This window comes from Physella acuta, unplaced genomic scaffold, assembly GCF_028476545.2.
Source record: "Physella acuta isolate Inbredline_101_S28 unplaced genomic scaffold, ASM2847654v3 ptg000217l, whole genome shotgun sequence".
NCBI classification, from domain to species: Eukaryota; Metazoa; Mollusca; class Gastropoda; family Physidae; genus Physella; species Physella acuta.
The window spans coordinates 37,003-285,298 of NW_026731736.1; the positions used below are offsets into that span (position 1 = coordinate 37,003).

General features: G+C 38.1%; 1 protein-coding gene across 1 annotated transcript; it reads left to right on the forward strand.

The window, feature by feature from the left end:
- Positions 1-8,614: 8,614 nt before the first annotated feature.
- On the forward strand, positions 8,615-230,748 carry LOC131937657 (thrombospondin type-1 domain-containing protein 7A). The gene is made up of 29 exons (XM_059295249.1): positions 8,615-8,853; positions 9,254-9,832; positions 110,290-110,403; positions 111,229-111,543; positions 112,633-113,089; positions 114,064-114,229; positions 114,712-114,815; positions 115,114-115,220; positions 119,760-119,945; positions 120,481-120,680; positions 122,600-122,813; positions 123,798-124,011; positions 124,730-124,854; positions 126,044-126,253; positions 127,706-127,909; positions 133,538-133,668; positions 135,975-136,152; positions 137,448-137,626; positions 140,228-140,352; positions 142,447-142,600; positions 147,497-147,766; positions 152,316-152,430; positions 154,815-154,960; positions 156,196-156,309; positions 158,053-158,152; positions 158,379-158,591; positions 222,857-223,066; positions 224,699-224,786; positions 227,006-230,748. Exons 2-29 carry the CDS (start codon positions 9,730-9,732, stop codon positions 228,891-228,893), a joined length of 6,630 nt encoding a protein of 2,209 aa, XP_059151232.1. The 5' UTR covers positions 8,615-8,853; positions 9,254-9,729; the 3' UTR covers positions 228,894-230,748.
- The last annotated feature ends 17,548 nt before the right edge of the window (positions 230,749-248,296 follow it).

Genomic DNA, 248,296 nt, shown 5'->3' on the forward strand with positions numbered 1-248,296 from the left:
ACAGTATAAAAAAAAGTTCATAGCATCGTCAAAACTGAAGTCACATGACCTAGTGATCCCAATGAACCAACACAGTCTAATTTTTTTTTTACTTGAACAATTCTCACATTCAGACAACTTAATGTTTAAACCAGTTTTAAACCATTTTATTTATTCTTCTTTACTTGAAGATATTTTTTTCCCTGTGAAACGAATACATTGTAGCCTGCAAAAAACATTAGAAGACCTTGCGTGTTTTTGAAATAGTGGTGATTCGGCTTACCATATGCTGCGATTTTTTTTGTGACGATGGTGAATCGGTGTACCATAAGCTACGTTTTTTTGTGATGGTGGTGATTCGGCTTGCCATAGACTGCTTGAGGCAATGTTTTGACAGACACTAAACCACGGCCGAGTGACGAAGGTGATGGGGGATGGGAAAGTTACGGTTTGGTGCCTCGTATTGTTACAAGTTCAGGCGTCGTAAACTTACGGTGCTGGTGCGTTGAAGGGTGAGTCGGTGCACGTGCATGTGTCAGAGTGTGAGCTTGTGTATGTGTGAGGCTGTATGTGTGAGATTATGTACTCGTGCATGTGTTTGTATGCGATTATGTGCTTGTGTATGTGTTTGTGCATGTGTATGTGTCAGAGTGTGAGCTTGTGTATGTGTATGTGAGACTATGTGTGGGATTGTGGAGTGTAAGTGTACGTGTGCGATGGTGAACTTGTGTATGTGTAAATATGCGCTTGTGTATGTGTAAATATGAGCCTGTGTATGTGTATGTGTCAGAATATTAGCTTGTGTGTGCATGTGAGACTGAGAGGTGGTTTATCTGTAGAAGTACGTATATGTGTGAGATTATGAAATGCATGCGAATGTGTATGTTTTAGTGTACGTGTGAACGTGCAAACGTATGTGCGTGTTAGTACATGTGTATGTGAGTGATTATATTCTAGCTTGATATGTAATATGTGGCCGCATTTATCTGCGAGTGTGCTGGTCTATGTACGTATGTATGTATGTATGTATGCATGTACACACAATACGTAATAATTAAAACACTTTGTTCTAAATTTATTACTTCCTATGCTAGTCTTTTACACAGCGCCTACCCCTAAATTACCCCCCCCTTTTCCCTTTTTGAATGACTTCATCTAAAACCATAATTGAAGCATAATTTAACATATTCCATACTTTTAACACGTTTTTATTAACTCAGCTTCGCGTTTGTTTGTTGTTAAAATTGACAACGAAAATTAGCCCACTTCTGATTGCTCTAGAGATCTGAAATTTGGAATGCAGGCTATTTTCGCCTAACAATTTTAGATGCAATCATAAAAACTAGCAATTAGAGACCTAAATTAGCTTAATTTAATTACGCCCCAAGGACCATAAAATCGAGGACATTATTTCTAAACATACCGACAAGACTGGAGGCCTATTGACACAGTTACTTCGGCCCCAATCGATGTGAGCACGCTGGCCGTGATCGTATAGGGGTTAGTACTTCGCGTTGTGGCCGCGACAACCCAGGTTCGAATCCTGGTCACGGCATGTAGGCTTAATTAAATTACGCCCTTTCTCTGTTTAAAGCGTATCGGTCGCTCAAGATTTTTAGTCCGTGTATTTATAAACACTTAGTCAAGTCATACTTAATCAAGTCATTAGATAAAGTAGAAAATAAACTATATAAAAAACTTTTTAAAAACCACGTTTTTCATGTGTAGCAACGGACTAAAAAGGAGAAAATAAAATACTTAAAAAAAACTTTTTAAAAAACCACGTTTTTCTTGTGGACTAAAAAGTAGAAAATAAATTTTTCTTTTGTGCTTCCTCGAGCTGTGCAGGTTCTTGTGATGACTGACAAAAAACGTGGGTCGGGCAGATGGGTCGGGAAATTTGATGGTGAACGTACCCACGTTTTTTGTCAGTCCTCACAAGAACCTGCACAGCTCGAGGAAGCACAAAAGAAAAATTTATTTTCTACTTTTTAGTCCACAAGAAAAACGTGGTTTTTTAAAAAGTTTTTTTTAAGTATTTTATTAATATAATAATTTAATATAACGACATTACTAAAGTGACATTATTAATCCCCCCCTTACCCTCTATCTACACCGTGATGGACAATAATATACAAACCAACTTTAAATAATTAACCGAATTAAAAATCTAAAAATTTGTACTTGAATCAAGTGCACATAATCCTACGTATTTCGGCTTTTTCGTCTTTTTGATGCTAAATTACGAATCAAAATTTTAAACATCTTTTTCTTGGTTTAAAACTCATATCGAACTAGTTAATTATAATCGATTTTCATCTGTTTAAACGTTGTTAATATTTCATATCTGTCTTTCATTTCGAAATCTCCCATGAAACTTTCAGCCAGGGGGCGTAACTGCAGTCATGCTTGCTTCACATCGACTCCAATTAGCATCTCCTCTCTAATCCCCCCTCGCTAAAACGTAACCGTTTTTCCTTTGATGTCATCAATTTAATAATTAATGATCAAACCGCTATTGCCGTCATCATCGGTGTCCTATGCGCATCGGAGTGACGTCAGGGTACGTCAAACTAGTATGTCAAGTTGTATGTCCATAAATTTGTTACATAAAATCAACAATATCCCTAGACCATTTATTTGTGCTATTAGTTTCTAATTTTGTTCATAAATTAACGCTCTAAAAATAAAATCAAAAGTACATTGTTCTTTTTTTTTCTACGACTAGATCTGATTTAGGCTTTTAAAAAATTAATTACATTTGAATTAATTACATTTAAACCAACAGTTAATGTTCGCTTTCATCTAGAACTAGATCTGTTTTAGGCTTTTAAAAGACTAATAATAATTTACAAGGAAATTAGACATTTGTTATATTTAATTCAATAGTTAGTTTCCGCTTTCATCTACAACTAGATCAGTTTTAGGTTGTTGTTTAAAAAAAACTAACAACAATGTACAACGAAACTAGAAACTTATTTAAAAATCACATGAATAAGGCGGGATGTCATTTTCTGAAGGCTCTAATTATAATGATAATTCTTGATGGCGATCATTTTTCGCTTTGTCAGCTCCTGATAAGAATGATAATTCTCTGTAACAGTGCAGCATAACTCAAACTACTTGAAATGTTTAAAAAACACATTCAACCACATGTGGGTTAGACCACAGCCTAGACCACGTTGCTATCATCACGAGCATTTCTCTCTTCCCTCCCCAACCCTACCCCTTCACTCCTCTCCCCACCCCTCCCCCCCCTCCCTCGAAAGATTGACTTCAATTCCCCAGGGAAATAATTTTTTGGCAGACACATATCCGTGGTTTATTTTTCTTTCAACCAACCAGCGTTCCACTTTTTTAAAAAGTTCCGTATGATAGTCCAGTTTGTAGGCCATAGCTGAGTTTTAGTAGCTCAAATCCTAACACTCTCACACACTTTTATTAACATAACTCAAAATTAAGTTGTAATCAGTTATTCTCATCTTATTGTAGACCGAATTTATTTTTATAGAATGTCTTAATGTAAAAACCCTTAAAACAGTATTTTTACGACGTGTGACCCCCCTCTATAGACTATAACGAAAAAAATCTTAAATACCTTAAAAAAGCAAATTTGTATTATTCATGTAAACCATATAGCCCAAATGTTACCCTTTAAGTAAACCTAACCCTCACATAATCATTACATTTTGAATCCCAACAATTACATTAACCCTATACGATAATCCTTTTACAGTAAAACTTTTAGATTAATCATCTACTATTCTCGTAACACAGTCCTATAATCGTAACATCAACTTTGACCCTACAATATTACCCTTCCTTTTACATTAGCTCCCTTATTATGATACTCATCTTTACATTAACCGTATTTTCTAACCATAATCGTTATATTAATCTATAAAGTAACCGTTTTACTACCATTTTTCTATAGTCCTATCCATTATATCATATGACGGCTTGGCTTAGCAGTAGAGCGCTTGACTGCTAACCCAGTCTCCAGTTCAAATCCGGGTTCAAGTCAGTGGAACTTTCCTGAGTCAAAACGACTCTGATGGGTACATAACACACGTTAGGGAAAGTAAAGGCGACTCGGCAATATGCTGAGCACATTATCCCTTCATTTGCCGTGGTCAAGAAACATATGAACTCTACTTCCTCTGCTCGATGGATCGCTAGTTCTAACGAGGAATCTTTACTTATAACCCTAACCGTTTCAATAACCCTCTGCTATTAGCGTAAATGCTATATTAACCATATAACGCTAACCGTCACATTAACCATATTACCCTAACCATCACGTTTACCATCTAACCCTATTACATGAACCCTACAAGCATAGCAATGGATTTTTTAAAAAAAAACGGCCATCTCTAGCTGCCAAGTCTTATTAGACGTGATTAGACGGTATCACCCTTACCACGCCGGGATTACCCCCCCCCCCCCACGTGACACTTTGTCACATTATCAGCCCCCCTCCCCTCCCTTTCACGACATGATAATCCCTCATATGATCGTCTGTGACGTTATCACCCCCCCCCCCCTTTCACGCCGGGGTAAGATTTGTGATCATTTGTCATGTTATTAGCTCCCTTCATGACGGCGTCATCACGTGACTCCCGCTACCAACAACGCGCCCGATGTGTGGGGGCGAGCCCGCCACCAGTTGCATCAATAATTAACGCCCCTGTCCAGTTGTCTGCTCTTGACCGACACAAAAAGAACGGCAACCCGCTTGGGAATTTGTTTCAAGACCGACAACTCGCGATGGCAGAGATTTTTAGTTTGTTTTTTTTCTTCTATCGTACTTTTAAATAAATGGCAGAGTTGCACGTCATGTTTTTTCTTTATATTTTTACGGCCTACTTCAGTAAGTTGTCTTTGATTTGCGTATGGTTTGGTCGCGTGAACTTTGGGTTAGGGTGGGGGATGGTTGGACTTTTTGGAGTTCCTTTTTTTTTTGGTTATGCTTTAAGCAAGAAGTAGAACAAAACCTTTTATTGGATCTATGTCTAAATGCCTTTTTTTCCGAACACAAATTAAGTATTTCAAAGCTTTCTATGACTTAAAATATTTGGTATAATTATATGACACGGTAATCAGTTTTTCAATTTTGTTTTCGTCTACGCAACCCTTCCCCCTACCCCCACCCCCTTCCCCCTACAAACGCACACAATCCAAGAGATTTTGTAGCGATTACCGTTCTATATTAACAAGTAAACTATAAAAAGATCGTATAACATAACAATAGCATATCACTTTCACATGTTCTATAACTAATTCCTTTGGATATCGTAGAAGAACCATGATATCACTGCGTCCTCTCCACCCTACACACAAAGAACTTCAGCATTTGTTAGTTATAACGAAGTTCGTATACAGTGTATACTATACACTATTCACCCATGAAACAAATTGAATATCGCTTTCATCCTAGGGTTTTAATTTAGTAAAAAATTATTAAATGTTTGCCATTTTCAATTAGTGTAATCATACCGCTAGACCAATCAATCCGTTGTTAATTAATGAGTCTAAAGTCGTATCACTTTGTTAATTCCAATAAATTCAACTTTTTGTCTTGATATATTTAGTTACCATGACGACAGTCGTATGACGTAAGTATCGCTACTGAAAAAAAAACCTTCTGGGAGAGGAGAGTTTGGGAGCAGAAAATCACAATCAAATCGAATATTCCAGAACCTTTTTATACATTGAGTGAAAGGTGGGAAAAAAATAGGCTAAAAATAGCGTGAATCAACTTTAACCTTTTCCGATGAGGTGACGTCATTTCCTGGACCATTTTGATTGGCGGAGCAAGACGGTGAGGGCGAATTGCTTTAATGGGAATCAAAGCATCATTCAGTAGCCCGGTCAGTCCTCAATACGGTAGTTTCGGCTAAAAGAAATGGCGATTTTCTTTTTTTTTTTTTTTCTTTTTTTTTTTGTTGGTTTATCGATCGAAATATGTCTGTATTTTATCTAGTTTAGTCAGAACTACCAACAATATTACACGGGGTAGAATGGCTGTGTCCGAACGACCCGGGGAATAAAGGAAAAATACCGTCTGAGTTTAATGGTTACTGTGCAGTTTTTTTATGTATGAATTTTACGGCATTGGACATCAAGGGAAATAATATACATGGAAGAGTACACACCAGTGCTTCTTCCAGACTTTTTTTCTCCGTGGTAGCATCTGAAATTTTCTCGGGGGGGGGGGGTTGATTAAAAGGGGGCGGACTAAAATTTCCGGGAGGGGGGGGGGGGAGCGGACACTGTTAAAGTATATATTTTCTATATAAATTACATTTCGTTCAGGGGAAGGGGGAGGGGGGCGAAATGGGGGGGGGGGGGGGGGGGGTTCGAAGAGATACCTGGATGAATCTCTGGTACACACACACACGGGACGAGGGCTAGTTTATCAACATACTGAATATGAACAATCAGGGCATCACTGGACCTACTACAACACCTTTTTTGGTGGCCCAAAGACCCAATCAGAGGCGTCGCGAGGGTTGGGGCGGAGGATGCGGACCGCACCGGGTGACACTATTTTAGGGGGAGGGGGTGACACCAAGACGAAAAATTGCAAAATATATTGAATAAAAATGCTTTTTGCATGTTCAGTTAATGAATAAATAGCGTATAAATCTCTAATGAGTACAAATTAGCCATCTCAACAAAACACACACACGCGCACATGCCCCCCCCCACCCCCATATACTTAGAGACGCCACTGGGCCCAATGCCTGTAAGGCCCACCGGAATTTATTCCTGTATCCCTGCGGCCCAGCTCATCTCTGAATATTATAGCTGTCTTTCAGAACAGTACCTTCAAGTTTTATTTGTTACAGCATAATAAATTACCATCGCAGCCCATTGTCGTAAAAATCGTACCCAAACAGCTGATGCGAGCCATACATTTTACGACATATCTCTAAATAAATCAACAATATATCCAGATTTACGGCGTATTTACTATCGACAGATTGTTATGATACGATTCGAATCCGTGACTTGGAGTGCCTATTTACACTAACCGTATGATTCATCTGATATCGCTAAATTAGAAAGTTTACGTTAGATTAATGTTTTGCACTCTGAAACGTATCCATATTATTAATTAAGGGTCATTGTCCAAAAACAGTGTAGTATTTATACGGAAGATAAAACTAATGACTGTTTTTTTTATGGATACGGCTATTGTTAAGGTTGGGGTTAGGATAGGAAAACGAATATAAATGTATATATATATATATGTGTGTGTGTGTGTGTGTGTGTGTGTGTGTGTGTGTGTGTGTGTGTGTGTGTGTGTGTGTGTGTGTGTGTGTGTGTGTGTGTGTGTGTGTGTGTGTGTGTGTGTGTGTGTGTGTGTGCGTGCGTGCGTGCGTGCGTGCGTGCGTGCGTGCGTGCGTGCGTGCGTGCGTGCGTGCGTGCGTGCGTGCGTGCGTGCGTGCGTGCGTGCGTGCGTGCGTGCGTGCGTGCGTGCGTGCGTGCGTGCGTGCGTGCGTGCGTGCGTGCGTGCGTGCGTGCGTGCGTGCGTGCGTGCGTGCGTGCGTGCGTGCGTGCGTGCGTGCGTGCGTGCGTGCGTGCGTGCGTGCGTGCGTGCGTGCGTGCGTGCGTGCGTGCGTGCGTGCGTGCGTGCGTGCGTGCGTGCGTGCGTGCGTGCGTGCGTGCGTGCGTGCGTGCGTGCGTGCGTGCGTGCGTGCGTGCGTGCGTGCGTGCGTGCGTGCGTGCGTGCGTGCGTGCGTGCGTGCGTGCGTGCGTGCGTGCGTGCGTGCGTGCGTGCGTGCGTGCGTGCGTGCGTGCGTGCGTGCGTGCGTGCGTGCGTGCGTGCGTGCGTGCGTGCGTGCGTGCGTGCGTGCGTGCGTGCGTGCGTGCGTGCGTGCGTGCGTGCGTGCGTGCGTGCGTGCGTGCGTGCGTGCGTGCGTGCGTGCGTGCGTGCGTGCGTGCGTGCGTGCGTGCGTGCGTGCGTGCGTGCGTGCGTGCGTGCGTGCGTGCGTGCGTGCGTGCGTGCGTGCGTGCGTGCGTGCGTGCGTGCGTGCGTGCGTGCGTGCGTGCGTGCGTGCGTGCGTGCGTGCGTGCGTGCGTGCGTGCGTGCGTGCGTGCGTGCGTGCGTGCGTGCGTGCGTGCGTGCGTGCGTGCGTGCGTGCGTGCGTGCGTGCGTGCGTGCGTGCGTGCGTGCGTGCGTGCGTGCGTGCGTGCGTGCGTGCGTGCGTGCGTGCGTGCGTGCGTGCGTGCGTGCGTGCGTGCGTGCGTGCGTGCGTGCGTGCGTGCGTGCGTGCGTGCGTGCGTGCGTGTGTGTGTGTGTGTGTGTGTGTGTGTGTGTGTGTGTGTGTGTGTGTGTGTGTGTGTGTGTGTGTGTGTGTGTGTGTGTTAAACATAAAGCATCAAAACGATTGAAGTCGCGAAGCTGTGTTTATATAAGGGCAATTAAGAAATAGAATACATTTTTAATTTTCAATCTTTCTTGTAAAATTATATTCATATTTTCTGTAAACACAAAAGCGTGCCTAACTTATAATTTTTTCGGTTAATTGTTTCAGATCTATTGATTGGGAAGGAAGAAGAACGTAGAGGAAGCCCGGCGATTACACAATGACGGATGGGAAAGAAAAATCTCCAATCGCCGTATATACGGTTCACTCGTCATACGAATCCTGAGATTTTTTCATTCAGTGCGCATGTTTCTGCTTTCCAGTGTTATTGTTTTTTTTTGTTTTTTTTTTTTTATTAAACACCCACTGACAATTTGTTAGACAGGAAACAAGCAAAGATAAATGGCAAGGTCTTTTGTTTCTATGGCAACGGCGTCATTTCCCAACGCCGTTTTGATTGGAGGATTATGAATTGTTTTATTTATAACTTTTATTCAGGGTAAGTTGTGTCCAGGTTTCTCACAAGGTGAGAAAAAACAACTTTTTTGGAGATTATTTCAAGAAGCCAAATTGCCTTCAAAATTTACTTATTGGGTTTACAGTTTTAAAAAAATAATATTCTGATACAAGCACTACGATTCTCATCATAAGAAATCAGAAGCGCATTAGAAAAATAAATTAATTTGTATGGAAAACACAATGTAAAAGTTGCGATCTGTTTTCGAGTCTAGTCTAGTCTCTAATGCCCAACTACAAATACAGATAATACGGGTTGTAACCCCTTGCAGTAACTAAGAGTCCATTACAAACCATTAAAATTGTATTATTTATTTTTTTCTTTTAATATTGTGTGGGTTGGTGTTTTTTTTCAACTAGACATACCTAATTTATATTTCCAGGACTTATAAAACAATCCACTGTGCTCATCAATAAACTAGTTAGGCATGTAAACGAAATGAAAAAGTGAGATTAGTTGTTTCACCATTTTGATGAAACTTTTACTTAAAATTGATTACGTTTTAGACGTATTCTCATACAATTTTACATCATTCAGGATGACTTAAAAGCTCGTAGATGTATGTATTATATATACATATACATGTTCAGTTAATTTTTTAGTTGTATTGATTTAAATGATTATTTCATTTCAAGGAGTTGTGTTGAGGTGATTTAGTTAAATTCTTCTTTTTAAGCCGCAAGTGTATACTGAAGTGAATTTCTAGATTTTTAACTCGCGTTTTCGTAGTTCTGTGTTCGAAATTGTGTTCATCGTATAGGAGGATTATCGTTAGATTATCGTCGGATTATCGTTGGATTATCGACCGAGTCTCTGGCATACATGCTGATCGATGCCTAATCCTAGTGCCAGAAGACGATGGAATATGGAAGAATCAGGAGACATGGATTGTACGTATGCTGTTTCATGCTGGTCACGTGGCTCCCGTCATGTCTCGCTCAGCAGTACAGATGGAGCGCGGGTGAGTACACGTTTGTTGATGTGTTTGTTTTCTACTTTTAACACATTTTACAAGTTGTGTGTTATATACCCTAAGCCTTCATTACTAATATGTCTAGCTATACCCACGACCATCTGCTCGGTATTGGTTTTTTTCTGTTCTTCAAAACGAAATGTTTACACTGTTCAGTGTTTCATGTTCCATGTTCCCTGTTGTCCATCCCATGTTCCAGGTACCATGTTCCTTCTCTATCTTTAAATTTTTGAATTCTCTAATCCATTCTTCCCACCTTCCTTTGGTTCCCTTCTTATCAGTATAGTTCCCTTTTCAAACCTGACTGTCCATGGGACAAACAAGTGAAGTAGAGTCCATCTGTTTCTATGACCTCAGCATATGAAGGGATAGTATGGTTAGCACTATGCCCAGTCGCTTTTACTTTCCCTAACGTCAGTAAGGTACCCATCAGAGCTGAGTGGAATCTAGGACGTTCCTTTAACCAACCTGGATTCGAGCTCGAGACTTGCAGGTTAGCGGTCTTGCGCTCTACTGCTATTCCACGCTGTAACAACAGTAATATCCATTGCTGTTGTTGTGGGTTCGTTTGATACACTAACCCAACAGTAGTTTGCAACTTTAAACTTTATTTACAATATCCACAATGAAATGCTAATAATCTATAGTAAAAGAAAAACAACTGGTTTAGTACAATCAAGAAGCAAAGTAACATGGTGACATCCTACTACACATTCACAGACAAGCACACTCGTTCATCTTGCGTTCCACCTTTTATACACAACTTTCTCTCTTCTTACGTCAGTGAACGATCTCACAAAAAAAGCATGTAAATACATGACGAGTCGCTCACACTTACTTCCGTTGGCCAGGTACTCTACATTCACGCAACTTCATGTCAATTACAATATAATTATTATACATAATAATTCAGTCTGTTACACACACCACCCCCATCCTGATCAGTACTTTGTGTTATGTGTTTCATCGCCCATGCTCGCTGATCCAAGTACAATGCTTGGTGTTACAAATACCATACAGCACACAACATACGTGTCACGCAATCTGCTTATGTTTCAATCTAATCTTGACGTATTCCTCAAACAAATCACGAACGTCCATCCCATGTAGTACCAAACCAAATGTGAATGTTTTTCCAGCATACAAATATATGGGCCTTGGTCGACTGTAAATTAGCAAGCTGTGGATTCGTTAGGTGGAGAGAAGGATGGGGGGGGGGAGTTATCGACCCTGAGACCTTTGGCATCAAAATGCCAGACAACACAATACCGTCTGGGACGGTAGAATACTAAAGTACAATCCTATTCCTTCAACGGTGACATCTGAATGGCATCCAGCGCAGCTGTCATCCAACCAACCTAGTGAATTGTTTTCACATTTATACAACACCAGGGTTTCTTTCTGGTATTTCTATAGGAGGGGGTGAGGGTACTGCGTCCACCGCCTTTTAACTGGAAAAAGTAATTAAACTATTTAATTCAATTATTTTAAAAATATAATTAACCCGCTCCCTCCCTAGAAATCTTAAATACCCCCGCCTACCCCATTTCCTGAACCTGGAGAAGAATACCCGAAAGAAACCCTGTGAAATAATAACTTTGACTACTTGTTTACCCGAGGCTTATAGCTTTAATGACAGAGGAAACAAACTACGACTATTTTTAGGAACCCACTGCCAACAACAATATAAGAGTACTTTAGTAGAAACTCCTCCCTCTTATGTAATCTCAACTATTTCTCGTTTAGTACTGTCTGTTCTGTAAACGCGTCATAGAATTTTCGTTTATTTTTTTAAATATTTTTTTTATCGTAAAGTAGTTAACGTAAAGACGGAGAGGGTGCCAGGACAATTTACCTGAAACGTGCCAAACTATATTTGTCGATTTTAATTTCCTTTATCTTGTTGCCAGTTTGGCAAGCGTGTCTTTGTGCGGCCAGACTCCACTGATTGTGTTTACTATTTTTGGTCTCCTTTTTTATCGAAAAGTTGGCTTTGGCCAAAATGATTTAGAACGGGGTGGAAATATTTGATTATTGAAAGCGATGTTTAAGTCATTACTTCCCCTTTTTTATGCTCCATTACCGCTTTGGTATTTTATAATCAATTATGGTTAGGTGAAATGTAGGTTAATTAGCGAAGACAAGTTTTATGTTTCATTTTTTAAAAAATAATTATCTAATTTTGTTAAACTGCGTACTTATTTTAAAATATATTTTTATGCTTGTGGCATTATTTTTAAAAGTACTGTTATTTTTAGTGAGTGCTTATATTTTGTGAAGTTTTAAAAGTTTTTAATGTCAAATTCATGTAACAAAAATAATAGTAAAATTTAAATAAGTAATTTAGAAAAAAAACACATTTAAATTATTCAGGAAATAGTTCCATATCATCCACGCAAAACTAACTCTAACACCCCAATACCTACACAACACACACACACACACACACATCTACATTCATCCACATCATCATACACACATACACCAACAAAACACTGCTACAGCCAACACAAAAAGCTTACTGAAAACATGCCCTTCCTCAAAGCGTCACTCAATACCTAGTCAGATTAACTAAATCTCCACTCACTCAAACCATACGTAAATTCTACTCACCTCATCAAAGACGTTTACATATCTCTCACACAACAACTACTCACAACACTAGGATCCTCTTACACACAAACACGTCACACAACATGCACACAATACTCCCTCAACAACCCTAGCACACACCAACCCAAAACACCGCAACCCGAGTCTTGTAACAAACTAGCATCCAAACCCCACAGCGAGGAAAGATTTGCACCGCACTGTCAAGCACCAGACAGCACCCATTCTTTACCCGCCCTCCCCCATTGTTCTACGCTATCACCGTTCCTATTCTCGTCTACTCGGTTTTCCCGTTTCTAATTATAGAATCAGCGATAGTAGAATAATGTGTGTAGCTACCCATAAATAAAGTCTTTTAGTTTTTACAATGGTTTCTTTTAGCTGTAAAACTGGTGTGAGAGACTTAAACAAAAATAAGGAACGTTGTCCAACCAGATGGAACGTATTTCTGTTAAGGAGACAGAACACATACAAACAATGTAATACACATCTTGAAATTTAAAAATAAAGTGTTTATGTATTTACTTAAAGTATATTTTTAATCCGTCGTAGAATTAATTTAAATACATAGGAGTATAAAGATAAAAGATAATTACTTTACAACGGAAAAACCAAAACGAATTTTTTTTTAAAGTTTTGAAATGCACTAAAAATAATATTTAAAAACAATATCTTTCTCTATAAACAAGTGTTGGTTGATAAAAAGTGAAAGGAGTTTTATGAGAATTCAGTTCTTTCAATGAATAAATATTTTTAGTGTTTAAAAATGTGTTACACATAAAAAAAAATTTGTACTTGCTTCAGTTTCTATTTTTTTTATAATTAGAAATTTTAAAAATTAAATTAGTAAAGTCGATGCGTAGGTCTTAACAATAATCAGTTAGATAACATTTTTTAGCGCCGTCCCTTCTTAAGTAAACACATGAGTGGACAAAAATATTTTTTTCAAAACCCAATGAGTAGTTTGCGATCTTTACCGTTAACTATAATTATGTGCCCTTTATAATCGTTAGCGACAGGTAGAGCGCTAGACTGCTAACCCAAAAGTCTCGAGCTCAAATCCGGGTTCAAGTCAGCAGAGCGTCCACCCAGCTCTAATGAGTACCCAACTCACGTTAGGGAATGTAAAGGCGGCTGGGTATAGTGCAAAGCACACTACCCCTTATATACCGTGTTAACAGAAACAGGTGAACTCTACTTCATTTGCCCCATGGACCTTCAGGTTTGAAAAGAACGGTCGGCTCTCGGGTGTGACCACATTGAACAACAGCTCACCTCGATCACTCAACTGATTGTCTGATCTCCTCAACTTAATCCAAAGTTCCCCTTTTTGTAATTACTTACACACATCTTTTAACTCATGTTTACTAATTTAAAAACATGTACTTTTTTGCGTTGTCATCTGAAAGGATTTTTTCGGGAAAATTAAACAAAACTGCTGTATTAGATAAAAAAATAATGACTAATAATTGACAAGAAACAAATCGATACATTTTACTATGTGTTTAATAATGCAAACGTAAAGGACACTTTAGCAAATAAAAGAATTACAAATCATTATCGACTAAAGCTTTTAGGGAACTCTGCACGAATAGTGTAGGACGTTTGGACGAAATGTGTACTCGATCATTCGTACTTTTTGTAACAAATCTTCCGCGCTAGCACTCGACCACGCAATCAAATTAACTATGTTAAGTAACGATTCCTCTTTAGACCTAACGATCCATTGGGCAGATGAAGTAGAGTTCATTTGTTTCTTGACCTCGGCATATGAAGAGATAGTGTGGTCAGCGCTATGCCCAGCCGTCTTTACTTTCCATAACGTGAGTTAGGTACCCATCACAGCTGGGTAGACTCAGGGACGTTCTACCAACTCGAACCCGCTAGGCCACGCCGTCCCATTACTATGTTAAGGAATTATTTAAAACATTATAATTTGAAACATAATATGTAATTTGTTAAGGAGAATTATTTTTTTTAAATCATACATTGTGTCACTTATATTTCAGAATAAATCCCAAATTATGAAAATGATTTTAAAACATTTGAAAAAAAAAGTGTAAGAAAATATTACATTTGATAGTAATAACCCGACTGGTATCAAATTAAACACAATAGAAAAATTAGTGTGTTAGGGTTTATTCATTATCTCCCCTTTTATTGGAATCGATAGGAATTTTCTCTGTTTTCTCTGTAAGATGAATGACATTTAATTTGTTGTGACAAATCTTATCTTTCTCCTCCATTCTCCTACATGCCTACAAATCTAAAACACACTTCTCCTCCACCTCCCATGTAATCAGCCTCCCCTCCCCCACCCTCATCCCCCACCCTCACATATTTTGGCGATATCTCAGCGGACAATCTCGACCCAACAAGCCGCGCTATTGACAGACTAATTTAAAGGCTGTGTCTTCGAGACTCCGCGGGACTGCAGCTTGCGATAACTGGATGCTGAGGGGGTGGAGGGGGGAAAAGTGGGGAGAAGGGGGGTGAAAATTGAGAGGCAATAAATCTACATTTACATACATTTTTTTTCCCATCAAGTATTTTATAGGTTAAGTTTAATGCAAACTAATCGTAATTGAAACTTGATACTGTGCTTTAAATTAAACCCAAGTAAAAAAAAAAAAACAGATTTTCTCTTACGGTTTTTCAAGGGTTTGGATTAGAATAGCGGGTAGGCTAAAATTACAGGCATGGGGTCGATATACGGTTGTTAATATGTTATTAGTCTTTATATGTAATACACATTTATATACGGTCTGTTTTAGATCACACTTTTCGATTAAGACCACATAAAGGTCTCAACGAATGGACGGCTATGCTGGGACTATATTCATGTTGAAAAGTCGGCCCGAAACTGAATTATTAATCAGGGAGTGGCGTCTATAAATAGAATCATTTAACCTCTCACGTGTACACGACACTTAGCCTTTAGCCACGTGATGATAACGTCACATGCGGTGCCGACAACTGGACGTCTTCGTTACCATAGCAACGTGCGAATCACGTGTCACGTATTTCATGGTTGGGACTGTTCTGTAGTTGGGTTAGAGTTAAGTTGAGTAAAGGGTGAGCTTGATTGTTAGGTTTTGGGGCAAGATGGAATCAATTCGTGTGATGAGGATTAGCTGCAACATTGTTCGACTATCGTTTATTAACCACTGCTTAAGGGGTTGGCGTGGTCGATTGGTAAAGCTCATGGTTGCCAAACCGAGAAGTCTCGAATTTGAACCCCCGGACAGATGAGGCTCGTTAGCTGGGGACAGCCACTCTTCTAGGAGAGACAACTCCAAAATCAAACAACTGCTGCCTTGTAGTTTGTTCTTGGTTGGACAAAGGCTATGGAAGCAAATCCAAAAAGAAAAGCAATTAAAAATTAAGAATGAAGAAGAAGATCCACTGTTTATACACAACTGATTTAGCCTCGTATGGGAGGGGGTTGTTGCGTGCGTCCTAGAAGCACCACTATATGACAGTGCCATTCCAATATTTAAAAAAATGGTAATTGTCATGTTTGTATTTTGCTCAGATGCTAGGTTATGTTTTACATAATGGAGTCTTAAAATACTAGATGACGATATGTAGACACAATCCGGCAGTAATCGCAAAATACATATCACATAAAGAGATACTTCAGAGACAAGGAAATGGATTGGCTACACACTCGGGAAGCCTGTTTCCAGCATAACAAGACAGGCGCTCACCTGGAATCCACAAGGCAGGAGGAGGAGGGGCAGACCAAGAAAGACCTGGAGACGTGACCTGGAAGAAGACACCAAGAAGATTGGATACACCTGGGGACAGTTGGAGAGACTAGCCAAGGACAGAGGCGCATGAAAAGCTCTGATCAGCTGCCTATGTCCCAGGAGGGGCGACAGGCAAACCTAACACACATCACATAAACAAATCAGACATTTCCCGTAATTACACTGCTAACTACACATTATGTAATCAGACATTATCTTGTATCTACGCCTCACGTTATCACAAATCAGACATTCATCGCTAACCACACCACTAACTACACGTCGAAATGATAACGTAACACAAATACCGACATCAAAACCTAAACATCTTCGTTACCGTGGTAACTAGCAGATCAGGCATCGTATAAAAAATGCATCTCTCGTCTGAGGTATCTCTCTCTTGTGCAGTTGTGCGTTTTTTTTTTCGAGTTTTTTTTCTGAGGCTATGTCGAGCCTTGATATGATAACATTCGCCAGCCGTTTTGTTAACCTATTCACCAACGTGTGCTGATGCGCTAGGTGGCGCTTTGATGTGTAGCTAAGCGTGTGGAGACAGGTAGTTATGTTTCACCTGCATGGCTGGTCACGTGGGGTTATTGTATGTTTGGGTGGGTGTCTGTGTGTCTATGCGTGTGTCTGTGTCTGTTATTCAAAATTGCATTTTAAGCTTAATTTGCACTTAATTTTGATATCATGTTTCGGCGCTCTGTAATGTAATTTGCCAAGTTAAACTTGAGGCGAACCTCAAAGAAGCTCTTACTTTCATCCGATACCCTTGTAAAACATTTATCTAGCTGAAATGTCAGTCAAAACAACTCACCTTTCTAAGTTTCAAGCGTGTTGTATTGGTTTTTTTTTTTTAATTATAATTCGTTGTAATCATCATCATATTAAGTTTATAAAGTATTCTCTGTACCTATAAGCGTAATACCGTTTCTTTTCTTATTGTTTTTTAGCGCAATTTCCATGCTGGAGAATTGCGTTTATTAACCCGTCATTTCTGGATGTATGAATGTATGAATGAATGGATGTGTGTCCGCAGCTTTAAGTCGTATCTCCTCCTCAATGAAGCAATATCGAGGACTAGTTCCAAAAGCAATTATGTTAAGCAAGTTACGAGGATGAACATAGGCCAAACATATTCCGGGTTTCTTTCATGGATTTACCAGAAAAGCCAAAAAAACCTCGAAAAAATGCAGTTTTTGGCCCATATCTCGGCAACCAGACCACTCAGCTATTTGAAACATGTACCAATCGATTCCTGCCATAATTTAGAACAATATTGCCGAAGAAAGTTTTCAAAAATATCCTTTCGTTCGGTCACAAAAATTTTTTTTGAATTAATTAAAATTTGGACCGATTAGTAGGCATGTTTATCCGACGACACCACACGCGACATCACGTTCAATAGCTGCGCCATCACGTTCAATGGCTGCGCCATCACGTTCGGTAGCTAGGCGCGCAATGGTTTTTAGTCATGTAACTCTATTGTAAATAAAACATGTATTTTAACCAATGGTTTTACTAAGCCTGCTCTTGATTTACGCTACGACAGAGCTATTTTTAGATAACATAAGGAAATTGCGCTTTAATGTCACTAGACTTTTTAATTAACTTGTTTGTACTATTGTATAACATAATATTAGTTTTTGCGATCAATCTGTACTTGTCTTGTGTTTTTGTCTTATATTAGCAGTGAGTTTGTTCTGTTTTTATATTGGGCTTGTCAAGTATTACCTCAGTGCTAGCCCAGTTGTGATCCAGTGTTAGTCTAGTGTTCAATACATACGCTGAACAAAATAATAATGAAATACAATATGATATAAGGTACTCTAGAAATAAAACTAGAGATTGAGAAATTGATAACATACAAAAGCACAGACTTACAAAGAGACTTAACAACGGACACTGCTAACATTTTAGAATGCATCTCAACCTCTGTTCTTTTTTAAAAAAAAATTTTTACGTTCATTGATGAAGCAATCAACAAACAACCACCTAAGTGATTGAACAATTTAGTTTTCTTTAAAAAAAAATTAAATCAAAACTACTATTCTAACGCAGCGAAATTCTGTCTCATATAAAACAAGAGGTTCCACATGTCGCTCCTCAGATTCGAACTCAGCCTTCGATTATCGGACTAGCTACTCTACTTACTAACCACACAATGAAACGTGTTCATTTACATTTCGAACCAGAGTTTCTTTCAGGCATCTTTTCGGAGCTTGTCAGCCGCACCCTCTCATAGCCAGGGACGAAATAGAAAAAAAAACCACTAGATAGAAATTGTAACAACTTTAATTAATGCCCACCCCCCCCCCTCCCCCTCCCGTGGTAATTTTAAGTACGCCCCTCCAATTGATATCTAATCTCCTAAACCCCTCTTTCGGAGAATTATCTGAGAAAAAAAAACGTGTTGATAACAATGTTTAAATCCACAAATTAAAAAATGTAATTGCTGATCTGGCAATAAATATGGGCTAATTAAACAAATGTTATCGTGATGAGAATGTTACCACAGCTTGATTCATTCAATTCGACTAAAGAATAAACAATCTCATCGTATATTAAAAACTGCTAACGCACACCCGATCGCTTTCATAGAACAGTTTCTGGAACATTCTTCTTGCTGTACAAGCAATCCGTCCTCAAACACCCCACCCCCTTCTGTATTTTGTTTGACCTGTTTTGTTTTTTATAATCGTCTGCCCTCATTAAGCCTCGATCATGATCGAGTTCAGACGTCCAAAGCTCTAATGACGCCCTCCGATGATTTATTTTTGTCATCGCGTGTAAGCTAGGCTAGCCTCGCTACAACCTGCTAGAGAAAAGTTTCACCGTCGTATCGAGGAATAAAAGGGCATGCGAAAAATGAAGGAATCAGCTGGATGAATCGTCGTGTTCACGTGGGGGGGGGGGGGGGGGGGGGAATTGGTGCAGATGGGCTTCTAGTTTAAAGGACGAAACAGACAGCTTTCCTGTAGTGTAAGCTGTTCTTACATTCAGGAATCAAATGACGTACCCAGACGCTTCTAAGAACGCCATTTCAAAATAAAATTGAAAACGTATTCTGAAATACTTTAACATACAGTTTTAAAACTCTAAAAATTGTTTTTATCCCTATATTGAAGTCATTGTACGAGTTGTATTAAATGCATGTTTCTGACAGTGTTTATATCCAGCACTGAAGTAAAATACCAATATACGAAACGAAGGCCAGAGGCGACCGATACACGGCAATCTGCAGATTTATTCCTTAGCCAGTCGCAGTATGCCGTGTTTAGACCTGCCTCAAGAAAAGAAGATAGTAAAAGTAAGTAGGGCTTAATAGTCTCTTCTCCTTAGTCTGTAGACTTCGTCAAACCTAGAAAGTATAAATCGACTACCAAGTGTTTGCTATTCATGTGCGTCGAGTTAAAAGCCGGAATGACGTCGTCAGCGATTGTGCCAAGTGATTTGAGAAGACTACAGAACGAATCCAGTTAATCCTGTGGTTAGCAGAGTTTCTTTCAGGCATCTATGACTAAGAACTAAGAATAAGTTCTAATAGCAGTATAAACAAATAAACCGGGAGTGATCTCCCCTAAACTTTCTCGAATATTCTTATATAAAATAACGGGATGGGAAGTCGAGCTATAGATATGATTTTTAATCCATTTTTAATACTTAAAGTTTTAAAAATAGAATAAAATCTCGTAGACAAAAGATTGCACACCAAGTGAACGCCAAATAAAAAAGTGCATAATAGTGCGCAATATTATTAGTACTTTAAAAATTTACATTAGTTTTTTGAGAAATCGGAAGTAGCGTAAATTAGTACTTCCGGGCAACGGAAATTACTCAAAATTTGACAGAAGGTAGAGAATTAGATCTTATACTTACATGTGAAATTTCATTTATCTATCTGAAATAGTACTCAAGTTATAGGCTTTTGAAAAATTCAAAGTAGAAAAAGTACCACTTCCGGTTATCGGAAATCGCTCAAAAGTTGATACGGATCTACGATTTTGATAAAATACTTATATATGAAATTTCATCAACCTAGCTGTAACGGTACTCAAGTTATCGTGTTTACACACGGACACACAGACACACAGACACAGACACACACACAGACATACGGACTGAATTGCAAAGCCCAGTTTTTCAGACTGGATTACGCATAAAACCTCTTAATTTTGATAAATCTGGATTGATAATTTTTGCCCGATTAAAATAAGTCCTCTATACTTCGGATGTGATGAAGGACTGAGGTGTAATACGGTGAAAATTGTTAAAATTTCAAGTGATTTTTGTGCACGATTACAATACTTTCTCTATACTTCGTATATACGAGAAAGTAAAAAGGGATATTTCAACGCCAAGGGTTGACAAAGGAACAGTATATAGTCCAAGGAGAGACAGAGCAGTTTTAAACCCAACGGGATCCGAACCTACCAATCCACACGGCACCTAGTCGCCTCGCCTTCCAATCATCAAGTCAGATGCGCAATTACTTCTGCCAATCAGCTCTACTAATCAACGCCTGCTTCCATCCCCTCTACACGTTTGACTGAGAACGTCTACCACCACACCCCTCATCCGCGAACGAAAAAGAATTTAAATATATAATACGAGCCGGCCCGCGGCATAACATACGCCGCTATTTAGTTGTTTCTAATTTTCAATAATTCATAATTTGTGAATTCGACAGTACCAACGCTGACACTGAAAATATTTCTTTAAAACACTATAAGTAGCTCGTTAAGGACCATAACCCCCCCCCCTTCCTTCCCCCCCCCCCCCCCTACGTTTAAAATCGTTGGCTCTGCTTGTAAACATTTAGAGTGAACACAGCTCACTAAAACCATGTAGGGGTGGGGAGGTAGGGAGAGCGTTTGCAGCTTGTTTTCTAACGGCTCGAAGAGGAGAATTATATATATAGATATATACTTTAACTAGTGTCCTCCCCTACCCCCTGCGAAAAATTTAGTCCCCCTCTGATAGAAAACATTATGACAGAAACAATTTTCACTATTTGATAAAAGATCTTAATATATCCAGACGTAGCAGTAATGTAGAACTTCATTAAAATATTTTTTTTTCAAGAAAATAATATTTAGATAAAATCCCTTTTTTGCTCTCTATACAATTTTAATTACATGGCATGGTGAAAAAAAAATGGCACGTTCATTATTTATTTTAATAAAATCACAACTCTATCTCCAAAAATATATGTTAGAAAGTTCTCATATTTAAATTAACTAACTAAGCATCGCATTTCAACTGCTCATAATTCTCACAAAAAAAAAAAATCAAAGATGTTAATCCTACAAAAACAGCTGATTTAAAATTATTGCATTTTCTTCCTTATTATCTTATTTTTCTATTTTTATATGTATTTTGTTGTTTTTTGTTTTTGTTTTGTTTTATTTTATTTTTAAAAACCGATATATTTTCTTTTTAAAAGAGAAACTTGAATTCAAATACAATTAGACCACTGTTCTAAAGCTTTAAACGGATATGTCTGTATTCTACTATAAAAAGCGTTCTATTACAAATATATATTTTTCAAAGCAAATACATTTTGAAAACTGAACAACTTAAAAAAAGAATTTTGAGAAACGAATAAATAGCCTTCTTTTATGCCTTTTAAAAAAAATACCTCAGTTTTGTTGTTTTACGGTAATCAAATCCAGCACCATCAGACAAGCGTGAACGTTACCCCATCCGGTCAACTCATCTTCAGGAGCCATCATCCAGGCAGGTGGCTCTATTAATTATTGTCAATGAGCCGAACGCGCTTCTGTGTTTGTTATCAGAATAGCGCAAACTACACCGGGAAAACCCGATAAAGATCTGCGCAACCTTTTACGACCGCCGTGGTATCGTAACCGTCTCTTTTATGTGCATCAAGATCGATTACAGCTACGCCATTTTGAACACCTCAAACGAATTTTTTTTTTTGGTTAATGTTTGTTTTCTGCATAATTTTGTCTTAGAAATGTTAATACTGATGATAAATTAAAACTTTAAATAATAAAACTAGTCATTTGACGAAGTGTTCGTGAAAAACAACTTGTATTGCGATTAAAAGTACGTTTTTTTATTTATTTTTTTTTTACTTTTGAGAAGTTAGATAACAATAAACCGGTAGTGATCTCCCCTAAACTTTCTCGAATATTCTTATATAAAATAACAGGGGATGGGAACTCGGGCTATAGACATGATTTTTAATCCATTTTAAATACTTAAAGTTTTAAAAATAGAATAAAATCTCGTAGACAAATTAATTGCACACCAAGTGAACGCCAAATCAAAAAGCGCATAATAGTGCGCAATATTATTAGTACTTTTAAAATTTACCTCAGTTTTTTGAGAAATCGGAAATAGCGTAAATTACTACTTCCGGTCAACGGAAATTACTCAAAATTTAACAGAAGGTAGAGAATTAGATCTTTTACTTACATGTGAAATTTCATTTATCTATCTGAAATAGTACTCAAGTTATAGGCTTTTGAAAAATTCAAAGTAGGAAAAGTACCACTTCCGGTTATCGGAAATCGCTCAAAAGTTGATACGGATCTACGATTTTGATAAAATACTTATATATGAAATTTCATCAACCTAGCTGTAACGGTACTCAAGTTATCGTGTTTATACACGGACACACAGACACACAGAATACGGACAGAATTGCAAAGCCCAGTTTTTCAGACTGGATTAAGCTTAAAACCTCTTAATTTTGATAAATCTGGATTGATAATGTCTATTTGTAAACAAAATATCGTATTTATAAATTACAGACTAATTATAAATGTGTCAAGATTAGTAGTTGTTTTTAACAAAGTCTTTCATAAGAGACTTTGGTATTTAGTAGATGAATGAAGGCTCTAATCTACAAAGTAAACGTGAAATGAAGCTTTTCAACATTGGACAATTTTAAATTATCCGAATTTGAACAACAAATAAGAATTTCATGCATCCCTACCCCACGCACACAGAGACCCATTCACCCCCTCCCCCTCCTTTTTACACACACTCACACACACACACTACTTACGTGCACATATACTATTGAATTTAGAACCCCTGCACGTAAACCCTTCTCGAATGTCTACCACACTCACACAAACACTCTCTCCCTCACAAACTCTCTCCCTGACACACATAAACACACTATATCTCTCACTCACACTCTCTCTTCGTCACACACACACACACACTCCCTCACTCACATACTGTCTCTAACACACAGACACACACTTCTCTTATTCCCCTTAGAATTGTAGCTAAAACAAATGTTCGTTAACATCCCTCGACTATTTAATAACACACACTATCTCTCACTCCCTTACTCTTTCTCAGACGCACTTTCTCTCACACACACTCTCTCCCCCTTTTACAAAAACACCCTTACACACAAAAAAACTATCTCTCTTACACACACTCACGCTCTCCTCTTGATCCTTGCGGTAACTAGAGTTAGAACCCCTCGCGAGTGAATATTTCTCGACAATTTAACAACACACGCACACACATACACATACTCACACACACACACACACACCACTCTCACACACACCACTCTCACACACATACACATACACACACATACTCACACACACATACTCACACACACACACTTCCCATGATCCTTTCCAGCACGTAAACATTTCACAACTATTTAACAGCACACACCATAAGGAAGCAGGTGTTACGTCCAGCCAATATACCCTGCTGTATAACAAGTAGACTAATTTTAATAGCTGGCTGTTCATTTTATTTCTCTGTATTTTATATCGAGTAATTAACCGTTTTGTTGAAAATAGCAGCCATCGGTATAAAACTTTGTGTTGCCTAAAATTTATTTGATCCTCTTTAATTTTGTTCAGTAGATTAATAATTAGTTTTATTTACCATACAGTCGTAAGTAACAAGTTCCTATTAATGATATATATATATATATATATATATATATATATATATATATATATATATATATATATATATATATATATATATATATATATATATATATATATATATACCCGACGTAATAACTCAAACAATATAATGCATTTTAAAAATACATTTACATCAAAAAGAACTGTTACATTTAAAAAAAAATGCTTATACGAGACTTGGTGGGATGAAGTAAAATGGTTTCTACATTCATCATAGCGGTCACGTGTCCGATGAGTCACCTGGGCATTAATGTACTCACCTGGTTATGTCTGCCTGCATTTAAAAACAGCGTGTGAGTGACTTGTTCAGTCAGGCAAAGCAGTCGGTTCCAAGCGAGGAAGCTTGTCTGGTTGCTATGGCAACAGTACAAGTCACGCGTGAGTTGTGCGCGTTGTCATAGCTGCTGGTGGTGGGACGTGATGATGGTGATGAGGTGTGAGGTTGTTTTAACGGTTCTTCTTCTTCGTTCCTAATGTGTTCTTTATATTAGGAGGATCGTATAACTACTCAAACAGCTCAGACGAAGTGCATAGTTGTATTTAACTTAGCAAGTACCATTCACAGTTCTTCTTATCATTATCTTCTCCCGTTCGAGCCAAAGACACATAGGGCAGATGACCTCGGCATATGAAAGGATAGTGTGAATCTAATATATAAAGTTCAATGGACACCAGTGAGTTGACGAAAATCCTTCCGTAATGTTGTTGACATGGAATAAAAATGTGCTTTTTTAGATTTAGGACCAAAAAAAATAATAAAAGATAAAATGTTATTAAAATCTTAAGCCTAAAATTAATTCAGAAATTTAATATTTTTAGAATCAATGCTATACAAGTTGCAGATCCAGAGAACGTGAAAATAATTTGTTGAGTTTAAGGCTACATTTCTATTTATTTTCATCAAGCCTAAGTAATAACCCGATGTTTCACTTTCGTAAGACAAACATTGATTGGCTGTAAAGGAACTCCGCGATCGATTTCTGACAGCCCCACTTTATAGTTATTTTGTTTACAAAACTTTGCAGATCAAGTTTTTAAATAACAATGCACATTTAAACACCATGACCTAGTTTTTCTATTTTTAGCTTACTATGTGTACAATAAAATTTATGGCGGCCTATCGAATAGCAGGATGCCATTGTTTATGTCGCCATTACACGTGAAAACCAAATTGTTTTTGCTTTTTTTTTAAATTTTATTTAGTTACCGAAAATATTAAAAACATCAAATACATCCAATCTTTAGTAAAGTCCGAAAAAAACCAGACAGACAGGATTTTATAACCATATTAATTGTAATTACGCCGTGCAAGATATTTAAATTAATTTATGGACCTCTCAAATACCTTTGAGACTTTTCTCGCTGGTGTCCATTCTGTATGTTTGTTTGTAAAATGTTTGTAAAATGTTTGTAATAGAGGATTACAAAGGAATATAAGAAAAACCGAAAAAAAAACGATACTCGATGGATTCAAGTGTTAGATTATTAAAGCGCTCACGGTTTAAATTTATGAGTTTAAAAATTACTATTGAAAGTCTTTAAAAACAATTTTCATTTTATATACTTAGAATAATAAATTTCAATTATGAATATTACATAAAATTTAAAAAAAAAAAGTTTACGTTTATAAAATTTCTAAAATTGTGTCTGAAATGTATTTGCATTTTGTCCTTTAGTTCTCATAACGTCCCTAGATTTCGAAAACACAGTTACTTCCCTTTAAAAACCATTAAATCGGGGGAAGAAAGAATATACTTTTTTTTACTTTGTTTTGGTGTTAGGAAAAAAAAATAATTACATAATTAGCGTGGATTGATTAAGTACCATTTCGTTGGTATTTTTATACTGCCTTTTATTTATTCTATTCACTGAACATACTGTTTACTAATTATTTATTTTTCAATCAATAACATTTAATAAGCCAGGTCCTACAAATCCTATATGTTTATTTCTTTCCATTTACGGATAAGCTTGGAGTATTATAATTTTGTTCACTAAATTGAAACAGGCACGTCCGCCGGCGCCCCTGCACGGTTCGTTTTGGCGCCCTGGGCTATCATGTGAGCGCTATGCTGCATAATTTCGTTTTAAACAGTGCGATAGATTATGGATAAGAAAGGTTAGTATAGTCTTTAAGTTAATCAAATCCGGGCGTCCTCCGGCACCCCGACAGGGTGCTATTTGGCGCCCCGGGCCTTCCCGTGTTCGCAATGGTACCTACGTTCGCGTAAGTGAGTTCAAAAGACTATAAATAAGTTGGGTACTATAGTCGTTTACTAAGTTGAATCAGGCGGTTACGCCGCACGTCGTCATGGTGCGATTTGGCGCCAAGGGCTAGACTGTGGACACTTTGAGTTTATATTTGCGTTTGTGTTTTCTTTGTGTTTGAGTTTGGGTTTGCGTTTGTGGTTGTGTTTGCGTTTGGATTTGGGTTTGGATTTGGGTTTGTTTTCGTTTGCTTTTTTTTTCTTTGCATTTGTGTTTTCGTTTGCTTTTTTCTTTGCGTTTGTGCTTTCTTTGTGTTTGTGGTTGTGTTTGCTTTTGTGTTTCCGTTTTTGTTTGTATTTGTGTTTGTGTTATGTTTGCGTTGTTGTTGTTTTTTTGTGTGTTTTGGTTTCGTTTGGTTGTGGTTGGGTTTGTGTTTGCGTTTGGATTTGTTTTCGTTTGCTTTTTTGTTTGCGTTAGTGTTTGTGTTTTCTTTGTGTTTGTGGTTGGGTTTGTCTTTGCGTTTGTTTTTGTGTTTTCGTTTGTGTTTGTTTTGTGTTAGTGTTATGTTTGCGTTTTTTGTGTGTTTTGGTTGGTTGTGGTTAGGGTGGGCAATGCCGGGTTGATGCTGATTACTAAACACACAAGTTATGGTCCTTTACAGATACGTTTTTCAGAGATGCCAGTGCACGGCCTGGCCGGGACGGCTAGTTCTTCTTATAAAATTCTAATTTCTGCAGCTTTAATATTAGGAAACATACACTTAAGGAAACGCGAGTTTCTTAGCTTTGCTTTAAGTTTAATTTTTGGAAAAATTCCATTTTATACTAGGGTTGGTTTAAGTAATGATAGAGCTTAAGACCCCTAACACGAAAACCTCAAGTTCGGATATCTGTCTGGAGTTCGTAGAACGTCCCTAACTCAACCCAGCTATGATAAATACCTGACTCACGGTAGGAAAAGTAAGGGCGGATGGACATTGTGCTGACCACACTATACCTTTGTATACCGAGGTCACTGAATCTGGAAAACTCTTCTTCATCTGCTACATGGACCCTAACGTTCGAAAGGCCACTTTTTTTTTTTTTTTTTTTTGCAGTTTATGGCAATTCCTGTTTATTTCGAGAGGTTGAGTGCGGTTTTTAAGAAAATATTTGAACTGATAAAATAATTATATACGGCTTTACAACGGCTTATATTCTATACGAAATATGAAACTGATTGTAGTCGATGGTACCTAAATGACTTTAATGTTTAACAGTTATGGTCATTTTATTTACTATAATCACTTCGGCATGCCTAAAAATCGACATTTGTATCTATGCTTTCACTTTTTTTTTTTTTTTTTTTTTTTTTTTTTTTTTCGAAAGGCCACTTTTCTACCATTTCACTTTACATTTTATTAAACATGTTTTCCTGGTTTTATTAGCCATTTTAACATAAACTTTTCTGTTTGTTCGATACTGTTTGTTCAAATAACTACAAATGTAACGGTCGGTGCTGTTTGTTCATATAACTATAATATAACGGTCGGTGCTGTTTGTTCATATAACTATAATATAACGGTCGGTGCTGTTTGTTCATATAACTATAATATAACGGTCGGTGCTGTTTGTTCAAATGGCCACAAATGTAACGTTATACAGGGGCGAACTGCTTTCAGACATCGACCCATACCATTTCACAACAAGTGGTTACCCATTTACTATCGATTTGGTTGGATGCTCTCCCCGATTCTAGGAAAAGGTTTACGACACGCCAAGGGAAATAACTCTATCTGAATTGTTTATTAGGGGAGAAAACCTATTTCCCATATATTTTTTACTGTTTCAGCCTCAAGAAATGTAAAAAAAATGGTATTTTAAAAATGTAGGTTTTAGTGTGGTTGTGGAGTCGAGCGCGAAATTGTGTCGACCAAGGCTGAGTTGTTTTAGAAATACCAGTAATATAGTTTTCATGATAATAAAATATAGTAGCGTTGAATGCGATCCATTAGAGTGCCTCTTAACGTTTAGTTAAATCTATACATAACGGATTCTTTTATTAAGTATGTCCTAAAATAACACCCCAAAGCCTAAGTTTATTTTATTGTGATTCCGTGTTTACCCAAACAATAAAATAAGATAATTAAAACACTCTACACTATAACCATATACACATACATAACGTTTGTGTAAACAAAACAAGCGCAAACGATTAAAAACATATATCTATTTTTGTGTAGGAATTCATGTAAACAACATACACATTTACTACACATAAAATCTATGTCTAAAAGCAATACATGACCTCTAGGGGTCAATTCCCAATACTGCTTAACTTTTGTAATCTATAATATCTACCTGCTGTATTTTAAGCAAAGCGGTATGATAAAGGAATACGCAGCATTAATAAATCGATAGGGATGGATAAGTATACTTCAAAAGCATTCTTTCCAAACATAAGATAACTATTTTACTCAGCAATGAATTTATATACCATTGAGTTTTTCATCGATTTTTATCAAATAGTATTGTTTTGAAAAGCACAAATGCCCACATTTTTCAAAGACAAAAATTAATTATGAAAACAAACAAAAGATATGCAATGTTCGTTTTATTAACCTCGGTAAACCTTTCACAATTGTCTTAAATATCTAAAAAACTAATATTTTAATTGGTAAATTACCAATTAAAAACTAAATCTGATAACCACAATTGAGAAATGTAAAACCAAAAACAAAACAACTATTCCCAAACGCACCCATTAACTCGACACGTATATTTTTATGAGAACCTGAGACACACAATATTTTCTTGGGTTAGTTTTCTTACAATACAAAATAACAATCAATAACCTGTTTCATGTTATCATTAAACCATCAAGTTGTTGTAATAAAATAACACGTCATTGTTTTTTTTTTGTTTTCTTTTGGGGAAAGGGGGGGGGGGGGACGAAATGCCTTTTTACAAAATGAAAATAAATATACCTCAAAGACTGACACTTTTTTTGTCGAATGTGTGAACGTTTCTTAACTAGATAAGTTTCGTTTGATTGTAGACTTAGTTACCCCTCGAACTGCAGGTTGAAAGAATTTTACGATTGCTCACTTTTACACCCTACAGTTGCAACTTCAGAACTCGCTCTCATGTCTATAAATATTCCTGGCGGCATAGGAAGGCTGGATGTAAATACAGAGGCGTAGAAACTCATTTCGGTGCCCTATGCAACCTTTTCTTCTTCTGCGTTTTTAATTGAGTTTATGTTGGAGGATTTAAACTACAAGTCCAACTTCGTGTATGAACTGGAATGTGGTCCCCTGATCCGAAGGTGCCCCATATAGTTTTTCCTTGAGTGAGGTGTATAGGGCGACTATGATTTTCGCGTATTTTCCCCTGTGTACGTATAGTTTTTAAGTTAGCGCAAAAGCGCCCCCTGCTCCAGTCGCTATCCTGTGACAGATTTTCTTTTGGTGCCAAACAATCGATGTAGAAAGTAGTGCAATTAGTGTGTTAAGCCAGGTACCAGCCTATTTTTTTAACTTTGACTTTGTATAGTTCAGTAATGTAGCTCAAAATGATATTTTGTTTACCCCGTTTAGCGCTCCACACGCCCTCCCCCGGCAGTAGTATATTAGGTCCCTTTTGGAGCGAATTCTTGGCGGAGGAGCTGGTGGGGATGCGCAAAGACATATAGTAAAATACTCGGGAGCAGGATGCGCGGGTGGCGCAATGACATATAGTAAAATACTCCACCAGCTGCCGCAGGGTGGTGGAGCAGGATGCGCGGGTGGCGCAATGACATATAGTAAAATACTACGCCAACTGGGGTTGGCGGAGGTGGAGGTGTGACGTAATCTCCGTTGACATTGTGACGTAATCAGCGATATTATGACGTAATTATTGACCTTGTGACGTAATCATTGACCTAGTTACGTAATTTTTATACATTTTTTAATGAGTTTTAATGAGTTTTTTAAATTTTTAATTAATTTTTTATTCAAGAGTTACGTAATTTGATTATTTGTTTACTTTTTAATTAATTTTTATTGACTAGTTACGTAATGTGATTTTAATTACTTTGTTTATATTGTGTAATTTTTATTAACGAGTTACGTAATTTGATTATTTGTTTACTTTTTAATTATTTTTTATTAACGAGTTACGTAATTTGATTATTTGTTTACTTTTTAATTATTTTTATTTTGTTTATTTTTAATTTAATTTTATTTTATAATTAGTTAAATTATTATTAACTAGTTACGTAATTTGATTTTAATTACTTTTGTTTATTTATTTATTTGATATATTTCTTTTCTTTGATGTATGGTATTTAAAATAAAAGACACTGTTTATTTGATTTTAAACGGATAGGGGTGTTGGTGGATGAGAGGGGGAGTAATGATGGGGTTTGAGGGTAGGGGTGCGTTAGCGTGTACTTTGTGAATAACAGCCATTAAAGATAACGATCAGCCACAGCTGTTACGTATCGACCCGCCCGCGAAGTTTTCTCACTGCTGCCCGTTTTAATGGGAATGTATTGATCGCAGCCGCTGGCCCATCACACCTAATTAAATTTGTGTTATGCTTCACCGAGTTTCCCCCGCTCGGTTGACGGGTTATGGTAATTAACGACGTCCATTAAGTAGCTTTCCGCGAAGCACTTAGGTCATTATGCAACAGCGGTTGTGCGACAGCTGGTGGTGTAATTAGGTTGAGCAACCGGACATTACCTTGTTGGTTTTCTAGTACGCGTATGCTACACGTATATACACATTCACACACACATACACTAAATTAGAACAAAAATCTTCTTATATTTTATTTGTTTATTAACGTTTTTCCAATTCATCAAAGGCTTTTAAAATTTGATTTTAATTTTTTAAATTTTAAAATTTGATTTTAATTTTTTTAAATTTTTAAATTTTTTAAAATTATTATTTTTAAATTTTATTTTTAATTGTTGTTTACTTGTTGTTTAATTTAATTACTTTGTATAATTTATTTGTTTGAAATTCATTTTAATTAGTTTGCTTTTAATTTCTTTGTTGTACGCCGTTTGAAATAAAAGACTAACACTAGCGTGTACTAGAAAGTGTCATTGTGTATAACATCCATTTAACCCCAAGCTGTTACTTATTAGCGACAGCTTGTACTTATCGATCCGCCCGTGATCCTCCCCGGCGCTCCCCGTGGTTGCTTAATAGCCGGCTCACTGAAGCGAGCACAACAGGTAATTAATCGAAGCCATTAAGTCCCTCTACGCGTTAAGTGTGGCGACAGCTGGTGCTGTAATTAGTCACGGCTCTCGGCTTTTTTCATTAGACTACAGCTGTACATGAACTATGTTCACATATCGTACGCCCGGTCATTCTTTGATCAAATTAAAAAATTTTGTTTCCACATGTCATGCGAACCGTCCCTGGCTATGTATGAAAGATTAATGGTTGTAACTATTCGCTTATAGCGAGGGTCAGCGAAAACAAAAAAATATATTTAAGGGTTGGAATTTTCTTTCAACCACCGTTAAGTCAGGTTTTGAGACGAAACGAAGTCTCGGTAGGTTCGTGTTTTTTAATGGGCGACAGGGCGACTTGGGGCGTTGGTACGTAGGTATGCGGGGTTAAGGTTCTATAACTCTATATATTTAAATACGTTTTTTTTTTTTATTCAAATGAGTTTACTCCCCCTAACGTAAGTACATGTAAAGAGGGATTTCCTATAGATCTGTAATGAATTAGGCCTTTTTGACTATGACTTGTTGCCCAGGTGTTGACATGATACGCTTTTTTGAGATATACATACACACACACACACACACAAACACACACACACACACACACACACACACATGCGCGCGCGCGCGAAATTCATACTAGGTCGGTAATGGCGGAGAGAACTTATAGGTATACATTATCATGGCGACAACAAAAGCGACTCTTATTTTATTTACATGAAAGCGTGTTTTCCAAAAAGGGTCACCATGCCATTGTCATTTTCGCAGCGGGGTTTATTTTAAGTGCACCCCGTGAACGCTTGTTTACATTTTAAAAGACGTGTCGCGTGTCTTCCCCTTACGGCTTCCCTAATAGAGAAACGAGAGGAAAGACAACTGTTCTAAGATTAGAACAGCCTTGTTTACAGCCACGAGTATCGTCCCTTGTGAAAAAATTCGCGTCAGAATCCTTAACTAAGCATTCAAGTTCTTTAACAAGTTAAAAAATAATTTAGGAAGACAAGGGTTAACAAAATATATATCTTAGTCTTGCAGCAGATTACTTTCCCATGTTCGCTTTAGTATTACAGTTTTCATCAATCTTCTTTTTGACTTGAACTTCTTTAATTTTTAAGAAAGTTTACTTATACATAATACATTACGTCTAATGACAATTTTTTATTTTTACCACTCAATGTATTTTCTTTTTCTATATCTTACATTGTCATCTTAATTTTTGATCACCTTAGGTGGTGGTAAGGTGGTAAGGTGGTGGTAAGGTGGTGGTAAGGTGGTGGTAAATTTGCTTAAGATTATAAACTTCAAGTTTTAAAAATCAACAACGTTATAGTACGTCGTGTCAAATGACACACCGTTAAAATGTCTACATTTAAATTTCACCAAAATAATGATGTATAAACTAAATATGATATGACGTTAGCATACATATCATTCAACCTAATCACTCTAAAGTACAAATCAATAATTTTTATTGATTAAGGGGCCGGGTGAGTTATTTTTATCACTATTCGCCCTTCCCCTTCCCTTTGTCCGCAACCCCGTTCCCCTTCTCCCATCCAACCTTGCGTCATCACACTAACCTCAATACCAACCGTTAGATAAACAGACCGTACTACTACTACTACCCGCACTATACCTATTCCATTTAAGAGACAAAGGCTGTATGACAATCCTACAGACAAATATTTATTCAACTAATATCACAACCCCCTAGAAACCACTCCAACAGACTGGGATACATAACTTGTAGACACCACTCCTCGTTGAATATCTCTTGCACCCTACCTACATCGACAACTTTGTCCGCCGCCCTCGCCCCCGTCCCTAGTATGAACTCGGTTACAAACAATTTCAAAACATGCATGTTCCGAGTTCAAAACCAACCTTCACCGACACTACTATGAACTCGGCCCCTAACACTTCCAAAACATGCCTGTACTAACTTTGAAACCACCATCGGTGAAAACTTCACCGACCTTAGTATGGACTCTACACCTACCGATTCCAAAACATGCATGTTCCGAGTTCAAAACCAACCTTCACCGACACTAGTATGAACTCGGCTACCAACAATTCCAAAACATGCATGTTCCGAGTTCAAAACCAACCTTCACCGACACTAGTATGAACTCGGCTACCAACAATTCCCAAACATGCATGTAACAACTTTCCAACCTGCCTCAGTGCTAACAAAATTCCCCGACCCTAGTATGAACTCGACTGCCATCAATTCCTAAACATCCATGTACCAACTTTGTAACCTACCTCGGCGAAAACTTCACCGACCTTAGTTTAACTCTACCTAACAATTCCAATGATGCATATACGAACTTTGTAACCTGCCTCGGTGAAAACACCCCCGTCCCTAGTCTGAACTCGGTTACCAACAATTTCAAAACATGGATGTTCCGAGTTCAAAACCAACCTTCACCGACACTAGTATGAACTCGGCCCCTAACACTTCCAAAACATGCCTGTACTAACTTTGAAACCACCCTCGGTGAAAACTTCACCGACCCTACTATGGACTCTACACCTAGCGATTCCAAAACATGCAAGTTCCGAGTTCAAAACCAACCTTCACCGACACTAGTATGAACTCAGTTACCAACAATTTCAAAACATGCATGTTCCGAGTTCAAAACCAACCTTCACCGACACTAGTATGAACTCAGCCCCTAACACTTCCAAAACATGCCTGTACTAACTTTGAAACCACCCTCGGTGAAAACTTCACCGACCCTACTATGGACTCTACACCTAGCGATTCCAAAACATGCAAGTTCCGAGTTCAAAACCAACCTTCACCGACACTAGTATGAACTCGGCTACCAACAATTCCAAAACATGCATGTTCCGAGTTCAAAACCAACCTTCACCGACACTAGTATGAACTCGGCTACCAACAATTCCCAAACATGCATGTACCATCGTTCCAACCTGCCTCAGTGCTAACAAAATTCCCCGACCCTAGTATGAACTCGATTGCCATCAATTCCTAAACATCCATGTACCAACTTTGTAACCTGCCTCGGTGAAAACTTCACCGACCTTAGTTTAACTCTCCCTAACATTTCCAATGATGCGTGTACGAACTTTGTAACCTGCCTCGGTGAAAACACCCCCGTCCCTAGTATGAACTCGGTTACCAACAATTTCAAAACATGCATGTTCCGAGTTCAAAACCAAGCTTCACCGACACTAGTATGAACTCGGCTACCAACAATTCCTAAACATGCATGTACCAACTTTGCAACCTGCCTCGGTGTTAACAAAAACTCCTCTGACCCTAGTATGGACTCTACACCTACCGATTCCAAAACATGCATGTTCCGAGTTCAAAACCAATCTTCACCGACACTAGTATGAACTCGGCTACCAACAATTCCTAAACATGCATGTACCAACTTTGCAACCTGCCTCTGTGAAAACATCTCCGACCCTAGTATGAACTCAACTGCCAACAATTCCTAAACATGCCTGTCCCAACTTTGTAACCTGCCTCGGTGAAAACTTCACCGACCCTAGTATGGTCTCTCTACCTATCAATTCTAAAACATGGATGTACCAACTTCGAAACAGCCCTCTGTGTTAACAAAATTCCCCCGACCCTACTATAGACTCGACCCCTAACAATTCCAAAACATGCATGGTCTAGCTTCCAACCTGCCTCGGTGAAAACGTCACCGAGTCGTGTATAAATTCTGTCCCAACCAACTCCAAACCTTCCCTGGGCACCCGAATAAAAATAACTCACCAACCAACTCCAAACCTTCCCTGGGCACCCGAATAAAAATAACTCACCCGGCCCCTTAATCAATAAAAATTATTGATTTGTACTTTAGAGTGATTAGGTTGAATGATATGTATGCTAACGTCATATCATATTTAGTTTATACATCATTATTTTGGTGAAATTTAAATGTAGACATTTTAACGGTGTGTCATTTGACACGACGTACTATAACGTTGTTGATTTTTAAAACTTGAAGTTTATAATCTTAAGCAAATTTACCACCACCTTACCACCACCTTACCACCACCTTACCACCTTACCACCACCTAAGGTGATCAAAAATTAAGATGACAATGTAAGATATAGAAAAAGAAAATACATTGAGTGGTAAAAATAAAAAATTGTCATTAGACGTAATGTATTATGTATAAGTAAACTTTCTTAAAAATTAAAGAAGTTCAAGTCAAAAAGAAGATTGATGAAAACTGTAATACTAAAGCGAACATGGGAAAGTAATCTGCTGCAAGACTAAGATATATATTTTGTTAACCCTTGTCTTCCTAAATTATTTTTTAACTTGTTAAAGAACTTGAATGCTTAGTTAAGGATTCTGACGCGAATTTTTTCACAAGGGACGATACTCGTGGCTGTAAACAAGGCTGTTCTAATCTTAGAACAGTTGTCTTTCCTCTCGTTTCTCTATTAGGGAAGCCGTAAGGGGAAGACACGCGACACGTCTTTTAAAATGTAAACAAGCGTTCACGGGGTGCACTTAAAATAAACCCCGCTGCGAAAATGACAATGGCATGGTGACCCTTTTTGGAAAACACGCTTTCATGTAAATAAAATAAGAGTCGCTTTTGTTGTCGCCATGATAATGTATACCTATAAGTTCTCTCCGCCATTACCGACCTAGTATGAATTTCGCGCGCGCGCGCATGTGTGTGTGTGTGTGTGTGTGTGTTTGTGTGTGTGTGTGTGTATGTATATCTCAAAAAAAGCGTATCATGTCAACACCTGGGCAACAAGTCATAGTCAAAAAGGCCTAATTCCTTACAGATCTATAGGAAATCCCTCTTTACATGTACTTACGTTAGGGGGAGTAAACTCATTTGAATAAAAAAAAAAAACGTATTTAAATATATAGAGTTATAGAACCTTAACCCCGCATACCTACGTACCAACGCCCCAAGTCGCCCTGTCGCCCATTAAAAAACACGAACCTACCGAGACTTCGTTTCGTCTCAAAACCTGACTTAACGGTGGTTGAAAGAAAATTCCGACCCTTAAATATATTTTTTTGTTTTCGCTGACCCTCGCTATAAGCGAATAGTTACAACCATTAATCTTTCATACATAGCCAGGGACGGTTCGCATGACATGTGGAAACAAAATTTTTTAATTTGATCAAAGAATGACCGGGCGTACGATATGTGAACATAGTTCATGTACAGCTGTAGTCTAATGAAAAAAGCCGAGAGCCGTGACTAATTACAGCACCAGCTGTCGCCACACTTAACGCGTAGAGGGACTTAATGGCTTCGATTAATTACCTGTTGTGCTCGCTTCAGTGAGCCGGCTATTAAGCAACCACGGGGAGCGCCGGGGAGGATCACGGGCGGATCGATAAGTACAAGCTGTCGCTAATAAGTAACAGCTTGGGGTTAAATGGATGTTATACACAATGACACTTTCTAGTACACGCTAGTGTTAGTCTTTTATTTCAAACGGCGTACAACAAAGAAATTAAAAGCAAACTAATTAAAATGAATTTCAAACAAATAAATTATACAAAGTAATTAAATTAAACAACAAGTAAACAACAATTAAAAATAAAATTTAAAAATAATAATTTTAAAAAATTTAAAAATTTAAAAAAATTAAAATCAAATTTTAAAATTTAAAAAATTAAAATCAAATTTTAAAAGCCTTTGATGAATTGGAAAAACGTTAATAAACAAATAAAATATAAGAAGATTTTTGTTCTAATTTAGTGTATGTGTGTGTGAATGTGTATATACGTGTAGCATACGCGTACTAGAAAACCAACAAGGTAATGTCCGGTTGCTCAACCTAATTACACCACCAGCTGTCGCACAACCGCTGTTGCATAATGACCTAAGTGCTTCGCGGAAAGCTACTTAATGGACGTCGTTAATTACCATAACCCGTCAACCGAGCGGGGGAAACTCGGTGAAGCATAACACAAATTTAATTAGGTGTGATGGGCCAGCGGCTGCGATCAATACATTCCCATTAAAACGGGCAGCAGTGAGAAAACTTCGCGGGCGGGTCGATACGTAACAGCTGTGGCTGATCGTTATCTTTAATGGCTGTTATTCACAAAGTACACGCTAACGCACCCCTACCCTCAAACCCCATCATTACTCCCCCTCTCATCCACCAACACCCCTATCCGTTTAAAATCAAATAAACAGTGTCTTTTATTTTAAATACCATACATCAAAGAAAAGAAATATATCAAATAAATAAATAAACAAAAGTAATTAAAATCAAATTACGTAACTAGTTAATAATAATTTAACTAATTATAAAATAAAATTAAATTAAAAATAAACAAAATAAAAATAATTAAAAAGTAAACAAATAATCAAATTACGTAACTCGTTAATAAAAAATAATTAAAAAGTAAACAAATAATCAAATTACGTAACTCGTTAATAAAAATTACACAATATAAACAAAGTAATTAAAATCACATTACGTAACTAGTCAATAAAAATTAATTAAAAAGTAAACAAATAATCAAATTACGTAACTCTTGAATAAAAAATTAATTAAAAATTTAAAAAACTCATTAAAACTCATTAAAAAATGTATAAAAATTACGTAACTAGGTCAATGATTACGTCACAAGGTCAATAATTACGTCATAATATCGCTGATTACGTCACAATGTCAACGGAGATTACGTCACACCTCCACCTCCGCCAACCCCAGTTGGCGTAGTATTTTACTATATGTCATTGCGCCACCCGCGCATCCTGCTCCACCACCCTGCGGCAGCTGGTGGAGTATTTTACTATATGTCATTGCGCCACCCGCGCATCCTGCTCCCGAGTATTTTACTATATGTCTTTGCGCATCCCCACCAGCTCCTCCGCCAAGAATTCGCTCCAAAAGGGACCTAATATACTACTCCCGGCTACGCCTCTGTGAGAATATGTGTGCTACGATCCATAGTTTTATTACTGGTGTCTTCGGAAGGGCGGATTGGAATAGTTGTCATGACTTATGAAGGGTGGATGAAAATAGTTGTGTTACGGTTCAGAGTTTTAGGGCTGGGGGCTTAGTAATGTTGGCTGAGAATAGTTGTGTTACGGTCCACAGTTTCTGGACTTGGTGGTTTTATTGGTATTTAGTGCCCTAACATAGAACAATGAAATGGGAGTTGTATGGTTGCTCTGGGTTTAGGGAGGTAATCCGTTAAAAGCATAGTTTTAATGTGAGGTGGGAGAAAAAAGAGAATGTTTAAGTCAATGAGACTTACTGTAAATAAAGGGTTAAGGGGGCGCTGCTTGATAGAGCTTTTTTTTCTGCTCCCCCAGCGCGAGGCAATATCCGCAGAACACCCCAGTCTGTCATGAACTTAGACTGCAACCCCCCCCCCCCCCCATAACACCAGTCTACTAATGTGTCAAGTACGCAGTCCCCTACTAAAACCCCTATTGTCCTTAGCTGAAATTATACAAATCACCCACACATAAAACCCTTGTAGTGTCCCCCCCCACCCAATCATTACACCAGCCCCAAGATGTTATATACTCAGCTAGCCCTCTACCTCCCCCATACATCAACCTTTCCATCCATCCCCCTCCTTCCCTTTCCAACCCTACCACTCTTGTAAAAAAATATTTTCAGGGTACTGTTATACCTCACTAGACTAAAAATATCCTTTCATTACAAGCATGTAAGTAATTCCCACCTAAACACCACTCCCCTCCCCCCTCTCCTTCCACCCCCACCCTTCCATACACCAGTTTTAGTGTACTCATAGACCTCACTAGACTAAAATCATCTTTCCATTACAAGCATGTAAGACTCTAAGTACATTCCCACCACTCCCTCCTACCCTCCCTCTCCCCCCCCCCCTCTCTACTGCACCGGTCCCTCGTGGGTTAGACACCAAGCCACCCCTCCAGCCTACAAATGGAATCAACAACTTAATTCAATAACACTATCTCCACCGTGGCATCAATGGTAATTCAGGGGGTTACAGCATCGTCCTTCGGCTGGCATTAGTATGTAGGTCACTGTTGCAGACTCAAAGCTTTTATACCAGGAGTTCTTAACCTTTTTTTGAGGAACCGAACCCTATATGTTTCATAATCGAATTCACCGAACCCTTCTTAATAATGTATCGTCCGCACTGACAAATCCGATCGTGAAGCACACGAGTCGGGTGTGTGTCATGACCTCCACTAAACCCCTGAGACTGACTTGTCTCACCCTGGGGTTCGACCGAACCCAGGTTAAGAACCACTGTTCTGAAGTAAATATACCTAACCGTTCAGGTGTAGAATTATTTTTTTTCTTGGACTTTCAAAGAGTTATCTCCCTGTACATTCTTTCCCTTTACTAAAAATGTATTATTTCCCTTTGTTACACCAGGTAACGAAAAACACCAAACATTCGAGTTGTTACCTAAGTGAAAACCGCACAAACAAATAGCCTTATAAAAAAATATCAACATTTTTTTAGATGTTCTTTATCATAACAAGACAACACAGGGCTTACAAAACCATAAAAGCTGAATGTGCGCTTGTTTTATTCTTTATTTATAGCGCTTGGTATTTATTTTGGTGAGTAGGCCTATGTGTATTTTAAATGCAAGGAACTGTGATAAAAGAATTTTGTGTTTTTGAACAGTTTTAGTCTGTGTCTTATAACATTCTATTATTTCTTTCTTGTAAATTGTTAAAAAAAGTGTTCTTATTGTTTATTATTGAAGCTTTTGATATATGTATGTATATTCTAGTCCAGGGGTCTCCAAACTTTTCAGTCCGAGGGCCGCATTAACTAACAAATTTCAGTTCGCGGGCCAGTTTCTTCCAGGCATGTCTTTGATTTTTCTGGGCAAAATTCCTCAGCAATCACCAACAAACGATTTTTCCTTGGACAAAAAGATCTCAGCGGGCCGGATGAGAGGACTTCGCGGGCCGCATCCGGCCCGCGGGCCGTAGTTTGGAGACCCCTGTTCTAGTCTATAACGCAAGAAGCTAAAAATGAAAGGGTACCAATAACGTGTAAATATTGAAATTTTGATACTAGATTTTAATCTGCATACAGAAAATCAGCTCAGCTTTTAGGGATAAAATCATGTTTTTCATGAACAGCAACATGCTGTTATTACAGTATTCTAAAATATGATTATGTTCTGTTAGCACACCTGATATATCATTATCACTTTTACAGTTTATGTTAGATCAGTGGGTTTCAATTTTTTTTTCATTGCCAATTTTTCTCAATCGCAGTTCAACCAACTTGACTGTTAGGCATTTGTCCACGGCCTATCTCCCTCGTATTGTATTTCTAATACTCGCTGAAAAGGTGAAATACGTAAAAAAAAAACATTTTGCTGAAGTTATTTATTAGACGAAGACCTAGTACCGAAAAGTTGATTTCGTGTGCTGTTTTCTCCTTTCAGTTTAATAAAACTATGGGACGTAACTCTACAAGTTCAGCACAGCACATAACACAGACTCTCGAAGCTGAAAAATGTTAATTCAACCATTGCGTGCTGAATATTTCTGGATCCCTTGTGTTTCTAACAGAAGCAAATAACTTTATAGGGCCCGTGTGGTTTGGAATATTCCAAAATAGAAAAAAAATCTCGATCTCAAATCGCCACAAATACACAACGATTTTTTTTTTAAACCATCAATGGAAGCTATACATATTTGCATCCACGTAAGGAAAAAAATTTTTTTTAATAACGCAACTGTTTTTTTTCCTACACGCTTGGGTTTTTATTTTTTTTTAATTTTTAAACTCTTTTTTTCCAATCAATTTTGGTTTTAGAACCAAAAAACGGATTATTTAATTTGGCTTTATCTTGCGGCGTGTGTTAGTTACATTAGGGTAAGATGGCTGATATTGTCCTGCACATCCATTATAGCAACAGTATAATTGTGTGTAACACACGATTTTGATATACAAGAATGACATACCTAATTTGTTGCTGCTCTTTAGCTCATTTTCATTAAACAAAAAGCTAGCCATTTCTATTTTTTTTCCAAATTTGTTGTATAAGCGAGTCCCTATATATATATATATATATATATATATATATATATATATATATATATATATATATATATATATATATATATATATATATATATATACATATATATATATATGTATATATATATATCTCACAAGTGTTGTTCCCATTTCCGACCTAATAGTCTAGAAGGCAGATGAAGTAGAGTTATAATGTTTTTCTAGAAGATGATGGTGTCGGGTTTAGCACTATGCTCAGCCGTCGTACTTCCCCTGACGAGAGTCAGGTACCCACCACAGCTGGGTGGATACAAAGATGTGCTACGGACTTGACCCTTACGGGATAGTAGTCGAATGCTCTACAATCCGGCCATGTCGTTCCATTTGTATTATTATGCGAAGTTAGAAAACAATATCATAGACTGCAAAATGCTGTGTAGATGGTAAATTGTGCATTATGAATATACCTTTTATTATAAGACACAAAACAGCAACAATCCTCATAGTAACAAAGCTTGAGCATGTTCACTTCCAACACATTCTGGTGCTTATTCGTAATAATAGCGTGTATACGCATACACACTGCCATTACCTGACATACTTCATTAACCTACCACACTGCCATTTCCTGTCACACTGTCATTTCCTGTCACACTGTCTGTACCTAACACACTGCCATTACCTGAAATACTTCATGAACCTGCAACACTGACATTACCTGCCACACTGCCATTACCTGTCACACTGCCTGTACCTAACACACTGCCATTACATGCCACACTGCCATTACCTGCAACACTGACATTACCTGCCACACTGTCATTTCCTGTCACACTGCCTGTACCTAACACACTGCCATTACCTGAAATACTTCATGAACCTGCAACACTGACATTACCTGCCACACTGCCATTACATGCCACACTGCCATTACCTGCCACACTGCCATTACCTGCCATACTGCCATAGCCTGCCACACTGCCACTAAGCCACTAAGCCACTAACTGCCACACTGCCACTAACTGCCACACTACCACTAACTGCCACACTGCCACTAACTGTCACACTGTCATTAACTGCCATACTGCCACTAACTGCCACACCGGTTTTATTTCCGACTCACTAACATCACACCTGCCTACTTACTGTACCGTAAAGAATTCATCGAACCGTGACATATGTCATTAACCCAACCGTACACAACTCTACCTACCCGCAGACGGCACAGATCGATTTTATATGAATATTTGCTACACCTGAGCGTGTTGTGAGTCATAAAGACTGCTTACCTACCACGTGAGCTAATGGGTTCACTGGAGCATAACGCGCTCTTTGAGATCAAAAGTCAACGCATTCTTTTCAGTTTAAGTAAAAAACAAAAACAAAAAAAGACGATCATATAAATACCTTTACTGAAAATATGTTCCTTCCGCAGTCGTTGCTAGGTTACAAGAATTACACAATTTAAGCTTGTCCTTTATAAATATTGTATTACAAAACCCTACAGTAATAATCGATAAATATATTTTTTTTCAGAATGAAGGTTAAATTTTTTTTACAGAACATAAATATATAATCTACTTCACCTCTACAACCTATGGTAAAATCTAAGTTTATACAGTATTTGCTTCACGTTTTGCGTAATGATAATATATCCTTAACTACTTAATTAACTCCGCTCAAGCGTATGTCAAAACGACGTTAAAAATAGAATTAATAGTTTAACGTATTTTTATATTTCATTTCCGAAGGCTAGCAGCGATATCTCTATAATACTCAGAAATCTTTCCATGAATTGCATTTTTTATCTTGGGTGAGCCAATAAGGCAAACCAGAGAGCGAAATATCGATTTTCAATATCTAGTTTCATTATCTATACTCCGAGCATGCTTTAATAGCGATGTCATATTCATCTTGTGGACATTTCATTTTCTAGTTGTGTGGGTTTTTGACCTCTGGTTGTTAGGGATGGACGATATGGAAGGTGAATAGAGGAGGATAGAGGATAGGTGGAGGGGGTGGAGCAGAGTGGAGGAGGGTGGAGGAGGGTGGAGCATAGGAGGGGGAGGTTGCGGAGGGAGCAGAGATGAGGGAGGGTGGAGGCTTGGTGGAGGAGGGTGGAGCATAGGAGAGGGAGGTGGAGGGTGGAGCAGAGATAGGGGAGGGTGGAGCATAGGTGGGGGAGGGTGGAGGCTAGGTGGAGGAGGGTGGAGCAGAGGGAGGAGGGTGGAGGAGGGTGGAGGCTAGGTGGAGGAGCGTGTAGACTAGTTGCTATTCTTTGTGCGAGGCCGTAAGAAGCTTAAACTATGCCTACTTAAATTAAGCGTAATAAACATAATAACACTAGTTATAAAACAGTCAATGGTACGACATGGTCGATTGGTACATGGCACGACTATATAGCCGAAAGACTCCAGTTCATATCTCGGGTTTTAAGTACGCATGTTATCCCTTAGCAGACCCAGCTCTAATGTGATTTACAGTCGTGATTAATCAACGTTGAGAAATGGGGTTAAGACTAGCCAAAAAAGAGAGTATCTGTATGTATAGAATGTAAACAGCATAAAAAACGCATGTAATAAGTAGCAAAATTTTATTCATTTTAGTACTAGTTATGATTATGTTGTATGGAACGGCGTGAACACATTATACCTTCATATACCGAGGTCAAGAAACTCATAAACTCTACTACATCTGCCAAATGGAACGCTATGTATAAAGATGAATAATTTTTTTTAATGATTATGTTGGTTGGCTTACCAGTACCAAAAAACTTAGTCAAGATGTTGTTTAAAACTTACTATATTAATTAAGGTATATGTTCAAGCTATTTCTAGTACCAAAAGATATTCTCAAAGTGTGGATTTTAATCAAAATTTTTGCATTGCCCGGTTGCAACTGCTGTATGACCTTGACCCATTGTCCTTCACGCATGTCGATCCCATATTCAATCTTCATCCTAATGATAAAAATCATTAACGTGTCAAAATACAGCAATATAGGCTTTGAATACGAAAAAAGAAGAACATACAATCTAAAACAAACACGCATACTGAAATATTGGTTAATTATTTCTAATAACTGGTTTTAAAAAGTAAATATCTACGTCTCTGTATACCCAGTTGTAATTAAGAAAACACAACATCTATGCAGGATCAGCGGCCCACAGCCCGTGTTTTTTCAGTTCAGTCAGGCGTTTAGTTTGCCTCGCGAAAACCTCGACTAATTGGCATCTATGGTAAAAACAACGCTTAGAGTCAAGTCCCTTGTGAGTAGAGTTAAGTCCCCTGGGAGGTGCAGCGTTGAGATAGAGATGGATCGAGTGTTGGTTCACAAAATAAACTTTTCAACAGAAGAGGTTGGGAATTTATTTTAATTTTATTTTTTTACATTTTTTTGGAGAGAATGTAAAAATATGTAAACAAGAGAAAATTACAAACGTAGTGGTTTTTAAACACCGGTTATTTTTAGAAGGTTTTCTGCTCACATAAAACTTGTATTACAAACACAGTGCTCTTGTTTTGCAGTGTGTTCTGATTACGTAACGTGTAACATGAATAGGTCTACATACCTTTAATAAATAATTCATGCAGTTCTGGCAATCGTTCTTTCGGACTATCGTTCATTTGGGTTATCCTCCATTCAGGCTATCGTCCATTTGGGCTATCGTCCAATTGGGTTATCCTCCATTCAGACTATCGTCCATTTGGGCTATCGTCCATTTGGGCTATCGGCCATTTGGGCTATCGTCCATTTGGCCTATTGGCCATTTGGGCTATCGTCCATTCGGGTTATCCTCCATTCGGTGTATCGTTCATTTGGGTTATCGTCCATTTGGGCTATCGGCCATTTGGGTTATCGTCCATTTGGGCTATCGTCCATTTGGGCTATCGTCCATTTGGGTTATCGTCTATTTGGGCTATCGTCCATTTGGGCTATCGTCCATTTGAGTAATTGCCTTTAAAGACTTAGGCAGACATGCTTATTCATTTCGGGAAATCATCAAACATCCATCACAAAGTACCTCCTGTCAGCTATATTTGTGTTCTTTTTTTTAAAATCGTAAATGTTAAATTCCCCTTTCAAAAACACGAACGTTAAACACGAGCCGAACAGCGAATACTTCAACTGGAACACCGCGACATTCCCCTCGTTAAAACCTGCAACACTTGGACGTGTCTAACCACAGCAATCGTTCATCAACCTGACACTTCAACACGGCGACAAGTTAAACCAGGTTCAACATACGCCCACCCCTCACCCATCAACATTCGCCCACCCCTCACCCAGTCCCTCACCCCCCTACTCCCTCACCCTGCCCTTCCCTCACCCAGCCCGCCCCGACACCTCTCTGGTCACGTTACTGAGGCTACACCTGACTTTCACTCATCCATCACTCCACATCTCACCTATTATCTACCCCATTATCTACGCAAGTATCTACCCCGTCTGCCAATGTGAATTTTCACACCTAATGTGTTCCCTCCTTTTACTCCCCCCATCCCTCCAAATAAAACAATTTCAACAACACCGCTTCAGTTGATTGATGACGTCACACTGGAGCTAAAAATAGATCTTGTTCTGTGTCAGTTAAAAATCTCAATCACCGGTTGTTTCAATTTTCTTTTTTTTTCGAAGATTTTTTTCTATGTTAAGAAGGTACATATTGACAGCTAATGACCCATATAATGCAGTCAGAAGTAATTAAAATTTTGAAAACATAATTAAAACTCTGAAAGCAAGTGAAGAACTATACTAGTTTAAGGCGTTGCAACAATCAATTTTAAGAAATTGATCATAAATTAAAATGTATTGAAACCAATTTTTTTTCAGGCATCTTATAGGCATTTCTCCAGTCTAGTCTACACTCCCATAGACGATATATATATATATATATATATATATATATATATATATATATATATATATATATATATAGAATTTATAATAATTTATATATAATTTATATATAATTTATATATAATTTATATTATAATTCATATATAATTTATATATAATTTATATATAATTTATATATAATCTATATAAAATTTATATAATAATTTATATATAATTTATATATAATTTGTATATAATTTATATGTAATTTATATATGATTTATATAATAATTTATATATAATTTATATAGAAAATATATTCTTTACACAATGTCCGCCCCCCCCCCTGTAAGTTTCAAGACCTCCATCTGTTTAGATCAGTGGTTCTCAATTTTTTTTTTTATTTTTGGAATTACCGAACCCCATCAGTTTCATTGAACCCTTCTTTATATTGTTATCGTCCGCAATGTCAAAATACCATGGTGAATCATATGTCTGGTGTGTGTCTCGGCCTCCGCAGAACCTCTTAAACGGACTCACCAAACCCTTTCGGTTTGATCGAACCCAGTTTAAGAACCGCTGGTTTAGAAACATGCCCGATATGAAGCCTGGATAAACTTGCCGTGATAGTGGAATGAACGTTAAAATCCAAGAATGATTAATTCGCTGTTGGCTTGTTTAGAGGCATATCTGGCCAACAATGATAGAACTTAAATAAAACATGCATTTTTCCCAGACAAAGAATTATTATTGGGGTGGTGTGTTATCGGGTGTGCGATTTATTTTTACCTTTATTGGTATACACGTGATCTAACGGGTAGAGAGAGGGTACAGGTGGGGTTAGTCCAGGTCAACCAGAGAGAGATGCCTGGTTTGTCGGCATGGTGAACTGTGCATTGACGTCTATGGTACATCTACCCAACCGTGACGTCATGGTTACCTGTAGCCTACATAGACGTCATGGCTACCTGTTGCCTACATAGACGTTATGGCTACCTGTAGCCTACATAGACGTTATGGCTACCTGTAGCCTACATAGACGTCATGGCTACCTGTAGCCTACATAGACGTCATGGCTACCTGTTGCCTACATAGACGTTATGGCTACCTGTAGCCTACATAGACGTCATGGCTACCTGTAGCCTACATAGACGTCATGGCTACCTGTTGCCTACATAGACGTTATGGCTACCTGTAGCCTACATAGACGTTATGGCTACCTGTAGCCTACATAGACGTCATGGCTACCTGTAGCCTACATAGACGTCATGGCTGCCTGTGACCTAAATAGACGTCGTGGCTACCTGTAGCCTAAATATACGGTATGACTACATGTGACCTACATAGGCGTTATGGCTACAATTAACCTACATTGACATCATAGCTACCGGTAGCCAACATAGACGTAATGGATACCTGTAGCCTACATAGACGTCATGGCTACCTGTAGCCTATAGTGAGGTAAGAGTATCCTGTCTATATGGCTACTTTTTGTAATATGTAATTTTGCTTCAGTGTTGAAAAATGGTTAATAATTTCTTTGGCTCATCGTTTTGTCACAATAGATCGACTATGGTTCTGTTGCCTTTACAGTGTGTGCCGAATTTGAAAGTAATCGGTGTAAGTGGGTTAAAAAATCTAGTGCTTTATTCAGACACCACAATCAAGTTTTAATATGGCTGGTAAATATCAAGTTTAGGTTATCTTGTAAAACCACAGTTACGTTTGTTTTATATTCCTTAAAAATATACAGCATGTTTTATTTCATTGTTTGAAGACCATATTTTTATCAGGTTCTCAGACATTACCGAGCCTAAGATTGGCACAGTTCTTCGTTTTTGTCTCTCTGTGTGTGTGTGTGTGTGTGTGTGTGTGTGTGTGTGTGTGTGTGTGTGTGTGTGTGTGTGTGTGGAGGGGTGGGGGTGAGAGGGGGAGGGGGGGGCATAAATTTTTTTTTTTTTTTTTTTTTTTTTTTTTTTTTTTTTTTTTGTCGCTACGATCCAAGTAACTTACACATCAACATCAATACAGTACTCTATTAAACATATATTAATATCCCTAAGACAAACTTTATGCAAATCTCAAAGTATATCCTTAAAAAAACGAAAATACTCTTTATTTTATACTTTATTCCCTGAAAGTCTGTAAATTTAACATCTAAAAACACTAAGCGCATCCTTAATTATTAGCAATTATTTTTTACAGAGAACGAATTTCTGATTGATGGTTATTTAAATTCTAGATATAATATTTCTAACGATTTTCTAATTTTTATATCAGCTTACATCAATTACCCTTGCAAGTTTAAAAAGAACAAAAAAAAACTGCATAAAAAAGTATGTTAAATCGATTATTTCCCAGACTGCACATTTCTCGCTGTTGCACGCTCCAGTGCGTGCGAGGTATTGCTGACTCGGTTACTACAAAACACATCTGTTGCTGAGCTGCTGTTCGACTTACTTTATATATATATATATATATATATATATATATATATATATATATATATATATATATATATATATATATATATATATATATATATATATATATATATATATATATATATATATATATATATATATATATTATATATATTTATATATATATATATATATATATATATATATATATATATATATATATATATATATATATATATATATATATATATATACATATATATATATATATATAGGCCCTACGTATAAGATAATATATTTGTTAGCTTGCTTTGAATTACTTTTATATGGATTTGAACCTTGCACCTTACATACTTACGTCATAAATCTCATACAACTTGAATAATGTCTGAGCCAACGGCCACTTACTCTGTCCACAACTCACCTATTTAATGGTGATGCTTAGCTACTCACACTTGAGGTTCTGCCATAAATAAGCTACACCTGCATCATCTGTCACGTGGTAGAGCATACCTGTTGCCCGTGGTTGAAGTGTGTTTGTATTCGATATTTTTGTACCCCATACCTTGTCCGTATACAAAATGATGATTATCCACCAGCATGTTGTGCCTAGTTTAAGATCTACCTCTACCCTGTTTGTAGACACATGATTAATTCTGAATAACTCTAAAACAGGTGTAGGTATTTCAGTACACATTTCCGTCACAACGACAACGTTTTCATGTCCATCACTTAACATAAGTTCTTTAAATCACCACCTTAACAAGCTTCATCGTTTGTTATTTATGTTGTCTGTATTGATAAGGAAAACTCGCCGGTATTTATATAAACAAGGGGCAAAATCTGCAGCGAAGCGCTGAAGTGTGTTAACAGAGACTTCAAATTTGCTGAAGATGAACATAAATGCTAATTTTGTTTTAACAGTGGGGACAGTTTATTTAACATAAAGACATATTTGGTTTAATTAAAATCAGTCGACGTATGTTATTGGTTCTGTTGACTACTCTATATATTTATATATATATATATATATATATATATATATATATATATATATATATATATATATATATATATATATATATATATATATATATATATATATATATATATATATATATATATATATATATATAATATATATATATATATATATATATATATATATATATATATATATATATATATATATATATATATATATATATATATATATATATATATATATTTACAGTAGTCAGTATACAGCTTGTTTTTTCCCACGTTTTCTTTAACTTGCTTTCTCTGTGTGTTTGTTTGTCTTTCCAATCCAATCTTGCGATCGAAATTTCTGGCACTTCCCAGTTAGCTAGCGCGCTGAAATTTTCAGGGAAGCTTTGTTTTGGATGACAATTGAATATTCTATTGTTTTTATTACTAAATAAATCCATGGAAACATTTTATTGATCATTTTAGACCGCTATATAATTGTACCAAAAAACGTGGGGGAAAAGGGACATTACCCAGTAACTGTAATTTGATGAAAACAAGGTTCGGCACTCCCCCTCTTTTTGCTTACTGAGTAGTTGTCACGCTGTGTTTGTGTACAAACAACCATAACGTAACAACTGGTGGCCAGTATGGGGGAGACGATATGGTCGAGTGGTTGGGCACACGATTGCTATCCCACTCGACACGGGTTCAAATCTATGTGTTCTAGTCAGTAACGTATTCACACACCGTGTTTTTTACGAGTTGTCTTTTTACGAGTTGTCTTTTTACGAGTTGTCTTCGTTTACCCAAAAAAAAAGTGAAAAGATAAAATCGATAGCAAGATTTACATGCAAACAAACAGACAAACACTAAAAAGTAGAAAATAATAATCATTAAAAAAGTTTTAAAAAACCCACGTTTTCTGATTGAACTAAAAAGTAGAAAATAAATACTATACATCACAATAATGCAAGCGATCACTCTACTATAAGCTATCAAAAACGTGGGGCGCCGTGATTTTCTTACAGTTTCTAATACTGTTGACTCTCTACAAGCTCCCTAATAAAAGTCAATAGTATTATCTAATCAATAGTAATATAACTTTTACTTCGGCGCCCCACGTTTTTCATCGCTTATAGTAGAGTGATCGCTTGCATTATTGTGATGTTTAGTATTTATTTTCTACTTTTTAGTTCAATCAGAAAACGTGGGTTTTTTAAAACTTTTTTAATGATTATTATTATAACTGAAATAATGGAAAATCATATTTTGTAGAAAAAACCACTAGAGATTTTTCTTCGTTCTAGTTAAAACACTGGAAGGGACTTCCACCAATACTATATTACATGCGGTAGCGTGGCATGCACACAATGTACTGTGTTTCTTTCTGGATTTACTTTCATAGCCTTTGTCCACCCAAGATCATTCTGTAAGACAGCAGTTGTTTGATTGTGGAGCTTTCTCTATTAGATTGATTGCTGTTCTCAACCAAAAAAAATCTAACTTGTACGGGTTCCGAACTAGAAATTTTGTGATTTAGCAATCATGCGCCCTACCGCACGACCACGGTCACTACTAAACAAAATCCTGTCTACGCTAAGTGGTCAGGCAACGGGTAGAGTTTCTTTCAATCATCTCTTCGGGGGGGGCTTCGCCCCCGCCGAAAAATTTTTACCGCCCCCCCCGAACGAAATGAAATGTATATAATTTATATAGAAAATATATACTTTTAACAGTGTCCGCCCCCCCGAAGAAAGTTTACCGCCCCCCCCCGAAAATTTCAAGTGCCCCCCCAGAGAAAAAAGTCTGGAAGAAACACTGGCAACGGGGTATTCTAGGATTCTTTCTCTGAGCTCATACGTCGATTTAAATCCAGTCATCGTTTCTTCTTTAATTCTGTTTTTAATCTCATTTCGCACTACATCAATATCAAGCAATATTAGAAGATAAGTAATCTACACAGGGTTATTAAAGAAAAATTAAGATTCGTTTGCCTAATAAAAATCCGGCATCTGTATGACGTCACGCCACGCGCATCAAGGGAGTTAATGCTTACTGCCAAATTGTAAACACGAGCGAATGTTGTGTGGAGGGGAGATAACTCACGGTAGTGGTTTATTTAAGTCTTACTTCACAGGTCGATCGCTCGTATGGTTATCTTCCCTTACCTGTTGTACACACTACGGGAATGTTGTAGCGATCAGGTAGGGGAGATAATGACGATATATATTTTCAAGGGCCGTGAATCTTCATATTAAAAAAAAATCCGGTAGTGTCAATAGATTTTTTTAGGTACGATTTTATCAGTGGCGGTTTGCTTTGATCTACGATGCACTATTGTTTATTTTGTTTTGATTGTGTACTTATATGGCGCGCACAGATTATAACATAATATCATGTACACGTGGATGAAACACGAGTATGTATATGTATAACATTTTATGTAATTGTATGTGTATGATACATATAGCTGGACAAGGGTTCCCAGGGTGAGTTTGAAGATTTACTTCAGGACAAGAAACGAAACAAACATGTAATCTAACACAGTAAAAAAAAGAAAAAAAAAAGTAATCTAACACAGTGTGTAGCACATACAAATGTAAGATGTGAAACTCCACATAGGTATTTGGTAGGGGTGAAGCCTTCACATTCGTTACTGTGGTAGCTCATCATCATCATTATTGTTTGCTGTTCAATCCCAAGACACTTCGGGCAGGTGAAGTAGAGTTTCTGTTTCATCTGTTTCATTCACATTGGCATACAGGGAGGTAGTGTATTCAGTACTATGCGCATCTTTGTTTGTTTCCCTAACGTGAGACAGGTACCCATTATAACTGAGTGAACTCATGGACGTCTGTAATAGTAAATCGACTAGAAATCTAAAAAGCCATGCTTAATAAAATTATAATTGTTATATGCAAATGTCTTTGTCTACGACTTCATTAAATAAACATTAGCAGATTGACATCTAAAACAGAAAAGACTAAAACTGGAAAACATTCGAGCCCAATACATATGATGCAGATGAAGTAGATTTTATCTGTTTCAATTACCTCGGCATACACAGATTTATTGTGGTCAGCACTGCCCAGCCGACTTTGTATCCCAAACGTGGGACAGGTACCCATCAGAGCTGGGTGGGCGTCTATGTTAGTAAGTCGACAAGGAATCTAACAAGCCATGCCTAATGAAATTAGAATAGTTATATGCAAATAGCTTTGTCTACAATTTCATGAAATATACACTAGCAAATTCACATCTAAAACAGCGAGGACTGAAACGGGAAAACATTTCGAATACCGACACCAAACAAATGGCATTCTTGTGTATGGCTCCATTCTCATGTTGGATGCGCCAGAGGGCGATGACGCATGCGTACGTCACTCCCAGACTACGATACCATTCTTCAAGAATTTACCTGCGGTACCAGCGCCGCGTTGACTGATTAGGTGGTTGTTTTTAACCCAGATTTTTACAACGGGTAAAGCAACGGTTTTGGTTAGCGTGTGGAGGGGGGGGGGGGGGGGGGGGTTGTAATGTATACGTTGAATAACAGTCATAACCATGTACATGTGGTAGATTACGTGTTGTTGTGCATTTCATCACTAAATACTTTTATAAAATTAAAAAAAAAAACTTTGTAAAAATAGTTTATTTTCCACCTAATTTAAAATGTGGTTTTACAAGGAAAGTAGGTAGACTAAAATAAATGGGGAAAAGATCAGTTGTCAGTGAAGCAGAATTAGCCGGTATGTTGTGGGCCCAACATAGAAGAATCGCCCAAAGCCGAGTAGTTGGGCCTGCTATGGAGAGGTGTGGCTGTGTCCAATGCTTATCAAATGATCCACAGTAATGATAAAGATGATGATAATGACAATGCTCTTTATATGTCAAGACAAAAAGCAAGCTCAAGTAATAAAAACAGTAAATAACGTTGTTTTTTTTTAAATTTAATTTATAGGCCTACTATCTTTACGGCAAAAAATACAATTGCAATAAAAGTGTATTCACTTTTTACACTGGAGAAAACACATTTGTTTTTAAATCTCTTAGTATTTTTTTTTCCATAATTTAAAAAAAAATATAGTTTTTTAAAGGTTAGTTTTCTAGAAATAATATTTGGCTAATTCTACCAACCACCGTTTAAAAACATGTTATTTTTGGGACATTTTAACATCTTCTGGCATTGCACAAGTCCATAGTTCATAGTTTTTATACGGTAAAACCAGTGGCGGAACTAGGAAAAAAGGGCCACCCCGCAAAAAAAAATTTTGGGCCCCATATATATATATATATATATATATATATATATATATATATATATATATATATATATATATATATATATATATATATATATACAAAATACGAAAATACCAACACAGAGTACTGATTTCGGGCTTGTTGAGTTTTTAAAAAGACTGAAAATAGTTATTTTTTTTAGAAATTAAAACAAATAACAACAACACGTCACATTTCTGTGAGGGTTATTAGTCTGTAAATATCTGTTTTAATATATGTTTACTATAATGTGTTCAACGATTAAGTCCGTCAAAAGAATATGAAGCATAAAAGCTTTGTATGTGTAATGGTTTCTCGCGTTATGTTTATTTTCATGTTTTTTGTATTTATATTATTATTTTTAAATACATTTCCTTTTTATGCTTTGTCATTCTTAATTATGTTTGTTTTAAATAATAATTAAGTGAAGTAATTGCTTTTTAATTTGTTTAATGCAAATCTATTAAAAGAGCACACATAAAAAAGGGAAATAAGTCATGGAAGTGGTTTGAACGTTTGCCTATCATTCACGCGATTTTCAAAAGAATTTTTCCGACAACAGCGCGTGTTGATTGTTGGAGAAAGAGGACTCTGGATGGTGTCTATAGAATAAAGATAATGAAACCGCAGCTACAGTATTCTTTTTACAAAACAACCATCAAGTTAAAAATGCAACAAAATTATTATTTTTTTAACTAAAAAAATTGGCTGTGGGCCCCTAAATGACCCGGGCCCCCCCCCGCATTGCGGGGTCTGGCGGCACTGTAGTTCCGCCCCTGGGTAAAACCCCTCTTCTCACACAATTGTTAGGCTATTAAATCTCTCACAACACACACATCGCCTGCCGCAGTCGTTAACATTACTGTAAAATTAGCTTTTCAAGCCGTACAAAAATCTAAAAATAAAATAACAGGATTCGTGTAAACATAGACACAAAAATAAACTTAGCTATTTTCCTTGGAATAAAAAAAAAATTCCTCCTGTGAACTAGTTGGTGTCTTGCTATCTGTAACGAACAGAAGAAAAGATGCAGGCACCAACAAAAGAATGTAGATCTAATTATGTTTCGAACAATAAAAAAAGCCAGACCGGCTATATTAGGACGGTCTTGGTGTACTTGCAAGAAAACAGTCATTCTGTGTGTTCTACATCGCTGTTTGGGTTTAACATAAAAACTGTTTTTTTTTTTGTTTACAATTGACGTTGTCAGGCTTGAGTTAAGATATTGTTTTTACTTTCTCGTATATACGAAGTATAGAGAAAGTCTTGTAATCGTGCAAAAAAAAAAAATCGAGATTTTCACAAATCTCGACGTTTTACACCTCACTGATACGGAAAAACATAATTTTGCAATCTTGTCCGTATGTCTGTGTGTCTGTCTGTGTGTCTGTCTGTCTGTCCGCGTGTAAACACGATAACTTGAGTACCGTTACTGCTAGGTTGATGAAATTTCATATATAAGTATTTTATCAAAATCGTAGATCCGTATCAACTTTTGAGCGATTTCCGATAACAGGAAGTGGTACTTTTTCTACTTTGAATTTTTCAAAAGCCTATAACTTGAGTACTATTTCAGATAGATAAACGAAATTTCAAATGTAAGTAAAAGATCTAATTCTCTACCTTCTGTTAAATTTTGAGTAATTTCCGTTGACCGGAAGTAGTAATTTACGCTACTTCCGATTTCTCAAAAAACTAATGTAAATTTTAAAAGTACTAATAATATTGCGCACTATTATGCGCTTTTTTATTTGGCGTTCACTTGGTGTGCAATTAATTTGTCTACGAGATTTTATTCTATTTTTAAAACTTTAAGTATTTAAAATGGATTAAAAATCATGTCTATAGCCCGAGTTCCCATCCCGTGTTATTTTTTATAAGAATATTCGAGAAAGTTTAGGGGAGATCACTCCCGGTTTATTTAAGATCAGGATTAGTTAAGTATTAAGTTTAGGGTAAAGTCTAGGTCTAAGTGACAGAGTGGTTGGACTACAAGCGTCTGCTTAACCTAAAGTCTCGAGTTCAGATGCCCGGCTCGAGTCAGTATTACGTTCTTGAGTTCACCCAGCTCTAACGAGTACCTGACTCATGTTAGTGAAAGTAAATGCGGTTGGGCATGTAGCTGACCACATTATCCACTCAAATGTTGAGGTCACAAAAACAGGTAAAATCTACTTCATCATGGATGTAAAAAATATGGGCTTAAGAATGAGACTGTATGTCGGGTGGTAGAGTAGTAGAGCGCTAGAGGGTTAACCCGAAAGTCTCGAGTTCGAAACCTGTATTAATCCGTGGGATATCCATTAGTCTAATCGACACACACTTACGCCTCTCTTAAAAATAGGCGATAATCCCGCTGTTTATTAACCCAACATTGTATTGATACCTAGTTCATTTTCATAAATATTTATACTTGAATTTACATATCTACTACGCAATGTCGAATTTTATTATCTACAACAGCTGAAGAAAGAAGTCCTTGTATTTAATGACGTTTGACTGGGAACTATTGTAAAATGTATTAATCTTACTTTCTTTCAAGTCAAGTTTTATTTCCCCCGGGAAATGTTTCGAAACATAGAAACTCCAAAGTACAATTTTCAATTGCTTTTTTTTCACCCTCTCTTGTGTGAGGCGAGCTATAACCCCAACCCGTTCCAGTTGATTTCAAACACGCGCGAGTACTTCAACCGTGACGGGAAAAAGTGAGTAGTTAAAATGGCGTATCTGATGAAACAAGAGGCCGATGTGGTTTTACTGGAGTGTGGGAAATCCTGGAGCTCTGGGACCAGTGGGAGACATGGAACTGTGCCAGGAGAGTCGCGATACGCTGGCTTGACCGCGCAAGTTTTTATTTCCATTGTCCGCATCAATTTGAAACACGCGGACAGAAGCGTGCACGGATAGACAGACACACGGATAGAAAGACACACGGATAGACAGACACACGGATAGAGAGACTGGCAGATGTAGCATTTCACAAATCCACAACGATGCAGTAAAACATACAAACGTCAATACGTCGGCAAATGAAAATTAAAGAAGATATATAAAATATGTATACACACTCACATTGATACATATACAGATTCAGACAGATCTGCATACAAACACACCATCATTTATCCTGTAGACCCCTTATGGAGCATATGGACGCAACCACACTTCTCCATTGTTCTCGGTTTTGAACGATTCCACCAAGTTGGGCCCACGACATTCCGCTGGTTCTGCTTCACTGACAGTTGACCCTTTCAACCTTTGTTTTGGCCTACCTACTTTCCTCTTTCATTGGGGATTCCTGTCTGATAGTGTTGCTAGTCTAATTAATCAAGCAGAAAAACACACATCGACCCAAACACTTTGATTTACCTGGCTTAGTCATCTGAAGCCACATGGGAGCAAAGGTATACAGCTACATATCTCTACCTGATTGTTACGGGCAGCTCTCTGTGTACGAGCCTATGTATGTCCAGCAGCCCTTGCTTCTCTTAGTTGTCATTTGCCTTGATTTTTAGGCCGGCCCTGTTGTGTTTTCCCTCTTGGCACTCTTGGGTGCCGGTCCAACGTATACCTGGTGATGTTAATATACATAAGTTTACATGTTAACACTGACACAGTAATACAGGCCTATCCATACACCATTCGGTAGACAGACACGCAGTTACAACGTCAGGAACATCCATAACGTATAGACAGACAAACATGCAGATAGGAATGCAGAAAATGAGAGACACACAAACAACCATACAAGATATTTACTAGCATTTTCCACACACATTCACAATAAAGAAGACCTAAGTTGTATTCCTCCCCCCTATTAATGCCATTATCTAATCTATGCGCCCTACCCATACCCCTCTTATAGACCCCCCCCCCCACAATACGCCCTCCCTCCCCCACAACACACCCTCCCTGCCCCCATTCTCAGTAAGCAAACATGATACTTTTAAACGTTCACCAAAAACCCAATATGTTCCCACCAAATCGATACCTCCATTCTCCATCACGGCACTCCTCACTTCGTTCCATGACCCCAAATATTTTATTCCCTCCCCTTACCATTGTCTCGTCATTTAGAAATTTTTAGCGCTGAAATAATAAATGATTCAAATGTAGAAATTCATTGTTTGCTCTTCCGACGATGCCGATTGGCTATTATTCCGAACATGCGCACTAGACAAGTCGGGGCTGGTTGCATCTTGGTAAAAGTCAATATAATTACTTTTTTTTGGGTTATGTTTTATGTTTGAGTTTCTATAATAGGAAACTGTGTTTTTTGGACAATGTCTTTAAAGAATGCAAAGTTCAATGCTAGTAAATTAGAGTTCAGATGTATTAGTTTGATAGTGTATGTAGTAGTTGGTGTAGGATAGTTGGAGTTTAAGGTGTATTTGACCTAGTGGGTGGTGGAAGCTATTACAGTGTTTTTATGTATGGGGGGAGAGGTTGTTGACTTTCCCGAATGAAGCCTGTTTTGCACATTCACAAGTGTAAAATACAACAACATACACCCCCCACCCCTAAATCGATACCTGAAAGAAACAGTGTTTAAATGCTATATTGGTTTCTATCGATATCACTGCCTAACAGTCCTTGACTTACTGCTGATCATCTCACTTCTTATCTACTTCTAGCTACTTCAAATGTTTGACCACTCATTATTTTACCTGAATTCTTCATCTCTCTTCTCTTTGACTTATTATTAACGTTACCTAAACTAGCGCCATCGCGGGATACTTGGGGTTAAGATGTATGCGGGCTAGATGAGGTAAAATGTATTACACGCATTTTTCGATACGGTCTGCTATTCTATATTAGTGATTTCCCTCTTCTTCGTTCTTAATTTTAGTGTTGGACGGGATCCCCTCCAACACAATTAAGTATACGTGTCAACTGGTATTGCACCATTGATGCCATTGATTCCGATTTCAGCCTGCTTTTCTTTTTGGATTTGCTTCCATAGCCTTTATCCAACCAAGAACAAACTACGAGGCAGCAGTGGTTTGTTTTTGGAGTTGTCTCTCCTAGAAGAGTGGCTGTCCCCAGCTAACGAGCCCCATCTGCCCTAGTATAATTGTGATGTATGTAGACATATTAGGTTGGATGTAATTCTGTACACTTCGAATCGTTCACAAATGGTTATTCTCCCCTTACAGCGCATGCGGTATAGGGCTGGTAAGTAGGTCACCAACCAGTTCTACGGCTCAATAAAATCTACATGAGCCATAGAACTGGTTGGTGACCTACTTACCAGCCCTATTATACCGTATATACACTATTGTTAGTACGTGTTTTCTTTCTAAATAACATATTTTAATAAAAAGATATTACGCGTAACTTATTTTGAGAACCATTTAGAAAAAACCTGCAGTTCACTGCCTCTGTTTTAACGACGGCCACAAAATGAAATGTTTAATCGTGAGATAAATCCAGCACCACATTCAGCCACCACTGGCCAGATAAAGATACATCCGTCATCGCTTGTCGCCCCTGTTTCCACAGCAAGATTTGTTGTAATTATCTTAATTGTGATAAAGAGGAATGTCTTTTTTTTCTGGAACTACAACGAACGATACAAAAAAATTTGCGGAGAAACCCTTTACACAAAAATGTTCATCGGGGAAACCCAATAGAAATCCGTTCATCCACGTTTTATTAAAAAAGTAAGAATGCAAAGCAGAGAAGTCTTACATTGTCGTTTGTCCACATTAACAACACAACGCAACACAACCCTTCCCCACCAGCCTTTGATTTATAATTTAAACTAATTTTCCCTATAGCTCTGTGTGAGGGTACGTGGGAATCTGGTTTGAAGTTCTTCTAGTTGCACCAGTTGTGAGGGTGGGGATTTTTAAGAGGCGAAACGAATCCAATAACAGAAGTTCAAGTTCAAATATAAAATGTTCTTTATTAAAATTATAAATCCAACTTCCAACCTAACTAGCCTATTCAATACTCTCTACTACTACTGCTACTAACTCTACTAACATGCACTCCCATGACCAATCCTAACACTAACTTTCTGTTCTCTACATAACTACGTCTGCTCCATTCTACAACCTAACACCCTCCACACTCTTCGCTAGTTACATATCAACTGCTGGCCTATCTCTCTACTGACCCACGCCTCAGTGGTCAGCTGACCGTCCCACGTGACCGGTCAGTTCCCGTATTTTTATTAGTCTCTCTCTGACCAACTCGCTATAGCCTGTTTCTGCTATCTACCTGACCTTTCCGACGCAACCTTGCGTCATCACACTGTATTTTTTTTTCATTTTCACATCCACTCTACCACTCACACCCCCCCCCCACCTCTCTCTACCCTTCTATGAAGCCTTGTGTTTACATCTATTTTTATCTGGACTTGGCCATCACCTTGTCAAATACACCGAGATCAGTCTTGCATGTAGTCATGGGATAATTTACACTCAACATTACACAAAACAATACTTTCGCTAACAAAATATTTTTTTCTGTAAACTAAAGGAAGCCAGTTATTCAGAGTTTTTGGTGAATATCTCCAGTAAAATTCTGCATCCACCTTCTCCAAATTTATTTTTTTACTATTGAAATCCCCATTTTTTGACACTCATACACAATTAGCTACATAAATATTCACTATGAGAGACAATAGTCTTTGATCGCATACCTCATGGTGGATTTGACTTGGGCGTTGAAAAATATTAGGACGCATACATTTGTTTGGAGTTCGCGTAATGTATCACTGTTTGTGCGGGTCCATGTTTCTGGGGTGCTAAAGCGAAAGGATGATGATCTCTGTATGACTGTGTTTTTGATTGTTAGATAAATTACCTAATGTTTGCTATAGTTCAACTAAAACTACATACATATGCATATTTCAAGTCGGTTATCGTTTTGATAAACAAAAAACTTTTGCTTTATAAATCGCTTTTGGCAAGTGTTAAAAATTTTACAAATTATTTTTTTTTTACAAATTAAAAATGTCATGTGAATTCAGATAAATCTAAAGCAGCACAGTGCTGCCCTGTGTAAGGATAAATTAAACAGTACAGCCCTGTTTTCGCAGCGGGGGGAGGGTGGGGGAGCGTCTGGTTTGTTTCACCATGAAAGACTGTCTTAATTGACTCGATTTGCACACATTGCCAACTGTACCAGTCATACTGTCGGTGTACCGTCTGTTAAACAGTTTTCTAGTTACTACTAGCCATTACCATTTTTTAAAATGGTGTTGTCGGTAAATAACGTAACGTTTATTTAATATGCAACACCCTTTACACACTTTTTTTGTCAAACATTGTCACAAAATGCCCCCCCCCCTCTCCCGAAAACACTATTGTATTGTTGCAATTATATTGTTTTAAATTTTTTTTTGGTTTTAAGTTGTTTTTTTCTGTTTTGTATTACTACGATTTATAAGCAGTTGCTGTATAACAATGTTTATTAGAGACGTTATAAGGGTGACGACATACTTTCTTAACAACCCTCCCATCCTTTCAGTCGTCACAAGTTACGACCATAATAATCCCCCTCCTCCAGTAAAGTGTACCGTCCCTTATGAATGACACTTATGTTCATTTCATCAAAGCCCTAGAAATGTAACTAATTGAATTTCGTGTAACGTTTATTATATTTTTAAAACGTTTTTAACACGTTTTTCTTAACTCAGCTTCGCGTTTGTTTGTTTGTTTGGATGTTTGTTGTTAAAATTGACATCGAAAATTAGCCCACTTCTGATTGCTCTATAGACCTGAAATTTGGCATGCATGCTACTTTCGCCTAACAATTTCAGATGCAATCATAAAAACTAGCAATTATTGACCGTAATTAGCTTAATTTAATTACGCCCCAAGGACCATAAAATTGAGGACATGATTTCTAAAGATACCGACAAGACTGGAGGCCTATTGACCCAGTTACTTCGGCCCCAATCGATGTGAGCGCGCTGGCCGTGATCGTATAGTGGTTAGTACTTCGCGTTGTGGCCGCGACAACCCAGGTTCGAATCCTGGTCGCTCAAGTTTTTAGTCCGTGTATTTATAAACACTTTTTTAAAAACCACGTTTTTCATGTGTAGCAACGGACTAAAAAGGAGAAAATAAAATACTTAAAAAAAACTTTTTAAAAAAACCACGTTTTTTATGTGTAGCAACGGACTAAAAAGGAGAACGGACACGGTAACATATTGTTAACGGTGACACGGTTGGTACGCTGGGCATGCTAAAATACACATAAACACGTTTTTCCTTAACTCAGCTTCACGTTTATTTGTTTGTTTATGGGAGATTTGATCACGTGATTCGTGAGTAGATCTCCACGCCAGCAACGTAAATTACACCCTTTCTCTGTTTAAAGCGTATCGGTCGCTCAAGATTTTTTTAGTCCGTGTATTTAAAAACACTTAGTCAAGTCATACTTAATCAAGTGATTAGATAAAGTAGAAAATAAACTATATAAAAAACTTTTTAAAAACCACGTTTTTCATGTGTAGCAACGGACTAAAAAGGAGAAAATAAAATACTTAAAAAAAGCTTTTTAAAAAACCACGTTTTTCTTGTGGACTAAAAAGTAGAAAATAACTATTTACATACATTTAATGACGCCCCAAGGACCATAAAATTGAGGACATGATTTCTAAAGATACCGACAAGACTTGAGGCCTATTGACACAGTTACTTCGGCCCCAATCGATGTGAGCGCGCTGGCCGTGATCGTATAGTGGTTAGTACTTCGCGTTGTGGCCGCGACAACCCAGGTTCGAATCCTGGTCGCTCAAGATTTTTAGTTCGTGTATTTATAAACACTTTTTTAAAAACCACGTTTTTCATGTGTAGCAACGGACTAAAAAGGAGAAAATAAAATACTTAAAAAAAAACTTTTTAAAAAACCACGTTTTTCTTGTGGACTAAAAAGTAGAAAATAACTATTTACATACATTTGATGACAAAAAACGTGGGTCGGGCAGATGGGTCGGGAAATTTGATGGTGAACGTACCCACGTTTTTTGGCATCAAATGTATGTAAATAGTTATTTTCTACTTTTTAGTCCACAAGAAAAACGTGGTTTTTTTAAAAGTTTTTTTTTAAGTATTTTATTTTGTACATTTCTTATGTTTTAAGAAGCTTAAAAAAACGAAAAAAAAAAGAAAACTGAGAGATACAATCCTTTAATACTGAAACAATGTTATTGTTTCTTCAGTCGTGTGGGATGTTGGTTTAAGCTCGTTTTCTTTTGTTGGTGTTGATGTGGGTCACTTATTTGCGTGAAGCTACCGCTGTGGGTTTTAGAGTATCAGGGAATTCGTTCTTAGTAAACAAAAGCTATGGTATGTTGTTGTTTTAACTCTGGGCAGGTGCGGTGGGTTGTGTGAACAAGTAGGTGGGTTTTATGATTCTATGAGAGGTGGATTTAATGATTATATGAGAGGTAGGTTTAATGATTATATGAGAGGTGGGTTTAATGATTCTATGAGAGGTAGGTTTAATGATTATATGAGAGGTGGATTTAATGATTATATAAGAGGTAGGTTTAATGATTATATGAGAGGTGGGTTGTGTGAACAGGTAGGTGGGTTTAATGATTCTATGAGAGGTGGATTTAATGATTATATGAGAGGTAGGTTTAATGATTATATGAGAGGTGGGTTTAATGATTCTATGAGAGGTGGGTTTAATGATTATATGAGAGGTGGATTTAATGATTATATGAGAGGTAGGTTTAATGATTCTATGAGAGGTGGATTTAATGATTATATGAGAGGTAGGTTTAATGATTATATGAGAGGTGGGTTTAATGATTCTATGAGAGGTGGGTTTAATGATTATATGAGAGGTGGATTTAATGATTATATGAGAGGTAGGTTTAATGATTATATGAGAGGTGGATTTAATGATTATATGAGATGGGGTTGTGTGAACAGGTAGGTGGGTTTAATGATTATATGAGAGGTGGATTTAATGATTATATGAGAGGTAGGTTTAATGATTATATGAGAGGTAGGTTTAATGATTATATGAGAGGTAGGTTTAATGATTATATGAGAGGTGGGTTGTGTGAACAGGTAGGTGGGTTTAATGATTATATGAGAGGTGGATTTAATGATTATATGAGAGGTAGGTTTAATGATTATATGAGAGGTGGGTTTAATGATTATATGAGAGGTGGGTTTAATGATTATATGAGAGGTGGATTTAATGATTATATGAGAGGTAGGTTTAATGATTATATGAGAGGTGGATTTAATGATTATATGAGATGGGGTTGTGTGAACAGGTAGGTGGGTTTAATGATTATATGAGAGGTGGATTTAATGATTATATGAGAGGTAGGTTTAATGATTATATGAGAGGTAGGTTTAATGATTATATGAGAGGTGGGTTGTGTGAACAGGTAGGTGGGTTTTATGATTCTATGAGAGGTGGATTTAATGATTATATGAGAGGTAGGTTTAATGATTATATGAGAGGTGGGTTTAATGATTCTATGAGAGGTAGGTTTAATGATTATATGAGAGGTGGATTTAATGATTATATAAGAGGTAGGTTTAATGATTATATGAGAGGTGGGTTGTGTGAACAGGTAGGTGGGTTTAATGATTCTATGAGAGGTGGATTTAATGATTATATGAGAGGTAGGTTTAATGATTATATGAGAGGTGGGTTTAATGATTATATGAGAGGTAGGTTTAATGATTATATGAGAGGTAGGTTTAATGATTATATGAGAGGTGGGTTGTGTGAACAGGTAGGTGGGTTTTATGATTCTATGACAGGTGGATTTAATGATTATATGAGAGGTAGGTTTAATGATTATATGAGAGGTGGGTTTAATGATTCTATGAGAGGTAGGTTTAATGATTATATGAGAGGTGGATTTAATGATTATATAAGAGGTAGGTTTAATGATTATATGAGAGGTGGGTTGTGTGAACAGGTAGGTGGGTTTAATGATTCTATGAGAGGTGGATTTAATGATTATATGAGAGGTAGGTTTAATGATTATATGAGAGGTGGGTTTAATGATTCTATGAGAGGTGGGTTTAATGATTATATGAGAGGTGGATTTAATGATTATATGAGAGGTAGGTTTAATGATTATATGAGAGGTGGATTTAATGATTATATGAGATGGGGTTGTGTGAACAGGTAGGTGGGTTTAATGATTATATGAGAGGTGGATTTAATGATTATATGAGAGGTAGGTTTAATGATTATATGAGAGGTAGGTTTAATGATTATATGAGAGGTGGGTTGTGTGAACAGGTAGGTGGGTTTAATGATTATATGAGAGGTGGATTTAATGATTATATGAGAGGTAGGTTTAATGATTATATGAGAGGTGGGTTTAATGATTATATGAGAGGTGGGTTTAATGATTATATGAGAGCTGGATTTAATGATTATATGAGAGGTAGGTTTAATGATTATATGAGAGGTGGATTTAATGATTATATGAGATGGGGTTGTGTGAACAGGTAGGTGGGTTTAATGATTATATGAGAGGTGGATTTAATGATTATATGAGAGGTAGGTTTAATGATTATATGAGAGGTAGGTTTAATGATTATATGAGAGGTGGGTTGTGTGAACAGGTAGGTGGGTTTAATGATTATATGAGAGGTGGATTTAATGATTATATGAGAGGTAGGTTTAATGATTATATGAGAGGTAGGTTTAATGATTATATGAGAGGTGGGTTGTGTGAACAGGTAGGTGGGTTTAATGATTATATGAGAGGTGGATTTAATGATTATATGAGAGGTAGGTTTAATGATTATATGAGAGGTGGGTTTAATGATTATATGAGAGGTGGATTTAATGATTATATGAGAGGTAGGTTTAATGATTATATGAGAGGTAGGTTTAATGATTATATGAGAGGTGGGTTGTGTGAACAGGTAGGTGGGTTTAATGATTATATGAGAGGTGGATTTAATGATTATATGAGATGGGGTTGTGTGAACAGGTAGGTGGATTTAATGATTATATGAGAGGTAGGTTTAATGATTATATGAGAGGTAGGTTTAATGATTATATGAGTGGTGGGTTGTGTGAACAGGTAGGTGGGTTTAATGATTATATGAGAGGTGGATTTAAGGATTATATGAGAGGTGGGTTTATGATTTTAGGTAGGGTGGGTTCAATGATATTCTAGGTAAGGTAATGATTACACTAGAGGTGAGTTTAATAATTACACGGGACGTGGGTTTAATGATTAGAAATAAGAGCTTATTTAATTACAGTTAATAATTAAAGGTGATGGGATTACTCATTCGCATTGTGTGATAGTTAAAAGTGGGATTAGCACTGATAGAGGTTTAAACACATGTCATGCCTTGATCTAAACACTGAACCACTTCAGCTTGCAGAGGTGGAACTATGGGGTGGATTAGGGCCAGTAGCACCTTCTACTCACATATATTTAAATTAAATAAAGTAATACCCCCTCCCTCCCTCCGTCTATGTGGTAGAACGGTGACAAGCTAAGAGTTTGCAAGCTAAAGCCACGAGCTTAATTTAGTAAGTTCACGATCGATGATACATCGACCATTTTTACCCCCCCCCCCCCTAAACAGCTGCCTTCGTAATGAATCTAGTTAAAACCTTTTGCCAAATGCATGCTTTTTTAAAACGTTTGAAACACACAGGAAACAGCTTATTATGAGGTAAAAGAAAATAGAAATAAATCGTCGTTTATGACGACATTTTCGAGATTTAAGAACATCCAAAAAACAAAAATTAACGATACGTCTGCTTGAAATAGTTTGGGATTAAAAGCCATCGCTTTATGAAGTTGCGGTAAATATAGACATTCTGTCTCTTTGATTTCCTTTCGCCCAATCAGCTAATATTTTTTTAATGTACATTTTTTTTAATTGAATATTAAGTTTTTAATTGATTCATATTTACGGTCATAATATTAATTTTATAAAAGTTAGCCTTGAATTTAAACATTGTTTACGTTATGTGCATTACAAGATCAACTGATTTTTAATACAATATTACGTAAAAATTGTATTAAATACATTTCTAAATTTAAAAAGCGATATTATTTGATTCCATTATTTATCCCATAACATGAAAGATAAAAAATAATACTAGAGCTTCAACAATGGCCGCTTTCTTTATTAATATAAAATGATAGTGTCAAAATTAATCAGCGCAAATGTCATTGCCAACTTGATAAGGAAGTTTCAGAAAGACAACTTCTGCAGATGTGTTTACTGTGTATTTGTGAGGGTGTCACATCTAAACTTTTGTTTATGTCGAGCACGTTGAAATATGACTGGGAGCTGGATAATTGCACACAAGATCTAGGTCAGGGTGAAGTCAAGTGGATGCTCAAGAGCTCATTGCGCATGTGCCAAAATTTGGTGCACAGGTTATATTTTTAAGGGAGATACGTCGCAGTATTACGTGGTATTTGATGAGAGAGAAAAAAATTAAAACAAATAATAATCAACCGTTAAAATGTGACTCTGTACTTGTGAAATTTGGCTTAATGGTAGAGCGCAATAATACCAATCCGCTAGTATAGAGTTAAGTTCACGGGATATAGCACATAGGACCTCAATCAGCTATCCGTCATCAGTGGTAGCCTATCTAACCCTTATCTGAAATTAGGCTTGCCATAGCGCTGTCTTTTATTTTCTTCTTTGTTCTTTATTGAAATGTTGGAAGAAATTCTCTCCAAGAATCTCTTGTCAGCATTGCATGCGCCATATAGACCGTGACTCTGATTTCAGACTTCTTTTCTTTTTGGATTTTCTTCCATAGCATTAGTACAACCAAGAACAAACAACGATGTCTCTCCATGATGGGTTGCTGTCTCCAACTATCGAGTCACATCTGCCCCGGGGTTCGAACTCGGGACTTTTCAGATTAGCGTATTACCGTCAACTTTATCTCTTCAAAGTTCATAAAACTATATGAGCTCCATTTCTTCGTCTTGTGAGGGGGTGCGGGGAATTTTTTTATATAGGTTACCAATCTTATTAAGCTTTAAAATTCTGGGTTTGGTTAAAATTACATTAAAATACAGGGTCAGAAAAAAAAGTGTGCCTATGGTTTAATCTAGAATTAGGGTTAGCGCTAGAGCTAGACAATTAATAACGATTTGTGTTAGGTTAGGTAAAGGATTAAATCAGAACGATGCAGTCTCTAAACTAATGTGAACAGCTTCGTTATTTGTTCATTACATCCAACGTTCTTCTATACATAATTAAAACTGAAAGCTATTATATTTTTAAAAATACTGTTTCTAACACAAATACAGTGTTTTTTTTTGTTTTTTTTGCTGGGTGTATTTAAAAAAACAAAATGGCCGAGATTTTTTTTTACTTTCGATTGGCAGGTCATCCTGACCTTGTCGAGTCGAAAAATTCTGTGTCAGTTTTAAGTGTAGTTGCAGGGCGGAAACGAAGCCTTTACGTGATTTTTCTTAAGCCAAACTTCATTTTCTTATGCCAAACTTGATTTTAAGCAACATTCGCTATGTAATTCACCAAATTATTGATGGAGGTGTTTGGAGGGGGGGGGGGTAGAACTGTAATAGGTGCCAACATACAACGGATATGTTGGATCTAAAACCGTCATAAGGTGAAGCTTAAGAACACACACACACAAAATGAAACGGTCGGAAAAAAATTCTAAACTTTGGATGTAAGAAAAATGTGAGGAACATGAAAATTACGGAAGTGTAGATTATGTAACACTCTCAAAGTTATCTAAAAAAATATAAACTAATGACGTATAAGATAAGGTAAGGGTAAGTACACTCAAGGCACAATGTGACTTAATAAGATAAATTAATAAAGTAAATAAGACGAAATAATTAGATACAAAAGAATTGCTCAGTAAGCAATTATTTAAACGCACTAAGAGAATTGCAAAAGTTATGGGAAAATGGTACGTCTAGACAGCAATGAGTTAACAGCGGGATCAGTAAAACGGTATCTCAAAAGGTGATGTGTTCGGGGGAAAAAAAGGGAGGTCAAACAATAATATTTCATATATTTTATTTTAATAAACACTGCAAAATAAGTTAGAATCAATAATACGCCGCTATTTAGTGACGAGTGAAGACTTCCTGAAAGACACAGTTGTCAAAATAGGGTGGGTGGGTACACACTTTTGCGCATGCCTGGAGAGCGGGGGAGGGGGCGGGAGGAGGGGTAGAGAGTCGGCGTGCGTGCGTGGTGTCCCGCATGGCTGGGCGACGTAGAGAATTATATATGTAGATTAATTTTAACATTAGACAAATGTATATTTGTTATGGTTGTTTTGAAGGGTTCTAGCTTAACCTGACGCGAATACCACTACCATAATCTGTCACATCAAAACGATACAGGCGATAATCACTTGACATTATGCCTAATATTTTGCTTCTTCAATTCAACCGCTGTCCACATTTTAATCCACATACATCATCCTTGATCTAGACATACACGGAGTACCTCTCACATTCACTACTTAGCACGAACTACCTAGCTTGCATTCTATCACAATGCTATTTTCTATATTCCACGTTTATATCGTTTTTATGCACGTCGCATTTTTATTCGTTCATTGTAAACCCGCACCAACATTCATTCGCACCATTTTACACTCATAAAGCGTACATCATAACAATATGAATGTAAAAAGTAAATAAAAGCGGAAGTGATCCCCCCCCCCCCCATAAACTTTCTTGAATGTTCTTATTTAACACATCGAGGAATGGCAACTCGGGATATAGACATGATTTTCAATCAATTTTTAACGACTTAAACTTTTTAAAATAGAATAATATCTCGTAGAACAAGTGAACGGCAAACAATTTGTGTATAAAAGTGCGGAATATTAGTCCTTTTCAAATTCATATTCGTTTTTTTTTTTTTTTTTTTTTTTTTAGAAATCGAAAGTAGCGTAAATTACTACTTCTGGTAAACGAAAATTACTCAAAATTTAAAAGAAGGCAGAACATTAGATATTTTACTTACATGTGAAATCTCATGATCGCAAACGGTACTCAAGTTAGAGACATTTAAAAAAAAGAAAGTAGAAAAAGTTCCACTTCCGGTTTCCGGAAAACAATAAAAAGTTGTTACACAGCTACAAATGTGATATAATATATATATGTATATATATATATATATATATATATATATATATATATATATATATATATATATATATATATATATATATATATATGAAATTTCATCAACCTAGCTCTAACTGTACTCAAGTTATCATGTTCACAGACATACACTCACACGCACATATATAGGCCTACACACAGAGAGACATACGGTCAAATTTGTAAAACTATGTTTTTCCGTCTCAGGGAGATGTAAAAAATGGATATCTATGAAAATCTCTATTTTTTTTTGCATGATTACAATACCTTCTCTGTACTTCGTATACGAGAAAGTAAAAACAAAAATTAGAAGACTCTGCTATATATATAATGCCCCAGAATTCGACAGCAAAAAAAAAATTCATCAGTTTCTCATTATCATATTTTTTAAAAATAAAATTTTAATTGCATGTTGGTTTAAGAAGAGATCTGTTTGCGCTATACGTGCTACAGATCTCACGTGAAGCCAACGGGTCAATACCGGACCGCTCACCGTGAGACAAGCAGATCAATGCCAAGAAAAAAAAAAACGTCTCAGTTTATTGGTCGTGTTCCAGGTATGCAGGTAACAGAGCAGCTTCAAATAGGCCTCACCTGTCCCACCTGGTGGCTGCAGGTTAACCCCTTACCCTCTGATCGTTGATTAGCCATTACCTTTAAAGATTTCGTTGACTTTGAAGGGAAACACTAAACACGGAAATAAGTCTTAAAGAAAAAGTCGTGACGCAACAAGGTGTAAGTGTGTGTTTTAATATATATGTATATATATATATATATATATATATATATATATATATATATATATATATATATATATATATATATATATATATATATGTATGTATATATGTATATATGTATATATATATGTAAATATTTATATGTACATATACAAGCATATATAAGCATATATATATATATATATATATATATATATATATATATATATATATATATATATATATATATACAAGCGTATATATATATATATATATATATATATATATATATATATATATATATATATATATATATATATATATGCAGAATTTAGTCGTATATATAAATACATGTAATCTAACCTAAATATATGAACGTATTTACTATTTATATTGTTGGTGACTATTGAAAAACAAGTTTTTACCTATATAATGCGTGGGTAATCTGTACCATTGAATTATTTATACAATCCTTCTTTGAGCCCTTTATTTCTGGCCTGCTTTTTAAATATAAGAAAAGCTTTAACGACAGTCGGATTTTGGCGTGTAAGTACAGTGTTGCTTACCAGATAAAGATAAGTTTCACAAATAAAAAAAAACATTAAAAACACAAAGAGTTCTGACATGCATAGCTATCAAAATACTTTATTGTCTGCTTCTAAAAACCATTGACGTCAAAGACTTGTCAAATAGCGTAGGAAGAAAAAAGAAAAAAAACTGACCCATTAAAGAGATTTTTCTCATAAATAGATATCTAAAACTAATCCTTAAGATAGGGGTATACAAAGTCTTCAACAAAAACCTGTGGAAAATTTGAAAGAAACACTTGATTGACTTGGAAATTAAAGCCTGCAAATTGGGATGGATCGGGCGCGACCTGTTAAGAGAAGTGGTCAACATCAGAGGCCTAGCGACCCCTCCCGGGGACAAACTTTCAATTTGGCGCCCCCCTACCAAATATATTTTTTATATTTATAATTCAAAATAGCAGCTAAAATGAGTTTATTTTGGCGCCCCTTAGGTCGGCGCCAGAGGACATATGTAACCACCCCCGCCCCCCCTTCTCTACGCCTCTGGTCAACTTCGCGAGGCAAGCGTTGGGCTGTAACTCCACGGTGAAAAGATAAACAGACCGGCTTAAGATATACTGGGGAAGGAGAGTAGAAGGAGAAGCAATGGCTGCTGGGCTTACGTGGGCTTAACTAAAGAGGGTTGCCCATATATGAGTACATGGAGAGGTGTAGCTGTAGCCATTAGCTCCTTAAGGGTTTCAAAGGAATAGGTCAAGTCACAGGGATGTCCCATGGTTACTTGGGGGGGGGGGGGGGAGGGAGAGGGTTGAGAGTGTTGAAGATATATTGAATAATATACACTGCTCTGAATTTTGTGAGGTTAGGTAAAGTCGATGGTGAGACATAGATGTAATGTATTATAGATGGTGACACTGGTTTAAATTTTGTGAGGTTAAATAAGATTGATGGTGAGACATATATGTATTGTAAGCTAGATGGTGACACGTGTCTGAACGTTGTGATGTTAGGTACGGTAGATGGTGAGACATCGATGTAATATACACTAGATGGTGACACTCGTCTAAATTTTATAAGGTTAGATACATTAATAGAGAAATATAGCATTTACTAGATGGTGCCTTAGCTCTAATTTACCTTTAAAAGATGGCGAAACGATTCGACTATGTGTTAAATTTGGACGGTGTTATTTAAAACGCCCTTGAATATGAAAGTCGAATTTTTAATCCTAATTTATAAAAGCCCAATGTGCGCACATCTCTCTCTCTCTCTCTCTCTCTCTTTCTCTGTCCGCAAAAATTTTCGCCGGACATCACGTCAGAAACGGCAGCGATATATCGAGAATTTTTTACGGACTTTTGTTGAAAATAATATGTTAGATGTTTTAAATGTATAACCACAATTTTACTTAAAGAAGAAAAATAAAAATTTAAGGCGTATTCGAATGTAGAGAAACAGTATTATTTATGCAACCGGAAAAGCATTAATATATGTGAAAAAGGACGCATAAAACTGTGACGTCACTATTGCTTATACATTAACTAATGACGTCATCAGCCGTGTTAAGAATGAAAAGAAATGAACTATTTCATTCAAATTTGATTTAGATCTACGTACACTATGAAATGTATACAATACAATTTTTCCGGCCTAAACTCATAAAATTTATTTTATGTATTTGGATTCTAGATCTAGAGATTCTAGATCTAGACTAAATCTAAATCTAAATCTACGCAATAACTAGATCTAGACGTAGACGCTAAGATCTAGATTTAGACTCTAACTTCTCTAAAATCAATTCCAAAAATAAATGTCTATATTAGGACTAAACTATTTCAAGACTTATTTATTTTATACAAAATCTTTGTTTGGAACTGGCTAATTTGGGATAAAAAATTAATTTGAAAGAATAGGCATATTCGCGTAAGTTAAGATTTTAAAATACGTGTTTCATTCTCCGTATTTTATAAGGTGCCTAAATAGCGGAGATGTTAGTGTACATTAAACCACGCAGGTGGTGCGGGTTCGAGACACAGCAAGTCAACTTGGTTAATGTATTCTTTTTTATTATGCTCGGGCTAAATTTAAAAAAAAAATTCTTTTAGGAATCTAGATCTAGATCTAGATCAGGGGTCTCCAAACTTTTCAGTCCGAGGGCCGCATTGACTATCAAATTTCAGTTCGGGGGCCAATTTCTTCCAGTCCTGTGTTTGATTTTTCTGGGCAAAGTTCCTCAGCTATCACCAACAAACGTTTTTTCCGTGGACAAAAAGATCTCCGCGGGCCGGATGAGAGGACCTCGCGGGCCGCATCCGGCCCGCGGGCCGTAGTTTGGAGACCCCTGATCTAGATTGTCGGGTGTCCGATAGGGCACTTCCCGGCGCCGCAGGCGCTTCAAATTTGGCATGATCTTGCCTTGGTGCGACAGAACACGGGGGCCGGTAGGCCGAAAAGTCTACGATGTGGGGGTCAAAACTGACCTCGACTGACCGGTACCTTATATGAGCTATAAATCGAAAAAAAATGTCCACGGAGGAACCTCTTCATAACTCTTGAGGTCGTAGACCGACCTTCGGGCGAATTAATTAAGCATTCAAATTCTCAATGTTTTCGAAAGCCTAAGCGAAGCTGGGCAGCATGCCTAGTGTGTTTGATAAACATCTACAGCCAGGCCACGTATTTTCCTGAGAATGATCCTCTATAATGGGTTGAATATATATATATATATATATATATATATATATATATATATATATATATATATATATATATATATATATATATATATATATATATATATATATATATATATATTTAAATGCCCAGATTTCATTGCATACATTAGCCCTGGTTTTATTATTGTTGCATATATTATTGCATGTTTCGCGTTTCTAATATGTTTTTATGTTTTGGTTAATTGTGGCTGAAGTATATCATGTTACCCGTGGAGAATGTTTTTCCTATAATTACTAGTTTTTTTTTACTTCAGCATAATGAAATATTTTTATTTATTTATTTATTTATTTATTCACTGTATCGAATTCCCATTACTAAACTCTTACCTGTCTTATAGTAGCCTATGTAATCTGGACAAGGTAATTCTCTGATATATTTGATCTCTATAAGAAACACGTTAGGCTTAGAGTGCATGCATGCTGAAGATATTGAAGTGCATTGTTCTATCAACATGGAGTTTTTTAAAACGAAAAACGTTTAAGATACGTATCAAGTAACTCGGGTATGTTTTTAAGTTAAATCCACAAGTGGCAGATACTGGTAGCTGGGCAAAGTTCAGTGCTGGGAGAGACTTGGTTACAGCCTAACATGTGGGAAAACGAAGGGTGGGAATTTGAATAGTTGTAATGTGAGAATGTAACAAGAGTTATCCAATTTTCATAGAGACTTTGAAATCTCTAATTACATCGTGGAGAGTTTAGAATTTAAGGGGAGATAACAGACTTGGCAATAATAAGGAAGGCAAACGCGTTTTTTCAGCCTAAATTTTTTGTTGATAAAATATCTTCATTCGTTGGTGAACGTATTTTGACAGCGTGCTAAGACGATGAAATAAGTGATGATAAGATAGAATTTTGTGTGTGAAGTGTTTTGGTGTGGGGCGGATTTAATAGACTGTTTTTTTTTCAAGAACATGTGCGTATGGACGTGCTTTAAATAACAAACGCATGAATAATAAAGAGCATGCATTGAAGTGCTGTTAGACCATGGAGCTTTAAAGGAATATTTAGATAAACATTTGATATAAAACTAATTAATAATTTACTCGAATGAAAAATATTTTTTTTAAATCGATTCAAATCACAGTTTATAGAAATGTGATGTCAAAGTTATTTTGTATGCAGATATTTAACTAATTTATTTTGGTCAGAAAAATTGTTTCAAATTGTTTAGAGTTGAACATTTTGTCAAAGCTCTTTTATCTTGAGAGATTTTGTCGTAGTTATATCGCTTAGAAAACATACATTTATGCAGTTCCTAATCAAAACAACAGGATTATCTTGCTGCAGATCAGTTGAACAATATTACAGAGTTCTGGCCATATATATATATATATATATATATATATATATATATATATATATATATATATATATATATATATAATGTATACGAATAATAATGTTGTAGTTTTTGAATACTTGTCCTTACCTGTAATAGAACTTAGTATTACTAGACTTTAAAACTAATTTTTTTTCACATCGTCATTTGTTTTTATTGCGAAACATAACATATATGTCATTAAATGTGGCACAAAATGAAACTGTATGTTTCAGTTTAATACAGAACAGCGACAATCTCTTTAACACGTGTGTAGCAAGACTGAAACATATCTACAAACACATAATGTGTTGGGTAGAACACGACTTCTTTAGCAGTTATGTAATCAGGGCCGGTGCTACCTATAAGGCGAACTAAGCAGTCGCCTAGGGCGCCATCTCTAGGGGGCGCAAAATGGTTTAATTGCTATTATCAAAATGTGCCCATTAATTAATAACTTTGATTATATTTTATAAACTATAGATGGTAATATACAAAGGTTTGGCGATCTATTTCGGCGCCCAGGACGAACTATCAATTTAGCACCCCACCCCAAAAGTAGGTCTATATAGGCCTATATTTACACGCGATAGTAAAAATGCAACCCCAACTCCCTAATTTGGAAAGGTCGGGGCGCTTTTTACCAGTCGCTTTACCTTTTTATTGTTGTGTCAAATAGTTGATTTAGAAAACTATTAAATGAAATCGTAATTTAAATTTCGAAAATTCCAAACGGTTATCTAATTTAAATGTTGATTTAGTGATCGATCCAGCGCATGACGGGACGTTCCAAAACACGTACAATTTTGGTTTCTTATAGGGTTTGTAAGTCTCGTTTTCTCTGACTTTGCATTATAGAACTGTACTGGTGAATAGAGTTTTATAATGACGGGGTGTTCAAAGTATTGTACTTGTTTGGTAAGTTTTGATGAATCGTTTAGATTCAGGGAAAAATTATATGGGGCACCTGACAAACTGGAGACCACAGTCCCGTTTGTCCACGAAGTTGGACTTGTTGTCTGAATCCTCCACCATATTTCACAATTAAGAACGAAGAAGATGAAAGAAGAAGAAGAAATTAGATTTGGGAATAACGGCTGTTGTGTAATTGTAGGTCTAGTTGAATCTGATTGGTGTAGAGAAATGCGAATGTAGGTGATGAGGTATCGTAGTTCTGGAGTTCTGGAGTATCGAGTCTTGTGGTATAAAGTTATATATGTTAAATTGTAGTACTAGGTCCAATTCAATCGTGGTTGATTGGGTGTATCGTTTGTAGAGCTTGGTGAAGAAAAGTGAGTTGGTTTCGTAGTTTAGGAGCATCGAGTCCAGTTATGTTTAGGTATCGAAGTTTGATATGTGTTGTAAATGTAGTAGAGTATATCCAGTAGAGTAGTCGAGTTTATCGTAAGTTAGATGATTTCAATTCAGTACAAAGAAAGATAGGCGTTCTCTAGCTAATTTTTTTTTAGTTTTTTTCAGGAATCTATATTACCACTCTTAAAGTATTAATGTATTATATTATATAGACTGGAATTTATAACTAAACGTAAACTTTGTTTTTTCAAATTATGATTTTTTAAATATGTAATAAATAATCACACCAATATCTTAAACCAGGGGTCGGCAATCTGCAGCTCGCGAGCCGCGTGCGGCTCTTTTGACGTCCAGATGCGGCTCTCCAGCTCCTTGCACAAATCTATATATATAATTCTCCTCTTCGAGCCGTTAGAAAACAAGCTGCAAACGCTCTCCCTACCTCCCCACCCCTACATGGTTTTAGTGAGCTGTGTTCACTCTAAATGTTTACAAGCAGAGCCAACGATTTTAAACGTAGGGGGGGGGAGGGGGGGGAAGGAAGGGGGGGGGGGTTATGGTCCTTAACGAGCTACTTATAGTGTTTTAAAGAAATATTTTCAGTGTCAGCGTTGGTACTGTCGAATTCACAAATTATGAATTATTGAAAATTAGAAACAACTAAATAGCGGCGTATGTTATGCCGCGGGCCGGCTCGTATTAATAGTTATATAATTTCATTTTTACTGGACGGTGGGGTACGGTTTTACCCTACGTTCAGTGGGATGGAAGAAAAGCTGGTGAGAACCAAAGGATAGAAGTTAACGATGCAAGTTATTCAAACCGATATCCAAGCCAGTTAGTCGGAGTTTGTCGTGTTGAGGCCTGACTGGCTAATGGGAGACACCTCCTGAGCCGGTGATATCCGTAAAGAAAAAATAAAATTAAACTTAACAGCTTATAAAGTGGATTGAGATAGTCATAGAATAATATTATTTGATTACTAATTTTACTATTCTGGCGAAACAGGTCTATGTTTTTATATGAATACATATTATTTCATATTTAAAGCTATTTATTTTAAATAACAAATCAACTTTATTACCTTATCCTAATCAAATACCGAATATTGAACTAAAATTTGTGGCTCTTTAATAACTGGGAAACATTGTAAATTGTAACTTTTTGCTCTTGCACATCAAAAGGTTGCAGACCCCTGTCTTAAACAGATACCCGTATTTGATATTTTTGAGACCCGTCCCTTTATTTAAGGGATCCAAAATTTTACATATACATTGTTAACGTTAGCCAAATAAAATCCAATGTATATCACCATAATTGACTAGAAGTGTGTTATGAGAAAACTACCGTGTTTACACTTTCAAACAAAACATACAGTTAAGTAGTCAATGAGTAAAATATATTCTTTTGACACAGTTACATAGCCAATATAAAAGAATTTTATAATTATTACCTAAAATATTTAGAGCGTTTTATTGTGTTTTTCAAGTATATCTCAGTTACACTTTGTTAATTTAGCTATTCTTGTGAAAGTTATTTCCCTTGAATGAAATTTGGTATTTAGATTTCAAAATGGGAGATAATTCGTTGCTTATCTTAACATTCATTTCAAATTCCTGCGCCTTGGGTTGACCGCTTACTTGAAATTTTTTAAGGGGGAGTGAGGGGGGGGGGGGGGGGACTATGTCGTAAAGTACAAAGTAGACTCGTGGACTTAGCAACAATTTCTATCGAATGTGATTGCGCTTGCAAACTGGAATTGAAGGAATTAGTACAAACATTTGTGACGAAGGAGGCAAGTAAAATTTGATTTTGATATGTACTTATAACGTGTATTCAATTGATAATAAATTAAAATGTCACTTTTAAATAATTGTTTTCTTATACATATGTTTTAGTAATTAATTTGTGTGAAAGGGGGCGATTTAATAAGTTTTGCCTAGGGCGCTAAATAACCTGGGGCCGGCACTGTATGCAATAAAGTACTTACAACAGCATCTTTTCTTTTTGTTTTCTTTTTTATTTATTACTAGACTACCCGTCATCCGTTGGATAACTGTGGGTTTCGGGGGTCATCCATCAAAAAACATCACGTCTGTCACTCAGAGGCATAGCAACCCTTCCCGGCGCCCGGGGACAAACTTTTCGATTTGAAAAAACGTGGGGCGCCGTGATTTTCTTACAGTTTCTAATACTGTTGACTCTCTACAAGCTCCCTAATAAAAGTCAATAGTATTATCTAATCAATAGTAATATAACTTTTACTTCGGCGCCCCACGTTTTTCATCGCTTATAGTAGAGTGTTCGCTTGCATCATTGTGATGTATAGCATTTATTTTCTACTTTTTAGTTCTATCAGAAAACGTGGTTTTTTTAAAACTTTTTTAATGATAATTATTTTTTTTAAAAGTGGTTAATCTACCTATGAATAAATCAATAAATTGATTAACGTCTTTAAATAAATGTGTCATTAACAGTCTGTCTTAAAACAAAAATTTTTCTCTACCTACATACAATTTTACAGCTGTCCACGATGAATAGAAGTATTCACAATACTCGATCAGCCAAACAAAAAAAAAAACAAACAAAAAAAAACAAAAAAATAAATATTCAAACATGTAAACAAACTTGAGTTTTAGTAGTATATAGAATATAGATGATGCTCCACGGCAATCTTTAGTAATTTTTTTATACAATTGCAAAGACACAATCATAAATTAAATGCGTAATGATTCTAATTACTAGAATTACTGGATGACCAATATGTATCTATTTTTAGTTGGGTTTTTACTCGATAAAACGGTTGGATTTAATACAAAATTGTTTAAGCTCGTGTGGTTTTAGTTGGTTGCCATTTGAAACATTGTATATTTCATTGTTGGTTGGACTAGTCCTTTTCGTCTCTGTAGACATATGCTACTTCGTTGTTTGAGTCGTGTCTGCAGTAAACTTCGTTGTGTGCTGGATCGTTGTCTGGGTGCCAGCTTTTGGAACAGTAAAAAGGGATTTGGGGTTATCATGTCTGAGGGTGATGTGGGCAGAGGGATGGAGGATAGAGGTGTCTTCCCTGACGAGGCATGGAGTGTCTGTGTGTGTTTAAGGCAAGCCAAGCGTCAAAATCTGTGCTGTGTGATCTAACTGCTGGAGTGTTACTATTTATAGTGTGTGTGTGGGGGGGGGGGGGAGAGTTTTTGACGAACAGATTGCTGAGTGAGCGATTAAGTGGGAGGGTGACAGGTGACAAATGTGTGTGTGCTTAGTATTCAATATAGTTCAAACATTAACAATAATTATAATCACATGAACAAAGTCCAACGATTCAACACATATTTAAAGATTTATATGACACTTGTCGTTTTTACAACTCTGTCTAAATCTGTTTTATAATTGTACTAAACAGTTTATTTAAATATCACAAGATTATTAAATAACATGTTTCAAGCAACAATTATTATTACCCTTTTTAGCAAACATAATTAAATAACGTGTATATTTTAATCAAATTAGGAACATTAAATTATTTTGCCAGTTATTTCCCTTGCAGATAGAAACACTATTATCTCCCCTGGTATATATATAGTTTTTTAAATACACATGCTCTTGAAAATATGCGTGATGTGAACATATTGACCCGGATCTCACGTTCCAAACACTTAAGAACACATGTGGTTCGCTATATTAAAAAAAAATAATTCATTTAACATGTGGTACTGTTTTGTTAAATGCTGAAGCGCAGTATTTCATTTGACGAAACTTTGGATTGATTGCTTTTCAAGTGTTTTGCTCGAAGGAAAATTACTCGTTGCTGCCATTTTAAAAAAAACAAATTTGGACTATCTCAAATGGCCCTGGGTTTGTGTTTTTAAACTGTAATAAAATCGTGAATGTCATTAAGATAAAAATTGTAAAAATTTCAATTGTAACTAGTCTCATATGACTGTATTAAATTTATATGACCTTCGAATTTTTAAATTACCTTACGATTTTTTAATTAGCTTCCGATTTTTAAATAGCCCTTCTCTCACATGACTAACTCGTTTTCCTAATTTGTTAATTTTGTGTACCCTCACTTAGGGAGAACACACAATTACACCGCTTAAAATGATATACCACAAACTTACCTACCATAAACTTACCTAAAATACGATGATAAACTATAATAAGACCAACCTTGAAATGACCTATTTTCATCAGACCTCACATAAAATGACCTAACGTAAAGTGACCTGCTAATCAAAGTTGACCTAAAGTCAATGGTATTTCAGCTGTTACAATAGGGAAGGTTTCCAATGTTGTGAGTTTTAGTGAAGCATTCTCAATAAATTAAATAAGAATACACTGTCAAATCTTATTGTTATAAAGATATGGAAAGTGTTACATTTTGGTGTCACCGCACCAATTGTGGGTTGTTATAGACTACAGGGGGTACCTGGTCTGACCAGTTCTAATTTAGAACTGGGTGGATTCATGGACAACCTACAATGTTAAATCAGAAATCGAACTCGTTGCTTCCGATTCATTTTAAGGCAGTCTACCACTCTGCCACACAGCCTCCCACACACTCCACACACATCTCTCAGATAGCCTACTAGTATGGATAGAAACTACATTTTTTACAAACATTTCTAATATATTCAACAAATCACGCCAGAAACGATTGTAAAACACGCACAGTAGTAGAATTATTTACATAGTAAAATAGGTTTCCCCCAAGATCTAATAAGCATAATTCCAAAATTTAAAAAAAAAACAATTTCTTTCTAGCTGTTTGCTGAGATTAAATTAAATTTAAGTTATTTAAATTTACATAAATTATAAAACTAAACGTAAGACTTGTATGGTTTATATAATTAAATTAACTTTATAAATACTCTTCGAAGTTATAAATACATCGTGTAGGTCCCGCTGCGTCCCCTGGTAAACTAATTTTGAGAACCTTTGATTTCAACAGTAAACATTAGACCCCACTGTCATCACGCTTCGCACTGTAAAGGTTAAATCAATACTGAATGATTTTATTGAAATCTTCCATTTTCGCTCGCCGGGTGAAGTTTCTCGAAGTTTACATACAGCCAAGGGGGAGAATGTTCTAGAGACAGGCCACATCTTTAACTATTCACGGCCGGCCAAAGCAAATGTTTGCTTGAGCTCGCCATGTTGGAGAAATCTGGTATGCGCTTCCTGTACGTCCGGCGAGGTGGGTACAGAAGGGTTTGAAAATAAATCCCCGCTAATTATTATTCGAAACTTGGCAAACATGATCGAATGTGTTTGGTGTATTTTTCTGTAACAGTGGTTGATCATCATTCGGTTATTGAATTGCAGAGATTGGTGAAACCATTGTTCAGTTATTGAGTTATGGAAATTGGTGAAAAGATTGTTCCTTCAGTAGCGTAGCGAGGGGGGGGGGGGGACATATGTCCCCGGGCGCCGACCTTAGGGGGCGCCAAAATGGGTTGGAAAAATAAATTGGAAATCAAAATCTTGAGGGGGGGGGGTGCAAATCGAAAAGTTTGTCCCCGGTCGCCGGGAAGGGTCGCTACGCCTCTGTGTTCCTTTGACCCTTTAATTAATTATCAAAATATCAAAATTTAATTTTCGAATGTTGTTATGTTTATTAAACAAAATTTCGAGATTGGCGTATACACTATTCAGTTATCGAATTGCCGAAATTTTTTAATACATTGTTTAGCGACGTCTTCACTATTTAATTACCGAATTATCGAGATTTGCGAATACTACATTGTTCAATTATCGAAAGGTCAAGTTGGCGTATACAGTATTCAGTTCTTAAATTTGCGAAAATTTGCGAATAAGTTGTTTTGTAAGTGAATTGTTGAGATTTGAGAAAACAATGTTCAATTATCAAACTGTTAAGACTGGCGTATACACTATTCCGTTATCAAAATGACGAAGATCCTGAATTAGCATCACCATCTTAGCCACTATGTCTCCATAACATGTTATAACTTAACCCCATCAAGCCACAAGGAAATAATACAAACTTACTTTTACACTAACCCTTTCCAAGCATTAGTGACCACGACCTTGGGATAAATAAATAAGTTTACTTAGGCATACATGAATTATTATTAACAATTCATTAATTAATTTTCTGAACTTAATTTAACTCAACAGACTAATCCGTTTTTCCTATTATTCACGATTCATTAACTTTCTGAACATAATTTAACTCAACAGACAAATCCCTTTTTTTCTAATTATTCACAATTCATTAATTTTCTGAACGTAATTTACCTCAACAGACAAATCCCATTTTTCCTATTATCCACAATTCATTAATTTTCTGAACTTAATTTAACTCAACGGACAAATCCACCTTTTTTTATATTTTTCTTTGCTGAAATCGTAAACACAAGTTTCAGGTACTTGATTTGTTTTCTTAGATAAAAACCTGACAAAACAAAAAAATCTCCGCCATAAAAACTTGACATGCTGATTCTACCTGGTGAATACAACTTTTAAAATTTTTGAAACGTAATTTAATAAAACTAATGTGGGCTTTCATGTAACATTTTTTTGGATTGATCAGCAGTTTTTTTCGGCGCAAAATTTTGTATTGCCTCACGTAATGAAATCTTCAAAATGCATAAGACTTTGTGCCTGTAATTTTAGCATTCATAAAATTAAAATAAACTTTTTTTCAATTAGGTTTAATAAACTTGATTATCTCCCTTTTCGCAGTTGTGTCCCATATTATCTTTACTCCAATATTATGGTGGATAACTCCATATTTTCACCACGCTTTAACTAAAATATATCTACAGTGCTTTATGCCAGCTGTACTTTCACTGCTTTGAAACTATTTATTTTTGCAGAAGTAAAATCTATATATTCCATGGCAAATGCAATTAACTATAATGTGCTACCTGTTTGTAAGCTAAAGTTGTTACATTAATTCCCCCATTGAAATTGTCTTTAAGTAAGTAGTTAGTATCATCATGTTCTTGTATTTGCTTTTGTTTGCTACTTCTCTCCCTTATCTCAATTTTCCATAAACACCTATTTACACCGGGACGGAGTGGCCTAGCCGGACTGCTAATCCGTAAGTCTCAAGATCGAATCGGCTTCAAGTCAGTAGACTTTCCCTGAGTCCACCCAACTCTGATGGGTACCTAATTAGGGAAAGTCAAGGCGGCTGGGCTTAGTGCTGACCATACTATCTCTTCATATCCCGAGGTCACAGAAACAGGTGAACTCTACTTCACTTGCCCCGAAAACCGTCAAGTTTGATAGGGAGCTTTACTTATACCTATAAAGACCGCTTTTTATTTTCTTAAAATCTTACAACTGCGTAAGTGTGTTAGCTGCAGTAAATGCTGTCCACTATGAAGGAATACTTATTTATTTATTTAGTAATTTCTCCATAGGTTTTCGTTGTAAGGGAGGTAATAATGCAAGGTAGATACAATGTTTAAATCTTATTTATCGATTTAAAAAGGTGCACTATTACTAGTAGAAAATGACGTGATTTCCCTGAAATCAAATAAGAGTTGTTTTTTGACACGTTAAAAGCATTGACAAGCTTTCTTAAAGAAAAGAAAGACATTGAAAACAGGAGTAATAAAAAGATCTATTTAGAGCTTCCTTTTATAAAGAAGAAACGCACTTTGCTTTAGGAATTCGTTTAATTCAGTCTTTTACAAACTATTTGTAAAGCAAGAATTAGAAAAACCTAATTTTGAGAACGTTATTTAACGAAACAAAAAACGAAAAGTGTAGAATTACATTAAAAATAAAAAAAATAAATTACATAGCGAATGGGAAACCATTCAAATTTTATCTGAGATTTTTTTGTATGCTAATGCCCCCCTTTAATGATGATCTAAATATAGCTGAGAGGGAAATCCCGAAGAGGTTAAAACGAGAAGCCAAATGTAAATAAACTCATTGTTAGCTTCCGACGAATAAAAAAAGAATCACAGAGCTGATCATTGGAAGGCAACTGAGTATTTGATCTATTATTTGTGTAATCCGATCTTCCTCTCATTAGCAAAACAAGAACGCGGGGTTATTTATTTACATATCTGTGAGTTCAAGACAGACTAATAGGATAGGTCAGATAATGTGCACTGCTTATATAAACATCTTTGTATCAATATTTACAGAGTCTTATACATACAGTTATAATTTATGTATCCATGTATATATATATATATATATATATATATATATATATATATATATATATATATATATATATATATATATATATATATATATATATATATATACATATACATATATTATATTTATAAGCTGAAAGTATATTTTTCTAAACGGTTATTTTTTTGTATATTTAGTTTAGTTTTTTTCATTTTCAAATATTTTCAGCTATATTTTATAATATTATTTTCTTTAATCGATTTACAACGAAAAATGTGGTTTTACATTTGATAACAAACCACCTTGTTTTCATTTATCAAACATAAAACACACTTTCTCAGCTTTTCGCGCGAACGATGAAAGTGCATTAAAAGTATGTAGAGCTCAGTCGTGCCAGAAACGCGATATTAAAATTAGCTCCCTTTCCAGTGCGCGCCGCTTGAAACAACCGCTCACGGGAGTTAATTCCCCTTATCTGTTCCTCATTTGTTAGGTTGTCCGCCCCTGCACGGACTAGGTCTCTGTGATGATAAGGCGAGGGCGTGCAGTGATAAGTGCAGAGGCATGTGGTATTGATCTCATCGATGTTTTAAGTTACTGATGGTATATTGATTACACATTTTAACTTCGTGTAATTGGGCAATAAAAACGGTTCTAATGAAAGGTAACTGCAACTCTAATTATTTATTTTTAAAGTTTGGGGTTTTAGAACACGAGAATGTATACCATCGTCATTTATTTCTAAAGTTTCGGGTTTTAGAACACGAGAATGTATACTAACATCATTTATTTCTAAAGTTTAAGGTTTTAGAACACGAGAATGTATACTAACATCATTTATTTCTAAAGTTTAAGGTTTTAGAACACGAGAATGTATACTATCATCATTTATTTCTAAAGTTTGGGGTTTTAGAACACTAGAATGTATACTATCATCATTTATTTCTAAAGTTTGGGGTTTTAGAACACGAGAATGTATACTATCATCGTTTATTTCTAAAGTTTGGGGTTTTAGAACACGAGAATGTATACTATCATCACTTATTTCTAAAGTTTGGGGTTTTAGAACACGAGAATGTAAACTATCATCACTTATTTCTAAAGTTTGTGGTTTAGAACACGAGAATGTAAACTATCATCACTTATTTCTAAAGTTTGTGGTTTAGAACACGAGAATGTAAACTATCATCACTTATTTCTAAAGTTTGTGGTTTAGAACACGAGAATGTATACTATCATGTGTGAAGTTTATCGGACGGCGTGGCCTAGCGGTTAAGAGCTACACTGCTCACCTGAAAGACTAGAGTTCGAATCCGGGTTCAAGTCTTTTAGAATGAGTCCACCCAGTTCTGATGGGTACCAAACTCACGTATGGGAAAAGAAAAGCGGCTGGAAATTCCTCCAATGCCGATGTTTTTGAAAACTGATGAACTCTACTTATTCTGCCCTATATATATTGTGCAAGTTAGGAAAAGTAAAGGCGGTTGGGCATAGTGCTGACCACACTACCCTTGTTTATGCCGAGGTAACAGAAATAAGTGGGCCGTCAGGTTAGAAAAGGGAACTTTACTCTTTTACAACGGTAAGGATTAGATTTATATTGAACAGTGCTGAAAGATTTTGCAAACGGTAGATCTAGTTAGTAAATCGATAAATACAATTATAATAAATTTATTTTGTTAAGTCTCATTTATCGAGGAAAGAAAGTACTGATTAAAAAAAAACGGAATATTCTAATTAAGTTATAGAACGTTTGCGAATATGATAGATTTCAATTTAAATAGGATAAAATGAAATCTAAATATTTTTAAGAACCTAAGATGTTAGATTGTGTTACATTGATGTAGTAATTATTTATCTGAAACAATTTTAGTGTTAACTAGAATACCCGTCATCCGTTGGATAACTGTGGGTTTCGGGGGTCATCCATCAAAAAACATCACGTCTGTCACTCAGAGGCATAGCGACCCTTCCCGGCGCCCGGGGACAAACTTTTCGATTTGAACCCCCCCCCCCCCCCAAGATTTCGATTTTCAACCCCCCCCCCCCCACCCCCTTCAAACTTTTGATGTGCACCCCCCCCACTCAAACTTTCCATTTGAACCCCCCTCAACCTTTCAATTTATTTTTCCAAACCATTTTGGCGCCCCAACATATGTCCCCCCCACCCCCCCCCCCCGCCTCGCCTTCCCTCCCGCCCCCCCCCCTCCTCGCTACGCTACTGCAGTGTCACTTATCGTCACAAAAAACAGACCCCACATTCAAAAATATGTTTTTTATCTTTTAAAAACACCGAAAACAACGATTTCGGACTATCCCTTCATATATTGACGTCACAGGTGACCTACTCAACTCTACTTCACCTGCCCAGTGTCCCGCAAAGTCTCAGACAACAAAAACGATTCCAGCCAAGCATGTCTCTGACCACACTATCCCTTCATTTGCTTAGGACAAAGAAACAGATGAACCCTACTTCACGTGCCCTGTGCCCCGCGAGGTCCTGATAGTCAACCTTATCATTCACATATAGGGCTTAAGAAAAAATAATTGAAAACGTAAAAAAAAAAAAAAAGTTCTATTAATGTTTATGACACTGGCTTTAAAATTTAGCCTTCATTCTCCAAAGCAAATTTTAAAATGCTTTTCTGGCATATCTAGCCCTGGCCACCTATACCATGTTTAAATAATGTGAACACCCGCCATTTTGCTCGTGGTAAACATGGCCTAAAAATGGTAGGAAGTCATTCGTCCGGTCCGTACGCCATATTGTTGTTAGCAGCCGACCACGCCTCCAAGTTAGTGAGTAATCCTACTATATCTAGATATAAAACCTAGATAACAAAAAAATCCCATGTATTCTCGAATTAGATGATCATTGAAGCTAAACAAAGATTTATATAAAATAATTAAGGCCCGAAATAGATTCTAGATGTAGAATTTACATTAAGTCTAGATCTAGAATTTACAATGAGTCTAGTGACCTAGATCTAGAATCTAGGCCCTAGGCTAGATTCTCGACAGCTGATCTTTAGATCTAGAGAAATTTATCGTAAAACTAAATGAAAAAGACAGTTGAAAATTGATATAAGTGTTGGAACGTAATAAATACAGCAAACGGACGTATTGTTTAAGTTATAGCCAGCAGAAAATTAGCTTTGTAACGCGTTAAACTTTTGAATGGGCCACAAAGTCTATGATGTAGTCCGCCATTTTTATTGTACCAAAAATGTAAACACATCAAGGGACGTCACTATCCCCACAAAGTTTATTCAAAGTATTAACATTTTTAAAAAAATACGGTTAATTTAACTATGAATAAATCAATAAATTAATTAACGTCTTTAAATAAATTTGTGATCAACAGTCTGTCTGCATTAAAAAATTATTCTCTACCTGCATACTATTTTACAGCTTTCCAGATAGAGTCGAACATATCACAATAGTCAATCAGGCAAACAAACAAATAAATATTCAAACATGTAAACAAACTTGACTTTTAGTAGTATACTAGACTACCCGTCATCCGTTGGATAACTGTGGGTTTCGGGGGTCATCCATAAAAAAACATCACGTCTGTCACTCAGAGGCATAGCGACCCTTCCCGGCGCCCGGGGACAAACTTTTCGATTTGAACCCCCCCCCCGCAAGATTTCGATTTGCACCCCCCCCCCTCAAACTTTTGATGTGCACCCCCCCATTCAAACTTTCGATTTGCACCCCCCCTCAACCTTTCAATTTATTTTTCCAAACCATTTTGGCGCCCCAACATATGTCCCCCCACGCGCCCCCCTTCCCCCCTCCACCTCCCCTCCCCCCCCCCCCCCCGCCTCCCCTCCCCCTCCCGCCCCCCCCCCCTCCTCGCTACGCTACTGCAGTGTCACTTATCGTCACAAAAAACAGATCCCACATTCAAAAATATGTTTCTTATCTTTTAAAAACACCGAAAACACCGATTTCGGACTATCCCTTCATATACTGACGTCACATGTGACCTACTCAACTCTACTTCACCTGCCCAGTGTCCCGCCAAGTCTCAGACAACATGTTTTTATCGTTTAAAAAACGATTCCAGCCGAGCATGTCTCTGACCACACTATCCTTTCATATGCTTAGGACAAAGAAACAGATGAACTCTACTTCACCTGCCTTGTATCCTTCCAAGTTCAGATAGGCAACTTTATCATTCACATCTAAAAAAAAAAAAAAAATATCAATGACATATTGGTCTAGAACCTATGCCACCCACATGAGAGCGGGCTACGCTACCAACTTAGCTATTTACACGTGACGTCACAAGTGAATTTTTATACTATACTTATGCAACTTGATTTAAGCGCATAGATTCTAGATCTAGGTATAGTAGTACTAACTTTCAAATTAAATTTTATCTTAAATTAGCCAATTCCATAGAAACTTATTATTATCTAAATCTAGATAGAATTATCTATATTCTAGATCTACGACTGAGCTATATCTAGAGTTTACGTTCATAATTTTGCAAAATTAGCAGTATAGAAGCCGCGTATAAATCTTAAATTATGCAAATAGAGGCCATGGAGCGAGCATTTCCTAATTAGCATATTTCATAGCTATACAAACAAAGATTTATATAAAATAAAGAAGGTCTGAAATTATCTAGATCTAGATAGAATTATCTAGATCTAGATTCTACGACTCGTTTGCTTAAGTCTTAAGTTTAGTTTTTCTTGCTAGATCTAGAATCTAGATCTAGATCTAATCATTAGCTACGCTGATGGGCCCGGAGCGAGCATTTCAAAATTACCATATTCCAAACAAAGATTTATATAAAATAATAAAGGTCTAAAATAGTTTAGTATATAGAAAATCACTATTATCTAAATCTAGATAGAATAGAATTATCTATATTCTAGATCTACGACTGGTTTGCTTAAGTCTCTTTTTTTTTGGATTGTATTTATAATCAATAAATATTTGATTTGACCTAGATTCTAGATCTAGATCTATAAATAAATAAATAACTTTCTTGGACAGATTGTAGATCTAGAGAAATTTATCGTAAAACTAAATGAAAAAGACAGTTGAAAATTGATATAAGTGTTGGAACGTAATAAATACAGCAAACGGACGTATTGTTAAAGTTATGACCGACAGAAAATTAGATTTGATTTGACCTAGATTCTAGATCTAGATCTATAAATAACTTTCCTTCGACAGCTGATCTTTAGATCTAGAGAAATTTATTGAAAAACTAAATGAAAAAAGACAGTTTAAAATTGATATAAGTGTTGGGACGTAATAAATACAGCAAACGGACGTATTGTTACAGTTATGACCGACAGAAAATTAGATTTAGAACGCGTTAAACTTTTGAATGGGAACACAATTTTCTTCAATAGACGCCGCCATTTTATTGTACTAAAGAGTAAACAAAAACCTGTGACGTCACTATTCCCACAAAGTTTAGTCAAGGTTTTAACATTTTAAAAAAAATGGGTTATTCTGCGTAGGAATAAATCAATAAATTAATTAACGTCTTTAAATAAATTTGTGATTAACAGTCTGTCTGCATTAAAAAATTATTCTCTACCTACATACTATTTTACAGCTATCCAGATAGAGTCGAACATATCACAATAGTCGATCAGGCAAAAAAACAAACAAAAAAATAAATATTCAAACATGTAAACAAACTTGACTTTTAGTAGTATACTAGAATACCCGTCATCCGTTGGATAACTGTGGGTTTCGGGGGTCATCCATAAAAAAACATCACGTCTGTCACTCAGAGGCATAGCGACCCTTCCCGGCGCCCGGGGACAAAGTTTTCGATTTGAACCCCCCCCCCCCTCAAACTTTTGATGTGCACCCCCCCCCCCCCACTCAAACTTTCGATTTGAACCCCCCTCAACCTATCAATTTATTTTTCCAAACCATTTTGGCGCCCCAACATATGCCCCCCCCCTTCCCCCCCCCGCCTCCCCTTCCCCCCCCCACCCCCGCCTCCCCTCCCCACCCCCCGCCTCCCCTCCCCTACCGTCCCCCCCCCCTCCTCGGTACGCTACTGCAGTGTCACTTATCGTCACAAAAAACAGACCCCACATTCAAATATATGTTTTTTATCTTTTAAAAACACCGAAAACACCGATTTCGGACTATCCCTTCATAAACTGACGTCACAGGTGACCTACTCAACTCTACTTCACCTGCCCAGTGTCCTGCCAAGTCTCAGACAACATGTTTTTATCGTTTAAAAAACAATTCCAGCCGAGCATGTATCTGACCACACTATCCTTTCATATGCTTAGGACAAAGAAACAGATGAACTCTACTTCACCTGCCCTGTATCTTGCCAAGTTCAGATAGGCAACGTTATCATTCACATCTATAAAAAAAAATTGAAAAAAAAAATTTCATTGACATATTGGTCTAGAACCCGTGCCTCCTGCATGAGAGCTGACTACGCTACCATTTTAGCTATTTACTCGTGACGTCACAAGTGAATTTTTATACTATACTATGTGTCTCCTTATGCAACTTGATTTACGCGTATAGATTCTAGATCTAGATCTAAAAATAAGTCTAGTAGTACTAACTTTCAAATTAAATTTTATCTTAAATAAGCCAAACAAAGATTTATATAAAATAATTAAGGCCTGAAATAGATTCTAGATGTAGAATTTACATTAAGTCTAGATCTAGAATTTACATTGAATCTAGTGACCTACATCTAGGCTAGATCTAGATCTAGGCTAGATTCATAAATTTCCTTCGATAGCTGATCTTTAGATCTAGAGAAATTTATCGTAAAACTAAATGAAAAAGACAGTTGAAAATTGATATAAATGTTGGAACGTAATAAATACAGCAAACGGACGTATTGTTTAAGTTATAGCCGGCAGAAAATTAGCTTTGTAACGCGTTAAACTTTTGAATGGGCCACAAAGTCTATGATGAAGTCCGCCATTTTTATCGTACCAAAAAGTTAACATATCAAGGGACGTCACTATCCCCACAAAGTTTATTCAAAGTATTAACATTTTTTTAAAAATACGGTTAATTTAACTATGAATAAATCAATAAATTAATTAACGTCTTTAAATAAATTTGTGATTAACAGTCTGTCTGCATTAAAAAATTATTCTCTACCTACATACTATTTTACAGCTATCCAGATTGAGTCGAACATATCACAATAGTTGATCAGGCAAACAAACAAACAAACAAAAAAACAAACAAAAAAATAAATATTCAAACATGTAAACAAACTTGACTTTTAGTAGTATACTAGAATACCCGTCATCCGTTGGATAACTGTGGGTTTCGGGGGTCATCCATCAAAAAACATCACGTCTGTCACTCAGAGGCATAGCGACCCTTCCCGGCGCCCGGGGACAAAGTTTTCGATTTGAACCCCCCCCCCCCCCCCCCCTCAAACTTTTGATGTGCACCCCCCCCCCCACTCAAACTTTCGATTTGAACCCCCCTCAACCTATCAATTTATTTTTCCAAACCATTTTGGCGCCCCAACATATGCCCCCCCCTTCCCCCTCCCCACCCCCCCGCCTCCCCTTCCCCCCCCACCCCCCGCCTCCCCTCCCCACCCCCCGCCTCCCCTCCCCTACCGTCCCCCCCCCCTCCTCGGTACGCTACTGCAGTGTCACGTATCGTCACAAAAAACAGACCCCACATTCAAATATATGTTTTTTATCTTTTAAAAACACCGAAAACACCGATTTCGGACTATCCCTTCATAAACTGACGTCACAGGTGACCTACTCAACTCTACTTCACCTGCCCAGTGTCCTGCCAAGTCTCAGACAACATGTTTTTATCGTTTAAAAAACAATTCCAGCCGAGCATGTATCTGACCACACTATCCTTTCATATGTTTAGGACAAAGAAACAGATGAACTCTACTTCACCTGCCCTGTATCTTGCCAAGTTCAGATAGGCAACGTTATCATTCACATCTAAAAAAAAAAAATTGAAAAAAAAAATTTCATTGACATATTGGTCTAGAACCCGTGCCTCCTGCATGAGAGCTGACTACGCTACCATTTTAGCTATTTACTCGTGACGTCACAAGTGAATTTTTATACTATACTATGTATCTCCTTATGCAACTTGATTTACGGCGTATAGATTCTAGATCTAGATCTAAAAATAAGTCTAGTAGTACTAACTTTCAAATTAAATTTTATCTTAAATAAGCCAAACAAAGATTTATATAAAATAATTAAGGCCTGAAATAGATTCTAGATGTAGAATTTACATTAAGTCTAGATCTAGAATTTACATAGAAACCTAGTGACCTACATCTAGGCTAGATCTAGATCTAGGCTAGATTCATAAATTTCCTTCGATAGCTGATCTTTAGATCTAGAGAAATTTATCGTAAAACTAAATGAAAAAGACAGTTGAAAATTGATATAAGTGTTGGGACGTAATAAATACAGCAAACGGACGTATTGTTAAAGTTATGACCGACAGAAAATTAGATTTAGAACGCGTTAAACTTTTGAATGGGAACACAATTTTCTTCAAAAGACGCCGCCATTTTATTGTACTAAAGAGTAAACAAAAACCTGTGACGTCACTATTCCCACAAAGTTTAGTCAAGGTTTTAACATTTTAAAAAAAAATGGGTTATTCTGCGTAGGAATAAATCAATAAATTAATTAACGTCTTTAAATAAATGTGTGATTAACAGTCTGTCTGCATTAAAAAATTATTCTCTACCTGCATACCATTTTACAGCTTTCCAGATAGAGTCGAACATATCACAATTTTCGATCAGGCAAACAAACAAATAAATATTCAAACATGTAAACAAACTTGACTTTTAGTAGTATATAGATAGATAGATAGATAGATTGGTGTTTTAACTAGGTCAATTTTCATTTCGGCAGATGATAACGATATTTGGAACTACAATGTGTATCAGTCCAGTTTAACTCTCAAGTTAAACTTTAAGTCAAGTTGAACTCTTGGTCAAGCTAAACTCTACAATTAAGTTCTGTGTCAAATTAAACTCTTGATTTAAGCTCTCCGTTAAGATAAACTCTTAAATTTAGCTCACCATCGAGTTAAACTCTCAGTCAACTGAAGCTCATGATCAAGTTAAACTCTGAGTTAAGTAAAAGAAAATGCGATCTAGAACGTTACACGTAGCAAGGTCCTCGGCAATATTTCATTGCACTGAATAATAGATAACCTGCGTAATAAAGTTCTATTTCTGGGCAGGATGGAGCGTGACCACTTGATTTTATAACAGTTTCAGCCCCTTTTCGTGATGCCGATAAAACATTTTTTTATTGATTTATTGTTAAATAGTAACCTTTATCGAGTCTTTTATTTTAGTGCAATTTTTACCTATTTTTAAATATTAAATATTAATTATATGATGTGGTTTTTATTTTTAAATTAAAAAGTTGTGTAACATTTATTACTCTTTTTTTTACCGATTTAAAATGTATTTTTTTTAAAAACAAGATGTGTTTTTGTACAATAAATAAATACATTATTTTTTTATTTTTAAAATGTCTTGGGATTTTACCTAGGATCAAGGAAAAATTGATCCCAGAACTAAAACGCTATAGAAATACAGACATAAAAAGTTTGGATGAATGGTCACGGATGAAAAAAAAAACCTATCCAGGATTGGAGATTGTATGATTGGTTTCTGAATGCTCTTGGTGATGACACTATCGATCAGCTCCAATTAATCGCTGTACGACACTCACCTCGCGACTCAGCCCCCCCACCCTCCCCCCGCCGCGGTGTATTCATAAAACCACTCGTCACGTGACCCAAATTATCATTATCCACCATTGAAGGCCAACACCAACACGGATCAAATCACCACATTTTTTATTTATTTTTTTACTTTCCCGGGACTCGTTGATTGAACCGCCGGTAGAGGTCGCCTCTCGTAAGTGCAGGTCACGTGGTTCGAACATGGCCAGGGGGCGCTGCTGTCAATCACGGGGAGGGGCGCGGGACGCCAAGAACATGGCCTGGGATTGAATCGTGGTGGGGAGTCACGCGAGCGCCCTCTCTCGGGACCACTTCCGGTTCTAGATTGGTTGCTCACACTTGCTCGTGAAGATAGTAATTTAGTACGTAATTAGAGAAGCCTCTGGTGGCCGGAGGGTGATAAAAATGTTCGCGTTAATTAGTTAGATCAAAGCTACCTTTTTCACACCTGATGGTTAGTACAGCTGGTGAAGTAGAGTTCACCAGTTTTCTGACAGGAATTCTTAAAAGCTAAGGTGCTTATTTATATATCCAATCGTTTTTTTTTTAAAGTAAAGATTCCTCTTTAGACCTAAAGATCAATTGGACAGATGAAGTGGATTTCATCCAATCGTTTTTACTTCTCACGATATAAGTTAGGACTCATCAGAACTACTATTTTGGGTCGTGTCTTTAGGACTATGTCCAAAAATAGTATATTCCTATAACATAGGTTGTCGCTTAAGATTTAAACTTCATTATTGTTCAAGATGACTTAAACAATTAAAACTACATTTATTTTCCTTTAATTTGATACCAACATTATTTATCAAATTTAATTGGTAGCCTAGAAAATGATTTGTGAAAAACAAGCTTTTGTTTTTAAATGAATACGATGGTGTGACTGATTTTCAGTGATACGTTGGGTTAGTTTTTTCTAATGAATGTTGTTGTGACGCGATTGACCGTTCACTGCCGTTCAGCAGAAGTGTCGTCTGCTAGATTTCCCTAGCAATTCACGTTTTGCTTACTTTATTATTTTCTGCTCGATATTCTTAGCGGTTAGACCAAAAAAAAAATGTACAAATGGCAAGTCTGCATCAAACACTATTCGTCCATTGTTAAAACTAGACAGGTATCGTTGAATAAGACGCAAAAATAACGATTTTAAGTATATATTTCTGAAATGACCATGAAACATTGTCAAAAAAACGGAATCATGGTATCGTCGTTTTCGGCAGCCATCATTACCTTGACGACGGTAAAAGAAAAAAAAATTAAGTTGCACAAAGACAACAGTCGTCGTAACGTATTGTGGTCAGAAATTGCATGTCGTCTACCAAGCCAAATGACCTTAACTATATGAACATTGCAGTATTAGAAGGTTGCTATGAAGCGACAATCACACGCTCATCTACTCTTTGTAGTAAAATGTTTATTGGTTAATTTTAAATATAGGAAGCCTGGTTATATTCTTCGTAGTTCTTAAAATTTAAACCAAACAATATCACCATGTGCCTAACAGACTCCGACCGTATGCTAGTCTACCTTGTCAGATAGCCATTTAAGAATATTGAAACGTTTTGTCTGTAATATATAGTTTCCAGGCAATATGATTTGCATTCACGTAGAAGTATCTGATCTCACAGGTTGAAGTTAAGAGAAACATTTTAATTCTTTTTTTTTACCATAAGTGGCCGGATAAATCGTACATTATGCGTTAATTGGTTTCTTTTTTTAAGTGTTGACAGATTTTTTTTACTCTTCAATCCGGTGTAATTCCATCCAATTAATGTTGGTGAAAAAGCGCCCCCCACCCCCATCTTTGAAAATGTGTGATTGTTGTTTTAACTAGTCGTTTCCTCTAAAAAAAATTTTTTACTGTTACACAATCGTACAGTATGCAGTTATAGGTATTGGTCTCTACCCTAAGTGTTTAACTTTTTACCTACTCAACCATCATGAGTAAATCCTTCCAATTTTACTATTTTACTTTGGAGCAAAGGAACCCCCCCCCCAACCCCCTATATAACAATATACAATTCAGAACTGGTTTGGTTTGGGGATTTTCTCACGTAGATTGGGCGTCTTGAAAGTAGCCCCCTAGACATAAGACCTTGGACATAAACCATCTGTAGTTAAACCTCTTCAGACAAAAACAACCCTGGACATAAACTCCTTTTATTCACTTGAGGTTTAAATAAGGAATTACTAATGACTTAGGAAAACAAACTCACCGATAAGAAGAATTATAATTTTAAATATCATTTCATTCTAATTAAATTAATTAAAATTATAACGACTATCTAATTACTTTTAATCATAATGTGTGGTTCCCATCATTGTGAGTTTTTCTCCTAAGTGAACATGTATCGAGAAATTTTGTCGGAGTTAGGGGGGTTATGTTCAAGGATTTATATCAGGGGGGGGTATTTCTAAAAGGTTTATACCTGGACACCCATAGATGGGTCGCTGTCCCCAGCTAGGGTTCAGTCCAAAAAAAAAAACAACCCCGGATACAAAGCCCCTAGACATTATCCACAAGGACTATGTCGTGTGTGTGGGGGGGGGGGGGGGTATGTCCAGGGGGATTTGACTGGGAGCCCCCCCCCCCCTACTAAATTTTCTCTACTCCCCATGATCCGAACTCGCGTTTTTTATTGTTGTTTTTTTTTCTTTGTTAAAAAAACACTTTCGCACTTCTTCCATGTGCCCGTAGCACAGCTATCTGGCCTTGAAATATTCCGAGTGCAAATGGTGCGTTAATTTTGATCGTTAACACTTTTTTTTGCTTCAAAATACAAAAACGTGCATACGTGCTAAAAACGTTGATATTTAAAAGGCATTTGACATAACGATATAGAATCCATTCTCCTCACGATTTCGTTTAAATAAAAAAAATTATGCACACTCCAGATATTTTTTTTAAACACACATCAAATATGAATCTGAGTGGGCAATGAAGTTTCGAATGACTGTCTTTAATAAATCTATTTTTCAAAGAATGAAAGAATTGTATTTCGAGCTTTCTAAAATTGATGATTGTTAATGCGTTAAATAACAAATAATATTTATTCAAAACAGAATTGTGTTCATTTTCTGTTCGTTGTATTTGTTCTAAATCTTTCAGAAGAAAAAAAAATAATTAACGCGATATTTATCCAGGCTGTCGGCTGTTTCTGCTGTTGGTGCTTGCGAACTGAGTGGGGACAAACAGGTAGGGTGGGGGGGGGGGGGGGGGAATATAAAGGTGGCGCCACTATAGCTGGTAGAGACATAACTCCGTGTCTAAAAATAGCCCCGCGTGTTATGCTTGTGTTTTATACCAGCCCTCGTAGTGCCAGAACTCGGAGATCCAGTCGGTTGCTGGTCACGTGATGTGTAGGGAATTGTTTGTTTTGACGTACCGTGGTGTATCTTCTTAGTTGGTACCAACAGCTACTCGGTTTTACGACTAGTACTATTGTTAGAATTAAAGATATTCCGATAGTATTTTGAAATGAATAAAATTATAATCATTAGGGCCTATATCTGTGGTTGTTTTTTTTTTAATTTGAGAGTTTGTATACACATGTGTATATAGTAGCTTCATGTAGGCCTACTTATTCTTATGTTTGTGTTCTAGTGTGTGTTTTGTTTGCATAGGCCTACTTTTGATAATATAGCTGTGTAGATTTGAGCGTTTATTTATGATTATGTATGAGTGAATGTGTCTATGAGTGTGTGTATAAGTGTATAAATGTAAGTATACATTTATTGTTTTACGTGTTCGTATGTGTGTGTTCTGGTGTGTAATTGCATATGTTTTGATAGTATATATGTGTATATATGTACGCTTGTTTATAATGCGTGTTAGTGAGTCTGTACTTATGTGTATTTCACTTCGCCTTCAGGCTCCTAGTAGGCCTATATTTTTGCTTTCTTTAAAAGTCTAAGACTGTGCGGCTCTATTGAAATCAGCTCAACAGTACCCACGTATAACTCCAGGTTTCAAATCAAATGGCCATCACATTTTTTATCTCGATACATCTTCACGTGGTTTTAGATCCCCACATGTTGGTTTAGCAGACGAGACCCGAGTCATCAAACACGTGTAGAGTAGCCTGGTGTGACTCGTTCCCCTGCTATTTTCTGTTTGATATTTCTTTCAGAATATGTTTGCCTGTGGAACTCACAAATCGCCATTTATTGATTTCTTCTCCTCTCTCTGCATATATATATATATATATATATATATATATATATATATATATATATATATATATATATATATATATATATATATATATATATATATATATATATATATATTACACATATGTATATATGCATATGTGTGTGTGTACGTGTGTGTACGTGTGTATGTGTTTTTTTAGTGCTTATTAGAATGTTTTATAAAAAAAAACAACAGGTAATTATTTATTGCTCCATACTAATATTGCACGTTTAACCCATTTCTGCTAAACAAATAAAGCAAAACGTAAAGATTCGTGTGCGCAAATTTTGTTTTTCATCCTGTAACGATCTTCATTATTTCATAACCGCCATACGTCATATGATTACAATGAAAACCCTATGTAGTTAATAACACCTGTAGCTATTCCCAATCTCTAATCACAAAAATGGTGTATGTATTATTAGCATCACATATACACGTGTGATATCCCTAACAAATTACATAAGTCACACACCACCCATGCGCTTCAAATAAACAAGAATTATAGGCTTAGACTAAGATTTAAAGCAAATGATTCATGTTCGCATTGCATATTTCATTCGTTAGCCACAAATCACTTGATTAAATAAAAGTTAGACGTGCTGTACTGTATATCCGGTAAACCTTACAACGCTAGAATAACACAGGTAAAAGTGTTTAAATAAGAGGATGAAGATGTAGTTTAATTCGCACATTTGTTAAGCCCAAAACACACATGGAAAGTAACTGTTTCGCATTTTAAGTTCATTTCTAGACATACTGTGTTGATATTTTCACATTATTCTAATTCATAACATCTCAAATGGTGTTAAAAATTTCGTATTTTCTAGTGTGGCATGTTTCGTATTTATCGTTTATTTAATAGCGTTGATAGTTTCGCCTTTTTCGCATTTATCATAACACATTTTGCAGTTAGTTTCGTATGGTTCGTATTTTTATGACAAATCAAATCGTGTTGTTAGTTCCGCGTTTTGTATAGCATGTGTCAAATTGTGCTGGTAATTTATTTTAACTAATTATATCAAAATGTTTTGATAGTTTTCGCAATTTTTTGTAATCAAAGTAGGCCTATATCACAATGTTCTTTTCGTAATCATCGTATTGAAAATTCTGTAGTTAAGTTTACATTCTCTTACTCATAATATCCTTAAAAAATGTTGTTAAGTTCGCATTTTTTTAATTCCTCAAATGTCACACGTAATGCTCGATTCGCACTTTTCGCATATCTCACATTCCAAGTTTCGCAAGTCGAAAGAGATAACACAAACAGAGAAAAAACAATATCATAAACACATACTCTCAAATAGACGCGTCAGTATTGCAACATGATAATCACAAGTTAATACACTGAGGAACAATGCTAGCTATATAATAACATCGATGCCTTCAATAAATTGATTATTTGCATCCACGTCTCCTATTTGGTATATTACCTTGGATATAATTTAATTTACTGAGAATGAACCCTATCCTCTTTTTTTTAAACTAAAATATATTTTTCAGCCCCTGGCACACAAAGACACAGGATTAGGCTATACAGTGATGTACATACTGACACACAGACATGAACAGACACATGAAATAACATACACACATATTCACACTGTCGTACAGAAACAGATATACAATTTCACAAAGTCACACAACCACATGCATGCACACAAAAACACACACATACACTCACAAAAACACACATATACATGCAATGACACACACAGATATACTCATACACACAGAGGCACATATGGATATGCACACAATGTATTACATACACACGTAGACACACACACAGACAAAAATGTACACACGCATTTACAAACACATTGACACACATACAGACAATATCAAGATGCGCAAACACAGTCACACATTCCATATACACATAGACGCACACACGGATACACGCACAAACACATAGAAGCACATACAAATACACACAGCGACACAGAGACCACATACACACAGAAGCAAACACACATACACACACGCAATCTCCGAGTCTAATTTCATTCTCTGCTTTCTGTCAGTTCCCAGCTTCGATAGCCGTCCATTCATTCCCCGTCCATCGTGGCCGTCCATTCATTCTCCGTCCATCGTGGCCGTCCATCCTCATAATGCCGGCGTTGTCATTTCTCTTTTCTTCCCAGGCCGCCCCTCTAACTTTATTCCAGACCGATAACGATGGATCACTCAAATATTTCAGCTGCAATATGTCATGGGCCAGACCGTGAAACCACATAATTGTATACTCAGACACTTAAATATACACACATATATATATACGTATATATATATATATATATATATATATATATATATATATATATATATATATATATATATATATATATATATATATATATATATATATATATATATATATATATATATATATATATATGTATATATATATATATATGTGTGTGTGTGTGTATGTATGTATGTATGTATACATATATATTTAAATATACATTTATTTTTATGTATATACATAAGTGTATATATATATATATATATATATATATATATATATATATATATATATATATATATATATATATATATATATATATATATATATATATATATACGAGAAAAATGGCCCGTTGAGGAAGGGTACAACGGGCGCTAGGCTGATAGTGCTGTCTCTTTTCTCTAAACTAAAACCAACCCACCCCCCCCCCCACACACCACCCCCACCCCCCCACCCCCACACACCACCCCCACCCCCACCCCCACCACAGACCACCCCCACCCCAACCCCTCACCCCACACACCACCCCCACCCCCACCCCCCCACCACACACCACCCCCACCCCCACCCCAACCCCTCACCCCCACACACCACCCCCACCCCCCACCACACACCACCCCCACCCCCACCCCTCACCCCCAAACACCGCCCCCCCACCCCCCACCCCCCCAAAAAAAAACATGTCTACCGTCCCATTCAACGAAATATAATTATATACTTTTTCCAGTGTCCGCCCCCTCCCAGAAAATTCTACCCCCGCCCCCGAAAATTTCAAGTACCCCCACCCCTCTCCGGGGAGGAAAAAGTCTGAAAGAAACACTGAAACCAACCCACCCCCCACAACCACCCCCCACCCCCCCCCCCCCACACACACCACCCCCCCCCCCACACACACCACCCCCCCCCCACCCCTCCACCACCCCCCACCCCCCAAAAAAACATGTCTACCGTCCCATTCAACGAAATATAATTATATACTTTTTCCAGTGTCCGCCCCCTCCCGGAAAATTCTACCCCCGCCCCCGAAAATTTCAAGTACCCCCACCCCTCTCCGGGGAGGAAAAAGTCTGAAAGAAACACTGAAACCAACCCACCCCCCCACACACCACCCCCACCCCCCCCACCCCCACACCCCCCCCACACCCCCCCCCCACCCCTCCACCCCCCCCCCCCCCCCCAAAAAAAACATGTCTACCGTCCCATTGCAAGAAAACCACTTTTTAGATTAGACACATTAATTAGGCGGTAATTTTATTATAGAGTATCGATGAGGAAATTTCTTTTGAGTTGGGGAGGGGGGGGGGGGGCTCAGACATTCTTACGCGGGGGGTGGGGCTTCGCCCCTACCCGAAGAATTGTATGCAAGAAACTCTTCACGCAAACCATTTAGATTAGACAACATTTCCTTTTTTTCAATGTTTACGCGAGAATCAATGACGTCATTACATTACTGTGTGCACTCTCTGGTTTGAGATTATGTTCTACTCTACGCTAAATGTGTCGACGTCATATTTCGTTTTTCGAATTACTGTGCATGTTTTAAAATTGCTTGTGTTTTCTCTAGAGCGTTCTTGTCAGACAGAGCGTTCTTGTCAGACAGAGCGTTCTTGTCAGATAGACAGACAGCGAAACTATTATTATAGACGAGAAAAATGGCCCGTTGAGGAAGGGTACAACGGGCGCTAGGCTGATAGTGCTGTCTCTTTTCTCTAAACTAAAACCAACCCCCCCCCACACACCACCCCCACCCCACCCCCCACCCCCACACACCACCCCCACCCCACCCCCCACCCCCACACACCACCCCCACTCCCACCCATCACCCCCACACACCACCCCCTCCACACACCGCCCCCCCCCACCCCCCCACCCCCAAAAAAAAAAACATGTCTACCGTCCCATTCAACGAAATATAATTATATACTTTTTCCAGTGTCCGCCCCCTCCCAGAAAATTCTACCCCCGCCCCCGAAAATTTCAAGTACCCCCCACCCCTCTCCGGGGAGGAAAAAGTCTGAAAGAAACACTGAAACCAACCCACCCCCCCCACACACCACCCCCCACCCCGCCTCCCCCCCACACACCACCCCCCTACCCCTCCACCACCCCCACCCCCAATAAAAACATGTCTACCGTCCCATTCAACGAAATATAATTATATACTTTTTCCAGTGTCCGCCCCCTCCCAGAAAATTCTACCCCCGCCCCCGAAAATTTCAAGTACCCCCACCCCTCTCCGGGGAGGAAAAAGTCTGAAAGAAACACTGAAACCAACCCAATCCCCCCCCCACCCCCCCCACCCCCACACACCACCACCCCCACCCCCCCCCCCCCCCCCCCCCCCAAAAAAAAAACATGTCTACCGTCCCATTGCAAGAAAACCACTTTTTAGATTAGACACATTAATTAGGCGGTAATTTTATTATAGAGTATCGATGAGGAAATTTCTTTTGAGTTGGGGAGAGGGGGGGGGGCTCAGACGTTCTTACGCGGGGGGTGGGGCTTCGCCCCTACCCGAAGAATTGTATGCAAGAAACTCTTCACGCAAACCATTTAGATTAGACAACATTTCCTTTTTTTCAATGTTTACGCGACAATCAATGACGTCATTACATTACTGTGTGCACTCTCTGGTTTGAGATTATGTTCTACTCTACGCTAAATGTGTCGACGTCATATTTCGTTTTTCGAATTACTGTGCATGTTTTTAAATTGCTTGTGTTTTCTCTAGAGCGTTCTTGTCAGACAGAGCGTTCTTGTCAGACAGACAGCGAAACTATTATTATAGATATATATATATATGTGTGTGTGTGTGTGCATTACATATGATATCATAGAGTAGGATCGTTTCGAGAACCTTTCGTCTGAATTGCTGTGCTACAAGGGTTAAGGGTCAGATTTTTTGTTAATGGCTAGAGTAACATCTATCGTTTGTATGTTGTGAAAAATATAGAATGTCATATAGTTTAGTGCGAGTAGAGTTTACCCGTAGGCTATTATATAATCTAGGTAAAGTAGATTTCATCTTTAGAATGCTGCTGAACAATTTAATTAAAATATATTGTGTGTGAAATGTTGCGAAAAAGTTTAGGTAACACATAATTTAATTGCACATTGTTTTATAATTGGCTTCAGAGGCGTAGCGACCCTTCCCGGCGCCCGGGGACAAACTTTTCGACTTGAACCCCCCCCCCCCCCTTCAAGATTTCGATTTGCACCCCCCTCAACCTTTCAATTTATTTTTCCAACCCATTTTGGCGCCCCCTAAGGTCGGCGCCCGGGGACCTATGCCCCCCCCCCGCCCCCCCCTCGCTACGCTACTGATTGGCTTATATGTAAACTGTAGCTTTACAATGTAGGTAAAATATAACTAATATCTAGAATATATAATTGCTATTCATATGGGTATAATATCGTTTATATGTAGAGTTTTGTTATATAACTCTAACTCTCCAGGGCCTGCTGACTAAGACCATTCTCTCCAGATAATTATGTTTTAAAAGTATTTTATTTATAAACCTACATATATAACGCACATACTATACACACCTGATCGCTTTTTCTGTATGTTTACCAAAGGTATAAAGATAATTTTGGCGAAAAGCGAACAGGAATATGATCCCAATTTGTGAAAGATCGATTTTCTTTCGATCAGTTATTTCCAATTATCGTGGCACGCCCTAGACGTTGGTTTAAAAAAAAAATGTAACCGTTAATGTGATTGGTCGATTTATTCTTTGCTCGCCTTAGTGGGGGTATCAATTGATCTCTGCTCGGGTCGATGCCGGAAGTCGGCGTTTTTTTTTTTTGTAGGTGAGAGGAAATTTCGCACGCATACACACACACACACACACACACTCACGCACATACACACACACTCATATACATACACACATACGCGCACATACATACACACGTACAAACACACACACACGTACACACATACATACACACACGCATATACATACACACACACGCACATACATACACACACATGTACAAACACATACACACAGACGTACACATACATACACACACACGTACAGACATATACACACAGACGTACACGCACATACATACACACATACACATAATGTGCACCAAGAAGTTATTATTTTATAGTTTGTTTAAAATATTTGTTTCATCTTTCAAATTTTTAAAAAAAAATGTTAGCGTCCATACATAATTAATTAATTCCATGATTAATTAAATAGTTTTGAAACAGATTTTCAACGTATTGAAATAATAAAAAAAAAAAAAAACATCTCGATCGTCTGCTTAGTGAAAGAAATATTTACGGCCAGAGTTTTCACCACTCTTATGCTGATTAATTATTGAGTTTAAGTCCAAAATGTTTGTTTTCAATCAAAGAGTGACCTAATTAGCCGCCTAGTTGATTTAGACATCTAACGATCCATAAACTTTTTTTTTAATAAACACAAAATTTTTTAATATTAAAAGGTTTAAGATTGGACAAAAATCAGAGGGACTGAGTGAGAGAGATAGTGTGTGAGTGTGTGTGTGAGAGAGGGATAGTGTGTGTGTGTGTGTTAGAGAGAAAGTGTGTGAGTGTGTGTGTGAGTGAGGGATAGTGGGAGTGTTTGTGTGTGAGAGAGATAGTGTGTTTATTTGAGTGTGAGTGAGGGATAGTGTGTGAGTGTGTGTGTGTGAGAGATAGTGTGTGTATTTGTGTGCGAGTGAAAGAGAGGGATAGTGTGAGTGTTTGTATGTGAGAGAGATAGTGTGTGAGTGTGTGTATGAGAGAGGGATAGTGGGAGTGTTTGTGTGTGAGAGAGATAGTGTGTGTATTTGAGTGTGAGTGAGGGATAGTGTGTGAGTGTGTGAGAGAGATAGTGTGTGTATTTGAGTGTGAGTGAGAGATAGTGTGTGAGTGTGTGAGAGAGATAGTGTGTGTATTTGAGTGTGAGTGAGGGATAGTGTGTGAGTGTGGGAGAGAGAGATATCGTGTGTATTTGTGTGTGAGAGAGATAGTGTGTGTATTTGTGTGTGAGAGAGATAGTGTGTGTATTTGAGTGTGAGTGAGGGATAGTGTGTGAGTGTGTGTGAGAGAGATATCGTGTGTATTTGTGTGTGAGAGAGATTGTGCGTGTATTTGAGTGTGAGTGAGGGATAGTGTGTGAGTGTGTGTGAGAGAGATATCGTGTGTATTTGTGTGAGAGTGAGAGAGAGGGATAGTGTGAGTGAGACGAAAAAAATAGAGGGAAATAACCAAGAGAGAACAGAAAAAGTAACGAAAACAATTCTTTTTACTATTGATCACTTTAACAGATATAACTAAAACATATTTTTAAAAACTTAGCAGTGACGTGACAATCTTAAAATAATCTTTCTATAATCACATGACGTCATGAGCCCCACAACAATTACATATATGAGCTGCCAGTTCATAGGGAATTTCTTCAGTTACGGTAAATTACAGTCAATTAGCTTCGTTTTGAAGGTATTAGTTTTGACACCTGTAGTTGTCGATAGTATTGACGAAAAAATGTCTGGGCGAGAATTAAATGAGGGAATAATTTTAGAATTAGTTTTGTTTCGGCAATATTTGGGTTCGGCATATCTAGCACAGCAAGCGTCAATTAGCTTAATTGGCGTAATGAAGATTAGATCAGGCTTATATAGACCTAGAAAATATATTTTTCATTTTTTTTTAAAATTTTCTTGAAAAACGTTAGAGAATGGTTTATTTATTTTTACCTTATTCACAACATTCGCATTTATTTCGAAATAATTGATTACATTATTTTTTTTTCTAAAATGAAAGTAAGATTTATTTTTTTAATTCTGGAATATCTGCGCATGTTTTTACTTCCTCTGTTCACTTTGTTTTTCGGTCACAGTTTTTAGCTTTCCCCTGCAGTACCGGACGCCATGTTTGTTTTGATTTACCGCATTCGTTCGGCGCATGTCAGCACGCACCTTCGCAGGTAGTGGTTACGGGCAAAGGGAGGCAACTCTCATCTCCCAAGACCCGTAACCCATTACCTGCGTAATGAAATAATCCAAACCACACGACGAAGGCAAATATTTTGGCTCGAATCGAGCTCAGCATCTTGAGGCAACACCAGGCAACTGTGAGTGGGTTTGCATGTTATGATTCGATGCTTAAGCGCGCGAGCGGTTCTAAGGGGTGAGTGGTTTCCTACCTGAAGGGCACGGAAGTGGGTCTAGAAGGTCGGCTGATACCTTGGCTCAATGACAACTCGCCGTGTTGCTGTGGTTGATGGTGTCAAGTGGGGGATGGAGATGCTCTCCAGCAGGGCGGTATCGTATCGATTTTTTTAAAAATTATTTTAGCAGGTATCGAAGTGAATGTTAGGGTTAGATACAGGGTTGTGGCTTTCTTCTGAAAACGGCTAAAAGGGTTTAGGCCATGCTTAGGGTTAGTTTTAAGTTACTATCCAAAGAAAGATTCGATACGGTCTTAACGGCGGTAAAATGAGTATCGATACTTGCAATGAGGTCGACGCTCTTCAGGTAACGGAAATAAACCTGTGTGATATTACTAATTAATCTCATTAATTAATGTGCTTGTTTCTGTGACCTCGGCATATGAAGAAGTAGTGTGGTCAGCACTATGCCCAGCCGCCCTTACTTTCCCTAACGTGAGTTAAGTACCCATCAGTTGGGTGGACTAAGGGATGGTCAACTGACTTGAACCCGGATACGATCTCGAGACTTACGGGTTAGCTGTCCAGCTCTCTACCGCTAGACCACTCCGTCGATTATTTCACCATTAATGTTGCCTACTCTCGCAAAACCACATAGACCCACTTCTGTTCAATGAACTTTCGACATCAACGGCAACTAAAAAAAAAACAACAAGCCCATTGCACCCTAACTTGTCGATAGGGTAATCAGATTAATTTTTATCTTCGCAATACGTGAACAAGCAAACCGCAGTGCTGCTATTTTATCATTAAGTTGTTTCGTTTTTATCAAACGAAAAACATATGAGGTTAGCGTGCAGGCTGATACAGCAATAACAAAAATACGAGAAGACATTGGGCAGAGGAAATAAGAACAAGAAAAAAAAGCGAATGTAGAATGAAATGTCTATAAACCTTTTGGTGTGTTTTGTTTTACTGTGGTAAGAATGGTTCGGTTAGTGTGTGGGTTTTTTTTTAATGCGATCTAGTTCGTTGGGTAATGAAAGTTGTGTGTGTTAGTTGTGTCTTTGTTGTATATGTGTGTTGTATTGTGTTAAGGAGCATATTGTTATGATAGTGTTGTTTTGTTAAATAAGGATACGTGCGAATATTTGAGTATTGGGAAGACCGATATTATATGAATACATACATTCATATATATATATATATATATATATATATATATATATATATATATATATATATATATATATATATGTGTGTGTGTGTGTGTGTGTGTGTGTGTGTGCGTGTGTCTTTCTGTCTGTGTGTATCTGTGTGTCTAGCTCTATAGAAAACCATTGCAGTGGTCGAACATCACACCAAACCTAACCAGCTAACTGCAACTCTAACATGTTTTTTTAGCGTATCCAATTTTTACAAATAAATATTGTATTCACTCACGGCTACCGACTCCTGATCTAGACTGACTGCCGACCCCTAACAGCTGAACTTTGACCTAAGATATCTTGACTAGAGTCGTCTCCCTTTCTTTAAAATAAATTTCTCACAAGAATTCAGAGAACATGGCGCCACCAATGTCTATTGTTATGTCTTTCCTACGTTCCAGATTTGTATACATGTATGTGATTTATATTACTGAGTATAAATACTTCTCATAGTAAACAATGCTGTCTTCCCTTAATAAATTGTAAACCGTATTCTAGTGAATTATAAAGGAACAAATTTATTAGTTGTACAAAAATACATTTCCTGATATTATTTTTGACATTTCAAAGCACATACATTTTACTGATGTATTGATAGGCTAAACCAACTTGTCAATGGTCTGAATAGAATTGTCATAGTTGAGAATCTTCTAAATAGAAATACAATCAAAATTATTATGTAGTGCTATCAATCAATGGATACAATAGCAATTCAAGGGAAATAATTCAATATAACTCCTACCAACAAATGATACAGTGATTGTAGCCCGTATATGCAAACATTCATTGCAAAATTATTTTAAATATTATGTTGTTAAATTGATTTAATTTATTCCAATGATCGAAAACATGAATTACATGTTTAAAAATATTGAGATATGATTACAGTTATGAAATATATCGCGTTATTCAACAGTAGGAGAAGACTATATAAACTGGTTTATTTTGTTTAATTTTCATGTGCCTAACGATTGTCCAAGTAATTGGAATAACAAACAATAAATTTACGATGAATCACCACAAATCATGCTTTTTATTTTACAATATTTTCCAAAGCTTGTTTTTGCTGTTTTAAGTATATTCTAACTTTAAATAGAGTTTTTGTATTTAATGTTATGAACTATTTTGTGGATTTTAAATGACTGGTCTAAACATGATATTTTCTTAAAGTTACTTCATGACATGTGTCTTGTCCTTAGTTTAATGCGGCAGTGTTGGCTAATGTCAATAGACAGAAAGTTTAATATAATGTCAAACCCTTGTCTATTTACTATTGTTAAACCTAACGTCACATCCACTTGAGAGCAAGTACTTGTCCAAATGTCATGTCATTTCCGCAATGTCAATGTAGCAATTGTTTGACCAAATGTCATGTCATGGCATGTCAACTATGTCAATGTAGCAATTGTTTGACCAACTGTCATGTCCACAATGTCAATGTAGCAATTGTTTGACCAACTGTCATGTCCACAATGTAGCAAGTGTTTGACCAAATGTCATGTCCACAATGTAGCAAATGTTTGACCAAATGTCATGTCCACAATGTCAATGTAGCAATTGTTTGACCAAATGTCATGTCCACAATGTCAATGTAGCAAGTAATTGACCAAATACCATGTCATGTCCACAATTTCAGTGTAGCAATTGTTTGACCAAATGTCATGTCCATACTGTCAGTGTAGCAAGTGTTTGGCCAAATGTCATGTCTACAATGTCAGTGTAGCAAGTGTTTGACCAAATGTCATGTCATGTCCATAATGTCAATGTAGCAAATGTTTGACCAAATGTCATGTCATGTCCATAATGTCAATGTAGCAAATGTTTGACCAAATGTCATGTCATGTCCACAGGTCAGTGGGGTGAGTGTCTGCACGTGACCTGCGGACCCGGGGGGAGCCAGTCACGTGACATCACGTGTATATTGAGAACAGGTCAGGAGGTGATGGAGCAAAACTGTGATCCAGGTGAGTTATGTGTGACCCATGTCTTTTACTGTGTGATCCAGGTGAGTTATGTGTGACTCTGGTATTTTACTGTATGATCCAGGTGAGTCATATGTGTCCCATGTCTTTTACTGTTTGATCCAGGTGAGTCATATGTGTCCCATGTCTTTTACTGTGTGATCCAGGTAAGTTATGTGTGACCCGGGTCGGTGACTATATGTCCCATGTCTTTTACTGTATGATCCAGGTGAGTCATATGTGTCCCATGTCTTTTACTGTGTGATCCAGGTGAGTTATGTGTGACCCATGTCTTTTACTGTATGATCCAGGTGAGTTATGTGTGACCCGGGACAATGACTATATGACCCAGGTCTTTTACTGTATGACCCATGATATTAGCACTGTGACCCAGTCTAGTACTGCATGACCCATGATGTTAGCACTATGTGACCCAGTAGTATGACGTTTGCACTTTATTTCTAAGGTGTTTTATCAACCTGCTATGTTTCTAGACCGAAGTACCTTTAGCAACGTAATCTATAGTGTTTGAACACCAAATACGTCACAAATATTGTATGAATATCAATGTTATAAGGGTGAATGTGTTTTTCACCATCAATCTAACGCGTGAAGGTTACTTTACATCAATAGTAGACAATGTGTATATGATACTGTTTCAAAAATGGTTTACCCTTATATACATTATTTGTATAGGAAAGTTTTTAAAAATATGACAATTACTGATTACGTTAAAGTAACACTTAGCGTATGTATGTTCAACAAAAATGACCATCACTTTTTATACAGTAATAAATCTATTTCTTCTCCACGCATGCGCACTTGCAGCCATCAAACCCGTCAAGCACCGGATCTGCGTCAGGCCGTGCACGGAAAAAGTCATCCTGGGAATTCCCGATGTCTACCACGACGGTTCCAGAGAGCCGCTCTCTCCTGGGTACCATCAGCAGGACGGCAACAGGTACGGCCAGTCCGGACCCGGCAGGGAGTCGACGTGGGACAGGCCGGAAAAAGCCGGATACAACACCGACGGTCTGGACGTGGATTCGTACGGGAGGAACCGGCCGCGGTTCCCGAAGCCGGCAGGTTCCGGCGACGTAGAGTGGGTCGTTTCACAGTTCGGTAACTGCCGGCTGGCCCCAGGTAGGTGTGAGAAATGGATTGTTGTCTGATATTAAATACACAATGTCCCCACCCTCACACAATGTCCCCACCCACACACAATGTCCACACCCTCACAAAGTCGCCACCCTCACACAATGTCCCCACCCACACACAATGTCCACACCCTCACAAAGTCGCCACCCTCACACAATGTCCCCACCCACACACAATGTCCACACCCACACACAATGTCCCCACCCACACACAATGTCCCCACCCACACACAATGTCCACACCCACACACAATGTCGCCACCCACACACAATGTCCCCACCCACACACAATGTCCACACCCACACACAATGTCCCCACCCACACACAATGTCCCCACCCACACACAATGTCCCCACCCACACACAATGTCGCCACCCACACACAATATCCCCACCCTTACACAATGTCCCCACCCAAACACAATGTCCCCACCCTCACACAATGTCCCCACCCAAACACAATGTCCCCACCCACACACAATGTCCCCACCCAAACACAATGTCGCCATTCACACACAATGTCCCCACCCTCACACAATGTCCCCACCCACACACAATGTCCACACCCTCACAAAGTCGCCACCCTCACACAATGTCCCCACCCACACACAATGTCCACACCCACACACAATGTCGCCACCCACACACAATGTCCCCACCCACACACAATGTCCACACCCACACACAATGTCGCCACCCACACACAATGTCCCCACCCACACACAATGTCCACACCCACACACAATGTCGCCACCCACACACAATGTCCCCACCCACACACAATGTCCCCACCCACACACAATGTCCCCACCCACACACAATGTCCCCACCCACACACAATGTCCCCACCCAAACACAATGTCCCCACCCACACACAATGTCCCCACCCACACACAATGTCCCCACCCAAACACAATGTCGCCATTCACACACAATGTCCCCACCCTCACACAATGTCCCCACCCAAACACAATGTCCCCATTCACACACAATGTCCCCACCCACACACAATGTCCCCCCATACACAACGTCTCGAGGGTCCACTGTAACTCATAAACTTGTGTATGTATTCCAGGTGTACAGTCTTGCAGCAAGAACAAAGGCATACGATATAGGAACGTGACCTGTGAGCGCAAGGCTGACCAGGTCAAGGTCACGCCGGCCTTGTGTGAAAACATCGAGGCCGAGCCGGCAGACAGCGAGCCGTGCGACCTGCTGTGCCGGCAAGACTGCGTGGTGACTGAGTTCTCGGACTGGGCACCCTGTGACGCCACCTGCCAGCTGACCAATCACACGAGGACCCGCGAGGTCGTGGTGCCCCCGCGCCACCGGGGGAGCCAGTGCCCCGTGCTGTCGGAGATGGCGCCCTGCCCGAACTGCAGCAACGCCGTGAGCTATGAGTTCAGCAACTGGTTGGCGTGCGTGGACATCAAGTCGGCCTACATGAAGAGCATCCGGTCGCATCCGTTGATTGGGTACCAGAAGAGAGACATCTCGTGCGTGCAGACTAAAGGGCGCTTCACATCACTCAAGTAGGCTGGCCAGAAATTAGGCTGATATAATTTATGCATTAATTATAGTGTAGACACCATGGGGTCACATTTATTTTATATAACAAACAACTAACATGGGCTTATTGTGGTGGGGTGGTTATGGACCCTAAAATAAAAAGACACTGAGATCGTATAGCTAACGCCTACAATCTCGAAATTATAGATTTCACATTTTACGCTGGTTCGATGCCCGATCGGGCGATTCCTGCGCCCCAGGTGCTTCAAATTTGGTAGGCGCCTGCCTCGGGTCGACAGAACAAGGGGGCCGATACCGGTCGGCCGCAAAGTCCACGATGAGGGGTCAAAACTGACCTCGAATGCGGGCGCCTTATATGAGCTGTGTATAAAAAAAAAACTTTTGCCGAACGACCCCCCCCCCCCATCATATTTTGTGAGGTAGCCCGATCATAGAGGGTAACGAAAAACTTTTTGCCCGTCGTAAAAACCCGTTGGGGCTTTTAGATATGTCCATATACCCTATTATCTTATATAAACTTAGCAACGTTTGGAGAAAAAAGTAAACAAATACTACGTCCTATGGTCTATGTTCAAGGGAGGTGACTTTCTAAAGTAATTATTTTTCATTTATTTTATACTATTTTCAATAAAAACAGAAAATGACGAAGTATAGCTTTCACATGAAGTACGAATGTCGGTACATATTATATGTATCCAAATTAAATATTGGAAATTAACTCCAAAAGTTAATGTAATATAATCTTTGAGTTATGCTATCAATGAAGCCTATGTATATATATATATATATATATATATATATATATATATATATATATATATATATATATATATATATATATATATATAGTGATTACGTCCTCCCACAATGTTAATGGTGTCACCCTGTGTAATCACCCCCCCCCCCCCGAATACTCACTACCCTTCCATCAACCATCCCACGTGACCATTGACCATCTGTTTCCCCCTGTGAGCAGGATGTGCGCAGACAAGCTGCCCAACACCGTCCTGACGACACACCGCACGTGCATCAAGCCGCAGGACTGCCTGGTGTCCGAGTGGTCATCTCTCAGGCCGTTCAACAGCTCGTGCGTGGGTCCTGATGGCATCCTCGTCCCTGGCTTCATGATCAGGACCAGGCAGGTGAGTCACACGTCATCTATGACTTTTAAACAAAGGGGTCACACGTGGTGTAAGAGATTAAAGCAAGTAAGTTAGACGTGACCTATAGATCTTTAGCAAGTAAATCAGACGTGATCTATGACTTATAAGAAGCCGTCAAATAATGTATGGTGTGCAAGCAATAATTCAAACATGAATATCATACAGAATGACCCCCCCCCTCTTTCCTCTGAACCCAAATGTATAACTTCATAAAAACCACTAATGAAAAGATACGATGATTTATTTTTATCCGCTAATATCTTTCATTGGAAACATAAGGTGTATTATATACCGACTGCAACTTAATTCTATACATTTATTTTATTTTGGTGTGATCTACTTTCTTGTTTTTATGTGACCTACTTTCTTGTTTTAATGGTGCCTACTTTCTTGTTTTAGTGTGACCTACTTTCTTGTTTTAGTGTGACCTACTTTCTTGTTTTACTGTGACCTACTTTCAGGTAATACAACTTCCGCTTGGAGATGGCGCGCCTTGTCCGAGTCAGCTGGTCGACTACATCCGGCTCAACAAGGACGAGGTCAAAGTTCCAAGGTCATGCATAACGTAGGTCATCTATTATTTTCTGTAAACATTCTACTAATCCAGTATGTTGCATTTTACGGTAAATTATTCCATAGGTTCTGTAGACATTTTACTGAGCGAATATCTCTCATATTACGGTAAACCATTCTATAAATATGTACTATCCAAACACTCAGAGTTTCTTTCAACATTGACAAATAGCCGATTGATTAAAACGCCGAGTGACAAAAAAGGCCGACACCACATCTACCAACATATAACAATCTCGTTGTTATAATTAATTAATTAATTAGATTAATTAATTTGTGCTGGTTTGTAGATCCAAGTGGACGGCCATGACGTGGGGTCAATGTGTCCCGGTGCCGGGGTACAACAACTGTGGGACGGGCATACAGATCCGCACTGTGATTTGTATGGAGTTAGATGGTGAGTACACACGGGTGCGTTGTTTGTGTATTGATATGTACACAGTGATGTGTTATTTGTGTATAGTCAGTACACAAAGGTGTGCTATTTGTGTAGAGATGTGTAGAGATGTGTACACAGTGGTGTGTTATTTGTGTAGAGTTAAGTACACAGCGGTGTGTTGTTTGTGTAGAGATGTGTACACACTTATAAGTTATTTGTGTAGAGATGTGGAATGTATACACACTGGTGTGTTATTTGTGTAGAGATGTGGGATGAGCACACATGCCGTGATTTTATGACGGTGCTATATATTTGGATAGGCGGTGTAAATACATTGGGCTTTGTGTGAGGAAATGCGGGAAGGAGAAGGGAAGTGATAGGGGGTGGGGTTGTATTTGTGGGAATGGGGGGGTGGCTAATAAAGCTTATAAATGTATTCGGGTAAGGGAAGGATAGTTTGGGGGGAGATATATTTGAGAACACTGGTACATAGGGTGAGGGAATATGTAATAGGGCAATGTTGTAATGGTCCAATGCCGAATATTTAATCAGAGCGGTAATGTATGTTGTAAATTACATAGTGGGCTTATTGTGGTATATATATATACTAGCCGTCCCGGCCAGGCCCTGCTCTGGCTTCCGTGAAAAACCTTTCTGTTAAAGACCATTACCTGTGTGTTTAGTAATCATCATAAACCCGGCATTGCCCACCCAAACCACAACCAACCAAAACAACAAAACGCAAACATAACGCTAACACAATTACAAATACAAACGAAAAAAAAACCTAACAACAAACCCAACCACAACCACAAACACCAATACAAACACAAAGAAAAAAACAAACAAAAAAGCAAACGAAAACAAAAACCTAACAACAAACCCAACCACAAACACCAATACCAACAAAAAAAAAAAAAAAAAAAAAACGAAAAAGCAAACGAAAACAAACCAAATCCAAACGCAAAACCAACCAAAAACACAAATACAAACCCAAACAAAAAAACACAAACAAAAACGAAAAAAGAAAGAACAAAAACGAACCAAATCAAAACGCAACCACTAACGCAAACCCACCTAAACACAAAGAAAACACTAACGCGAACATAAACGCCCGGGGCGGAATCACCTGTTTTAGCTTAATGAACGACTATAGTACCCCAACTTATTCATAGTCTTTTGCACTCACTTAAACGAACGCGCCTGTTTCAATTTGATGAACAATTTTAATACTCCAAGCTTATCCGTAAAATACCTACAACATTTGCACTTGATCAATCCCCGCTAATTATGTAATTATTTTTTTTTCCCAACACCAAAACAAAGTAATTAAAAAGTAAATTATTTTCGACTAATGCAATGGTTTTATAAAGGGAAGTAATTTTGTTTTCCTAATTTATCAAAGGGAAGTAAGTGCTATAGGACTAAATAAAGACATAATTAGAATTTTTGTAAAAGATGATATTTTTTTTAAACTTGTGTTTAAATGAACATGCCGACAATTATTACTGTAATTTGAAAAATGAAAATGATTTCCCAACACTTTCAACAGTAATTTTTTAGCTCATAAATTTAGACAAATGCGCACGATAATTTTCTAACACTTAAATTCATACACTTCCAACGACATACAAATGCATTACATACAGATCTGAGCTTTATATATTATACTAGCCGTCCCGGCCAGGCCCTGCTCTGGCTTCTGTGAAAAACCTTCCTGTTAAAGACCATTACCTGTGTGTTTAGTAATCATCATAAACCCGGCATTGCCCACCCAAACCACAACCAACCAAAACCAAAACAACAAAACGCAAACATAACGCTAACACAATTACAAATACAAACGAAAACAAAAACCTAACAACAAACCCAACCACAACCACAAACACCAATACAAACACAAAGAAAAAACAAACAAAAAAGCAAACGAAAACAAAAACCTAACAACAAACCCAACCACAAACACCAATACCAACAAAAAAAAAAAACAACAACGAAAAAGCAAACGAAAACAAACCAAATTCAAACGCAAAACCAACCAAAAACACAAATACAAACCCAAAAAAAAAAACACAAACAAAAACGAAAAAGAAAGAACAAAAACGAACCAAATCAAAACGCAACCACTAACGCAAACCCACCTAAACACAAAGAAAACACTAACGCGAACATAAACGCCCGGGGCGGAATCACCTGTTTTAGCTTAATGAACGACTATAGTACCCCAACTTATTCATAGTCTTTTGCACTCACTTAAACGAACGCGCCTGTTTCAATTTGATGAACAATTTTAATACTCCAAGCTTATCCGTAAAATACCTACAACATTTGCACTTGATCAATCCCCGCTAATTATGTAATTATTTTTTTTCCCAACACCAAAACAAAGTAATTAAAAAGTAAATTATTTTCACGGAATGCAATGGGTTTATAAAGGGAAGTAATTGTGTTTTTCCTAATTTATCAAAGGGAAGTAAGTGCTATAGGACTAAATAAAGACATAATTAGAATTTTTGTAAAAGATGATATTTTTTTTAAAACTTGTGTTTAATGAACATGCCGACAATTATTACTGTAATTTGAAAAATGAAAATTATTTCCCAACACTTTCAATAGTAATTTTTTAGCTCATAAATTTAGACAAATGCGCACGATAATTTTCTAACACTTAAATTCGTACAATTCCAACGATATACAAATGCATTACATACAGAACTGAGCTTTATATATTAGATATATATACTAGCCGTCCCGGCCAGGCCCTGCTCTGGCTTCTGTGAAAAACCTTTCTGTTAAAGACCATTACCTGTGTGTTTAGTAATCATCATAAACCCGGCATTGCAAACCCAAACCAAAACCAAAACAACAAAACGCAAACATAACGCTAACACAATTACAAATACAAACGAAAACAAAAACCTAACAACTAACCCAACCACAACCACAAACACCAATACGAACACAAAGAAAAAAACAAACGAAAAAGCAAACGAAAACAAACCAAATCCAAATGCAAAACCAACCACAAACCCAAAGAAAAAAACACAAACGAAAAAACAAACGAAAACAAACCAAATACAAACGCAAAACTAACCACAAACACAAATACAAACACAAACGCAAAAAAGATAAAACACAAACGAAAACGAAAAAAAGAAAGAACAAAAACGAACCAAATCAAAACGCAACCACTAACGCAAACCCAACCTAAACACAAAGAAAACACTAACGCGAACATAAACGCACAGTGCTCAGAGTCTAGCCCGGGGCGGAATCGCCTGTTTCAGCTTAATAAACGACTATAGTACCCCAACTTATTCATAGTCTTTTGCACTCACTTTAATGAACGTAGGCGCGAAACCGAACACGGGAGGCCCGGGACCCCAAATAGCACCCTGTCTGGGCGCCAGAGGACGCACCATGACGTCACCGCCTGATTGAACTTAGTAAACGACTATAGTACATAACTTATTCATAGTCTTTTGAACTCACGCGAACGTATATACCATAGCGTACACCAGAAGGCCCGGGGCGCCAAATAGCACCCTGTCGGGGTGCCGGAGGACGCCCGGATTTGATTCACTTAAAGACTATAGTAACCTTTCTTACCCATAGTCTATCGCACTGTTAAAAACAAAACTATGCAGCATAGCGCTCACATGATAGCCCAGGGTGCCAAATCGAACCGTGCAAGGGCGCCGGCGGACGCGCCTGTTTCAATTTAGTGAACAAAAATGATAATACTCCAAGCTTATCCGTAAATGGAAAGAAATAAACATATAGGATTTGTAGGACCTGGCTTATTAAATGTTATTGATTTAAAAAAAAAATAATAATTATTGAACAGTATGTTCAGTGTATAGAATAAATAAAAGGCAGTGTTAAAAATACCTAACGACATTGCACTTAATCAATCCCCGCTAATTATGTAATTATTTTTTTTTTCTTAACACCAAAAACAAAGTAATAAAATGTAAATTCTTTCTTCTTAAGAATTTTTTTTATTAAAGGGAAGTAACTGTGCAGTCAATACTTTTCCGACACAATTTTAGAAATTTTATAAACGTCGATACACTTTTTAAAAATTTTATGTCGCGTTCATAATTGAAAATTATTCTTCTAAGTAAATAGAGTGAAAATTGTTTTTAAAGACTTTCAATGGTAATTTTTTGACTCGTAAATTTAGACTATGAGCACGATAAAAAATCTAACACTTAAATCCATAGAACTGTCAACGACAAACTTATTTGCCACACGTTACAGAACTGAGCTTTATATATTATATATATATATATATATATATATATATATATATATATATATATATATATATATATATATATATATATATATATATATATATATATATATATATATATATATATATATATATATATGTATAAATACATGGTAAATTTTGGGCCGTAATTGTCGTCATTGAGGTTCAGTTGGGTGTGGCGATATGTATTTGATGAAAGGTGTTGGGTTCCACATATGTTGCCTAAGCTTACATCACGTGACATTGTTCATACCTATTTGTTTACATATCGGTGACAGCCGACAAACAAGAGCGGCCGGTGGACGAGTCCAGGTGCACTGAACCGAAGCCGGCCGTGTCACAGACATGCGCAATGGAGTGCAACTGGGACTGCAGCGTGTCGCAGTGGTCAGAGTGGAGCACGTGCATAGACCAGCAGTGTGAGCGGCCAGCCATCCGCAGGAAACGGACGGAAACCGCCTATGGTGAGTGAGTGTGAGCTCGTATATGTGTCACGTGATTGCGTCCATCCAGCTCTGCAGGTTACTTTACTCACCTAGGTCAAGTTGTTAGCTGGTTGTCAGTGGCGTAGCCAGGAATTGGTCATGGGAAGGGTTCAAATATTTTTTCCAATGTATTAAGTCATGTATATATATATATATATATATATATATATATATATATATATATATATATATATATATATATATATATATATATATATATATATATATATATATATACATATACCCCTCTTGCCTACGCCAATGGTGGTTGTACATAGTGCTAACCACGCCTTCCTTTTCATACGCCAATGTGATCAAGAAAACAAAATGACATCTACTTCATGTGCTTTACGAACTCTTAGGTCCAAAATGTATCTTCATTTAATGAACTGAGTGTTATCCTCACAAAATGAACATCGACAGATGACAATGTTAAACACTGACAATATCTTAGTGTTATCTTCACAAAACGAACATTGACAGCTGACAATGGTATCCACTGACAATGTCACAGGTCAAAAGTTCCGTACACGTGAGGTACTGACGCTCCCCGGGACGTTGGGTAAGCTCTGCCCCCACCTGAGTGAGACCCGGACGTGCATCCCGGGGCCGTGCTACATGTGGAACATCACCCTAGACGTGTGCCAGCCCAACCAGGGGTCGTGTGGCAACGGCTCGCAGATCAAGAGGGCTGAGTGTGTGGATAAGGACGGGGTGAGTACAGGTGGTAGGTGTAAAGGACGGGGTGAGTAACACGTGATCTATGTAATTTAAACAAAAGTGTTGGACGTGATCTATGTCATTTAAACAAAAGTGTCGGGCGTGATCTATGTCATTTAAACAAAGGTGTCGGGCGTGATCTATGACATTTAAACAAACGTGTTGGGCGTGATCTCTGTCATTTAAACAAAGGTGTCGGGGGTGATCTATGACATTTACACGTTATCTAAGAGATCACCCCCTCCTGTAGTACCACCTACTACCACGAGTACAGGTGGTCTGTGATACTAAAGGAGTGAGTACAGGTGGTAGGTGAAAAGGACGGGGTGAGTACATGTCATCTTTGCTTCTAAAATGCTGTCATGCTGCTCAACCATAAGGAGAGCCTAATACTGTGGTGGGGGGGGGGGGGGGGGGGGGGGGGTTCTACTTACGGGTCTACGACAAATTCCCGAAAGACACTTGCCCGAATGCCGTTTGCCCGAAGGCCGATTTCCCGAATGGACACTTGCCCGAATGCGACAAATGCCCGAATGGACACTTGCCCGAATGCGACAAACGCCCGAATGGACACTTGTCCGAATGCGACAAATGCCCGAATGGACACTTTCCCGAATGCGACAAATGCCCGAATGGACACTTGCCCGAATGCGACAAATGCCCGAATGGACACTTGCCCGAATGCGACAAATGCCCGAATGCCACTTGCCCGAAGGCCGTTTGCTCGAAAAATGTTAACATTATATTTTACCAAATAATCATTCGTAATCAATTTAAATTTGAAATGTTGATACACAAAACGTATCTTCGCAAAAAGAATGTAAAAAATAATATTATATATTACCACGCAGACATTTTAAATTAATTAGTATTTGCTATATAAAAAGTGTAGAAACATACTTTGTCTTCCATCTATAAAACAAGACAAAATATCATTTTCGTTTATCACAAGTTTTAAAAATGAGTTTTGCTTTCTTTATTAACTAATCGCTTCAACACTTTGTCTAAACAAGGTGCATTAAATGAAGATCAAACTTATTTGACTATCTTTAGTTTTTAAATTCGCCGCCTAGACCGCGCCTAGTTCTATTGTGAAATGATCACCACACAAGTGTAGCATAATAAGATAAACAAACAAACGCGCCTCTGTTCAATGTTGCGAGACGCCGCGCCGGCTACACCATGTCATAAGCGCTGTATAACCACCGCAACACGTCGGCTAAACAAGGTGTTCAAAACTGACATCAAAATAGTGTCAGGACATCACCTTACATTTATTAAAGAAAAAAAAAAATTTTTACAGCCATTTCTCAATTACGGAAAAAAAAATAAAAGCTAAATTTTAAAATTATAAAAAAAATTTTTTTTATGCTAGAATTGTGTTTATTATCAAAATTTTAAACTTAAATTGATAAAGAATCTCTATTTGATAAAATTATTTATTATCTAATATTAACATTTTTCGGGCAAACGGCCTTCGGGCAAGTGACATTCGGGCATTCGTCGCATTCGGGCAAGTGTCCATTCGGGCATTTGTCGCATTCGGGCAAGTGTCCATTCAGGCCTTTGTCGCATTCGGGCAAGTGTCCATTCGGGAAATCGGCCTTCGGGAAAACGGCATTCGGGCAAGTGTCTTTCGGGAAAACGTCCGGCTTCCCTACTTACAAAGAGATGTTTTACTGTTGCGGCTAACCACACTATGCCGAGGTCACAGAAACAGGCAAACTCTTCTTCACTTGTCCCATTGACCATCAGCCTGGAAAGGAACTTATTTACCCTATAATTTAGCCCACGGATTACCCGTATGTAAAATGAACACTTTAATCTAATGTAAGTACATTTCAATCATATTTGAATGTTGTTTATTTCAAGATTAAATCTACAACATGTGTTGATATATTTTGTTCTACCAGATGAAAACTCGAGAACGACTGTGTCATGAGTACCTCAGGCCTGAACCCACCTGGGCGGGCTGCTACGTCCCCTGCCCGGGGGATTGCGTGCTGTCTGAGTGGACCCAGTGGTCAGCCTGCCCCAACCCCTGCACAGTGGAGACGAGCTACGGGATGGTCAGGAGGGGGGAGAGGAGGCGGAGACAGAGGCTGGTGTTGACACATAAGGGCACAGGTGAGAGGTCTTGGGGTGGGGTTCATGAGAGGGGGTTGGGTTCATGAGGGGGTGGGCCGTGATGGGGAGATGTGGTAGTGGGGTGACACGTGATAATAGAGTGACACGTGATATATTGTGAGATATGTGATGACTTGAGACCTGATGGTGACACGTGATGGTGACAGGTGGTGAGGTGAGACTTGAAGGTGACACGAGATGCGATGAGACTTTGATACGTGGTGAGGTGAGACTTGAAGGTGACACGAGATGCGATGAGACTTTGATACGTGGTGAGGTGAGACTTGAAGGTGACACGAGATGCGATGAGACTTTGATACGTGGTGAGGTGAGACTTCACACATTACGAGGTGAAACATGTTGTGGGTATGTATAAATGGTTAATGGCTCGAAAGAAGGACACATAAGACATTAGTGTATAGCTTGACAAGCTACACTGAGTTATTGTTTGACGGGTAAAGTGGGACAGGTGAAACTGGATTATGCTAATACAGTGGCGTAGCGAGGTCGGGTGTCACCCGGTGCGGCACTTAATGGTGTCACCCCCCCCCCCTCCCCAGAAGCGTAGCGACTCTTCCCGGGGACAAACTTTCAATTTTCGATTTGCAACCCCCCCCCCCTCTCAAACTTTCGATTTGCAACCTCCCCCTCTCAAACTTTCGATTTGCACCCCCCCCCCCCTCAATTTTTTTTTGCCATGGTGTCACCCGGTGCGATCCGCACCCCCCCCCCGCCCCTCGCTACGCCTCTGTGCTAATACAGGTTGTTATCACGTAATGTGTAACATGTAAGAACTTTGCAATTGTGACAAGTCTAAATGACGTAATATTATTTAACTCCCAATAGCTGTCAATTTTCCAAACAGTTAGACTTCTCTTTCTTAGCAACTCCATGGCTTCACGTTATAGCAAAAATGCAAAGCTGATCAAATTTTTTACGGTAATAAAGAAAATCATAACCTTAACTTGGAACTGATTGTTCCAGACCGAGGCAGCAACCTCTGTTTCCGGGACGTTGACCTAGAGCAGACCGAAGAGTGCCCTGTCGTGTCTGACTGTAACACGTACAAGTGGGAGGTGTCCCCGTGGGGCGAGTGTGAACTCAGGCCGGAGAACGTCCACACGGGGTGCGGCTCGGGCATGCAGACGAGAAAGGTGGAGTGTCAGACGTTGAGCTCACTACCGGCAGACGACAGCAAGTGAGTACATTTAAATCGTAGAACTATTCATTGAGTCAACTTTTTTAGTTCTTTTTTTGAGCCCGAGCTAAAGTTTAATTTTAATTTGGTCATATGCTTTTTTTATTAATATAGAAATAGCAACCTTAATTTAAAATCAAAATTTGTATTGATATGTCAAGAAGATGAAATGTATAGAAAAGATAAGCGATGTTCTAAGTAGAGATAATTATTCATACAGCGATTCATACAATATTAATATTTATATTAATATTATCTTAATGTAACCCTGAATATAGGCAGAGGAAGTAGTGTTTATCTAACTAAAAAAAGAAGCACATTTAAGATTGTTCGAGCAAGTGGCGTATCTAGGTGGGGAGGTACCAGGGGCTGCCACCCCTTCGAGTCACGTAGTCGTCTTTACAATCGATAGAACTGTGATCAGCTTATCGCCCACTCATTGAAGCCACATATCAAATCATCATATGACATCGATAATTAGCATAAAAATGTTTTCATCACCCAGTACCCCCACCCCCACCCATCTATTTTTAAAAAAGCTTAAATCTAGAGTAAATAGATAAACATGTATGCAATATACCAAAAATAACCGCATCGTATGTTGTCGAAAAAGTTTTAACCCTCCCCTTATGTGTTACATCAAAAACGACCACTTAAAATGACGACATTATTGACAAGCGTCAACCCATCCTTCATAAGCCGCCATTTTTTCTTACAGGTGTATGAGACGAGTTCGCCCCGTCAATTCCCAGGTGTGTTTTACCGTCTGCCCAAGTAACTGTCGTCTGACCAACTGGTCCGAGTGGTCGGACTGTGGTGGGGTCAAGTGTCTTCCAGCCCAAGGTGAGTCTCACGGTCTCACCTGTATGTCTTATGGTGTCACCTGTATGTCTTATGGTGTCACCTGTATGTCTTATGGTGTCACCTGTATGTCTTATGGTGTCACCTGTATGTCTTATGGTGTCACCTGTATGTCTTATGGTGTCACCTGTATGTCTTATGGTGTCAACTGTATGTCTTATGGTGTCACCTGTATGTCTTATGGTGTCACCTGTATGTCTCATGGTGTCACCTGTATGTCTTATGGTGTCACCTGTATGTCTTATGGTGTCACCTGTATGTCTTATGGTGTCACCTGTATGTCTTATGGTGTCACCTGTATGTCTTATGGTGTCACCTGTATGTCTTATGGTGTCACCTGTATGTCTTATGGTGTCACCTGTATGTCTTATGGTGTCACCTGTATGTCTTATGGTGTCACCGCTAATTCTCACCTGTATGTCTTATGGTGTCACCTGTATGTCTCACGGTCTCACCTGTATGTCTTCTTGTGTCACCGCTAATTCTCCCCTGTATGTCTTATGGTGTTAGGTCTAATTCTCACCTGTATGTCTTATGGTGTCACCTGTATGTCTCACGGTCTCACCTGTATGTCTTATGGTGTCACCTGTATGTCTTATGGTGTCACCTCTAATTCTCACCTGTATGTCTTATTGTGTCACCACTAATTCTCACCTGTAGGTCTTATGTTGTCACCTAATTCTCACAGTCTCACCTGTATGTCATGGCTGCTCCTCTAATTCTCCAATGCCATATGTGATTTGTTAAAAAATAGTTATCTGCGTCACTTAGATATATGTCGACATGCAATCAAAATATCAGCCGACCGCGAGAGCCCCTTTTATTATTGTATAAAGTTTTTTTAAAAATTCAATTTCCTCTCTAATTAGATTAAAAAAGATATTATTGCATTGTCATTGAAGAAGAATACATGTTGTTAGTTTGAACGAAATCGCTGCATTAGAAGTGGGTCAAAATTAAGTTACAAAATTTGCCACAAACCACAAACGAACAAACAGACATTGTGAACTAAGTAAAAGCTTGTAAAAATAAGTATCAACTATTTTAAAAAATCTGATTTTCGTCGAATTTTACTGAAATAGAACTGACTACCGTGAAGTACATCTTTATCTAAACATATATTATTTTTAACGAACGTATCACCCCTTTCCCCCACCCCCGTTTGTCGCAGCCCTCCAGCTCTACCCAAAGAGACAGAGGCGGCGCTACATCGCGACCTACCCCCAGAACGGGGGGATCGAGTGCCCCCAAGACCTGAGGGACGAGGACGTCTGCTACTTCCTGCCCGTCTGTGAGACCTACTTCTGGGAGCCCTCGGAGTGGAGCGAGTGTGTGCTGCCCCCCGTCTCCCCTCCCTGTGGTCAGGGGCTGCGTGCCCGTGGTGAGTCCTTTACATCCTCATTTACATCCTCATTTACATATTCATTTAAATCCTTATTTACATCCTCATTTACATATTCATTTACATCCTCATTTACATATTCATTTAAATCCTCATTTACATCCTCAATTACGTCCTCATTTACAATCTTATTTACATCCTAATTTACATCCTCATTTACATTGTAATTTACATCATAATTTACATCATAATTTACATCATCATTTACATTCTCATTTACATCCTCATTTCAACCTCATTTACAACCAACTGTATTTACAACTTTATTTACAATCTTATTTACAACCTCATTTACTACCTCATTTACATCCTCATTTAGATTCTCATTTACTACCTCATTTACAACCTCATTTACATCCTCAATTACATCCTCATGCACAAACTTATTTACAGCCTCATTCATAACGGTATTTACAACCTTATTTACAACCTTATGTACATTCCCATTTACAAACGTATTCATAAACTTATTTACATCCTCATTCGCAATGGTAATTACAACCTCTATTGCATGTTCATTTAAGTACGTATTGACATCCTTATTCTTAAACTTATTTACAATCTTATTTACATCCTCATTCACAAAACTATTTACAACATGTTTTACAACTTCGTTGACAATCGTATTTACATCCTCCCGCATATGCTCATTATATCGTTATTTACAACCTAGTTAACAATTTCTTTAGAATTTTAGTACCAGTTACGACCATCAACTACATTTTTACAATACCATACACACTTATGGTTCCCCCCCCCCTCCGACACGCCCCCTCACCACCCTACAAAGTTTTTTCTAGAATACCAGTCACACACACCTTACCTTACCACACACCCCCTTTCCACCCCTCCTCCCCCCACACACATATATACAAACACATTTTTTTTCTTAATCTTTGAAATGTTTTTAAATTTTGTTTGATGCCTCAGTGTTTTGTTGAAACAACAATTTTTGATTTCTAGCCTAAGGGAAATAACATCAGTTTACAGTAAAACTTTTCATTTATGCAGTCTTCTCCCTTTAAGTGAATACCTAATATTTCTTTGGATTTTTTTCAATTTCTTGAAATATATTTATTGAAATCTTCGTTAAAAAAATTAATACGAGAAAGATTTGTACTAAAAGTTAGAACAAAGTAGAGTATATTCATTTCAGGTGTTTATAAAATGTATTGTAATATATTTAATAGCCAAATTCTTTGGTACACGTTTATAATGTTTATATATTGTTTGTATATATAGATTCGCTAATGATGATTTTTTATAATAGTGTTTTAACCATTTTTAAGTATGATAATAATGTTAAGGTTTCTCCTGTTAATGTTTAAAAAAATTGTTACAAATGATATTCAAATTTATCACGATTCTATTGAAAACGACAAAAATGAAAAAAAAATCTCATTCTCTCTGGGGTTTGATCCCGCACCACAGACATGACGTGCAAGCACACCAACAGCCAGGAGACGAAGCAGGCGAACAACAGCGTGTGTATGGAGCAGCTGGGGTCGATGCCGCCCCTGACAGAGGTCTGCTACAGGCCGTGTGACACGGAGTGTCTGCTGTCGCAGTGGTCGGAGTGGACGGAGTGTGGGCCCAATTGTCTGACCAGCCGCTTCCGGTTCAGGACTATTCTTGGTCAGTATATTATATATCATATATCATATTCTATCATATTCTATCATATTCTATCATATTCTATCATGTTATACCATATTATATCACGTTATATCATATTATATCATATTATATTTTATAGAATATCATATCATATGCTATCATATTCTATCGTGTTATATCAGATTGTAATATATATCATATTTTATTTTATTATATTACATCATATTATATTATCATCTTATATTATAGCATATTATATCGTCTTATATCATATAATATCATATTTTATCATATTTTATCATATTAAATCGTATTATATCATAATATATCATATTATACCGAGAAAATTACCGGTGAACGACAAAAGTAGAGGGAGCTTTCTGTGGCGGTCCATTGTGTCTTGGGCACAAAAAGGAAAAGATGAAAACAGTGTTATAATAATTAAAATAGAAGGGTCTTGGGTGACACTAAACTGAGAATTCATTTTTTTTTGGGCGAGTGGGGTGACCCCTTCACTTACCCCACCCGTTGACGCCCTCACTTACCCCACCAGGTGACACCCTCACTTACCCCACCAGGTGACACCCTCACTTACCCCACCAGGTGACACCCTCACTTACACCACAAGGTGACACCCTCACTTACCCCACCAGGTGACGCCCTCACTTACCCCACCAGGTGACGCCCTCACTTACCCCACCAGGTGACGCCCTCACTTACCCCACAGGTGACACCCTCACTTACCCCACCCGTTGACGCCCTCACTTACCCCACCAGGTGACACCCTCACTTACCCCACCAGGTGACGCCCTCACTTACCCCACCCGTTGACGCCCTCACTTACCCCACCAGGTGACGCCCTCACTTACCCCACCCGTTGACGCCCTCACTTACCCCACCAGGTGACGCCCTCACTTACCCCACCCGTTGACGCCCTCACTTACCCCACCAGGTGACACCCTCACTTACCCCACCCGTTGACGCCCTCACTTACCCCACCAGGTGACACCCTCACTTACCCCACCCGTTGACGCCCTCACTTACCCCACCAGGTGACGCCCTCACTTACCCCACCAGGTGACACCCTCACTTACCCCACCAGGTGACGCCCTCACTTACCCCACCAAGTGACACCCTCACTTACCCCACCAGATGACACCCTCACTTACCCCACCAGGTGACACCCTCACTTACCCCACCCGTTGACGCCCTCACTTACCCCACCAGGTGACACCCTCACTTACCCCACCAGGTGACGCCCTCACTTACCCCACCAGATGACACCCTCACTTACCCCACCAGGTGACACCCTCACTTACCCCACCAGGTGACGCCCTCACTTACCCCACCAAGTGACACCCTCACTTACCCCACCAGATGACACCCTCACTTACCCCACCAGGTGACACCCTCACTTACCCCACCAGGTGACGCCCTCACTTACCCCACCAGGTGACACCCTCACTTACCCCACCAGGTGACGCCCTCACTTACCCCACCAGGTGACGCCCTCACTTACCCCACCAGGTGACACCCTCACTTAACTCACCAGGTGACACCCTCACTTAACTCACCAGGTGACACCCTCACTTACACCACAAGGTGACACCCTCACTTACCCTACCAGGTGACGCCCTCACTTACACCACCAGGTGACACCCTCACTTACCCCACCAGGTGACACCCTCACTTACCCCACCAGGTGACACCCTCACTTACCCCACCAGGTGACACCCTCACTTACCCCACCAGGTGACGCCCTCACCTACCCCACCAGATGACACCCTCACTTACCCCACCAGGTGACACCCTCACTTACCCCACCAGGTGACACCCTCACTTACCCCACCAGGTGACACCCTCACTTACCCCACCAGGTGACACCCTCACTTACCCCACCAGGTGACACCCTCACTTACCCCACCAGGTGACACCCTCACTTACCCCACCAGGTGACACCCTCACTTACCCCACCAGGTGACACCCTCACTTACCCCACCAGGTGACGACCTCACTTACCCCACCAGGTGACACCCTCACTTACCCCACCAGGTGACACCCTCACTTAACTCACCAGGTGACACCCTCACTTACCCCACCAGATGACACCCTCACTTACCCCACCAGGTGACACCCTCACTTACTCACCAGGTGACGCCCTCACTTACCCCACCAGGTGACACCCTCACTTAACTCACCAGGTGACACCCTCACTTACCCCACCCGTTGACGCCCTCACTTACCCCACCAGGTGACGCCCTCACTTACCCCACCAGGTGACGCCCTCACTTACCCCACCAGGTGACGCCCTCACTTACCCCACCAGGTGACACCCTCACTTACACCACAAGGTGACACCCTCACTTACACCACCAGGTGACACCCTCACTTACCCCACCAGGTGACGCCCTCACTTACCCCACCAGGTGACACCCTCACTTACACCACAAGGTGACGCCCTCACTTACCCCACCAGGTGACACCCTCACTTACCCCACCAGGTGACACCCTCACTTACCCCACCAGATGACACCCTCACTTACCCCACCAGATGACGCCCTCACTTACCCCACCAGATGACACCCTCACTTACCCCACCAGATGACACCCTCACTTACCCCACCAGGTGACACCCTCACTTACCCCACCAGGTGACACCCTCACTTACCCCACCAGGTGACGCCCTCACTTACCCCACCAGGTGACGCCCTCACTTACCCCACCAGGTGACACCCTCACTTACCCCACCAGGTGACGCCCTCACTTACCCCACCAGGTGACGCCCTCACTTACCCCACCCGTTGACGCCCTCACTTACCCCACCAGGTGACACCCTTACTTACACCACAAGGTGACACCCTCACTTACACCACAAGGTGACACCCTCACTTACACCACAAGGTGACACCCTCACTTACACCACAAGGTGACACCCTCACTTACTACACCAGGTGACGCCCTCACTTACCCCACCCGTTGACGCCCTCACTTACCCCACCAGGTGACGCCCACACTTACCCCACCAGGTGACGCCCTCACTTACCCCACCAGGTGACACCCTCACTTACCCCGCCAGGTGACGACCTCACTTACCCCACCAGGTGACGCCCTCACTTACCCCACCAGGTGACGCCCTCACTTACCCCACCAGGTGACAACCTCACTTACCCCACCAGGTGACGCCCTCACTTACCCCACCAGGTGACGCCCTCACTTACCCCACCAGGTGACACCCTCACTTACCCCACCAGGTGACGCCCTCACTTACCCCACCAGGTGACGCCCTCACTTACCCCACCAGGTGACGCCCTCACTTACCCCACCAGGTGACACCCTCACTTACCCCACCAGGTGACGCCCTCACTTACCCCACCAGGTGACACCCTCACTTACCCCGCCAGGTGACACCCTAACTTACCCCACAAGGTGACACCCTCACTTACCCCACCAGGTGACGCCCTCACTTACCCCACCAGGTGACACCCTCACTTACCCCGCCAGGTGACACCCTCACTTACCCCACCAGGTGACGCCCTCACTTACACCACCAGGTGACGCCCTCACTTACACCACAAGGTGACACCCTCACTTACCCCACCAGATGACACCCTCACTTACCCCACCAGGTGACGCCCTCACTTACACCACAAGGTGACACCCTCACTTACCCCACCAGATGACACCCTCACTTACCCCACAAGGTGACGCCCTCACTTACACCACCAGGTGACACCCTCACTTACCCCACCAGGTGACACCCTCACTTACCCCACCAGGTGACACCCTCACTTACCCCACCAGGTGACGCCCTCACTTACCCCACCAGGTGACGCCCTCACTTACCCCACCAGATGACACCCTCACTTACCCCACCAGGTGACGCCCTCACTTACCCCACCCGTTGACGCCCTCACTTACCCCACCAGGTGACGCCCTCACTTACCCCACCAGGTGACACCCTCACTTACCCCACCAGGTGACACCCTCACTTACCCCACCAGGTGACACCCTCACTTACCCCACCAGGTGACGCCCTCACTTACCCCACCAGGTGACGCCCTCACTTACCCCACCAGGTGACGCCCACACTTACCCCACCAGGTGACACCCTCACTTACCCCACCAGGTGACACCCTCACTTACCCCACCAGGTGACGCCCTCACTTACCCCACCAGATGACACCCTCACTTACCCCACCAGGTGACGCCCTCACTTACCCCACCAGGTGACGCCCACACTTACCCCACCAGGTGACACCCTCACTTACCCCACCAGGTGACGCCCTCACTTACCCCACCAGGTGACACCCTCACTTACACCACAAGGTGACACCCTCACTTACCCCACCAGGTGACACCCTCACTTACCCCACCAGGTGACACCCTCACTTACCCCACCAGATGACACCCTCACTTACCCCACCAGGTGACACCCTCACTTACCCCACCAGGTGACGCCCTCACTTACCCCACCCGTTGACGCCCTCACTTACCCCACCAGGTGACACCCTCACTTACCCCACCAGGTGACGCCCACACTTACCCCACCAGATGACACCCTCACTTACCCCACCCGTTGACGCCCTCACTTACCCCACCCGTTGACGCCCTCACTTACCCCACCAGGTGACGCCCTCACTTACCCCACCAGGTGACGCCCTCACTTACCCCACCAGATGACACCCTCACTTACCCCACCCGTTGACGCCCTCACTTACCCCACCAGGTGACGCCCTCACTTACCCCACCAGGTGACACCCTCACTTACCCCACCAGGTGACGCCCACACTTACCCCACCAGGTGACACCCTCACTTACCCCACCAGGTGACGCCCTCACTTACCCCACCAGGTGACACCCTCACTTACACCACAAGGTGACACCCTCACTTACCCCACCAGGTGACACCCTCACTTACCCCACCAGGTGACACCCTCACTTACCCCACCCGTTGACGCCCTCACTTACCCCACCAGGTGACGCCCTCACTTACCCCACCAGGTGACGCCCTCACTTACCCCACCCGTTGACGCCCTCACTTACCCCACCAGGTGACGCCCTCACTTACCCCACCAGGTGACGCCCTCACTTACCCCACCAGGTGACGCCCTCACTTACCCCACCAGGTGACACCCTCACTTACACCACAAGGTGACACCCTCACTTACCCCACCAGGTGACACCCTCACTTACCCCACCCGTTGACGCCCTCACTTACCCCACCAGGTGACGCCCTCACTTACCCCACCAGGTGACGCCCTCACTTACCCCACCAGGTGACACCCTCACTTACACCACAAGGTGACACCCTCACTTACCCCACCAGGTGACACCCTCACTTACCCCACCCGTTGACGCCCTCACTTACCCCACCAGGTGACGCCCTCACTTACCCCACCAGATGACACCCTCACTTACCCCACCAGGTGACGCCCTCACTTACCCCACCAGGTGACGCCCTCACTTACCCCACCAGGTGACACCCAATATCGTGACACCACTGATTCGGATGGATGTTCATCTTGATGTTGTCCCATCAGTCGATGCATGTGAATGTTAAAGTTTTGAGTATGCTGATGTTGGCTGATGTTGTGATGTGTTGAGTATGCTTATGGTGCCTAATGTTGAGATGTTTCTGTCCCCCAGCGGAGAACAAAACCAACTGCCGGGACACGGGCATGTACCCACGGGATGAACACGAGGACTGTGTCTGCAAGAATCAGCTGCCTCTGGTGCTGGGTGCCTGGTCGGACTGTATCATTGACGTCAGAGAGAAGGTGGGTAGGGGTGACGGCAAGGGGAGGGGGAGTATTGATGACGTCAGGGGAGAGTTGGTAGCGGTGACGTCAGAGAGAAGGTGGGTAGTGGTGACATCAGGGGGAGGTTGGGTAATGCTGAAGTCAGGGGGAGGGGGAGTAGTGGTGACGTTAGGGGAATGTGTGCAGGGCCGGTGCTACCTGTAAGGCGAACTAGTCAGTCACCTAGGGCGCCATTTCGTGGGGGGAGGTATATACAAATTTAAGTTGATTGCGGTTTCTCACCGTTCATCCGATCGCCAACAAAGTTTGGGGTGTTGATTACAACACTCAAGGGAAGGCTTCTACAAACTAATCTTTTGTTTAATTTCCTGGGGTGGTTTCTGCTCAAAATACATTTTCAAATTCGCAGGGGTGGCGCCCCGGCAGGGCGCGATTTGTTTTCTCTTTATGTACGGTATATAAAAAAACACGTCGATAACGGTTCTCACAGCGTTCATCCGATCGCCATTAAACTTTGGAGAGCTGATTAGAACACTCAAGGGAAGGGTCCTGCAAAAATTATTTTTTTAATTTCGCAAGGGCGGCGCTTCGGGAGGGTGCGATTTTTCTCTACATGTGGTATATAAAAATAATAAAAGTGAATTGTAGTGACACTGTTCACTCGATCGCCATGAAACTTTGGGAAGATGTTGAGAATACTCCTGGGGAGGTTTTTGCGCTAAAAACATTTTCAAACTCGTAGGGATGGCGCCCCGGCAGGGCGCTTTTTTTTCTAGGAATATATATTACCACTCGTAAAGTATTAATATATAATATTAAATAGGCTGGAATTCATAACTAACCGTAAACTTTGTTTTTTCAAATTATTTTTTTTTATATTTAATCAATAATTATAGCAATGTCTTAAATAGTTACCAGTATTTGATTTTTCGCGCAATTTCTATGCTGGCAATTGCAATTATTAATTCGTTATTTTTTTTAAAGTTGTCCCTTAAATTTAAGGGATCCTTTTTTTTTTTTTTTTTTTTCTTTTTTTTTAAGGGATCCAAAATTATAAATTCTGCGTATATATGGGTGAATTATGATAAAATAGACTTAATTCAATTTATCGTTTGTCATCGAAATTGACTATAAGTATGTCATAATAAAGTTACCGTATAAAGACTTTCAAACAAAACCTACAGTTAAGTTATCAAATATTAAAGTATATTGTGTTGACTCGGATACAAAGCTAATATAAAAGATTTGGTATAATTATTACGTAATCAAATTTAAAGGGTTTTATTGTGGTTTTCAAGCATGTCTTGATTACACTTTGTTTATTTACATTTTCATGTGTAAGTTATTTCCCTTGAATAAATGGATTACCAAATGGGAGATAATTCGTTGCTTAACTTTCAATTCATTTCAAATTCCTGCACCTTACATTCACAATTTACTTATAAAGAAAGCTTTAAATTATTATTTGCTATTGTTAAAAATTATCTAGAGCAGAAGTTCTAAACTAAAAGGTTTGGTAGGTTTTTTTTTTAGCGTTTTCAGTTGACGTTGTAGATTGCGATACTTAATATAATATTAGTAGACTACAATATGAGATAGTGCAACAAATGCGTCTAAATTGGATTTAATGCTAAAAAACACAACCGAGGGCTATTTTATATTTTATATTTCAAGTTCTCGTATTTTATCAAATAGAATTATTGTTAGCACAGAGTAACTATATGTTTTACAAAAACTTTTAGATCAACACAGCGGTTGTTGGTTCAGAATGTGTCGTAAACACATTCTCCAAATATGAATCTTTAGCTAACACAGGGCTTATTTATTGATCACGAAGCTAAATAGCGTTTTAATTAAATTGAATTAATGATAGGACTAGTCTCTAACTTCAAAAAGTTAGGGCTAGTCTCTAAGTTTTACCTTACTGTGTTAAAATTAAGGCTAGTCCCTAACCTTAATCCCGATGTGTTAAAGTTAAGGCTGATCTCTAGCCTTAATCCCAATGTTTTAAAGTTAGGGCTAGTCTCTAACCTTAATTGCAATGTGTTAAAACTTAGGAGGGTCTCTAACTATAATTCCATCGTGTTAAATTTAGAAATTATCACTAACCTTAATTCCATTTTGTTAAAATCGGGTTCGGTGACTAATCATAATGAATTAATGGTGGGTTTATTGACTAACCTTAATCTCATTGTGACAATATTGGGATTAGTGACTAACCTTAATCCCACCAAATGAACGCTGGGATTAGTGAATAACCTTAATCCGAATGAATTGATGTTGGGATTATTGACTAATTAACGTAACGCCCTCTCCCTCTCCAGCAAGAAGACACACGGTTCGCCCAGATGTCCCTGAGCTCCAGCCGTCAGAGGCGGAACGAGACGGACATCTACGGCCTGACCCCCGGGGTCTACTGTGGGCAGGGGCGTCGCTACATGGCCCGCCACTGTCAGAGTCCCAAGGAGGACAAGAACGGTATCCCGTACTGTAACGGAGAAAGTGAGTCTAGAAGTTTCTGGGTTGTCCCAGTTTTATAGGAGTTTTGTATTTATAAAGTTGTTGTGGAAAAGACGTTGTCGAGTGGTAGCGTAAATGAATGATGATACAAAAGACTGGAGTCTGTTTTTTTTTTCAATTTTTTAAAATTGTTTCCCTCCATGAGTCAACTCAGCATTTGACGGGTACCTAACCTATTGAAAGCAGATGCGAGCATACGTTTCTTTCTTACACGAAGGCAGCAAAAATACACAAACACCGCTCCACCTGTTATTTGAGACTTACGCACCTGAAAATAAAATTTACTATAGTCTGTATTATGGCGTGGTCGAGGAGTAGAGCGCTTGCTTGTTAGCCCGAATTTGAGTTGTCAGTTCTTACTTGTGAATGCATTACGCCCCCTGTTTCCATCAGCTCTGATGGGTACCTGCCTCACGTTAAGGAAAGTAAAGTAAGTAAGAGTAAAGTTTTCCTTTTAAACCTGACGGTCTATGGGGCAAGTGAGGTAGAGTTCACTTGTTTCTGTGACCTCGGCATATGAAGAGATAGTGTGGTCAACACTATGCCCAGCCGCCTTTACTTTCCCTTACAGGAGTTAGCTACCCATCAGAGTTGGGTGGACTCAGGGACGGTCTACTGACTTGAACCCGGATTCGAACCACTCGGTCCCATAAGGAAAGTAAAGGCTGCTAAGCTTAGTGCAGACTACGCCGTCCCTTCATACGCCGATGTCAAGAATACATGTGAATAGTCTATTTGCCTTGTGGATCACACGGTCTGAAATGGGAAACTACTACTGTGCTGCTAGAAAGCTGATGACTGTGCTAGCAGAGGCTCATGGATCAATTGAAAGATACGGAAGTTGTGCCACAAACAATTGGCTAAGCGACATATAAGAAAGATTTACAATGTATCGCTTTTTACTACGTTATGAAACGTTTGTATTAATACTTTCCTACTGGAGTTTGCTTTAATGTAAAGTACATCCTTAAGGAAAAAACTTATCATGGGGCAGTTACTTCGTCATATGAAGGGTTAGTGTTGTTGGTACATTAGACGCTCCTGTACTTTCCCTAACGTGAATTAGATAGCCATCAGGGCTGGGTGGACGTTCTACTGGCATGGTCCTGAGATTCGACCTCGAAGCTTTCTGGTTAGCTAACCGTATGCTCTACCTACCGACTACGCTGTCCAACATCTGTTATCATTGTTTAATCTGATGAATCGTGACCAGCGATGTTAGTGTAGTTAAAATAACAGCACTTAAATTTTAACCCTCCCCCTCCCCCCGCCCACAGGGTACCCGAGTGAGGTGTGCAACATCCCGTGCCCAGAGGACTGCAAGGTGACGGAGTGGAGCAACTGGAGCCCGTGTAGCGTCAAGTGTGGCTCGGGGGTCCAGCAGAGGGGTCGGAGAATTCTGACCCTGCCATCCAACGGGGGTCGGGACTGCCCGTCCATGTACAACTATGACAAGGTAACATACGATATAGTTCAACGTGGTTTGAGGTTTAAAGACCAGTCTTTCTTCCAGACATTGTTCTACGCGGGAGGAGGGGGGGGGGGGACTTGAAATGTTCGGGCCGAGGGGTGGGCCCCGAAGAGATGCCTGAAAGAAACTCTTGTTAAAGACCCGTTCCGGGCCAACCATTTAAGCTCCAAACACCTATGGTTAAAGCTCCTAAAACCAGTTCCAGGCATTGAAGGGCATTGGGTGATCTTTACGGAGAGTAAAGGCGGTTGTGTATTGATTGATTACACACTTGTTTCTCGTTTGGGCTTAAAAGGTGGATTCTCTGCTGCAACTGTGGAATTAAAAACCCACTCAAAAATACTACATCTAGACCTAATTTTTTTTTTATACTTTAACCCCTTGAAAAGATTTTTTTTAAACTGGTATACTTATATTTAAAAAAAAAATAATAATTCTTACAATATCAGAATAAAATGTAGGCCTACATAACTTCGTTTTCGACTTACTAAAATAAAGAGTAAACATAGTTTAATAGTTCCAATGTGATTCAGTTATTCTCTATGTGTGTAATCTATTGCAGGGCATTCTTTATATGTGTCGTCTATTACAGGACATTCTCTATGTGTGTCGTCTATTGCAGGGCATTCTCTATATGTGTCGTCTATTACAGGACATTCTCTGTGTGTCGTCTATTGCAGGACATTCTCTATGTGTGTCGTCTATTGTAGCACATTCTCTATGTGTGTCGTCTATTGCAGGACATTCTCTATATGTGTCGTCTATTGCAGGACATTCTCTATATGTGTCGTCTATTGCAGGCCATTCTCTATGTTAGTCGTCTATTGTAGCACATTCTCTATGTTAGTCGTCTATTGTAGCACATTCTCTATATGTGTCGTCTATTGCAGCACATTCTCTATATGTGTCGTCTATTACAGGACATTCTCTGTGTATGTCGTCTATTGCAGGACATTCTCTATGTGTGTCGTCTATTGCAGTACATTCTCTATGTGTGTCGTCTATTGCAGGACATTCTCTATGTGTGTCGTCTATTGCTGGACATTCTCTATGTGTGTCGTCTATTGCAGGATATTCTCTATGTGTGTCGTCTATTGCAGGACATTCTCTATGTATGTCGTCTATTGCAGGACATTCTCTATTGTGTCGTCTATTGCAGGACATTCTCTATGTATGTCGTCTATTGCAGGACATTCTCTATATGTGTCGTCTATTGCAGGACATTCTCTATGTGTGTCGTCTATTGCAGGGCATTCTCTATGTTAGTCGTCTATTGCAGCACATTCTCTATGTGTGTCGTCTATTACAGTACATTCTCTATGTGTGTCGTCTATTGCAGGACATTCTCTATGTGTGTCGTCTATTGCAGCACATTCTCTATGTGTGTCGTATATTGCAGGACATTCTCTATTGTGTCGTCTATTACAGGACATTATGTGTGTCGTCTATTGCAGGACATTCTCTATGTTAGTCGTCTATTGCAGGACATTCTCTATGTATGTCGTCTATTACAGGACATTCTCTATGTGTGTCGTCTATTACAGGACATTCTCTATGTGTGTCGTCTATTACAGTACATTCTCTATGTGTGTCGTCTATTGCAGGACATTCTCTATGTGTGTCGTCTATTGCAGCACATTCTCTATGTGTGTCGTCTATTGCAGCACATTCTCTATGTGTGTCGTCTATTACAGGACATTATGTGTGTCGTCTATTGCAGGACATTCTCTATGTTAGTCGTCTATTGCAGGACATTCTCTATGTATGTCGTCTATTGCAGAACATGCTCTATGTGTGTCGTCTATTACAGTACATTCTCTATGTGTGTCGTCTATTGCAGGACATTCTCTATGTGTGTCGTCTATTGCAGCACATTCTCTATGTGTGTCGTCTATTGCAGCACATTCTCTATGTGTGTCGTCTATTACAGGACATTATGTGTGTCGTCTATTGCAGGACATTCTCTATGTTAGTCGTCTATTGCAGGACATTCTCTATGTATGTCGTCTATTACAGGACATTCTCTATGTGTGTCGTCTATTACAGGACATTCTCTATGTGTGTCGTCTATTGCAGGACATTCTCTATGTGTGTAGTCTATTGCAAGACAATCTCTATTTGTGTCGTCTATTACAGGACATTCTCTATCTGTGTCGTGTATTGCAGGACATTCTCTATGTGTGTCGTCAATTGCAGGACATTCTCTATGTGTGTCGTCTATTGCAGGACGTTCTCTATGTGTGTCGTCTATTGCAGGACATTCTCTATGTGTGTCCTCTATTGCAGGACATTCTCTATGTGTGTCGTCTATTACAGGACATTCTCTATGTGTGTCGTCTATTACAGGACATTCTCTATGTGTGTCGTCTATTGCAGTACATTCTCTATGTTAGTCGTCTATTGCAGGACATTCTCTATGTGTGTCGTCTATTACAGGACATTCTCTATGTGTGTCGTCTATTACAGGACATTCTCTATGTGTGTCGTCTATTGCAGTACATTCTCTATGTGTGTCGTCTATTACAGGACATTCTCTATGTGTGTCGTCTATTACAGGACATTCTCTATATGTGTCGTCTATTACAGGACATACAGACGCGAGTCTGCAGACAGACGTGCAGCTACTTTGTCTGGAGGTACGAGAACTGGGGCATGTGTATTCCTAACGGCAGCAAGTCTTGTGGGGATGGTACTCACAGCAGACTTGTCAGGTAATGCTGGGGGGTGGGCATCGTGAGTAATGTTTGTTATGGTCGGTGTATGGGTTGTGAAGTACAGTGGTGGAGAGGGGGAGGGGACATCGTATTGTTTGTAGTGGTGGGTGTAGGGGTCGGGTACTCACGCGAGTACTGTTTGAGGGATGTGTGGTTCCGTGGTGTGGGGCACCATGGGTAGCGTGTGTGATGGTGTGTGGGGGGGGGGGGTCGGGTACTCATGTGTTTTGAGACCTCGTGAGTACAATTTGTGACGGTGTGTGCAGGTTGGGTACTCACGTGTTGTGAAGTGAATCATGTGTGTCAAGTGAGTACCCTGTGTAGAGTGGTTGTGTATAGCTATGTGTAACAGTGTTTATGTGGGTTGGTGTGTCCCTTGGTATTGGGTCACGACTACTACCCCTCTAGTCTGGCATTACTTGCTGGGCTATGTGATCGTAGGTCGTCTTTTTGTCTCCTAGCTCTGTGGTGGTAAAGACAGCTTAGAGCATCATTTCTTCGTGGGCTTTTTTCTAAAGTTGTTTACCTTTATTTGCACTAGCAACCATTTTGACATTATTTAACGTTGATTAGGTTAGAGCAGGGGTCCCCAAACTACGACCCGCGGGCCGCATGCGGCCCGCCAGTTCATTTTATCCGGCCCGCGACGATCTTTTTGTCCACTGAATAAATGTTTGTTGGAGGTGGCTGAGTAGCTTTGGACAGAAAATTCAAAACTATTTGAAATGTAGCTTTGTGTGCAAATACAATTACTCGCCGTGTTGCAGACATTGGTGAAAACATTGCGACTCAAATAGCAAAAAATTCAAGCAAATTTCGCCATTTTTCAATTGCAATGGATGAGTCGCTGGACAGCTGTTCCACTTCTCAACTGTTTTTGTTCATTAGAGGTTTTGATGAAGACAAGAACATAACGCAAGAGCTGGCTTCCTTACATTATAATGTATGACACTGTTACCGAAGAGTATATCTAACCATAGATAGTTCAGAGACAAAAACAAAATCACAAGATTTACCATATTTCACATCAGTAAGATTGCCAATTTTGCGAGAAAATTCTGAGCAGAGTATCTATGAAAATAAATAGGTGACTTCCTGATAGTAAAGGCAAGTCACAGCTATTATTGTCTAATGAAGATTGGGTATAGAAATTTGCCTCTGCTGCAGACATAACTAGTCATTTAATTTTTCTGAACCTAAAACGGCAAGAGAGGGAAATCTAGTTTCTGATCTATACACCCACCTAAAGGCCTTTAGATACAACGACCCTGAAGAGATGCCTTAAAGAAACCTTGGCCCCCGAGCTAATATTTGATAGTTAATGCGGCCCTCGGGCTGAAAAGTTTGGAGACCCCTGGGTTAGAGTAAGGATCATTTTTTTGTAAACATCGTGCCTTTTGTTAAATTGTTTGGAAAAGCGTTTGTCCTTTAATATAATATGGAAATCTTTTTTTTAGTAATTACCCTATCCTTGCGATGACTTTATCACGTCATTGAAATGAGTTTACAATATTGTCGTGAACCTTTTATGTCTTTACCATGACCTTGATATGAGATTTTTACGAACTTGCTTTAACCTTACAATGACCTTGCTATGACATTACTATAACAAGAGCACAATATTGTTGTTACCGTGATACGACTTTATCATGACTTTGCCATTATCATTTTATTACCTAGCAATGACCATTGTATGACCTTACAGTGACCTTGTGATGACACTGCTATGACATTTACATGACCTTGATATGCCCTCACAATGACCTTATAATGACACTACCATGACCTTACCATGGTCTTGCTATACCCTTACAATGACCTTGTGATGATACTACCATGACCTTTACATGACTTTGATATGCCCTCACAATGACCTTATAATGACACTACCATGACCATACCATGGCCTTGCTATACCCTTACAATGACCTTGTGATGACACTACCATGACCTTTACATGACTTTGATCTGCCCTCACAATGACCTTATAGTGACACTACCATGACCTTACCATGGTCTGGCTATACCCTTACAATGAACTTGTGATGACACTACCGTGACCTTGTCATGACCTTGATATGACCTTGCCAGGTGTGTCTCCGTCAGCCCAGACGGTTCCGAGAGGATCGTGGACAACTCTGAGTGCGACCCAGACGACCGGCAGGAGGGGTACAAGCCCTGCACCCTCCCCTGCCCCGGGGACTGCGTCATGTCGGAGTGGACAGAGTGGACCTTGTGTCACCAGGTCAGTCCCCCCCCCCCCCCATATTTTTTTTAATAATTAGTCCCATTTTTCAATGGCGATGTATCAATAATTAGCGATCCACGGGTTAATATTATTGTAGCGAAGGTTAGCCTCTTAAAGTGGGTTACTTTACAGGGTAAATATTTTATAGTTGTTTTTTTTATCCTTATACCATCAAACCAAAAGGGGGTCGAAAACACCAATCATTATATTCATTTTAAATTAAAGGATGATGCTCAGGGAAAAAAGACCCGGATTAGTATAATCCGGTATCTGATTAGTATCATCTGGTATGTTATTACATTAGTACGGATCCTAGAAATACTTTACAAAAACATTTCAGACATGTCGTGCTACACAAAGGCCTTCACTATATCTAGTCAGTGTGTGTGGGTTGTGTATCAACCTCACAATATTACCTATGACCCACGTCAGAGTGTACGACTTCTGATCCGAACCCGCGACACACACAACCCACGTTCAATGTGTGTTTTGTTGGGGTGGGGGTGAATAAGAGATCAAAAAACCGTCTTGGAAAATATGTAAAAGCAATCACCATATATATATATATATATATATATATATATATATATATATATATATATATATATATATATATATATATATATATATATATATATATATATATATATATATATATATATATATATATATATATATATATATATATATATATATATATATATATATATATGCCTGTTCGATTGAACCAGAAAAAGAGATAAGCCGCAACTCCCATTCCACTTTGGAGTATCTGCAGCGCCTCTAATTTCACTAGTCTGCACTGAAAAAAAATATTGTTCTATGTTGTAGAGCCCGATCCACCTTTGCAGAGGCGTAGCGACCCTTCCCGGCGCCCGGGGACAAACTTTCGATTTGCACCCCACCCCCTAGAACTTTCGATTTGCACCCCTCCTCGAACTTTTCATTTGCACCCCCCTCAAACTTTCAATTTGTTTTTCTAACCCATTTTGGCGCCCCCCCCCCTAAGGTAGGCGCCCGGGGACATATGTCCCCCCCCCCCACACGCTACGCCTCTGCACCTCTTTCCAAACCATTAGTTTTTACACAAATCTCCAACTCCATTATCTATTTCCGTTCTGGTACCATAGTACTTCTGCTTTAAAAAATACGTGTATTATAATTATATTTTTATATCCAAACCATCCTTTTAAATAATAAAGAGCTTCTTTGTTTTTTTTTAATGGGTTGATTTTAATTTCTAAAACCATAGTAAAACCCTTTCAAGCAATTTTCCGGGCAGTCGGCTCAATCGATTTTGTTCTGTTTGGTTTTGTGGATTAGTTCCCTTGCAATCGCCTCCCCTTTTCCCCCTTTCTCATTGGTGTTAGGTACACATCTATAAAGTAGGGTCTGCCGTGATCCTATTATTGGAGCTTGTTCTGATGAATGGTGAAATCGTGTTAGGGGAGACAAGCGAATCACTGGTATAAACCGGGTTAGGTTCAAGCGGGGAGATGATACTATCTCAAGCTAGAGTTCCCTCCCCTGTTTTAATCACTTGCGTAGCTGAAATAGGCTCATACAAGGGGAGTTAATCACGGTTTTGAGCTGGTTGTATTTTTACTAGTAAACTACCGTTTTTTATATGATAGTCAGAGGCGTAGAGAAGGGGGGCGAGGGGGAGGTACATATGGCCACGGGCGCCGACACTAGGGGCGCTAAAATGGGTTTGAAAAAAATTAAAAGCTCATTTTAGCTGCAGTTTTGCATTATAAATATAAAAAATATATGGGGGGGGGTGCCTAATTGAAAGTTTGTCCGGGGGGGGGGGGTACCAAATTGCAATTTTGTTCCCGGGCGCCGGGAAGGTTCGCTACGCCTCTGATGATAATAATTGTGATCACTGCTCATAGGGTGTGACAGTGTTCGCGTGGTGATTGTATTGTCATGACACCATTCACAATCTGCCAGAGGGTGTTTCATGGTTGTATGGTGTATTGTTTGTTGTGTTTAAATACCATGCCCCATCCCTGGCTGTCATGTGTTGGAGGCTCGTTTTAATCACGAAACTACTCTTAATAGAAAAATGTTTGTGTATTGGTCAACTTAGTGTTGACAATCTTCAATCAAATGAGCCTGTTTGTTAAGCTGGGGGTTAGCAATCATATTAATGTATTGACAATATTAAATCGTGTTAGTGTGTTGGACAATTTAGTGTTTACAACCTGAAAAATGCCCAGGATTTTTTCTACTTAAATATAGGATATATATATATACTAGCTGCCAACCCGTGCTCCGTAAATCTTTTTTAATTGTACCAATTTGGGAACAGAACAAATACACAAATACAACACAAATACAACACAAACACAACACAAACACAAAAGAAAACACAAACACAAAAGAAAACACAAACGCAAAAAAAACCACAAAAACAATGAAAACATAAACAGAACACAAACACACAAGAAACACACAAACACAAAAGAAAACACAAACACAAAGAAAACTCAAGCACAACACAAACACAAAAGATATCACGAACACAAAAGAAAATATAAACACTACACAAACACAAAAGAAAACACAAACACAAAAGAAAATATAATCACAACACAAACACAAAAGAAAACACAAATACAAGGCAAACAAACACAATGCAAAGACAAACGAAAACACAAACGCTACACAAACACAACAGAAAACACAAATACAACACAAAGAAAAACATAAACACAACTAAAATGCAAACATAAACGCATAGTACTCACAGTCTAGCCCGTGGCGCCAAATCGCACCTGGTTTGATCGCGGGGGACGCGCCTGATTCAGTGAATGACTATAAAACCCCCAGCTTGTCCGCAAACCGAAAGATAGAATAATAATTAGTTAACAGTACGCTCAGTGTATACAAAAAAAACGGGATGTAAAATATCCGTGTTTTACCTACCATATTGCACTTTACTAATTCATGAATTTTTTTTTAAGTAGCCTACTTTAAATTTTAAAAGTTTACAATAGAGTTTCATGACTAAAACCATAGCGCACCAACTAAACGTGATAACGCGTGTATAATATTGCGGAATAGTTGATTAAAAATGATAATTAGTAAACAGTACGTTCGGTGAATAAAATAAATAAAAGAAAGCCTTTTATCAATCCATGCTAATTATAATATTCCAACAATAATGTCCGCTTACACTTCTACAGAATTTGCATTCAAATTTTGCTAATTATATTATTCCAACAATAATTCCCTCTTGGAGATTTTGCATTTACATTTTTCTTCGTGTGAGTTGAATTTATTTTTAAATTACCTCCCTTGGCAAAATTACAAAACAGTATAGTTAATTAGTTTTTTGACCCTAATTTTTAAAAAATGTATCCACTTTTCTATAAATCTAAACGAAAATAATATTTTACATTGATCCATTTGATAAGTTTTAACAATGTGCGTGTATTTAATATTTTCTTCAAAGTGAATAAACCGTGGCAACTATAAAATAAATTTAAGTCTTTATATAAACAAACCCTACTCTATGTCTTATAATAAGACAATGCGAAGCAATGTAAAGGCACTGCATGGTACGTTGTTTAATTTTATGGTTCCAAAATCTATAACGATGCCACGAGGACACACTACCAGTCCGCTTATATTATATATATATATATATATATATATATATATATATATATATACAAAAGAATATAAAATATATAAAATTATATATATATAATTAGATCGTTTTCGCTAAGAAATGTAAGTACCCTCATTTTAACCCACCCTACCCCGCCATACTTACACGTGGAAGAAACATTCGGCAGGCAATATATCTAGGGGATAGAAGACAAACGCAGTATGTCCAAAAAAATTATCTCGGGAAAAATGAGTTTATAAATCTCATTCCAATATTAAAATAGTGCAAAATATTATGTTTAAACTTTCATAAAATATGTGCATTCTACTTTTCTGACATTGTACATAAGTGTTCTTGTAACTTGTACTATTTACAGTATCAGTATCAGTATAAATGTACATCGATTTGACATATTTAGTGGACATACTGCATTTGTCCTCTGTACCCTCGAATTATGATATTATTACTTTCTCGTATAGAGAAAGTCTTGTAATCGTGCAAAATAAAATCGAGATTTTAACAAATCTCGACGTTTTACACCTCACTTATACGGAAAAACATAATTTTGCAATCTTGTCCGTATGTCTGTGTGTCTGTGTGTCTGTCTGTCTGTGTGTAAACACGATAACTTGAGTACCGTTACAGCTAGGTTGATGAAATTTCATATATAAGTATTTTATCAAAATCGTAGATCCTGATCAACTTTTGAGCAATTTCCGATAACCGGAAGTGGTACTTTTTCTACTTTGAATTTTTCAAAAGCCTATTACTTGAGTACTATTTCAGATAGATAAATGAAATTTCACATGTAAGTAAACGATTTAATTCTCTACCTTCTGTCAAATTTTTAGTAATTTCCGTTGACCGGAAGTACTAATTTACGCTATTTTCGATTTGTCAAATAACGAATGTAAATTTATAAAGTACTAATAACATTGCGCACTATTATGCACATTTTGTTTTGGCGTTCGCTTGGTGCGCAATTCTTTTTTCTATGAGATTCTATTCTATTTTTAAAAGTTTAAGTAATTAAAAATCATGTCTATATTTCAAGTTATATAAGAATATTCGAGAAAGTTTAGGGGAGATCACTCCCGGTTTATTTTTTTTCTAAGTACGTGACGGCGTATCGTTTGTTGTATGTCCTGTATGCGCACATAGAGAAAAGCCTGTTTTAAACATTGAAAGTTGTTTTATGCTGTGCTGCTATTATTGTATGTTGTGTGGTTATTTTTTCATGCTGTGCTGTTATTATTGTATGTTTTTTCTTTTAGCCGTGTAACGGGCACCAGAACCAGAGGCGTATCCGCCACATTCTCCGCCAGCCCGGGCAGTACGCCATGGCCGAACCCTGCTCCGATCTCCTGGAGGAACGCCCCTGCCTGAGACAGAAGACGTGCGTGGAGCTCTCCTGGGAGGTGTCGGAGTGGACGAGCTGTCTGGTCAACGGGGGGAGCCGGGAGTGTGGGGTGGGGCACAAGGAGAGGTTCGCCAGTTGCAGGAACGGCGTGGGGGAGAGGGTGGAGGACCACAAGTGTGAGATTGTAAGTTGAGTCACTCTTTGGTTAGCCGTACCCTCAGCCCTAACATAACTGAATTGACATAAGATATTATTATATTTTAATTATCTTTAAACCTAAATATATCTCGTGTCTTAACCACAAGCAAGGCGTCACTAGTAGTTCAATGTTAGGGTACAGCTAAAACAAATGAACCATTATTTTAATTTTAATTTTTCTAAGGAATAATTAGTTGTTTGGTAGGAGTTTGTCTATTTCTAAATGTCCTAATCAAGCGCTAACTACTCCATTGAGTTTATGTGTCTTGTATTCCATGAGTGTGTGTAATATTACGATTCTGGGTTAGATCTCCGTAGTTTTTAGGGTGTAATGTAGGCCTACTATATTTTACTATCTACGTAATGCATAGGGTTAGCCTTGAGAAAAATATCCAATGCAATTGTTTTAAAAAACCTGTCGTTCTGCAATAGAAATTTACCGTTTTCTCTCTCTTATTCTTTAACAGTACTCACACTATATAACGCATTTTATTTTTAACCATTCCCAAATTTCGGTGGTCGGTTTTTAATTTAATTCGCAAATTACCTAATTAAATGCTAATTTTCTACTTGAAAAAAAATTAATAAAAGAGAGATTATCATACGAGATGCAGGGCCTTGAAATTTATTTTTTTTTCTTCCCTTATTAAATTTAGAAAAAAAAATTAAAAGATTTAATGAAGAACTTTAATGAATTGAAATTTAAAATAAAATAGTTTAAACAGCTTATAGAGAGTGTCAATAGAATGTGTATTCTGTGTGTACGCTTGATATTTACGGTGTGTTATTGTTTACTCTTCGCGGTTCGCGTTTTTGTCATTTTGTTACGATCACAAAAACACACTGGAAATGGAACATTTTTCTTTCTCTTGGACGTTGTCGTTATTCTAGTATAAGTTTAAGATCTATGCGTGTGTGTAATGTAAGATTGGTTGCTGTGTATGATTGTGTTATGTAAGATTAGTTGTGTATGATTGTGTTATGTCAGGTTGGTTGCTGTGTATGATTGTGTGCTGTGTAAGGTTGTTTTCTGTGTATGACTGGATGTTATGTATGAAATGTTTTGTCTGAATGAGTCATATGAATATTATGTGCTCTGTATGATTATGTGTAATTTATTATACACTTTGTATAGTTATGTTCTAAGTATGATTGCTTAATATGGTTTATGTCTTTCTTTGTATGATTATGTTATATGGTTTATTGTTTCCTAAGCATGTATGTGTGCTTTACTTGATCGGGTGTGTATTATGCAGTTTTTTAAGTTACGTATTTTGTGATTTATGTTGTTTGTTTGCTGTGTATGTTTATGTACTATGTATGAGTTTCGGAGAAGCTGTGTGAGTTATTTTAGCCTAAATGCACGATAATATAGCATCAATACCAAAGACATAGTATAGCTGGTACAATGGTCCATTAATTAAATACCAATAATGATTACAAAATTACTGTAAACAGTTAATTGCACTGCAGGCATAGAAAATACATCAAACAACACCATTCTTCTAATAAAAATCCAGTTTATTAGCCATGCATAAATTATGTAACAAGACAATCATTAACTCCGTATTTAAATTCTATCAAAAGTTACTCCTCCTGTGTGTTTTAATCAATCTCTAAATTCCCCGACCATTGGGGCCATTACCTCCCCTGGTGAACCCAAATTTGAAGAAGAGATTTTCTTTTCTCAGGAAACAAATTGGGTCGTTAAAATACCGTACGTTGTATAATGGGTGTGCGGGTGGTTTTTGAATAGACAAAAAGACAGGATGTTTTTGCCTAGAGAGTAACCGTATAGCTATGCCCGCTAGAGTTAGGGTCCAGAATAACAGAATCGAGAAACACATTTTCTTGGTGCATCTATAAGCTAACATAAGTACAATATTTCTTTTTTTTTTATTTCTTACATTTATTATCAAGTTTGAATCACATTTTAATGTTTTAAAAATATTTTCTGAGAATAAGATGAACGGTAGTTCGCAAATCCTTAAAACGTGTGAATTGCATCCGGTTGCATGAGAAGACATTTATGATTTTTAAAAAAAAGTAACTGGAATTCTCAATATCTATATTTTATATCAAACAAACTCAGTTTTATTCAGTCGTAATAAGAAACATGTGTACAATTATCACATCAATTCATCATTTTTTTTCCGTTCTTGCCCAAGACATAGTGGGCAGATGAAGTAGAGTTCGTCTGTTTCAATAACCTCGGCATACAAGAGGATAGTGTGGCCAGCACAGTGCCCAGATACACTAGTTTCAACAACCTGTGTCAGCTACAGTTAAACCTTCCTCCTCCAACCCTCCTTCTGAAACCCTCCCAACCATTCTCTAGATTCAGAGCTTACTAACGTGTAATATAGTCTTGTTTTTTTTTAAAGCTCTGCTGACTAAGCATCTTGGATTAGCTATCACTTAAGGGCCGATGGTTTTAGTTAAACCTTTCTCCTACAAACATTCCCATTTAACCCTCCCCCTTAAACCCTCCTATTCAAACCCTCCGGCGTTAACCTTCCTCATTAAACTCACAACTTAAACCCTCCTCATTAAACCCACGACTTAAACCCTCCTCATTAAACCCACGACTTAAACCCTGCTCCTAAACCCTCCTCCTAAACCCTCCTAATCAAGCTCACAACTTAAACCATCCCACGTAATACCCTTGCTTAAATCCTCCTCCTCAGAACTTCCGTAGACACTCCCCCCCCCCCTCCTTAATTCCTACCCCTGGCTTTGACTAAACTTTTTGGCTTAACGTATATGGAACCTTTAATTGGATACACTATTCTCACTAGAACACAACATATTAGATCTGGTTACAATTATTTCATCATATTATTAGTTTAAGGTTAGTAGTACTGTAGATGTTCAACTAGTTATGTATACATTTTACTTTTTACTCTCTCGTATATACGAAGTATAGAGAAAGTCTTGTAATCGTGCAAAAAAAAATCAAGATTTTTACAAATCTCGACGTTTTACACCTCACGGATACGGAAAAACATTATTTTGCAATCTTGTCCGTATGTCTGTGTGTGTGTCTGTGTGTCTGTGTGGCTGTGTGTAAACACGATAACTTGAGTACCGTTACAGCTAGGTTGATGAAATTTCATATATAAGTATTTTATCAAAATCGTAGATCCCTTGCAACTTTTGAGCGATTTCCAATAATCGGAAGTGTTACTTTTTCAACTTTAAATTTTTTAAAAGCTTATAACTTGAGTACTGTTTCAGATAGATAAAAGAAATTTCACATGTAAGTAAAAGATCTAATTCTCTAACTTCTGTCAAATTTTGAGTAATTTCCGTTGACCGAAAGTACTAATTTACGCTATTTCCGATTTCTCAAAAAACGCATGTAAATTTATAAAGTACTAATAATATTGCGCACTATTATGAACATCTTTATTTGGCGTTCGCTAGGTGCGCAATTCTTTTTTCTATGAGATTCTATTTTATTTTAAAAAGTTTATGTATTTAAAATGGATTAAAAATCATAACTATATCCCGAGTTCCCATCCCCTGTTGTTTTATTTAAGAATATTCGAGAAAGTTTAGGGGAGATCACTCCCGGTTTATTTCTTACTATAAACCGACTATACTAATTTTAAGTTTAGTAGTACTTTAGATGTTCAACTAGTTTATGTATACATTTTACGTTTTGTTACTATAAACTGACTATACTAATGTCTATAATTATAAATAATTAAAAGATTATTTAGGATTCTTCTGTGACCAGTTCCATCTACGACTGTTTTAATGGCAAAACTATTTGTATAATTAGACAAAAATAATATATATATATTCGCATAAGTAAGACAAACTGGCAATGGAGTTGACCTCGGAATTAAAAAATAACAATGTAATTGACATAGTATAGTCCCTCAGAAAACACACCAGTCATCAAATTACGGGATGTCCCATCGCTTGCAAACCTTTAAATTGCATCTATTTTTAGGAGTTATTTCAAATGCGAATTGTAAATTGTGATTGGAAATGTGTTTATCATTTCTTCAAGCTGCTAATGCAAACCTTTAAAATGCATGTATTTGTATGGTATATTTCGAATGCTAATTGTGAATCGTGGTTGGAAATGTGTTCATTGTTTCTGTCAGCTCTTTGTTGTTCAATGAGAAACGTCTTCCTGTTGTCTGATTATCTGATTATGGGAGAACTACCCTCTTTGTTCATCTCTTATTAAAACGTTTCTCTTTGTTCTCTAGACTTTAGCTTTGTCAACTGTTAATATTTCTTTATTATACATAGTTTGATATGGTTTTGTTACATAGCGTGACACCCTCTCTTTGTTACATGAAAACGTGTCTTTGTTACATAGCGTGACACCCTCTCTTTGTTACATGAAAACGTTTCTTTGTTACATAGCGTGACACCCTCTCTTTGTTACATATCGTGACAAGATATCATTGTTACATGACAACATAGCTTTGTTACATAACATGATAACCTCTCTTTGTTACATGTCGTGACAACCTGTATTTGTTACATCACGTGACAAGCTCTCTTTGTTTCAGCTCTACGGACCAATCACCGAGCCGCTGGTCGTGTCGTGTGAAGCGCCCTGCGACAACGATTGTCTCTTATCTGATTGGACGTCTTGGACCACGTGCAGTAGCTCCTGCGGCCTTGGTTGGTTGAAATTTGTCATGTGATTGTCAATATGAGAAAATATGTTTATATAAATTGTTTAACTGATGGGATTCTTTTGGTTCCCAACCTTTTTTCGAGTGGCGACCCCCTTTTATAAAAATTAAGTGACCCGCGACCCCCATAGAATTAAAAAGCCGAAATTAGTATGGAAATTAATAAGCACTAAAATAAGATTTTCTAGTAGACTTTCAATATGAACCACTCTTGATAACTTGAGTAAAATTGCATACTATTCACTAAACCTTCGTGGTTAAGTTTTTAATTTAAAAAAAAAATTGTTAACGCCAACCTATGTCAATATAATTATCTTAATTTTGTTTTTAATCGAAGAATAGTGTTGAAAATATATTCTCGAAAAGTCAATCAATTTTACGTTTGGGTATGAATGGTGAATACTACACCAAAATTGTGTCTGCAGTTTTTCATCTTACACGGAATCATTCTGCAAATCAAAAAATTCATCTTGTAATTCATCGGGAATGCCGGCAACATCAAGGGAAGAAGAGAATGGGTAATGCGTAAATGCAGATTCTTCTTTTTTTCAGCTCAGAGAAATAGCGATGCAGTTCGTTTTCAAGAGATTCAAGATGCCCAGAAATCGCTTCTTTCAAAATTTTAATTATCTCCCAATCAGATTCATCTACCACACAGCAGAGTTTCTCAAATTTACAATATTTCCAAGATTTGTTTTCTTTACCGATTTTGCAGCTTTGATAAAAATGCCCCGAGATTATCATGGAAAGTTATAATATTCGTTCATTTTCCTTGAAGCTTCAGGTTAAGCTTATCTTGATGTTCGAACATATCTGCTAGGTATGATACTCTCTCCAACCACTCTATGTCGTTTTAAGTATACCAAAAAGTCTTGTTTCCTTTGCACTCCCAAGAACAATTTGATTTCAGATTTCAATTCAAAAACACAATTTACAACATTTCGTTTGACAGCCAGCGTACTGTAGTGTAGAAGAGCAGAACCTCGTGATCTATATTAATGTTTTTGCTCAGTTCTTTGAAGGCTCCAGATTTTATATAATTTACGACTTATACTAGCAATGGACTCTTGATGTCGATTGGTTAGGGCAGTGGTTAGGGAGCTAAATCTTTTCTGTTTTCTGAAAGCCCGATTTTGAGCTAAACATAGATGGCACACCATCCGTACAAACCCCCACAGCCGTTCTAACCCAATTTAATCATCCAGTTTCAAAAAAGATATTTATTTTCTCCATGCTATCTTCACAAAAGAGCAACTCTTTTATCTTTGCTATCATCTGCATAAATATAGACACAGACCAGCAACTGCGAACACGAACTCACGTCTGTTGATTTATCATCTTGAAAAGCAAACAATGGTGAAAGCTTAATGTCAATAAAAATGTGTTATTTAACATTTACGTACATGCAACGTTTGATGAGATTTTCTCCTATTTTTTTTTTTTTTGCTTGGCATTTTCTATCGCGAATTCATTTGATGCTTGCACTAATGCTGGTGAAAACTTCCTGTTCGATCAAGTCTCTGGCGTTTGCAACTAGCTTCTTATCGACGAAAGAACTCCATGTATTTTTTGGTGTGTTCCGAATGACTCGTCTTAAATGACGTTTTAGTTTTGAAGATTTCATAGATTCGTGACTGAGAACAACTTTGTACAGTGCGCTTTGTTTCTTCTCTATTACATTTCCAGTGATGTTAATGAAGCCGAATTTCAAAAATTCTTCTAAATATTTATGTTTTGTTTCAAATTACTAAGGTTTAGTATACCAGTTGTCGACCCCCCAGAAAGACCTTTGCGACCCCCAGGGGGGTCGCGAACCCCAGGTTGGGAACCCGTGCTTTAGTGCATGTGTTAGCTTCATTGGAATTGGTATTGGTTAAAAACTTGACTTCGTATTTAAACTAGACTGCAAGCTATGGTTATGTCCATTTAAGATAGAGAGTTATTGTGGATGAGAAAGATTTAGAGAGAGAGAGAGAGAGAGAGAGAGAGAGAGAGAGAGAGAGAGAGAGAGAGAATAAAAGAGAGTGAAAGATTGAGAGAGTGCGGGAGAGAGATTGAGGGAGAGATATATGGAAGAGATAGAATGAGATGGAGGCAGAGAGAAAGGGAAAATGTTATTAGATGGAGAGACTAATAAGTTGTTTTAATGCGCGGCATTGTTTTCAATAATGAACCACAAATTTAGCCAATTAGGTTAGATAGTTTGTATATCATAATAGTTGCTTGTAATTTTGTTAAGTCAGAAATAAGACGTGGGGGGGTGGAATGTGAGATCGTAGACGTGACAAAGAATGTATATTTTGGGAGGGGGTAGACATCGGCTAAGATAGCGTGACGTCATACTTGAATGTGACCCCCCATTGTTTACAGGTGTGAAACAAAGACGAAGAAACATCCTGCAAGGCTGGCACGGTAACGGCCGGAAGTGTCCAGACAAGCTTGACCAGTCCATGCCCTGCATACACCGGCCATGCTACAGGTGGTCGGTGACTGACTGGAGCCATTGCATTTTACCAGTGAGTCTTTGGGGGGGGGGGGGGGGTTCAATGTTTGGGTGGAGGTGACGGTGGGGGTGGTAGGGGGGGTTGATGTAAGTCATGTGTGTGGGGGAGGGTGGCGGGTTGATGCCAGTGGCGTAAGGGTGGGGGGGGCGGGTTGATGCCAGTGGCGTGGGGGCTGGTAGGGGTTGATGCTAATGACGTGGGGGGTGATGCGAATGGAATGTTCTGACAGGAAGTTCTCTAATCTCAATGTAAAAAATAGTTTCCTTTCCAACCTCCGGTTATGTGTTTAATAGTGTATCGCCGTTTCTTTTTGGGTGCTCATTACACATTGGGCAGACACAGAAAGCTCTTTTCACTTGTGTCTGTCTCCGGTTAGTGAATCCCGAGCAGCTAAGGGCTGCAGCTATACCTCTCATGGACAACAAATGGCTGCAGCTAGACCTCTCATGGACAACAAATGGCTGCAGCTAGACGTCTCACGGACAAAAAATGGCTGCAGCTAGACCTCTCGTGGACAACACATGGCTCCAGCTAGACCTGTCACGGACAACATATGGCTGCAGCTAGACCTCTCATGGACAACAAATGGCTGCAGCTAGAACTCTCATAGACAACAAATAGCTGCAGCTAGACCTCTCACGGACAACAATGGCTGTATCGAGACCTCTCCATTCGTACACTGTTTTAGGATACTCTCTTTAGCTCAGTCCATGTAAGCCTGGCGGTTCTTGCTTCCCCTTCCACAGTCCCTCTCCGTGATTTCTTCGGGCGGCCCACTTTTCTCTTCACCTGGTATTGCTTGCCTCGCTACATTTCACAGGGCGTGGCCGATCCATCCCCATCTGCCTGTTTTTATGTTCTTGACTATCGTCTATTGTTTTCTGATCCGTCACATGTTGTTCATGTTGTATATGTTGTTACGGATCAGTTGTAGGTTAGATTAGAATAGGCTAGAATAGTCTAGAACGTATGGAATAGGTGTGTGTGAGTCGAGTTAATCCTCGGTGTGTTTAGGTATTGTTGTCCTAAGGTCTAGTGCGGGTATAAAAGCAGGAGTGAACGATTGTAGGGCGATTTTAGTTTGTAGCAGCTAGGGACGGGAGCTGCTGTGTGATGTGTAAAGATGAGAACAAATAAAGTATTGAACATTTTCTTGGATCGTTTTCTGCATTGAATAAAACCAGCCCTAATAGATGTGTCCTGTAAAATGCCTGTAACTCTGATGGATTTGAACCTATTCCTTTCAGCCTGGAGTGTGTGGTGGCGGGATCCAGGTGAGAAATGTCTCTTGTGTGGGGGACGATGACAAACCTGTCGACACGTCAAAGTGTCCAGTGGACTTGGAGAAAGCCATCATGCAAGTAGGTCTAAGCATGAAACAGTTTGGTGCAAGTAGATATAAGCATGAAAAAGTTTGGTGCAAGTAGGTCTAAGCATGAAAAAGTTTGGTGCAAGTAGGTCTAAGCATGAAACAGTTTAGGGAAAGTAGGTCTAAGCATGAAACAGATTAGTGCAAGTAGGTCTAAGCATGAAACAGATTAGTGCAAGTAGGTCTAAGCATGAAACAGATTAGTGCAAGTAGGTCTAAGCATGAAACAGATTAGTGCAAGTAGGTCTAAGCATGAAAAAGTTAGTGTGGTCCAAGCAGGTCTAAGTATGAAACAGTATGGCGCAAGTAGATTTAAGTAGATTTAAGCATGAAAACGTTTGTGTGGGACATTGTAACGTGCGTGTCATGCAAGTAGACCTAAGCATGAAACTATTTGGTGCAAGTAGATCTCAGTATGAAACAGTTTGGTACAAGTAGGACTCAACTTCAATGTTATGCAAGTATATCTAAGCATGAAGCGGTTGGTGCAACTAGGTCTAAGCATAAAAAAGTCGGTGTTTGCTGTCTTATTATTGTTGCTGTATCTAGTAGTGCAGTTAGTCTGCGACTTAAGTCTGGTATGATTGTGCGATAAAGACATTAATAACGAGGTAGTGATAAGCAATACATTCTTATACTGGTCAAGACCTAAATCTTTTGACCTGATGACATAGCTTTAATTTAGCATATTATTTAGATTAAGCTGGGAGTTCAAATTTAATTTAGGGCAAACGTTATATTTAGAATTAGAATTAGTGTTGTAGATTTTTTTTAAAATCCCGATTAAGCTTGGATAAAACTTGATTTTAGGGTATTATTTGGATTAAGGCTTCGATACAGGTTTACTGTAGAGCAAAGATTTAGATTTAGCATTAGAGTGAAACAAATATTTTTAAAAATATGTAATTTATAAATTAAGTTATGGGATAAAGATTAAAAATTCTTTTAAATTAATGTTTGGATTAAGGTGGAAGTTGTTTTTTTTTTAATTTGGTTTTTAAATAAGTAAAATTGTTAAAAACAAGAACTTTTTGTTGGATATAGTTTGTTTAAAAATTATGGAGAATTTCCTGGTTATATTTGTGTTTGTTTTATTAAGGAAATGTGGTAACATATTGAAAAAAAAAAGTTTTTTTTCTTCAACGGATATCAAGATTAATCCGCTAGGGCAAAAAAAATAGTTCTGGAAATCCGAGACCTCCCGCGGGTTCCTGGCGAGTTGAGTGCCGGTGGTCAGCACCGCAGTGCCAGACCCCCAGGAGACCCCTGCTCTCGTTGGTCTGAGGGTACACATGGGCTTAGAGATTATCTCTCCCCACTTTAGCACGCGCCGCTGTGGGATCACGTGGGCTGACAAGTTCACACATTGAAATACGGTCATGTGACCGGGTGACGTGACAAGAGTATGATTTGTTTTGTCACGTTGGTCACTTCCGGTCCAGCTTCAAGTTCATATATATATATACATATATATATATATATATATATATATATATATATATATATATATATATTAAAATGTGTATATATAAATGGATTATTTTATAAATATGCTTAATTAAATGTGCTTGTAAAAAATGATATACGTATAGGCCTATATATAAATAAAAAATATATAAATAAAAAATACTGATTCTGATTTTTGGATAAAACAATTAATTTATTCTGTACATTTGCTTTTTTGACATACCTGAACATGGTTTTCTTCGATTTATTTTTATCTGGCCACCTAAAGACAACCCGCCCCTGCCACATCCCTTGCCCTGGTGAGTGCGCACTGTCCGAGTGGACAGAGTGGTCAAACTGTTACGTCAGCTGTGAGGATTTTAAACAAGGTATGCCCGTGGGCCTGTGTAACGTGTCATGTTATGTTATTGTTATGGAAATAACGATATATATATATATATATATATATATATATATATATATATATATATATATATATATATATATATATATATATATTATATTTACACCTATATATTTGACGGTGAGGGGTTATTTACCTGTGGGGGAATTGTTTTTAATGCCCCATATATCTTTTGTGTCCTTGGAATTTAGATGTGACCTTGGGCGTCCAGGCTAGGTCAAGGGCAGTCTTAGCCTATCCATCCCCGGGCAACAAGCCCTGCAACGAGACGCTGTGGGTGGAGCAGGACTGCGTGGCCGAGGCCTGCACCTCGTTCCGCTGGGCCACGGAGCCCTGGATGCCCGGGGGTGACACCAAGTGGCGGAAGGTTCACTGCGAGAGGCACGACGGCCTGGTCGTTGAGGGTAAGTGACCCCGGGATTTATGGGGCTGAGGGATATTGGTTTTCTGTAGCCTATATGGGGGACATTTCATTTTCTATCATAACGCTGTTCTGGATTTCTTAGAACATATTACTGACGAACAAATCAACTAGCCTTCATTCACACATCAGCCATATCTCTCTGTCTGTCTGTCTCTCTCTCTCTATTATTCAGTTTCTCTCTCCTTGTCCGTCTGTCGCTCTCTCTCTCTCTCTCTTTATATATATATGTATATATATATATATATATATATATATATATATATATATATATATATATATATATATATATATATATATATATATATATATATAGGCTACAGTAGTAGAGTACTTTGATTTTGTAGTTTTCAAGGAGAAAAACATGATATATGTTGAATGATTTAGATGTTAATTTGAGTTCTAGAATACAACATGTTATCTCTTGAGCTAGTTAAATAGTGTATTTGGGTCTGTGATTTGTATCTAATCTAGAAAGCAACAATGTATGCTGAGTGATTTATACGGTGTATTCGATCAGGATGGAATAGAATGACGTTTGAAAGATGGTTATAGTGCATTCGATTCTTAAAAGAACCTAACACGATTTAGGTAAAGTACAAGATATCAACAAAAACCGTTAAGTTTGATTGATTTGGGCTTTGCCTTCGATATAAAAAAACGTATCTTGTAAAATTATTAAAGAACCATTGAGTAATATGTATTGGGAAATATAAAAAAAACGTAAGTTCTAGAGTATGTTTGATCACAATTCCTTGTCATTCATTTTCTTTGATTAGATCAAAAGACAATATCAAGTCAATGATGTAACATGAATAGTGTGATTGATGTAGAGAAAATAGAACTATGAGTGGTGTGTATGATGTGTCTCATCATCAGAAAACAACCCCGGGTCTGAATTGGTTTGATGTTTATGGGTCCCCGGAACCAGCGGGTCCCACTTTGAAGTGGGGCCTGGGTGTAATCTGGCCCCCCATCTTGCCTGCCCCAATCCACGGGAGCGTACATCTCGCGTGGGATCTGCTACCCATACCGCTCCAATTATCTTTATTGCTGGCGACGTCACCGCTGCTACCCCCACCCCCACCCCACCCCCAGGCTCTCGCTTCGTGTATTGAATCAATCAATCAAATATTTTCAATCATGATTTCAGATACATTCCCCTAGCCACCGTTTTCTTTTATGTTTGTTATTTTGTGTTTGGTGCAGATATTTTTACGTCATTCGTTTATTGAAAGATATTTTTCTTTTTTTATATTTGTGTAAAAATCAATTTAGTTAATAATTTATTTTCTAAATGTGCTTACATTTGCCATACTAATAACTTTATCTTATTTGATATATTTTATTTTGAATAGCACTTCTGCATAAATTTGTTTGAGAAATTTAAAAATGATATTCAGATAGGAGTTGTGATGTTAGTTTGTGTCATGTACTATTGCTATACTAAATCGTCACAAAATGAGTTGCTAGGTTTAATGAGATTGCTTATTGTCAAACTCCATTTCATACTTATAATTCAAGTTTTGGTCTATTTTGATGTTGAGTATTAAGATGTATTAGTCCAATGTTTCTTCCAGACTTTTTTCTCCGGAGTGGGGGGGGGGGACTGGAAAAACTGTATTAGACTCGTTCCGTTTAGGAGGTATAAATGGCATTTGTTACGTCATGATCAGCGTCATTTTGTAAGGATCTTAAAGTCTGTTACATATTACGTAACTCGTAATGCCTATTACATTTTACCACCCGTGAACTAACTAACACCCAGGATTCATGTTAAGTGGCATTCCGTCAATCAATCTCTGGAATCAGTCTCTGGAACTCCTCCGGTTTCTTCACACCCATCTCACGTCTTCTCTATACTTTTCTAACTCAAGCAATCGCGAGTATATTTTGGTTATTTAACTCCCGATCACCCGTGAGCATGTTCCACATTTAGTATAGGCCAGCAAACGTGACATAGGGTCCATTATAGGCCAACAAAGCGTGACATAGGGTCCATTATAGGCCAGCAAACGTGACATAGGGTCCATTATAGGCCAGCAAACGTGACATAGGGTCCATTATAGGTCAGCAAACGTGACATAGGGTCCATTATAGGCCAGCAAACGTGACATAGGGTCCATTATAGGTCAGCAAACGTGACATAGGGTCCATTATAGGCCAGCAAACGTGACATAGGGTCCATTATAGGTCAGCAAACGATACATAGGGTCCATTATAGGCCAACAAGTGTGACATAGGATCCATTATAGGTCAGCAAACGTGACATAGGGCCCATTATAGGCCAGCAAACGTGACATAGGGTCCATTATAGGTCAACAGCGTGACATAGGATCCATTATAGGCCAACAAACGTGACATAGGGTCCATTATAGGCCAACAAAGCCAGGCACTAGTGTGACATAGGATCCATTATACTGCTCACATACTGAATAGCAGAAAATTCTATCTTACACAATAATAACAGGTTTTTTCAAGTCATTTGGGGGGGGGGGGGGGCACATGGGGTGCGGATGTTTTTCTTTAAGATTTAGATTGCACTTTATACACAATGTTGACTGTACCTCTTACCAACTGTGGATTGTTACTCATTCTATAAATGAATGGTCTCCCCTCCCCTCTCTGCTTCTAAATTAACTCCCCCTTTTCAGTTGTCAATTATCTCCTCCTGATCCACCAACCAATCAACTCATCCCAAGTCAAGTTTCGTCACATGATTCCTCAACACTTAGGGTGTCTTGACCGCTCGTAAATTCGATGTCTAGACTTTGCCCATTGATTGCCCCCCCCCCCACCCCACCCCTCCCATCAACACCATTGTGCGACTGTTCATCATGTAAGGGACTCGCCCAACTAAACCTTATTGATAGATTTTGGTTATTGATCCGTCTAATGCGACTCATCACCAACAACACAACTGGTATCGATTTATTTCATGTTTTCTGGACGCTCGAAATACATTTCTCCCTCTCTTGGGTCAAACAATACATATATACATATACATATATATATATATATATATATATATATATATATATATATATATATATATATATATATATATATATATATATATATATATATATATATATATATATATATATATATATATATATATATATAGATAGATATATATATATATATATATTTTTTTTTTTTTTTTTTTTTTTTTTATTCTAGCTAAGATATGTATGTATGTGGACATATTATATTTCAAAAAAACAGTCTTACAGTAATGCGACTTTATTCTGGAAGATAATGACAACGTTAAAGGTAAAGAAACCCAATTACAGAGTGGATTTTGGTAAAAAGGAAATCATGCAAATATTGTGTGACATATAATGTAAAGAATCCTCTTTAGACCTAGCAATGAAGACGAGGGCATATGTTTCATGACCTCGGCATATCAAGGGAAGGTGTGGTCAGCACTTTGCCCAGCCGCCTTTGTTTTTCCTAACATGAGTTAGCTACCCACCAAAGCTGGGTGGACTCAAGGACGTTCTACTGACTTTGACCGGGATTCGAGCTCGAGACTTTCAGGTTAGCTGCCGAGCGCTCTACTGCTTAGGCCACACTGTCTCCTTTGTGACATATGCAAAGATAAATGCAATAGATCCGGAGATAAACAACATGAAGATGTATCTAGCACATTTTTTAACACGTTTTTATTAACTCAGCTTCGCGTGTGTTTGTTGTTAAAATTGACATCGAAAATTAGCCCACTTCTGATTGCTCTATAGACCTGAAATTTGGCATGCATGCTACTTTCGCCTAACAATTTCAGATGCAATCATAAAAACTAGCAATTAGAGACCGTAATTAGCTTAATTTAATTACGCCCCAAGGACCATAAAATTGAGGACATGATTTCTAAAGATACCGACAAGACTGGAGGCTTATCGACACAGTTACTTCGGCCCCAATCGATGTGAGCGCGCTGGCCGTGATCGTATAGTGGTTAGTACTTCTCGTTGTGGCCGCGACAACCCAGGTTCGAATCCTGGTCGCTCAAGATTTTTTTAGTCCGTGTATTTATAAACACTTAGTCAATTCATACTTAATCAAGTCATTAGATAAAGTAGAAAATAAACTATATAAAAAACTTTTTTAAAAACCACGTTTTTCATGTGTAGCAACGGACTAAAAAGGAGAAAATAAAATACTTAAAAAAAACTTTTTAAAAAACCACGTTTTTCTTGTGGACTAAAAAGTAGAAAATAAAATACTTAAAAAAAACTTTTTAAAAAACCACGTTTTTCTTGTGGACTAAAAAGTAGAAAATAACTATTTACATACATTTGATGACAAAAAACGTGGGTACGTTCACCATCAAATTTCCCGACCCATCTGCCCGACCCACGTTTTTTGTCATCAAATGTATGTAAATAGTTATTTTCTACTTTTTAGTCCACAAGAAAAACGTGGTTTTTTAAAAAGTTTTTTTTAAGTATTTTATTATGAGCTTTAATTGAGATAAGGTATAGAGTGAACGCATAGGAGTAACGAAACACACAGTGCCTGGGGCAACCAATCAAATTTGCGATCCTTTGCTGCTGTTTATAGTTAGCCTCATTTACTAAACAGCGCCCCCCCCCCCCCCATTCCACTTTGTAAATTGTTGGAGGAAGGGGCGGTAATTATGGTAACACAAAATCGATATAGAATATAGGCTGGTAAGTAGGTCACCAATCAGTTCTACGGCTCAATAAAACCTGCACGAGCCATAGAACTGGTTGGTGACCTACTTACCAGCCCTATTGTTGAACCAGCCATGAAAGCAGAACAGTAGTCTCTTAGCTTTGACTGTGTATAATGCAGTAATCCAGCTCAGATGTAGCTTGTACATTTGTTTAAACTACCTAGCGTACCGCGCTCATAGAGTCGGCATCAAGCAAACTCACCTAGCTAAGCCTCTGCTTGGGTGAAATATATTACATAACTTCACACTATGAGAGTGCATGTACTACCCTGTGAAATTGGCTTTTAAATAGTGCCAAACTTCTGCTGGGAAACATGTCAGGTTCGCCTGTCGTCCCTCCTGGGACTTAGGCCGCTGACAAGAGATTTCCAGGCGTCTCTGTCCTGGGCTAGTCTCCCCAACTGTCCCAAGGTGTATCGAATCTTCTTGGTGTCTTCTTCCAGGTTAGGTCTCCAGGTCTTCCTTGGTCTGCCTCTTCAGGCTTCTTGAGTGTGTGGCCAATCCATTTTGATTTTCTCTGAAGAAGCTCTACTTCAGCTGGCAGTTGATTTGTCCCTTGCCATAGAACATCATTTCTGATGGTTTTAGACCAGCGAATTCGTTGGATCTTTCTGAGGCATACGTTTATAAATAATTGTACTTTCTTCTTATTTATAGCTGTTATTATCCATGTTTCAGCTCCATAGAGTACACCAAATACACACACACACACACACACACACACATATATATATATATATATATATATATATATATATATATATATATATATATATATATATATGCATTCTAAAACATTGGACTTTAGTCGGCTGAAATCAAGCATAAATAAGCCTAAACATTTTCATTAGACTTAGAAATAACATCGCTATAAATAGGGAATCAGACGGAGATAAAGCCTTATGCGTTTACTAAACACAACGGGAAGGATATACGGACGGCTGAAAGACAGGGATCAAAAGTACTGAGGCCGCAAACACGAAAATAATGGGATAAAAATGAATATGTCTGCCGCTCAGTTGGTGAAGAAAAAAAAATCCTTGGGTAAAATAATGCCCGGCCATTAACGTCAGTCAATAATAGAAACTAAAACGGCTGAGGGGTGGGGGCAGGGGGGTGGGGGGGAGGGGATCAGGACGGGTAGGGTAGTGGTTAAATACGAGCCAAGCTGAAGTCCAGATCAGAGGCTTGTCAACGCCAGATGCTAAGAGTATTAGGGTCGCGTTGAATTATGGAAGAATAACATTATCGATGACCGGATATATATATATATATATATATATATATATATATATATATATATATATATATATATATATATATATATATATATATATATATATATATATATATATATATAGTGAGAGAGAGAGAGGGGAAGGGGGGGGGGGGCTATTCAACATTCGGTATGATAAATCATAAGCATTATTGAATTATTTTATTCAAAGAAAATGAATGCTTTCAGTTTTTGGCCTTTGATTATGGCTGAGCATTTGCACTATATGATTCTCTCGGTTAAGAGTCGTTACTTAAAATAAATAAGAGCTCTATTGTTAAAAGTGTTATATTGCCTACAAGCATACGCCATCATAGTGATATACTTGCATGCCAAATACAGCGGTCCATTCCAGTATACTTGTGGGCCACGTATAAATAACTAGCGGGCCACATGCAATATCTTAGCGGGCCACATGCAATATACTAGCTGGCATAATGCATATACTAGCGGGCCAAATGCATATACTAGCGGGCCACATGCATATATATATATATATATAGATTGATCGATATATAGATAGATATAGATATATAGATATATATTAGCGGGCCACATGCATATACTAGCGGGCTACGTGCATATACTATCGGGCTACGTGCATATACTAGCGGGCCAAATGCAATATACTAGCGGGCTAAATACATATACTAGCGGGCCAAATGCATATACTAGCGGGCTAAATGTAATATACTAGCGGGCCTAATGCCTATACTAGCGGGCCACATGCAATATACTAGCGGGCTAAGTACATATACTAGCGGGCCAAATGCATATACTAGCGGGCTAAATGCATATACTAGCGGGCTAAATGCATATACTAGCGGGCCAAATGTAATATACTAGCGGGCTAAATGCATATACTAGCGGGCCAAATGCATATACTAGCGGGCTAGATGCATATACTAGCGGGCTAGATGCATATACTAGCGGGCTAAATGCATATACTAGCGGGCCAAACGCATATACTAGCGGGCTAGATGCATATACTAGCGGGCTAGATGCATATACTAGCGGGCTAAATGCATATACTAGCGGGCCAAACGCATATACTAGCGGGCTAAATGCATATACTAGCGGGCCAAACGCATATACTAGCGGGCTAGATGCATATACTAGCGGGCTAGATGCATATACTAGCGGGCTAAATGCATATACTAGCGGGCCAAACGCATATACTAGCGGGCTAGATGCATATACTAGCGGGCTAGATGCATATACTAGCGGGCCAAACGCATATACTAGCGGGCTAGATGCATATACTAGCGGGCTAAATGCATATACTAGCGGGCTAAACGCATATACTAGCGGGCTAGATGCATATACTAGCGGGCTAGATGCATATACTAGCGGGCTAAATGCATATACTAGCGGGCCAAACGCATATACTAGCGGGCTAGATGCATATACTAGCGGGCTAGATGCATATACTAGCGGGCCAAACGCATATACTAGCGGGCCAAACGCATATACTAGCGGGCTAGATGCATATACTAGCGGGCTAGATGCATATACTAGCGGGCTAAATGCATATACTAGCGGGCTAGATGCATATACTAGCGGGCTAGATGCATATACTAGCGGGCTAGATGCATATACTAGCGGGCCAAATGTAATATACTAGCGGGCTAGATGCATATACTAGCGGGCCAAACGCATATACTAGCGGGCTAGATGCATATACTAGCGGGCTAGATGCATATACTAGCGGGCTAAATGCATATACTAGCGGGCTAAACGCATATACTAGCGGGCTAGATGCATATACTAGCGGGCCAAACGCATATACTAGCGGGCTAGATGCATATACTAGCGGGCTAGATGCATATACTAGCGGGCTAAATGCATATACTAGCGGGCCAAACGCATATACTAGCGGGCTAAATGCAATATACTAGCGGGCTAGATGCATATACTAGCGGGCCAAATGTATATACTAGCGGGCTAAATGCATATACTAGCGGGCCAAACGCATATACTAGCGGGCTAGATGCATATACTAGCGGGCCAAATGTAATATACTAGCGGGCTAAATGCATATACTAGCGGGCCAAACGCATATACTAGCGGGCTAGATGCATATACTAGCGGGCTAGATGCATATACTAGCGGGCTAAATGCATATACTAGCGGGCCAAACGCATATACTAGCGGGCTAGATGCATATACTAGCGGGCTAAATGCAATATACTAGCGGGCTAGATGCATATACTAGCGGGCCAAATGTAATATACTAGCGGGCTAAATGCATATACTAGCGGGCCACATGCCATATACTAGCGGGCTAAATGCATATACTAGCGGGCCACATGTATATACTAACGGGCCACATGAATTATACTAGCGGGCTAAATGCATATACTAGCGGGCTAAATGCAATATACTAGCGGACCACATGCATATACTAGCGGGCTAAATGCAATATACTAGCCGGCCACATGCATATACTAGCGGGCTAAATGCATATACTAGCGGGCTAAATGCAATATACTAGCGGACCACATGCATATACTAGCGGGCTAAATGCATATACTAGCGGGCTAAATGCAATATACTAGCGGGCTAAATGCATATACTAGCGGGCTAAATGCAATATACTAGCGGACCACATGCATATACTAGCGGACCACATGCATATACTAGCGGGCTAAATGCATATACTAGCGGGCTAAATGCAATATACTAGCGGACCACATGCATATACTAGCGGGCTAAATGCAATATACTAGCCGGCCACATGCATATACTAGCGGGCTAAATGCATATACTAGCGGGCTAAATGCAATATACTAGCGGACCACATGCATATACTAGCGGGCTAAATGCATATACTAGCGGGCTAAATGCAATATACTAGCGGGCTAAATGCATATACTAGCGGGCTAAATGCAATATACTAGCGGGCTAAATGCAATATACTTGCGGTCCACATGCGGCCCTCGGACCACGGCAACACAGCACTTAAAAATCTCCAACAGGAAAGAAAAAATGATTGCCACAATAACCTTAACAAAACACCATAAAAACATATGTTGACCGGTAATTTAAAAAATTGTCCTGGCCCACGCAGTTCGTTTAAATATACGTTGGCGCTCTCCTCCATACTGACGCAGATGTTCACTGCGTCACGTGATTTAACATCACGACCCGTTTCTATTTATAGACGGACGTTTTCTTCGTCAGTTTTTGAACTAGTGAATGAATTGTGAATTGTGAAAGAAATAATCAATGCCTCTGGCAACAGATTGTTGTCAAAGTTGAACGTGTTATGTGATGGTTAATGATGATGATGATTTGCTTGAATTTTACGTCGTGATGTTTTATGGCGTGACGTGGAATGGGTGGGTGTTTTGTTATAGGATGTGTGGTTTGTGTGAACTTTAAAGGTGCATCGTTTTACGGTTGTACTGTTTTGTGGTGTGGTATTTTGTTATGTTATTTTTGTGATATGTTGTTTTAGGGCGTAATGTTTTTAAAACGGTCTTTTACATTATCGTTTAGTATCGTTTAGTATGGTTTAGTATCGTTTAGTATGGTTTAGTATCGTTTAGTATGCTTTAGTATCGTTTAGTATGCTTTAGTATAGTTTAGTATCGTTTAGTATCGTTTTGTATCGTTTAGTGCGATGTTTTATAAAGAGTTGATATATAGCGCGATGTTAATTAGTATGCTAATTAATAGTGTGTACTTCTAACGTGCGTTTGATAGTGTGATATTTATAATTTAAAGTTTTATGATGCTATGTATAATGGCTTCATGTTTTATAGAGCGGCTTTTTATAATGGGATGTTCATTTACTGGCGTTTTATTTTCGTCGTTTCGTACAGTACTGTCTTTTGATAAAATGACTATTTATAGTGCAATGTTTAATGTTTTTAATTTATTCTCAAAGTAAAGATTTTATTCAACGTTTTATTTGTTGCTTTAACTTATCTGTTTAATAATGCGATGTGTTGGGGTGCGATATTTTAAAGCCTGGCCGTATACAATATGATGTTTTATGGTGCGATGATGTATGATGTGAAGTTTTATATTTTATTCTGGTTTGTTGGTACTCCAATAACAGCAAACCAAAAACTAAACCAATTTCTAAAATATTGAGCCCAAAAGGCCTCAACCACCAACCCAGATAAGTTAATACGCAGCTACCATAATAAGACATCATGAAGGGGATTGTGGGGTGGGGGTGTGGGGGGACAGAGACAGACATTAAAGGGTGAGCTTTCATCATCTAAGCCTCGCTCGCTAGTCCAGCTCTCCACACGGACGTGCGGGCCCATCGAGCATCGCCTCCCCCACCGATCCCGCCGCGGACAGTAGCCGGAGCGATCCCCTTCCTGGAGCGGCATTAGTATTCCTTCGTCTCGGGGAGTTCCAGTTTATCTAAGATTGTCAGGGACGTGGTCGGGAATAACTAAGAACATCAAGTACCCCAGGGGCGGCATGCTGGGCCGGGCTCGCAGACTGGTCATGTCGGCACTTTAAAGCTCCCCCATCACGTCATTATCTCTAGCCTCAAACTTTTATTGGACCTACAACGTAAGTTGTTTTGTTTCTTTCAATATTAATAGGTCTTATTACAGCATTTGCTTAATAGGAAAGGTAAGGGAGAATATAAATGCAATGATAAAATCCTATATGATTTTGTTTATATATATATATATATATATATATATATATATATATATATATATATATATGAACAGAAACGGGCCACATACATATACAAGTGGGCCACATGCATATACTAGTAGGCCACATGTATAAACTAGTGGGCCACATGCACTTTACTAGCGGGCCAAATGCGTATATATATATATATATATATATATATATATATATATATATATATATATATATATATATATATATATATATATATATATATATATATATATATATATATATATATATATTTATTTATTTATTTATATACATATACATCCCCATATATTCGTATGTATATACTTATACATTATGTATGAATACCTATTTATATATGTTTATATATATATATATATATATATATATATATATATATATATATATATATACATATATGTTAAATACAAATTAACAGAAACAGACCACATACATATACAAGTGGACCACATGTATATACTAGCGGGCCACATTCATATACTAGCGGTCCACATGCATATACTAGCGGGCCAAATGCGTATATATATATATATATATATATATATATATATATATATATATATATATATATATATATATATATACACATCCATATATATTCGTATGTATTTACTTACACATTAAGTATATATACCTACATATATATGCGTATATATATAAACTATTTCTATTACGCATATATATATATATATATATATATATATATATATATATATATATATATATATATATATATATATATACATACACGTGTGTGTGAATGATAGAAAGAGTGTATGTATATATACATGCATAATCATAAAAAAAGTATAAGTTTTACAATGTTCCTAACTGTATCATAACGATTCGAGATCTTATTTCACCTTTAATTATTTCACTAACCTAACCATTTTTTTTTAAACTTTCATGAGAGACACCAATCACACCTTTCACCTTTGACCCCCTTGTTTAGAACATTGATGCGAGACACCAATCACACCTTTCACCTTTGACCCCCTTGTTTAGAACATTGATGAGAGACACCAATCACACCTTTCACCTTTGACCCCCTTGTTTAGAACATTGATGCGAGACAACAATCACACCTTTCACCTTTGACCCCCATTGTTTAGAACATTAATGCGAGACAATACGAACCTGTCACTCTGACACAGACGTGGTATAAAACCAACGTCATCAATACACAATGGTGCAGGCATTTGTATTTTCCATTCTCGTATAATGCACGTCGACTTATTAATGCATGATGGTAAGAGTGTTTGTCTATATACGATCGAAATACTGTGGCTAATGGCAATACATATTTAAAGCTTATTGTAATCTAACAGGGCTCTCGCTATATTTGTTAATAAAAAACATTAATGCGATTTTTTATTAGGGTAATGGCGACTTCGAAAGTAATCATCTCCATAGTGATGTAGTGTGTTTATAGGTCCAGAATTATTTGAGTGGATGGACTGAATTTGGATTAGTTGATCTAGATATGTTATTTAGTATTCAAAGTGGGTTGTATTTGAATATCTAGGTTTGTTTAGTGCAAATAGGTGGACAGTGTTTTAGTTTGGTTTCTTGGGATCTCAACAACGTTATTAGTGGGCTATACATTTCTAAGCAATATTTTGTTATGGTACTTGTACGTTATAAGTTGGTGGTGTAGAGGCGAATAAATATAATCTGTGGAGATCTTAGACTGATACACCAGCATTTACTTAATGAAAAGATACTTAATCACTATGTGCAACAGATTTACACACACACACACACACACACACACATATATATATATATATATATATATATATATATATATATATATATATATATATATATATATATATATATATATATATATATATATATATATATATATTGGTGTTTTATCTCTTGATGTCCACTGACCTATTTTCCCCATCTCCCTATACACCGAAGAAGTTGACATGAAGAGAAAACCTAATTGCAGCAACATGTGTCTATCTGAAAAGCGATTACTGCACACTGTTCCACGTATCCAATTACCCTGGCTTATTTAAAGTGTCCGATTACTCAGGCCTATCCTTCCAATGATATCGTTTTACTGTAACCGTTCTAATTTCGCGTCTGCTGGGTTTTACCGCATTCGATTATTTCTTTTTCCACCAAGCAGCGAATAAATCAAGTTTGTGTACTCGATAGTTCATCTAAAACATAAGCATATAGTAATGTTCATTGCCTGAGGTTTGAACTCATATATTATATATATATATATATATATATATATATATATATATATATATATATATATATACTTATATATATACTTATATATATATATATATATATATATATATATATATATATATATATATATATTTATATGTATGTATATAAAAAGCAATGTATGTTTGTGTGTCTGTCTGTCTGATTGTCCTTTATGCATTACTACACCTCTCATCACATCGCCGTGAAACTTTGGGAAGTTGTTGAGAATATTCCTGGGGAGGTTTCTGCGAAAAAAAAAGTTTTCAAATTCGCAGGGGTGGCGCCCCGACAGGGCGCGATTTGTTTTTTTCTATATACGGTATATAAAAATAAAAGTCCATTTTGGTTTGGCATTGTTCATTCGATAGCCATGAAACTTTGGGGAGTTCAATATACAACTCTAGGGAAGGGTTCTGTAAAAAAATCATTTTTAATTTCGCAAGGGCGGCGCCACGGGAGGGTCCGATTTTTCTGTATATACGGTATATAAAAATAATAAAAGTGAATTGCAGTGACACCGTTCATCCGATAGGCATGAAACTTTGGGGAGTTTATTATAAATCTCTAGTGATGGGTTCTGTAAAAAAATCATTTTTAATTTCGCAAGGGCGGCGCCACGGGAGGGTGCGATTTTTCTCTATGTACGGTATATAAAAATAAAACTCGATTTTGGTCTGACACCGTTAATCCAATAAGCATGAAACTTTGGTGAGTTCATTAGAACACTCTAAGTAAGGGTTCTGCAAAAAAAAAAAAAAATTTAGCAAGGGCGGCGCCACGGGGGGTGCGATTTTTCTCTTTATACGGTTTATAAAATTTCGGTTTCACACCGTTCATCCGTGTACCATGAAACTTTGGGGAGATGATTAGATCACTCAATGGTAGGGTTCTGCAAAAAATATTGTTTAATATTGCAAGGGCGGCGCCCCCTGGAGGGGGGAGCGATTTTTATCTATACACGATTTATAAAAAATAAAACTCGGATGCGGTTCATCCGAGTGCCATGAAACTTTAGGGAGTATATGAGAATACTCCCGAGAATATTTCTGCGAAAAAGAAAACTAAAGTTTCTTATGGGCGGCGCCATATATGGTACAACTTTCGTCAATACACGGTTTGGCGCCCAGAGTTTTAGAGCGACTATGTTGGCACTTGGCATCCGTTAATCGAGCGTCCTGCATAGAGAGTAAGGGGTACTACTATATTCAGCGGTAAAACTACAACAGACTTCTAAAAATAACTTTGTAACGCGAGGAAATCCTTCTGTACAGTTTCGTAACCTTGCCAAAGATGAAAAAAATAACTTTTTGAATATGAGGAGCCTACTGTAAAGTTTTGCGAATGATGCAATAAGCATCTATTATTAGACAATCCAGTCAGAAATTGAGATCGAGCATCTAATAATAGACCATTAGTAACGCTAGCATATTGCATCAGTCACACTGATATTTAAAACTGGTCAACTAATTTTTTTTCGTGTTAAAGAAAAAAATCCTGTTCATTTGTGTCACCTTAGCGAATGACGAAATCTGCATCATTATTAACAGGATGCTGTTTGGCCGATGGCGCCTTTTAGTTTTAAGGAGCCAGGGGTCGTATGCCGCGCCTATGCGGTAGTGTAATCGGGGGGGGGGGGGGTGGGGGCCCTGAGAGTGCCCCTCTACGTCTCTGACACAGGGGCGGTCACCGAAGTGTGTTCTACCATATTATTTCGGTGAGTGATTAATGTACACTCAAGGTTTTCATGCGGTAGTGTAGGTAAACCAGTGTCCTGATATTTATGATCTAAGAGCAGGCATTGTTTACATTTAAATAACTCATTTTTAGAAAAGAAGGTCACGCGTCTAAGAACATATAACTGATAACGCGTTGGTGAAATCCTTCTAATATATATTTCGTCAAACTTTCTTCTATCCCCGCGGCAACGCGCGGGGGTCGGGTACGCTATATATATATATATATAAATATATATATATATATATATATATATATATATATATATATATATATATATATATTATATAATTAAACAATAAATATAATAACATAATTAAATTTACATGTACATGTAGGCCTATACCCTTATTTAATTATTCATACAACATGGAGGAATAGATAGCTAGTATTAATTCCTTAACCAAAGAAAATAATGTGTTTTATATTTTTAATCTTTCGGTCTTGTGAACATCCCATATCAATAAGGACCATATCACATACAACCACGACAACATACGTTCTCGAGCATGTAAAACGCCAAATCTGGACACCAAAGGGTGCGCAGGCCTCTTTTTCTGGAAATTCCGGTACAAAGGGCGATAAATAACAAGACGAGTATTGAGCTAAGATGCTGAGGGGAGGGGGGAGGGATACCGTGGGGGATAGGACAGGGGGGGGGAGAATGGCGGAAACACTACTCAGGGACTCCACGTCACAGTAAAAGAGGGGAGGGAATTAATGGGGTGATGTTACTTTAACTACTGGAGTCATGGGAGGGGGGGGGGAGGTTTGAGAAAGATGGACAGGAAGTGGAATTCTGTCATCGCCATCTTTAATTTTGTCCGTGGTGAATAATCGAGTGGAAAATACTTTGTTTATTTGGTTGGGTTTTTTCATGTTATCAAAAATTGTCCGTTATTTTTTCAAACTATTTTAAGCATCTACGTCGTATGCCTCAGTAGTTTGATGCGAAGACAAGTCAAGTTCCCCTTTGGAACGTGACGTCCGTTTGGCAAGTGAAGTAGAGTCCACCTGTTTCAGTTACCTTGGCATATGAAGGGAAAGTGTGGTCAGCACTATGCCAAGCCGCCTTTACTTTCTCAAACGTTAGTTTGATACCCATCAGAGTTGGGAGGACGAATTCAAACTCGAGACTTACGGGTTAGCAGTCTAGCGCTCTAGTACTGTGCCATGCCGTCCCACGCGAAGGCAAGTGTTACGTGTGTTTTCGAAAGCCTGCTTGATTAAGCTGATCGGTTTCTGTTTTATTAAGTGTAGACGTAGCATTACGGCCGTAGCCATATACAAGGATTAATGTGTTCAGTTTTGTTTGTGTGTGTGTGTGTGTGTTTTTTTTTATCCCATCATGTATTTAATTCCGCCTGCTTCTCAGTGTATGTCTATGTGCCCAACTGTATGTCTATGTGCCCAACTGTATGTCTATGTGCCCAACTGTATGTCTATGTGCCCAACTGTATGTCTATGTGCCCAACTGTATGTCTATGTGCCCAACTGTATGTCTATGTGCCCAACTGTATGTCTATGTGCCCAACTGTATGTCTATGTGCCCAACTGTATGTCTATGTGCCCAACTGTATGTCTATGTGCCCAACTGTATGTCTATGTGCCCAACTGTATGTCTATGTGCCCAACTGTATGTCTATGTGCCCAACTGTATGTCTATGTGCCCAACTGTATGTCTATGTGCCCAACTGTATGTCTATGTGCCCAACTGTATGTCTATGTGCCCAACTGTATGTCTATGTGCCCAACTGTATGTCTATGTGCCCAACTGTATGTCTATGTGCCCAACTGTATGTCTATGTGCCCAACTGTATGTCTATGTGCCCAACTGTATGTCTATGTGCCCAACTGTATGTCTATGTGCCCAACTGTATGTCTATGTGCCCAACTGTATGTCTATGTGCCCAACTGTATGTCTATGTGCCCAACTGTATGTCTATGTGCCCAACTGTATGTCTATGTGCCCAACTGTATGTCTATGTGCCCAACTGTATGTCTATGTGCCCAACTGTATGTCTATGTGCCCAACTGTATGTCTATGTGCCCAACTGTATGTCTATGTGCCCAACTGTATGTCTATGTGCCCAACTGTATGTCTATGTGCCCAACTGTATGTCTATGTGCCCAACTGTATGTCTATGTGCCCAACTGTATGTCTATGTGCCCAACTGTATGTCTATGTGCCCAACTGTATGTCTATGTGCCCAACTGTATGTCTGTGTGCCCAACTGTATGTCTATGTGCCCAACTGTATGTCTATGTGATGTTATATAGGGGCTCTCTATTTGAAAAACTGTGTTTGTCTGTATGTCGGTTTTCGTGTCTGATATGCATGGCTGATTAACCTGATGTTGGTATATTTGTATTTATGTTTAGCAATCGTCTGTAAATGACTTCCTTTGCGTAATAACGAGGTGGGGAGGGGGCTGATATTGGGGGATAGCTGCAGTTGGGAGAGACACTGTTGTACTACGAAAAGGATTAATGTTTAAAAAAAATAACCAAAAAAAAAATAAAAATTTCTTTCGAACTACGACCATCATATAGACTGGACACTGTTGTAGTCTCTCTAAATTGTTTAAACTATAAGTGGGATTGGGAAGAAGGGGGTGGTTGAGGGCCTTATACAAACAGAATAAAATTGCGTGACCTCTAATAGCGGAGACCGGCTGTGTTTGTTTAATAAAGCCTCGATTTCAATCCAAAAAGGTTAAGTGATGTTTCTTTGTTGTTGTTTAGCCCCCCCCCCCCCCCCTCCCCCCTTTCTCTCCCCAAGTTTAGTATAAAATGATGTCCGAAGTTAATTGAAAAGAATGAGACACGCATGTTTAATTATAAACTTCGGAGCAGGAGGTATGTTCAGTATTATGGAGCACACAGTAAGGGTATGGCTATTATCTAATAGGCTTGAAAAGTGGATCGAAACTGTAGTTACCAGAAAGCATATTTTACAATATTAACTTAATATTTTATTACATAAATAATTGTAAAATGGGTACACAATAACTTATGGTTTTATTTCGGCTAAAAAATATTCAAACAAGTAATTATTACAAATACATTTTTAACATCTTCAATTGAACTCAAAAAGTCCACCGTTTGCCATTTTGTTTATCTTTTGTCTCACGATACGTTATGTTTATTTTATCACGTAAAACAATTGTTTTGACTTTCATTTTTTACTTTCCCTGGCCACTCCGGTTGACTCAATGATAGGTAGAGGACGGTTTTTAAAACTATTTGAATTGATAAAATAAATCTAAAATTATTGTTAACGGCTTATCCTCAATGCAAAAATATGAAAGAGTGCTATCAATTATTCCCAAGTGGCAAAGTTTTAAAATGCAACTATAATTTTATCGTTTGCCATATTTATTTTTTTTAAATTATTTTAAAATTTTAGAATAATTATATATTGTTCAACCACTTTTCAAGCCAATTGTTGATTGGTGAAAAACATAATATAATTTTCACTTTATTCATAATCTGATAAAGTATTCCGTATGTGCTACATTCGTATGGAGTATACGAATATGGTTAATATACATGTTAATTTTAAACAATGCATAACACTACCCTCTCCTGTAGTGAGCTTTAGTGGATTCGTTACACAATACGAACAATATGGGAATCGATTATGTAGAGCTTTATGTGTAGATATGGAGTTCATACATGCTATTTGTATGTCTGGTGTATGCATATTATGAGGCAATTTACCTGCACACAAAAATATGCGTCTAGGCCTTTACATTAAGACAACTTCAATTTATTCTATGCATATACCGAGCCCTACCTTATTATTATTTTTGTTGTTGTTGAGGAATAAGGAAATGCGATGTTTGTAATAAATCTGGTTTGATATAGGTTTGATTGAGCGAGTAGATAGGGGTCAGGGATCTGATGGGGTGAGTTTGTGATGGGGGTAGAGGGGTTAGTGTGATGTTTTATTAAGGGGGAGGGGGTCAATATGATGTGATAAGGGGTTGGGGTCCGTTTGATAATGTGATAGTGGGTTGTTGTGATGGTGTTATATTCTGAGGTTCTGACAAGGTGTCAATTAATATGATAGGGGAAGGTGTCAATATGAGGTTCTGATAACAGGAGGAAAAGGGGTGGGGAGGTTTAAGGACAATTCTGACAATGTTGCATTGTGAGACACCGACAGGGATTCACTGTGACGGTATGATCAGGGGGGGGGGTGTTATTATGAGGTTCTGGCAGGGTTTCAGTATGACTATGATAGGGGGAGGGGGGTGTTATTGTGAGGTTAGACAGGGTTTTAGTGTGACGGTATGATGTCGTGATGACGTATTGTGAGGTTCTGGCAGGGTTTCAGTATGACTATGATAGGGGGAGGGGGGTGTTATTGTGAGGTTAGACAGGGTTTTAGTGTGACGGTATGATGTCGTGATGACGTATTGTGAGGTTCTGGCAGGGTTTCAGTATGACTATGATAGGGGGAGGGGGGTGTTATTGTGAGGTTAGACAGGGTTTTAGTGTGACGGTATGATGTCGTGATGACGTATTGTGAGGTTCTGGCAGGGTTTCAGTATGACTATGATAGGGTAGAGGGAGATTTTATTGTGAGGTTCTGGCAGGGTTTCAGTATGACTATGATAGGGGAGGGGGGTGTTATTGTGAGGTTCTGACAGGGTTTCAGTGTGACGGAATGACAGGAGGGTGGAAGTATTATTGTGAGGTTCTGTTGGGTTGGAATCCCATAGACCGTCAGGTTAGAAAAGGGAACTTTTTTTACTTAGCTCGGCTACCTATGATTGTCTGATTAAACTTGTAAGGATTGTTTAGTTGATCTAGTAATGATTCTTTTGTTTGTCAAACAATTATTGTCGGATTTACCTAGTAAACATTTATAGAATTATCTAACAAAGATTTATAAGATTTACCGAGTAAACCTTGTCTGGTTTATCTAGCAATGATTATTTTGATTGACGTATTTACCTAGAATACATTTTCTTGTGGGTTATAGAAAAAGAAATTTTCCAAGCCTTGTTTTTAGACTATTGATTGTCTGATTTACCTGGAAAATAATATCAGTTATAGCTTAGTTTACCTGTCTATGATTGCACAACACCAATGAACTAGACAATCATGCCGGGATTGTTTCATCTCATTAGTGTTGAATTTCTATCTAATGTCGTATCAAATGTCCAATTAGACTTGCCAGAATTTCAAATCATCACCCAACCCCCCGCCATAAGTACATAACACAGACCCCTTTAATAAATACATAACACAGACCCCTTTAAGTACATAACACAGACTCTTTTAAGTACATCACAGATCCCCCTTAGTACATCAACCCCTTTCCAACCAACCCACCCCCCCCACCCCGTGTGCTCAAGAGATGTGGTTGTTGACAGCATGCGAACTCCCCACTCGATTATTAGAAGAAAAAAAACAACAGTATAGAAACATGCGGTCCCAGGTGTCTTGAGCACAACAGGGAAAAGATGATGTAAAAAAGCGTTGGAAGTTATATCCGTTGTACATTTATTTTTTAAATCAATTACTATGTCATTATGTATAGACGGGTAAGCAGGCAGCGCTGTTGTTGTTTAGTCTGAACTTCCGGATATCGGATATTTTAGAACTGTGTTCCGTGTAGAATTGTCGGATGGAAGGGCGCACGACGTCTAATCCAAAAGTTTCGAGTTTGGAACCTGGGTTGGAGACGGTAAGATGTCCCTGAGTTCACTCAGCGCTGATGTGTACCTGGCTCACGTTTTGGAACATAACTGTACAGGCGGCAGGTCATAGTGATGACCACACCATCCCTTTATATTCCGAGAACGCGGAAACAGGTGAATTCTACTTCACCTGCACCAAGGTGAATTGTTTACTCAATCTAATTCTCTACCTTCTGTCAAATTTTGAGTAATTTCCGTTGAACGGAAGTAGTAATTTACGCTATTTCCGATTTCTCAAAAAACGCATGTAAATTTATAAAGTACTAATAATATTGCGCACTATTATGCACATCTTTATTTAGCGTTCACTTGGTGTGCATTTCTTTGTTCTACGAGATTATATTCTATTTTTAAAAATTTGAGTATTTAAAATGGATTAAAAATCATGTCTAGAAGTCTAAATCCCGAGTTGCCATCCCCCGTAGTGTTATATTAGAATATTCGAGAAAGTTTAGGGGAGATCACTCCCGGTTTATTTTGTAGATGCTATCGGTGACAATTTTGTTTAAACTTTTACGAAAATAATGTTGCTTGTTGTATTTGAATGAGTCTCAACAACTTGTAAAATAAACCGGGAGTGATCTCCCCTGAACTTTCTCGAATATTCTTATATAACTCGGAATATAGACATGATTTTTAATTACTTAAACTTTTTAAAATAGAATAGAATCTCGTATTATTAGTACTTTTTGAATTTAAATGCTTTTTTTTAGAAATCGGAAATAGCGTAAATTAGTACTTCCCGTCAACGGAAATTACTCAAAATTTGATAGAAGGTAGAGAATTAGATCTTTTACTTATATGTGAAATTTCATTTATCTATCTGAAATAGTACTCAAGTTATAGGCTTTTGAAAAATTCAAAGTAGAAAAAGTACCACTTCCGGTTATCGGAAATAGCTCAAAAGATTATACGGATCTACGATTTTGATAAAATACTTATATATGAAATTTCATCAACCTAGCTGTAACTGTACTCAAGTTATCGTGTTTACACACAGACAGACAGACACACACACACAGACAGACACACAGACATACGGACAAAATTGCTAAATTATGTTTTTCCGTATCAGTGAGGTGTAAAACGTCGAGATTTGTAAAAATCTCTTTTTTTTTTTTTTTGCACGATTACAAGACTTTATCTATAGGGCCTACTTCGTATATACGAGAAAGTAAAAATAGGTTGCTAATTTGTATATTAGTCACAACGTTTGTATATAACGTATAAGAAAATAATGGTGTTTGTTGAAGTTAAATGAGTCCTTACAAGTTGGATGACTCTAACAGCGTGAAAAAAAATTCCTGTTGTATTTAAATGAATCGGAACTTTTCATACAGCTTATAAGAAAAAAAATGTTGCTAGTTGTAGTTGCAACTCGCCCTGACATATCTACAAAGACCAGAGACGTCGCCATATTGATTTCTAGAACGTTCACACTAGCTGCAGTGCTGTAGTTTAGGAGCCTGGGTGGGTGGGTTGGGTGGGTTGGGGTGGGGTCGGTGGGTGGGGACCGGTGTGAAATTTCAGTTGAAATGGAGGCGAGACATAATGTAGAAACTGACGGCTAGTTGTTCTCTAGCTGTAGAAATGGTGGGCTATTGTATAGCTGATTTACAAGAACTAGCTGTAGAAATGGTGGCTATTGTATAGTTGATTTACAAGAACTAGCTGTAGAAATGGTGGGCTATTGTATAGCTAATTTACATGATCTAGCTGTAGAAATGGTGGGCTATTGTATAGCTGATTTACAAGAACAGAATAAATGGTTGATATTGTAGTATTGATTCACATCACTAGCTGTATAAATAGTAGATCTACATCTTCCCCAAACTTCCACCTTTCCCCTTTATTATTAAAAACAGGAGTAGCCTACCTCTTATAATATAACGGTACATAACTCCTCATTCCAATCCTATAAAAGAACAAGCTGTAACATACTTGTTTTTCACATTTTCTTTTATTTAAATACAAAATATATGCTTCCTTACATTCTTTTAGCTCCCTTCCTTATTATCCCCGTTTTACTAGTGCAGATTTAACCCCCCCCCCCCCCCCACGACCACACCACGGCAGTCCTTTAGTTGTATGATTTATACAGACCGCCCACCATACAGAGTTTAAACACATAACCGCTGATTCAGCAAATCTATAATTAAACCGGAACTTGCCTAGTTTAAAGAATACAACCGGTCTCTGATTTAGACGATTTGTCCGGCTTTAAGTGTATTTTTTGGGTGTTGTTCCTATGTAAGCGTATGCTTATTTCATGATCCAACTTTTTTTATGGCCAGATAAATTGAAAATTTGAATACCAGAGAAGATATCGATTTTTACTTTTTTTTTCTTACATTCTCAAGAGAGAAATGGCATCGAGAGATTTCAGTTCTGGTTGAGCACTTTTTAAAGATTTTTTGTGTGCGTTAATAAGATTGAATTCATACCTCGGCCGTTCGTTCCTTTTTTAAAAAGTTGAAGCGTGTTTTCCTTCAAGAAATTTGATTCTTCGAGCAATACAACATACACATTTTAAGTTGTCTAGAGGATGTACACATTTTTAGAGAAATGAAAATACACTTTTTGGCTTAACCGGCAATAAGAATAGTGATTGTTTATCAGTTATCACTTTTTCGGGGGATAAGACTATAGAAAACGTTCTTCTTCTTTTTTTCTTAATTTTAGTGTTGGAAGGGATCCCCTCCAACGCAATTAAGTACACGTGTCAACTTGTTATGCACCATTGAGGCCGTTTACTCCGATTTCAGCCTGCTTTTCTTTTTGGATTACTTCCATAGCCTTTGTCCAAACGAAAACAAACTGCTGCCTTGCAGTTTGATTTTGGAGTTGTCTATCCTAGAAGAGTGGCTGATCCAGCTAACGAGCTTCATCTGCCCGAGACTATTCGGTCTAAGCACAATGAGCTTTACCGGCTCGACCACGTCGAACCCCTTAGAGTGTGTTCAAACTTGACGAAAATAAGTGTTAACTTTTCAGACCTGATGTTCAGTAGGTATATGGAGGGATGGTGTGTTCAGTTTTATCCCAGTCGTCTTTCTGTAACGTGAGCTGGGTACTCCTTAGATCTGCGTGGGCTCAGGGACAACATACAGATCCCAGCCGTATAATAATTTCTAAAGCCTGGTTCCAAGAATTTTGTTTTTCCAATTTTGGCTTCTTCTCGCAAACTAAAAAAAAAGTTATTGCCTGCCCTTTTGTGGTTGGGGCTACCTTGTAGCAAATCTATCCAAATGTTATGCTGGATTCGGCGTTGGTCTATGGGGATGTGGTATGGCTCGGTTTAGACAAGGGTCGGACTAGAGAAGAGGTCAGTTGGAGAAGGTAATGTTAGACAAGGATAAAGGTAGACAAAGGTCAACTGGATAAGGGTCAAATTAGATAAGGGTAGACAAAGGTCAGTAGAGCAAGTTCATATTAGACAAGTATAATGGACAAGGGTCAGTTGGATAAGGGTCAAATTAGATAAAGATAATGGTAGACAAAGGCCTTTGAACAAGGTCCTACAATGATAACGGTAGACAAAGGTCAGTAGAACAAGGTCACATTAATTTACTAAACAAGTATAATGGACAGGGGTCAGTTGGACAAGAGTCAAATTAGATAAGGATAAGGGTAGACAATGTTTATTTGGACAAAGTTCATATTAGTCAAGGATATGGATAGACAAGGGTCAATCGGACAAGGGTCAGTTGGCCACTAGCCAGGGTAGAAAATGGTCAGGGTATACACGGGTCTCCATAGACATGACCCGCTTGAACAAAGATCCTGCCGTCCCATATATCTGGCACTGTGATGCCATCGTGTCCCACTTGCTATTGATCTGGCCTTAAAAAATGGTAAATGTCTGTACAAGGTTTGGGGGGGGGGGGGGTCGTGGTGGTTTTGTCTTCAGCTAGCTTCAACCTCCGTATAAGACAAGTACGTACCCTATTTGGTACACAACAGGCAACCCACTGACCTACACTGCCCACACAGTTTACACACACTGTCACTCACGTTTCCCACACACCACAGCCACTGACTACACATTTCAGACACTTACTTATTTTAAACAATGTTCACACACATACCCCACATACTGATCAGGCTATCAACATAATTAATTTAATTAATTCTCACACGCTTCCCACACATTTCCTAATACCCGAGCGTACCCTGCATCTGCTGACCACACGCCCACTACACACTCACCACACTTACCGCACACAAGACCATCACTCACCAAATGATCACAAAACACAGCCAATCGACCACACACTATAAACATAGTCTTCCCATATTCACTGCAAAACTAACATACATGCAATCATCGATAGCTCATTTTTGGCTTTCTATCACACACTACCTGACTACTCATGCCAATACTACCCAAACCTCCAATACCTACCTACAATACTAATCACAAACACTACCTTACTAATCCAATATATTTCCCACACTACAAAACACTACCGTACTACGTACTTTATAAACTGTATACGCAATGCCAAATACTACGAACACTAACTAATGCTGCTTGCATTACCAAACAGTACACACACTATCGAATTCTGCCTATACTACAAAGCACAAAACACAATACCAAACACAACCTACACTACCAAATACAACCTACACTACCAAACACAAACCACACTAACAAACACAACCTACACTACCAAATACAACCTACACTACCAAACACAAACCACATTACCAAACACAACCTGCACTACCAAACACAACACACACCACCAAACACAACACACACTACCAAATACAACACACACTACAAAACACAATCAAATACTACCAAAATACAACCCACACTACCAAACACAACGTACACTACCAAACACAACACACACTACCAAACACAACCTACAATACCAAACACAACCTACACTACCAAACACAACCCAAACAACCCACACTACCAAGCACAACCCACCCTACCAAATACAACCCACACCACCAAACACAACCCACACTACAAAATACAACCCACACTACCAAGCCCCACACCCACCACCCATGGAAACCCTAAATTCTCCGCACCAAACCACAGCAATACACAGCCTCAGTTTCACAAATAGGTCAGCTTTATGATGTGAAAGCCTAAAAATAGATATTATTTTTCTAATAATCAAAATATTGTCTAGAGTTTATTAACTTCTACAAAATTGCGTTACACTTAATCCGTGGATTAGGTTAGCTAATCCTTGATGAGATACACTAGCTCACCCTTGTTGTTGTAGTTCAGTAAGTTCATGTTGTATTTTTTTCATCAAGAGATACAGGCGAAAGAGTACATTGGGTATCAAAACTTCCCTAACGCACTCTGTAATCAAAGAATTATTTTGATGAATTTATCCGTAATTATTTTGCTCACCAAATTTAATTTCACAACCTGCGAAGTGGTTTGGACGAAGGGAACCTTTTTTTAAAATGGCGAGTAAAAAACTGAATTTTGGACAATGGTTTTTGTTTTTGTAACGCCACTTTCAAAAAAAAAATATTCGATGTAAAATTATGCGCATGAATGCTTTATTTATTATTTTTTTAACATACTAAAATTTGGACATATCTAATTTAATTATAATACTTTTAAATTTCTGACATTTAAACACACTGAAACTTTGACTCACCTAATTATTTTTTTTAAGTACTAAAATTTGAAAGCTATCCGTTCAATCCGCCTAAACGTCTGTTAGAGTTTGTTACATGGGTATGTTCATATGTCAACAACAGAATTTACACATGTTTATCGATTGACCGTGAATCACATTGCCCATTGTTAGTAGGGAAAGAGTGTTTGCTTTTTTCCGCAGAAAAATGCGCAATCGGAAAACTGCGCAACGGAAAAAATGCACAAATACAAACTAGTAATACTAATTCACTTTAAATTGGTCATATATTAGGGCAATGTTTTATTACGCTACAATGTACTTTTAGACATTCTTTGTTAATGTCCATACACGCTCTATTTAAGAAAACAAGAATGTCTTTGCGCACTTTTTGGTGCGCAGTTTACAGTTGCGCAGTTTTCCGTTGCGCAACTTTCCAGTCATCGTTTGCTTCACGTTCAATAAAAGCGGTTTCCTCTTTATCGTTGTCGTTCATGTTTCAATAACTTTGTTATTAATGGCAATGTGTATGCTCTGTGATATTATTACGTTCACTGAGTTCGCCCGAGATGTTTTAAATCTCCCCTGTCCTTCGACCCCAGAAGTTCCGACCCCAAGGCTGTTAGAACCCAGATAGTCCACCCACCAGAGTAGCCGATCCCTCGACAGTTACACCGCCCCCCCCCCCCGCCCAGACTTTTGAACCCACAGACGATTTAACCTCCGCACCGACCCCCATGCCCCACCCAGGCTGGTTAGACCCAGACGGTTTGACCCCCCCCCCCCCCCAGACGGTTCGACTCCCCACCCAGACGGTTCGACTCCCCCCCAGACGGTTCGACCCCCCCCCCCCAGACGGTTCGACCCCCGGACGGTTTGACCTCCGGACGGTTCGACCCCCGGACGGTTCGACCCCCGGACGGTTCGACCACCGGACCGCCACACCTCCCCCTTCGGACAACTTGACCCCGTACAATCCGACCCAGTCGATTCGACCTCTGTTCGACTTTTTATCACAGAACTGGAACAAATGAAACAAATGTAATGAAATATTTAACATTTTTAAAAATTATTGCGTAATGGTAATATGAAACAATTCTATTCAAACATTAATAGGCGAACATCCCATTCGTCAACGTCTAACGACCGAAAAGACACGTTTAAACATTAGTGGACCAGAAAATCGATGGTTTCGGTTTTATTTTATTCACTCGCTTCACAAAACCCACACGTAACTCTGTGTATATGTGTGTGTGGGGGGGGGGGGAAGGGGTGTGTGTGATTTAATCTCGTACAACTACCTACCCACATTTTTTTCGTATATTTTAAATTTCCAATTCTGTCCTACGTGTTTGTGTGACTAGTTGAGTTTAATCTACCCCGTCCCCTACCTAATTCACATTGCAAACACAGAGAGTTTTTTTTTTTTAAATCAGTCCCACTTCGGCTGTGGTTTTTAATCGATTCCCCAAACATCCATTCAAATTTCAATCATTCCTAGGGATTCTTGTCCCATAGATGGTAGTTTTATTTTTTGCAAGCTTGTAGAATTTTGAAATATTTATTTTATTGGGCTTAACATCGGAGTGAAAAATCAATTTGTATTTTGAAATAGAAAAAAAAATATTCTTTGATCAATATCAAAAGTAATTTGTTTTTTAACATGAAAATTGATTCAATGCTATCGATATATCTTAAGAGATAATTATTAAATTTAGGTGTATTTTTCTTTGAAGAAAAGTGCGGTACTCTTTCTAGCTGTACGGTCCAAGGGGGGGCAGGTGAAGAAGAGTTGACCTGGGCACATGCAGGGATAGCCCTATTTCAAGCCGCCTTTACTTTTACTAACGCGTGTCAGGTACCCATAAGAGCTGGGTGGACTCAGAGACTCAGAGCCCGTAATTCGAACTCTAGTCTTTCAGGTTAGCAGTTGAACGCACTACCATTCGACCACACCCTTCAATTTTATTTTCTTCTTCAAAATAAAATTAAACCTCTCCACCTCTCTCCAGTTGCTCCCACGTAAGCCCAGCAGCCCTTGTCTCATTTTCTACTGCTCTTCCCCAGGGTAAATACTTTACACCCAAACATAAATGCTTCGTTTAATTTACTAAAACTAGTATGATGATTGTTTTCACAAGGTTTATTTACAAATCAGATATAGATTTTTAAAATTAAAATGTAAAATTTCTGTTTCTTTATAAATGGTAAGTTGAATATAAAATTGTCTTTTTATTTTGAATGATGACTTAAAATGAAGCGGGAGTAATCTCCCCTGAACTGTCTCGAAAATACTTATAAAACACTACGGGGGATGGCTACTCGGTATACCGACATAATTTTTAATCAATTTTTTATTACTTTTAAAAATAGAATAGAATATGGTAGAATAAAGAATTGCGCATTAAGTGAACAGAAAACAATGTGTGTATACTAGTGAGGAATATTCGTACTTTATTAATTTATATGCGTTTCTGAGAAATTGGAATTAGCGTAAATTACTATTTCCGGTACACGGAAATTACTCAAAATTTGAGTATTAGAATTAGATCTCTTACTAAATTGTAAAATTTCGTTTATCTATCTTAAACCAGTACTCAATTTATAGACTTTTGAAAAACCAAAAATAGAATAAGTTCCATTTCCGGTTACCGGAAATCGCTGAAAAGTTGATCCAGAATTACAAATTTGATATATATATGAAGAGTTGATTTTCAAAATGCAATATATCCAAAATTTGGGTTTCGAGAAAATCGCACTTTTCTCCTACACGAAGCCATTGTACAATATGCTAAAACTGTTTGTCAATTTAGGTTCATAACCCTCATATAAATAGGACTAGAATGGTTTTTTAAATGTACCTGCATAAAAAGATGCTTTTTTTTGTCCCAAAATTTGCGTTTAGTTGCAAAATGAGGTATATCCAGCTTTTGTTAAGCTACAAAACGCTGTATATCCATTTTTTTTTCTAATAATACATCTGATGTCCAATATTTTAGTTTATTATTTTATTAAGACCCACTTATATACCCAGTGTTATCATCTCACTACAATTGTACCATGTTTTTCTGTTACTTTAAAGTGTTTTTAATGAGTAATTTCTGTTAATTGAACAATTTTCAAAATGATGCAAGTCTCTAACGAGAGACTTTAATTTGAAAAGTACAGCTTGTCTTTAGGTTCATAACCCTCATATAAATAGGACTAGAATGGTTTTTGAAATGTACCTGCATAAAAAGATGCTTTTTTTTGTCCCAAAATTTGCGTTTCGTTGCAAAATGAGGTAGGCCTATATCTAGCCTTTGTTAAGCTACAAAATAGAAATAAAATGAAAATTTTGCGCCGTGAAGATTAAAACTAAGTTTTCCTAATAGTAACTGATTAGCTTTACAATATGGGCCCGTTATCTCATTTTTTTCAAAAATGGCGCTTATCGCGTTTTGAAAATCAACTATATATATATATATATATATATATATATATATATATATATATATATATATATATATATATATATATATATAAATATAAATATAAATATATATATAAATATCTATATATATAAAGCAAAGTGGTCAGGTGCCCGATAGGGCACTTCCCGGCGCCGCAGGCGCGTCAAATTTGGCACGATGGTGCCTTGGGGCGATAGAACACGAGGGCTGGTGACGGTTGGCCCAAAAGTCCACGGGGAAGGGGTCAAAACTGACCTCGACTGACCGGCGCCTTATATGGGCTATATTACGAAAAAAAATTTCCTCCGACGACCCCCATTGAAATTTTGTGAGGTGGTAGGAGAACGCCTCGGGGTGTCACAAAAAACTCGCCATGTCCGGGAAAATTCGTTAAATGGGTCAAAACTGACCAGTCGTATTTCCCTATATAATCTTTGTATTTTATGGGAAAAACAGAGGGTGATTTCAAAACGGATTTGAGGGCACTTACCGTCTTTACATCTGGCTAATTTTTTGCATGCTCTTAGGTAAATGGCTTGACCTTTAGGGAAAGCGGTCGGTTTCACTCAAAGCCCTCGACGAGGGCTAAAAAGTGACCGCGAGTGAAATTCTCTTTATGTGAGCTCTATTACGAAAAAAAATTTCCTCCGACGACCCCCATTGAAATTTTGTGAGGTTGTAGGAGAACGCCTCGGGGTGTCACAAAAAACTCGCCATGTCCGGGAAAATTCGTTAAATGGGTCAAAACTGACCAGTCGTATTTCCCTATATAATCTTTGTATTTTATGGGAAAAACAGAGGGTGATTTCAAAACGGATTTGAGGGCACTTACCGTCTTTACATCTGGCTAAATTTTTGCATGCTCTTAGGTAAATGGCTTGACCTTTGGGGAAAACTGTCGGTTTCACTCAAAGCCCTCGACGAGGGCTAAAAAGTGACCGCGAGTGAAATTCTCTTTATATGAGCTCTATTACGAAAAAAAATTTCCTCCGACGACCCCCCTTGAAATTTTGTGAGGTTGTAGGAGAACGCCTCGGGGTGTCACAAAAAACTCGCCATGTCCGGGAAAATTCGTTAAATGGGTCAAAACTGACCAGTCGTATTTCCCTATATAATCTTTGTATTTTATGGGAAAAACAGAGGGTGATTTCAAAACGGATTTGAGGGCACTTACCGTCTTTACATCTGGCTAAATTTTTGCATGCTCTTAGGTAAATGGCTTGACCTTTAGGGAAAACTGTCGGTTTCACTCAAAGCCCTCGACGAGGGCTAAAAAGTGACCGCGAGTGAAATTCTCTTTATATGAGCTCTATTACGAAAAAAAATTTCCTCCGACGACCCCCCTTGAAATTTTGTGAGGTGGTAGGAGAACGCCTCGGGGTGTCACAAAAAACTCGCCATGTCCGGGAAAATTCGTTAAATGGGTCAAAACTGACCAGTCGTATTTCCCTATATAATCTTTATATTTTATGGGAAAAACAGAGGGTGATTTCAAAACGGATTTTAGGGTACTTGCCGTCCTTACATCTGGCTAAAGTTTTGCATGCTCTTAGGTAAATGGCTTGACCTTTAGGGAAAATGGTCAGTTTCACTCAAAGCCCTCGACGAGGGCTAAAAAGTGACCGCAAGTGAAATTCTCTTTATATGAGCTCTATTACGAAAAGAAATTTCCTCTGACGACCCCCCTTGAAATTTTGTGAGGTGGTAGGAGAACGCCTCGGGGTGTCACAAAAAACTCGCCATGTCCGGGAAAATTCGTTAAATGGGTCAAAACTGACCAGTCGTATTTCCCTATATAATCTTTGTATTTTATGGGAAAAACAGTGTAATTTCAACACAATTTTTAGGTTACTTAACCTCTGTACATCATGCTAATGTTTTGCATACATTTCTATAGATGACTAGGCCGTATGAAAAAACTGTTGGGCACACTCAAAGCCCTCGACGAGGGCTAAAAGATGACCGCGAGTGACATTCTTCTTATATGAGATGTATATAAATAAATTGACGAACGATCCACTTAATATTATTTGAGGTCGTAGACCGACCCTGGAGGGTAACAAAAAAACTTTATTCCAGTCGGGAAAAGCCATTGTAGTCGTTAAATATGTTCATAAATTGTATTTTCTACTATAAGCATTGCATCTGTTTGTTAAAAAAAAAGTAAACAATGACAGACGTCATTCGGGCCATTTTCAAGGGAGGTAACCTTTTTAAATAATTATTTTTCAATTAATTGTATACTATTTTAAACAGAAACAGAAAATGACAAAGTATAGCATTTGTTTTAGTAAAACATTAATTTCTTAATTAAGCTACATATCATAATTAAATAAAAAAATTAATTTTAAAAGTTAACGTAATATAAATTATGAGATATACTGATCGTGGAACCTCTGTAGTTCTAATTTCATTTTAGTCATAAATTGCGTACTTTCAGTTATTTTCTCTGAAAGCGGATCGTAAACAACATACAACAACATCTTCTCTCAAATTAGCATTACTGTTTAAATTTAACACTCCACACCTCATCAATCAATAAATAATTAGTATTCAAATTATCAAATGTTTTTGACAACCTAAGCGAAGCTAGGCAGTATGCCTAGTATATATATAAATATGACATTTCATCAACATAATTGTAAAGGTACTCAAGTTATCGTGTTCACAGTCACACATACACACACACACACACACACAGAGACACACGGACAAAATTGCAAAACTAAATTTTCCAACTCAGGGAGGTGTGAAAATTCGCGATTTGTGAAAATCTCGTTTTCAAATTTGCGCACGATTACAATGCTTCCTCTATACTTCGTATACGCGAAAATAAAAATTATCAATAAAGAAATTCCACTTTTTTTATAAAATTGGTGATGCCATTTCTTGGAATGGAAGAATCAAGACGGCCATTTTTCTTTCAAGTTGTTTCCGAGAACCTATTGAGGTTTAATAGCCACGTCTTGAAAACCTGAAATGGAAAACTAAACCAATTATGGTCCACTCCAAACCGACGGCAATTTGTCTCGCAGCTGATGGCAGTCAATGGCGAATTGAGATGTCGTTGGTTAGAAAGATGGCCGAGCCGATGAAGGGGAGAGAATTTCAAACTTCCCTTCTCGGTATGTTGGGTAGGAGAGAAGGGAGATAATGACAGTAAAGGGTTAAAATAATGGAAAATCAATTTTTAGGGTTTTAACAACATATGTGTAATATATATATATAAATAAATAAATAAATAAATATATATATATATATATATATATATATATATATATATATATATATATATATATATATATATATATATATATATATATATATATATATACATACATTTATGTATATATATATTTATGTATATATATATATTTACGTATATATATATATATATATATATATATATATATATATATATATATATATATATATTTAATCATTTATTTATATAAATGACGGAAGCGCTTAAAGCTAGATTGAATGAATAAAATTGTTCATTACAGATATGCCAACTCAAAGTCCAAGCAATCCATTAACCTCTGCCCTTTAATCAGAGTTTCAGAGTGTTTACTTATTCTAGTCAGTGGTTATTATAGGCTGCACTTTATTTAGTCAGATGTTTGTTTATGTTTGTTGATCTTCTATTCACTACTATCTGTTTGCAGCATTTCCAGTAGATACTAGCTGTTGCCCCTCTTTTAACTAATTTCTTTTTGCGAACCTTAAAGTAGCTTGTTACCCTTCTCTTCATTACTATCTGTTTGTTGCCCTTTTAATATTAATATTATCCCTCTATATCTCGCCCTATTCGAACCAGTGGTTGCCCTATACTACTCTATATTTTCCATTTGTTGTCTCCCAGTGTAAGCGGGCTTTTAATCTGTAGCCCCTAGGGAAACATCGCGTCCGTTTTTCAAATGTAATTTCTTTTAGTCTTGCATCTGTTTTTTCTTGTTTTGTTCCGTTTTGTTTTGTTTTGTTTTGTTGTTATGTTTTGTTTTGTTTTGTTGGTGTACCAAAAGTGCTGTATTTCAATTTGCCGGTAGGCTCAAAGAAAATCGTAATAAGGTTTTCTTTTCTGTCTGTATCAATGTTTAAGTTAATATTAAAGTGGGTGCTTTGACTAGGGTTGTATTGTGGTGGGGTTGTAGTGATGTCTAGTGTTTAGGAATAGAATGAAGGCTTGAATTAGGTTTAGGTTTATCATAAAGGCTAGGACAGTGTACTTTGTTAAGGTTAGGGTTCGGGTGAAATTTAGGAGTATATTAAGCTTTGGATTAGGTTTAGGATTAGGGCGAAGGCTGGGCGAGGATTAGAGGTAGAGCTAAGGTTAAAACGTGTTAAGTGTTGGCTGAAGTATTGTAATAGGGTTAAGTCGACGTTCTCACTAGGGTTAGTGTGAAGGCTGTTACTAAAGTTAGGGTTAGTGTAAGACTATGCATGTGATTACGGTTAAGGCTAGGACTAAGATTATGATTATAGTTAAGGCGAAGGCTTAGGGTTTGTGTTAGTATTTAGGGCTAGGGTGAGAACTTAAGGCCCTTGGACTAGGGTTTGTGTTAGTATTCAGGGCCAGGGTGAGAACGTAAGGCCCTTGGACTAGGGTTTGTGTTAGTATTCAGGGCCAGGGTGAGAACGTAAGGCCCTTGGACTAGGGTTTGTGTTAGTATTCAGGGCCAGGGTGAGAACGTAAGGCCCTTGGACTAGGGTTTGTGTTAGTATTCAGGGCCAGGGTGAGAACGTAAGGCCCTTGGACTAGGGTTTGTGTTAGTATTCAGGGCCAGGGTGAGAACGTAAGGCCCTTGGACTAGGGTTTGTGTTAGTATTCAGGGCCAGGGTGAGAACGTAAGGCCCTTGGACTAGGGTTTGTGTTAGTATTCAGGGCCAGGGTGAGAACGTAAGGCCCTTGGACTAGGGTTTGTGTTAGTATTCAGGGCCAGGGTGAGAACGTAAGGCCCTTGGACTAGGGTTTGTGTTAGTATTCAGGGCCAGGGTGAGAACTTAAGACAAAGCTTAGAATTTCACTAAAGTAGATAAACATCAGCTGCCATTTCACCCTGGTGGGCTAGTTAATGAACGGGATTAAACAGAACTTAATTAATTTTTAGTTAGACGACAAAGCGTAGTTTGATAGCTGTCAGACAGCACTTATTTGGGCAGCACTGAACTGGACAGCAGTCAGTTGGACAGCATAGAGTTGGACAGCATAGAGTTGGACAGTATAGAGTTGGACAGCACTGAGTTGGACAGCATAGATTCGGATAGCATTGAGTTGGACAGCATAGAGTTGGACAGTATAGATTCGGACAGCACTGAGTTGGACAGCACTGAGTTGGACAGCATAGAGTTGGACAGTATAGAGTTGGACAGCATTGAGTTGGACAGAATAAAGTTGGACAGTATAGAGTTGGACAGTATAGAGTTGGACAGAATAAAGTTGGACAGTATAGAGTTGGACAGTATAGAGTTGGACAGAATAAAGTTGGACAGTATAGAGTTGGACAGCATTGAGTTGGACAAAATAAAGTTGGACAGCATTGAGTTGGACAGCACTGAGTTGGATAGCACTGAGTTGAACTTTACTTAACCGGACTGTACAAGAAACCCCCAGTCCTCTCCTAACACGGAAGCTCTTACAACGACAGGACTACATGGCTTACCCTAAAAGCATACAGACTCACTCCCCCCACCCCTAATCCCCGCCACCAATTCACAACTAGCTTAGTCAAATGGGGTAAACGTACAGAAGACCTAAATTCTAGTTGACACAGTGAGAGCTATCTAACTGGATGATCAGCGGAACAAAGCCCGGTGATAGCATCACGGTGTTTGATAAACTAACCCTCTTTCCATTACATCGTCTAGAACAAAAACCCATCCTGATTCTCAAAAAACCCCTCCATTTCTTCCCCTTCAACCCCATCTCTAAAACAACAAATAATAAAAACACTTTACGGGTTTCCAGAATTTCTTAAATATTTGGCAACATTTTTCTCGAGAACACCGGCAAGTGCGTGACCCCGGGGTCATCTCATCTGACATCTGATTGGATGATACCCAAATTCTATTTGACGGAAGAAGATGGCGGCTGGCGAATGTCGGAAATCACAGAAGATCTCCCTCCCGTGAGGGCCGAAAAGTGATTTTCCCTAATTATTATTGACAGGCGGAAGGGGGAGTCACGTGACGATGTGATTGACCACAACCCGATTAGGTAACAAAGAGGTGTGCTGGTTCGAGTGACGATGAACTGTTGCCTTCTGGGAAACTGGGCCGGTGCTGGGAGATTTGCTGGGAGTGTCTGCTCGTCTTGTTGAGATTTCCTCCAGGGTTGTAATTGATTGCCAATATAAACTTGTGAAAGAAAAGATGATTGTAAGAGTCGCCATACAAATTGTTGCTTAAAAGGTGTAGCCTTTTAGATGTAGCCTTAAATTATGTAGCAGTTTAAAATTAGCTTAGGAAGATGTAGCTATGTAGATGAAGCAATGGATGATGTAGCCTTTCAGTTGTAGCCGATGAATATGTGGTTATTTATGTTGTCTAGAAAGGTATAGCCTTTTAAAAGTAACCTAACAAGGTGTAGATGGGACTGAGTGGCCTAGCGGTAGAGAGCTGGTCTGCTAAGCCGTATGTCAGTAGACTGTCCCATAGTCCACCCAGCTCTGATTGGGAAAGTAAAGGCGGCTGGACATTGTGCTGATCACACTATCCCTACATATGCCGACGTCACAGAAACAAGTGAACTCTACTTCACTTGCCCCGCAGACCGTTAGTTTTGGAAGGGAACTTTACAAACAAGGTTCATGTATATTTTCAGAAGGTGCAGCCATTGTAGCCTAGTAATGTGTAGTCTATCTTTTATTTTGTATGTGCGCTCTTTTAAAATATCACGCCCTTTAACAGCACACATACAAGATAAAAGATACAAGATGGTCGAAAAGTTGTTAGCATCAGAATTTGAATGAGAATGTACTTCTTCCTTCTACGCCTTCTTCGCATGATTTCAAAAGTTATGCCAGTTTAGCAGTAATCTGCTTCTCTTCTCCCACTTGAAAAATCTCATTTTTCTTGGTAGATAAAGAATCAGTAAGCTCCATACAAAATCTCTCGCCTAAAATTGGATTAGTTAAGCTCTGAATTAACCCCTGCGTTTTCGTAAACACTGAGATTATCGTTTGCTTTTCCTGGGGGGAATAGGAATTGAGTTGTCTTTGGCGCTAAATGAAGAAAAGCTGAAATTTGTGTCAGGTTTAGATAGCCTCGTTGTGGATGAGAAAGAAATTTTTCAGACGTTGTTTTGTACGTTGGTGTGTAAATGTGGAGTATCTCCTAACGGGGCATAACTCATTCGGACAGTGCAGTGGTTATTGTTCGTAGTTTTCGTTATTTTTATTTTACTGCGTACTTTAGAGTTGTCTGCCCTTGTTATCCTTTATTCCCCTGCTATGCGCAATGAGTCAGACTTAGCAGATCAATGATTATTTGATTTTATGATGTAGGAGTGGGCTAGTTTTTTTTTAGTCCATTGATTAAAATTGCTGTAATTTATGGGAAATGAGGGTGGTTCTAGAAATTGTGTAGGGTAATTAGTATGGCTGGTTATATATGGCCAGCGGTGTGTGGGATTTCGTTGAAAGCGGTAGTTATTTTGTGGGAACAATGCAATGCACACTAGGGATAATTAAATAATAAAGTCAAATTTTTTATGTATTTTGCCAAAACTAATTTTGGCGCAACCTCAATGAATATGGACTATCGAATTTTTTTTTTTAAATATGTTAAATGATAATTTCTTGTTTAAGTCCTAAACTTCATTTAGTCTAGTATGTGTTATCTCCCTGTCAGGAGAAATTAAGGTGTTTGCTTAACGTTTTTACAAGAAACACTTGATGTAATGACGTCTTTAGGGCTTTTTGTACTTTGTGATGTTGGGTGATCCACCTATGTCCATCTACAGTCACACCTATGTCCATCTCCTACCCCAACGCAACACCCGCCCTTTAATCCCCCACCCACTCTGCCGCCCCCCCTTTCATCTTAAACACACCACCTCTCATACAACCACACCTCTTTCACCTCCGACCCACCCCACTTTCCAACAACATCTCATATCTTCCTACACACCTCTTCCACCCACCCCTCATTTTTCTTTTCCCCACCCCGCTCCACTACATCCCCTCACCCACACCTCAACTCACCTCACTCCTCATCACAACTCCCACGCCTCCCTCTCCCCCATTTCAAAACCTCATGTGCGAAAACACCACAGCCGCGTCCTTGCAAAATCTATTACTCGCGTGACATCGAGATCTGATGATAATTCCAAATTTCGTTTGTAAAGTTGATTTTTTTAAACTTTGAGCGATGAGTTCCTGCACCGGTCTCATGCAAGAGAACACGGTGTAGAAAATCGCAGGGTTAAGCGATATGTGCTGATGGCAGTTCTTCCAAGTGTCTCTACTTGAAGCATCGCCTCGATTTCACACGTTATATCGTGTCATGTTGCATTCTTACTTTATAATTTATAAAACATTTATTCATGAGAAATTTGTGGTTTAAAATCAAGTGGCGTCCCTAGGGGGTGCGGGTTGGTACGCCCCGTTCAGTATATTTATTTCAGATTGCAATGTTTCTAACGAGTGGAAAATGAATAATATCTTTTTTGCGATAAATATAAAAGATCCCCCAGTTCACAAAATTGGTTCTAGCGTCAGCAGTAAGAAGCCTCAGTGTTCTAAAATGATCTGATACGTCATTGACTGTCTCTTTCATCAAAATAAACGTTTAAAATTTTATCGTAGGATCTACTTCAGTTTTTTAGCATGAATTTCCGCAATTTAATTCCGTAGATGTTTTGTCCGTTGATTTTTTCCTACTAAATTAGCGAAAATGCTTACATTATATAGATAAGTGACTTTAAGTGACTATAATTATTTGCAACCCAAAGCAAAACTGCAATAACTAAAATACAATTAACATATCACGTTGTATTTGTTCTTGCTTTTTAGAGCGATTTTTTTTAATCAACCAACATACTATAAAGCTGAATTTTGAAATGATCAACGCAAAGTAATTGTCTTTACATAGAACTTTATTTTATCCCGACTGCCTATATTAAGCTAAAAGATTGCGTCTTAAATATTTTTATCTGCGGAGATGTTGTGTCGATTTGTGTCAGAGCTATAAATAGCTGCTCCAATTTGTTTCTGTCTGCTTCAACCCCCCCCCCTCTCTCTCTCTCCTTAGCATTCCTCTTGTCCATTTTTTTTTCATCAGTATCAAAACAAAAAAAAATAAGGAAAGAAAATTCATTTAGCCCTGTATGTTAGATTGAAAGATCATCTAAAGATCGAGAAAGATCATCCAAAGATCGAGAAAGATCATCCAAAGATCATCCTTCAATCCTCGTCCGTATCCAATGACCCGGGGATCTCCTGAGAAATTTCTCGCGTGTCAAGTCAGGCCCGGGGCCTACACCCCCCCCCCCCCCCCACCCCCTCGGGTGAGACAGCCATCAGCGATTGCCATCTCTTGCTAACCGACGGACGGGCGGTACCCAATCCCTGACCGAGCCCCCACTTTCGAGTTCTTTTCAATTTTTAATCAGGACACGACGGTTGAACGTTCGAAAAACAGCACTTTCGGTAATGAGACTTAAACTGGTAGTTGTGTTTTTGAAGTGAAATTAAAGTAGACTGTCCAATACTAAGACTGATACGGTCGTTTTTTTTTAATCCTCTTTATAATTTTTTTAATATTCAGGGTCGTCTTCTTCTTCTTCGTTCTAAATTTTAGTATTGGAAGGGAACCCCTCTCCAACACAATTAAGAATACGTGTCAACTGGTTATGAGCCATTGAGGCCATTGACTCCGATTTCAACCTGCATTTCTTTTTGTATTTGCTTCCATAGCCTTTGTCCAACCAAAAACAAACTACATGGCAGCAGTTGTTTGATTTTGGAGTTATCTCTCCTAGAAGAGTGGCTGTCTCCAGCTAACTAGTTGTCTCTAATAGACGAGTTGATGTCCCCAGCTAACGAGCCTCAACTGCCCGAGGGTTCGAGGCCTTTCGGTTTAGCAACCATGAGCTTTACCGACTCGACCACGCCGACCACTTAATATTAAGGGTTACGACTTTACTATTAAAAAATACTAGATATTTCAACATCATTTTTTAAAAGTTTAAACTCGTTTTTCTCAAAACTATAGAATTACACTAAGGCACTTTCTTCACTGAGCCTTTGACTTTTCTACAAATATTGATGAAATTTTTTATCTTAAACCATTGCACTTGCAATGACTTACAAGTTTGATATTATAGAAATTGTAACATCTAATAACTTAAGCCACGTTTGTAATACACGTTACTCTCATAAATGACGTGTAAAGCATTCACTTACCATTAACCCTTACTGACCCAACGCTAACGCTTCGTTGATCCTGTGTTAACCCCCCCCCCCCCCATTGACCCTTTGTTAACGCTTTGCTGGTCTATTAACCATTTAAGGACCACGGGTTAACCCTTCATTGATCCTAGTTTAATCCTTCATTAGCCATGTTTTAACCCTTAACTGACCTTGTGTTAACCTTTAACTGACCCTGGGTTAGTCCCCTACAGCCACAGCTATCCATTCACAGCCCGTGTTAACCGTTAGTCTACCATACATTAACCCCCCCCCCCCCATATACACATACATACACTGTTTAACCCTCAATGTCTATGTTAACCATACAACCTCTATACATTAACCCTCCACTGTCTGTGTTAAGTTTACTATGCTCTGTACAGTTAAAAAAGTTTTTTTCACAATTCTATTTAATCTCTCACTCTCTCTCCCTCCCTCTCTTTCACTATAACACACACACACACGCACGCACACACACAAATAACACTTCGTTTAAAAGAAACTGAAAGTACATTTTCTTAAAATATCAAGGACAAACAACTGCAATCGATTAACGCATACAAAAATTGTTACATGAAAATATACCCTAAAGCACACACATAAATAAATTCGCAACCCTCGACGTAAAACACGTATTTGAAATCGTTTACATTATTTCTGATATAATTTTTTTTTTACAAATGTGATAGAGTTGTCATGCTTGTCTAGAAAGAGTTTAGATAAGATCGTGTAGCGATGGCTAACTCTGATTAACAAACCTGTCTTGGGCAGCGAGAGTTCTCTTCCCTGTTTCTAATTATAGGTTTGGTAGGCCACGTGATATCGTGTGATACAGTTCGAGTTTTATTTATAGATCTAGCAGCAAGCTAGACTACTCTGGTTTGAAAATGCTGATGTTTTTGGCTCTGGTTCCCAGAAAAATGCGCAATCGGAAAAATGCGCAAAGGAAAGCTGCGCAAACAGAAAAATGCGCAATACGAACTAATATACTACAACACTTTACTTTTGTCATAATTTTAATCATAATTTTTCGTTGAAATGTGTTTTATTATGCTGAAATGTATATGAATCACTCATTGTTAATGTCTACAAATGCTCAATTAAAGAAAACAAAACTACCCTTGCGAAATTTGTTTTCGCTCAATTTTCAGTTGCGCAGTTTTTCGTTACGGATCTTTTCGGTCAACTTCGGCTCAAGCTTTAAATGAACTTTAGAACTGTAGTGTAGACATATGACATTTGCAAACGATAAGGGATGTTCCCTATCTTTATTTACAGTAACTTCTGAAAAGTTTTTTTTTTTATTTGCTTAACTAAAAAGCGCTACTCTAGATTATGAACTTTTTCCGTCCAAAATAATTATTTATATTATATCATGATTCAGCCCCAGTAGGCCTAATTTATCTAAAAATTACGAAATACAGAAAGAAGCTTTTAAAAAACAAAGTTTAAAACCCCAAATTCATATAGAAATAAATATATTTTTTCTGCATTCTCCCAATCACTAATGTTGTTATCTTAATTTAACTTCAAACCTCCAATCAGAAACCTTTATGCAAGAAAAATTCAAAACGTGACACAGCTAAAACCAATATGTATTATTTCTAAAAACTCTAAAAACTCTAAAAATTAAACGTATTATTTTGTTAACTCTTTAAGCTAAATGTATTATTTCTATAAACTCTGAAAACTAAACGTATTATTCAATTAAACTTTAAAACAAACCTTTGTAATTTAAAAAAAAAATTCTAACACTTAAATGTGTTATTGCTCGAAAATTGAGGACAATACAAATGTCAATTTTTAAACTTTCATACAACAAAGAAAATTATATAAAACAGTTTCTTTAATTTTGATTTCCTTCACAATTTTAAAAAAATTAATTACGGAATCTAGTCTTTCATAAAAGTTATTTTAGTGAGCTAATCTCCAACGAACTTTCGGCTTCAGAGAAGGATTAACTTAGGGTAGCTTCTCCTTCCTGGTTAGCTGATTATAATCTGCTGATTTCTATTTGTGTCGGTACACACACACGCGCAACTACACACACACACTTACCAAAACGGACGCCCACACACACATTTATGCTCTGCGTGGGCCATTCAAATAGTTCTAGTTCCTGGTACTGTCACCTATTTCCTGTTTGAATAATGTCCACCACGTTTGGGGGTGTGTAGTTTGGCTAGAGTCTGTTTTATTCAAGTATCGCTACACTATCGAAGGACGGGTAGAGGGTTTCAAAGTCAAAGTCGGTAGAAAAATATGTATACAGCTTACCCTGATTACTGACTTAATCATCATCATCATATTTTCCGTTTGGTGCCAAGACACATGGGGTAGATGAAGTAGAGTCCATTTTTTCAGAGACATCCGTATATAAAGGGATACAGCCCTTAACGTGAGTTAGGTACCTATCATAGCTGGATGGACTCAGGAACATACTACTCTGTTTAATCATGATTCGACCTCGTAACTTTCGAGTCAACAGTCTAGCTGTCTACCGCTAGGTCACGCCGTTCCATAAGTACTGACTTTCAAAGTTTAGAAAATATACTGCTACTATTTGGCTTAACTGACTGATTTTACTGTCTTCTGCGTAGATTAACAGGCACGAACATACAAACTTTAACACAATAGTGACTGTTAAAAAGCGCCAACAAACATGTACAAATAGGAGAAGATGATGGGCGCTTTTTTCGTTTACTTGAGTAACTGTACTTTAATAGGGAGGTGCAAAATTGATAGTCCGCCCCGGGCGCCGTAGTGGGTTGATACGCGTCTAAACTAACGAGGACTCAAGTTCTAATTATCACCACAATCTTAGCCAAAACAATAGTCTTGATTACGTACTTACTCTGGTATTTACTAAACTTAATCCTTACCCTTACGGTTGTAGAGATGCCGTCTGAGGAATACAAATCAGAATTTGATGCTGTATTTTCCTACAGGCGCTTTTATAGAACCGGACTGTTTAATGATGAAAATAAGTCGCAAAAAAATCGGTAAAAGATAACGGTAAAGAAAAAAAAGGTCATATCACCTATTAAAAGGAGAGAGGACCACAGTGAATGATGGTGAGTCAATGAGAGAATAGACGACAGTAGTTCAAAGGTCACAACCAACGAATCGATGAAGCGGACTGAAAAGTATTTTGTTACCAAATTTATTTTTCCCCCAGTTATTTTTTTTAAAGCGTCCCTTACCTAACTTGGAAGATAAACCTATTGTGGCGGAATAAACAAGCAAAAATGGGGTGGAGTGTGGAGGGGGAGGGAGGGGGTGCTGAGGAGGGGTGGTCTGTTCTGGTATTCCGGAGCAACCGATCAATAAAGGCCTGCGCTAAACGAAGGCTTTTATTCACTTAACTTTACCCGCTTCCCTCAAGTGGGATGCCATTACTGCCGAGTTTTCTCTCCTTCCCGTGGCCCCTCTGCCGTTTCTCGTTCTATTTGTTTGTTGTTTATTTTCTTGTTTTAATTTTTCGACTGGTTAGAGTCACCCCACACCTCACCCCCCTCCCTCCATCCCTCGAACCCGCCCTTCCTTGTGTCCGTTAGTGAGATGTGTATGGTTTATAACTCCACAGTTAAGGCTGAAGAGTTGGGAAGTGTTATGTTAGCGTGTTGGTGAGTTATGTGGTGTGTTGTTAAATTGTGTGGTGTGTTGTTAACGTGTGTGTTGCTTTGATGTGTTGTTGACTGGTGTGTCGTGTTGGTGTGTTAAGCTTTGTGTTGTGTTAGTTTGTTATTGCTTTGTGTTGTATTGGTGTGTTGTTAAGTTGTGTTGTTTTTTTGTGTTGTATTGGTGTGTTGTTAAGTTGTCTGTTGTGCTAGTGTGTTGATGTTTTGTGTTGTTTTGGTGTGTTGTTAAGTTGTCTGTTGTGTTAGTGTGTTGTTGTTTTTTGTTTTGTATAGGTATGTTGTTATGTTGTGTGTTGTGTTAGTGTGTTGTTGTTCTGTGTTGTATTGTTGTGTTGTTAAGTTGTCTGTTGTGTTAGTGTTTTGTTGTTTTGTGCTGTAAGTTGTGTGTAAAGTTGTGTATTGCAAACTAGTATGAAACGTTGATGTTTTTTTTAAAAGAGTGTAGATAGTTGGAGTTTTATTCACATCTGTGTTGGTTTGATGTGTTGTTAAGTTGTGTGATGTGTGTGTTGTTGTTTTGTGTTGTAGGTTGTGTGTAAAGTTTTGTATTGCAAACTAGTATGAAACGTTGATGTTTTTTTTAACTTGTGTAGAAAGTTGGTGTGTATTAACATGAGTGTTGTTTTGGTATGTTATTAAGTTATGTGGAACATCGATGTGTCGTTAAGTTGTGTGGTGCTTTGGTGTGTTTTAAATTTGTATGGAACAATCGTGTGTTGTTAATTTAGTTTTCGCGTTGGAGTGTCATTGACAAGTCACTGATAGTTTCGTGTGTCGTTAGTGTATTTTGATTTGGTGTTTAGTAAGGTCGTTTTTTTTTTCCTTTTTCTCGTTCACTTCTTTTAAGTTATGGAATATATATATATATATATATATATATATATATATATATATATATATATATATATATATATATATATATATAATATATATATAAATATATATATATATATATATATATATATATATATATATATATATATATATATATATATATAGGGTATATATAATTTCTTTGTTTCTCTTAACGTTTCGTTAACATTACTATTGCGTTGGTGCAACGTTAACAATACTGACTGACATTGTTATATCGTTCAAAACCGTGTTATGCAAATGTTGTTATATGTTTTGTTGAATCACTGTGTCATTTAATATGCCAGTTAAGTTGAAGTGGGGCTAACGTCTTTATTAAACATCTTTGTGATTAACCTTTCTGTTATGTTGATGTTTGACTAACTTCTTTATTAAACAGCTGTGTCATTAACCTCCGTGGCTTGTGATGTGAGGCTAACTTCTTCAGTGACAAGCTGTGTGGTTAAACATCAACCTTTTGTTACCGTTGCCGTTCTTGTAAAAGTAATTGTGTACTTGTCAGTAAAAATTGACAAGCTATAACCTCTCCATTATATCAGTCTTCAGTTAACCCCTTACGTCCTGTATTGTCATTAACCTTTCAGCTAAACAATATTATTATAACTAGAGAACTTTCTTTGTGCTTGCTGCCCTAATGTTCGTCAACTTACGATTTTTTTTATCTTTGAATATTTAGCCATAATAAAGATAATAGCGAATAATATTTTTTTCAAATTAGGACGCTTTTGGATTTTTTTTTCTTTTTGTGTCAGTTCTGAATAAAAGCCAATTTATGGCTTAAGCGTCTCCTCAATATCCGATGAATTATAAATACCCCAACATTTTTTCCCACAATAGCTAACGTCAAGAACAGGGTTATTTTTACCTGTCAGAAATTGGAAACTAAAATAAAATCAGGCAATAACGTAATACACGGTATTGAATTGCATTCGCGTCATAATTGACATAAAACGTACGAAAATAACTTCACTTCGTAAATGTTCTGTTACTATAGTGACAGAGATTTAAGCATTGTTTGGAGAGAAGTCGGTAATGCTGGAGATAGACAAGAGATGTGACGTTTTGATGACGTAGACGGACTAAATGATGTAAAGGGAAAGATATTTTATTGTAAAAATAAGTTTTGTGTGCCGTTAATCTTAATGTATTTAAAATCGGAATTACACATTGTAGACTATACAGGCTATAACGAGATTTATTATGTATATATGTAAATATATGTATATATATATGTATATATGTATATATATATATATATATATATATATATATATATATATATATATATATATATATATATATATATATATATATATATATATATATATATATATACTTATGTGAGATTTTCATTTGTTGCCAAAAATGTCCTTTTGGGGTGTATATTTGCAATTAGAAAAGTCAAACGATTTAATTAAATCCTGTCCCAGTCAGCGTATTTAAATATAACGATCCAGTTTGAAACTTCCGTTATTCTTTCAAGAAATATGGAAAGAAAAACTCGGATCACCCAGATATAACGATTTAAAATCTAAGTGTGTAATCGCCTGAAGATCCCAAAGGCGTTTTGTTTTTATCAAGTGTCCTTCACCTCATTTAAAAGCGTAAACTAACGCATGCATTATTCTGGTTGATGTCTATAGAATGGAACAGGAGCAACACTTTGGCGCTAGTTGATTTAAGTTGTATGTATAGCAATACGGTCTTAATTGCGCCTCGACATTCTTCACATAGTTAGTCAACAACTCATTAAAGATCTTTATGAAAGGGGGGGGGGGCGAGTTCTCCAATTACTTTAACATATATAGCAATAACAAATTTTAACCAAATTACTACTGGTACCGTATATCACATTATTTTGTACTGTATTTATTGGTATTATTTGCAGGGAAATAATACTAAAATATTTAATCCCTCAAGTTGAACACCGGCTGTTTTTTTTTTAACATCAACACGTTCTTTAGAAGAGTGATAACCTTTTTATAGCTACCTTAGCAAAATACGCAGAATTTTTTTTCAAGAAATTGTAAGATCCCTTTTCAAACTTTAGATCCAAACTCCAAACTTTTTAATTAAGGGGTCGAAAGTTCCACCACCCGACCACGCCATCCGAAGAAAGTATACAGAAAATGTACACATTAATTAGACTGTAAAGGACAGTTATGGATTCGATACTTAGGTATTCTATAGAATATTTTTACACGCGATATATATATATATATATATATATATATATATATATATATATATATATATATATATATATATATATATATATATATATATATATATATATATATATATATATATATATATATATGTATATATATATATATATATATATATATATATATATATATATATATGTATATATATATATATATATATATATATATATATATATATATATATATATAATTCTCTTCAGGGAGACGCTAGAAAACAAGCTGTAAACGCGCTCCCTACCACCCCACCCCTAAATGTTTACAAACAGATCCGGGTCTAGTGACTACTATTAGGGGCAGATAATTTAGTTTGAAACGATTTTAAACGTAGGGGGGGGGGGGATAACTAAATCGAGTTTAGTTTCACGGAGGGGGGGGGGGGGAGGAGGGTGGGTGTTATCGTCCTTAACGAGCAACTTATAGTGTTTTAAAGAAATATTTTCAGTGGCAGCGTTGGTAGAGTCGAATTCACAAATTATGAATAACTGAAAAGTAGAAAAAACAACAACTAAATAGCGGCGTATGATATGCCGCGGGTCGGCTCGCATATATATATTTATTTATTTATAATGTGTAGTCACCTTTCCCCCTCTCCCACCCCCCCCCCTTACTTCCAGTTGTATAAGACGTTAAATCATCGCCCTCTTGATGTATGCCAATATCCACCAAGACAGTGGAACAACTGTCTAAATTGTCTAGTCGGAAGATTCATTAAATTTTCATCCCATTCACTCGCCGCTTCAGTCTCTCTTCTTCCCTGAGTTATGTTTCCTTATTGCGGCGGCATCGTTGTCATGGTAATCACAATAGGGAATTCCCAATTCCAAGACTAACCTACTTGAGTTTTTTTTTTTTTTATTCCTGGTCTTTTATTTCTACTTTAAAGTGAAGTACTTCAACTACAGTCACTTTAAGAAGTGGGTTTTTTTTTTTCGTATCGGCATTTTGTGTAGTGAATTAGCGGTAGTGTGCTTGATTAGAAGAATATCAAGCTGACTTTGATGACAAAACTAAAGAGAAATACTCGTTTTATTGGCGTGATATTGTGGAAAGGGAGGGGAGGGTTAGTATGCTGGACCAATGGTCATTGTGTTGTATTGGTGAATTCGGGTTACAGGTGTTTGATAATGGACTCTACTGAAAATAGGTGTGTAAGGTTGTTAGTAGTATTGTATGGGGGACGGCGTGGCAGAGGCGTTGCTACCCTTCCCTGCGCCCGGGGAAAAACTTTCAATCTGGCGCCCCCCTCTGGAACAGCCTTTCAATTTTCAATTTTGCACCCCCCCCCCCTCAAACTTTAAATTTGCACCCACCCCCCTCAAAATTTCAATTTGTTTTTCCAGCCCATTTTGGCGCCCCCTAAGGTCGGCGCCCGGGGACATATGTACCCCCTTGCCCCCCCCCCCTTCCCTTCGCTACGCCTCTGCTAACCCGCGAAAGTCACGAGTTCGCGGCCGTAGGTCTGTCCATTTGGGCATTTGTCGCATTCGGGCATTTGTCGCATTCGGGCAAGTGTCCATTCGGGCAAGTGTCCATTCGGGCTTTTGTCGCATTCGGGCAAGTGTCCATTCGGCAATTTGTCGCATTCGGGCAAGTGTCCATTCGGGCAAGTGTCCATTCGGGCTTTTGTCGCATTCGGGCAAGTGTCCATTCGGCAATTTGTCGCATTCGGGCAAGTGTCCATTCGGGCAAGTGTCCATTCGGGCTTTTGTCGCATTCGGGCAAGTGTCCATTCGGGCTTTTGTCGCATTCGGGCAAGTGTCCATTCGGCAATTTGTCGCATTCGGGCAAGTGTCCATTCGGGCAAGTGTCCATTCGGGCTTTTGTCGCATTCGGGCAAGTGTCCATTCGGCAATTTGTCGCATTCGGGCAAGTGTCCATTCGGGCAAGTGTCCATTCGGGCATTTGTCGCATTCGGGCAAGTGTCCATTCGGGCAAGTGTCCATTCGGGCATTTGTCGCACTCGGGCAAGTGTCCATTCGGGCATTTGTCGCATTCGGGCAAGTGTCCATTCGGGCAAGTGTCCATTAGGGCATTTGTCGCATTCGGGCAAGTGTCCATTCGGGCATTTGTCGCATTCGGGCAAGTGTCCATTCGGGCATTTGTCGCATTCGGGCAAGTGTCCATTCGGGCAAGTGTCCATTTGGGCATTTGTCGCATTCGGGCAAGTGTCCATTCGGGCATTTGTCGCATTCGGGCAAGTGTCCATTCGGGCAAGTGTCCATTCGGGCATTTGTCGCATTCGGGCAAGTGTCCATTCGGGCATTTGTCGCATTCGGGCGAGTGTCCATTCGGGCATTTGTCGCATTCGGGCAAGTGTCCATTCGGGCATTTCTCGCATTCGAGCAAGTGTCCATTCGGGCGTTTCTCGCATTCGGACAAGTGTCCATTCGGGCAAGTGTCTTTCGGGAATTTGTCGCAGACCCGTATTGGCTAATTGTCAGTACAGGGATAGTTTACGCCTAATATATACACGCTCGTATAACTAATGAATAATAAATCGGGATATACTTTAGACTGACAGGAAATTTAATACAATCCAATGTACGACAGTCTACAAAAAAAAATATGTAATACACATTTCAAAACACAATATTCATATATCCAAAAATAAAAGTACCGAGTTTAAAATTTTAAAAATAATAATACGTGCACTATTCCGTTAAGTGGAACCCTGTAGCCTTCAATATCTCATCTGGGGTTGTTAGTAATATAGTTGTAGACTTTTGTAGTAGGCCTATTATTTCTTAAATTTAAAAGGTCCAAAACATATTAAAACTTTAAATGAGTCTCTCATATTTCCTTTTAAAGAATCAGTGATATCGTGTGAAAAAATTTATTATAAGCTCTCTGCTAACGGGTTGGTTAAAGGATTAAAGAATTAATTGACTTTAATTATTCGGATTATAATGGATATATACCACCCTGGGATAAAACAGTGTAGGATGGAATAGGATAGGATTGGATAAGAATGGATAGCATAAGATAGGATAGGATAGGATAGAATAGGATGGGAAAGGATGGGATATGATGGAATGGGATATGATTGATGGGATAGGATTGGATAGGATTGGATATGATGTGATATGATGGGATAGGATAGGATTCGAAAGGATGTGATAGGATAGGATAGGATGGTCTGTGATCGAATGGGATGAGAGGGGATAGGATAGGATGGGCTAGGATATGCTAGGATATGCTAGGATGGTATAGGATGGGATAGGATGGGATAGGATGGTATAGGATGGGATAGGATGGGATAGGATGGGATAGGATGGGATAGGATGGGATAGGATGGGATAGGATGGGATAGGGTGGGATAGGATAGGATAAGAACCATCATGTGTTGCAATGTTTTGTATTATAGTACTTTCTATACATTTAAAAAAATCATGTTTAGTTAATTTAACCAAGCGTGAAGTAAAAGTTTAATTCGATTTTTATCCTATAAATGGGAATTCCTCGGCAAAAGTTTAATCAGAGCTTAGGGGCAGAAGTTCGCTAATGGTTTGTTTGGTGTGGCTTATCCTATAACCTCGGGTAAATAAAGCAACAGCTCGGAGTTGCCTGAAAGGAAACTGTTCGCTCGACGCCAGGTGGCGCAGCTTGAAGTGCTGTGGGATCAATTCATCAATCAGCTGGGGCAGACGTCTGGAGGAGCTGTCTGCCATCCACCATCACGTGACCGCGGTCGTCAGGCGCGGCGTAAGAAAATGATCCGCCACACACGAGCGCCCACTTTCGTCTATCGGTCAAGATGTAGTTATCGTGCTTCTCGCGTCGGCTGTTCTGTCTGACTCCTGACTCATGTCTGACTGCTTCTGACTCCTATTTCATTTTTTCTGACTCCTTCTGACTCCTTCTGACTCCTGTCTGACTTCTTCTGACTCCTGTCTAACTCCTTCTTAATCATGTGTGACTCCTGACTCCTTCTGACTCATGTCTGTTCTTCCTGACTCCTCGTGTCTGGTTTGACTGATTCCAGTCTAGTTTGACTGACTCTGGTCTAGTGTGACTGACTTGAGTCTGCCCTGGCTGACTCCTACATGTTCTGTATCATGTGTAAGTTATTTCTGACTCGCGTCTGTCTTGAATTACTCCACTCTGTTATGACTGACTCGCGTCTGTTGTGTCTGACTCCTTTATGAGTTTTATAGCAGTCTCTATTTGCGTCAGTAGAGTCGACACATCTAATATTTCTGTAGCGAGAAACTGATTTCTATTGCAGTATCTAATTGCGACAATAGAGTTGAAACAACTAATACTTCGGTTGCGAAAGACTGCCCTATACAGATCACCCAGCTTTTTCATTGAAACAAGTTAATTAAAAAGTCCATCCATCCATCCATCCATCCATCCATCCATCCATCCATCCATCCATCCATCCATCCATCCATCCATCCATCCATCCATCCATCCATCCATCCATCCATCCATCCATCCATCCATCCATCCATCCATCCATCCATCCATCCATCCATCCATCCATCCATCCATCCATCCATCCATCCATCCATCCATCCATCCATCCATCCATCCATCCATCCATCCATCCATCCATCCATCCATCCATCCATCCATCCATCCATCCATCCATCCATCCATCCATCCATCCATCCATCCATCCATCCATCCATCCATCCATCCATCCATCCATCCATCCATCCATCCATCCATCCATCCATCCATCCATCCATCCATCCATCCATCCATCCATCCATCCATCCATCCATCCATCCATCCATCCATCCATCCATCCATCCATCCATCCATCCATCCATCCATCCATCCATCCATCCATCCATCCATCCATCCATCCATCCATCCATCCATCCATCCATCCATCCATCCATCCATCCATCCATCCATCCATCCATCCATCCATCCATCCATCCATCCATCCATCCATCCATCCATCCATCCATCCATCCATCCATCCATCCATCCATCCATCCATCCATCCATCCATCCATCCATCCATCCATCCATCCATCCATCCATCCATCCATCCATCCATCCATCCATCCATCCATCCATCCATCCATCCATCCATCCATCCATCCATCCATCCATCCATCCATCCATCCATCCATCCATCCATCCATCCATCCATCCATCCATCCATCCATCCATCCATCCATCCATCCATCCATCCATCCATCCATCCATCCATCCATCCATCCATCCATCCATCCATCCATCCATCCATCCATCCATCCATCCATCCATCCATCCATCCATCCATCCATCCATCCATCCATCCATCCATCCATCCATCCATCCATCCATCCATCCATCCATCCATCCATCCATCCATCCATCCATCCATCCATCCATCCATCCATCCATCCATCCATCCATCCATCCATCCATCCATCCATCCATCCATCCATCCATCCATCCATCCATCCATCCATCCATCCATCCATCCATCCATCCATCCATCCATCCATCCATCCATCCATCCATCCATCCATCCATCCATCCATCCATCCATCCATCCATCCATCCATCCATCCATCCATCCATCCATCCATCCATCCATCCATCCATCCATCCATCCATCCATCCATCCATCCATCCATCCATCCATCCATCCATCCATCCATCCATCCATCCATCCATCCATCCATCCATCCATCCAGAAATGACGAGTTAATAATCGCAATCCCCAGTATGGAAATTGCGCTAAAAACTATAAACCCGTTCTCCTAAATTACTAAGCAAAACAACACAAAAAATATCAATGTAGACACAAACTGCGTCCGAAAAATGTTAGACACAGCTTAAAACACTTTCATGCAGCAAATAAATAACAAATAAATAACATTTTCCTAAATTTTACACCTTTGATGCAACTGTAAAAAAAAATATAGACACAATTTTCACACAGACATACAGCTATAAAAAAACACATTCACCGTAGTTAACATTTTCTGCCAAAGCTTTTTCGATATTTTTACAAAACCCACGTAAATGGAGACCATTACGTGAACCAACTTTTATTTCTTTATTTCGACCAGTCCAAAGTGGGCTCTCTAACACCGAAAGATACAAAAATGCACCCAGATACTAGACAGTATATCCTAAAAGCATACAATTGACCTCGAATTTATTCATTCCCCTCACCCCGGTACTTTTTCCTTCTCCCTAAGACAAAATCATATTTGGGACATGATATATTACGTGTATTTCACCTTCTAAGTAGATTTTTTAAAGTTGAGATGGGTAGGAGTGTTGGGGGAGGGGTGTTGGGGGGGGGGGGGGGAATTACAGAGACGTCCCGAGACGTGTCATTTCTGACTTCTCTGCACTGAGTTTATGTTTTGCATCATTGATCGTTGAATGACAACTTCCGTTTTTTTAACACTTAGTTGCGTCCCATTTTTTTTATTTAAACCGCAGTTGATCTCCCATTAGATTTATCGATAAACATATTATCGGGTGGTTTGAATGATTGGGGGGGAGGTGGGGGGAGATTGGACGATGAATAGAGTGTTAGGAGGTGAAAAAATAGTTGAAGGGCGCCTGCATATTCTAATAACATTTTTAAATGCGCAGGAAAAAAAATGATTTGTATTGATGAGCGAGGGCTGATATGGCTGGTTAAAAAAAAAACATTTGGCCAAATCGATAGTTTGTTTGGACACGGCGAGAAATCTGAGAAGTTAATCGTTGATGTGGCAAGACATTTATTCTAACACAAGATAACTTACAACACAAAGCTTTATGGAGTACATCTCACCCTCACTCCAGACACAAACAAGCTCCCCGTCCCTCGGGTTTAATTGAAACAAATGCTGTATATATACATACATATGTATATGTATGTATATATATATATATATATATATATATATATATATATATATATATATATATATATATATATATATATATATATATATATATATATATATATATAAATGTGTATATATGTATATATATGTGTGTGTGTATGTATGTTTATATGTATATATATATATATATATATATATATATATATATATATATATATATATATATATATATATATATATATATATATATATATATATATATGTATGTATATATATGCATGTATATATATATGTATATATGTATATATCTTTGCATATGCATTTATATATATATATATATATATATATATATATATATATATATATATATATATATATATATATATATATATGTATATATATAAATATAATTTAGGTAGTGCAAAATGAAAGGACAATGAAACGTACCAGTAGCCTATATAACTAATTAATGTATTCAGATGTATTTGACTACAACAGATCAACAAATAGATAACTAGTTAGGAACTTCTATTTCCGAACGTTGTTCGTGGTTCGAGGAGATACAGTGTTTCTTCCAGAATTTTTTCTCCGGGTGGGGGGGGCGGCACTTGAAAGAGGTGCACACTGAAGAGATGCCTGGAAGAAACTCTGAACTGAGATAACAGTTCGTATATGCTTGCTGGGTTGTCGCGACCTAAGATTAAAATGTATTTACAAAACGATTTCGTAGACAAAGTATTGTCTCAGCCCAATACTTCTTAGAAGTTGAAGGGAATAAAAAGAATAAGTCTTAGAGTATGTCAACATTTTAGACTGACACAGCTTTTAAAATCCTAAATCTTCAATATTAAAGACTTCACTGTTTTTAAAAAAATGGCATGAAACAAACATAGCAAGATACCTATTACCAAGTAATATAGTTGAACGCCTTGACTTATACATTGCTAAGGCAGTCTTGTCTCTCTCAAGACTTTCTCCTACATCTTCGTACAACATTGTATCAACCTCACCTCTACTCAAACTAAGCTGGTTTATTACACTTATTCCATTAGTATTTTTATTATCGAAGTTCTAAATGCACGTCGTACGAAATATGAAAATGGAATAGCTCATAATCAGCTGAATGGTTTATATCTATATATATAATTCTCTTCTGGGATCAGTTAGAAAATAAAATACTTAAAAAAAACTTTTTAAAAAACCACGTTTTTCTTGTGGACTAAAAGGTAGAAAATAAAATTTTCTTTTGTGCTTCCTCGAGCTGTGCAGGTTCTTGTGATGACTGACAAAAAACGTGGGTACGTTCACCATCAAATTTCCCGACCCATCTGCCCGACCCACGTTTTTTGTCAGTCATCACAAGAACCTGCACAGCTCGAGGAAGCACAAAAGAAAATTTTATTTTCTACCTTTTAGTCCACAAGAAAAACGTGGTTTTTTAAAAAGTTTTTTTTAAGTATTTTATTTTCTCCTTTTTAGTCCGTTGCTACACATGAAAAACGTGGTTTTTAAAAAAGTGTTTATAAATACACGGACTAAAAACTTGAGCGACCAGGATTCGAACCTGGGTTGTCGCGGCCACAACGCGAAGTACTAACCACTATACGATCACGGCCAGCGCGCTCACATCGATTGGGGGCCGAAGTAACTGGGTCAATAGGCCTCCCGTCTTGTCGGTATCTTTAGAAATCATGTCCTCAATTTTATGGTCCTTGGGGCGTAATTAAATTAAGCTAATTACGGTCACTAATTGCTAGTTTTTATGATTGCATCTGAAATTGTTAGGCGAAAGTAGCATGCATGCCAAATTTCAGGTCTATAGAGCAATCAGAAGTGGGCTAATTTTCGATGTCAATTTTAACAACAAACATCCAAACAAACAAACAAACGCGAAGCTGAGTTAAGAAAAACGTGTTAATAACAAGCTGCAAGCGCGCCTTTGCAGTCCCCTCTCTTCCTCTCTATCACTACCACCCCCACCCCACCTCCACATGATCTGGTGAGCGGTGTTCACTCTGTTTACATTTTACAATCATAGAGACGGGTTTGGTGACGGCTATTAGGGGCAGATAATTTAGTTTGAAACGATTTTAAACTTAGAGGAGGTAACTAAGAGGAGGCTGCTTTCACGTGGGGGGGGGGGGGGGGGTTAGTGTTTTTAAGCAAATATTTTCAGTGGCAGCATTGGTACTGTCGAATTCACAAATTATAAATTACTGAAAAGTAGAGAAAAAACAACTAAATAGCGGCGTATGATACGCAGCGGGTCGGCTCGTAGTAAATAATTGGATATTAATTGAAGGCATCTAATTTATAGAGATGAGTTGCAGAAACGTAATTTGATATTATCAATTTTAAATAGCGGACCAGTTCGTTGTGTGTGAGGTATAAAAACAAAAAATATCTCTTTTTGTGACAAAGATATTTTAGATCAATATATGTTGACATAATTCAAAGTTTAAAAACTGGGGTCAATACAATGGCTAGCCCGTAGGTTTTTTTTTTTGACAACTCTAAAATTAGCTTGTTGACCAACTGAGTTACACTTTTCTGGCCAACTTGACAGCTACTCGAGAATTGGTCAGCTTCTAATAACTCAGTCATAATGGTTGTCTGTAAGTGTTCTTATTTAAAATCTGAATATTCGAATTGTTGTAGGTATAGTAATTAGCATTCCGTTAGACTAGGACAAAAGCCGCGGGAAAAAAAACCTTCAAAATGTCCGTTTATGGTTGTTGTTTTTTTGTCTAAGGTTTTTTTTAAAGCACAATATTCCAGGTACTGTACATATAGTAGTTAGCCTGTCGTTCCATTAGGACATAGGCCTCAAATAACAAAATCTTTCAAGCACTCAAAACCTTCAAAATCTCCGTTCTTGGATTGTTGGTTGTTTTCTTTTTTTTTGTTTAAGGGTGTTTTTACTTAAAACCACAATATTCCAGGTAGTGCAGATATAGCCATTGGCCTCTGGTCCCACTAGGACATAGGCCTCAAACAAAAAACAAACAAACAAACAAACAAACAAACTCCAAGCAACGCAAACCTAGACTAGCATCTGTCTCATGTTGTAACCATCTTTCTTGTGTTGTGGCTCCATCTGTTTCTTGGCCTGTATCTTTTTCTTCGTCCCTGGAGACTCCATCTGAGGTCTTGTCTCGCTAAACTGGTGGTTTGTGTCCCCAGGGTAGGGCCGATCCATCGGCATTTTTCTTTTGGTGGAATTTATCTTAGAATGAGCTTAGAATAATGATGTTTAAGACTTGCACAGTGTCAATATGATTACACGTCCACACACCCACACAGCCACATGTCAACACTGAACACACACATATCCACATGTCCACACGGTTACATGTCTACAGGTCGAAATATTCACACCGACACACGTTTACAACGACCTTATATCCACACGGATATCCACAACGACCATACAACCACATATCCACACAATCTCACGTCCACACATTGCATATCCACATGACCATACATTTACACACCCATTCATCCATATACATACAAGTCTAGCTATCCACACATCCAAACCAACACATACCACACATCCAAACCAACACATAACCATTAAGTTAAGTTTCCCTTTCAAACCTGACGGTCTATGGGGCAAGTGAAGAAGAGTCCACTTGTTTCTGTGACCTCGGCATATGAAGAGATGGTGTGGTCAGCACTATTTCCAGCCGCCTTTATTTTCCCTATCGTGAGTTAGGTTCCCATCAGAGTTGGGTGGACTCAGGGACGGTCTACTGACTTGAACCCGGATTCGAACTCGAGAATTACGGGTTAGCAGTCCAGCTCTCTACCGCTAGACCACTCCGTCCCATATATATATATATATATATATATATATATATATATATATATATATATATATATATATATATATATATATATATGTAACGAGCGAACAGTTACCCTGCTCGCAACGCCACATGTTACGAGACTATTTGCCTGTAGTGCCAAATGTAACGAGTTTAACCACTCATGCTACACAACATCGACTACAGTAGAAAGACTCGAAGATGCAGGTTCGCTATTGATCCTTTTATTACATGAATCAAGAAATGCTTCAATATAACACAATGAATCAACAGGAATGCTTCACAATAATAGTCTGAATCAACTGACCCCTAACAGTCCTCACTAGGCTTCATATAACTGAATCCACATGTCTATTGTCCTTCTTAACACAATATAACCAACTTGATATGTCACACAGACTGACTGATCTAAAGCGAGCGATGAAGAGAGCGAGCGATCGAAAAGGGGGAAGAGCCGCGAGTTCAGTCGTCCCCTCCTATTTATCCCTTGTATTCGTACTCGTATTCGTACTTGTATTCCTCCGTAATCGATACTTGTACTCGATGTCTCCGACTACTAGTTGCGCAGTTCTAATGCACAGTCCGTTTAATAAAACATCTGCGTCCTATCAATCAAAGTTGACAGGCCGTCTGAATCCCCTCGTACCGTTTCCCAAAATAGCACGCGTTGGCTTTGAGATTGTTATCAGTCCGATCTAATAAGCCACCTGCTATCGGTTGCATCAGACTGTAATACTGCGTCTCGGCTTATCGTTCGTTATCAGATTTGTAACTAGTAGCTAGGCCTACCCTAGTTACATCCACCCCTGCCTTTTTTGTGTGTTTTCCACCACAAACAACGCCTGGCAGGTGCATTCCTCCAAAGTCAATCGCACCATCGTACAACAAATTTATTGTTCCACTCACTGTCCACGTCGTCCCATTCGTATACGATTGACAGTTATACCTATTTCACATCTCAACTGTGTCTACATCATCTTCCTGAGACACAAACAGTTCTAGAATTCACATCCACCCTTTCCGTTTGGTGCCTTCACCAGTTTACTTTTATAGCTTTTTGAACCGTCTGTTCTCATACCAGCGCGACCATGAAAGACTTGATGGTTGCTGACAAAAAATTTCGTCTTCCTTCTGTTCCTCAAACTTCTCCGCGGACCACTTATCTGATGGTCTACTGTCTCTCTGCTTCTGGGAGGAACGGGATCCTCTTTGTTGCCGTTATCCTCCACTTGTGTATCGCTGTTGTTCTGTTGATGGTGATATGGTTCCGGGATGGGTATGTGAATTTCCGTTGTAACTTCCGGTTCCCTAATTGTCTTAGGTTTCTCTGTGTGTAACTGCTCTTCTTGCCTATTCCAATATTTCTTTAATTGAGCAATGTTCGCCCACCGATCCGGTTTGGCGTGATCGATGGGTCTTATCTTAAAGGGGCCACCTGCTACTTTAGGCATCTCCACGACTTGCCATATCTCCTGTCCCCAGAGATCGTGGATTTTGTTTCTGCCTAACGGGTGGCTACGCAGTAATACCCTGTCATTCAGTTTGAGTGGCGGGTCCTTTGTCTGTACCGGCGGTTCCCTTCGCCGTGCTTCATGTTCTAGTCTTTCCTGTACTACCCTGTACATTTCTCTAATTCTTCTCATATGTTCATTCACATATTCCAGTGCGGTGTATGAGCCAGTCATACTCTCCTTTTTTCCTAGGAACAAGTCAAGGGGGAGTCGAGCCTCCCGTCCGAACAGCAACATGTGTGGCGCAAAGCCGGTTGTGGCATGGGGTGTGCAGTTGTATAGATATGCCAACTCTGGGAGAAAATCAGGCCAACGTTTTTTTTTGTTCAGGTTCTAGCGTACGCAGCAAATCATGCATGCTGCGGTTGAACCGTTCACACTGTCCGTTTCCTTTCGGATTAAATGTGGTTGTTCTAGATTTGTTGATCCCGTAGTGGCTGCACAGTTGGTTAATTACTTCTGACTCGAAAGCCCTTCCTTGGTCAGAGTGTAATTGTCTTGGTATGCCATATTTGATGAACCAATGTTCTATTAAGACCTTCGCCACTGTTTTGGCAGTCTGATCTCGTGTGGGCACCGCCACAGTCCATTTGGTGAAAACATCAGTCATTACCAACACATGTTCCGTCCCATCCGATGATTGCTCCAACGACGTAAAGTCCATAGCCACAATCTCTAGTGGTTTTGTCGCTAGTAGGTGTCCTGATGGCTGTCTCATTTTGACAACTGGCATTTTCGCATGCTGACACCTCACACAAGCCTCACAATGGCGTTTGACCTCCATTTCCATATTGGGCCAGTAACACCTCCGTCGTAAAATTTTGTGCGTCCTGTCCTGACCCTGGTGTCCTGCCCTGTCATGTGCCAACCTTAGCACTTCTTCTCGTAATTGTCCAGGCACCACCACCTGGTGTATTGTCCCATCAATTTGGTCATGAATTCTCCGCATGAGAACACCATCCTCTATACTGAGACGGTCCCACTGACTCAGTATTTTCTTTGTTTCTCGACCAAATTGTTCTCTTTCCCTTCTTCCTGGGAATTTTTGTTCCTGGACGTATTTCAATAGCGGTTGTAAGCCACTATCCGTTCTCTGGGCATCTCTTATCTTTTTGTGATTAAGGCAATTAAAATCACTACTGTCCATATGTCCGGGCTCTGTGGATATGTGCTCCACCCCGGTCTGCCCGTTTTGCATCACCTGCACCCCATGAGGGATATCTGTTGACGCTCTGACCTCACATATTCCTGTCAGCGTTTCTTCCTCATCACCCGGTCTCTCGTAAGGATTCCTTGATAAGGCGTCCGCATTGCCATTGGACCGCCCCGGGCGATATTTTATCTCCAGGTCAAAGAGTGCCAATTCCGCTGCCCATCTCTGTTCGATGGATCCCAACTTTGCTGTCTTTAGGTGACTCAGGGGGTTATTGTCAGTGTATACCACACATTTAGCCCCTAATAGATAGTCCCTGAATTTTTCAGTCACAGCCCATTTTAATGTCAAAAGTTCTAGTTTCATGGCGCTGTAATTTGTCATGTTCTTCTCTGATCCCTTCAGAGCTCGACTGGCATACGCAATAACCCTGAAACCTTGCTTTTGTTGTTGTGATAGCACAGCTCCCAGACCTTTAGAGCTGGCGTCAATTTCTGGCCGAAATGGTTTGTCAAAGTCTGCGTATCCTAATATCGGCGCCTCTGTCAAAGCCTTTTTCAAGAGCTTAAACGAGTTCAGGCATTCATCAGTCCATAATTCACCTATCCGTTGTGTTTTACCTTTCTTTTTCTCCTTACTGTGTTTCTTTGTCATTTTGTTTACCAAGTCATGCAATGGTGCGGCAATTTTTGCAAAACCAGGTACAAATTTTCTATAATAGGAAGCAAAGCCCAAGAATGATCTGACCTCTACCGTAGTTGTTGGTTGTTTCCATTCTTTAACAGCTGCAATTTTATCTGGGTCAGTGGCGATGCCATCCGACGAAATCACGTAACCCAAAAAATGTACCGATTTCAGACCGAAGCAGCATTTGTCTGGGTTCAGCTTTACTCCTATCTCCCTAAGACGGAGAAACACTTGTTCTAATCTTTTTAGATGGTCCTCCCAAGTTTTTGAGTAAACTAGAATATCATCCAAGTACACCAACATTATTTGAAATAGAAAGTCACTCATAGCACTCTGCATTACTCGCTGGAATGTAGCAGGTGCATTAGTTAGACCAAACGGCATACGGGTCCACTCGTACAGTCCCAGTGGAGAAATAAATGCCGTTTTATGTTGATCGTTGGGGTGCATGGCCACTTGGTGGTAGCCACTAGCCAAATCCAAGGTAGAAAAAAATCTTGCTCCCCCCAACGCATCAAGACATTCATCAATACGAGGCAAGGGGAATGCATCCCTTCTTGTGATATTGTTCAATTTCCGGTAATCACAACACAGTCTTATCTCCCCTGACTTCTTTTTTACCACTACTATCGGTGCCGCATACGGGCTAGTGCTGGTTGTAATAATTCCCTTCTTTAGTAGATCATTCAGGTGTGCTTTCACCGCCGAGTAGTGACTTGGTGGTAATCTTCGGTAGGGTTGCGCCACCGGCTTGTCTTGTAGTAAGGGTATCTGGTGTTTTATTACTTCCGTGTACCCCAAATCACCCTCATACGAGGCAAATATATCACTGTATTTATTCAGCAATTCATTTAGTTTTGGGTCCTCAGTTTCCGGGAATGTATATGATCGGCCATCCTCTTTCTTCACCTCGGCCGTCACATTGACCGACCTAATTGTTACTTCATTACTGCTGGTATTGCTCAGTTCGATGCACTGTGCCGACCTTAGTACCTCGACGTTCTGTGGTACTCCTACCAGAGTATTAGGCGGTATAAAAATTTCCTCATCCAAAACATTAGCTACCAACCCTTGAACTAGTCCGTTTTCCGCTGATGTGTATGTCCGCAGTAACACGACGCCTGCCCTCAGTGCGGCGCCACATGGTTCTATCATCACATCACCATTCACGCTTCTATCACCAATTTGTAATGTGATTGCCTTGACCGTGTTTGCCGGGACTGCTGTCCTTCCTCTGGTCTTGGCAAACCTGGCCAACCTGGGTCCCCGACCTGGTGTGGTCGATCCGACAATATTTGTAAGAAATTCTGGCAACTGGCCAAGAATATTCATGCCCAATAGGCAAGGTATATTTGACACATTTGTCTCTAGGTTGTGTTTCGTAACGAACACCCCAACCTGCTTCAACCTATGTCCTGCCACCACGACATCCGCCAGAAAATAACCACAGTATGGAATGGTTAGTCCATTCGCTGCCGTCAGGCGCATGCACGTGTCAAACCTTAACCTATGGTCTTTTCCTTTCATCCATTTGGTGTAAAAATTTTCCGTGATTGTCGTCACCTGGGAGCCTGTATCCACAATTGCCTTCACCGCGATGTCCCCAATCGTAATCACCATTTCGGGACAGACTCCCATCATTTTGTTTCTTGGGCCATAACCTCGCCCCTCTGTAGCCTGACCCTGCCTTACAGAGGACGACCGTTTCCCTGGCAGTACCGTGCCATGTGTCCGGGTTGTGAACAGGACAAGCAAATTGGTCGACCGTCGGCCGTCCATTGGAGTGATGGCTTGGCAGGACGCGGCCGTCCAACCCGTCTCTGTTTTGTCCCGTTCTTTTCCTGATTCTCAGCTGTTGACCTGCTTTCTAACCTCTCCAAACGTTGGTCAACCTTATCTAGGTGGGCCAACAGTTGAGCCATCATGGTCTCCATCGTGTCGGCCCCTGTGGGTGGGGATTGTCTCTGTTCAGGCACAGAGACTTTGTCCACCGAACAGTTCGATTGGTCCTCATCCTCGGACCTGCGGATCGCTGAGTTCCTGACCTGAAGGAAGGTCAACTGCGGGTCTTTGTGGACCTCCTCTTTCAACTCTCTTCTTAGGATCGGGGTTGCTAGCCCCTCGATGAAATGGTCCCTCAGTAGGCGCACATCAATGTCAGGTGTTTTGACCTTTACCGAATCAAAGGCCCTGTTCATCCGGTGTGAGTACTCCATCACACTCTCCGCCATTCTCTGCCTTAAGCCTACGAACCCTGCTAGCAGTTGCGATCCCGACCGTCTCTCCCCAAAGGTCTCCATAATCAGATCCAGCACCTTATCCGGATCTGATTGGATGGTTTTATCATGGCATTTGACCTCTGCCCTAACCGTCTCTCCTATACTGCCCATCAGCAGTCTTAATCTGTCCTCTGGTGACATGCCTCTCGAGGCCCAGGCCGCTTTGACCTCTTCACTGAACCTGTTGGTTAAAGCTGGATCACCGTCCCCGTAAAATTTGTTAATGTGGGACTCTCTGGGTAGGACCACTATATGGGTCTGCTTCTCGTCCAGAGTAGACATTGTATTCCGTAAGTAAAACAAAAGAGTTCTTTCTTACCGTGTGTGTATGAAAAAAATTTCCTCGTTCCTCAATTTTCACAGTTCCTGAATGTCCGAATTCACACACACACTAAACACAGTTATGCACAAGGTTGACTATGGGTGCCTAAAGCGGCAAGTCTAGTTGAATTCATCCTGTCCGACGACGCCAATTGTAACGAGCGAACAGTTACCCTGCTCGCAACGCCACATGTTACGAGACTATTTGCCTGTAGTGCCAAATGTAACGAGTTTAACCACTCATGCTACACAACATCGACTACAGTAGAAAGACTCGAAGATGCAGGTTCGCTATTGATCCTTTTATTACATGAATCAAGAAATGCTTCAATATAACACAATGAATCAACAGGAATGCTTCACAATAATAGTCTGAATCAACTGACCCCTAACAGTCCTCACTAGGCTTCATATAACTGAATCCACATGTCTATTGTCCTTCTTAACACAATATAACCAACTTGATATGTCACACAGACTGACTGATCTAAAGCGAGCGATGAAGAGAGCGAGCGATCGAAAAGGGGGAAGAGCCGCGAGTTCAGTCGTCCCCTCCTATTTATCCCTTGTATTCGTACTCGTATTCGTACTTGTATTCCTCCGTAATCGATACTTGTACTCGATGTCTCCGACTACTAGTTGCGCAGTTCTAACGCACAGTCCGTTTAATAAAACATCTGCGTCCTATCAATCAAAGTTGACAGGCCGTCTGAATCCCCTCGTACCGTTTCCCAAAATAGCACGCGTTGGCTTTGAGATTGTTATCAGTCCGATCTAATAAGCCACCTGCTATCGGTTGCATCAGACTGTAATACTGCGTCTCGGCTTATCGTTCGTTATCAGATTTGTAACTAGTAGCTAGGCCTACCCTAGTTACATATATATATATATATATATATATATATATATATATATATATATATATATATATATATATATATATATATATATATATATATATATATATATATATATATATATATATAGGCTATATATGCACATGCATATGCCTCACGACCACCTTTATTCTACCACTGTTCTGTAGCAGAAACTGATACTGATCTGTCAAACATCTTATAATATCTGTGTTGATTTCTCCTCTCTACTCCAGGGGGTTGTGACGACAGTATCCGACCCTCTGACAGGTTGCTGTGTACCAACCCGGTGTGTGTCCCGCCGGCTGTGTGTAATGACACGAACTTGTGCGTGTGTCCTGACAGCTTGAAGTACCTGTACCACGTGATCAACGCGACACACCACACGTGCATCATGAACACATCTGGGATCATCGACAGCAACACGGGGGCCAAGGCGGAAGTGGGTGAGTAAATGGGTGGGGGTGGTTGGGGTGGTGTGTGTGTGTGTGGTGGTGTGTGTGGGATGGTTGAGGGTGGTGATGTGTGTGGGGTGGTTTAGGTGGTGATGTGTGTGGGGTGGTTGGGGTGGTGATGTGTGTGGGGTGGTTTAGGTGGTGATGTGTGTGGGGTGGTTGGGGTGGTGATGTGTGTGGGGTGGTTAGGGTGGTGATGTGTGTGGGGTGGTTTAGGTGGTTATGTGTGTGGGGTGGTAGGGGTGGTGATGTGTGTGGGGGGTTTAGGTGGTGATGTGTGTGGGGTGGTAGGGGTGGTGATGTGTGTGGGGGGTTTAGGTGGTGATGTGTGTGGGGGGGTTTAGGTGGTGATGTGTGTAGGGTGGTTTAGGTGGTGATGTGTGTGGGGTGGTAGGGGTGGTGATGTGTGTGGGGTGAGGGTTAGTTGGAGGTGATGGTATGTGGGTGGGGTGTGGTGGTTGGGGTGGTTGGGGTGGTGATGTGTGGGGTGTGAGGGGTGGTTGGGAAGGTAGTGTGTGGGGTGTGGGGTGTGAAGGGTGGTTGGGGTGGTGATGTGTGAGGGATAAGGGGTGGTGGTGTGTGGGGTGAGGGGTGGTGGTGTGTGGGGTGATAGGGGGTTGAAGAGGTGTGAAGATATCTGTAAAGTGTAATGGAAAAGTGTAATGGAAGATTGTAAATGAAGAGTGTAATGAAAGTGTCCAATGGTAGTGGGTTATATCAATGCGTGATTGCGATGTGTAATGAAAATATGCATTGGAAGTGTATAATGGAAATATGTAATGGAAGTGTGTAATGGAAGTATGTATTATGTGATCGAAATTTGTAATGGAAGTTTGCAATGGAATTATGTAGTGGAACGCGTTTAATGGAAACATGTAATGGAAATGTGTAATGAAGTGAGTAATAGAAATGTCTGATCGAAATGTGTAATGGGAATTTGCAATAGAAATATGTAATGAAAATATGTTATGGCAACCCAGGAATATTTAAGTGACTGTTTGATGATATTATGGACAGGTTTTACAAAATGAACCTTGCATGTTAATCTGGATGGGTATGAGAGTGTGAATGAAAAGTTAGTGAAGAAGAATGATATACATCATATTATACTCCCCTGTACAGAGGGGTGGTTACTGAGGGGTGGTCATATCCTTAATGGGGTGTATAGATGTACAATATACTTAACTGATTACACGGTTCATGTGATATGAAAATGAAAGAGGCAATTTTTACAGTAGTAATTTATTTTTTTATTCTTTAAATACAAAAATATTGTTAGCAATGTTTTTACATGAACAGATAAAAGATCTTTAAAAACAAACTACAAAACTGTATAACCAAAGTACATCAACATGTAAGAAATATAAAAAAATGTATAACCAATATAAAAAAAATTGTGTCACACACATTTTTTTTATCTTCTTTGCATTTCAAATTATTTCTTCCTCTTTTAATGACAAACACACACACACACACGCACATTCACACACATGTCCAAGTTGTTTTGTTTTTGACTGATTTATCACACGCCAAAAATAACTCAATTTTATGTATGAATTCAAGTTTTTTTTTTATCTTCTCTCCCGCCCTCCCTACCCCCCTGACCCCCACCCCCATCTACAGCCAAGACCCCCAATATATGGATGTACGCCGTCATTGTCGTGGGGACGGTATTTGTGATCGCCGTGACGGCCGCGCTGTACAACATGTGGTAAGGGATTTGTTTCCCAGATTCTCTGGCTGTTCCACTCTCCGTTTTAGAGAGTTAGTTCTGTGACGTACGTGCTTCCTCGTACATCCGCTTCTTTCGTCACAGCTGTGTGGCTATTTATAACCCTTGGCTATTGTGTAAGGTTAAATATAATATTTGATGCTATAGGTTCAAGACGGCAATTTTCTTGGTGTATGTTTTTAAGATATAGGGTTCGGGAAAGGAGTTAGGGTCAGGTTAGTGTTTGGACTGAAGAAATGGTCGTAGGGGTGTTTACTCAGAGAGCATTGTGAATATAGAACGCTATTTCAACGCACTAACAAAAAACAGGGGAAAAATAATGAACGGAAATCATTAGTGGGTTGTCCATAAATGACGTCAGTGAACTTGAAGGGGAGGTGGGGGCTCTCAGCTCTGCTACGTGGGTAGGGGATGGCGGAGGTAGGGGAAAGAAATGCGATGTAGAATATCTTTTGTGTTGTTTTAGAACGTAGAGGTGAAAAACTTGCTAATTTAAAATTTAAACTAGATTGGCGGGTTATTTTTTAAATAGGGAGTTTGGGTATAGATGGAATTTTATATTACCTAAATTTTGGGTTAAGCCTGTGTGGCGACTGGAGGGTGGGGTGGGGGTGAAGATCGGTGTTAGTTCATGTCAAGAAAACATTCAAATAGAGTACCCATTGTGTGTGAGGTGGGGTGGCGGTGGATGGGCTAAGATTTTCATTATTTGCATGACATATTTAAATGTTTCATATCTGTATCTGTCGCTTTATTTAGATGATGTTTTGTTTTTTTTGTCTGGTCTTGTGCTATAAGGTCTTTTGGCAATGGCGATTTTTAAAGTGTTGTGATACAAATCTTCTATCACAATACAAAGTATTCGAATTATAAGATATTAGTATGTCTTTTGGTATTGGCGAATTTTAATATATCATCCTACACATTTTCTACCGCAGTACAAAGTATTAGACTTATAAAATGTTATTATAAGGTCTTTTGGTAATGGCGGTTTTTTTTTTAAAATTCCTGTTATACAAAACTTCCTTCGCAGTGCAAGGATTAGACTTATTAGATTTTGCTTTCACAGACGAGATGCAATATAAAACCTCCATCACATGTTTTTTATCACGTATTATAAGATTTAGCTTTTACATAAGATTGTAAATTACTACAAGGTATTGTCTAAATATCAGATCTCATGTAGCTATAGATATGACCTAAATATTGTTTTATGAAAAGAGTTTTGACTGAACCGGCTCAGTATGTCAAAGATGAAGTGCTTGATCTTAATGGGGGGGGGGGGTTATTAAAGATGGATCAGAGTGCTGAATAAACAACAGTTTGAAAAGATCAACAACGGTTATTTTATTCAGCTCTCATGGCAAGGTTTATATTGAAGCCAGTTATGTTTTAAAAAAAAAAACAAAAGAGAGCTTGGCAAACACCTGAAATAATGGCCCCTGGGTGTAAAATTCGTTGCTGTTGTATTCATGCAACTCAGGGCGTCTGAGGGTTTTTTTTTTTTACAACGACAAGTGTAAAGTGATGTCACGCCTCGGACCCTTTTCTCCAGGATTACGTAATGAGCTTTCTTGAGATGTTAATTATCGAGTCTACGTTCAGCTTGTTAAACGCCACACCGAATAGAAACATGCGCATTGCTAATTAACGATCTTTATGTTTACATTTGGGCGAAGTGATCAGTTTGAACTTGCCAATGTTAAAATAAAATAAAAAATAAGGATCTATCTCCCTGCAACGAATTTTTAAAAAAAAAACGAAACATTTTGAATTTTTTTAGTTATTGCGATATAATACAATTACTGTAAAAATATCAAATTTCTATTTTTATTCTTCCCGCGTAAAATGCAAACAACTAAACAAAGGTAATTATTTTTATTATTATTTTATTTTTTTGATATTGAGTTTTAGAATTGCTTTCCATTTTATTTTCACAAGTTTTTATTTCCGTTTCCCGGTATTCCAATCAGTAAAATTGAATTTCCTATCTCGGCTGTGTGGCGTGTGATTCATGGACGCTTTGAAAATCGCCATTAGTGATCGTTTTTTTTTTTAGTGTTGTCCTGCATTTTCGCTGATCTGTCGTGTTTGTTTTAAATATTCAATGTTTGATTTAGAAATTGTATATAGTGTGTTTTTTTTATCTCTTATCTTTGTCACTCCATTCTTTTCCCCCCATTTCCCACTCTCAATAGCGAGCTTTTCCGCACTGGTCCACGGCCTAGGAGAAAGGGGGAGAACTCGAGGGAAGGTTCGACAACCGGGACAATTCACAGCGTCAGGTCGGTGCATGGTAACGGCAAGGGCAACATCGGATCAGGCAACGGGAGCTCGCGCAGTGAGAACCTGTACAAGCAGATCACCCTTCAGGACTCAGAGGACGGGACGGTGATGGAGAAGACGCTCGGCACCGCCCCCGTCCGCAACTCCCATCACAGTCTCTCGCCCCCGTTTTCCTCCGACCCAGATGACATTCCAGACATTGATGCCATGACCCCGACCTCGACCCCTGTCCCCTCGTCGGTCAGCACGGCCACGACGAACCTGGCGACGACGACCCCCGTGACCCCCACCACCCCGGGGAACGTACCAACCCGGCCGGCTTTCACCCGGCAGAAAGTAGGTCCACAGACGCATGACATCACCCGCACGGTGCCCTTAAAGACTAACAGACGTTACAAACGCTTGCATCGCCTGCTGCCAAAATGTTTTAACTGCGATGACCAGCCCGCCATCCTAGACCACAAACACCTCGAGCCTAGTCTAGATATCATGGCGGGGTCGCAAGGTCAAACTATGTCCTTGACCCGGGCGCATGCCACTGAAAACATGGAGTTGTGTGGGGGTGAGTTCTACACCAACACCTCGTCCGGTTTTCAATCCCATAACTGCATGCTCCCCCGCCCGCACGATCTACGCCCGACTAACCTTGACCTTAACAGACCTACTAACATTTACAGCGATTTCGAGATCAGCAGCAGTGCTAGGAAACTGGGCAGCCCTGTTGAAGCAGCGCCGGACAGAGGGAAGATCTCCCCCGCGGTGTCGGGGCGAGGGTTCGTCCCCCACGTCGGCACCAGAGAGGACCTGCGTCTCGTCACGCACACATCCTGTGCCTCTAGCACCGAGTCTCTGGCAATGTCCTCTGACCTGATCTCCGGGAAGCTGGAAGGCAGCTCCCAGTGTAGCCTGCAGCTGGGCGACACGGCTGAGAGCATCTTCTACAACAAGCCTTCCTCCGGGCAACAGAGGCGGCTCCTCCCGCACCAGAAGCGGAAGCACCTCACACCCTCAGGATCAGCTCAGCAGCTGTCAGCGCCAGCTCCGCAAAACTACTACGCTGGGCTGACCCCGAAAATCAACGACCCTTCTCTAAACGGAGAACCTTTATACTCTGGAACCATTGACCGTTCTGATCTAGGGTTCACGCCTTTGCCTGCTGACATATCCCCCTGTGCCGCCGACGACTCTGTATACAGTGATCTCACCTCTCATCCATTACCTCACCCACGCCCAGGCAAAAAACTTTCCTCACTAGCCTCCCCATTGTCCTACTCGCTAGACTCTGCATATCATTTACCCAGCGTGCACCATTCCAAGCAGCCTCATCCCTACCCACAACGAATCCCGCAAGCGTCAACGAAAGCCCTGGTATCACCACCCTACCGCGGAGATTCCAGACTCCCCCCGGGGGTAACCCACATCCCCACTTCTCGATCTTTAGCATCGCTGCCAGATAAACTCATCCATAGCTCGAGGTCCCGGATAAACCCCCCGCTTCCAGAAAAAGTCTCGCAGGATTCCGGCCACTCCACGATTCCCCGATCTCGAACAGTCAGTCCCGGAGACTTCAGTCTTGAGTGCTCCGACCCTTTGCCCAAAAGTGGGTCAGGGTTAATCCGTAGAACGGGTTACTCTCCCTTGCATATCCAGACCTCCCTGGAGTCTGGCCATGATTCCCCCACCCCCAGCGTGTGCACCAGCTGCAAGAGGGAGCTGGGCAGCCCAGGTTTGTACCTCTTAGGATCGCCTGACTCCACATCGCAGGCTTCCAACATCAGCGGAATGGAAACGTCCGTGTGATTACTTCCCTTTCACATAAACATCAGCGGTACGGAAATTCAGTGTGATTATTTCCCTTTCACATGAATACATCTATTTATATACACACAAAAACAACATCAATAAATTCACGGAATTTTTTAATCAATAAATGTAAACTTACACAACATTATTAGATTTTCACTAATTTCTGTCATTGATTTTAAAAAAAAATGTGAGCAAATCATGACACTTTCCACATACTTTGAAACATCATCAAATTATTTCAGCTCTTAACTATTTTTCATTTATCAAACATAATTTATCCAATTTGAGTGGAGTATGTTTACATTTCTCTTGAGTACACTATATAATGTTTTCCAACAATATTTGAAAACAAAATACAATTCTATTTTATTTTAAACACTTTTTGTGAAGACAAATCTAATTTCCTTGACGTAACTGTAAATTTGAGAAATAATTATAATTCAATTATATATTTTTTAAATTCATTTTTTTTCAGTATAAAGAATGAAAAATATAATTTATATTAGTTGGGGTCGAATTTATAATTACATTTTAATATTTTTTTTTGTATATTAAACTCGAAACATTCCGTAGATGAAGAAATGTGTAATATAAGCCAAGTAAAAAAAGAAACACGTTCCCATGGCAACGATCGACCACGAGAAATGGCATTATTTTTTTTTCTTCACACGTCTATACGCCATATATTTTGGTGCCAGTTGAATCACCATCCAACCAATGCAGTAGCTAGTCATGAGTTTATCTTCACTGTCCACGTCTCAATACATCTGTTTTGAAAACGAAACAAAAAAATATTGTCAGAGGCCTTGGCTGTGTTTGTGTGTGTTTTTTGTATTGGGGCTGTACTCACTACCAACGTAGTATCGGTACTCAACGTCTCTGTGAGGTGTTTGACCTACATCTAGCATGTGTAGTTTGGCTGTGCATGGGATCTTGTCAAATGGCGCAGTGTGGCTTCACGTATGTGCTTCATTGTGGCTAGGATATACATACATATTTAGATACGTACATCTAGGTCCACACATACACGTACATACACATATCCTTGCTAGAATGTAAAAACACAAACACGTAGGCCTACTCTCACACGCACATACTAACATTATACATATTAAGATTTACAAATAATCCATACTGCGCCATTGTATGTGTATTTGATATACCTGAACTAATATCGCTTATGTAACATACATTTTGTATTTACCTTGAAGTGTTGAATGCATATAGATTGGTTGCATGTAAGTTTGTGTGTGTGTATGTGTTTATGTTATCCTATATACAATGTATGAATTATGACATACAATCTGATTTCCCTTAAATGTGTGTACATAACTTGGTATGTTTATAATGAGTTGTCATGTGTAATTAAACTGTTAATGACCTGAGCTAATTAATAAGATGTCAATAAGCTGAACATTAATGAGCATGTAAATTATAGACGCCATTATTGTGATCACAGTAATTAGCTAGTAGTTAAATATAGTTCAAAAGCAAGATGACCATTCTAAAAGACAGAACATATTTTTGTTTATCACGCAGACAATAATTATCAAATGGTTAAATTATGAATGATTTGATACACACTTAATCCAGGATAAGATAACTCCAGCCAAAATGATATTATCAGCAAGTGTATGGAATTGACGTTTCCTCACAAGAACTTGAAACCTCTAATATAATAATCCACTGGATATTTGACAACCTAAATAAATAATTTTTAAACCCATTTGACGACTGAAGGAAAATCTAAACATTTTAACACTTAAACATTTAAAAAGCTACAAGAAAGATGTTTAATAACACAAAATATGTTTAACCATTAGTGATCACACTAACGGCGTATATATATACATATACATATACATATATATATACATATATATATATATATATATATATATATATATATATATATATATATATACATATATATATATATATATATATACATATATATATATATATATATATATATATATATATATATATATATATAAACAGTTCAGATGTCATGTAATTTATTTTGCAAGAAATTCATGCGAATTCAAGAATATATTTGCATTGTAACATATTTATTCTTGTACTGACTATAGAAGATATTAGTAGATCATTCAAGCATTAAATTTCTATCGTTTAAAAAAAAAACATTTTTATCGTTTAAAAAAAAAACTAAATGTATGTGCCCATCATTTAAAACTGAGCTCCGTGACACCTCTTGCAGACCACGTGATCACGTTTGTTACTCTCCAGCTTCAGCCAACCGTGTCGGTTGGTGAGTTGACCTCTGTCCTTTAACCTGTGTTGTTTACTCACTGAATGACCACTAATAAACTATTTTAATAACTACACGCCTCTCGTGTGCTTGTCTTTATTTTTCACATGTGCACGCTGATTAACATACCTTCGTTTAGGATTATTTAATTAAAGGCATGTTACTAATTAGAGATTACATAAATACCTTAACAGGATCTGACGTCATCAGTGCAGTTCCCATGACTACAAAAACAACGATTCTTTTAAGTAATTCTATAGGGCTTTATATAAAATGTTTTTATTTTGTTATTGAAAATTGGACTTGATATGAGACGGCTTTTAAGTCATCATGAGAGAGGTCAGTCTAGTTGCCATCCTATGCTACTAACAGTTTAGTAGCTTATGTTTTACATTGTTTAAACAATATGATTATATGAAACAAACATAAAATTACATACATACATATTACATATTACTTATTTTTATATAAATATGAACATAAATCATATATATATATATATATATATATATATATATATATATATATATATATATATATATATATATACATATATATATATATATATATACATATATATACATATATACATATATATACATATATATACATATATATATATATACATATATATACATATATATACATATATATACATATATATACATATATATACATATATATATATATACGTATATATATATATACGTATATATATATGTATATATATATATATGTATATATATATATATATATATATATATATATATATATATATATATATATATATATATATATATATATATATATATATACATATATATATATATATATATCTAATATATAAAGCTCAGTTCTGTATGTAACGCATATGTTTGTCGTTGGTCTTGGATGAATTTAAGTGTTAGAAAATTACCGTGCGCATTTGTCTAAATTTATGAGCTAAAAAATTACTATTGAAAGTGTTGGGAAATAATTTTCATTTTTCAAATTAAAGTAATAATTGTCGGCATGTTCATTAAACACAAGTTTTAAAAAAATATCATCTTTTACAACAATTCTAATTATGTCTTTATTTTGTCCTATAGCACTTACTTCCCTTTGATAAATTAGGAAAACACAATTACTTCCCTTTATAAAACCATTGCATTTTGTGAAAAAGAATTTACTTTTTAAATTTAATTACTTTGTTTTGGTGTTGGGAAAAAAAATAATTACATAATTAGCGGGGATTGATCAAGTGCAAATGTTGTTGGTATTTTACGGATAAGCTTGGAGTATTATAATTGTTCATCAAATTGAAACAGGCGCGTTCGTTTAAGTGAGTGCAAAAGACTATGAATAAGTTGGGGTACTATAGTCGTTCATTAAGCTAAAACAGGTGATTCCGCCCCGGGCGTTTATGTTCGCGTTAGTGTTTTCTTTGTGTTTAGGTGGGTTTGCGTTAGTGGTTGCGTTTTGATTTGGTTCGTTTTTGTTCTTTCTTTTTTCGTTTTTGTTTGTGTTTTTTTGTTTGGGTTTGTATTTGTGTTTTTGGTTGCTTTTGCGTTTGGATTTGGTTTGTTTTCGTTTGCTTTTTCGTTTTTTTGTTTTGTTGGTATTGGTGTTTGTGGTTGGGTTTGTTGTTAGGTTTTTGTTTTCGTTTGCTTTTTTGTTTGTTTTTTCTTTGTGTTTGTATTGGTGTTTGTGGTTGTGGTTGGGTTTGTTGTTAGGTTTTTGTTTTCGTTTGTATTTGTAATTGTGTTAGCGTTATGTTTGCGTTTTGTTGTTTTGGTTGGTTGTGGTTTGGGTGGGCAATGCCGGGTTTATGATGATTACTAAACACACAGGTAATGGTCTTTAACAGAAAGGTTTTTCACAGAAGCCAGAGCAGGGCCTGGCCGGGACGGCTAGTATATATATATATCCTCGACGGTTAATACGTTTCTGTACCATAGCAGTGAAAATTCCTTGGCGTACAATAAAACTGAGAATATTTAAAAGCAAGTTTGCTTTTTCAAAGTAGAAAACATTTTATATTTTCATTATTGATTTTCAATTGAGCAAGTTACAAAGTTGATGATCAGCTTAAAATCCTGATAGCAAGCTCAAAAGTAGATCAATTTTGTTTATCTCTATTGAATAGTAAAACAAAAAAACTTCTCTTGATGTAACCGCATAGGATACTGCTTTTGAACAAAAAACTGCTGAACATGATGGTGAAAAACGTACTTGTTACATAAAACTTCAAGCAATTATTCCACCACACTTATCGCTAAATAGCAGGCATGCTTAAATTTAAACCTTGATAGACATCAGGCATACTAAATGTTAACATTATTGACCGTTTTAGTTATGAATGTAGACATTGAGAAACAGCAGGCATACTACATGTTAACATTATTGACCGTTTTAGTTATGAATGTAGACATTGAGAAACAGCAGGCATACAAAATGTTAACATTTAGAACAGTAGAAGTTCTGAATGTAGACCTTGAGAAACAGCAGGTACACACAATGTAGAGCTCCATTCGTGATCATCAACAGTTTAAAAAAAACAACAACACGTTTTACTGTCTGAAAACAAATCCTGTACGATTATCACCATAAGCTGAGAAAATTATTCGGTCTTTTTTTTATAATATTTATATCCTGCGCTTGTGTATGTGAAATATCAACACATGCTATGCTACGATTCTCTTTCTTGTTAGGTGCAAAGTTAAAAAGAAACCTTTAAAAAAAACTCATAGTTTAAAATTCTCATTCTGCTAACGATATTGTAAGGAATATTTTTTTGTTAGGACTGAAGTTTTGGCCCAAGTCATGAATATCATAAGCTGTTTAATATTGTATGCTGTGTCGTGTTCGCTTAAAGATTAAAAAATCATAACTGATTTTGAAGAAAAGCTGCATGGAACAAAACATTTGCCATTTTATCTAATTAGTTAAAAACTCTGATTACTTTTTTATTTGTTAGTTTTTGAAAGTGAGTTCCTTTCAAACTTTAAAAAAACAAATTTAGAAGCAAAAATCACGATATTGTGGATGTATAACATGCCATCATAATTTTCTCAACACATAACTTAAACACAATAAAATACTATTAATATATGCATTGTTCCGGTTTTTGTAGATAGCAATAAAATTTAGAACTAGTTGAACTGCTTTGTCGCTCATGTTATGTACACAATCAGAATTTACAAAATATGTACGATTCCGATGAAATTATGAAATTATATATACATATATATATATATATATATATATATATATATATATATATATATATATATATATATATATATATAATGATCTACTGACAATATATTCATAATAGATTTAAACCTGTCATTTATGTTTTGCAATGTATCATTATCTGCTGGGCATTCCTCATCTTTCCAACATCTGTAGTTACCTTCAATGTTTAAACAAAAAAAACAATTATCTGCTAACGAGAAATTTGAGCCCTCCACAGATCCAATTCCACAGAAGAGCCACAGGGCCGGGGATGGACAAACAAACAAAACGTAGTTGATTCTGGAGATAATTTGGTTACACACAATCACGGCGTTTACCTCCCTTCAACTACCTTCCCTCTCCCCTATTCGCACTCACAACCCACACTGGCTTGTTCTAAAATTAGATTTGTGGCATTTAGCGCCACGGCATTTAAGTTTGTGTCATTGTTCTTTACGGAATTTAGCTTTATGGCATTTAGCGTTATGACATTTATTCATACGAAATTCGTCTCTCTGGGATTTAGCTCTGTAGCTTTTAGCGCTAAACTCTTTAAAGCTATGACATTTAGAGTTTTGGAATTTGCCTTTATGATATATTAGCGTTATGGCATTTAGCGAGACATTTTCATAACAAGGACAACATATACCAGTGTAGAGAGAAAGAGATGTATAACGCTATTTGAACTTACAATGAGTATACACAATACACCTACAAGAATTTCTTAGTTTTAAAAACTTCAGAAATGGCGCATAAGCAGTTGATACTGCTTAATTGTATTGGAGGAAACGGGGACAAATATGGTTTGACCTAAATGCCCTTGATCAGGGTTTAAATAAGACGAGTTATCACTACTTCATATAGTCTATTTATTGAATAAAACTCATCGACAATACTCCCTGCAACATTGTAGTATCATTCAACGTAATTCTTAGATGTTTGAGGAACAAAGCATTTTTATGAAGTCAATATATTAGTTATCTTTCAGTCGGTGTGAAACAACAAGTCCGAACAATGTTTGACTTTATACAAGTCTAGTTAACCTGTTTGTATGCCTTGGAAGACAAACTAACATCTTTGTGTGTGTCCTTAGCAAGCCACCAACAGCGAACGACGAATCATATTTTTGAAAGACCTAAGCAAGCCCCTACAATAATAGTTTACAGCAGTAACATATTTTTATGTGCCCAAAGCAAGCCCCTACAATAATAGTGTACAGCAGTAACATATTTTTATGTGCCCTAAGCAAGCCCCTACAATAAAATTGTACAGCAGTAACATATTTTATGTGCCCTAAGCAAGCCCCTACAATAATAGTGTACAGCAGTAACATATTTTTATGTGCCCTAAGCAAGCCCCTACAATAATAGTGTACAGCAGTAACATATTTTTATGTGCCCTACGCAAGCCTCTACAATAATAGTGTACAGCAGTAACATATTTTTATGTGCCCTAAGCAAGCCCCTACAATAATAGTGTACAGCATTAACATTTTTTATGTGCCCTAAGCAAGCCCCTACAATAATAGTGTACAGCAGTAACATATTTTTATGTGCCCTCAGCAAGCCCCTACAATAATAGTGTACAGCATTAACATTTTTTATGTGCCCTAAGCAAGCCCCTACAATAATAGTGTACATCAGTAACATATTTTTATATGCCCTAAGCAAGCCCCTACAATAATAGTGTACAGCAGTAACATATTTTTATGTGCCCTCAGCAAGCCCCTACAATAATAGTGTACAGCATTAACATTTTTTATGTGCCCTAAGCAAGCCCCGATAGCGACGAATCATGTTCTATAGGCGAATTATGTTGTGTAGGAGTGATTGACATATTTTTGAGTGTCCGCATATTTTTATGTTTCCTCTGCAAACCCCAAATAACGCACGACGAATCATGTTGTGTAGGAGTGACTAACATATTTTTGTATGTCTTCAGCAAGCCCCAACAACGACGATTCATGTTGTAAAAGATTGACTAACATATGTGTATGTCCTCAGCAAGCCCCTACAATAATAAACTATTTTCTGTAGGAGTGACTAACATATTTTTGTGTGTCTTCAGCAAGCCCCAACAACGACGAATCATGTTGTATAGGAGTCAGACGTACATGACGCGAGACAGTAGCGCCGTGTCGGAGTCCCTGTACGCCCTCAACGGCCCTGACCTTCCCATCACGCACTCCAGCCTCGTTCCCAGCGACCGCTGACCTCCCTGGAGCGGCCATTTTGTAAGCCACTTACTTCGTCGTCTCGTCGCTGGATCGACTCAGCCCACCACACAAACTAAGATGGGTTGTTGTGTCATGTTTGATTTTTAATATTGTAATACATTTTGTGATATTGTAGATTGAGCTTGTTTTTAAAAGTATTTTTTTTTCGGTTTGGTTTTATTTTGTTTTTACCACTACTTAGGACTTTAGATCTAGAATGGATTTTTTTTATGCTGACGAATTGAACATTTTCATGTTATGTTTCCTGTACTATCTTAAACGCAACTCTCATTTTTTAAGTTTTATAAACGACTATGTTGTACTATTTTTATTTACTTTGCATAAACTATTATTAAAGTAGGGCCTAAATATTGTCGATTTAATAGATGAGTAGCCTATCTGTTAAGACTTGAAAGCCATGATAAGTATACATGTATTTTATTTTTAAAATCGAAATACAGTTTAAATACAGCTCCTTTTATACTTGATTAGCACACACGTAATTAATTAGTAATTGTGCCCGATACTTACAACAATAACGATTCTTCATTACTAAATAAGTAGTAGCACACGACGCGTGTTTTTTTTTTATTATTTAAAATATTAAATGTATATTTAATGAATTAAAATATTAAATGTATTTAATGAATTCATGAAAATAGAACGGTAGTTACACTACACACTAAAATAACTATTTTATATTTCACTTTTTCTGATGGAGTGTTTGGTCTTATTATGGTATTGATTATTGGCTCCTAGTCCAATACAAATGTAGGCCTGCATTTATTGCTTTGTCGTGTTCATTTTCCTGTTTGTTTATATTCAGTATTTTATTACTTTTATAAGTCAAAATGTCGATGTATTTTTATCATGTACAAATGCTGGAATTTTCAAAATGTGTACAGGTCTCTATGAATTTATTTTGGTAATAATTCGCACTTCGGAGAAAAAAGATTTTGAATTTTATAAAGATTCATTGTATTATGCTGTATGTGAGTTTATATGAGCGTCCATATTATCTAACCACGATTTATTTTAAAAACTAAGTTTGATCTCTTAAACAATTGAAGTAAATGTTGCTTTGTAATTTAAAATGTAATGAATGGGTTCATGTAGATGTAATATGTTAACAGTTGATATGCTTTATTTCCAGAAGATGAAATCTATTTAGTACAATTTAGCCGAGTTTCACATAGTTAGATAAGTTGATTGCTTGTCCCTTGTGTGATTAGTAATTAAGCTCTTGAGGTTATGTTGTTAAAGGCTATATTTAAACATCTCCGCTGGGGTCATTGACCTGGTGCATTTTCTAGGATATGACATTCGCCAGAGGGGTGATTGGTCAGCTGGTTCGGGAGTTTATTTATTATTTTTTTTTTGGGGGGGGGGGGGGGGTCGTTGGTGTGGGTATGTTTTAAAAGGGGAATTTTTGTTGGAGGTCATAAACTAGGCGAAGTATGTGAGTTCACGGTGGTGTTTTTTTTTTTTGGCTATGTGTCCCGCTGAAAATTGCAGCAATTTGTAAATTATGAGATCTGTTTCAAAGAAATCTGGACGCACGTTTCTGCGATTCTCTTGTCTCTGTCTTGGCTAATGCATGATTGGTTGTTTTTTTTTGTGGACAGCAAAGTATAGGCTGGTTGTTTGCAAGGAGAAATGCAGATGCTGAATGTTTCAGAAGTGAGATTAGACATTGTCATAGAGAGAAGTTCTCAAGTAATGGAACCTCGGTTGTTGATGAAATTTATAACTTATGGTGGTTTAAAAATTAGAAGTTTTCATGGTTATAGAGACAGTATTAGTAGATCTATTTCCGTTGTTTATAGAATCTAGAGCTACTCGTGTTTTTAGAAATAAAGATTTCAATGCATAAAGATAAAAATCTTATTTAACTAGCATAGGGAGAAACAAAAAAATAAATAAATAATCTATGATGTCAGAACTGTTTCTACTCAAAAGTTGGCTCTTCACATTGGTGACAGTGTATTTGTGCGTTGTTCAACCCCGCCCCCCCCCCCCACGTTATCAGTAATTGCCTGCAGGGTAGCATTTAAAGTTGAGTGGTATCAAGGACTGTCCCATGTTTTCAATCCTTATCACACTTTGATAAGTATTTGTATCCTATACACAACAATCCGTATAACCTCGTCTCTCTCTCTTTTACTTCTAAAAACCTACAGATCAAGAAAAAACGCTTACACACACTTTCTACGCAATTCGAATGCTAAAATTTACGTGTAATTCCGTGTTAATTAAGACAATATTAAACACAATCTCAAATCATCGGTCTTCGTCTGAAATTAGCACGGCAATCATAAATAACAATTATCCCATTCATTTGAATAAGATAAGTTTTTTGATCATATTTATGATCACAAAATAATAACATAGGCATTCGTATTTCTCAACATGAGAATGAACGAGGTCATCACTCTGTAAAGTTAGAACTAGAAGAAGTCTTAAAAGTACAAAGCTGATTTTTTAAACTTAAAGCTAGGGTATACTTCTTCAGGGTGATTCGTTATTTGAAAGGTACCTTTGAGAAAAACATGCACTTTTCTTCCTATCCCGAGTCTAAACATCGATTTTCTTGGTCAGCTTTCTTGGTCATCTTTCTTAGTCAGCTAAACGGTGTTAGGAGTAGGAGTTAGGGAATACAATTGACTACATAGTTTAAGGTAAAGCTTCTAAAATTTGGAGTCGTGGCACCATTTGAGATCTGCTGAATATGTGTAAGGGTTCGCTGATGCATGTGGGATCACGTAAATAAATTTTGAAATTTTAGATTTAAAAAAAAACATTTCTGTTAAGCCATGTGTAGTCATGTTATGATCAATGCTTGCTCGCGTAAAATGTGCCACAAAATAAAAAGGACTGAGATGCCTTGATTTAAGAAGTCACGGGAATGGGAGTAGATTAAATTTGTCTTACGGAAACTACGGGTTTTCTTTTTCGACATTGCGGTAGTTTTGACTTAGTTAAAAGATGCCCAATTTTTCTATGGAAAGCATTAAACACTCGATTAGATGTTTTGTCAGGAGCGCTATATATTTTGTTCTTTCAATGGCCAGGTTGATTAGTATTGTTAATATCGTTATCGTTAAATGCGCGAGTGTGCACATGCGGAGTTTAAAATAAAACCCCTCTTGCTTGTGCTAGTTTCTCCAACTGTCCCCAGTGGTAACCCATCTTTCTTGTGCTAGTTTCTCCAACTGTCCCCAGTGGTAACCCATCTTTCTTGTGCTAGTTTCTCCAATTGTCCCCAGTGGTAACCCATCTTTCTTGTGCTGGTTTCTCTAACTGTCCCCAGTGGTAACCCATCTTTCTTGTGTCGCGTCTCTATTTTTCTTGTCTTCTTGCTACTTTTTAACACGTTTTTATTAACTCAGCTTCGCGTTTGTGTGTTTGTTGTTAAAATGGACATCGAAAATTAGCCCACTTCTGATTGCTCTAGAGACCTGAAATTTGGCATGCATGCTACTTTCGCCTAACAATTTCAGATGCAATCATAAAAACTAGCAATTAGTGACCGTAATTAGCTTAATTTAATTACGCCCCAAGGACCATAAAATTGAGGACATGATTTCTAAAGATACCGACAAGACTAGAGGCCTATTGATACAGTTACTTCGGCCCCAATCGATGTGAGCGCGCTGGCCGTGATCGTATAGTGGCTAGTACTTCGCGTTGTGGCCGCGACAACCCAGGTTCGAATCCTGGTCGCTCAAGATTTTTTTTTAGTCCGTGTATTTATAAACACTTTTTAAAAAACCATGTGTTTCATGTGTAGCAACGGACTAAAAAGGAGAAAATAAAATACTTAAAACAAACTTTTTAAAAAACCACGTTTTTCTTGTGGACTAAAAAGTAGAAAATAATTTTTTTCTTTTGTGCTTCCTCGAGCTGTGCAGGTTCTTGTGATGACTGACAAAAAACGTGGGTCGGGCAGATGGGTCGGGAAATTTGATGGTGAACGTACCCACGTTTTTTGTCAGTCATCACAAGAACCTGCACAGCTCGAGGAAGCACAAAAGAAAAAATTATTTTCTACTTTTTAGTCCACAAGAAAAACGTGGTTTTTTAAAAAGTTTGTTTTAAGTATTTTATTAAAACGTTTTTCTTAACTCAGCTTCGCGTTTGTTTGTTTGTTTGGTTGTTTGGATGTTTGTTGTTAAAATTGACATCGAAAATTAGCCCACTTCTGATTGCTCTAGAGACCTGAAATTTGGCATGCATGCTACTTTCGCCTAACAATTTCAGATGCAATCATAAAAACTAGCAATTAGTGACCGTAATTAGCTTAATTTAATTACGCCCCAAGGACCATAAAATTGAGGACATGATTTCTAAAGATACCGACAAGACTGGAGGCCTATCGACACAGTTACTTCGGCCCCAATCGATGTGAGCGCGCTGGCCGTGATCGTATAGTGGTTAGTACTTCGCGTTGTGGCCGCGACAACCCAGGTTCAAATCCTGGTCGCTCAAGATTTTTAGTCCGTGTATTTATAAACACTTTTTTAAAAACCACGTTTTTCATGTGTAGCAACGGACTAAAAAGGAGAAAATAAAATACTTAAAAAAAACTTTTTAAAAAACCACGTTTTTTATGTGTAGCAACGGACTAAAAAGGAGAACGGACACGGTAACATATTGTTAACGGTGACACGGTTGGTACGCTGGGCATGCTAAAATACACATAAACACGTTTTTCCTTAACTCAGCTTCGCGTTTATTTGTTTGTTTATGGGAGATTTGATCACGTGATTCGTGAGTAGATCTCCACGCCAGCAACGTAAATTACACCCTTTCTCTGTTTAAAGCGTATCGGTCGCTCAAGATTTTTTTAGTCCGTGTATTTAAAAACACTTAGTCGAGTCATACTTAATCAAGTGATTAGATAAAGTAGAAAATAAACTATATAAAAAACTTTTTAAAAACCACGTTTTTCATGTGTAGCAACGGACTAAAAAGGAGAAAATAAAATACTTAAAAAAACTTTAAAAAAAACCACGTTTTTCTTGTGGACTAAAAAGTAGAAAATAACTATTTACATACATTTGATGACAAAAAACGTGGGTCGGGCAGATGGGTCGGGAAATTTGATGGTGAACGTACCCACGTTTTTTGTCATCAAATGTATGTAAATAGTTATTTTCTACTTTTTAGTCCACAAGAAAAACGTGGTTTTTTAAAAAGTTTTTTTAAGTATTTTATTCCAATTGAAGATCAGTCTTGCTATGCTGGTAGTCTGATTCCAAAACGGCTATCTGAACGTTCCTTGCTGAATGAATTTTTCAGCAGCAGTATGTTCTGTACTGTGCTACAGTTCCTTACTGGTACGGTGTTGTAGCCACTGATGAAACATGAACTTCTGAGGTGTGTATTTACAAATGTCTGTATTCTCTGTTCTTACGGCCAGTATTTCTTCCAGACTTTTTTTCTCGGGGGGGGGGGGGGGGGGGGGGCACTTTATATTTCGCAGGGGGGGGGGGGGGGGCGGACACTGGCAAAAATATGTTTTCTATATAAATTCCATTTCGTTCGGGGGGGGGGGTAGACTTTCTTCAGGGGGGGGGGGGGGGGGGGGCAGAGATGCCTGGAATAAACTATGCTTACGGCGCTATGTACTATTAGTAAAACCGGTTCGACCATTATATTAAAGGTCCTTTGTTTATTCTTCAATTTAGTTTTTAATTTGTTGAAGATAAATTGTGTCAGATAAATAAAAGTTGACTTTTTTTTTAGAAAATTTGCACACGTGTCTAGTTTAATAATTCAAAAGGTGGGGAATACTCTAAAGTCTAAAGCATTGCGTAATCTTCCCGCGTCATCTTTCCCACGCGATCTTTTCACGTCATCTCCCCCGCGTGATCTTTTGACGTCATCAGCTTATATAGAGTCATGAAGTAGTAGGTCCCCAAGAACCGCTACTGTGGTGAAACAATGTATTCAGCGATTGATATTTTAGCTCAACACTTCACACACGTTCTGACACCCATCGTTAACACCACTCACGTTATGACCTTGGCTAGCTTTTAAATTATGGATATTATAGAGCAGAAATCCGTTACACCGTGTTTTAGAGATAGGCTTATGTATTATTTTGTGGACTAGAAAGCTAGAGTACTGTTCTTCAGTTGTTGTTTTTTTAAAGATGGCTTACGACTTTTAAAAAATATATATTTATGATAAATAACTGCTCATTCGTATTGCAAAACAAACAAAAGCTAAAGTCACTTTAAACTAGATTAGTGATGTCTCTCAACCATCTAAGCCCAGGGGTCTCCAAACTTTTCAGTCCGAGGGCCGCATTAAATATTAAATTTCAGTTCGGGGGCCAGTTTCTTCCAGGCATGTCGTGATTTTTCTGAGCAAATTTCTCAGCCATCACAAATAAACGTTTTTTCCGGATAAGAGGACCTCGCGGGCCGCATCCGGCCCGCGGGCCGTAGTTTGGAGACCCTGATCTAAGCTGACACCATTCCGCTCTTGCTTCTTTTTGCTGCCGTTTTCTCATGAGAGTAGTTTCCCTTGTTTAAAAAATGTTTGACTGAACAAAGGCTTGTAGTATATACACTTTTGCCAATAATACATGAACACACGTACAAACATATAACTACGTCACACACATACACACAAACATATATATATATATATATATATATATATATATATATATATATATATATATATATATATATATATATATATATATATATATATACATATATATATACATATATATATATATACATATATATATATACATATATATATATATATATATATATATATATATATATATACATATATATATATATATACATATATATATATATATATATATATATATATATATATATATATATATATATATATATATATATATATATATATATATATATATATATACATTTTAGCCCCACTTGCCCCCATTACTACAACACTACTGTTATCTAGTTTATAACAGCGTGATCAAATGACAGTAGTAATTCATATTTAACTAATACTTTTTTTAATCCAGCCGAGAAAACTAATAGCCTGCTCTCGTGTTACATGACTTCAAATGAGCTTACTCGCGTCAGGTGGTGACGCTGTCTGACGCTGTCCCACGATCTCAGTGCCTCGCATCAGCGCGCGTCATGTGACTCCACACTCGTGTTTAAATAACTGTTTTGGTTACGTTAATTAAAAGACTATTTAAAAAAAAAATATTGATTATTATTTTGAAATGAAATATACTTTACTAACTCGAAGCCTACATCAATTCATCTTTGCAGTGACTTTGTATAATCAAACAGATGTATTCTACGTATAGTTTTTTATGTGGATATACATATATATATATATATATATATATATATATATATATATATATATATATTATACATACATTCATACATACGCATACATACATACATACATACATACATACATGCATACATACATACATACATAGGGCCTACATACATACATACATAGGGCCTACATACATACATACATACATATATTTATACATATATATTCACATATATTATATATATATATATATTATATATATATATTATATATATTATTTATATTATAAATATACATTATATATATATATATATATATATATATATATATATATATATATATATATATATATATATATATATATATATATATATATATCTTGTATATGTGTTAGATTGCCTACAGTGCCCACGCACACAAACTTTACGTAACGTCCCTTCTGCATCCACCCGACAAAGAAAAGCAACACCATCCGCTTCCCGTTTATTACAGACTGCTTCTATTATTTAAAGACGGCAACACGCCTAGCTAACATTCTCACATTAACCCTACAACGTCGTCCTGCTGGTGGTAATGCTTTCTGGGCATTAACCCTTTTTGTGGCTGTACTGTAAGGCAAACGTCTGGCTTGCGTTGGCCAGAATTTTTAGCCAGGAAAGGTTAAAAAAAAAACAAAAAAAAACACTAGCAATGATGGTAATTTTTTCAGACTGTAATGTAGACTAATAGGTTTGGTTTTCTCTTCGGTAAAATACTCTCTAACCTGAGGATTAGGTGTATGCCATCAATCCAATTGTTGAATGGATTCATTAATCTCTTTGAAGGAGGGTTGTGTTTTTATATTTGTGAGAGGGTCCAGTCTAGTTTGGTGAAGTTTTGCGTCCGTATTGTAGGAAATGTGTACCCTAATTTAGGGTAAAATGTAATATTATTTTATTTTGTGAAATATCGTGCTAGTTTATTTTATGATGAGGTGTGTTTTGTAAAGGGGTGTGCTAGTATATTTTGTGAAGAGGTATGCTAGTCTATATTGTGAAGAAGTGCGCTAGACTATTTTTGTGAAGGGGTGTTTCAGCATATTATGTGTTCTCGCTTATATACTTTACAGATATTCTCGTCTATTTCTTTCCGGGGATATGATAGACTATTCTGAAAAGGAGTGTGTCAGTTTTCTGTTATTTGCACAACTATGGCATAATAAGTTTTATCGTAAAGATGACAGTAAAGATGCGCAATGAAAAAATGCGCACCACAAAAAGTGCGCAAAGGCATTTTTGTTTTCTTGAATCGAGCATATATAGCCATTAACAAAGAATGACCACATTATGTACATTATATCATAATAAAACAATTTTTTTCCACGAAATATGAAAATAAGACTAGTATTATAATTAGTTTGTATTTGCGCAATTTTTTCTTTTGCGCACTTTTCCGCTGCGCAGTTTTGAGGATCAGGAGTTATGTTTGGGATACCACTAGCTATGTCTAACTAACTTACATAGATATTTCTAGCATGCACGTTGTATAATTAACACTTTATAGCCGTAAACGGAGTGGCTACGAGCTTACTATTGCATGCAGCTTATTTTAAGCAGAGATTGTCTTGCAGGGGTCCCCATATTGAAAGATGCTGTGGAAGTGTAAACTAAGTTTTTTTTTACACGTATTAAGGCTGCAGCTACTAGTAGTTTCAATAGACACTCTCTTTATTAATGTGGTGTTTTACTAATTGTACACTTGAAATAACAAACAATAGCATTGTCATTTTAAAACTGGTTCTGAAAGGTCGAAAGATAAAACACCACAGCCCGTTTTATAAAATTAATTTAAAAAAAAGTACATTTTTAGTAACTATCCAACCATTCCCAGTATATTCATTTCTCATATAAATATGTGTTCTGTTCCTTTAAGTTTTGTTTCGTTTAATTTCGTTTCATGTCTCTTTTTTAAAAATTGTCAGTAATGATTAATGTTCAAATCGATTCGGCGTGTTAAACAAGAACAGCCAAATGAAAATGTATTTAAAAATAAAAAAAAGAAAATGAACATATCGTGAAGTGCAATTTGATATAAAATAGTGATTAACTTGACTCCATGACAAAAAACCTAGCTGTCTCCCTTTATGCCTGAATTAATAATGCCCCTCTCTGTTGCAGCTCTTAAAGCTAATAGCTTTATTAGGACAAGTTGTCTCTTCCATATTTGTGTACGTAATTTATTTTACTCTTGTTCGGGGATTACGTTGCATCTCCACGCCCTGAAACAATGTTTTATTTATTTTTTCTTTGTAATAGCTTCGTGTTGTTTCCCCTTATTTTTTTTGTCTCCCCTTTCCCGCCCAAACTGACCTCACGTATATCCATTCCTACCTTGTCGTGAATATAAATTTACTAACGCTGTTGTTTACAATCTGTTATTACTTGTAATTCATCGACAAATTTTTGTTGTAATTAAAACATACAACGTATTGAGTGGAGAAAACGAAAGTGAGATTGTCTTGTAAAACAAAAAGTAGTTGAAAAATAGATTTGTACTAAGGGAGGTTACTCTATTGACAGAAAAAAATTTATCCAAAAAACGTTTCGCTTTGTAAGTTGACAGTAAGAGTTCAAAGTGTACATTTTAAATCATTAAATGGGGTGCTAAGTTTTCTATAAATAGCTGTGTTAGCGTGAGAGGTGAAAATGTGTGTATAATAAAACTGTGTGTGTAACATGTTGAAATGTAAATGAACATGAGATGACTCATTAAACTTTTTTTAAAACTCTGCCGCTTACGTTTTCCATTTTATTTTTATTTTTGCTTACGTAGGCCCTAATGGAATTTAAAAAAACAAATACATTTTTAATCTGTCAATAATTAAGGTATTAATCAAATAACTGGACTTCAAAGAAAAAGCAAATAAATTCTTTGAGGCATAGGCCTCACGAATTTAGAGGGTTAAGGGGAGCATATTGGCATACATACATACATATATATAAATATAAATATATATATATATATATATATATATATATATATATATATATATATATATATATATATATATGTGTGTGTGTGTTGGGTACACACTATAACAGAGTGGGCTCAGATGCACCAAATACAAAAAGTCAGCATTTAAATTAATTTCTCTGACTCTACAACACAGATATTCAGGGAGATGAAAGATTTTTTTTTTCGGAAGTACAATATGATGTACGTTCAGCATATATTTTATATTTTAACATCAAAAGCTTCATAGTCATAGAGAGAGAAATATAGTTTCTATTTAAAGATTAAATAGTATACAATTAGTATTCATAATACACAAGATATATAGTAAATTCTGGAATTCTTGAGGGTAGGGAACAGTGGAAGTGTTATTATTTTTTACATTTAAATTTTTAAAAAAGCATAAAATCATAGCAAACACTAAATTCTAAGCATTTTGTAACAGATAATGCAAAACAATAAAGGAGATAAAAACAATTTTATTCAAACAATAATTCAGCTCTGCCTAAAAATACAAAAAAAATAAATACAAACATTTTAATGATACAATTTTAAAATTGTAATTGTACCAAAATAAAAAGACATGGATGATTATAATTACAATTTTCTGTAACAAGTATCACAGCTATCAAAGAGAACAAAGTGTAACAAAAACCATTGGCTTCTTAAACACATGCATACATACACAAATACATACAGTGGTATGTTGACAAACAAGTGTCCTGACATATATATATATATATATATATATATATATATATATATATATATATATATATATATATATATATATATATATATATATTGATTTACATTTCACCACTTAATAGACTGAGAAAAAAATGGATTTACAACCACTTATTTTTTAAAATGTGTAGCTTTTTAACATCATTATAGTGTAAGTACTTGGTTCATATGAATAAAATTTCACAAATGGCAATGATGTAAAAGAAACTAAAGGTTAATCCAACAAACAAAATCCATTCTCATCATACATCATCTCTTCAAAACTTACAAACACGAAAGATTAAAATGAAAAAAAAACTGTATATATATATAATTAAAAAATAATGAATTAGAAAACACAAGAGTCCATAAATAATGTCCCTCTGAAAGTTTTCAGCCATTTTAATTTTCTGTAAAAGCTAATCTTGTCTCCTTCCCTCACCCACCTCACCACAAACCTCCACAGCTAGTATATGTAAATAGCTGAGCATTGTTGTTAGGAAAATATTATTATAATCTCAGTGTTCCCTTTACTCTCCTGTAATTAATGCCAACACTTCTTGAATTTCTTGAAGTTTATTATTCTCCTAACCTGTGTCTTATACAGGAGCATTCGCACCAACACATCTATACAATAAATCTTTGTCTTAATATTTTCTCAACAAACATAAGCTT

Excerpts from the sequence above, each read along its gene's own strand:
- LOC131937657 (XM_059295249.1), top strand. The coding sequence starts at position 9,730 with ATGGAATATGGAAGAATCAGGAGACATGGATTGTACGTATGCTGTTTC. Across the intron at positions 122,814-123,797 it reads GTTGACACATAAGGGCACAG|ACCGAGGCAGCAACCTCTGT; the intron begins GTGAGAGGTCTT and ends TGATTGTTCCAG. Across the intron at positions 158,153-158,378 it reads CTGTGAGGATTTTAAACAAG|ATGTGACCTTGGGCGTCCAG; the intron begins GTATGCCCGTGG and ends CTTGGAATTTAG.